Source organism: Pomacea canaliculata, linkage group LG5 (genome assembly GCF_003073045.1).
Source record: "Pomacea canaliculata isolate SZHN2017 linkage group LG5, ASM307304v1, whole genome shotgun sequence".
In the NCBI taxonomy this organism is placed as follows: Eukaryota; Metazoa; Mollusca; class Gastropoda; order Architaenioglossa; family Ampullariidae; genus Pomacea; species Pomacea canaliculata.
The window spans coordinates 13,140,741-13,429,098 of NC_037594.1; the positions used below are offsets into that span (position 1 = coordinate 13,140,741).

Sequence of the window (288,358 nt, forward strand, 5' to 3'; positions counted from 1 at the left end):
ATTCATAATTAAAGTTCTTTATTCTACATATATATATATAGTGATGAGCATTCTCATGAGGTGTAATATATATATTATTATGTGGACAAAGCTGGAAAATAAAGCTTCAACATACTACTGCTACGTATGATCAACGATAATGATTCTGTCGATAATGTTTTGTTTGTTTGCTTGTTTTTTGCAGTTTACCATCTCTACATGTACATGTAATCAATGGTTTACGAACTATTGGGTGCTTTACGCATTAGCAGTAAATGCATTCATTTTCTTTACGGACGTAAAACTATAAACTGAATAGCTCATTGAAACCCGAAGATAAACAGGGGTTACTACTACAACAACAACGACAAAAACAACAACAACTCTTCTAAAAAAAAAAATAATAATGGGGCTTAATTTCATCCAATACTCTTGTAGAATTTTGGTTTCTCCGAGACATTTACAAAACAAGTGTAAACATTTCCGGTCATGCCACTTACTTGAAGCGTGAGTAACGAGTGTATTTTTTACTTTCATTGGTTATTGGAGTTACAGATTTTTGTTTGCATTGAAGTAAGCACAGTTGGGATTCTTATTAGCCGTGGAGTGGATGAGGGGTAAATGTACTTAAAAATCAGCAGAAATTAACGAGTTCCGTAACTCGGCGACTACTATCGTATTGATACGGCTAGCAGAAGCATAGAAGTATTGAAAATATCTGTAGATTTTGGGTACATGTTATTCAACAATAAGTATATTTGTAATTTGTTTTTATATTTATTAAAGTAAAAAGACAGCGTAGAATATGTCAATGGTTTTGTTAAATGTTAGGGATGGAAAAGTCCACCTTCTTTTCAAGACAGTATATGATCAGATTAGTAAGGTGTGTTACACTACGATGACTGTACTTTTGTTTCAGAGAAGAATGTGTTGTTTTGAACTTCAAATTGAAGTAGTTATCGAAATGCAAATAACTGACATGACGAATTTAAAAACATATATATATAATGTATTCTTTTTCATTTCATAGCAGGAGGATGGGAAGCATTCATATATTTCCTTCCTTTGGCTTAGTGTGATTTATTTATCAATTTTTTTGTTGTTGAGTAAAATAATAGAAAAAATGCAGTAAATATTCCAATTGGAAGTCTATGTAGTATGTAGACATTTTAACATTCCTTCTTCCCCACAAAGTAAGGAAATTTTTCTGCCAAATCCTGCTTCTAAAATATGCAAAGCAAAAGTTTTCACAATAAAAGCATATGAAAGACATTTTTGTAAACTTAATACTGCATGTTAATTTTTTATGGCTGTCAGACATCAGGCTTGATCTCTCATATTTGCGAGTAGTTATATTTCTGCATAGAAAACATTTGTAATCAGGAGGCTCGTTTTCCAAATGTACTACACATAGAAAATTATTTTGAGGAACAGTAATTTGTTTGAATAGAAAAAAGAATTTCACATATGATCATGAAGTTTAAAGCAACAAAAGGTTTTGGTCAAATAATGGGTGATAATAATTGTTTTAAAACATGCCTGTCCATTGAAAGGAAGCTCTAAATGCAATACAGTAGTTTCTATATTTTCTACTGTATCTAAATTTGAATATTTATATATAGAGTTTTCAGTAGGCATGCCAGTCAGGCAATGAGTATGAGATTTAATTACAATATTTTCTGTGGTCTATAGGTTTGATCTTAGTTTATGTGATTTTTATTGTCCTTTGAGAAATGTACTATAAGTTTTGAGCAAACGCATCTCTTTGCAGATGCTAATTATATGTTACATTAAATTTACCCAATTTTGTTATTACATGATGGATTACTTAATTTTAGTTAGAAGAAGATCTTAAATAAAAAGTTGAAATTGAATGATTAAATTGCATTGTCAAGCACTTAGCTTGTTGTCCTTCCAGCGGGGATAGTGAAGGCCTGCTGGAAATATTTAGTGCACACCAGAAATTAAAGTGTTTTATTTTGAATAATAACTAATGCTATGTGATGGAGAAACAAAACACTCCATGGTCTATTTTTGTCTAAGTGTCTGTCTGCTGCACATCAGTCATTCATATGAATTTTAGTTTTAAAAAACAATTGATCAAATAACATAAAGTAAGGAGTAATCCCATATGACACAGAACTTTCATTACAAGCATTAGAATTGGAACTGTGCTTAAAGTTAAGTTTAGTAGAATGTTTCTTTGGCATATAGGACAGACAATAACTGTTACATCCACATGGGAGTTTCTCATGTTTATCATTTAGTAAACAAAGGTGACCCTAGCTTGAACTCATGCTCTTGTCTTGTGTAGATAGCAAGCAATGACCTATAACTGTGAACTGGTTTCCATTAGCTACTTGACTTTAGTATCATCCTAATGGCCTATGACCCCAAATTTGTCACTATTAAATGTAATTTTACCCCGTAATCTTTATGAATGAAATAGAAGATTTTGAATGACTAGACTGGATATGTTTACAGATGAGAAAGCCACAGTGTGAGGACAATGCCTAGGTTCTCATGGCATCAGGTTTTCAGTTTTGAATATGGTCAAATAACCAATGACCCATTGCCCACTGACATCTGCCCAGCACCAGAGTGAAGATGAAGTTACTAAGGCACCGCATTGCCCAGGTCTACTATACTCATGGGCTGTTTTGTGCCAGTCACCCCTACTCCATTCTCATCACAGTGTGCACTATCATCCTTATTACATGGTGAGCTGTAACAATTGCTTTTTCCCCACTCTTTTTTTTTTTATTGTTAAAATATGATCAAATAAAGGCAGACAGCAAATTTTTGTTTAATGTAAAATGTGTGCAGCCATAATTTTTTAAGTCCTCGGATCAAATAAAAGCTTTTGAGTTTTACACCTTGTTCATTTAGGGCCCATAACAGCGAGGATAGGTTGCAGAAATTTGGAAAACTCAGTGTTTAAGTCTTTCAGTATGCCATCATCATGTAGAAGAATTTTTATTTATGTCTGCTCCACAGAATGGATTTAGATATCTTAAAATTTGAGAGCATATTCTTTGAGTGATGAAAAAAGCAACAGACAAGAAGGGAGGGGAGGGAGTAAGTGATTGACACCACCACAACCTTTACTTTCCCCTTCACTCAAAATGTCAGGAAAAAGATATCAAGAATACAAACATTTCACTATTTTGCTATGCTGATGCCATGTTTGGATAAACTTGACTCAAATTTGACTTGAACTTGATAAAATGATAGATCAAAAGTTAACAATGAAATCACAGCTGAAAGCATTAGCAGTAGAAATCAACCTAAGCAAAGCTGTGTCATCTGGCTAGTCCTTGCATGTAAGAAAACATTTTGTTCCACCCAGTTTGATCAAATATCATGAGTGTCAAGAGTAGGAAATTTGAAGGTATATACCAAATTTGATATTAAAACCTTGTAAGAAAAAACAAACATTTAAAGGCTGAACCTCCACCTTATGGTGGTAAAGAGATGTTCAACCCAGGGCAAGTAGACAAGGAGCACACATGATACCCGCTACCATCATGGTCATGCTTTCCTTATTTATTCCATAACTCATACCCTCACCTCCCTTCTTTGGAAAAAAGTCATTCATTCCATCTGTAAGGTAAAAAGTTCAGAGTTTAAAATTCTGTAAAGTGAGCGAGTTATGTATCTAAGAGGTTTTGCTTTCTTTCTTTGAAGACTGTATTTTGTTTTTACAGCTATCCTCTCATTAATCTCCCACTACCAGGGAATGCACCCCAAGAGTTTAAGTCACAGCTATCCAGTTATTCAGTTCCCTCCAGAGTTTATACAGCAGCTAAAGAAAATGAATCTGATGAGGATCTCAAGCGACCAAGATGGGTCAGTTTTAAATACTTTTTATGTGGGTTTTTTTCTTTTTAGTTATTCTGAGCATTTCTTGAATATTTTACTTGGTGATGTACAATTTTAAAAAGGAGTTGTGAAATGTCAGTATGTGAAATATCCATAATACATTGCTGAGCTTATTATAGATAATATTACCTTTCTAGGCATGCAAGAGGTAAATACTGGCACAACTTTCTGGCATCATAAAGAAGTATTTATAAAGGAGCATCATGTGTGTGTGTACATTTATATATACACACTTACACCTATATGTACATACATCATTCTCTTGGAATTTTTGCAGTATGTGGGCCCTCCAGTAGGCTTTGTCCAACAATTTGTGATTAAGTCTGCTGTGTCACCATGGCATCCTCAGCAGATGATACCCACTGATGCGTTTCGGGCTCCACTTAGCAGAGTCTTTCAAGTTTTGCATGAAGTTGAAAGCTTTCAGCATCAAACCCGGTATAGTTTGTAGTCTTTTGCTTCATTTCATGTTTTGCAGGGGAAATTTGTATTTATTCTTCAACATGCAGTGTTTCATAACAATATTACCAAAGAAAATGTCTATAAGTAATGGCTGTGCAAACACTGTTTTATTTGGTTGCATTATTCAAGAAATGGCAAGCAAAAAAGCAAGCTGGGTTTAAATGATAGATACTAATGTTCTGAATGATAGATGCTGATGTTAGGAATCATTTCCACTCAAACTTTCAGGACGCAAACTATTCTTTACTTTCACTAAGGTCTAAAACACCGCTATGGTGGTACATGATGGCCATCATGTTTTGTTGTCAAATGTTGTTATCAGATGCATCCAGCATGAAAGCTCACTTCAGTCTTCAAAATCCAGTCATCAGTTAAGCTCATCATGCAAAAGTCCCATGCAATTTCAAAACTATTTACAGGGAGAGAGAACTGAGTGAAGGGGAGAAGACTGGCATTCTAGGGGGATGCCGTGTCAAAAGGTGCTCTGCATCACAAATTAGGATCAGTTTATTTTCTTTTGCAAAAAAAAAAAAGTATGGAAACATGGTGGCATCTAAAAACCAGCTCAGCTTTGTTTTAGACATGATAGTAAGTAAATGCCTTATTTGAAACATGAAATTTTGAGCAGAAACAAAAGCATCAACAGCTATCATTGGTCTTCTGTTTTTTTACTATCCAACATTCCATTGTTTCCTCAGTATCTTTATGAGACTTCATTGTGCATGTAGGTGCATATTTGTAGCATATCAAGTAACATCAGATAACATTTGCAAGATTGTATTTATTTTACATTGTCACCCTCAGGGATGGCATGCAGGCAATTCAAGACATATGTCTCCACATCTCGGAGCCCATCTCCTCAGGGCATATTAAAAACCTGTTACCTCAATATTCCTGCTTCATGGTGTCTCCTGCTAACTTGTGGCACAGTGATCATAGGAGGTGGGTGCTTTGTAAGGATATCAAGTTGTTGCATTTGTTTCTAAATATTCTGCTATGATAAAGACTTAGGGAGTCATCCTTCATTTTATGTCTCATGCAGGAGAGATACATGAAAGCATGGCACATGAAGACTTTGTTTTGAATCCAAAGAAGGTTGCACTTGTTCTAAGGGCTTGCATCATCACTGTAAATCCTTTGATCTTGACTCTGGAGTGTTGGAGTGAGGAGTAGAGAATCAAGTTTGCATAAGAACGCCTTTCATGTTAAAGCAGCATAATGTTGAGAGGTAGAAAACAAGAAGTTTTGTATCCAACCATTGTTCGCGTTTTTCTATTTGCTTACAGATTCAGCAAAGACCCAGAAATTATAAAAACAGTTTATCAAAAATATGGTCAAACAATTGAGACACCACCAACTATTAAAGGTGAAAACTTCTTCATTATTGCTTTTTTTCCATTTTAGCTTTTATAATTTATACAGGGTTACACATGTCATTGAAACAGACTTTTAAAAACCCTTTTAAATGTTTTGTTATTTCTTTTGTTAGTGTTCGAAATATAGTTTATCTCTTTAAATGCTGAAATAATTGATAAGCATGAAAATGAAAAAGTACATTTCTAAGTTTTTGAGGGTGTGCATGTCTTGTGGTAACCTAATATTACCAAATTTTTTTTAATCAGGTATAAAGGAACTGGCTCAGATTAACAATGACAAATCTGTTTTCTTTAATGTTTTTAAACATTTTCCTTAAGGCCAGACACCGGTCGAAAAAAAAAAAAATTTTTTTTTGTTTCACGGGATAGCGTGGATTTTTTTGTATCAGCTATTTAGCCCTTGAATGAAGTTTCAAAAAATGGTTTTACTGCACTCGTCGCGCTATCGGTTGCCATGGAAACAATCCAAAATGGCGCCAAAACAAACAATTTTAAAAGCTAAAAACTTCTTCAATTTTGTGAGTAGACTCAAAATTCTTTTGAAATAGTTACCTAAAAGACAGATCTACATTTCTATGATAAAGAATTTGCGAATTCCTTCTTAGTTTTTTTTTAATAATTTTTTTTTGTAAAAAAGTGTTAAATTTTAAGAAATGTTGATGTAAAACGGTATAACTACCAAACTACTAAGTAATTTTTAAAAATCTATCATAGAAATGTTTAAATTTGTATGAAGAAAAGCTCAACCAAATTGCAGATCTATATCTCTTGTCAAAAAAGAAGGAGTTAGCTTTTGAAGTAAACAGTCTCTAACCAAAACAAGGAACTGAGAAATCGCGGAAAGAAAAACTGAAAGCTTAGTAACTTCTAAACTACTCAATATTTTTTTAAAAGCTCTCATAGAAATGTTTAAATATGAATAAAGAAAACTTCAACCCAATTTTAGGCTGTATCACATGCCAATATAAAGTTATAAGCTTTTGAACTAAACAAGCTTACTAAAACAAGAAACTGAAAAGGCGAAGGAAAACAAAGTGAAAGCTTAGTAACTACTAAACCACTAAATATTTTTAAAAGCTCTCACTGAAATATTTACATATGTATAAAAGAAAACTTCATTCAAATTTAGGCCTGTATCACATGTCAATATAAGTTATAGGATTTTAAGTAAACAAACTGTAACAAAAACAATGAACGGAAAAAGCGCGAGCAGAAATATCAAGCTTAGTAACTTTGTTTTTATCTAAGCCTTTCATGTAATTTACCTGCTGAATGAAAATATAACCATCTTTCAATGTGTTACTACATATAACTTTAACATTACTAATAAAATTAATTATTTTATTCACTTTTAGAAAAGTCAACATGGTTGTGTTGTGTACCCAACTGCTGACTAGGCTTCAGAGAAGTACACAGTAATAAAAACAATGGTGTTTGCAAACATTGAGCAACACAGTTATAGGTTTAGTTAGTTATATAGAAGTTCAGTGTCCACTAGCTTCATGGTTTTTGCCATCTTTGGTCTTTTGCTATCTAACATTTAGTGATGATGTCGCATGTTGCTTCCAATTTTTGCGAGCATCTACTGAAGTAGCAGCATTAGTAGGAAACACTCTCATCTTTCTTAGCCTTCAGTTGCAGGGTGATGGGATGAACATCAATTAAAGAAATTATTTCAAAAGCTTATAGGGGAGTATAACCAATTCTTGCAGCCCTATGCTATACTGGGGGCAAATAGGAATAAGAATAACCTATTCATGAAATCTAGAGATACATCACTGGTGCACCAGAATTTAAGCAGCTGCGCTCATGTTCTGTTCCTCTGTATCCTAGGATTATTTTATGAATTACCTCTGTAGTCACATGGATTAAAGATGGTTGATTTTTGTGGCTAGGGGTATCTTATTTTCTGTCAAAGATTTCTGGGAAAAGCACTATAGCTGTCTGGCCTTTTAGGGGCTGACAATGATGTGCTCTCTAGACACTGAATGGCTTCAACTTGACTAGATAGCAGTTTTCATTGTTTGTTAGGAATGCTATACATAATTGTCTTCACATTCTGTTTGTTACATTTGGTTGGAGTAAGACCATCCAACCCCCACCCAACCTTTGTTTTCTGTGCAAATGATGTAAGCTCTGTTTCCCTACATTCCTGACAAAGTACATAAATAACTAGCATTGCAGTTGACTCAAATGTGTAAATGTTCGCATCTAGTCCTGATTACTACCGAGATTTGCAGCAGAAATGAAAACTTCGCTTTATTTTCAGCTCGCTTACCACATGACTGATGGTGTTTTCGACAGCCGAATTCGGTTCACTAAGTTACTTTTTTTAGCTGCTACGACAGTCTAAGAACGTCCACGTGGTTTTTATTTTTTTTGCACGTGGTATTGTGAGAAGAAATGAGCGTCTGACAGTCACAATAAACATTTAATATTAACGTTAATGTCTTAGAAAAGAAAATATCCCAGAACAAGCTTTGACTTGCTGTCGCCATTTGTTTATACATCCGGAGGCCATGACAGTTGCCTTGTGGGATACCCGAGCACAGCCGAAGCGTGTTCGTGTGCCCTATGACCCCGTCTAGGTCGGCATTAGTGAATTCTGATTGGCTATATGCAAAGTATGTTACGCATGCGTCCATATAAGGAAGTTTCCGACCCTTTGTGTCGTCTAGAAAAGAGCTGTATCATAGCTTGGGCCTTCTAAGGGTTTTGACTCAGCCTTTGTTGAAAATTCATGTCCTGACCTTTCGACCGATATACGATGTGACACAGTTGCCCACGTGGCGAGGTGTGTTGCTATGTCTCAAACATTCTCTATTTCTCGCTAATTCTGCGCTCGGGAAAAGTAAATAGGATAGAAGTAGATGTTTTTCATTGACAAAATAGACATATTTCTAGATTGTTCTATGAAAAACCACTTGGCGAGTGAATAGAACAAAATATGAACTTTGACAGTATGAAGTAATCTGAAAATGGCCAAAATGAAAAATTTTTGACAATTTTTCGACCGGTGTCTGGCCTTAATATGCTCATTTTCTTCATGAGAATACTTTTATATTACAGCTTATTATTAACAAATCCTAATGCCACAGATTTGCTCTTTGGCTTGCCCTGGAAAGACACTGGCATCAGCAGGTATTTCATTAGAAACAGGCAGCGTGTCATCTCCTATGCCATCACAATAATCTTAAAAAAGTATGATAAAGGGTAAGTAAATCCCCAAGTCATTAGACAGATGTGTGAGAGAATATGAACCATTAATCTGTGTGTGTCCGTCTGGCCCCGTTCTTGTAAAAGATAAGATTTTTACATGTTCTTGCTCTTAGCACATCGATTATTCTTGCCTTATCAGTAGAAGAGGCTGAGGTATGCTAAGATTGTCTTGATTTGTTAATGGAACTTGAAAGTTTAAATTGATTTTTGAAAGTTCATCAGAAAGAATGAATGTTGCATTTTGTTCTCCCCATTGCAATGAGTGTGGTATTGGTCTAGGTTTATAAGTGCCCTGAGGGAAAGACTTGAAAGGGCATTCCCAGAAACTTCTCTCAATGTGAACAATACAGAGGTAGACAGCTTGGTACACGTGCATTACAAAGACTTCAATTACATTGTGGAGTATACACCACTTCTCGTCACTTATTTTGTGCTGCTGTTGTACATCTACTTTTCAGTTCGTAAGTAATATTTGGAATTTTCCTTTATCTTCTCCCTCTGCGATCCCTTCATCCTAATTTTGCGTTTTTAGTTTTTCTTTTTCTCGTTTCATGATTGTCATGATGAAATGTCTCTGAATTTATTTTACAGTTTTTATGTGTGCAGAAGCATAGTAGCTAGCACATAAAACGCAGTGAAAGAAACATAATTATGGTCTAGTATATAGAATAAAAAAAATTCTGCCCATAGAATTGTTATTACTTAAAACTGTAAAGTGTTATATTGTTTGTCATTTTTTGTTAAATATTAAGTATTGAAAAGTGATTTTTTTTTAAATTTTAATACAAAGAATTTGAACTGCCTGAAGCAAAATTTGCCATTCTCTTATTGTTTATAATTTTTTTCCTTTTGTTACTATTCTTTACCATCCAACAGGGAACCGATTACCGTGGAATTATTTACATAAATGTCTTTAATGAAATCATCACTTTTAGGTCTTTTTTAATAAGCAGATTACACTAAAAGATCTGTAGATCTGTCTTGTCAACATCTTGGTCTATGAACATCCTCCCACAGAAGAATGACCTGGCATTCTAATTAAAGACCAACCTGAATGGTTTGCAATTTTTGCAGATATTGGTAGATATAGGCTATATAAACCTAACCTGTAAATTTCAGCCTTCAAAACCAATCCATTAGTTATCTGCTACCAAATGCACGATTCGCACCTGCGCTCAACAAGCGCCGCTAACAGTGTACTACGTCACATTGGTACACAATTCACAACATTGCCTAAAGTCAACACCAATCAAAGCAACAGTTCAGATTATTCAGACATTGAAAGTCTGCATTTGCCATGCTGAAGTAGCAGTTTTTCAGAACCACGAGATATACAGACTGTCAGCCTCCGAATAATCCGGACTGGGGCTCATTCTCTCTCTCTCTGATTGGTGTTGACAGCTGGCAACCTTGTGAATGATACACTCACGTGACGTAGTACACTTACTGCGCTCATTGATCGCAGTTGCAAATTGTAGCGGATAATTAATTAACAGATGGGTTTTGGAGGCTGAAATTTACGGGTTAGTTTTATACCACCTATATCTACTGATATCTGAAAAAGAAATGCAAACCGTTCAGGTTGGTCTTTAACTTCACAAAAAGAGCCACACGAATTTCATCTGTTTTTGTGTTTGTAATGATTAGAGAGCCTGGCTTTGAGTGGGATACCATGCTATAAAGGCTTACATCATCATCATTATTAAGTAATTCTTTACGATAATTTGTGCAGAGTACAAATCATCAATTGCTTGACAAATGTATGAGAGCACATAATTATGAACAGCCTGTTAAAGAGAGGGACCTGTGAGAGACATGAACACATGCTGAAAAACTATTTATATGACACCAGTGATAGTTCTGAGGTACCACATCAAATATATTTGGCTATTTTCGTGTCAGGCAAGATCGAGATGGTGAAGTCTCAGTTTGGTCTGGCTGTCAGTGCTGTGGTAACAGTTGTCTCATCCCTCTTCATGTCCTTGAGCTTGTGTTTTTTCTTTGGTCTGAACCCTACCCTCAATGGCAGGTAAGAAGGCACTCTCAGACTTAACTTATAAATTTGATGATTCTGGCTGACCTTCAGTTTTAATGCTACGTAGTTACATGGAGAAACTTCAGACCTTAGCTAAAGATTTTATTGTCAGTTTTGTGAAGCATGATATCTTTGTCTCCACTGTGTCTGTGCCCATAACAAACAGTACTGTCCCAGCATTTGTTCCTGATAGCTGATTATACATTTAAATTTTTTTTCTCTTGTAACATACAGTCTTATTAGTCCTTAGTTGGTCCCTATGGAATAACCATCTCCTGTTTTAATCTTTGATTGCTGCACAATCTCATTTTCACTTCTAAAGCCTGTATTACAGTTTTTCAGTCTGACAGTTTCCATATGCCATGAAATGTTAAGATCCTATTACCTAGAACCTAAATGTCATGAATGGATGTCTTACAACACATTTATTTAAGACAGTTGTGCATTCTTTCAACAAAGAGCACAATGATTGCCTTAGGCTGCGCAGGTTACATGTATTTGCTGTGCCAGGCCAAGGGCTTTCATGAAAGGAGACAATCGCCATCAAAATTATCACTATGAACAGATGCCACCTTTGCCTAAGCAGTGCTTGGCTCAAAATGCTAAAAACATGACAGAAAAATGATCCCTGAGTCAAAGGAAGATGCATAATACACCTAGTCATCAAGTAATCTGCATAGCCACATATGAAGAGCAGGTGAACATATATCATGTGGAACATAGAAAACATCCTACACTGAATGAAGAAGTGAAGTTGCACAAATTTACCAAAGGTGATGTAATTCAGAAACAGCATCCTGAAATCCAAACACTAGTTGGAGTAACAAGCAGTTGAGTCAACACGCAGCTGTTGTCCTTGGATGTTGAGACTTACTCACTCCATCAGTAAAGCACAGCAAATGCCATGAAGGTCATAACATAATCACATACTTCCCAGGTTGATATGTCGACACATGCAAAAATAACAAATATTTTTCATATCTGTCACATTCTCAGTGAAAAAAAAGTCAAAGTCTGTTTATCAACAATACTTGTACCAAAAGATTTTACACAATATGAGCAGGGAAAGTTTTACATAACCCTAGCACCAAAATGTTTTTACCTCTTCTGTATGGGTACCTAATTTATTTAGAGCCTATGGTGGGAATGTCCTCACTTGATTGGATCTCTGCAAGATTAGTTAGCCTGCAGTTCTCCTGGTCTCACTGGTAAGCACAGTGCTTACACCTTCTAGTACAATCCTTTACCATTAACCTGCTAACATACACAATGCATTCAGTCTCTCATGCAGATCACATGAAAGGGGTTACAAAGAATTGTGTGATGGACTGATCCCTGAGTGAAAGGGAGAAGAGAAGGTTCTCATTCTAACATTGATTTGAAAGTACAGAAGACTATACCTGCAAATGGTAGTTCATGTTGTCATGAGCATGAGTTTAGTCTGTGTTAGAGAATCTTTCATTTTATTATACCTTTCCAGTGAAATCTTCCCATACCTTGTGATGCTTATTGGTTTGGAGAACGTTCTGGTCATCACAAAATCTGTGGTTTCTACTCCAGTCCACCTAGATGTCAAAATCAGAGTTGCTCAAGGTCAGTGGTTGGTTGTTTGTTATTTGGAACTTTGTTTAGGGATGCAAAGCATCATGCGCTAATTACTGGGCATATTTGATGAGAATAAAAAAATGTGTTAATTTTTGTTAGTGGCTGCAACATATAAGGAGGTAAAGATCCACAAGTTTAATGCCCATAGTTGTTTACCAGTCTAACAGCACAACCTTTACTTTCTGCCACCTGTAACTTTCCTGAAGTGCCAGGTATCAGATACTGTTGTGTAGGCAGGGACCCAACTGAGTCTAAAACCTGTCACCTTCAGCCTTGATGTCGAGCACATAACCATATACCCTTCTGAGTCTTTGTTCAATTATGTGCTGCATAATGAATAAGAGAGCATATTTATATAAAACATAACTTGCTGACATATTCTTTGCAGCCTGTTTAATATTGATGCTGTTTATATATTTTTGTGTACAGTTTACAGTAAGATGATTCAGTTAGTTATATAAAGTTAATAGTGATATAAAGCTGTGGGGGGAAGGAGAAAGGACTGATTCTGGTTTTGGGCTCAGTAAAGAAGGTTGGTATGTTAATGTAAAAAGTAACTATTTGTGTGCATTGTTTCAGGGCTGAGCAAGGAAGGTTGGTACATTACAAAAAACTTGTGTACAGAGTTGTTTATTATCTTCATTGGATTCTTCACTTTTGTTCCAGCCATACAGGTGGGTATCCATGAAGTTATGTAAGAACTGCTTAGATGCATATTAAGTTTTTAACGTTTTCAGATATATCCATAGCAGTTTTACTTCTGTCGTCTATACAGCTCCCTCCCTCACTGAGAGTTAACCTCACTTGTTATTTGAATTACTCCCCTTGGCCTATAAAAGGCCATAATATCAGCAGTTTTTCTTCTGCTTCTTCTTTTGCAGTCAGTCATGTTCAACATTCATGCACCAGCATTTAGTTGTTCCATATAATTGAAATATACATATACTTCTTTTACAGCTTTACCCTTTTGGCAAAGTTGAGATGAGTGGTGAATGCTTTGGACCACTATTTATCATCTCAAACAAGTTGCATACTTATGTACTAGACACCTGCTTTGCACAAGCCAAGGTGTTCCCTTACAAATTCGCCCTTTAACCTTTACTCATTTAGAGGAGGGTTGTGGAGCACCTTAAATTGCTGGTCCTATACAAACCAGCAGACGGGCTAGACATGCAAGTTTCAACACACATCATGTACTAGAATTGTGGGCGGTCTGAAAAGTTCTGATTCATGGGATAAACAGTTTTCAGAATCAGGAGTTGTGGCTTTTACTGACAACACAACAGATGCTCATTTCTAAAGACCAATGGGCATGACTGCCAGAGGTGTGCATGTGGAAGTGGTAGGTCCTCCACTGTTGGCTCTTGTTTTAGATAAGGCTCAGGTGTAATATATTCCAGGTCAGGTGAATGTAACTTATTTCTTTCAGCCAAGGATCAGTGAGAGTACCCACAAAGGGGTCTCTTACACTCCCAACATCTTTAGATGATCTGCCTCAAGTTTTTCTGCCTGGTTTTAGATCTTTTTGCATTTTGGTAGAGTGCAAAGCTATTCTCTTCATTTCATTTGGGCCTAATCTGAGGTTTGGACGGTGGACACCTTCCCTCACATATTGCAGAATGGTCTGTTGTGGTAAGTCTGTGTTCTGCAACACAGACGGTCAGCTGTTGATCACCCTGCTAACTTGCTGAAGTTGGAGACTTTAGACCTTTCACTGTTTTTGGGCATTTCCTGTTGCCTTTTGGTGTTTCCCAAGCTTCTGCAGCTTGTAGCACTTACCTGGAAAGCCATCTCAGACAGAGGTGTGTTTGAGGCAGTGTAAAGAGTATCAACCTCTTACAGGCTGCCATAGCCATCTACAAAATGGCAAGTCTTCTTGTGTAACAAATTAAATCTTGAAGTTAACAAAGTTTCTCCATCTGTGTTGGTGGAGATTTTCTGACGGCTCTTTACTGATAATATCTGGCCCCATTCAGCATTAAAAGATACAGGTCCACATTGTTATTGACTTTTAGACATATTTGTTGTTGGATGTAGGATAAAGCAAGCATCGTTCACATCTCATGACACTTGCACATCTTTAAGGCCCATGTAGTTTTTACTGTTTCCTTCAGATTTTTCAGTTTTAGGCCAGTGGGTCGGTTTCTATACTAACACCCTTCTTTACTACCAAAAACAGGTTACTTCAAAGGGTTCTCAGATCACAATGAATCCACTTCTCACTGAAGTTTTTATAGAGTAGACACCAAGATAACAGCATCTCTGGATTCGGTTAGTCTACTGGTGGCTGCCCAGCATCACATTGCTTGGTAATTGGGTGAATAATTGCCTCGGCCCTCCTTACCTCATTCTATGATCATGTCATCTGGTAAAATAGAAGAATAAATACAATTTTTAAATAAATTGTCTTTGAGACTTACCAGATAATATGACGAAACCCTCCACACTAGTTTGGATGTGCCAGCCATGCAAAGAAAGCTGATGGTCAACCGATTGTACGGTCTCCCTTTTTTTTTTTCCTCTCTCTTTTTTTTTTTATGCAAAGGGAGATAATTTAAGGGAAGTAACTAGCAAATCTTGACAATGCTCTCTTAGTAACCGCATTTAGAGAGGATGCGAACTCTATGGCTGATGATGTAAAAGGTAGTGAAATTCCTATGGTCATGTCTTTGTTAAGTCTCACAGAAAGACAATTTACTTTAAAATTTTATTTTTGACTATAACAGGAAGAGGAAAAATCTGAGTAATTAATGACTGAAAAATCAATGTGCAGGACTGTTGTCATATTTGTTTTCAGTTCACACCAAATTTATTAACTTTTGTTTATTTTCTTCTAACAGGAATTCTGTTTGTTTGCTCTTGTGGGTTTGTGGACAGATTTTTTCCTGCAAATGTTGTTCTTTGCAACTATCTTGTCAGTTGATATTCGACGCATGGAGGTAAGACTGTATATTAATTTTATAATTATTGTAACCTTAGCATTCTAGATTCACATTTAATACATTTGCAGACTTATTAAGAAATGTCTCTTTGCTGTTGTAGGTTCAGTTGTTGCATTTGTATATGTGTCTAATTTCAGTTGGCTGATCTACATCGTCAGAGTGTACAGCAGGGCCCTGAACAGGACTTGTCAACATCAATCCAGCCCCTGATTCAGTGTCCTTTTGCCTCTCGTCTCAACCCCCAAAAACGTCCTTCCACTCCGTGTGCTTCATCCCACCCAAATTTTGATAGAGTTTCTCCAGCTCCATCTGCCCAAAGGTCAACACCAACACCTTATTCCCCAATAAGTTCATCCCTTACTGAAGACCTTCGGCATTCCACACCAAAAATCTACCGCTCAAAGTCAGCACCACGTCTGGACATAGAGTATAGTCAGGAGCTGTCACAAACTGCACCTCAGCAAAGCCAAGAAGCTTTTTTCCAGAACATGCCAAGGCGGTTAAGACTGTTTTACTTCTGGGCCAGAACCCGGATCTTTCAGAGACTGATCATGGTAAGCACTGAGAGATGGATTATACTAAGAGAAAGAAATTTCCATAAAATATTCATGATAAGTTCCTAGCAGCTTGCTCAGATGTAAAAACCTGACACATTTCAGAGCAGTGTAAATAGCTGAAGATAAGATGATCAGTCCTTAAATAGACTTACAGTTGTTACTTAGTAATATAAGGATTAGTGTAAAAATAAATAGTTTTAATCTGGAACTCAGAGATGATATCTGAACAAAAATAATTAGTATTTTGTAGATTTCATCTATAAGCTGCTGGTTTTCATGAAGGATTTATGCTGTTACATGAATTCTATAAGCTGCTGGCATGCTTATTGATAAGTTGGCATGATCTGCATTCTATAAGCTTTTGGCATGTTTGTCAACAGGTTTGCACTGTTATTTGGATTGCCCTCATCGTGTACAAAACAGGGCTTGTGGAGCAGCTAGCAAATCTTGAAGACTCCTCCATGTCATCACCTGCCACTGGCCAGCAGCACCTTCATCAATGGGGAGACCATCCTTTCTCCTCAGACATGATGCGTGAGCGATCACTTGAGCAGGAAGCTGACAGTCCATCCTTACTTGGGAAGGGAATGTGGTGGGGTCGTGATGGAGGTGAAGAGCCACTAGAGGCTGGTCTGGTGGAGCACACACAGCTAGAGGCCTGGCGAGGCTTATCTCACAAACACTGGCCTCGTCTTCTGGCTTTATACAATATCAGCATACTTGGCAGGTACTTGTCATTTATCAGCAAACTTTTCACATATGTAGCCATTCTGACAACAGTCTCGCTGTATCTTAGGAGTCTTTATAATTTTATGCTTTGTGGTGGTTTTTTTTTTTTTTTGTTTTTTTCTTTTAAATAAATTATATTCTACTTTTGAAACTGCTTTGTAGAGATTGGAATACTAATCTGTAGATTATCTGTTTTTATTCTTGAATACTGTGACTATTGCATATTTGTTCTTCGTATACATTGTTCTTCATATGCCTTGTTGAGTAAGTTCCACGAAGATGAGAAGTTACTTCCATATCATTAGACCGTTAGTATTATTATCGTCTTTATCTTTTAGTATACAACTTCTGGTTTTAAGAAAAAAATTAGAGATTAGCAGAATATTGTTTTATGAGAGATAGCAAAGAACGAATGATAAGTCTGGTGACAATGGAGGTGAAATTGGGAAATGATGTGGTAGTCTTTGTTCTTTGAGCATACAGTGCTCTGCATTTTTTTTTCCAATATTTAAATATTTTCCTAGGTACATCAGTATTTTGCCCTCCATTCATCTCTCCATCATTGTTGACCCTCAAGTAGCACTACAAGAACGGCATCCTAGTGAGTCTCAGGGCTATCTGTTACCATCACAGTCTCTGCCTACTCAGGAAAGCCACTCCTCTACAGAAAACAAGCAGGCAAGTCTGCAATGGATCGACTTGATCGACATTTATCTTCCATTCTGAACCCTGATCACTGGTAGAAGTAAAGCTTAAGCTGTTTGTTAAGCGTATTACTTGCCCCTAATTTTTCATATGAACTGAACTGTTAATTAAGAAAGGTAAAGTAGCATAGTTTGTGTGTTTGTTGAGATACAAGTACAAAAAATTTGCTTTCTGAAAGGAAGTACATTTGACAGGTTATCATGTCCACACCTAAAAGACATGTGAATACACACATATTCATGCATGTGTGTGCATAGGGTAGTATCTACACAGCTATGCATAATGCCTCAAAAAGTTTAAATAAAGAATCATAATGAGAAAGATCTTATTGCGTAATTCATTTTAGTGCTAGTCTCTATCTGTGGACAACTTTTATTTTGGAGCAGTGCTTGAGCATGGCTTTTTAGTTTGTAATTTTAGAGTTTTGATATCACATTTTGAGGCCTCCTTTTCCTCATTTCAGCAGAATATTTGGAGCTATTCCTCAGACAACACCCAGTACACAATGTACAATCCAGAGCAACTAAAAGCATTCTATCCTAAGTCAAAGCGAGAGTTTGTTATCACCATCTGCTTGAGTGTTCTGTCTGTCATTGTCATCACCTACTTTATGGTGGCTCTGTACAAGTGCATGTGCTCTCGAAATTATTCTCGCTGGCGACACTCTTTGGCAAGATACAAGGCTCGCCGTCAACGAGCAAAGGGAACTTATTATAAACAAATCAAAGATGCAGTGCCAATCATTTTGACTGGTCATAATCAGGTGAGTGCAGATTAAAGAAACTAATACAGTATCAGTCACAATCTAATCCAGTGTTTTTAGTTTATTGGTTTGTTTTGGGTTTTTGCTGTTTATTTTTGATTTTTTTTTTTTTTTTGGTAAGAAGTTGTTGAATTCAGCACCTTACAAGTCGTTTTTAAAAAAATATATAAATAATAATTTATATAAATGTTTTAAGAGTCGTTAGAGTTTTATGGTTGTACAATTTTAGCACTGAAACTGATGATTCCTTTAAGTTGGCTTAATTAGAGGCTGTTTGTAAATACTATTTAGTGTTGAGGTACTTGTCATTTTGACAGGAAATTGAGTGTGTAGCAGTGGATGGACAATTTGTTGTCAGCTGCTGTCTGGGTGGTCAGTTACGCATGTGGGATTCTAACACTGGTGAATGCATCTCCATCATGCAGCGCTACAGGTACTATCTGTCACAGTTTATCTGTCATTTGCAAGAGCTCATTTAGAGCATCACATCTTTTTGATGTACCTTATGTAGATGTTTCAGAAATAAAGCAGTTTGAAATATGGTATAAATATGAGATTTAAACATGCAAGAAATAGTGTAAACTGTACTCAGGGGATTATCCATTTATCCATTGAAATTTAAAAACAGCAGAAGATATCATATGCGTGTTTTAGTTAATTAATATCTATGGTAACATGATCCTAGTTCTCCCTGCAGTCCTGAACCTGCATTATCAGACTGCTAATTGCTTTTCTGCCAAACAGTATCACTCCGCCCAGACGTCGAAGGCCATGTGTTGGTCGCAATATTGAAGATAGTGATGCAGACCTCTATGCTGAGTATCATGGGGATAAGATGACTCCAGAGAGCACAAGTTCCTCAGAAGGATCATTTATAGACAGAAATAGGCTGTTGGAACGGCGTTCAGAGAGGAATCGACACGTCATTGACAGATATCGTGACCTTGGCTTGGATCTGGTCAGCTCTATCAACACTGACTTTGTTGCCATGGATCCACAGCCAGATGCAGACCACACACAGGGTTATGATTTCAAAAGGTGGTTGGACGGAGTCAGCACTGAGCATTTTCAGCCTTTGTCAGATGTGCCATTTGCAAATCGTAAGATACCCAGTGCTGATGGGAATTGCACTGTACCACCTGGGGAGGATGTGCGTGCTCGTAGTTGGAGCCAAGGTGAGTGGGTTTTTTTTTTTTTTGTTGAATATATTTATATATTAAATCCTCTGATTGTGACTTTAAGTGAAGTAATCTTTCAAAAATTAATTTTTAGATGTACTGAACACTTGTGCTATGTGGGAAATGAAAACTTCCTCTTTATCCCATGTCTCCATTGCACATAGGTGACAGTACTATAATAGGGGATCCACTTCTGGCAGAGGATGGTTCAGAAGGTGCTCGGGCATCTGCCATTTGGTGCCTGACTGTGAAAGATGGCCTCATAATTGCTGGCTGTGGCAATGGAAGGATTGAGGTACAAAAAAAAAACCTTTCGAAGTTAAAATTTGTTGCCTTCATTATGATGAGTTTCATCAGTGTAGCTTTATGGCTGCTTGTAAACAGCCTTCTGTTATACATGTGACTGTAAATTTTTTGCATTGGTGAGAAGTTCTTGCAGTTTTTTATTTTGGATGTTGTGACTAGTCTTGGCTGCCCCCTTACTCCATAGGCTGTATTTAGTAAAATGATTGTGAAGAATTACATCAGCTCACAATTGCAGATGTCAGACATAATTTCTCATTAAACAGATGTTAACTGCTCAGATGCTGGTCCATAGGTAGGACTATTTTTTATGTAATCTAATGCATGTAAGTGTGGCCAAGTCCTATAAGACTGGCCTGAAAGCTCTATCAAAATGTTTCCAGGGTTCTGCAGCTGTAAAATTTGAACATAGCTTTATATAAGGACACTGAAAAAAATAGCAGGAGTATTTGTCCAGCTCCATTGTCAGCTGACATACTAACCAAGACAGTATATCATGTTGTGAAATTTTGTGTTTTCTTCCTAAGAGATAAGCCAGAACATTTGATCAAACAAAGCAGTACATTTGATAATTCTGCTTGCAGATGTGGGAGGGAGAAACTGGCAGACTGAAGTACCAGTACAATGTTTCTTCATCTGGTGTCACTGCAGTCTGCTTTACTGGGAACAGGTAATTCTATGAGCTTGCCTACATTAAGACAGAGAGAGCAGATATAGAGAGGTAGCACTCCTTTGTGCTTACTTGCTTAAGAAACTTGATACTAAGCAACAGTTGGTACTATCAACTACTACTAAGCAAAATCGCCGCTGGCAGTGTTTATCTTTGGAGTGAATGTCTCGGTGTTTGTGATATGAAATGACTTTCATCTAAGAACAGCTTTTATGTCCTATATTCATGGGAATTGCTTAGGTAAGGAGAGTCGGGGAGAGTTTGAATACATGTATGACAGCTGACTATATTTAAAAAGGGTATAGCTTTTATAAATTGAAACAAGTCCATGTACACAAATTTGCATTTATTTAAAATCTGTAAAATTCTTATTAATGAATATGAGAAAAGAAGTTAAAAACAGACTTACACATAAATACAAACATGTTCATAATCAGAAGACTTGCTCACATGTTGAGACATATAGATTTGTTTACATATTTGACATACAAGCATGCAACAATAAAATTCTCATATAATTCAACAATAAATTCATGGAAGCATAATACTACTAATAAACAGAGCGATGTATATATATCAATATCTATTCACATCCCTTACGGTGGACAATTAAAGAAAACATCAAAGTTTACTACAAATATACAGCAAGCACATTTTTAGAGGCATCATTTTTCTTCACATTTATGTACTTTAAATATTTACAACAATTTCTTTCTTGCTATTCTTAAACAATTTTAAATGACTTTAAAAGCCTACAAATAATGTAGCTTCAGCATTTTTTTATTTTGTTTCGATCCTTTCTCAGAAAAGGACACAGACCTACCTTTTAGAGAAAAATTAAGATGAACAGTGATAAACAGATTAATCACACATGCACTAAGTGGACAATAGAGGTCACTGCTCAGTAGCTGTCAACAAAGAAATCAAATCAACTGAAATTAAATTTTTTCCGAGGCAGTAAATGGTCAATATTCTTGCAATAGGCACGCTCTAAAATCTCAACTGTCTCAGTCAGTATTTTCCACCAAACTGTTTGTTTATAAGAAACTTTTCTGATTTTGTGAAAGTGTCACAGTCACATTCTCACAAATCCCTTGAAATTTGAGCATTTTTTTTCTGCTCAAAACAACTCTACCTCTTTTGCAGGCATGTATATATTTAATAATTTCAACTAATAAAAATACACAAAAAAATGTTTAAAATAATTTCCTAGTAAACATACATCAATTAATTTTTACTACTATCTAAGATTTATTATTATTCCTTATTAATGGTCTAATACTAAACTCAGTCCTGAGAGAAAGTTCCATTCTTGATGTTTAACTTAAGAAATAATGAATGTAAAGTTCAGCACAACACCGCTTTCACTGTATCAACAGTCGCTGGGGACTAATATTCCATAAATCTATATGTATGTATCTTACACACAACTTATCTTGAATTGTAAAAACAGTTACACAAACAAAACACAACTGACGTCTCCACTTGGGACAGATCTCATTCTCTAAATGACGCTGTCTCTGGGGACGAGCAACCTCACAATACGACACTGTCCCTGGGGATGAGCGACCACACTTCTCAACATATCAAATGCTGCCTCTTGGGGTCAGCCTCATATTGTGAGGTCACTCGTTCCCCAGAAACAGCGTGGAAGATTCCTGGCCCATATACTCCAGGATACCAATAAACTAAACAATTCACAAAACAAAACAACACAAAAAATACTTCATGCTATCAGCCAGGCCCATCAGTCCATGGCATTAGCCAGACCCAAACACTCACGGCCCATCTCCCGGCCCTTCACTCCATGTGATGGACAGAGGCAGGTGGTCAGCTTTATCTCGAGAGCTGGTCTCCAAGTGTGGCAAAGTGAACGAAAAGAAGCTGGATGATTTTTTTTTTTTTTTTACAGTCGCATATTATTTAGATTTTTTTAAAATATCACATTGGCAGCTTGCACAGTTTGGTGATTTGCTGAAACTTCTGTAATTTAGGATCTTGTACAATTAAAGAGTTGGTTTTCTTGCCAAGCTTCCTGCAAAGCTACTTTTGTGTGGTTGTTTGATATCAAGGGATCTTAATTATATATAACAGTGTTTTGCATTAAAATGCAAATGACTTGTGCACAGGATTATTGCTGCTCGGGTTGATGGAAGCCTTGATGTCTTTGAGCTGGAGACATTTCAGAATTCTTCTGTTCTTTCTCCATCATCAGCAGTATCAGCTCGCCCTCACAGAGGTATGTTGGGATAATTTTACACAGATGACATTCAGCAGCTAAATTTGCTTTCTGCTTTAACAAAAGTAGGCTTATGATTAACAACAATTTAACATGTCATCTTTTTAAATATCTGAAGACATCTTTGCATTTATTTCTATTAATCATGGTGAAATTTTCTCCTGACTGCTTAGAGTTGATGGTTGCCAGCTCAGCATTAAACTCAACACACTCATCACAAAATGTGCAGTAGAAGTTGCATCTATTTGCATAAACAGAAGATTATTTTCGATCCATGTTTTTAGAATAGTTTTAAATTTTGTAGGACATACAAGACAATACAGTGCTGGAAATCTGCGACCATTGCGACTTTGGGAGGAAGTTGTTCGCCTGAACTGTATTGCATCTTTTCGTGCGCATCAGCGGCCCATAACATGCTTACAGTGTGAAGGCAATCGAATTGTGACAGCCAGCCAAGACCACACGCTAAAGGTAGATACCATTTTTGTGAAGAGAGGGACGAATGGTTGTACAATATATCGGTCACGGTGTTTCTTTACTTTGCCTGGTGAAAGTGGGATGGGTGTGATGACAGAAAGAGAAACTTTTGACAAACATAAAGAGTTGCAGGCGATATAGCGCCGAAGGAGAAATTCACAAGAAGTTTTGGCTACAGGCAGGAATTTTTTTTTTTTTGGCTTGTTTTGCTATAATTGTTTATTTCTCTTTTCTTGTATGAATACAAAATTTGAGAGACTAAAATAAATAGAAGAAAACCTCCCTATTAACACTCACTAAAATCCTCCAATGCAGCTCATAGATGATAGGGGTTGTGATAGGGAAATCGGCCAGTCAGCTTATTCTAGGAACCCATGACTTCAAGTGACTATAAAATCAAGTTTATTATTGAAATGTTGAAAAAAAAATAAATTAAAACCATATTATAATAATTTTCTTTGTTGTTATTGCTTGGTCATGCTTATTCTGCCATTATTGCACTTGAAGATTTGTAGGGGAACTAACTTTCCAGGTAAGAGCAATAGATCAATACTCATGTCACCTAGTAGACTAGTTGAACTATATGGTGATTATGGGGTTGATGCGATTGGAAAGATATTATTTGGATATCAATAACCAGTGATCCAATGAACATGCAATTTCTTTCAAAATGTGCTTTTATTTTATATGGTTTCTACAGAAAATCTTAATATAGAGTGAATGGTTGGCCAGAAGCAGTCTATTTTAAAATATACTCTTTTTTTCTTTTGTAACACTCGACTTCTGCAAAAAAGAAAAAAGCTGTAATAGAGTATGAACTGCTGGTTAGTCAAGGTAGTCATAATAGAGATGATGTTGGGCTTTTACTGAGAGGGGGTTTGTAATAGGGGAGTCTTAATAAGTAGGTTTTACTTTTTGCTGCTTATTAATTTTCACAGTTTTCTGTTGTCATGCACAATGATTATATTCTCAAGGTATATCGGCTTGATGGGCGTGATTGCCTGTACACACTCTATGGACATGAGGACCATGTGACAGCCCTTTGTCTTGATAAGGTTTGCATCATTATACATGACTGCTTTCCAGTTTGCTGCTTGTTAAGTTTTATTCTGAAAGATACTTGGTGGTCTTTTTTTTTGAAAATTTTTAAATGCAAGGCTCAGCCAGTTTATGAAGGACATCTAGAGTAACAGATCCAATCAACTACATGACTTGCAACAGTACCACTCTGCCCTACATAGTGAATGACATTACAAAATATGATCATTCATCTGAAGAAGAAGTTTACATGTTCAAAGCATTCTGTGTGCTCAGTTTTGTTTTGTTTTTTCCTAATTTTGCTGATTTCCCTTACAGCATAGTTTTAACCTTGGATCATGAATTTCTTTGCAGTGTCCACCCTATGCAGCAGCCAGTGGCTCAGCTGATGGCACAATGCGTTTGTGGGATCTTGTTACTGGCTCCTGCATCCATAAGTTCATGTGGCACAAGCAAGCTATTATCCGATTAGCTACATCCTTACAGTTTATTGTTAGCTTGGGTCAAGATGACTGTATGTGTGTCTTGGACAGGACTCGTGGACAGCTTCTTCACAAAATCTCCATGGTAAGCATATGACCACAACATTTTGTTTTAAAGTAAAATCCACGTTGCCCTGGTTTTCTTTAATAACAAGAACATTAAAGAAAACAATATTTTCTACCACACAGGTGTCATATAATTTTTAATCATTTAATTACCATGTGTGATAAACAGGAGTCGTTTGGAAGCAGTTTGGTGCTGATGCCGCACAATCTTGCAGTGACAGGTGCACAGGTAAGACTGGAGAAGTTTACTGGATCATTCAGCTAATAGTTTTGAAGAAAGAAATCCAGACATTTCGATCATTGTGACTGGTAATTCTTTATTTTTTTCCTTTTAAGAATTTTAATGTTGTTGAATTTCCCATTGCCCAGTCACATATGTAACTGTATTTTTACTGTGGTGCTACATGAACTATTATTAACTTTATGTTATTCTTTCTGTATTAGGGTAAGCTGGAACTGTGGGATTTGTCAAGAGGGTGTCTTGTTCGGCCAGTGCCTTTTCAGGATGGGGACTCTGCTTTTATAACACACCTTGAAACTCTGAACTCCAATTCACTAGTATGTGCTGCAGGCACAAGTCTCAAGGTCATTTCCTTTCCAACAACTTTAGAGAAAGCAGAATGAAAAAAAAATGCATGGAAGAAAAGCCAAAAAATAGTTAAAACTTAAACAGTATATAAAGTAACATCAAAGGGCAACGAAGGTGTCCTTACATAGGACTTTTCAAAGTCAAAGAATGAACTGTGGTTAAAATGTGGAGAAATGAAAAGAGTGGCCTTAAGCATTTTTGTTTATTTATTTCTGTAGCTTTTTGTGTTGTCCATTTTTTTCTGGTTGTGAAGACATATTCATTTTGAATAGTTCTTTAAAGTGAATAATCAAATTGTGTTGAAAACATCATGTAAAAAACTTTTTGAAAAAGCAACAACCAAAAAGCTTGGATTTCAAGACATTTTCACATTATGATCTAGGGAAAGATGCAGGATGAGAATGAACTGGAAACATAAGACAGTAGTTTTTGGTTTGGAAAAACAGCAAGCATTAAAACAAAAAGATAAATTAGATAATTTGTACATATGTATGCTAACAACTTCATTTATTCTCTACCATTCTACTTAAAGGGCCATTTAATGTTACTAATACCAATTTCTTTAATTGGGTGATCTGTGTTAGCATAATTTTTGGCAGCAGCAGCCTCTTTTGTATTATGGAAATGACAGCATCATTCATGATTGTTTTAAAACTGGATCACCAAGAAAACCTGTTCACCTTTTATTTATAATAACATAATAATCATCAGAGCTATTTTTCTGGAAGTGTTATTACCTGTGTGTTCAATGTGCCTACCATCCCATTTTTCTAAGTTCTTGAATTTGTAAAAAATATGTGAATTGCTTGTACAGTTTATTACATCCTTGTATTTCATTTTTTTTTCTTTTGACAACAACAAAAGCAACAAAGGAGAATAAAACCAGTCTGTTTGAATCCACAGTCTTCATAGTCCTGCAGTCAACATTCATTTACCTGCTCTCTATACTGCTTGCTGGCAATTACAGAGCAATCTAGAAAGTAAAAAAATATATATTAGAAAAATGATATTTAGAATTTTGTCTCTGAGACATTTTTTCAGTGCAGCATCTCAATTAGAACCAATTAGAACCAAACAAGTTTGGAGTCAAGTACAGGTTTTAATCCCTCACAAAGTTTATAAGGCACTTGTTGAAGTAACCTCCCTCCATTATGAAAGTATCCTCCCTTCAATGAGTTCATGAAACTTATCCTAATAGCAGAGAAAAGTAATAGTTGTTTTCTTTAGAACTGAAATGATTTATTGGTAAATAATGGCAGGGCTAGCCCAGGGTTTATGCCTGCAAAATATGACCCCAAAAGTGTAGCGTTTATTTGTTTACCAAATTGCATTACCAGAATACCCAAAAATCATGGTTATGAGCTGATTCTGAAGAAGGTGACTTAATCATGTCAGATGTGATGAACTTACATGTTTGCTGGTCTGCATCCTGTTCATAGACAATACAGGAAGACCAGAAATACATTGCTTTAGAGATATAGATGTGCCAGATGCTGCATTGACTTCACTTGCATACATGGTCATATGAAAACACAAGATATTTACTAGATCAAGATTCTCACCTTTTAAAAGAATCACCAGGTTTCTTGACCATTTCACATTTTACAGTTTCACATCGACATTCTCTCTGAGTGGCATACCAATAGGCACTATTACACTGCCACATCGGAGCTTTTTAGTGCAAAAATGTGAATAAGCACCGATTCGGTCTCGGTGATATGGACATCCAATCAACTATATTTGCGTCAGTCATGCAGTTTTCAGGAAAGGAAGGGGGGGGGGGGATATAAGGGTGCTACTTTTTGACGCTACAGTCTTGTTGACAATATTGTTGATTTTATATCTGCTACCATTGTCTCTGTGATGGGTCCTTAGTTGTTTATGGATTTCATCTTTCTTAGTCATAGATATTAAAATGACTGTTCTGAGGTGGGGTTTCTTGTACTTTTCAAGGAAAATATTTTTGCCTAAGATGTATGTGTTTTATTGTACATCTGGAAAATTTGTAAAAAAAGAAAATGTAGGAGCAATCTGTACAGACTGTTGATTTGTGGGGGGTTTTTTTTCTGTTGCAGACTTATTCTGTATCTTTTTGTTTGCATGCTTTGATCGTTTTCTTATTGCATCTTGATCTGTGTCATAAACATGGAGAAACCATTCAGTTAGTCCCCTACTTATGAACATTCAAGTTCCAAACTTTGGTGCATGTAAACAAAGTTGAGCTCAAGCTCAAAAGTAGTTCATAAGGATTGTCTTAAAGTTAGCATGTAACGATAGTTTGCATGTCCGCTGAGTGGCGGCAGCAGGAGGGAGCATGGGTATGCACATCCTAAACAATAGCTGTAAGATTTTATAAACTTTAGTTTATATCTGTACTATAATTATAAACTGTTATAAACTTTATTTCATGTACTTGAAGGTTGTTCAAGCACATTAAAAACAACTGAAAACTATTGGTTTATATTGGTACGTCCAAAAGTAGAGCTGGTTTTACATGTACCATACTGTAATCACGATACACATCCATCCCAGTCTCAAACAAATGCACATACAAACAGCCTCCTGAAATGGAACCTGTTGATAAGTTTGGGACATACTGTACTTATTTTTGCAAAATTACTCATGGAGGTGCTCCAAAAACAGTAGACTTATGGAGTAGTATCACAATCCCAAAATGCCTTGCTGTATGTGATAATTTATTTTTTATGGCAGGGAAAAGACAGTTGTGTGCTATGTGACCATTTAGAAATCAGTGCAACTAAAAGACCATGTGTTTGTTGCTGAACTTTCAGAATTAACTGACTTCAGCTGAGTTAAGATGTTAATACCATAATCTTCATGTAAAACTTCTTTGCTCTGCATTATGTACATTTCAAGCAATAACGTTAGGTATTGTTCTTTTAATAAAATCTGCTCTGATGCAGCTCGGTTTGCTTGAGATAGTCTCCCAGAAGCCTTCCAGGGGATACTCTGAGCACCAAATCTACTGACTCGTTAACAATGATCTCAGTCCTCTTAAAGATGGTTACATTTTGTATGTGCACATTGTACAAGAAAAGTCATATTAGCATGAATTCATTTGTTTGCTATTTTCTTATGCAGATATGCAAAGCTAGTGTGATACACAACTTATGTAAATTATTTGAATGCTTCAGAATATCATTTAGTATCATTTGCATTGTACTAATCCATTTAGGAGAAATTTGAAAATACCATAAGTTTGTTAAACAGCCCTTCTGTCAGTAACTTATGACCATTCCATTCTACAACCCTTCTATGCTTACATGATTCAGACATGGATGAGAGAGAGAGAGCTGTTAATGTATGCATATTCATGTTCTGTTTTAAGGACACAAATGTGGCAAGACAGTCAACATTAGTCTATGTCTAAAGGCACATCTTTTAATTAAAATCCTCACATTTTTGTTATCTGAAGTTATGTACATTCTGTGCAAACTTATTATCTTCCAATGTCACCTTACCTAAAAGAAACAATGCATGTAAAATGATCTTCAGACTTCCACTAAATGTGACTAATCAACAAACAAAATCAGGAAGTGCAAACTGTTCAGTTTATTCTTGTACGCTAATTAAAGCAGCTTCTTGTTTCATGCATTTTTGTTGCAGTATTATATAAATGATGACTGTGCCTGTATTGTGATAAATTGTGAAATTTGTGAATTAAGCCTGGAGATATTGTTTCTGCAGCTGTATTATATATATATCTCTGAGTTTGTGTGCACTTTTGTGCCTTATGTGACAAAAGATTTACTGGAAATTCACATAAAAAAGCAGCTCAAAATAAGGCATGTATTTTTCTAGAAACTTGCAACTTTAAGTTGGAATTTATTAGATGAAGATTATGAGCTATTAAATTTTAAGGCATAAAACAGAGATGGTGTTAATGCAGGTGATTTATGTGCTGATCTTTCACTGCTGACTGGAAACCTTGGGTAGGCTTCATGACCCAGTGATTAGTATGCTCATACAGTTGGCAGTTTGAAGCTTGATCAGGCCTCTGACTTGAAAACTCCCCTTTCCACCCAGAAGTTGGGTACCCATCTTACTGGGAAAAGTGAAAGAAGAGGGTAGAGTTCCACCTTCCATTTGCCCACCCCACCTGCATTGCTATTACGGGTTCTGTAGCCACTGGAACCATGGCAGGGACCCATTGTGAAGCTCACTGTGAGGCTCCATTGCTTGCTAGACATGGGTATTTTGGATGGTTCCCACATCCCAGTGCAACGTGGTTCGGGGACAAGCGAAAACGGAGAGTCAAACAGTTGCAATAAGACAAAGTAACACAAAATAAAGGCATGCAGCGAAGTAAGCCATTGGTTGGGTGTGACTTGTTAACAACAATCTTACTTGAACGCTGCTGGGCATAGACTATGCCTGCAAGGGGCAGGGTGCACTCTAATTCTAATTACATGCAACCACCCAAATGAGTTGGACTTTCTGCTTCAGGGTTATGCTGCCATACCAGATAATGATGGAGAATGTCAGTATACTATTGATCACCGCCTGGTAATACTGTTCCTCCTGTTGCCAAACTATTTTGATTTTTTATGTGTGATTATTTCAGTCTATTGCCTGCTGGACTAGATTATCAGAGACTGACATATCAGAGCTACCCTGTGTGTAAGAATTTTTTAAGATTCCATTGGATACACCTCATTCCTTTTGAATTTACAAAATAAAGAACTTCTAGGATGGAGTATGATAGGAACAGTTGATTTCATACACTTTTTATAAGTTTGTCCACTTTTGGAAGATAGCATATTTTCATACATTCCAAAGTTACTAGTGCTATCCTATAATTGTTGCAAATGAAGTTAAGAAAGAGTTGCATACTTTTTCTTATTATCTTTTTCATTTTGGCAGGGCAAGATTTTTTGTAACTGGTTTTCCTGCTGGTGCAGAAGAGATTTTTCTTGAATGCAGAGGTTGTTTTGAACATAAAACGGAACCGGCAGAATTTATTTATCATCTATAGTAACTCAAAATATGTTGTGTTAAGTACGATAACCTAGTGGTTTGTGCTTTAACTTTAGAGCAAAAGATTGCCAGTTAGAAGTTTACCTTTACCTGTGACTAGAAAACTCCCCAAACCCTCTCAGCAAATTTATCAGGAAAGGTTAAAGGCAGTAGAAATAAAGAGCTTGCTTCTGCCTTCCACTTTCCATGATCTGCCCTGCCCTGCCTTAGAGACTGCGAACTACTTACAATGCACTGCCAATAGGCAATGGGACCCTTTAGCTTATCAATAGGAAAAGATCTCAAAAACTGAAAAAGAGCCTTGAGGGTTCTGAGTCTAGAGAAGTGAAAGATACACCCAACAGCTTCAGTGGCACACACATTTTTGCTTCACCAAGTGACATTTAATTTTAAAAAAATACTGAAATGATGCACCGTGAAAAAAGATTTATTTTAAAATTATATAAAAATCACAATACACATTTATAGACAAAAATTATCAAATAAATCACAAGGCATGCAGTTTGCTCATTTGCAGGAAGCGGAACCGCTTTTTAAGCTGTAATACAAAACAAAATCTTGTGGCTACGTAAAAGTCAGTTTCAAAATAAAAAAAATATTTTGCACATCTTTTAAGCACAAGTAAATCTGTGTTTGTAATGTGATTTTGTCATGGACTGGTAACATAGTACATGTTTTTGAGTGAAAGTTTTGCATGCCTGAGTCAGTATGTTTTGGTCACAGACAAGTCAGACCACACATGAAGAATATTTTTCCTGACTAGTGCAGGATGTTCTAAATGTGAAACTGACCCTATATATTCTGAACACCTGGTAAGTTCTGCATTTCCAGAGAAGCCATGAAAGTCCCTAAGTTGAAGTAAGGGTGGGAAGTAAAAACTGTACCTTTCCAGAAAAGTAACAGATTAGCTTGTATCAAAGGTGAATGAAAGCAATCAACTTTGTCACTCACCTGGCCCAGAGAAAGGACTAGACCTCAGAGCTGGTGTATATACATTGTGTGGTGACAAAAAATGTCTACCCAAAAAGAAAATGAAGGATGACTGACCCAAGAGTAGGCATACGAGTTGTGCTGTGTTGAGGAGATCCATCACAAGAGGCAATGACAGATGACTAACCTGAGAGTTGGTGTATGCATCGTCTTGTGACAAGGATGTCAACCCCAAAAGGCAACGCCTATACTGATCAGTTCCAGCATTCAGCTTGAGGCAGTGTTAGAATTTTGTGTACTCAGAGGTTGTTGATTCCCAAGGGATGACTATTTTGTCACAAGTGGTAAGCCATTCTATACTATATGTTCAGTGAATTCACGAGAACCAATTTTTTTTTAAGCCATGGCTTCTCATGAAAAAGCAATAGTTGCACAAGAGCAGAAAAGGTGGATAAATAATTTCTTTTCTTTGTGTGTTGGGCATGCCACCGTGTCTTGTGTGCACAACAGATCTCTTGGATTACAGGATGGATGGACAGAAATTTACTGTTTATTGCTGTTGTCGTTATTTTTTCTTAATAGATATTTAAGGTGACAGCCTGAAGAGGCAATTTAGTTGTCTTTGTGTAGTGCAACAGAACATGTGAATGTCAAGCTGTGTTTATGATTGAGACAATATACACTAGAGCTGCAACAGATTTCAAATCCATTATGTTGCTCTCCAATATCATGATGGTAAATTTTCTAGAGTTTTTAAGAAAGTGGATGGAATAAAAGATACATTTCCTACTGAACCTTCAGGTTCTTAACTGACTATTCCATATTATGACCCAAGCATATAACAGGCCAAAAGAAAGATCATTTGACCTTGCTGTGTATTTCAATTTTTCTTATCACAGCACAAAATTATGCATTAAGACACTTTTACTTAACCTTCTGAGCACCATATAAAAGTATAAATATTGCAAAGAGTGGCTAATAGCTGAAGACTGAGAAGACAACAGTGGATGAAGTTTGTTTTTTATTATTGCTGCTCTCAGGTAAACAGATCAAGAAACCTATTCATTTTTGGAAAGGAGAAAGTTTGAACTTTGCAATAAAAGTAATGAAAATTGCCTTCCACATGCTTTCCCGACAAAGCCACAATCATGGCCTATTGTGCCCAAAGGGTTAATCTAAAAAAAGAAAAGGTCTAGAGATGTAGATACATTATGTTTTCAATGTGCAGTTCCTGTTGCTGCTTTATTAATGGTCACATAAATATTACCTGTACACAACTTCAGCGACAGGTAAAGATGCTGAATTTTACGTCCAGTATAGATGACCATTCTGTTGGTAGTTTTTTCCCAATGCAATGGTTAAATTGTATTCAGCAGACATTGATACTGAGAGCCTTTACTGACCAAACATCTGAGCATGAAAATTGACTATAAAATCTAAATGAAGAAAATCTAGGTTCCTTTAGGAAAGTCATACAAATTTTTATTCATGGTCACCAAGAAGGTTATGTGTTAATTAGAAAATCTTCCTATTCAGCTTGTTTGTATCATAGGTGACTGTAAGAAAAAAACTTTAAAACTATTTGCAGGCATCTAGCCATGCACTAACAATAAGAAAAATAATTTTCATTTAAAGTTTAATTTACCAGGGCAAGTGTCATGGCTCATGAGTCACAGGTTCTGCAATACAGAACATTTCTTTCATTACAGAAAATACATAGATTGAGGATGGGTGCTCTCTCACTCCCAGTTCTGATCACAAACACTCTTGCTGCTCATCATAATGAAACATTATGCTATACAGGTATGTGAACTTTCATGTCAGGCAATCAGCAATTATAACTCAGCTGGAAACCCCTGGGTAACCTGCCAGTCCAAAGCCTGGATGAAGGAGGAGGGTTGGGTGTGGGGGTAGCAACCCCACCCTGTAGAACAACCCCTGTAACAGAAACTGCAAATGCAACGTGTAGTTGCGGCCCTATTCTCCACTGGAGGTGATCAGGAACAAGAAGAATCAGCAATCATCCAAATGGTTTAGAAAATGAGGGTAACACAAGGAATTTCTAGGGGACAGTAATGTTCTTGAAAAACCAATCGTCATTTTGCTAAAATATGCCATCCAACAAATAGCTAAAGACATCTGCAGTCTGATTTATTGACTGATAGAGATAGTCGGAAAGAAGCTAAAGACACTTTGATGCTGATCAGTCTGAGACTACATGGATATAAAGTAGCTAAGAAGAGAAAAATATATCAGGGCTACTTAAGAACAAAGTTGAGTCCCATGCCAAAATCAAACCCCAAAGAATATACAAGCATCCATGTCTTCTGTACTTAGGTTTAAGTTGGGTAAGTGGTTTTCTAGAGTTGCTTAATAAAACATTATGTAAGACACTCGAAGGAAACCAAAAACAATCTTGCTCCTGCTGCCATATAAGGACCCTGCCTACCCTTATGGAAAAAAAGAATAAGTTTCATTTTCATTTCACTGAACTTTACTGTCAAACATTCCAATTCAAAATGTGTCACAGAAAAATCAACTGAGATCAAATGACCAGGCTGAGAGCTACAGATGTTTAAAATCTTTTCTTGAGAGTGCTTTGAAGATAAAGGCAGAAACAACTTTCTATTTTATATGCTTGGTAATCTGCTCCGACTACATTGCTTCCACTGTTATTTTTATAAACAGTAAATAAAATGCATTTCTTCATCATCTCCTGAAGCTTTCTCCATTAGAGCAGCATAAGCTACATGCAACAGTATTGGATTTTAACCACCACTAGGTTCACACCTTGTACTTTTCCTATGTCTGGGAACTGGCAACAAACTCACACAGTGTCTGCTGACACTGTTCAGATAAAGATTTGAAAACTTCATGTGTGACGAGTTACAGCTCCATGGCAAGCAAACCTTTTAGTAGTCTATCATCAAGCAGCCTCTCCCTCACACACGCAGATGTGTCTGCTAATATACAAAATGCATATGCATGCAAAACAGGAAAAACATCTTTTTTAAAACAGATTTAAATGTGTGTAAAGAATTGTGATGGCACCCAATTAAATATTCCAAATTAGTAAAATCCTCTGCTTAGAAAAAGGAGAAAATAACACAAGCAAAGAATGGGATTATTAAAAATCTATGTAAACAGCATCGAAATTTATTTTGACTAGACCATTCTTATCATTCTGAGGGGCTCTGGCAAACAGTAGTATTACTGTGCCAAAATGAAATTTATCAAGATTGTCACACACAATGAGAGGAAAAAATGCCAAAAAATTCTTGTTGTAACAGAAACTAGGGGAATAAAAGAGAGAAAGTCTGCTGACTATGTTGTAAATTGTCACCCATTGTTGGCTGCCTCTAAATTTCTTCTGCCTGTGGTAATGTCATGCTCTTGAGTAGAGGCCTCTGTGTGGGTGACTGACACGGTAGGTGCCGACTGATGCAATGACCCATCGCCTAATGAGACAGGCATAGATGGGGTAAGTTCAGTATAGGGGGGTGGATGAATCGTGTCTCCAGGAAGGCAGCTTGATTCACCTGAAGAACAAAGTTTGACTTTTCATTAAGGACTGTATTATTTTTCTTAAATCAGGATTCTCAAAAACATGTTAGATATCAGAACTTCTGGTACAGAAGGTATTCCTACCATAACACATAGATGAATACATGTGACACTATTTGAAGATAAAAGCTTTCAACAATAATGAGCACAAGTTAATGCAACACACTGCTTTTGTCCATGGACACACAAACAACACACAGACATTGCACCAATACATCACACACAAAGTGGTTTCAATAACAATGATATAAACATATGAAACCTTTGGCTGATGGAGGTCCTGGGTAGGGTGGAAGATCGACTTTATTAACAGGATACAGATTTGGTTGATTCATAACCTGACAAATAAAGACATACTTTTAAGTCAGAAAACAAACATCATCTACTGAAGAACTGACACTAATTTTCAGTATTCTGTATTCTAGTGTGTGTGTATAGTTGGTTATTTGAGTTTTACGCCATGCCAGCAACTAAGGCTATATCACAGCAAGAGTGTGTACATCCTCATGTACACACACCTGTGCATGCCTATACACACAAGTTCTTCATCACAACATCTAAACACAAACACATACCCACCCATAAGTTCTTAATCAAAACCAAAAAAGTACTATAATGCAACTATTAGTCAGAACAGCAAATTAACTCAGTCTAACTCCTTCACGTAATTATATGGACTACACTCAGCATCTACATAGAAGCTCTGTTGCACATAAGTACACATAAAAAAAAAAAGTATGCAATTATCAGGAAAAAATGTTTTAAAAAATCAATCACTGAACCAAAAACAGTGATCATTATTATTCAATTCAATTCAATTCAATTTAACTTTATTATCTCACTAGGAGAAATTAAAAGACGTGGTAAAACAACTGGCTGATAATAAAACTTAGAATAAAAACAACTTAAATTCCACTCAAACTATCATCTCACACAAACACCTACAGTCCATGTAAATACCCGACTAAATAAGTGATTCAGTAAGACAACAATTTATTAGACCATAAAGGAAGCAACTTTTAGAGGAAGTTTCTGAAATTTTCAATCAAAACACTTTCACTGCAAAAATGGTATCGAGCAGGATCATACATGCAAAGTGTAAAACAGCAAATGGAGTTTATGACCTCTTGTGCTTCATTTGCTAGATGAAACAGAAACCAAACAAGACAGCAGTACTGAAGATTCGTTTTCTTTGTCAAAAAATTAAGTTGATAAAAATAAAGAAAATTTAGAAGAAAGGGTGTGTGAGCAGCCCATGGCTGATATTATATGTACATTTTTAAAAATCCTTCTGCCTCATTCATTTTGGATTTAGAAAACAATACACTTTCAGGATGGATGAAGGTACTAACAGCTAAATTTTACTTATTTTGCATACTTTGTGTAAGTTTTCTTCTTCTGTTTTAATTTTTGTATACCTATTTTTTAATAAAATAAAGTATTTTTAGGTATTCTAGGGTAACTAGCTCTATCTCATTCATGCACTAAGGATAAGTAATGGTACTTATCTTGACAAACTGAGGGTGACAGAAGAAGCAAACAAACCTCTGTGTAAGGTGGTGGAAGATGTAATACATCAGGAACTGGGTCTGCACCAGGTCCAGTGTAAGCATAGTAGCTTTGCCGTGTATTAGCGCAGCGTTCATGGGTCACATGACAACGTGAAGGCTGGATCTCTGCTGACTGCTGAAGGGCTGCAAGTCTTCGACGACGGTAGTAGCCACATCCACCAAAACAAGACATCAAGATAAAAATGATGACGAGCCTGAAAAAAAGTTAACATAATCCATGATGTGTGTAATTTTCTCACCTACTTGTCAAAATTATTAGCACATACCATGTTGACAGCAGTTGCCAAAGACAAAAGTATAATGCACACTAAAAAATAAAGAGGTTGAAAAAATCTTTTACCAAAAATACCACATGTTCCAAACATGCAGCCTGAAGCCACGGCTGTAGCTATTGTCATGGTCATAACAGCAAGCTAGAGCATTTTCACAGCACTTGTATGGAGGCTGACAACTGACAAAAAAAATATAATGCATAATTGATACAGAAAAAAAAGAGTTCATCAACTTTTAAAAATTTTATTTAAGCTACTACAAGTTTCAAATAAAGTATGTGGCTTTATTTTTTTTGGCTTTAATTTTCTTAAAAACAAGAACCTTTAATAAACTTACTGTTCAAACTTCATTCTGTGAGTTATTATGATCATCAGCATCTTGACAATGTGTAGTATGTATGTAGGAAGTATGTATATGTATACGTGGTTGCATATGCTTGATCGTGATAACTAAGCAAATCCACACTGACCTCAAGTGTCCAAATGCATGCAAGCAAGTAGAGAGAGAGATGCTGCATTATTGACAGCATCACAATGCTTTTGCTTATTTGCTACACCAATGTCACATATGTCAAAATATAAAATACACACTTCTCCCGATGTGGTATATCTGTAACTGACAATAAAATCCCTATCGCAAGAGTTTGCAAGAGAATTCATTCCCAGGCAAAGAGGGATATCTATGCTAGTAAAGCAGTACATATAAATAGATGTATATGGAACCATACTTACTACTTGTTATCACCGCAATATTCTGAAGCAACCTGCAAAAGTACAAGAAACAATATAACTGGTGAACAAACCTTTAAACTGCATAATCTAAGAAAACACTAAAATAGAACAGAAACAGTATGAGCAAGGATAGGTAAAACTAATACAGATGCAAAGTAAAGTAAAAAATCATAATGAACTATAAATATTATTAATATAACAGATTCTTATCAAATTTAAATTAAAGAGGATTTAAATACGGTACACTGCACATTATTAACAGTACACTAACAATTATCAGGTGGCACAAGATGATAGTTTTGAAGGAGGCACAGACCTGTCCATTTAAATAAACACAAGCATATAAACAGACACACCCATGCATTTTGACATGTACATATATTCAACTACAGTAATACTTTATACATCACATAAGACAATAGTATACATGGTCTATAATATATATTAACATTTACTTAGTTATTTATTTGTAATTATGTAATAGGTTAAATCATCCTCTCCGCTCCATCACCACCACACACACAGCGTTGTAACCCTATGTCTCTAATGTTAGGCAACAATTTTGTGAATTTTCATAGTAAATAAACAGTACCAAAACAACAAAGAAAAACAATTTATAGCAATTGCCTGTAACCAGAGTACTTTCATGTTTCTCATGAATGTTTCGCAACGGGATGATCATAAACGTGATAAAATTATTGTTTCCTTCACTTGTCACCATAGGTGTCTGACAATAAATTTCTTAATCTGTCGTTATGCGTTATGCTAAATCAGTAAATGCGTATCAAAATAATTCTTATCTTTCTAGTTTCAGAAACTTCAAGTAACCACTTCCCAACTTGTATTCTTCACTAAATCGTTTTAATTGAAAGCAAAGGCGATATTTGGTAGCACTTTTCTAATAGGACTTTTCACAGGTCTGTTGTTGAGTGGAGAAAGTCTTACCTGAACAAACAATTCCTGCACGACAACCGCACAGATCGCTGATACCCGGGTAGCCCAACGGCCTGTCGACATCTTCCTCACATCAGTCGACCTGATCCTAAAACAATGCTTGTTCAAGCGGGTACCGCTTGTTCAATACGTAAAACAAGGTAAAACCTGAAAGTTCGAGGATATGCCCGCTTGCACCTAGTTCCTGGCTTTCTGTTCTGTCCTTGACATCTCGACATCACCGACATCCGCACTTGGCGTTACCTCCCTTGTGCGGCGGTGTGTGCCGCAGCTTCGATGTTTGTGTTTGTCCGCTGATATCATGTATGTGTTACAGGTTTGCTGCTCCCCACAATATTCCTCCTTCTTTTTAAAAAGATTATGCTATGTCTGTCGCCGTAGACAGCCAGTCCTAGCTTACAACCCACGTTGTATGCACGGCGCGGTAAAGGTTGAAGTCTCTGACACAGTCCACAACCGTAAATTTAGTCCTGCGTGGTTAAAATATCTTCTGATGTTAGTGGTGATGCAAGGAAGACATGAAGGGTTGAAAAATATATAGTTTGAATGTCAGGAAAAAAAAAACAAATATAGGGACGAAGATCAGCAGACACATTACGCATGTAAAAATCAGGTGTAAAAGTCACGTGATACACATATCCCATTTGTAGCTCTTCCGCCGACTGCCGACACGCTTATTAATTGTTGTTGGGAGCTCTCAAAAAAATACTCGTGTCTATGGTCATACCTATATGCATGCCGACCCTTCACCCGTCACGCTTCTTCTTGTTGGGAGCTCTCAGATAAAACTCGTATCTATAGTCTTACCTATATGCATACCAAACCTTAACCCCCGTCACGCTTGTTGGGAGCTCAGAAAATTCTCATGTCTATAGTCATACTTATATTCATACTGACGTGCACTGCCCTTAGACCACTCGAGGAGTACACTTTTTAAACAATAAACCTTGTCAAACTTTGAGCCCTTATACTCTTATAGCTTTATTACCCCTTTAATTATAGCACGATGAGTCACGATCGTGGCAGGGGAAGACAATTTTCATTAGTTTTATTGCAAAGTTCAAACTTTCTCCTTTCCACAAATGTATACATGTACATGTATCCTGTTTTCTGTCCCCACCAATCCAAAGGACAGCAGGTACAGCTAGAGGGCTTCCAGTTTTAAGTACCTTGGTACAGTTATGGTAGTGTGGGTCCTGGTGTACGTGGGACATCGGATGAGGTGGGATCCCAGCGTGCAAGGGCTTTGGGTGTTTGAACGGCCCCTATAGGGAAGTGAGACTTTGGGGAGGGAAGCCTGTAATTCGATCCTAAACTGACGCGTCCATCGCGCTTTTTTTCTTCAGCCGCTCTCGATTTGGTAGCCACGTGATCGTGTCGCATCCCGATATCCCCGCGTGTACCTCAAGGTACGGGCGGGTCACAGGGCACAGGAAGGTCACACCGGCCGGCGCGCGGACATTTTGAACTGTACGTCCATCTTCAAGTGAAACACCGCCGATTTCTGAAGTAAGTCTTAATAAAGTTAAGTGAAAGATGCCATTAAAACAACTATACTTTATAACAGTGGATAGTCATGAATAATTTATGATCATATATAAGTATTGTAGTGCTTTTTGTGAAATGTTTCACGTGTTGTACCCGGCAGGTCTCACACATACTACATCCGCTAGCAACTCGCTTTTACATGACGCTGTCTTCTATATGTGCTGTAGATAATTTAAATGGTTTAACCATATATCCTTCTTGTTGTAAATAATCAAATTGTTTAATCGTATCTCTTGCCTACTAATTGCACGTATTTACTAATTACAGAAACGAAATGTTGAGCGCGAATACGATTGGCAGAAGCAAGAGGACAGTGCATGATGGGTTCAAATTAACTAGTCAAGAGGTAAAGCACACTGCACACACAATCTCTCGTATCATTGATGATTAACTTCGAAGTTGAAATCTATGACATGAACTCATTGAGTCATGCTTGAAATTCGTCGTCTGCTTTCTCAATAACAGCGGTGCTGCGATTACCAAACGTTTGTGTCCGTCTTGGTGCATTCTAGGGGAAAGCAACGAGACAATCACATTGCTTTCTGAACAACTAAAATTTTGGAAAATTAATGCAAAGCAAAAGAAAGAATTTTATTTTTGTACTTATACACTTTGAAATAAAAACAAAATGTATGAAATCCAATGCTATGCAATGAACTTTGTCAAAGTCTGTCATTTTTCTAACAATCACTTATCTGATCACATATTTTCTTTGTCTTTAAAATGCTGCATGCCATTTTTTCAGTTTATTTTACATGATTTACAAAAAGAACTAATTATAACAATCTTTAATTGCAGATCACACTGACTAGGTCTGGCTCAGTGAATTTTACCAGTAAGTTTATTTTGTCTCCCTCTATGATTTCATCAGGATCACTATACAAGCACAGGTTTTGTGTTTTTAGTGGTCTACATGCACATCCTTATTATATCCATCTAAACATTTTCTGTTAATTAAAAAAATTGTCAATAGACTTACATCCATAGTTTTGTTTTGTCATTACTTTAAAGACTAAAAGTAACATTTTGATTTCAAATACATTTTTGAACAGAGTTCTCAGCAAAGTTGATGAGCAGAGCAAAACACTACAGAATGTAGTTCACAAACTGAATCAGGTCACCCTGCTTCTTCAAAATATGGGGAAAGAGGAGCTGATGAAGAAATGAATTAGAACAAAAGTGGTATGTCATTTAAGTATAATGTGTTAGTACTAGACACCTTTTTTAAATGTTACCTTTAGCTTTAGCTAATATATCAGTTAATATGTATGTTATGCTTTACAGTCTTGATAAACCATTTAACAAACAGGCAGGCATAGCATCAGCTTACAGGTTAACTCTCCTGACAAGAATGTGTGGTCAGTGTAATATTTGCATTAAAAATAATACACATTTTATGAAGTACAAAATAATGTAGTATTTTATATGCATAGATTTTATTTATAAAATAATTCTGTCACTTGCTTTTCATGGTGTCAAAATGAGCAGTCTGTGTGTCTATTAACTATGACCACTAAAATTGTTCTACTTTCATAAAGAACAGCTTTGATTAAACTCTTAATTAACTTGGTGATTTGAGTCACTTAATGCCATTATTTTCTCTGAAGTCCCACTAGGGTTTATTTAAGAGACTGGGTCTGGTTTGTAGCTATATTCATCATGCAACCATTGATCCCTCATCAGTGGAGTAGGGTTCAGCATTATATCTTAAACTTATCCAATCCAGTGAATTAATTTATTTCGCATTTGTATTGTAGTATTTTACATGGTGGAAACAACTAAAGATTTTTTTTAACAGGTTCAGCACCTCTCGTGCACGGAGAATTTTAAAACGGCTGCTATCTTCAGAGTTGGCTCAGTGGAACCAAAGGGGAAAAAGTTTCCAGTCACTTCAGCTGAGAAGTATATTAATTGGTGTGTAGTTTTTGTTTGGTTTTGATTTCTTTGAGGTGTACGTCAATATGAACTTAAAAGGACAAGTTTCCGAACAATTTAAAAAAAATAGTGAATCTAAGTATTATTTTCTCTACATTTACAAATTTATTATTGTGTACAATAGCATTTAAGTCTACCTTACAATTTCTATTTGTGCACAGCTGCAGTCCAAGAGACATGGATTGAGGAATGATTCGAAGGGTGATGCCATCTAATGGTGAGTGGAATTACAAAATGAGTTTGTCAAGTTAAAATTATTAATGTGAGCATTGTTTTATTCTTCGTGGATTTATTCAGTAGGCCTATTTACTTTACTTTTTGTACTAAAGATTAATTGGTTACTTTCAGATATTATCCAAAACTTCTTATACACACAAATGGCCATCAAGACATTACCGTTTAAAAATCTTTTTATTCCACTCTTGTTCAAGTTCTTGTAATCTCACTAGTAATTAGTAGATTTATGAAAGCTTTAACTCTTTCTTTACACAAGGCTAAAGGCGGTCAAACCCCCCTGTACGCATGAATTTACCCTTTTTCAAAAAATTATTAAAAAATAACTAAACAAGATAGAACAGAAATTTAAATTGATTATGACAGATCAAAATGTGTAGAAGTGGAACAATTTTACCGTAATCTTGCTCGTGAACTCACTTTTATGATAATCCAACCAAAATTAGGTATATTATGTGAAGTTTGGAAAATTTTTTTTTTTTTAACACATTTCAAACAAAAAATTCGGGAGCAGATGAAAACCATTTTTACACCATTCGTGGTCAAATTCTCCTTCATCTGAAGCAGGAATATCCTCTGGGATGTTCTTTCTTTTGTTATTTGACGTTTCAGATGCATGATGTTCGCAATGTGTACCATCGAAAAGGACAGGTAGTGTAGAATATCGGCGAGACTTTCGTTCAAACGTACGTCCTTCGTCATGTAAGGGAGATAATTGTGTTCATAAAGGCCTAAACTGTCTTATTTATTAATTTTTTCTTTTAAACCACGAGCTGTAAAGGCCTAAAAAAATTACAACAATGCATAAGCCCAATGTAAATACTGCGTAACAAGTGAGCAGGGCAAAATCGGCCACCCGTGTTGAGTGCATAAAGAAAGAGTTAAGCTTTCATCTATGTGAGAGGTTAGTTCTACTTACATAGCAAAAATCAAAATATGTAAATGCATTGTAACTTTTTTCTTTTCTTCTACAGGGATTCCACCACTCATGGATCGATTTTTGGTGTCATATTTTTCTATCTTTTATGTAAATTGTTTGACTTTATGTTATAAATAATTATTTCAAAAATAACTTTCATGGGGTAAAAAATTATTGACTGCAATTTTTATGTAAATAATTGGATGAATGCTTATGTTCAAAAACAATTTTAATGCTTTAAATAATGTAAACTGTTAAAATAGTTTTTTTGGTGTAAATAATAAAATTGTTTAATGATATCTCTTGCCTACTATTTATGCGTTGTGAGGAAACGAGATTTTGAAAAGCTGTTGAATGTTTTCTTCATGGTGTGCAAGCCTGTGTACCAGTGTAAGTAAAAGTGAGAAAGGGTGAGGAATGCAGCAAGAGGGGAGTGGGAGTTGGGAGTTTGATGGGAAAACACGACTTCTCATGGGCGATCGGTGGGTATGCAATGGTTTTTTGGTGGGAAGGTGGGTGGGTCTTTCGTGGGAAAACATGGCAACCCGTGGGAATTCCCTACGAGGTCCCCTTAGGGTCCCGCTTCCAAAACCCGAGAGGGACCCAACTTTCTTCCCGAAGAGGTCCCATGAGGGACCCAAGAGTTCTTGCAGGCTGGGATGGAGGATGGCACGCACATACACACACACAGGGAGGATGGAGTGGTGGTCGCTGGCCGGGTGCCAACCCAGTGAAACAATGACGGGCGGAGTGGGAGCAAGTTGAAACAATAGGTGGGTGACGAGTGATCGCCGATCGGGGGGGGGGGGGGAACGGACGACAGGCCGTCTTGATTGAGGACACGGTCACGGCCCCGGGGTCGGGGTCGAAGTTAGAGATATAGCGCAGTAACCACTTCACAGGTGCGGGTGTTAATTGAAAGACCTGTGCGGAATGTGAGAACTAGACTGATGGAGGCGATCGAGGCCCAGGGTAGTAGGGGGTGTAAGATGGAGTAGTAGCGCAATAGCGCAGTGGTCAGTAGTTGCCTCAGTATTAGAGCGATAGCGTCAGAACCGGGCAGATTGAGTGGCGAGTAGTCACGTGCCCTCTTAGTATATAGTTTACGGTAGATGTGTAGTCGGGGCCTTTTCCCAAACACAGGAGTAGGGTCTTTGAGCGTCGGAGAGAGAGAGTTTGTTGTGTCGAGGTTCGCCAGAGCCAGCACTATCGACTGGCATTAGAATAAACGACCTGGAACCCACGAGAGTGTTGCGTCTTGTTGTTGTGGAAGGATTGGGGGAAGAGCCCGCATCTAACCCTGCTACACAGTGATAGACGGAAGGCTCTCTTTTAGCGATCACGTGAACCAAGTGTACAGACAGGCCCAGCAAAGACTACACCTGTTGAGAAAACTCCTCAGCTTCAACGTCAGCTTTGGGGTGCTGGAGACTGTTTACAGGTCTCTTGTTGAGAGCATCCTCACATTTAACATCGCTGCCTGGTATGGTCACCTCCTCGTCAAAGACAAGGCAAGGGCCAACCATCCACCAGGCAATTAAAATTACTGGTACACCACAGCTGCCACTTTCTGACTTGTATCTCCATACAGTCAGAAAGATGGAATACCAAACACTGAAACACACCCTCTCCATCCCAACTTTCAGCTGATGCCCTCAGGCAGGCGCTACAGAGTACCACGTGCGCGAAAAGCTGATCGAGGTCCTTCGACTCCTTCGTGCCAGCAACCATCACCATCCTAAATATAAAAGAATACAAGAACTCGACCGTAGGGCTGCCATACTCTGGAGGAGGTTCCCATGCATGTGTAAGAAGGTGTAGGTGTGCGCGTGTGTTGAATGTCTTGGTATGTATGTCTGCCATTATGTTGTATATATATACTCATGTTTGTATATGTGATTGAGTCTGTGAGCAAAAGAAAAATTTCTGTCTTGGACTTCCTCGGACAGACAATAAAGTTTTCTTTGATTGTGATTTGATTTTGATAGGTTTCTTGGTCTAATATACGTTTGCCTGAGAGCAGCAATAATAAAAACAAACATCACCAAGATTATATATGCCTGCACTTTTGGTAGTTGCTGCTATTTTATTTTTAAGACTGTTTAATTATTCTCTAATTTGTTTTTGGTTGGTCTGCGCATGTTGATCGTTCTCGCTTCTGTCTGTGGATCTTTAGAGTGTCACTGAATGCTGATGATCTCTCTCTGGTAATGATTAACTTGGCTATGAATTTCTATCTTCGGTGACCTAATCAGGCAGAAGTCGAATCGATTTTTGGCTGTGGTCGAATCAACCTCCTCATATGTTTACTCGATCCATCCTGTTGAACCACACACACAGGACCTCGATGTGCATACGCTTACATGACACCAATTTTAAAAAAAAACAATTAGCAATAATAATTCCTTTATTTCAACATTCTGAGAGAAAACGTGAGGATAAACTGTAAAGGCTTTTCGGTTAACACCCCTCCCCCAAATCAGCGTTCGAGAATACACAAATGAAGCTGATTAGACAATGGCAACCGAACGAAAACAACGATAACAGTGTGGTTTGCGTGCTACATCGATGGATAGTTAAGACAACAAAATGGCTTTTGAATAAAATCTTCAGCTGTCATAGAGTTGAGCTCTAGTTTTATTATTCTATCCAATGAAAACTAAAAAATACTGTGAAATGTTTTACTGCTTTTCACTCTCATTGCAAATTACAAGAAAAACCATATAGATGTTTGTAATACTGACGATAAAGATTTTTTTCGTCTTAATAAGCATGAGCATCATGATATTGTTTCCGATTTTTTGTGAGCAGTAGGATTTTTTAACAGTAAATGCAATTAATTCATGATTAGCGCTGATACTTATATATTTATAGCTAATTGTATTTATGCAAATTTTACAAAGGCCATTGAAGATATGATTCTAATATTTTTTTATCTTCAGTACTACAACAAGCCAAGAAAGCTTAGCACTATTGACAGGTTTGGTATACATGGCAAGCACTAAATAAACATATAAAAAGAAGCCATGAAAAATCTAAGTGACTGCATATCTGTCATTACGTCTGCCTTCGTGTCTTCTTGTTAACTGCAAATGTCAAATGTTTCGGGAGTGAGTATGGTATACATGCCATTGGAAAGTTAACGGCTGGTAGCAGCTGGTCCACCTCGAATACATTATATCTGTCGGCGCTATTACAGTCTGGAATGTACTAGAACATGTATAAAATTTGCTTGAAAAAATTATGATGGTTTTATAGCAGCAAATTTAATTCAAACCTGTTAATATTTCGCCGTTATGTGTGAAAAAAACAGCAAGATAGTGCGCCATGAAACCAGCCGCTGCTCGGAGCTTTAGTTAGTGGAATGTTTCATGTTTCAGTTCACACTTTTTGTTCCTCTGACTCCGGCGAAAGCGTAATCGTTTGATACACAGGTGCTTCGGATAAAAGAGGGACCTGAAAGCAAGTGAACATAATGCATCAAAAGAAATGAGAGACAAAAGCTCGCACAATCTGCAGAATAAGCAAATTTTAAAATGGCTGCGGCAGTTGGCGGATGATTTATGCTCCCTGCCATGCGAGCATGAACTCGTCGATGTCGATGTTGCCGTCATTATTCTTGTCCGCTTTCTTTATAAGATTTTCGAGACCTTCATCGCTCATTTTGATGCCCATTGCAATGCACTGTTGTTTGACCTCCTCCCTGCTGAGGCGACCGCTGCCGTCTTTGTCCATCTTCCTAAAGGTGTTCTCCAACTCCGCTCGCCTATATCAACATAAATACCGTGTCATTATTGGTATTTAGTGAAATAGACCAGTAATTTCTTCTTTATAGAAAAGGGCTTCGCGAAATGTCTAGTGTGAACACTAACACAAATCACATACAAATGAATTATATTGTGCAGCATCACTGCAATTACACTCATGCTGAATAAACGTATTGAGCCCGGGGGCAAGTCGAATTGACTATTTACCGACTCGACCACCCACCAGTTAATTCGATCATCAATGATAGAAGTTGCTAATTGATATTTGCATCAAACTATGTCAAAACTATAGGTCACTTAATATTCGCGGCAAGCGGGTCATGGGTGTGGTCGAAATGTCAAATCGATTGGTGGTTCTTTAGATTCAAATTAATAATATTTGCGTTATATATGCAAGGAATAAAGAATGTATAAAAGAAATAATAGAATCAAAACAAACTTATCATTAACCTGATAGCACAGCGTCCGCTGTTTATCTTTATTTGGACAAAAATTGTGATTAGTTTTCTTGGTCAAGACTTGAAGAGATTACCCAATGCATGGCAAAGAAAAGGAATGATCACGTACTGAATTTCCTTTGGGTCCTTCTTTAACAACGCGGTTTTCATCTCCTGGAAGGATACTAATCGGTCTTGGTCTGTATCCAGTTCCATACAGAGGTTCTACAGACAGAAAATGTTGAGGAAAATTGAATAACTTCTTAAATCTCATTGCAGGCGTGACTGAAGATACTCTTCTACAAACCAGTATAGAGAATGAGGAAGCCACAATTACTGCATAATAAGTAACAAACAAAACAGCTTATATATCATGCATATTATTGAAAAGTGCGTTCAAGCTACTATGATTTTAAAATTTTAAACTACCCAACGTAAATCCTGTGTACTAGAAAGCGGCAGGCTGCGCTCGATCCATTTTATATTTTCTTCTTTTGTTAGGGTGAGGATACCCTCCGCCTTAATCGACTTAAATGAGGATCCAACATCATCATGTCTTGTTTAGTTGTTGGCTGGTTGAGTAATGCTTCTACCTAAAGGCGACCTCGGGAAGGAAAAGGATGATGATGAGGAAGGAAACCGGAGTACCTGGAGAAAACTCCCGGCAGCCCTGTGTACAGGTGTGACGTACAGAAAGTGTCTCCAGACGAAGGTTTTGGTTCTTACTACAGTGACAACAAGCTAGTGCTGTACTACTGGCTCCACTGATTTCTTTCAGCAGGCCTCGCCCTTACCTGGCGACCCAAGACAACTCACACTTCAAAGTCACAAGAATCAATTCAATGCCGGGCAAATGTTAACTACAAATAATGAACAAAAAAGCTTAATGGCTTAGGAGTATTGATAGGATACATGTTAGTTTTCTTTAAAAAGAAATTAAAATTTCGGAACACTTAAGTGAATTAAGTCGTTCATAATATTTATACCTATATCGTTGTCTTGTGACAAAATTATAATCTAAGTTGTAAATGACTGATCAGTCAAAAATTTGTGAGGTCCTGTGTAGGGTGAGTCTCTTTATTTGGCATCCCCATACACTAGAGCAGACCTGGGCAAACGCCGGCCCGCGGGCCGGATCCGGCCCGCCCGCTGGCCCGCCCGCCAGTATATATATACAGTATTGGGCAAAACTGAGTTAACTATATTAGTCCGGCCCTCTAAAACCATCCCAATTTCTCATGCGGCCCCTTGGGAAAATTAATTGCCCACCCCTGCACTAGAGCCTCGATATTACACTGACTGTTGCTTCTTGCCTTGTGGCTGTCAATAATGTTTAGTGCCCAGATGTCCTAACCTGTAGCTTTCTCTTTTTACATTTTTCTACCTATATAAATATCTATAAACATACAGACGCCTATCTTTGGCTTGCGGATAGAAGTGGTCAAACCTTATTTGTCTTTGAGTCAGTTTGTGTCACTTCTGTAGAGCAGAAAGTTTGAAGTGAACCTTAATATTCGTTTTTGTCGAAGTCGTCCCCCATCTGCAGTGTGTAAGCAAAGTCAATATATATACACATATAATTATATACTATCAAAGTCAACGCATATCGACTTCTTAACTTTAACTTTCGCATACACTTTTGACACCCATCATGAACAGTGCAAGGTACATTTCTTGCTGTTATTTTAGGTTGTTTGTTTTTGTTTTTTAAGGAGGCGCGTGTAGGACTTGCACATTAGTCAGAGCATACCGTGAACAACGGCCTGTTTACGAGTATGTCGGGGTCGGTCTGCTCTTGACCGTAAATAAACATCACAAAAAAGGAAAGTCCCAGGTGACAGGACAGTGGGGAGGGGGAAACGAGCAAAAGGCGCAAAAGAACACGAAGCAAGGGGTGAATGTCAGAGGCAGGCACCACGTGACTGGTCCTCAGTAAACATCGGGCTGTTTATTTGAACAAGCTTGTGGCTCAAGAGCACAGACTATAATAGCTCAGATACAATGCCTTTGTCTAACAGTATAGAGATCATGCAAACTTAATCGGATCAAATGCGTTGTAGGACCTCGAGTTTTTCGTTTCTTCACCATGAAGGGAAGATTGGTGACAAGGCATCTTGGAAGGTTGCGTTCAGTCTTCCCCTCCACCTCACCTCCAGTCATCCCCGAAAGGAATGTCGCAGCGCAGGAAAATTCAGACATTTTGGTGATGAAAGTACGATGTATGCTGAAAGACCGGCACCGCTTCATGAAAAGGGTCTGTTCAACGACGAGAAAGGCATAGTCAATTAAGATAGCTGAAGAGGCTAAAGACCCTATTCATGTCAACAATTCAAAAGTAGTTTGATCTTATGTGAAAGCAAAGGAATTGAAAAAAGCTGGGGAAGGGGGTTAATGGACCGATGGGTACGTTTGCAGGAATCTACATCACGTTCTCCGAGATATGAACCTGTTGTGTCCACAGGTGTCTGGCTCAGCAATTAGTCCCGGGAAAGCAAAATAAAGTGAAGATTTAGCAACCTGTCTATTTAATATCATTCAGTTTAGACTCTTCTCCCACCTGTACTTCCACCCACGTGCAGGTGCACCTACGGCCGCACATAGCACGTGTAATGTGCATGAATATTATACATCACGCGGCGAGTATCATGGCTGGCCTAATAATCATTGTTTGCATTGTTTGTTCTGTATGGAGGAACCCATGGCTACGCAGCTGGCACAGGACCAGGCCCGTCAATCGATGTCTGCTGGTCAAGGGTATCTGGCAGCCCCGCCAATATTATACATCGATGGCTATTTTTATTGCATGTATTATCAGCGGGTGTGAGATGAGACAGAGATGTGCATTCGGTCATTTTAACCATTCCAGATAGCAGTTTTGCTGCAACCAGATGACATTAAAGGTCTCTCTCTCACACACACTGAAACTGTGATTATCCAACATTAGCTGGTTCTTTTTATTTACTTTGTTTGCTTATTAACATTTCCTTTAACTATGGTGTGTATTCCTCTGGCAATTACTTTTCAAGAAAATCCAAAAGAGCGTTCTAATAGTTGGACCTTAGTTTGCTTTTTATGTTCGTGTTGTACCGCACTCTCTGCCTTCCATTCCGTTTTTCACAGATGTCAGTCTCTTTCCGTTTCGTCAGGGGTTTATGGATGCACGATTTTTTTTTTTTTTTTTGGCTCGTGTTTTGGGTCGACAGCTTCAACCCATTATTCAGCTCATACATTTTTAAATAAAGAAGAACCTGCCATGCGAAACAAGAGTAATTGGTGTAGAATGTTGTGCACAGAGGCAGTATATACCCAGACAGCATTTAAACATTTTATAAACGTTTACGTCGAGAACCCTTTGTAAGCGTTTATAAAATGTTTAAATGCTATTATTTCGTAACCAAAAGTTACTTTATCATCTCAGATAAATGTGCTTAAAGCCAACAGATCAACTTGAAGAAATCTTCTTTGATCAAAATTTTATTTTATTTTAACATTTAATTTTGTATTTTCATCTTTATGAGAGGATTTTATAAAATTATATACAGTGATACCTCGGTTCTCGAACGCCTTGGTTTTCGACCAAATCGTATTCGACCAGGAAATTCGAGAAATTTTGTCTTGGAATCCGAACAAATATTTGAACATCGAAACGAAGTCCGAGATGAGCCGAGTTGAGCCGAATGGCGTTCATTCAGCCAGAGATCTGTAGGGACCTACAGATCTCTGATTCAGCCCAGCGCGCCTTGCTTGCGTCATCAGTGTGAGTGCAGAGAGAGAGAGTCACGTTTTTGTGGAGAGAGTCATGAAATGGGCAGAAATCGCAAATTTTTGAACAACATCACCCTGATAAAGTGGTAGCAAATAGAGCAGTTAACATTTTTAATGACAAAAGCAAAAATTTTTTGACAAATCATTCTCCTCAGCAAAAGATACAGAGAACAGAAACACTCGAAGAGCGTTACCCTCTGTTTTTATTGAAGAGGGACTCCCCTTCAATACATAACCATCCCCTTCCCTCCTCCCTCCACATTCATTCCCTCCTGCCATAAAACTTTGGTACAGGTACAGTAAATGAAACAAATTTACTGTACTGTACAGTACATTTTATTTATTTTTTTTGTTTTAATAAATACACTTTTATTTCTTATTTCTTGTTGAGACTCATGTTTTTCTACATATTATATACAAATTAGGGCCAGTAAATAGCATTTTCTGGGCTTGGAACGAATTAATCCAGTTTCCATTATTTTCCTATGGGTTCATTGCTTCGGTTCTCGAACAATTTGGTTCTCGACCGTCCTCCCGGAACGAATTATGTTCGAGAACCGAGGTATCACTGTATTTCTGTTACATGAAGCGGAGCAAGGTTTGAGTCCACTTACAGACTACCCCCACCCCTTTCCACAAACATACCACCTCCTCTGCCAACACTCTGGCATCCACTGGTGAAGTGAGATGTGAAATGTCCTCGTTACCTCTCGCGGGAACGGATGGGTGGGTGGTTTGTGAGTGAGGGAAGGACCCGCAAGCGTGGGCTGTCTGACGGCAAAGTGGATCAAATTTTCAGCCTTACTTGAAAGGAGAGAGTGAGAGTGCCTCACGTGTTGTCAACCTATCAGCCTGTCCACCCACCAACCTCAACCCGTCGCCCACAAATAACTCACCTGCGCATGCGCGAAAAGATAGAAAGTGATTTAAATTTCTCCATACTTTTGTTTTCTTTTTTATGCTTGTTCTTTTTTCATACCATAAACAGTAATGCCTCGCGTCAGTTGCTTATGAATGCTAGTAAAAGTGTTTATATGACATTCGACAGGCGGTCTTAATTTGCGATCCTTTGAACAGCATTAAGCTTTCAACGCTGTAACCTTGTGCTGGGTCATCCTGTGACCTCCCTGGCTCCCAGAAACGTCAGCCTTCGTGTTTCGAAAGCCCTCCTGTCAGCTCGTTCACAGGCTTATTTGAACGTCAGAAAGGGCAAAAAAAAAAACACAAACCTACAAAGTGTTCAAGTACACCTGACACAGCAGCAATCGTCATGTATAGTCACTGCCGGTTACACACGGTTGAACGATTCCCAGGCTTAGAAACCCAGACCCCTCCTTTCGCTCCCCCCCCCCACCGCAGTCCCCTCACTCTTCCTTGTGGGCAGACTGTCACTGCTGCACCGTGCATTGGTGGCCTACATTTGAAGATGTTTGAACTAAGCGCATGAATCACCACTTGACTACTTTTAAAAAAAAATATCGCACAGGCTTTAATATCCAACAGACATGCCTCGCTGACTTCAGTACGTCACAGTTGCTATCAGGGATGTCTGCGTGTGGGAAGGGGTGAGGGGGAAGGTGGCATAAGAGAAGAGTGGGGCAGTCGAAAAAAGAGAAAAGAAAAGGTGGATCCTGTCCTGGTTTTGCTCTCAAAACACTGTCACACGTCTGAGCCACTATACACACCCACACCGAAGTTTCTTCGTTCACTCCCACACATCACCTGCACAGGACTGGCCTTTCATAAGCAAATTCATAGACAGCTCTTCATCTTGCACAGCGACTGGTGTGTATGTGTGTTGGTGTGTGCGCCTGTGTATGAATGTGAGTGCGTGCGTGTACGCAAGTGTGCTGGTGTACCTTTGATGATGTACACGTAGGAGTGGGATGGGAGAAAAAGGGGTGGAGAGGGAGAGTGAAAACGAGGGTGAGGTAAATAGGAAGAGATAGAGTTGCTGTATTAAACCAACAGGCAACGGGATGACCTCTGCTCCACTCTGTAAGCAAAGGCTGAACCTGGCTAAAAAAGTTGAACAGCCTGCTGCGACACAAGCGCCAAGCACCGGCGACAGCTCGCTACCCACGCTCGCGTTCACTCCTCTTTCTGATATCGTTCAAAAAACCCGACATTTTTCAAAGCCATCTTATTTGAATGGCAACTGCACATGCAGTTAGTTTGCTCCGATCGTTGAAAAAAATGCCTGGCAGACTCGTTTGGACAGTTTGAACCAGTCTAATATACATAAAGAGTGGAGGACGGTGGGGAGGAAAAAAAAAAGCTGGGAAAAAAATTTGCAAAAAGCGTAGATACATGCAGCCCCTGGATGGCGCAGCTGCCGCGACAAGGTCCGGCCAAACCCTCCAATAACTAAACTTGGGCCTGGAAAACAATGACACCAAATGTGATCATATATTGCAGTCGATAAGCCTATATTACAGTCAACTAGTAAGCTACTGGGAGGCCAGTCAGAGTGCTCGAGCCTCCAAACATTGAAGATTTCATCCACCATAGTGAAAGTCCTGTGAAGTCAACCCCGACCTTGAATGTAATTTATGGGTCCTGAGCACTCGAGATGTTTGTAAAGGCGGGCGACCCACGATGTGGAACGCTTTTTGTAAGTTGTTTACGGAGATCGGATCTCCCAAAACTGAGTGTAGGAGAGGTGGTGGGCTTGTACTTGAGCTGTGCATAGCCTCCAACAGTACAGACAGCAAGGAAGGGTCGATGGAGGGAGGCCTGCCTGTGGTGAAGTCGTTCGAGACAGACAACAAAGTGCGATGCAGCACCGCTAGAACAAGGCTATAAAAACAAACGGGAGGGGGAAAGGTACGGGGAGGACTATGACAAAAGACGCAAATAGACACTAAGTAAAGTTGTCATAACCTTTACGAGAGACAGCAATGTGCAAGCCTTCCTACTGTGATAGGGACTTCATAAATCATCGTGACATTCCGACCCAGAATGGTTACATGGAAGAATGTCTCTCAGTTTGTGTGTGGGGGTGTGGTTGGTCCGTTGGAGGAAGACGGGAAGGACCTGCTGCAAGGCGCAATGTCTGCCAGAAGGGGGCACTGAGTGTCCTTCACAAAACCAGGAATCGCCTAATCGTGCGACAACCCAACGCAGCCACCACCACCATTAGAAACACCACCTTCAACCTGCCGTTCCCTCAGTTGCTGGTTTATCTCGCCCTCTCTCTGCTTTCAACAGCGTATTACACGAAAGGAAGTACGCGAGGGCACAATTATACATGCAGGCACGCACACAAAACACAAATTCGTGCTACAATTATGACATTACATATCTCGGTAATTTGCAAAGGATAGATTGATCCTTATGGTTAATGCAGCGGGCATAGTCATCTCTTGCCTGCAGAAATCGACTGCTGGAGACTAGTGTCTACTGAAAGCTACTCCAGCAGTAACCTGTGGATGTCGACCCTGAGATGAAGTTTAGTCTACAGTAAGTGGCTTCTATTCTACGAGCGCCGTCTGCCAGAGTCTGGCATTATTGATTAAGGCGCGTGACAGGAATGGTCGAAGTTTGTGTTATATCTGCTGTGTACCATGGTTTCCACAATACTTTAACCCATGAACATAAGCATAAGAATGGAAGCAGGCCAGCGAGAACACACACACACACAAACATGCACGTGCGCGTACACACACACACACTTGCTGATGAAGATCGATTACATAGTGAGCAATAGCCATCGCAAACTGACTAGCAACCGTAGGCGTGAATTATCCCTGCTATGCCCCACAGCTCTCTACATTCTTTCTAGGTGTAGTCATCACTCCCGCTCATTTCAGCTGCCAGGCTGGCGTCACGCATGATCGCGGCAAATATTACTGTAAGAGTAACAGATGTCACCAACTCCACCTAGCATTGTTCTCATCCACCAGCTACGGTGTCGACAGCTTTCAAATACCTGAAAAATAATGTTATCCCTAAACGTACTGTCACCACCGCAAAACCCGTATAGTCACAACGCTTACACCACCTTTAAAGACTGCAAATGTAAAGATCATAATAAGTGAAAAGCGCATTATGCATGTCGATAGAAAGACTATATACATATAGGAGCTGACCGCCTTAATTTGTCTTGGACTGCACCATGACTTCACAGGCGAGCTAACGATGTGGTATGCGGGACCGGCGACTGCGGGTGTGGCACAACAAACACCCGCTTCATCCTAACAGTCATCACCATTGCAAAGGACTTTCGAAATCTGTACCAGATTGTTATTGGAAAAAACATGGGAATATGACGACAGCAAAGATAAACAAAGATGTAAGATCATCATCGTCATGAATGAAAAACAATATATATACATATATATCTGCAATGTGTTATTTTTTAATATTACATGAGAATGCATGAATTAGATATATTCTATGTGCATACTTGTATACATTAATCTGTTTCCTAAGCATTATACCAGTCAAAACGTCTAGCTAACTGTTCACGACACTGTAAAAGCTAACGAAATCGGGTGTTGAATGACTGCTCCTAAAGCTATTCAAACACCGAACCACGCCCACCATGTCCAATGAGTATTAGAATCCAGAGAAATAACACACACGCAGGCACACGCAATGTCATCAGTATTCGCAATAAATAAATGGTGCAACTACTATGTTTTAAACTAGAGGCAGGAAGAGACAAAGAGTGATAAGATTTTAAGTACCATACGAGAGTGAACTTACTATGACAAACTTGTCGTCTACGTTTGCGCCCAGTTCGTTCATCATTATTTTCATCTCGAAGGGAGTCAGATTTCCATCCCCACTCTTATCTGAGGCTTTAAAAGCATGCTCCAACTTTTCCAAGAAGTTTTGGGTTGCCTTCGAACACATGCTGGCTGCACTGGATGCGTAGGGGGGTTTGACTGCGAGAGATAGACGTGGGAACAGCACACAGCGTGTAACTGAGGTGAGCTCGGGGCGAGGTAATGACGACTGGAGAGAGGAACAGGCGGGCGACCACCGCGCGGTGGCTGTTGGGTCGGCGTGGTGTGGTGTAGTTGTGGTGCTGTGTGCGACGTCGGGCCTGTTTGACGATCAGAATGAGGCAGGCTGGCTGAAAGCTTCCCCCCGCCCACACACACATACCCTCTCAACAAGGTGTTTTGACAATGTTAATAAAGTTACAGGTAAAATAGGGTGTAGACTGACGTGACAGAAAGTTGGTGGTGTGTGTGTGGTAGCAGTCTAAGCTGTTGGTTGCTGCAATTTTAGGCGTCGGCACTTATGCAGAGGCGTAGGAAGGGGGGGGGGCAAGGGGGGCAACCGCCCCCTCAAGAAGATGTTGAGGAGGCAATGAGAATGTGAACCTTTACGTTAGCATGGAGTCCACACCACCACACACACATCTTCCATATTTCATCAGACTGCAAATCTTTATTTTCGGCCTACATTCAGTCCCTATGGCAACGCCACTGGAACACTCTGGGCCAAAACAAGTTATATGCCACCCTTCCCTGCCTTTCCGACCGCCTACCTTCTTGCCGCTCTACGAGACGGGAGGATGTAGGACACACCTATGCCAAGCAAGGACACCTCGTAAGGTGAACCGCCACCTGTTTGTCCCTGGTGTAGGGAAAATTTTAATGTTCTACACTTTTTGATTATCTGTCCGAAGCTTCAGACTATTCGTTGTCAATTTTTTACAGAAAAATCTTTATTTTCCTTATTTAGGTACATCGCATCGGCGGCAATCTTTTCCTTTTTAAAGAGGATAGGGCTCTACCATCAAATTAAATTTTTTTATATCCTGATAGGTCTGTTTTGTTTTTGGTGTGATAGTAACCTTTTTGGGCTTCAACACCCCTTTCAATGCTTTCCCACCTTTTTTACATTTTGGTTACTTATTATGTTGGCCTTCAAAAATATATCATGTTTATAAGAATTAGGAAGTTTTTATTCCAAAACCTTTAAAGCTACAACTACTTTTTGTCGTGATATAGCCATAGTTGCTAGCACGGCATAAAACACAAACAAACAACAAACACATCTTCCAAAAGGCAAGCATCTTCCTATACTTCCAATGTTATTCCCCACTCCAGATCCATTTGTTTTTTAATGGTGGGAAAGGGAGTTGGAGGCGGGCAAAGGAAGGTAGCTGCCCCCGAGGGCCGCAGAGAGGCGGTTTACAAATAATCCTTTTTTAGACTGCTTTATGTAGATAAAATGTTTATTATAACATTTCTGTTCTGTCACGATTCCAAGACAACTCACAGCGGAGAATCTGAACAGCCTTGAACAGACCTCTGCTACAACTTTACTCCTCGAGAACCCGGCACGAAAGACCACGAGTCTTGACCGATCACAATACTAAATCCTCATCTGCGAGGATCATCCTCTTTCGCGATTGGAACATTTTTTTGAACATTTTTTGAACATTCAAATGTTCAAATGTTCTTTCGCGATTGGTCAAACGTACTTCAGTCTTACCTTCAACCATTCTGCTACCTAGCTACAACCAATCACTCCGTAGCTAACACTTGATGGACAGGTGGTCCCTCTGACATATTCCAGCCCAAACTATACCCCCTCTTTACCCCCTCTTTAACACCTCTCACTAGTAACGCAATCTGCGACTACGGCGCCATCCTGTCTGGCTTCCTCTTCATTACCTGTGTCCTGTGGGTGGCAATAACAGGTAGCGCTGTTATCCTGTTTCAGGTGTGCAGCGGACTTCTATAATGAACGGGCGTAGGGTGACCGATGCTCTCCCCTTCTCTGAGAGATCCCTTGCAACGACACCTACCACTCGCATTCCAACCTGACCTTGATCTATGTCCGTCATGACATAAATGGTCCGCGGTTCACAGGTCTACTGATTCCAGGGGAGATAAACGGGGTGAGACTTCTTGGCCTTTTGTCAACCCGACGGTCCAGAGGCCGACTACTTCGTCTCGACATACCTCACCGCAAATACGTCCCCACCCGTTTCACCTTCTGACAGTCTGCTTACCAGCGCGTCCGCCTGTTTCGTGGAGGGAACAGAAGTGAGACACCAACACTATAGCCCTATACTAGTTATCACACGACACAGCCTCCATATATCATTTGTGACTATTGTTGATATGGTGCTCTAGAAAATAAAAACTAAAAGCACACTAGTAATCAGTCTTCTGTGATATTCTTTTCTGCGGCAGCTTCTAGTAGTGTTCGATCATAAAAGCACCGGATCAAAACAATATGTGAATCACCTCTGGATTTGTGACTAATTCTGAATGATGACACAGTTTGAATACACAGCCCATCCACCAGATGGTAGAAACCGATATCGTTGTCAGCCGATTATTTTCGCAGCTAACACGGACATGATCCAGCTGCCTCCCTTTGATGTCCATTTTTTTCAAGACGCTAACACTGCTCTTCGCTTCCAGTACTGTAGGCGGTCGATCGTTTACTATCCATATATCTACAAATATTGGAATTATACTCTTAGACTTAAGTATATTTTCTTAACTGCGAATATAGATGATGAATCTGCGACAGTTTTTCCTATGCGTAAGTGCGGAATGTCTTCCGACTTCAGGACAGGGGAGTAAAAAGTGATGCTGACGGGTACCTGCATCCTAGGTACAACATAATGCTGCAACGATTACTAAACACCAGCTGTAAATGCATCCGGTATCCTCTACTACAGAAAACCGAACGAGTAGAATTTTACTCTTTCGAAACGAATAATGCTCGTTTGAAGCGATGATGGGATCCCATTTTAAGTTTCCACGGGCAATAAAAATTATTGAGTCCTAAATTTTTAAAAAGAGAAAAATAACTTTTTTGATATGAAAAAATTTAAACGATTTAAACGATTGTTCATTGCTTTTTGCTGCTAATATGTTGAAGTCTGAAATATATGATATACAGTCGAACTTCTATAAGTCGAAGCTTCAAGGAACCTATGAAAAAAGTCGAGTTAAGGAAGTACGTCGAAAAAAGAACATTTTTTTCACCGTGGAATTATCTTTATTGCTATGTCATTGCTACATGTGCTCACGCATCATTGTTCCCAGCTATCAAGTCTGTAATGAACGTCTGACAACAATTTCTCTTCATTTTCTTTAAAATAAACGATCGACGATAGCGAGTACAAAAATGTTCATGGGCACATCTTCCAGCGACTCGATCAACGAACAAATGTCATTCAGCATGGTTCCTGCCTCCTTCAGGGTCGGAAGGAGTAAATGATTTTACACTTTTCGACGTATTTTCAAACGGTTTCAACCTGCTGACCGGCTTAAAATTATTCCATTTGTGAAAGTTTTTGGCTGGGGCGAGTCGAGCTACGGAAGTTGAATATGCATTGCTTTAATGGAAAACCAACCAACTGATGTTTAAAATTCAAGTTAGGAAGAATTTCGCCTTACGGAAGGTCGACTGTCCCAGAAGTTCGACTGAATATTAAAAATAAATAGATAAAATAATTAACAATGAACTGGCAAGCTGATCATAGGTTAAGTATGTCTCACTGTCTGGTGGTTTGCACATTCGTTTTGGGCGGTAAGGTAGGATGGCGAGAGTTGTAGGTGTCGAGGACGTGTGACTGTGACTTGGCTGGGAACTATAATATGCTGGATAGCAGCGCTGTTTCACGCTTCAGTGAAATGCCTGGGAACGTCAGGTTTGCCCAGGCTTAATTAGAACCCATTTCATACTTAGGTCACCTCACTGACCCTGGCAAAACAACTCATGTCCTTACTACTAAAGTGCAGCGGAGCCGCGGATCTGTCATTTGCCAGATGGCATATGGAGGCCTGACGAGATGGGGGAGGAGGGGACAGATGGGTCTGGTGTACTCAGGCCCGTGGCTGTGATGGGGGTCCGGCCTTGGTCTGTGGATTTTTTCCTTCTTCTTTTTCTTTACTTTTTCTTTTAAAGAAAAGTTGATGTAATATTCCTCGATCTGTATGTTGGTTTTTTTTTTCTATAGAGCGGAGCACTATACAGGTTTAATCCTTTAATCAGTTTACTGTCACTTTTCTTCATTTGCTAACCACTTACGTGTAAACGACTCTATGTTCAAGTACTAATATTTACAGTCTATTCAATTCAATTCAATACAACTTTATTCATCCACAAGGGCAATTAGAGGTATGATGACACGCCAGCACACTAGAGGGAAGAATTATGTGAGAGATGAAAGGGAATAGATTCTGGCGACATACACACACACATGTGCACACACACCCACTCATATAGTAACACAGCAACAGGAGGTTCAGTGGTCTATATTACGCTACTGAATGAAATGTAGATATTGACAGTCGAATTGTAAGCATATTATTTATATTATATTTTACCACGTCTTTTAATTTCTCCTAGTGAGATAATAAAGTTAAATTGAATTGAATTGAATATACTGAGAAAATAATTTACAGTTACAAGGGGCCCGGAGAGATCGTCTACCGCACTCTATACCCCGAGACCCATATGCTGGTTCTCATCGCAGTACGTGGCATTACGAACTTGTATTACACATCCATGATGGCGTTGACGCGCCCTTTGACTAGCGCATGTCAAAACATCTATTTTCACGCTCCCACCATGGACGTGCTCCTATCTTCTATCTAGAGTTGATTTATCTGTTCGGAGCTTATATATACGTGAACCCGAACTTGCACACCGGTCGACATCCTGATATCTGTCTGGTTTAATCCTTTACAAATGTTTTGAGAGTCTGGCTTATATTGTGAAGCACTCTAGTAGTGTACAAAGTAGAATGTCTTTGTTGCGACAAAGTAGAATATGTCTTTGTTGCGAGGGAGGTCTAGAATGTTCGAGGGTAAGGAAACAAAGTAGCGGGGGTTGACAGTGGTGTGAACCTTTGTGAATTTGGAAGAGAGAGAGAAGTTAGGCCAGCCGCTGGGCGAAACTGAATTAAAAATTTCAGTGTGGAAATTCGATCTATTCTTTGTGTTGTTTCTGGTACGACTATAGCCCACCCACGTAGCCACCAGAGACTGACGTGTTGGTTATAATTGTTTGGGAAGTAGACAGCTTGCTCTGTGCTGAGGTACCTAAAATTTGCACCTATATAACTGTTAAACATATATAGACAACAATATAAACACCCAAAACTTGCCTACCATCAACCCTAGCTGCATATATCCTCATCTAGTTTAAATACTCCATTTCAAGCTCTTTCAAATATTAACAAATGACATATCAGTCAACACGCTTCAAATCTGTTAGTGGTTCTACAATATTGTTGATTCAGTGTGTCCGAGAAATACGATCGCCTTGGAACTAGAAGCAGTAAAAGACTTTGATGCGATAACAGCAGACGCTAGCTACCTTCTCCATATCTCAGTCATGTGACGTGTCGATCAGCCAATGGAAACTTGTTGAAGGTGCTGCGATTAGACTGGCAACAAAAAGGGCGGGTAACTGATACACACAGGGCTGAGCTGCATGTTTCACGAGATAAATGATGAAAACCTCAATGCTTGTTTGCTGTTAATTATGTCAGGAATAATAATTGTGTCATCTGATAGTAGTTCTCTCGAAGATGACGAAACATTCATTGCGTCATGTGCATCTGACAGCGGAAGGCAGTTTGACTGTTCGGGAATATCCAGAGTTTGTCAAAAATTACTCAGGAAGAGGATCTCAAGAGATTCGCGTGAGTGCCATGACATGCAGGAAACAGAAACATTGAAAACTAGAGCCACTATGTGCTCTGGTGATGATAATGACTTCGACCTACAGAGGGCAATAGAGGAAAGTCTGCAGGAGAAGACATTAACTTCACGAGGAAGAAACCATTCAGTGAGTTCAAAGCCAATCGTCCAATCTGAAATGTGCACGTTAACGTAACAGCCAAACCGTTATTGGACAGAATCTAATCAGCACGAGAACAACATCAGACATAAATATTTGTAAAAAATAATAGTTAAATATTTTTATTTGATAATTAATTTAAAGTAATTTAATTTTCATAATTAAATAGTAGGATAGAGGTCATTTAAAGGCCATTGAGTTTACAGGTATAAACCTGCTTGTACACAGTATACACCAGTAAATTTACAATAGCCCGGCAGGTATCGAAGAGGTACCGTCTGTCAAATTAAAACTGCATGCAATGAATGCATACTGTTTATACGGAAAGGTAAAAGTAAATATTAAAAAGCAAGAATTTCTAATGAAATTTTATTGTGTACAATCAATTTTAGAACTTAAGTACTATGGTAAAGACATGAATTTCCACCAAATTGAACAAACTATGCAATGTGTGTATGGAATTATATTGATCCTTTATCTAGCCTGTTTTATACATAATAGCACAAGAAAATATAAACATAAAATTACATCACATTTGTTTTCAATAAAAATGATGTTACTTGGAAAGTATATTAAATGATAAAGCCAACATTTATTCCAACATGACCACCACCCTCCTTTTTTTAAAAAAAGCCAAAAAATAAATTAAAAAAAATAAAGCATGTAATACTTAGATTTAAAGGAATAACACTGAACTATTCTATGCATTTCCATGCCTTCCTTTCATATTTTTTACATTGATGTAGATTTTAATGCATTTGTTAGTTCTTTAGAATCACCTGCACTAAGTTAAAGATCAGTAACCCTATAGCTCAGTGCAAACATTTGGGCATGTGTACATCAATTGTGTTGGTTTGTGTGGTATAAGTTTCAAGGTGGTGGTAAGAGAATAAATAAGTAGTGGTGTGACTTTATGTAATTATAGTGCATAAAGTGTTATTATACCTTAAAGTTACATGATTAATATATTTAAATTCTCTACTGGTTTTACTTTAAACTTAAACAGATATTTTTAGCATTAATTTTGTTACCACAACTGACTGTATTTACTCCACAGACATTTACCAAGGATTCTAAAAGGCATGGAAGATCTAGCCGGAAAAGAAATGATAGACAGCAGAAGAGTACATGGTGTAAAAAACGAAAAGAACGTGAAGAACAGCTTTGGCTTCCTGAGACAGTTCGGCATTTTAAAAGAGGTTCACCAAGTTCTCCTATCACGATCTCTTCTGAAGAAGAAGATTTTGACTTGCCTGAACTGGGGTCAGATGGTGATAAAAATGTCAGTCACACAGCCACTACACATTGTAAAGTAAAATCATGTGCAATGGAAACTGATGATATTCATAAAGGAAAAGACAGGCATTTTATGGATACATTATCATCTCTATCATTGCAAAATAGTGAAAATGAGCAGAGCCAAAGTGTAAAGACTGAAATTAGGTCTCACCCAAAACTGCAACAAAGGAAAGACAGAATTAGTTCAGAAATTCAAGCTGGATCATCACCGGTTCATGTGGAAACAATCATTGCTCCAAGTTTTGATATAGAAAATCAAAGTGTGGACAGGAGAGCCGACAAACAAGTTAAAAATGGAAGGGTCAAATTTCTTTTAGGACACCCAGCCTTACAAACAGAAGTAAACAGTCTTAATAACAGATTTTCACACCTTCAGGTTTCTATGATAGAATGTGCATCTGAAGATCAAGGAGACAGTATCTTCTTTTCACAAATTCTGGAGTTACTTGAGAATTTTTCTCACACTCACAAACCTCCATCAGCACTTGTTGAAAACGTCATCAGATGTGGACTGTTAGATGTTCAGCATGAGGAACTAGCCTTTCGAAGTTATTGGTCTGTGTTAGCAATATGGCATCACTATCCAGACCTTGTTTTGTTAGACTGGACTGCACTACAAACAGCAGGGGATGTGTTGAAAAAAGGTCTGCAGGCAAGAAGTGCCCATTTTGCAAAGAAATCTGTTAACACCTCAGAGTGTAACAATAACACCAGAACTGAAAGTAACTCAAAAGAACCAACATTTCATCAGGCAGCATTATTTCTGCAGCTAATGCTACAAGGACTAAGGATTAATCTTAAAAACTGCAAACTCCCAGATCAAAGCAGTGTGCGAAAATCTCTGGCTTTTAAGAGCCTGTCTGTAGAACAGACGGCTACCTTCAGGCACATCATCCACTGGTTGGAATGTTGCCTGGTCACTACAGAACATCTCGATAGTCAGTCTGTAAGCACAGACACAGATATCAAGCAGAAAACAAAGGATAGCCAGTGTGACAAGGATAGAAACAGGTTGGTTTTAGGTCACCAGGAAGTATGTCCCTGGCTTCTAGAAAGTTTGCAGAATTTACTTTCTCTTATTGTATTTGTCAGTGAAGACAGGCATGCGACTGCTAGGAAGCTGTCCTCTGACCTGGTCAGGACATATATATACCTGCCCAGCATGCAGGCAAAGAAGCAGCTATTGCAGACTCTTTCATCACCTCTTCTGTGTTTTTATTTGGTGTGTCTTGTGCTGGAGAACCACTGCTCTAATGCCATCAGAATGAACTCCAGATTTCCAGAATCGTTGAATGAGTTGACAAATTGCTACTTTTATGCCTCGCCACCAAAGAGTCCAGTGACACCACCACCATCTCCATCTGATGAAGATGATAACATCGAGGAAGGATCGACACATCATCAGTATTCTGCACAGAGCTGTGAGGAGCTGGCAATGCTGATTTTTTTTGTCACCAAAAGCTTTATTGCTTGTCGACAGAGTAAGTTGCAAACTTCTTGTTTGATAAATTGTTTTGTAATTATACAGCTCTGTGTTTGTGTTTGTTGTGCATGTGAAGGTAGACATGAAAGTATATATGGTCCATGTGTGCGGCACTCATTGTAATAAGCCGAGTCAATGATACCATTATATTACCATAAGTTATGTGACTTGCAGTTCAGAATTATTTCTTAAACAAACCAAGCAGGTTAGAATAAAACAAAAGTTATAAGGTAGAGTTCTGCACCAAACTTGCTCTAACACAACATGGTGTCTGAATAAATGCATTCTGTGACCTAGTCTTCAAAAACTGATGGTATAATGCTGCTCCCTCTTTTGAATGCTTACCAGAATGCATATTTTTCAACATATTTGTTCACCAAGTTAGTCACTTTTAATTATTTAAAAGACTGTCATCTGCTGATCAACGGCTAACAATCTGACTAAAACCTTTCTCACTATGTGTGCAATTTCCATTTTTCTTTAAAGGATTCTTGTGATAAATGCAATTTTTTAAAAATTGTGCTCAAATCTGAAACAAAACCGACAAACTTTCATTTATCCAGCAGAATGTATCTGTCTTGACCTGCCCTATGTCTTCCGCTTCAGCTGGTGCTGTGCACATACAGTTGGTCAGAAACTGACAATTGGGACTAGTGACATAATCATGGACTAGTTGATGCAATGATACATTTTAGGTGTGGTAAGGGTGAGAGCTGGGTTTGCCAACTTTGAGAGCATTGATGGAAATCTGTTCTACCACGGACTTGTATAGGGGGATTGCTGTCTGTCTGCCAAGACCAACGCTTAGCCTCATGCGAAGTTTTTGCTGTTAGTCTTGGCGAGCCTTAACAATGAATGTAGCTAAACCGGAAGCTTTGTACAAACCTGGCTCGTTTTAGTAGTTATTTGGAATAAATCATCTGCCAGCAGTCCAGTAATACAAGTTCGTGGTTTTTCCTTAACAGATAGCAAGAGGATGGTAAGGTAATGTCTGTTTGGGCTGTATATGCATCTTCCAACCTAGACTTGGAACACTGTTGGCATGTGTCTTAGTTTTCTGCATGGTAATTTATGATTTTTTTCTACGTGGTAATTTATGGTAAGGTGACCAGACGTCCCGCTTTAGGCGGGACAGTCCTGCTTTTGACCTCTTGTCCCGCCTGAATATCGGGCGGGACGCCCAATGTCCCGCTTTCTGGCTTTCTGGCAAGTCCATCAAATGTCCCGGTTGTCTGTAAAAATCACTATTTTCGGCGTTTTTTGACGGTGACGACACCATCATCGGCACGTGTCCCGCTTTCGCCCCCGAAACGTCTGGTCACCTTATTTATGGTGAAAACAGATGTGATATTTAGGGTAAACTCATGCATCATAGTATTGTGCTATCAATATTGACTATTTGGGATGATCTTCGTTCCAATTAATGATGGGAATCCATGATGTGCTAAATGCTTTTAAGCACAAAAGGAAAATCAAGACATTGAATATATCATGATTTGGGATAAATTATACAAAGTCCACTAAAATTATATAATTAAGAAATTTGTTTTCCCTAATACAGAGCGAGAACAAGCAAGAACAAGCGAAAGAACACGAAGACAGCAGATCCTTTTAGGACCTGAGATACCATCACTGAGTTCTTCTGAAAGAGAGCATGTGCAGGAGGCAACAAGCGAGTTCAAGCAACATCTGCAAGAACTGGTACCAGAGCTAAGCATGGGTACTCAGATCTATCTCCATTTAATAAAAGCTCTGGCCACAGCTATGTAAACGTTTTTAGCATCATCATTTTTGTTCTGTCCCATCATTGAATAGTCCTAGCTCAGCTTGACTTTGTATATAATGCTCTGTGATCAAGGGTGGTCATTACGATGGCATATCAGTTTAAATGGAGGATGGCACAACTATTTTTTTTTTAGAGAATGTTATTCTTTCTTTGATTGGTTAGTGTTTGAGACTGCTGATTATTCACATTGTTTTGAATTTTCAATTATTTAAGAATTTATCAGTCCAGCTAGAAGCAATTTCATCTCCTTAGATATAATTTTACCAGTAATTTTACATCCATCCCTTGAACATTTGCATTCTGTTTTGAAGATGCATTGTTGGGCATTATCATATATTTCTTCTCTGACTAGGGACACATGCATTGTTCCACTAGCTAAATGCTAATGCTTAGCGGTCAGCCAAAATTACTAAATATGAACGCTAGGTGTTAGTATCCATCTAGAATGACCGTACACCTGGTTTTAACTTTCTGTCCAAATAACTATTCCAAAGTTAGTACACATGTACTGGCGATTTTAGATGTGAACAAATTCCAAACCTTGCATGTTGATAACATCCTTTTTTATTTTCTTATTTTCTTGTTTTCCTTCCCCACACCATCGCCTGAAAGTGGAGGCAGGCTAGATCTTTTCTGCAATACTGCAATACCCTAAAAATACCAAACAGAAAATTTAATTTAACGTCTGATATGTGCTGACCATACACATGTTGCCGGCCTGCACCTGCTCAGTTTAGTTTGGAATAGTAAAGCTGGGATCATGGTGCTGCATGCAGTTTGTTATATAGAATTATGGAATGAAGAATTTAACTTGTTTCTATTTGCTAGAGTGTGCAAGAAGTAAAAGAGTCACTCCCTGTAACAAGTGTCTTGGTTTTAAATTAAACAGCAGCAGAGATGACAAAAAACAGCTTGAACTTGGAAGCACAAGTAGTGAATACCTATGTGTCAGCTTTCTTATATCTGTGTAGAATTTGCAGTTTCCTCCATGACCCTTTGCAGTAGTAGGTATGTATCTTCAAGTGTACAAGGGGACAGAAGAGAACCAGTTAAACGCTTGATAGAAACAAAGCTTTAGAACTTGTCTTGATGGCTGTATAAGGGCATTGTGTAAAACATGTAATCATGATTAGTCTTTGAAGATAAGACAATGAATATTAAATGGTAGTGTTGTTGTTTTTTAATCTACTTCAAAGCAGACTTGTAGTAGTACGTTGCACTCATCTACACATTGAAAGTTTTATTTTTTTTGCAAAGTATTGGGAAGGATGGCTAGTTACTAAAATCAAATTAGTAAGCTCGTTAAACTGAAGCCGTGTGGTCCGGACAGAGTAGAGAAGAGTGCAACATATAGCTCACTATGAAAAATTAATGTTTGGATTTTTCTCTCTGCAATAAAATGAAACAAAATAAATTAATTCAAAAGCATACCTTTAATTAGGTTTCATATGTTGTATAAAGGAATGGCATGTGCATTAAAATTGATCTAAGCTTTTATTTATTGGAGACACTTTTATATGAAAAGTGCATTTCCTTCATTAAAAATCTTTTTCATGACATTTCCATTCATTTTTGTGAAATTTATGGCCAGCTACAGTCTTAAAGAATGTTTGTGTAGAGGTTAATATTTAAAAATATGCTTTCAAATTAGTATTTAGAATATTTAAAAGTTGGAAATAACATTTATTTTCAGACAGCAGCATTTTCTCTTTGTGGTTATGCATCATTTTAAATATTAATGGTATGAAATAAATAGTCTTTCTCGCATTACTTAGTAGTAATGAAAAACCAGTGAGTCTTGTATTAGCCATGGCAAAGATATTTGCTAAAGGGACTATCAACATTTGATAAGTTTTTTTTTCCAACTACTTTCCTGTTGCCTAAAAAGACACTACTTTTTAAAACTACAGTTATCATTAATTGAAATTTGTGGTTTCCTTTTCTTGTCAAATGTCACCATTTCTATGGGGCCTGTTTTGGCATTGGCCATTGTTTCTTATATATTTTGTTACCTGTGATGCTCAAATGTCTACATGTCATGAGCAATTTTTCATCATTCCCTTTAATATTCCGATGGCTCATTGTTATTTATGCATCCACAAAACTGGTACTTCATGTTTATTTGCAATGAATTATTTTTTAACTTGTCATCATCACTTAAATATAGAAGATTCAATGAATTGTTTTTCTGTTTTCTCTATAAATCCTTAGTTAAGAGAACTACTACATTGGAGTAAACATACCACTGTTTCAGACTTGGCTTTCTGTGAGTTCATTTATTTCCAAACAGTACTAGTATTTTTATTATGGAACAAAACTTAAAAACATTATCACTGCATGTGAAACAATAGCAGCAAAATTCTATCATATATTATTAGTTGTTGTGATTGTTATCTGTGGTAAAACTAATCTGATCACAGGACATAGGATCAATGACAATGTACCCTGCAGCTGCATTAATTTTAGATACATTTTTTTTTCCTTGATGCACATGGTATTGGTTGCAGTGGACCTCCAGGTCGTGCTCATCGGGCATCTATTTAAATTGCACCCACGATTTTAATTATTGAACAGTTTCGAACTTCACTCTCATGACATTTTCTCCAGACCGAACAGAAGGAAGCAACAAAAAGACGTCGTTTGGACCTGTACGTATTGTAGATGCCAAGTTTAAGCGTGAGCTGCATGATTTGCATAAATAGCGGGAGATACCTCCACTTCATTATGACCTCGTCATACGAGTGAACTATATACATGTACGAGTAAATCGAAACACTAGCCCAAAATTCGTGGAAATTTTCTTAGCGGAAATCCGATATACGAACTCAATCGTGTCATTTATGTCTAATTATCGTAATTAAAGCGCTTAATTTTGGCAGCTATTTTTGCTCTGATGGTACGCCACCTGTACTAATTTGGCTAAAACGCATCAAACACGCAAGATTCGAACAAGTTTGGGCCAATGTTTTTAGCTTGGTTCAAGCTTGGCCGAATCTTGCGTGTTTGCTGGGAAATTATTATAGCGCTTCGAAGGTAATTGAGATCGAGGTAGCCAAAACAGGCAAAAACAATTTTAAGAGATGAATAAAGATATATAAGTAGCATCACGAACTACTGTCCGTGCATGGTAGCATTCAAGTTTAGGTTAAGTTGAAAAGTTAGGAAAAGTTAAAAAAAAATAATAATAAAAAATTAAAAAGTAGTCTTAGCGAAAATCTAAATATGTTTCAAGTTAAAGACAATCCAAATAATGCTGTCTCATCAGCTGATTCATTCAGCGCCCGTCTGCTCTCCGGCTCCCTCCCTGTGTCCGCCTGCCCGTCTTCCTATACAGATCCTCGATCTATTAATCCTCTTTCTGTCTTCTATATATATGTTTGTCTTTTATTTCTTGTCTGCAAGAATTGTTTATCCTTCGGTCCGTCTTTTGTATGCTGGCCATGTCTCGTTCTTGTCTCAAGCGCTGAGATCACGCTTCATAATGAGCGTGATAGTGCGTTATATAATTACACACGTTTATTAATTATTATTACAAGTATTTTTTTTTAAAGTCGCAAAAGTAATCATGTGATTGATCATGTGCTCATGTGCTCATGCGTTCCCCTACCACTTTTGTCGAAAATGGCCGACGATGACGCGGAAGGAGTCTCGGCAGGTAAGCAAACTCTACACTGGTAAAGTATTATATCAAAGTAAAAATAACATTTAACCTCATTTTCATTAAAATAGATAAGAGTCTTGACACAACAGCCTTACAGCACAGATGTATATTTCTGTGCTTATGTAGTAATAGATGCAACTTTTTAATTTGTGTACGAAAGTCTAGTCATATAGTAAATTAAAGGCAGTGCGTTAAATACTAAAATATATTGAAAGATTGCTTGTGATAAGTATCAACGTGCTTACAGTTTTCATCTTACAGGAGACCCACTGCAACGAATGTTAAACTCAAGTATTTTTGTAATTTATTTCGTATATATTTTGGTTTTGAATTTGAGTTAATCCATTGTTTTCGTTTGTCGTCATTGTTTTTGTTTTTTTTCGGTTTCGTCTGCTAGCAGGCCGATCGTCATTTTGCGCTATACGCTCGCAAAATTGTATATTGGTCTCAGTATCTGTCATCGTAAACATGCCAGGTTACGCTGGTTTTAACTGTTTCAATAAAACCGGAAAACAGACTCCGTCAGGCCAAAGAATATTTTAAATCGTATTTTGTGTCTGTTATCAGGTATCTTACATAAGCGCATATATATATACACACAGGTAGTCCTCGACTTACGACGGGGATCCGTTCTTAACGCGGCGTCGTAAACCGAATTTCGACGTAAGTCGGATCATACGTTCATACAGTACTCGTCTGTACCATAATAACAGTACAGTACTGCAAACACTTCCCCAGCAGCAAAGGAATATTGGCTACAGGTGGGGGACATGTCTTGAGTATCCGGGGGCCATGTGGCAAAATGGCGTCCGACCCATAGCGAAAGTGAAACCGGGCCGTAACAACGGGGTCATGTCGGTTTTACCTGTGAAACAAGCGTGGGACGCTTCTCTCCCCCTTGTGACCGCTAGTCAACCCTGATGGCTCATGGGTACGTCCCATCTTTTTTTTTTATATATCCCACTATTTATATCTTCAGATTATTGGTATTTTTAGGATTTCGGCATATCCTGATTACATATTTCTAAATCAAGACATGCCAAAATTCCTAAAAAATACCAATATCAAATGGATTAATAATTTGTGTATTTTGCAATAATTATATATATATAACAAGCAGCAAAAGAGTGCACAAAAGTGCAAAATGTTATAAAAAAACAAACAAACATGATTTGTTATTTATTGGCGTTTATTGAGGTAAAAATAGGATAAAAAAGCAAACTAAAAAATTTTTTTTAATATAAAATTTTTTTTAAAGCATTGTCTCATTTGTATACATAAACAATTTATCATTTATCAAGGTTAAAAATATTATCACAAATAAGGATAAAAAGCAAACTAATAAAAAAATAATGTTAAAAATATACAATTTTTTTTAAGCATTGTCTCATTTGTATACATAAACAATTTATCATTTATCAAGGTAAAATGTTATCATAATAAGGATAAAAAGCAAACTGATAAAAAAAAAATAATTTTAAAAATATATAAAATTTTTTTTAAAGCATTGTCTGTTTGCATACATAAAAGATGTTTCCTCTTGATATATTAATGCAACATTCGTTATTTAATTATAAGTTGTAGAACGATGCAAAACCATGTATCCATTGACAAAACAATTAAAATTAAATTGCAGTTTCCTTAACACTAATTACATTTCCCAAAGAAAAGGTTCAAAGATCTATGACAATATATCAAATGATAAGTATGAACTGAATTGCTGTCAAAAAAGAGTGATGCTTTAATAGACATTTCTAAAAATAAATCAAAGTCATGAAATTAACTATAAAAGGTTCTAGGTTGGATTGCAGCTTATGTATTAACTACAATCTTTTAAAACAGATTAAAATTTTAAATTGCACCTTTATCACTAAGAAAAGGAAACCATCAAACACATGTTTGAAACACAATTATGTTCAAGAATTTTAGAAGGTATTAGAAAAGAACTGTAAACATATAAATGATTCTGAATTTACCACAACACATCTCTTATTGGATCGGGTGAAAATATCCTCATTGATAAATTAATGGGTTAGAGTAAATAATAATCACAGCACAGTTTTATATAATTATATAAATCCAGATTTAGTATATGCAGGTTTATGTACAAGAATTTTACAACTGTAGGTAGAAAGTTGCACAGCTTTACTTGTCCTCCACCCCAGAACAATTAACTGACGTATAGGCTGTGCTCAACCTTTCCCTTCTGCCATTCTCTTGATCCCTAGCACCAGCTAACCAAGTGATGCATGCAAGTCAGCATCCGTAGCTTCAGGATAACTTTTTCTTGCGCATCTAAAAATAGAACAAATATAAGAATATGAGGTCTGCATAAAAAAGTAATCACTTAATTGTAGGTTACTGACCCTAAAATCCAGAATATAATGTGAAACAAAAAGAGGTACAAGCAAATTATACTGATATGTAAAGTGGCATGGGGGGGGGGGGAATTGGTGTTTTACGCCGTGTCAGCAACTAAGGCTATATCACGGCAAGCAGCCAGCCCTGTAAACAGATGCCACGTGCAGAGAAAGAACAACGTGCCCGAGACGAGAAATGAACTCAGGGCAGCCAACCTTCACTGTATTGGTGACAGGCGCTAACAGCGCTAACCGTTGCGCCACCGGACCGCTCTGTAAAGTGGCATAAAAATTTAAAGCGTTATAAACAGAAAGGAACTACAAGTGGAACTGCATTTGAATTTCAGTTAGAATTTCTATAGCAGAAAAACTCTGAAATTCTAATTTCAAAAACAATTCCAATACATGGGAACTGTAAAGATGTCTATAAACTGTCATTTTAATTCCTTTCTACACAGTGTTAACCAGCTGATTAAAGACTACAGTCACTAGAAATTGCGTAAACATGTGTCCATATTTTATTTTGGCAATGTAATTCAATCACAATAAAATGAGGTAGACAGTTCTCCAGGCCTGATTTATCTTCCTGTCATGTTTTTTTTTATGACTCATGAAAATTCTTGTCTGCACCTAGCAGAGTCAAAGGTTAAGGTTCATAACTAAAAGATAAAGAAACAATCCAAACAGTCCTATTTTATGACAGGGCATGTATTAATGTACCGTATACACACACACACAGAGTCAAATATTTAAATCCTTACCCTGAACTGTTTGTAAAATGAAGGGGTGGTTCTTGAGTCCCATTGAAGTTGTAAGATCAGGCCAACTCAGTTGAAAATAGCACAGATAGAATGCCCCTCACTACATGCTTTAATGTGAAGCCCGACGCATCACCGAATGGCATTCCTGAAAACAGACAAAAATAAATACACATCATTTAAAAAAAAATTGCAGTGGGCAACATTATAATACCTGTTATGACAACTAGTATTTAAAGACACCCCCCCCCAAAAAAAGACAGCAACAATTCAGGAAGTTTCATACAACCAAGCAAAAGTGGGTACAGAAAATTTACTATCTGCTCTAATCAATGCCACCATAACAATGCCTTTATTACTTTTTAGTACTGCAAACATGTCATTAGTTTTATACAATGAATGGTATGGTATGGAAACCTTTAAAGGGAATCAGATAAAAAGATTTGACTCCTCCTACTAACAAATCAGAATAAAGCACATACCAAGCATGTCCTTTTTATGGTCTGTCTTCATATCTCCCTCAAGACTCTCTACATCTTCTGCTGATTGTTAAGCGAGACTGGAACCCCTCTGGCAGATTTCCCGTGTCATTTGCCTTTCCTGTTCTTGTTCCTCCATCCATGTAAACATCCTTTTAAGGTTGTTTGTATCATTCTTCATCTCTTCCAGAAGAGACAGTTGTTGCATCCCAACTTTCTCTAGTTTAGTTCAAACCTAAGAACACAATAGCAGAAAACATGTAAAATAATGATCTTTTCTAGCTTTGCTATAGTTCACAATGCCTGGAAAATACCATTAATTTTTGGTTAATCTTTACCATTTGTCATATCTATCTGATATGTGATCCATATTTGTTTCAAATTTTTTCACTATGGCAAAAGGCTGGATTTTCCGCTTCCAGTTTAACTCATAAAAGCACTGTTCATAACTCTTGCCAAGGGTAAGAAGAAAAAAAAGCTAAAATGATTATAAACAAAATGGCTTTAAATTACCTTCCAAGGGGTTATGGGTCTTTATGCTGGCAGGCTGAAAACCAGACAATGGAATCGGAAGGCGCTGGGGTGTGAAGGCAAAGGTGAAACAGTCCTTTTTTGAAAGCTGCTACTTGGGGACACCCTTGAGATGTGCCAACCACTAGTGGCAAAGAGTATGGCAATGGTGGTGGACATTGCTGCATAACTGAATGGTCAGCATATAGTGATTCCTCGGCATCCTTCTCTCCTTCGCTGTTAGCTGTGCATCCCTGTGTCAAATGAATACATTTGCATAAACTTTTTTCAGCTTAGTACATTTAAAACTGTCAGCTGCTGATAGGTTGTTAAAATTTTTTTAAAGAACATTTTATTGTTATTGTACAAAACTTGTTTATCACTGTATGCTATTTTACCAGAAAGAGGACACAGCCTTGTGGTCCCTACATGATGTCCACCAAAAAAAATTCCCTAAAATTAAGCAGAGGAAATGAAAACAGACCGAAATCTAATCGGAGTTATCCGTATCCTTTTTGGTTGAGTGGGAGCATTTTTGTCATCACTCTCCACCTCCGACATTTTTGTCCTTGCAGATTCAGCTAGATTCTTGGTAGTTACCTGCATGGAAATAAATATAGAAGGCAAATAAGATTTCACAAATCAAGATCAAAAGTATAATAATAACACACTCTTATAGTGCAGCATCACAACAAAAGCTACACTATCTGTGGTGTAATGACTGTGTTCAAACAGTTCAGGTATTATCTTTTTCTCCTTCCTTAAATCTGCAGCACATAATAACATAGAAGTCATTTTGACCATTAATGGTCACATGCTTCATAAATTTTCTTTCTGCACAAGGATTATGAATATTATGAATCAAAAAGTAAATTGCACTTACTTAATGACTTGTGCAGGAGAACTGGAAGCATAGGACATGAGGAATCAGCTTTATAGCTCTAATTAATGAAGCTTGCATCTGGTTCAATAGATTGTAGTGGGAAGTTGCACACCCTGTGACCACTTTCATCTTAAAATGCCAGCAGCCAGCTATCTAGAATAACAGTAAAATAAATTATTGACCATTATGCAGTTATTATGATTTGTTGTTGAAAAAGACCATTAAAGTTGTCTGAAATGATACTTCCAGTCACAATCAGTTGTCAATGGGCTATCTATATAAGTTTTTTTTTGGTTCACCACTGGGAACACAATCCTTATGCTGCTCTTTGACAAATATTCTTAATTAGCTGCTGCAGTGGAAAGTTTGGTGTTTGAAAAAGTCGTTTAAGCTAGCCTAAAAAAATATAAAATTGAGAGGCAGAGTTAAGAGTCCAAAGGACCAAATCTGTCAACATTATCAGCAATATGTGACAAAGCAAGTACATTTTACACCAAAATCCTTTACCATACAAACACTGCTTCTTGAACAAATAAACATGAAAAGGTTATGAGCCTAATAATCAGCATAGTTCACACACAGCCCAGGACTTGCAAGACAAAACAAAAAACAAACCCACAATAAATAAGAGAAAAAAATATTATACTGCCCGAAGAAACCTGGCATTTTAACGCTATCGTACCAGTAAACAGACGGAACTGTCGAAGCTCTGTTACGTTCCACTTTCGTAATCGCAATTTGAGGAAATTCTGACAGCTCCAAATTCTCTCCATTGCTAACGGCTAAAGAATTATCAAATGCAAGCGTTCAGAACTGCTGAGCACGATTTCTACCTCTGTCTGGAAAACTTGTGCATTTATTGCGTTAATGTGTACTCTTAATCTTTTTTCTCTTAGAATGATATTCTGCATTAAATTTGGACATTTCTGTAGTTAAAATCTCAATAACTATGTTAATATAGAGTATACAAATTATACGTACTGTTATCGAAGCGTCGAACACATGTATCAGTATAGAAATTGACCGCTTGAGAAGCTTTTCTGTTGGGAAAAGTGTAGACTCACACATTTGAAAATGGCGGCTTTGCCTGCACGCATGTGGTCGTATGTAGCACGCTATGGCGAAGAGTCATTGCCATTGTTAGGGGTCATGACCCTATATGTGGGCATGATCTCCCGCACTCTGTTTTCGCCTCGGCGAGCGTGGAGCTTGGCTTATGTGCGCATGCGCTGACAGCGCCATGCAAGACGAGTCAAGCATTGCGATAGATTGACCCCCTGTATCACAGTCGGATCAAGACAAACTTGGTGGACCCCTTGAGCTTATGGTTTCCGATGCTGCTAGGGTAATTTCTGTTGCTGTTTCCCCCTTCTCAGATTGCCTTATGATATCCACTTTCACCTCCATGGTGATGGCCTTCCTTTTCTATGATGCACTGACCTCGTAAGTCGGAATGAGCGTCGTAACCACGAAACGACGTAACTCGAGACCGTCGTAACCCGAGGACTACCTGTATATGCTCTTTTCCTCTAATAACTTTACTTGATGAAGAAGACATCAGTCTTACTGCAGCGATCATACATCCTTATTAACTAATGATTGATCAAAAAACAATGTTAGATCTGGTGGCAAACCTACAGTTAGTGCTTTTGTTTGAAATTACTTAAATATTTCAAATGATGGACAAAATCACAGACCTAGAGTGTTGTTGATGTACTGTAGCAAAAGCCATCCTGTTCTTGTTTTTGTTGGAGGGTTCACTGCAACTTAAGGTGGCTGTTGCAAACAACTTTTGTGTTTTTTTAATTTTAGCTTCTGAAGACACTAAGTCTATTGCTGTAACTTTTTAAAATTCAGGGTCAAGTGTTTTTGATCTTGGGAATATGCAGGCAAGTCAGTTGGAGTTACCTTCTAACACTGGGTGAAAGGTTCTATGCAAAATAGAATGACCCTATATGACTGCAGGCCTCAGCAAATCCTGCGATGCATGTGCAGTGGTTATACTGGATAGATCCGTCATTTACAATTATAATCTATGGTTCCAGAGGTTTCTTTGAAATGCGCATTGAGTTTCCTGGAAATAAAAATGATTCACATTCATGAGTGATGATTTCATGCTCTGTATAAGTCAGTAGTCAACCATAAATAAAATCCTATAACAGATATGTCATAGATCATTTACAAGGCTTCTTGGTACAGTCTTTACTTTTACTGTGACTAGAATTAATATGTACAGTTAACTTGCAGCTTACATTACAAACTCATTTTATGTGATTTCTTAGTACTTGTATCTTTTCTGCATTTTTCTTGATGGTTGTGTTCATCAGTTGGAATCTTTAAATGCCAGTCTCAAGTGATCATCAGTATTTTCATTTTTGTTTTACAACATATGCATTTACATAACAGCTGCAGCTAGACACTAATGCCTATAATATTCATGAAATGACACAGGAAATAATATTGTTAATTTTTTTCACCTTGGCTTTTATAAGATGAAGACTATTGATTTCAACATGGACTATGTCTGATCCAGACATCTTGAAAAAAATCATAAACCTTGATCTAAAGATTTATAACAACAAAAACTTAAACTCAACAACAAGCAAAACACTCAACACACTTCATCGTTTCACACATGCTTACCAGTTTTTCTCAAGTTAAGTCAAATCACATTTAACATTTTCTATAGATAAAATGGCTGAAGCATTCAAATACTTTTTAAAGCTTTAAAGAGTTCAATTCGATTGTTCATATTTTTAAAATTTGGCGCTGAGAAGTATTCCCAGTCCTAAAACATTTTTCTCTTTCTCTTTTGCCGTGTGTGTGCACATGCCCGTGATAAAGCATGCATGCATTTCTTGAACGCTCTCTGTAGAAGAGTGTGATTTGCATACAGTATTGATGTTTTGGCCCAATATTGCATAGGGTATACTTTTGCTTTTGGAGACCTGACTTTACAAACACGTGAAGCAGCCACACTTATCCAAAGCAACAGGTTTTATCTGGGGGATAATGTCATGGCATGTGAAAAAGCACCATGGCAATTTATTATATCCATGGATTTTGTTTAATGTAGATTATTATACATAACACATAAAAGATTAACTATTAGTTTGTAGTTGAATAATTATGCTTTGAACTTCTTAGAGGCTTATCTAGTGATAGTTGCAGAGTTTTGTATACTAAAGACACATTACACAACATCAGTAATTAAAGATAGAACTAGTATATATAAACCAGATCATTTGAAAATGATTGTAAGTACACATTGTCATTATGACTGAGTGATACCTGCAACAATCCCATTTATTGTATTTGTGAGACTTTATTTGACTGAACAATTTCATTTTCCCTCCTATGATCAATAGCCCTTCATTTTTTTTCATCCTTTTAACAAGTTTTAAGGATTTCTGTCACAGCAAGACAAACTGATCTATGTGGTCTTTATATTCCCCTTCATTAATCACCCAATCATATCAAAAAACTTTTGGGAGTGTTGTCATTCATTTATGAGCTGCTACTAATCAATATATAAAGTAGAAAACAAGACAATAACATTTATAGTGGTTTCTTGCGATAACAGTTTAATTTGTTCCATGACTGAGCTCGTAACTCGATTAAGCTCATATCTCAAATGAATTATTCCCATATAAAATAACTGAAATAGAATTAATCTGAGAAAAATCCCCAAAGTATCATAAATTTGGGGGAAAGTACATGTTTTAATGCAAAAACATGCACATATACATATTACTAATAAAGAAAAATACACTATCTGAAATAGAACTATAATTGTTATTTAGTACTGTAGTCTTTCCTTGGGGACAGATGAGTACGACTAACGGAGGCATTTGTACACAATGCAAAGGTCAGACAGTTCATGATTTTATGGCCTGGCATCTTCTCTACGGTGATGATAGCCCTCTCGGATCTCAAACAGGAAATTTGGCCCAAGTTGCAGCACGTATCTCAAGATACTCGTATGCCGAGCAGCTCGTATCTTGAAGTACCACGGTATTGTATTCAGAGAAAACTGGGTCACTCAGAATGGGAGATATCAAGATCAGTGCGACAAAATGCAGTAGTGTGATAGGCTTATTTCCACCTTTACATGGGGTAGGGTGGTGTAGGTGAAGCCACATCCCATTATGAGTGCAGCAATGCAGAGCAGACTCCATTCCATTTCCTGCAGGACTACCTTATCCATAAAGCAAGATGCCAGGAGTTGCGAGTGTGGGTTGGATCTTCATACCCAACAGCAAACATCTTGGGGGACACCAAACATCCTCTGCCAAACTGTCAGTTTTATATTGTTTCCTAAGGATTTAGCTGCGTACCAGTCTAACAAAGAAAAATAAATTTTCCAGTAGCGGTAACCCTGTGAAAGTGTAAATAGCACCGTAGAGGATATACCTGCTTTGTACTTTGCTGCATGTGATTTCCTGGTGTTGTTAACATCAGTGTTGCTCTATAATCTAATGAAAACATGATATAGCAGAAAATGGTTCATTTACAGTTGATGGCTTTATTTTCAAGTTCCTGTCCTTTCATGCTTGTGTATTCAAAATATTTGAAAATGTTCAAAGCACTAGAAAAATCCTCAACACAATATTGACAACTGCAGAACCCTCTTCTAAATAATAAACGATGTGACACATATGCTCTACTTTCTTTGTGTTTACGCAGACTGTATGAACTCTAAACTCAAGACAGAGCAAGTCTCTCAAAACCCTTATAGTTATTCATAAAAAAATTGCATTAAAAATAGGTAAAATATATTGTTTATTTATTGAAAATCATGTCTTTTCAGAGATGCTGGCACACTGGATCCAAGAAGCAGATAATGGCTCAGAAGACTATCAAGCTAAACTTGGTGTTCACTTCTTGTCACTAGCAGATGCAGGAGTAAACAGGGAAGAGAATGCATCACAGGCTATTCACTGGCTGGTGCTTGCCTCACGTCAGGGTAATAAAGATGCTACTGCAAATCTGCAGAAATGTGCAGAAACTGGAACAGGTGAGACATGGCTGTAGTAATCATCATTTAGCTTTGGTATCTTTTGGTAGTATTTCTCATTTTTCTCTTAAACACAGTTTTCTATTATTCTTGTTGGAAAATCGATTTCTCCATTGTTACATTTGTTGATGATAATTCTGCTTTGGATTATTAAAAATTTACAGAAGAGAGTAAGCAAACCCTTAACTCCTCCCATACAGTTTGCACCCACAAATGCGAACGTCTGTATAGCTATAGCTGAATTATGTCGATACACCTGTATTGAATGAGTTGAAATTAATACGTTCTTTTCATATATATGACTGATCTTTAAAGTACACATATACACATTGTATGTGGTGTGAATGCAGATGTGTGAGAAATGAAGCAAGGGAGTGAGATGTGAAAGACCGAGCATGATTAGATAGAAGAGAGGAATGTTAGATTTTTATTCTTTGTGGCTTGAAGTTGTGCCCTAACACAGAGTGACAGTATTTCTGATATAGGAATTACTGAAAGCAATAAAGACAGCGTGAAATGGTGTTTGACGACATCTGTGTCGGAAAAGAAAATTCGTCAAGCAGCTCGTAATCTGTTCCATCAAATAAACAAAACCCACAAAGACGTCATTTCTCGTGAGGAGTACTTGGAGGCCATCAGTGGCTTAACAGATAGCATCAGACAACAGAAACTCTTGGCTGCTGCAGGTAATTTCATGTTAATACTGTCTTTCTGGCACATTATTGAATGTAAAAGCATTTTAATGAATACGACAGATGCTTTTAATTATAATGATGATGATTTGCATAGGGCCTTCCAAAAATTTGCTCACAGATCTTTGCATAAATTATTCATAGACTAAATCCGTCAATAGCCATGCACCCATATTCGCATATAACAGACTTGCGCACTTCTACAACATTCACAAAGTAAATTATACACACACATTATGCAGGCTTATGCTCAGGGGAGGGTCAATGAAGTTGGCGTTCTGAAAAGATGCATCTTAAGGGGATAAAAGAATCAGAGTGTTGAAGGCTGATTGGTAATCCGTTCCAAGTTGATGGGGCCTGGTAGGAGAAAGACCTCTGTCCATATATCTTTGTCTTAAGTTAGTGGGATTCGCAGTGGTGTCAGAAAATGATTGAAGAAGTCATGCTGACGTATAAACAATGATACCACTGTGACTTAAAATACAGATTTTACTAAAACTTGCCCACTTTTGGGAATTCAAATTACATCATATGTGCTCCTCAGCACGTCAAAAATTCATTTTGGTTTTATATCCTAGGCAAGAAAATTGGAGACCAGATCAGTGAAAATGAATTTATGAAGATGCTGTCAAGGAGAGTACAAGGAAAACTAACTCTAACATCCGAGGAGATGGATGAGGCATCTGCTGCTTACCAGTCAGCTGGATTACTCACGAAGGTGAAATTACAATGGATGAAAATTTATTTCTTGAGCAGCAATGTAAAATGCTGAGGTGTTTACCATGTATCTCATCATACTTTTTTAAGACTAAGGAGCTGAAAGAATGTGAGAAAACCATTTGCAGAATTTTGGTTAACCTGATATCATTGGCAAATTTCCTCAGCACAATGTTAAACATAGCAGAGAAATGATAGGTTTTTCTCTTGCATGGCAGAAAATGAAAAATGTACTGTCTTTTTGAAGGATTGTGCAAACAGCAAATAGTGTTGAAAATTTGATAATAAAAAAAAGTTTTTGGGTTTTGCAGATGTTTGTTTACCCACGCCAGACAGCTACAGTCATTTTTGACCAGAGCCTTGAGTGGGCATCTAAAGAAGGACTTGGCTTCGTCACCTCTATGGTGCCTACCAACCAAATATATATTCTGGCCATGCTGTTTGCCTACAGTTTCCTCACACCTGCCTTCATCTTGCTGATTGTTCCATTATTTGTCTTCTATTTGTCATCTATTGCCCTCATTATAGCCACTCTTCAGATGTTCTACAAGAAGAAAAAACAAAAGGATGCTGCAGATCTGGCATCAGTATTGCAGAAATTTGATGTTAACATCGACTTGGAAGACACACAGTCTCAGTACTCATGGAACTCATTGACACCTTATTGGGTCTTTTTTGGAATTCTTCCCATCGTAGTGATCAGTTTTGCTCTGTCGAATAAAGCCTACATACCTTGTTCAGAATTCTTTGTTATTGGGACGGGTATGGCAATATTCTGTTTTATTGGTCTGAGTGATGAGTATGACAAACTCACATTTCTCCTTTTGTTTGCCAACACAGTTGCCTCCCTGCCTGTATTTTTTCACAATTTTCCTGACATTCTGCTGGTTGCCAGAGTGATTCAAATTCTCACTCAGCCCTTCTTCAGCTTTAGTTTGGGTCCATGGATGAAGTTCAACTTAAGTATCCCATCAGTCTTCTACATGGTTATTCCAGTGTTCTTTCTTCGTCTGGCAATGAAAAATTCCTGGAGTGGTATGTACAGAATAGTGGTGCCTCATTTAGTTTGTTATTTTTGGTGGAATGTCATGACAGCCTTTTACCCCTTTACAACATGGAAAGGACTAGCAAGAGCTACTGCTGGATATCTCCTACTGCCCTTTCTTCTGCCTCTTGGTGTCCTTGTGGTCTTTGGGTTGATTTTATACCTGCTATACCTTCTGTTTCAAACCCAAGTCTTTGGTAAGCTGTTTGTTACAATAATATTGCTGTCCATCCCATTACTTTTGACTCAGACTAAATCAATTTTTGGTAACAAAGCTAACAAGTCATTAGGTAGTGCCAGGAAAGTCATCATGGGCATATTTTCTGCCCTTGCTATAGTCTCCATGATATTTATACAAATTCCTCAGCTTACACCCCCAAAAACATTAGAGTTGTCTTGGGAAGATTACAAGCTTGTTTGTGTGCCTACTTCCTCTGAAAATGTGCCTGCTTATCAGATTCGTTGTGCACAATTTTCTGGCACAAAAGTCACGTGGAAAGGAAAATGGATGTGGTCCAAGATCTCTAAAATTGAGAACACAGCAGAAAGCGTTCTCAATGCTCTCCCTAGCTTCATCTCCAGACCATTGTATTGCATTTATGGAGAAAGAAGACCAGACTGTGACGAGACTTCAATGCCCAAGGATACCTTCCGACATTGCAAGCTTATTGAGTCAGCAGGCCAGTCATGTCATGTGCAAAATCACAATGTGTACAGTTTCCAAATAGGAGTTAACATTGAAAATGCCACAGTTTTTCTTGAAGCAGGTAATGGATTTCTGTCTGTAGTAATGGCAATGAAGAATGAAAATGAAGTAGAGTTCACAGGGTCCCTTGTTGGTGGACTAGGGACGTCAACTCCATCTATAAAACTTATTAAAGTACTGAATCGTGAAATGGCAGAAATAATGAACAATGAACAAGAGGAGGATGAGCAATTCTATACCAGGAGCTTCAAAGATGCTGCTAGGGTCACATTTAACTTTTTCTTTTTCCCAGTGTTTGAATATTCTGCATTTTAAATGATTTTTAATTTTCAGTGGTGCTGCTGCTTTGTAAAGCTAGCCTGTTTCAGAGAGAGCCAATTTAGTGTTTGCGTTTCCACTAAATGGCTTTATTATTCCTTTGATGCTAAAGGGTGTTTGAATTTTGCTGTGGGTAGAATAAGATTACTTTTTATATTATTGGTTGAACATCTGATTGTTGGAGGAAATTTTCAGGTTTAATGCATCACAATTAGAGTTGTGTAAAAATCTCATAGATTTTACCATATTGTTACAGCATATAGATCTGAACAATGAAGTATTTGTTTAAATCTTTATACATTGTGATGTGATGCATACTGGAGCATGTAAATATTTTAAAAAGTTTTCTTCTCTCCATCAGACAAATTAAATAAATTTGCAAGGAAAGAATGAAATAAAGCATTTTTTACTTGTAACACTATACATACATTTTAAAAATCAGCAATAGAAGCTTAAATTTTGATGTGTTAATGCATCTTTTATTTAATTACTTACATCAGTAGGAAAAAAAAAAACAGGAGTAATTTTTTCTCACATAACTTTCCTGTTAAGACTGTGAAAAGTATAGCTTTGACTGTGCTGTTGATCTTCTTTGCATATCAAAAAGTTTAAGAAATGTTTTGAATAAGCACGACGATCAGATTAGGTGCTGAAGCCTGGGGACCTTTCCTCCGGCATCAAGGATGTAATCATGCTTTGACTTTGCAACTTAAAATATTTTTTGAAAAAGTACACACAGCAAATATAGCCTTTTTTGAAAGAATATGCTCATTCTGGCAGATTAAAGTTTCATTAATAAAGGTGTTATGTTTTGATTCCAAAAACTAACATACTAGGAGCAATTTAAAAATAAGGATATCTGGCCTTTTGACAAATCTTTTCTTTACAACACAAAATGGGACTGGAATGTCAGATCCAGAACTGGGGTACAAATAAAGGCTGCTCAAAGCACTGTCTTGCCATCAACCTAAGCAGTTTAAATTTACCTTCTGTAAATGTGAGCGATCATAAGTAGTAAAATAGTATCCACTAAAACATGGTAAATGACACAAATAGAAAAGTTTAAAACACACTGCAGACACCACCAAAAACAAGGCAAAGCGTTAACAGGCTTGTTTTAATAAAATCTCCTCTTCCAAAATGAGAAAAATGCATGGTCTGAATTAAAAAAAAAACAACAACAAAAACCCCCCCCAAACATTCAGTATGGCAATGGTAGTTCTTTAACTCCAGCAACACACTCATCAAAGTAATCCTTATAATCTGTATGTGTCTTCACTAGCACCATGCAAGTTGGTCGTTTTGATCCACATGCTGATCCCAGATCCTGCAAGCATAAAATGGATGTTTACGGCTGGGTTTGCAAAGTACTCAAGAAACTACCACACAATAGTTTCTTTAGACCTGTTTTGGCTTAACAAGCAAAAACAAACTGTAATTTACGCAATAATAAAAAATTGTGGAGAAACAGATTTATCGTGTCTTAATATGCAAAAATCAATAAACAAAGGTGCAGTGGATGACAAATAATATGACCAAATATACAGCTGACAGACAAGAATGGTCTATGAACATAAATTCTGACCTCTTGTATTTCTTTAATCTCTTATGCAGAAATCCACAGGTCTAAAGAATTAAAAAATAGGAACCTTGTAATTACTCACATCTTTGGAGGGTGCATAGCAATAGGGAATGTCAGCATCTTCACACACAACAGGCATGTGGGAAATTACATCTAGAGGACTTACATCTCCTGCCAGCACAACAATCCTGCAAAAAATATTTTTGACACACATGGCATGTACTCATACTTCCACCTGGATTAGTTAGGTTTGCAGGCAGTAGGGATTCAACTACCTTTAATGGAAGACACCAACTAGCCTCATAATCTCAACCTAAAGTTATCAAAAGCTGATTACTCAGCCAGAAGGAGAAAGAACACTTTCCAACATGGTCAACATAAGACCCTGCCCAAAAAAACCAAGAGCCCAACTTGACTGGGTGAAATAAATTTAACTGCATGTTTCCATGATTACAGGCACTATTGTGCTTACACATCAAAACTTTAGGAACAAAGCATAATCTTAAAATATTCTAGATGTCTAAACCCACATTTAAAGTCTGCTCATGATCATGGACAATGCTTTTAGACATAACTTATTGTTTTTTTTAAATTTTAAGTGTTTTACACCACAATCTCATAATTCAAAAACCACAAAATAAAATTCCTGAGCATGAGCAACTTATAAAGGCAAATCCTCAAAAAAACAAATACAGTGGAACCTCGGCCAACGACAACAATCCATTCTGGAAAGTTGGTCGGTACCTGAAATTTTCGGTATCCAATACAATTTTCCCCATAAGAAATAAAGGAAATAGATTTGATTGGTTCCCAGCTCCTGTAGACTTGCTAATACATGTATATGAAAGTTACAGGCTATATAGCAGCACTTGTCCATGGGGTTTTCTTCTGCAAATCTTCATAGATTTGCAGCGACTTCTCACAAATGAACAACTCGCTGGTGCTAACACCTTCTGTTTCTCGTTTATATACACAAGCAACAACTTTTCTACTTCTTCCTTTATTTGAGGCCTTTCCTTTGTTCAAGCACTCACTCCTTTCGAAAAATTAGCTTAAGTTGAGATTGTCGACTTCGACATGCGGCGATATCTGACACATGCATGCCTTTGTCATACTTTGAAATCATTTCCTTTCTCAATTCATTTGTCCACTGCTTCCTTTTCATTACCTTGCTACTATTGCTCTTAATCTTTTTTTTGAAGCCATGATTGAGGTCTACATTATTAAAATAAAGCACAAAAATCACTAAATAAGAAGGATGCGCATAGATAAAGGTAACGACTGACCGATCGTAACTGCATCTCGAGTGCAAGTAATACTTGGTCTGAGATACTGGTGTGTGGATGACCTGGCTGTTCGGTATCCGAATTTTGTTCAGTATCCGATGCCAATTTTTAACAAAATTTTTGGCTGGTTGTTATCCGAAATGTTCACCATCCAAGGTTCCACTGTAAAAAATGCTAGAAGTTTAACACATTGCCATTATTGGTACTGCAACCCCCCTCCAACTCCAGGTACTAGAGAAGTTTCCACAAATAAAGCATTAGCATAAGTCTATATTACCCTTTTTCTCCTTTTCGGATAAATTTCTGTACCTCCCGAACACCTTTTCTGAGAAAGTTCTTTTGTTTGGATGCTGTATAAAAAAAAAAAAACAAGAATATTTGGGAAAAATCTTATGTTAGCCATAATGCTGAGATTTGTATAGAATACTTTTCTTTTACTTCAAGCAGAATTTATATAAATGACTTCTAGTAAACAATACCCATGACTTACATATCGAAAGTGCATAGAGAACATGATATGTTAATCATATAATTAAGTAAAGCAGTTGTCTTACGCTTTAGCATCAATGATTTTTTTTTCAGGTTCTTTTCTGACTGCTTTTACCTTTACATGTCTGTACAGCTCCTGTCCCTATACTTTACCCAATTTGTTATATTATTTTTAAAGATCTTTAAAATAATTGATGCAGATAAGGTCGCCCATCTTGATAGTAAACAAGTACTATGTCAGGAATATGTTAATTCCATCTTTGACATATATTTTGTTTCAAAACATTGTATCTTGAACTGAAGATGTAATATGCATTTGTTATGACTGGCATATCCTTGTCTGCAATAGGTGCTAAAATTTTACTCAAATGTTCATCACTCATTCAATGACATATCCTTTGATACTCTACATATAGAATGAATTTTTATTAGTACAAGTCAACAGATGAGTAAATGATTGGCCACATATTATGAAGCTCCCACGCAAAATCAAGTTCAACGAATGCCAGCATCATGAATTTGAAAAAGCCTCGCCAAAAAACAGCATCTGTATATATTTGCACATTAAATTTATGACTTGTAAGTCTTAACAGAAGCATGCGCTAGTAGGTTTCACGTCAAAATTAAAGCATTCATATTTTAATATAATCTGTCAAAAAAAAAAAAAAGTATTCAAAGCACAGTATACATGTATAGCTGTCAAATTAAGGTTGACTTTGTGACGTGAATCTCTGATACATACCTTTACGGATGGTTTTGTACAATCGTTTTGTGAGTTTCTTTGTTGCCAAAGGCTTAGCAATGGAACATAAGTATTTTGTTTTCTCTTCCCATGACTCCTCTTTTTCAGTTTCGTCGTTAACATCGGACTGGCGTTTCTCTTTTTTGTCCTTGCCCATTTGCTTTTACTAGACTGCAGCAACTTTCACTCAAGGAAAAGTTATCCACATGTGTATTGTGGCGGAAGTATCTCTTCTGCGGTACTCTATTTGAGGCTAGAGCAAAAAAAAAAAAAATTAAAGCAAATAAAATAAAAACTATAAAGTAAAGAATTGTTAATTAACAAATTAAACTGAATATTTATAAAACAAATGCAACTGCGTAACGACAGTTAAAAAGTAGAAAATAATTTTTTAAATACTTGGGTTAATTAAGCATTGTTCTAAAATGATTCGAATTCTTTTAAAAATATAATGATAAGATTTTGGATAACTTTATTTCAAAAGAATTTTTTTAAACTATTTTATTTTCAAACGTAATTTTATGTCTTGGACAGAACTACCTGAAAGTTTGGTGCGGAATTCAAAATGACCTCCGATAATGCAATGGAAGTAGTCAAGGTGAAGACAGAAATTGGAGAAGGAGATGCAAAACCTTTAGCTGACATGGCTAATGGTCAAGAAAAAGAAGAGGTAAAGTGGCTCTGACTCCTTTAGACAACATTTTCGTTGTTATTTATTGTTGCTTATCTCTAATTTAGTCTGTTGTCGAAGCGTCAGCATTGACTTAAGGAGTAGAACAGATCCGCCATCTTGAACATTTTGAAAAACTGAATTGCATGACAGTTGTTCGGGACACTACTTGTAATTAAATAAATAATATGATGTGTAGGACATTTCAATAGCATCAATACAATGTAACTTATTACAAAGTTTTATATAGAACTTAATGTATCATTCGTAGTTGGTAGCGTCGATATGTTGGTCACGTGCTTTGGATTTGGTCTTCCTTAACGCCATTGCCCTAATGGCACTTTTAATGCGACTTCTTGCAGAGAGCCATAGAACTTTTACTGCTAATAATGTTTGTTATATGTGATTAGAGGTGTATTTAAAGCAGTTTCATTTTGCTATGGCATATTAAAATTTGATCTTGTTTTTCGTAGGATAACCAAACAGTAATTGCCGGGATTGCGTTGACAAGTTGTTTTTTTTTTTATTATTAAATGTAAACGAGCCTCTAGTCGTTAAATTTCCATTAAAAATATGCACCGTTAAATTGCATCAAAACGATGGTTAGCCTCTCCAATATTTGCATTAGCTCTTTTGAAACTTCGTTTGGAAACAGTTATTTAAGCTATAATTTGATCTCGGGACATTTTCTTATAGTCGTGTCTTGGTCGAAGTTATAGCATTGAGCAAGTAGTCTTCAGTTCATTGTTATGTATGGTCAATATGCCATTCTCCACTTTAACCACTCATCCTGGTCAGCTATGCAAGCCACGTTATGTTTTTATGTATTATTCCTGGCTTTTAATGCTGATGACCTGTTGCATTATAAAACGATATCATTTTAACTTTTTGAAGTTTTGATATAATTGCATTAATTGAGTGGTTAAGGTATTTGAACAGAAGTGTTGGCTGTTATGTCATTTAATAGACATCAGCCCTTCACCTTGAGTTTGGTTATTCCTTGATGCTCCTTTGAGAGGCATAGGGCCTCAACAACACCTCACCAGCTGACCCGGTTTTGGGCAGCCCCCTTCAGTTGGGTCCCTGTGGTTCCGATGTCCTTTGCCTCACTTTCTACAGTTCTTAATGATGATGATTTGCATAGGGCCTTCCAAATATTTGCTCAGAGATCTTTACATAAATTATTCATAGACTAAATCCATCAATAGCCATGCACCCATATTCGCATATAACTTCTACAACATTCACAAAGTAAATTAATTATACACACGCATTATGCAGGCTCATGCTCAGGGGAGGGTCAATGAAGTTGGCGTTCTGAAAAGATGCATCTTGATTGGTAATCCGTTCCAAGTTGATGGGGCCTGGTAGGAGAAAGACCTCTGTCCATATATCTTTGTCTCAAGTTAGTGGGATTCGCAGTGGTGTCAGAAAATGATTGAGGAAGTCATGCAGACGTATAGATGGGAGCAAGTTTGGAGAGGTATAAAGGACCCGTGCCAGAAATGGAAGAGTAAGTCAAAGTCAACGCTTTAAATTGGGATATTGCTGCATAATTTCATTTTCAACACCTGCAAAACCACGATATTCTGGCCCATGAGATTTTGTATCTTGTTGAGTGCAGCCTTTGGGTGAGAAAAGGTTAGGCACCACTGGATTAGATGGGCAACAATTCTGGGGTCGGTAAATTGCAGTAGATAAAGGGACAGCAACTGCAGAACTGAAATTTAATATGGCATTTGTAATAAAATGTTAACGTAATTTGGTATTTTTGTAACAGAAAAGCGGGGTTTAAAGAAAACCATAGGGTCATAGGGACCCGTTTTACCTAAGAGCGGTACCCATCTCCTCTTCCTCGCTGCCTGCCTTCCCCAACCCTCTAAGGCAGGGGTTGACAATTAATTTTCCCAAGGAGCCGCATGAGAAATTGGGATGGTCTCAGATGGCTGGACTAATATACTTTACTCAGTTTTACCCAATACTTTATATACAGTATATATGTACTGGCGGGCGTGCCAGCCAGAGACAGGATGCGGCCCATGGGCTGCCCCTTGCCCCGGTCTGCTCTAAGGTGTTGGGTACACATTCAGCTGGGTTGACTGGGCAAGTCGCCATGATATAGCCTTAGTTGCTGGCACGGCATAAAACATGACAAACCATCAACTGGACAAAGTGTGCTACACGGTATAAAACTGGCGTGCCTCTCAGTTCTCTAACCATTCAGCTGTCTGCTCCCCCAGAGAACAGCAAACAATCCAATAATGTAAGAAGTAATAAACAATAATAAATATCAGTGAATGGGTTGCGAAACTGCCTGGCATAATAGAATGAGACTGAACCATGGGTTGACAAATTTACATTTTGCTCCTCAGCTTGCATTGTGGTGGAGATTAGTAATAAAGGATAATGGCATGTCGGTTACTAATAAGATAGATTTGTGTATTTGACGAATTTTTTTTTTAATCTTTGTTTACTGTATTCTGTTGTACATTAAATTTATAGAGGAAACAGAATGAAATAGATGAAAACTTTCCGTTTAGAAACGTTTGAAGAAAAAGTGGCATTAAAGGAAAGGGGGTTGTGTTTTTGCAGGATCCTTTGGTAAACTTCTCGGAACCATCTGCAGAAGAAGAAGAGCCAGCATTAAAGAAGCCTAAACTGGAGAATGGAGGAGGTAAAGCTGCTTTCAGATTTTATGTGACTACCCTGCAGCATACCAGCATCCTTGTGAAAAGTTGAAGCTGGCTTGCTGAAGGTGGTCTTTCAGCTATGTTGTCCGAATTTTCAATTACAGGTTTGGCTAGAAAAATATAATGAAATTGATTTATTTCATGTCTTTTTCTTTGAAGGAAGGTGTCCCATAGCTGTAGAATAGGAATGATTGTACATCCAATGAAATTGATGTGCTGAAGCAAATGTTTGAAATAAACTGGAATGAATAAATCATCTTGTTTCTGCATTCTTCTGATATGATTCCAGCTTATGAATGAACCTGCTGTTGAAGAGTGTATGGGCCTGAACCTGCTCAGAAGGGTTTTGCAGGAAGACATCTTATTCTCTGTTCTTGTTAATGTATTGTCAAAAGAAGTGAAGTGTAATATGTGTGCGTGGTAGATCATTAATTTGTATGCTTTCATAACTTTCTAACAACAAAATTAGTTTTTCCCAAAGAATTTGGAATTTGCTGAAGCTGTGGTATTATGCTAAAATATAAAAAAAACTTCTATTTTAATTAGTTATTAAACGTTTTAAGCTTTTTTCCTAAATCTGTTTAAAACAAAAACATTTAAAGGAACATTGCAGTCTCGGGTATTCTGTTTTCTGAAGTGTGCTACTCGCTCGCTCTCATCAGTTCATGTCAAGAGCTGCCAAAGCAGTTTTTTAAGGTTTTTGTTTTTATGTATGCCTATTTAAAAAAAAGTTTTTTCAAAGGCTGGGTTTGAAACCTTGTTTGCGATTAATATGCTAAGAATTTTGGTGTGTGTTTGTGTTGTCTTTATGATCTCAGGGCTGCACATCACTAGATCATGAAGTCTGGGCTGCTGTCACAAGCTGGGGGATGTTCACTTCAGCCTTTTATCATCTTTCAGAGATTGTGTTCAGAGCATCTAGAAGTTCTTTTTTTCTCTCAAATTGAAAATTCTAAACATTTTATCAAGAAAACATTTATGATCCGTTCTCCGCAATGATTGAAACTTTAAAAGCAACAGAAGGGAGTTAGGAATAGGTGTGAAGAATAAATGTAAGATTCAAAGTAGGATTAAACTATTGAACATTATGCAAGTTATTTGTGATCTTGCAGCTTGCATAGACTCAAAACTGCGTTTTAAAATAAAAAATTTCAGTATTAACATTATGTAAATTAAAACAGTCTAGGTTTTTTTCCATCCTTAGCTTTTAATTCCAATGCATGGTGTTCCTGCTTTTTTTTTTTTTTTTAAAATAAGGCCATGATAAACTTTTGTACTAAAGCATATTCCTCTGTGTTTGAAAAATTACTGTTGCAGAGGTGATTTTCAATCCCAGATGCCCCTTGCATATGCAGAAAACATACCGTGGCCGGTGCGAGCAACATGCAGTTGTCAACACCAGTCTTGTTTCTTCAGATCGCAGCTAGTCAATGTTCTATTTTGTGAAGTTTATCTTTGGTGCTTATGTGGCTGGACTTTTCTTTTCATCTGTTCTTTGTGTCGAAGTGGTGTGATGTGAGCATGTCATGCCTGAAAATGTGTGAAAGATAAACCAGATATTTGCACACATTAAATTGGCAGGCTATTGGCAAAGAATTCACTCCAGATTTACCTTGTGCCAAATTTAAAATAGTGTACGGTAAGGTCTCTAAATGCTTGTCCTAATTTCGTACATCAAAGTTCAGTGAATTTTTATAGAAGAAATTTGAACATTAACTGCTTTGTCAGGAATGTTGAACTGTCTTCGTTGTGAAAGGATATATGGAACAAAGTTTTTGGGGTCTTAGTTGCATTACGGACATATTACAAGAAGCTTTAGACAGGTTTCATAAGCAGTTTTTGTTGCTTTTTATAACACTGCTGAAGGGGAAGTAGGTAAGTACTAGTGTCGAATGAGAGGGGCTCACGTGCAAGCTTGTTAGTATCTGTACAGTATCAGTATCTTTCCTTGGTTGACCCAGCTGCTGAATAGGGTACCTGACGGAGGGAGAAGTGCCAGCCTTAGAAAAATCTAGCCCCAAGAAAAGCATTTTATATAACATGTCCCCCTTAAAACTGACAGGCAAACATTGTTGCTTTTGCCTGTTAAAATTGTGTAAGTAAAATACAGTAGAAAACATTTAAGTTTGTGAAGTGATTGGTTTAAAGTTTCCCATGCCCATTCCTACTGCTGCCTACAGGCAAGTTCTAACCAGGAATGATTTTTGTGTATAGTGGATAACTGTGTGCTGTCATTAGTGAGTTTTTGATTGTGTTTGGATTTTGAGCTGAAGTTAAAGGAAAGTGCACAGCTAGTTGATGCGAGCTGCCATTGTTGTTTCAGTACCTTCTGCATCTGTTTACAAGCCAGATGGTTTGGAAATGTCGACAGCTTGATGAATTTCCTACTCGGGGAGTCTGGCCATTCAACTTTAAATAATTTTTTGTCGTTTCATAAATTAAAATTGAAATTGAAAACTTTCACTAGATACATTTCTTTCAGGATCAAGTATCAGGCAGTTTGTTGGTCTGTGCAGATTACAATGGGCAGGGGTGCTGTTTCGTGTTGTATACAAGATGCAAGCAGTTTAACAATGGACTTACAAGAAACTAGAGCATGGGAGTCATACCTAAATTTTGAAGATCAGAAAATTGCCCTTATCCCTTTTTTTGATATCCAAGTGACTTGCAATTTATGAATGTTCAAACTATTTTAGAAGCAATAGGCACCTTCCACTCTTGAGGTTTGAACCATTTTTTTTTTTTTTTTTTTTTTTTTCTTGCAGCCTTTGGGATCATGCTTTGCCTGTTATTGAGGTGAAAGCTGAAAGAAAAAATGCTATATAAATAATGAGTTATACATAATTCTGTGCTTTGAAAAGACTTCAGATTTTGCCTTTTACCTGTGTTTAGAGCATGTGTCCAGCATCCAAGTGAAAATTTGAATGACTTGAAAGTTGTTAGTCTTTGCTCAATATGACAGATCTGATGGCTAGAATGAAGACATTAGTTATGAGTAAAAGCACATTGCAAAAATTGTGATGATTCTTGGAAAAAATTCAAGTACAAAACTTTATTATTATTATTATTTTATGATCATTGTTATTTAAAATTTTATCTTTATCTGAAAGTTCCGTTTAACTAATCTGGAATGTACTCCTTTCATAAATTGCAAGTCACCTGTATGGAATTCCCAAATCTTATTTTCTTTTAGGAATATGGTGCCAACTGTACATTAGGGTGAAGACTTAAAGGATTCCTTTGAAGAGGCAGAATTCTTCAAAGCTGTACAATTATTTCATCACCCCAAAGTAATAAAATCATTCTGGCTTAGTGGCATAAAGTGGGAAGAGGCTATAGCAGCACTGTTGGAGAAAGACTATACCGTTTTACCCTGGAGATCCCCCTTCGCTATCTAATGCCATATTTTCTTCTGTTTTTCTGTGTGTTTCAAGCAGTATTGCGAGCACATATTCACATCCTCCATTCAGCCAGCTGTTTTTTGGAACGTTTCTAGCCCAAAGAACTGTAGCCTGTAATAGGCCAGGGCATCGACTTTATAAAAAGGAAAATGCGGTAAACATTGCTTCGTGTGTGTAGATTGAGATGATGCAGACACGCATAATGAGCCCTTCATTGACACTCGGGAAGCTGAAGTGTTTGGGCAGTTGTTTTAGTCATCACATGTCCCTGGGAACAAATGAAAAACTTCTACGCATAAATTAACAATGGTTATTTGAAACAGTACATTTACATTTTGAGTGATCTAATAGTTTTGTATTAGTTTAAAAATAGTTTTTTTCCAGGAAGTTTTTTGCCTTGCGGGATGAAGGTTGCATTAAAGTTATGAGAGTTTGATATTTTCTGAAGATGCCGGGTTTTTTGCTAGGTGCCTTGGAAATATGTGTGTGTATGTAGAGTGCTATATGTGAAGTTCATTATTTTAAGAAATGATGTCAATGCTGGAAGTATTTCAGTTTAATTATAGTAGGGTTATAATTTCATGTCTGCATTATCCCAGACTTTGACCTTTGGTTTCAAAAGATAAACATTTTTGTGTACATCCGACTAATTCTCCAGCACATTTTTCAAATGGTCTAGTTTTTTTTAATATAGTAGACCTTTAAATTCATTCGGAAGGCTTACGGCATAAATTTAGTCAATGGTTTTAGGAAGGTTAGCATAGTTTCTGCTGTACTGTTTTATGTGATTTGATGGGTAAAAAAAAAAGCAAATATCAACACTATATGAAAGAGTAAAAGTCTTAATGCTAATTGGCTAGGGGTTTTTTTTTTTTGGAACCTAAAGCATCTTTGTGCTAGTGTTATTTTTCATTGCTGTGGAATAAGGGGTAAATATATCTGGTCATTGATGTTGCAGTTTGTAATATATATATATGCTCTTGACATGAAGGTTAATGTTTATGAATGACATTAGCATGAAGTGATACTTATGAATGTAGGATAACTTTACACTTGGTATTTGTGTAGGTACTAGGTCTATGGAATTTGAGTGAATACCTTGTCAGATTGTGTAATATATTGGATTGACATCTAGGTGTTAAATAAAATGTGCAGAAGGGGGGTGTATTTTTATGGTTTACATATAAGTTGAATCTGTCGACAAAGAACATTAATTGGTTTTGAATAGGCTATTTTTCAGTTTTAGGCCAGTAGGTTTGCCATCTGTTTTTAACAATGTTTGTTAGCTCTGTGTTCTTAAAAGTGATAAACCACACAGGCATTAGTGTTGCTGAAGTATGCTGCTGCTTTTGGGGCTGGGACTAAGGTTTGGTTTCTATGGCTGTAATTGTTTCAAGAATCGTGAAATTTACAGTGTGTGTGTGTTAGTGCCTACTGTAATTTTTTTTATTTTAGGCAGGCTGCTTGGAGCCTGTGATAAGGTGTACTTGAAGAATTTTGTGGCTTTAATCATCAGTTCTGGAGAATTAGTCACCTACAGAATTTTATATCATGAAGATGTGAAGCTTTATTATTTTTAAAAAAAAATTATTTTCTGCTTTCATACATAATCAGGGATGCCTTTTGATCCTTCAGCAAAAATCATCTTTTCTTTTAATACTTTTCAGTGCGAGCTGTGTCTGTGGAATCGGGCCCACAGATGGAGCAGGATGGACCTGTTGTAGAAGGCCCAGGAGCCAAGCGGGATGTAAAGCCATTTTCCCTCCCAAAGTTAACTTCATCACAGGAGGAAGATATCAAACGAGCCAAGAAGTATGCCATGGAGCAGAGCATCAAAAGTGTCTTGGTGCGCCAGACTATTCAGCACCAGCAGCAGGTGAGTTAAATACTCATACTGATTTGATACTAGGTTGTAATATTTGCGGGCTGGATGTGGTAGCTTTTGGTTACATTGATATAGGAAAGTGCTTTCATAGCTGGGACAGCTGCAATATACAATATCATTTTCTTGTGCATTGTAATTAGCATTTTGTTTTTGGGGAAATTGTGAAGGTTAGGTGTTTCAAGCATTTTTTTATCCATAGTATATTCTAAACTGATGCCGGATGTTGCAATATTTTCTTAGCGATATATTGTAGTGTTTCACATGGAAGCTACTCTTCATGCTCTTTAGGGAATATGGGTATAGGTTTTGTTGAACATGCAATGCATGCTTATCTTGGTGGATATTTCATGCTGATGCAGCCTTCGTGTGATATTCTTGCAAAGGGTTATAATTGCAGTTTTTTGGGGAGTTTGTGACGCGTTTCCTACCCTAATATATGCTTATAAAAATCTATAACATATTTTGTGTACTTTAAAATCTTTAATGTGTTGAGTGACTTGATATATCCTACCAAGTAGAAGTGTTTCTGAATGTAATTGTTCAGAAAATGTTTTTATTATATGTGTTCCCATTGTGATGCGATCACACATAAGCAACTAGATCAGAAAGTTTTGGCATAGATCTCAGTTCTTGTCATTTCAGAAGACAAGGTAGATAAACACACCTGTGGCTTAAATAAGAGAGCAAACACAAAATTATTTATAAAGTGCATCTCTTATGTGACAGGTAGTTCTGCATGCTGTATACTGCACACACATTCACCTAAAACTCCCCAGATGATAGTTGGGAGCACAGCATCATTAGTGGTAGCTTTGATACCCTTTTTAGGAAAAATTGCATAGTGCATGATCAGCCATGTGTATCTTCATAGCTGCTGAATTCCTTCAAGTACATAGTTCACTATATAAAGTGTAAAAAGCATGATGATAGTAGATTAAACAGTAGATCTGGGACTGAGAATGACAAAAATGAAGAATCGAAGTTAAGCAAGTTAATCGTCTTGTCCAACAAAGTTATTTTTGGTGGTCCAGTGGCGCAACATTTAGTACCTATAACCCAGTACTGTAAAGGTTGGCAGTCCTGGTCTTCGTCAGGCTGTTCTTCCTCTGCATGTTGCATCTGTTTACAGGGCTGGCTGTCTTGCCGTGATATAGTCTTAGTTGCTGGCTCGGTGTAAAACACCAAGTCGTTTCCCCCCCCCCCCCCCCCCACCCCAACAGTCATTTATAATTAAACTCCACGCTGGTGAAAATACCTCAATGAGAAATAAAGGTAGTTTATGGAATGATGAAGCTCAAGCATAGCAGCTACTGGAAGGACATAATTAGTAATCCCTAAACTCTAACATCTGCTAAAATATTTATGGGCCCTTGGTGTTTTACAAATTACTTTTTCATAAGATGCGACAGATTTTTTTGTGCATTAATGAAATATGGAAATGTTCAAATGATTTATAGAAAGCTTAACCTTGTGAAAAGGTCAGTTCCTTATGTAACTATAATGTTCATATAATTGACAGAACAGATTTTTGATCCTGGAGCATAAGTTCAGTATCTATGATTAATCCTGGTGAAAAGAACTATGCAGAATTTGTATCATTCTGAAATAAGATGTGCATATAAAATCATGTAATGTATTATATGTTTACCATAGTATTTGAGGTTTTTTGTTGTTGTTGTTGAGGGGAGTAGGGTCATCACTTTGTTTCTAACCACATTTAAAAAAAAAGTTATGTTATTTCTCTATTGTGTATTTACAGCAAATGCAGAATTTCCAGAACACTGTTCAAAGACAACAAGCTTTAGCCCTTATGTGTCGGTAAGATGCCTTCGTATTTTACTGTCTGTAAATGTGGATAACTTCCTGGCTGTTTCCTGCTTTGTTTGTCACTTTTGCCATTTCCTCATGGCTGGTAGACTTGCTGGCTGGATTTTTTTTAAAAGGTGTTTTAGGTAGCTATATGATTTTTTAAGCACCTGACAAAAATTCAATAACATTGTTTGATGTTTGTTTCAGAGGCTGGTTTGACTTTTAAAGGGGGAAAGGGTGGCATTGTTTAAAGTCCTTGACATTGTCAACAGGTCAAATGTTGCATTATGTACTGTAGAATGTGTTTGACCATGTTGAGTTTCAGGGAAAAAGTCAAGCTGGGCTGCCTCAGTTGCTTATCAAGATGATGTCCCTCATAACTCTGCTTTCTGTAGGAAAACAGTAGCAGTGTATTGTGTTCTGTTGGTTTGTTTTTTTCAAAGAAAAAAATCGTAGTTTTTGTGGCAAGGTTTCAAGCAGATTATTTAAATAGTATATGTCGGAATATACTTTAGTATAAAGACTGCTGTGTCACCAGAAGATTCTACAAAGTAAAACTTCTTTAAGGTGGTGGTTAGGTCCCCCATTTATGCCAAGAGTTGAGGCATAAAAATATAGTTTCACTGGGTGACAGTGATGAGATAAAATATCAGGAGTAAAATTTTAAAAATTAAAGTAGGATGGATAAATTAAAATTATTTTCTAAAAGTATCTGAATGTCAGTGACATTACCACATTAGATTACTAATTATTGCTGTCTGTTTCTTTTTCTCTATTTTCTTACTTCAGGATCTATGTAGGCAGTATCAATTTTGAGATCAAAGAAGACACTATCAAGCAGGCCTTCCTTCCATTTGGCCCTATAAAAAGTGTCAATCTGTCTTGGGATCCGATCACAAACAAGCATAAGGGCTTCGCCTTCATCGAGTACGAGGTGCCTGAAGCCGCCCAGCTAGCCCTCGAACAGATGAATGGCGTTATGATTGGCGGCCGGAATATCAAGGTGGGAGCTATTTGTACATTTCGCTTTATTTTTCTCCTATGGCTCTTCACACCTGGCATGTATTAAGTGGAAGTAATAGAAAATAATAAGTGTAAGGAATTATTTTTTTAGGAAGATATTGGGAAGTAATAGTTTTTACACAAAGGATTGGGAAGAGAGGGTAAAAGACCAAATCACAGACATAATCTTTATCTGCATATAATATTGCTATTGAAACAGTTGACAAATAGTATTTGAAGATAAATATTGGCTGCCCCTTAAAATTGGGTGGAGGGGAGGATTTCCATGTTCATGTGCCCTATGATATATTTTTACCTTGCTATAACATATTTGTTGCATTTACCAGTGTTGTGGTCTTCCTGGTAGAGGGAAGACCCCTGTCTTATTTTCTATTTTAATATATCACACAGAGCATTGGCAACTGGTCACTTGGACATCATCTGCAGGCATGACCTGGTTTTTGGCTGTTATGCTCAGTCAAAGAATTGTGTTATGCTGTCTCTTCTTGGTTCATTTCCCCTTTTTTTCTTTGTTTCATTTCAGCTTGGGCAGAAAAGATTGATTTCAAGGAGTTTGTAGCACTTTGTACTCTCCCACCTTCTTGAGAAGGTCATGCAAGTTGGGTTTGGGGAAGAAAATTTTAAGAACAGATGGGCTCATTGAGCCTAGTTTAACACAATAAGTTTACATGATTATCTGCTACTGTGGTGTTAGTGTAAACAACACAGTTTATTGTTTTGAAAATAGCTGCAGTTGATTTAAGGGAAGACATTTCCGGATATTTGATTTCATTCAACGATTAAGGCATCTAACAACTTATTTTGCTCAGTTTAGCCTTCATATGTTTGCAGAAATGACACATTATTTCATCGTTACTTGTTAAGCAACTTGAGTTTGATGGTTTTATAAGATTGGAAAGCAATATTTCTGTATTGTGTCGATAACTCTGGTTAAAAAGTGTTGCCAAATCATGAAGCATGCAGTCTTTATGATTTATACAGCCTTTAATGCAGAGTGTGTCGAAGCCAGTTTCTTTCAATAGTTTGAGTTTTGAATCCAATAAGCTTAGCATACACTTCTTAGGGCTTTGCCATTATTTTGTTTGTGGAAACCAAAGAGGAGATCCTTTTAAACCAACCTTACCGAACATTTGTAAACAGACTAAGAAGAAGGGATTTTTTTTTCTCAGAATGAGCCCATCTTCCAGATTTGACTTTATCACAAGATTATTAAATGACAACTGTCATACATGATGATGTCAATAAAGCATTCTGTGAACTTTCAGAATGAGCTAATAAAGACAGTACCTGCGGGTAGGAGTCAAATATCAGCTATTTATGAACTTTCATTTGGCATATTTTCAGCTATGTTAAAGTATCAGAACTTTTATTCACTACTGCTTACAGGTTGAGAAGGATTGTTTTGAAATATGGCTGCTGCTGCTAAATAAATAGTAACAACATTCTTGCAAATTAAGTTTAGTAGTGCATTGTATTGGAAGTAGCTTGTGTGTGCTCTGTATGCATTCTCCGTCCAGATCTTTCAAAAGTTTTTTTTTTTTTTTTTTTTGCATTGTGTAAATCTAAGAATGCTAAAAGTGTACTGGAAAAGCTTGAAAACTTTAGTGAAGGTAAATGAGTAAAGTGGGTTTAGACAGGATCTCCTCATTGAGTTTGTGGTGATTACACTCACCACTTTATTTATAAGAGCGAACTGCTACATGGGGGTAGGGTGTGTATGTCAACAGGTGGGACGGCCAAGCAATATGCCTCAGGCCCAACCCATTATTGAGCAGCTTGCTTTGGAGGCTACACATTTCAACAGGATATATGTTGCTTCCATTCATTCTGACCTCTCAGAGAGTGATATTCAGAGGTAGGTCTTTGTAAGATTGAGAAATTTTATTATGTAGCATAAATTATTATACTTGCTTCATTTTCTCTTGCATTAAATAACCATCGTTGCCATTCATATTGGATCCATGGTTTAATTGGTTTTGCAGCTGAATAATTTTGTTTAGCTTATTTAGAATTGCAAGAGTATTGTTATTTTAGGCGGTGTACAAAAATCTTGTCCTAAAAAGGCACCAGAAACTTATGTTAAGGGTTTGCTACTGTTGAATTTGTAAAGAAGGCATATTTTTTAAGAAAGATGTTCCTGGCAAAGTTAAATGATGACATTGTTCATAAAACTCTCAAAAGTAGTTAGATACTGTGTGTCAGAAGATAAATGATTTGCCTACACAGTCAAAAAGCTTCCAAGAAGAATTACTGATCAAAAGACTGGGCTTGGTGACCTGTTACTTGGTTTTTGAAATTGAACATTCTTCACATTTGTAGTGTGACTTTGTTGCCTTTACTTATGACAGTATTTACCTTTTTGCAGTGTCTTTGAAGCATTTGGGAAAATCAAGTCTTGCAAATTGGCTCCAGATCCTAGCAAACCTGGTAAACATAAGTAAGTTCAAATGGCATAAACCTATTGTGTAAAACATCTCATTACTCTTTGTGCAATTTCTAATTGGATTTTTCAGGGACCTTTTAGGAAACTTATTTCCATTTTATCATTTACACTCATTATAGAACAGTATGTGCAGATGGAGAGCAGAAGTGTTTTTGTTCTCGCTAATTAAAACCCACAGTTTAGCAGTAATTAGGCTTTTTTTTTTTAATAAGCATGCAAAAAGAAGGGTCAAACAGTTGCAAAAGAAGCAGCAAAAGGTAATTTTTAGGGTTCCCTGGTCAGTTTTGAGTTAACATCCAATTTTGGTATATGTAAGATTCATGTGTGTTTTTGGTTAAAAAGCGTTTATAGTAAATTTATTTGTCTGAGCTATCCTCACCAACTTCTTTTTAAGTCTCGTGCATTTTAATATCATGCATTTTATAATATCGAATATTAATAATCATTATAATTTAATAATCATTAAAAAAATAACAACGTTGTATACATGTTTATTTCAGTATACTGGTGCCGAGTGCATCAGGTGAAATTGTAGATGCATACTCTAATGTAGTAAAACTGAAATCAGAAATGATTGTAAAACAACTTTTATGTATGCTTGAAATGCTATGTTAAATCACACGATAAAAAGTCTGAGAAAGAAATAGCACTTTAAGTTACTGGGTGTTTTAAATTTAGTTATCTATTGCAAATTTAATTATTTAGAATTTTTTCAAAACAGTATTTTTTGGCTGTGGCATGTTCATTTCAGATGCTTAATCTTGAGAATGGGGGATGCCATGTTCAGTTGGTTTTATGTCCTAGAGTTTAAGATATAACAGAGTACTTAAATTATTCTTTAGAACTTTGTTTCTAGTTAACCAAAATCTCAAGTGTTTTGGTATATGGGGAGATATGGTACTTCCCCCATCCCCCAGAAAGTTTGTTTTTAAATAACAACGGTTTGGTAGAAACATTTTCATTTTTGGAGTCTCCTCCTAACCTTACACTAAACTTCAGAGTTTTGTTTTTCAGTACTTTACTGGTTTAAAAATTCCTGTAATTTTGTTATTTTTCTGTGTGGGTTTATAGTTCCCCAAGAATTGTAAAGTATGTGTCAGAAAAGGAAGTAAAATATTTTTTGGGGAAAGTTGGGGTTGGCTTTAAAGAAGCAATAGGAAGTTATCTTACTGTAAGAATATAAGGTTGGGATGGGTATTTTTATGCATTTTTCATTGATCTGTTTTGGAATTTATACCGTTTGCATTTATTAGGATAGTACAAGTTTGAAAACCGGTGGGGTTTTTGTTTTTGTCTTTTGTGTTGTTTTTTTTTGTTTTTTGTTTTTGTCTTCTTGTATCTTTCATAGCAACAGAGGGTGACACACAGTGTATAGGTGATTAAAACAAATTGTGTTGTAGATGTCCACATCTCGTCAATACTAATGTAAGTAAATCAGTATTTCTCAAGACTGATCTGTTGCTAGATCAAGTGTTCATCTGATATCTGTCAGCAGTATTCCATGTCATGTTGACAGTCCCAGATGCATAGTTTTGTGTACCTCGTTATTGATATCCTGCATTCATTTATGCATACATGCAGACTTGCATACAAGTTGTGTTTATTCAACTGCCGCCCTATATATATCTGCCGTGGTTGGGCACTTCAGTTGGGAACATGTGAGTACCTCAGTGGAGAGTAAGAAATTTTGTCCTTAAATTGTGCTGTGTTGTGATTGTCAACTGATTTTTTTTATATTATTTTTTATTTTGCCTTTGTTGCAGAGGATATGGTTTTATAGAATACGAGACGCCACAAGCTCAGGCAGATGCTGTAGCATCAATGAATCTGTTTGACCTTGGTGGCCAATATCTGAGAGTTGGAAAGGTGAGTATCATAAACTGTATCAGAGAAAATGAGGAAGAAGTGGTGTGTATGAGGGAGAATAAATATGGCATATGTTATTATACTGAGTATTGAGTCTAAATGGTCCTGTAGGCAATCACACCTCCAGATGCTCTTGCACCAAGTCATGGACCGACCAGTATGCCCACAGCTGCAGCTGTTGCTATTGCAGCCACAACAGCAAAGATTCAAGCAATGGATGCTCAGCAGCAAGTTACAGGACTGGTGAGAGCAATCATTGGTTTTTCTTATAGGTGTTTTTCTTATAGTTTTTTTAGGGTGAATTTTTTTCCGTTTTTTTTTTTTTTTTTTATTTGGTTTTGATTAGACCTAAATATCCCATCAAAAATGTACAAGTATTTTTAAAACAGAGATGCACTTTTCTTTCTAAAGTTAATTCATTTCCAAATAAAACTGCAAAGCACCAGTGGTCAAAAGCAGCAGTTGAAGAAATTTAAGATTCATATGCATATAACTTGTGTTGGATCATTTAAGAAAATGTTGGTAATCTTTTTATGCTTAAGTGGGCAGCCTACCCTGTAATTATGACAAATCCAATATGACATGATAATAGGTTTCACTCAAAGATGTCTTGCTTTAAAATTGTTAGCATTTTTGTTGTCCCTTCTACTTTTTTCTGCATTTTAGATTAAGATTGCATTAGATTGTTATTCTGACAGCTTTCATTCTCACACAGGTGATTAAGCACTGTTTTAAATAGATTTCCATGCAGACTTGGTTGTTTATTTTAATTCTTTGTTGTTCATCATCACAATATTAGTAAGAGGTTGACATTTTTATTTTACATCACTGCATAACCGAATTAACTGAAACATCCACTCAGTACCTGACATTGATGATACTTCCAGATCTGAATTTTCATGTAATGAGGGGTAAATGGTTCTAGAAAGTTCTGCCGCAGGTTGGAATGAAATAAAGAGCTTTATTTTTTATATTTTATGGTTGTTTTTTTTTAAGTTTACCTGGTGTGATTTTTAAGAATAACAGGCTTTTGGTTTTTTCCCCCCCTCTACTAAAATCAAATAAAAAGATGGTAACTATGGAATGGGGACTGGAAAGTAGGTCATAAAGTAGAACTTTACACAACATAGACATAAAGAGACAAATATTAGCACTAGGCTTTGAAAGAACTCAGTAATGGTAGGTGAGAAAAGGGAATTTTGTTAACCTTATGTATTTTAGATATATATATCTCAAAGCTTCAGAATTAGGTGTTTCAATTGTCTCATCAAAAGAGTAGATTTTGGCTGTATATAGCTTTCCTTCAATGAGCATTTCAAGTTTTTTGGCAATTTAGTTAATACATCAGATCATTTTTTTGAAAGTTTCAACAGAATGAGCTTTCTAAGGTTATTAAAACTATCAGCATTACCCAGTTGGATTTCTAAAAGCAAGATGTTTATGATTCCTTGAAAATAACAGAAGGATCAGATATCAATAATAAGATATGTACTGTGATATTCTGTAAAAAAAAAAAATTCATAAGTATTAGCTACGTTCCTTAAATTAAAAAAATGAAGATTTCTAAATACATATCTAGAAATTTATAATCACGAAAGATAAACGGGACATAGATGTTCATTTTAGTGGATCTGTGCAAAATGCATCGACTAAAATAGATTCAAAGCTTGCTTACAAGATGTTTTTGTGGATGGACAGGGTCCTCCTGGACTAGCCATGCCCACATTAGGTGGGCCTGCAGTGGTTGCACCAACATCACTATCAACACCACCACACCAACCTCTGCAGCCTCCACAGCCTCTTCCTGCATCTGTGACTGCTGTGACAGCTCCCTTTGCTGCAGCTGCTGGAAACCCTCATATGCACCATCCCGGATTGATGCCAGCAACATTGACTCCAGCTGGCATGCCACTGACTCCAAGTGCTGCTGCATCCCTCTTAACACCTCTTAGGCCAGGTACACCAGGCCTGGGGCTGCCAGTGATGCCTCCACCCATTATGACTACAAGTGCAGGTGAGTTCTGGAAACATTCTTTGATTTATTGCAACACAGAGGGATGAAAGCAGTAGAGTGTATGTGACTTTAGAGCCTGTTGTGAGCTGATGGAAGTGTTTGTATGTATGCATGTGTGTGTGTGGGATTGTTTGGCTTTTGGGAGAGCATGTTAGGTTAAGTGTGAGAGCTGGAATGCTTGTGTGTTTTATATATTTTCAGTTGGCCTGAGATCCCAAGGGTTTGGCTGAGATTTGTCATATAAGTGCAAAACAAGAGGAAGTAAGAGTAAAGTGTAAAGGCTCTTGACAATTTTATGCATGAGATGCACTGTCCCTAATTGCTGTATTCCCAGAAACATCTTGAGGACATATCATTAGTGCAATATATATGAAATGGTCTTAAATTTGAAGTCTATTTTAGGACATGCACTGGTCAATCAAAACCTTGTTCATATAAATTTTTGGCATTTTGGGGTTATTTGACCAAAACTGATGTTTTGGAAGCAGCAGCATTCTAAGGAATGCAATAGAGGAAAATTGTTTTGATATGGGAAACTCCTTTTTTTGGTTGTGATGATGCATAGTTGTTACTATTTCCTGTTGCTGTTGCACAACTTCAGGGTATGTTGTAGAAATAGGAAGCTTTATTGTCTTGTTGACTTTTCTAACGCTACAAGTTAATAGAACAGCTACAGTTTTGGCTTCTTACATGATTGACGGCTTGAAGAAAATGTTAAGTACACGTGCAAGTTAACTGTATAAAAAATTGTTTTGTGGGCCAGTCCAGTGGGACTGCTTGTTAGCAGGAAATAGTGAGCTGTGTCTTAGAATTGCATATCTTGCACACAGTTACTTTAAGATTTGGTACCTGTTAATGGCAGGACTGGTGTGCCATGGTGTAGCCTGTAAATGTTTTTTTTTTTCTGTCATATGGTGGGGGTCATTTTTTTTTTAAAGAGAAATAGAGGTACAAGACATGACTGGCTTAAAGGATTGTGGTATTTGAGCTTAATATCGGAACAGTGTGTATAAACATGCCATGAATATTGTGCATCATTGATGTGAACAGTTTTTGGCACTAATGGCTTGTATTTTTTTTTTTTGTGCTCCTGAAAAGTTTTAGTGATGGTGCTTATAAAACAGGCTTGAGTGAAATTGGCACCTATGGCTGTTTAGCTGTGGATGGGGAACAAGTTTTCAGAACTCATTTGGCTACTTTTTTTTTTTGGAAGTGTCAGTATTTACATTTTATATTGCATGCATGTGGCATACAGTGTTCTCTTTGTTTCTGGGAATACGTCAATAAACGTTTCACTACCAATGGCCATTCACACCTGAGCATTTGCTTCCATTTCCCTGAACAGTTCAAACCAAATTGGCCCTGGTAGATTTTTGAAGACAGCTGTTACCCCTATGTTAGATGTTCAATAAAAATCTGCATCGAGTTTTGCACTGCCTGTGGCAGTCTACTTCTCCTGAGATTGAATGATGGCTGGTTTCCCACTCCCCTTCCCCCTCACAAAAAAAGCAGTGTACAGTCCGGCAGACCTCCACAGTTACTGCTTTTTTGCAGTAAGCACCGTGACTGGCAAAATGTTTTGATGTGCTCAGGGAACATGGGAAGAGGTATTGGGCCAATGGGTGTTGGCAGTGAAAGGTTAAGATTCCCGGCTCAAAATGCAAGTGGCTGTCTTCCGCATCCTTTGAACCAAGCATTAATGAACCTCAACCTTCCTGAAGTATTCATGTCTGGTAGGTCGATGCTAAAGCTGATTTTGTCTTATCATATTGCCATCGTCAACAATTTAATATGAGATGGTAAGCTTCTGGCAATGCGCATTGAAATAAAACAGATGGGTGGCTTAATTGATGAGAAATAAATATGTATTCTTATTAAAATGCAAATGTTTTAAGTTAACACTAGTTTTAAAGTTCAAATCTGTTATGATAAGTTTGATGTAACTTGAGGGAATTGTATTATAAAGGTTAATTGTTTTTCAAAAGTTGTCATAATGATCCTTAGTTTGTATGTGGAATACAACAATTTTTACAACAATTCTTTCAGACATAAACACTGCTTTCATTTAGTAGCCTTACTACCAACCCCATCCCATATAGGTCTTCCAAGTGCTATTTTGGTTGGTGATGGATGTTATAATTGTTCATTTCTAAAAAGCTGTGACAGTCTTTAGCTCAGTGTATCACTGTATGTCTTGTGAAATTTTAAGGGCAAGTGTGCATGTGAATTGTTTGTCTTCTCATTTCATTTAGAATGTCAGATTAAATCAGTTACTCGTTACACAATTACAAAAGGCTTAGTCATCACCACAGAAATGTTTACAGATTGTGTATCTAATACTTTTTTAAAATCTTAACATTCCTTCTTCCCAATACCCAGGTAGTACATAAAGTTTCCACTAGAGACCTCCAATTTTGCCTGTCAGCAGCATATTTAGATTTGTGTCCATTTGCAAGAATGTTCTGTAATTCGAGGTTATATTTAAAATGTCCTTTTAGCTTTGGTCACCAGACACCATAACTCCAGTCACCCGGTCTGCCTTTCCACTGGCACTGTTTGTCTCTGGTTTCCATAACAGTTTCTTTTTACATGAGTAAATTATTAGTCTTGTGCCAAATTCCCTGTGGCCTGGAGCACTAGTTAATCATCACTTTTCGGTCTCTACCCCTTATTCCAGTGGTTCTCAAACTTGTGGGCCACACCCATAAGTCAGATGGGCAGCGGCTGACTCACATGTCTGCTAAGCTATATTTAAATCGCCAGACACACTAATTAATCCAGGATTGATTTCACACAAGTTTTAATTTTTTCTATCCCTAACTGCTTGTTTGCATTAAATGCTCGCTTACCAACTAAGTCTTTTTGGCACAATGTGAGCATTACATCATTTAACCACATCATCCGTTACCCCTTATTAACGCAGTGAAATTCCTTATCTAAATTTTTTTGTGTACTTTACTGATTATGTAAACTTGTATACTACTATCACAAAAATACATTTAGTTTTAAATTGTAATGAAATGAATGTAGAAATTCACGATACAGAGTGATTTTTGGCCTTGCATGGTGGCCACCTTATTTTTTACTTTAGTAAAGTGGTCTGTGGTCTGAAATACTTTAAGAACCACTGCCTTTGCCAGTCTGACAATGAGATAGGTAGGAGCTAACACTCCAATGAGCATTGGGTCAAAGGTCGTTGACTATGGCATGATGGTGATACCTCAGGGTTTCAGTTATTTAAAATGTTACCAATGTTTTAAATGTTGCCCCCCGCCCACCCAGAAAAAAAAAATCTCGGAGGTTTTGGTTTGTATAGTTCTAAAGAATGTATTAGTTTGTGTCAAGGTTCTTGCAACCTTTACTATATTTAGACTGCATTGACAGAAGCACACAGTATATATTTTGTTCTGTTTTTCTAGCCACAGCAGCAGTATTAGCTACAGGGCTGCGGCATATGTTGGAGCAAAAGGCAGCTGCTGCAGCAGCTGCTGCTGCTCCTCCACAGCCCCCAATGACAATTCTTCCCCCAAAAAATGAGGAAGAAGAAAAAAAACAGGAAGAAGAAGCACCATTAACACTGGACCAACAGGAGAACTTGAAGATCAGTGGGAGCAATGCACGGCATATGGTCATGCAGAAGCTTATGAGGCAGGCTGAGGTAAGAAAAAGTGGAATGCCATGAATTGATGTGTCTTTAAGGTATTTTTATGAAAAAACCAGTTCTTGCTGCCAGATCTAAATATTTTCATATGAATAAAATCTTTAGTGTTAAACATTTTTACTTTATTTTTCATAGAGATGTTATTGTAGCCTGGTTTGCTTTTAAATTACATTATGGTAATACATAGCTCTTAGCATGTGTGCTGTATCGAAAAGAGTCTAATTAGAATTTTACCCAGGAACTGCAATTTCAGCACACAGTCATGGTGCTAAGGAACATGGTGGGAGTGGAGGACCTAGATGATGATCTCAAGGATGAGGTCACAGATGAATGTGAAAAGTTTGGCAAAGTGAAACGGGTTATCATCTATCAAGAAAAACAGAGCGAAGAAGAAGATGCAGAAGTTATTGTGAAGATCTTTGTGGAATTCACATCACATGATGGTAACAGTCATTTGTAACTATTAGTTGGCTTGGAGCAGGGTAAATAATTCTGTAGTTTATAATTTCAATATTTCATCTTGAACAAGGATTGAGAATTTTGTCTCCTTAATTTTTAAAGTTCTTTGGCTAGCTTATTACAATATACTTTTAGGTATGGGTGGGACTTTGAAGAGTGTTTTGTGTGGCCTGTGGAACTCATGAAATGAAATGATTGTGCGTCCTTTGGTTTGTTGGTGATGGTGGAGAAAAGGTGGAATAATTATTATAGAATCTTTTAAAGTTTGCATTTTATAATTACTGCTTACCAGTTTCAGATTGTATTCATCTCTGTATTGCCGTAGATCTTTTTTGAGAGGTTGCAGTTGCTTTTCACATTATTATCATGGCTGTCCTTTTTTTTTTATAAATTTTATATCATATGACCATGCTGTGCTTACATTTTTGTGAACTGTACTGTGATAATTTTATTCAATTTCTGTTTTCAGAGGTTGAAAGAGCTGTAGCAGCATTAAATGGTCGTTTCTTTGGTGGGCGGATGTTAACAGCTGAGAAATATGATCAGGAAATGTTTAATTCCAATGACTTATCAGGGTGAGACGTTGTTTCAAGACTGTTGTGAAGGCTAAATCAATGCTAGGCAGTAAGAAATGGCTTATTATAAAAGAATATCGCAAGCCATATGGAAAGTCCAGTTCCTGCTACATGAAGATTAAAACCTGCTAAATAGCAATGATCGTCAGTTTGATCTGCAGTGTGAAGACAGTTCAGCCATGTTGGCTTTAGACAAGAATTCTTCCAGACTTGAGGCACTTATTTTTGCTGAACTGTAAGTGCTTATTGCTGTTTGTGTACCCTTTAAACAGGGTAGTTTGTTTAGTGAGAGCAGATGGCTCGTGCATGGCCACACTCATGGCAGGTTATTAGATGCTCCATGTGGGGTGTGTGGCCTTTCCACATGTTGTATTTGTCCTTCACATCACTGTTGTAACTAACAGCATTGGAGGGCTTGGATCTTGACCAAGGGGGAAAAGGCAAAGAGTGTGTTTAAGTGTGAATAGGTCAAGAGATCACATTTTCAGGGTATGTGACAAGAAGCTTCTGTGTGAGAATGCACATTGTGGGTATAGGTTTTGCTTTTCATGCAAAACAAAAGACAAACACAAAAAACTGTTTAAGGCTGACGCAAGGTGAGAGGTGTGAATCTGTATATTGTTTGTGGTACAGACAGTTCTGATGGTTGATGTTGAGCTTTGATGCTGACATTACAGTGTTTGAGTATTTGAATAAATGTGGAGATGAGTGCTATTAAAGTTACCAAAGCTTGTTTTAAAAGTGTGAAGTGACTGTATGATTCTTAACTGTTTATTCGTGTGCCAGCCTTTCAGACTACCATATGATGCACACCTTGCTCACTAAAGAAAAATTGCAGTAATATTTCGTGGTTGGAATGTGGTTCAAAACAACGGGTTATTAGGATATGAAATGCCCCCATGTCCATGGAAAGTTGGTGGTCCAACAGTGACTGAGAAATTCATCTCATCTGTAAGCCACAGTAAAAAGCATATATCGTCAGCTATATAAATGCTGTATTCTGCTCTTGTAGATCTTGAAGGTGGCATGCTATGGTGACTACAGTTCCCTGCTCCAATCATTTTTATACGTTCTTTAAGATGTGAGAATTATGGTCTTTGTGGGTTTGAAAGGAACTTGAACACTGTGCCAAGCATGCATAGCGAATAAAGTATGTTGCAGGTGAAGAATAGTTTCTTTAAACAAGCACAACTTTTGACAATTAAGCCTCAGTTAAACAGTATTTAACATTCGAAGTACATATTGGCAACAAAATTGGTTTTACTACAAGCACATATTGATGAACTCATAAATTTTCTGCCTGTCAGTAACTTCTGGGAGGGGCTCCATCCAATGAATTTCTCAGGTGTAGATGCTCAAAGAATGTCCTTTGTTGGTTTTTGTTTTTCATTTTAGATGTAGGCTTTGTAATTTTTTTTTTTTCCATTTCATGCTATACCTGCTGGTTAGGTAACTTCACCTACTCAGATGTTTGTCAGGTTAGCTTTACCAGCTAGTTCCCTCCCCAAGTATTTACTCAGTTGTAAACTGCTACTGACTATGAATGCATGCCAGTTCTATCATATTTTTTTTTATGTACCTGAACCCAACCATTGCAGAAATTGGCATTAGCAGCTTATCATAATGCTAATATATGTTAACTGGAAGTTCTTCCCCCAGAGTATAGTAGCCCCTTCAGTTGCTCCTTTAATCTTTAAGATTATTGCTAGGAAGTGCATCTAATTTTCTTGCAGTGGCCCCATTCACTCCTTTGACAAAATGTATTTCCAATCCAACTAAAATTTTATCAACATTCGGCAGTCAACTGTACATTTACAAATATGTGCTTGGCCCTCACACAATTTTGTGGCTTGCTGAATCATAACAATTGGCAAACTAAGATGTCCAATTACTGCATACACTTGAAGCTAAAATTTATCAAAAGCACCTGCACTTTTGCAGAAACAATGAATAATTGAATTACAAACCTTGTTTTTAAGGATCTGAAAGATGCATTAACCACAACTTTTCTCCTGTAGCTAAAAACGATGTTACTGGCATTATCACAGAACTGCTTGTTTGTATAACATCAATGAAGGTGTTAGCAGCAGCAGAAGAAAAAGGTCGTGTTGCCTGTCCAAACTGGTTTGTTTTTAAACTTATCAGTTGTCTTGCAAATATGAATATAAATGTTGCTCATACAGAGGTTATGTACATAACAAAAATAGCACGCTTAAAGTTCATGTTTATATCCCTAGCTCGAGAATCAAAATGAACTCATTTGCATATAAAGATTATGTGCAACTGACATGAATGTGTTCATGGTATGCAGTTGTGAAAACTAGAATAAAAGACAAAAAGTGACACTGATGGGAAAATCCAAATATGCATCTTAAAACACTACAAAGTGTGGCACAAACTGGTAATGCAGCACAGGAAAGAAGCCACACTTCGTGCTTCTGAATGCAGTTCTGGAGATGTTAGTGCTGCCAGGTCAGGAAGTAAATGTTGCCTAGTGTATCTCCAGCCACAAGTCCAAGTTCTCTGCCATTGCTGCATTCTACTTGACACATTGAAGTGACTGGTGCCTGACAGTGAAATTGGCCAACCTGCAACATGTTACCACAATGACACCTTATCTGACCTAATGAAGACTGAAATTATCCGGGGAAAATTTTTTTTTAAAGTACAACTCTTTATTCCATGTATGAAAGGTTATAAACAAAATGACAGCCACACAAGGAAGAAACGTGTGAACAAAATAGTTCTCATGAGTAAAGACTAAACACAAGAAAGCTGGGGCAAAAAGGTTGTTGAAAATTTTTATGATTGTAATTTTTATGTTGGGGAGTGAGGTGTTAGTGATCTTGATCTTCCTCTCCTTCAGGAGGAAGGTCACAGCAACAGCACGAATAAGAACCCCACCACTGACCAGCGGAACCTAAGAATCAGTACACTAGACTGTCACTAGAGGAAGAACCATGTACTTGAGTCAAGGTGAGAAAGTCCACACATAACTAAATTGTGGCTGGTCAGTGACAGGTTGGAAAAGTGTGAATCAGGTAATGTTGAAAGCCCCAAATGCACTGATGGCAGAAACAACCGGCATAGCAGGGAACTATAAATGCTTAAACATACTGGAAAAAGACTTTCCAACAGCTTTGATATTTTCTCCAAGAGCCATTCACTTTCCCCAGCAACATATCTAAAATACAAAGCTCATAAGCAGGATGATTCCTGTCAGGTGACCAAGGTGTTGAAGAGTGCAACCTGAGAGATTCAGCACAAGTAGATAGTATCCATCCTGCTCTGCTGGTGGGTGTCAACTTCAGCTCTGCTGGGCATGATGGCTGCACCACCAGGTTCTTGTCAGCATTCCATGCATCAAAGTCAGGAAGCAATACAAAGGCATAGGTTGCTGGGATAACCCTCGCTGTCCTTATCTCGTCTGTGACAGCTGGCAAGGTAGTGAGGGCAGCCATTAGGGGCTGGGGCTGATGGAAAATAACTCATGTTCATGACTAGTGGGTCACCTGAAGCCTTGCACAGGGTGCCAAGGACAAAGTCCATGTTAAAAGTCCTCTCTCCAATTGGCTCAGTGGAGCACTGGAGCAAAACTGTTAGATAAAAAGATTGTCTGGTGCAAGCTAAGCAAGCCTGCTTGTCCACACCCACAACCACGGCCCTAGCAAGTCACTGAAAGGTGGCCAAATGAGCAGGAGTGAGGAGATTAACAGCCAGCCTTCTCTAAAACTGGCACTGTAGCTTTGGTCTTCTTGCCTAGCACATGACAGTCTGGCACGGCCATGAACTGGATAGGAGTTAAAAACTTTCTGCAGGAGCTGTCTTTTCAAATTGCTGACATCCCCCGCACATGCAATCTGTTAAGGTAGGAGAGGAGGCCTTGAGGAGACTAGTGATGGTGGAACAAGAAAATTTGGCTCTCTGGTACATGTGAAGATGGAGAATCAAGGAGGCATGATGATTGATGGGGAAACATTGATATCTCTCACACACAAGTACACTAGAGATGGCCCAGCTGGCAAAGTCTGAGTTCTAAATGCTCTGAACAAAATGAATCAAGTTTTGATGTAGAAGAATAAGGCTCACCACAAGAGGACTACACATTCAGGCATCGGGCAGCCAGCAGACCAAGGGTATCACTCTTAGTTATAAGGTCAGAAATATTCTTTCTGGGGCTGGTAAATTATTTGGCTTCTCTGGTGCATGCAGATTGCTCTTTTGGGAGGGAAGGGTTGGAGGAATACAGAATTCAACAATTTGCATAAAACATTTTTTACAAACATTAGCTTCTGATATTTGCAAACATCTTTTTACTTTTAGTTTGATGTTTTATGCTCAATAATAGTATTAATAACTTTAATATTTAGATAAACATCAAATGTTTAGGAATATCTACAATCAAACAGTGAAGTATATATGTTTGAAATATACTGGGCAAAGACTTTCTGACCTGGATAAATGGGTCACACCATGCTTTGATGGTACAGTCTTGGGATGCTGTGAAAGTGTGTTGTGTGGCCTTGACAACACTTGTCACCACACCAGAATGTACCTGCAGCAGAAAGAGATCACCACATAACAGGAGATGTAAAATTTAGTTCGAGGGGATGATTCTTGGTTTCATAAGAAATTGCTACTTCTGTTCATAAAAATGCCTATAACTTAAATCAGATGAAGGACCTATTAGTAAATTTATGGGTACTTATATGTACAGGAAAGATGTGAACACTTGACCCACCCATACAAATTCAAGATTTAATGTCATTTGGTATCCTTTCTAATCTGCACTTCCCTGTTCAAGAGGCAATGAAGGTATAATCATTTTCCTGCCTTGAGCTGCTGGCTGCTACCACTGCTGTCCAGATAGGTGAGGCATCCATTAGAGTCTCCAACACAGACTGAATTGCTGGTTCCGGCCCATGCTGCTGCATGTACCCAGTTTGGTGAGGACGACGTGTCACCTGGGATTGTGAATCTTGAAAGCAGCGTTACATCCTTGTGTAGAGAAAGGAATCATTCAATCACTTAATTTCATGCAGGTGTGTTCAGGCTAGAGGTAAAGATGAATATACAACCATGCATTCAGCAGGATCTACTGTCTGCTTGTTAAGCTCTGCCTTCCAGTGGCTTAAAGTCCATCTATAGTGGCAGATTCCCTGGTAACCAGATGTCTATTTGTTACAAGTCATGGCAAAATAACAAATCAGATGTCTGCAGTTGGTGGTGGGCACTCTGACAATAAGTTGCTCTCTTAAAACCAAGAAACTTTGCTTTTCATGTCTTCTGTTAGACATCTTTAGAGTCTTGCCATTATTCATAATAAGAGAACATACATCAACTTGTGTGAGCTAACCTGTATTTTATTCTGGACAGCAACACTCCAAGTGGTAACCTGGCCATCTGTAGAAGTAGCAATAAGATGGTTGCCATACGAACTCAGACTGAGTGGCCAGCAGCTGAATGACTTCATCTTCATGTCACTTTTTTCATTGCTAGTATCAGAGTCATAGCTGAAAGTAAATAAAACATAAGATGGGTTGGGGGCCAGCTGCAAATACGTAAGTAAATCTTTCAACAGGAGTTTATTAAATACAAAACCTACTGGAATACTAGTCATCAATAAGGACTGAAACATGAACACTGAAAGAACAAAAGCTTTGCTTGCTTGCAGAACATACAGAAAGATGGCTGCTAGTGCTAATGCCAATTACAGATAAATTGCGCCAGTTAATACTGTTCCTTCACTTTCAAACTGCTTGCCTAGGAATATCACAAGATCAAATGTGAGAGAGGTGGAGTGAGGGAGACAGAATTCTGTCATGTTTAGATGTAAAAAGGCTTGTAATGATTGTCAATAATAGCAGTATTGCAGATTTCTAAATTTCTTCCTTGGTATTAGTAGGGCAAAGAGCATTCTGTGGATAAGGATGCCCACATTTCTCTATTAACAACATAAAGCAAAGATCCATCTACTCACAAAAACAAAAGTGAGGATGGTTGTTGCATTTCCGGCAACCAGCAGAAAAGCCTGTTTTCCCAAGAGGTGCCAAAGACAAAGGCATACGGGACTGACATCAAAGCAGGATCCCAAATCAGGCTGGTCACAGGTGCACTAATTTCACACTTGTCTTTTTTCCTGCACATCACATTTAGTTCACTACACCCTCATGTACTAAAATGCATTCAAGCACAACTCTTTTAATATGCAATAATCATTAAATTAGTCTTGCAATCAGTAAGTGTATGTAATGACCAAAATAATGGTCATTTTGTTGTGTCAAACCCCAGCAAGTCTTCATTAAGACGTGAAAGCCCAGTATGCTGAATATTACTAGTACATGCTTGCCTAAGTTGTTGTGTGGAAAAACTGATAAGAGCTGACACTGAATTTGGCTTTCTTTTATCAAACTCTCTTAAAATTTTATACATAAACATTTGAGTAAAGGATTAAAGACTTGCCTGACAATAATGCCTTCTTTCTTGTGCAGAATTTCCCATAATACCATTGTCATGTCATTAGATGCTGTGACAAATCTGGTACTTCCTTTGTTTACGAAGCATGCTGCACTGATGCATTTATCATGGGCCTGTGTAAGAATGCATATAATAATATCCAACAACAAACAAAAATCAAGGCACAGGAATTTACTGTGGTGCAGTTCCATAAACTTTATGCAATTTCACAATAGCTGTGGTGGTGCATGTCAGTGTGAACACTGTCAATCTCTTTCACTATGCTGACGTCTCCCCTTCCTCTCCTTCATTCCCCCCCATGCCTAAAGGAAAAAAAATCAGTGACTGCCTACTGATTACCTGCAAGTGCAAGGGTCTAAAGCCAAGTTCAGTCTAGAACCAGTTATGCTTCCTTTTTTGTAACACCATTACATCAATGCATACAAATGTGTGTGTGAGTACAGGGAAGTTGGGGGTGTGTGGGGTGTCATGCCTGTGTACTTTTTTGTAAGTATATCTGTATCATCCTCCACTTACACATGTGTGCGATAGAATGCGTGTGTAAGAGCAGGGAAGAGGTTGGTGTTTTATGCCGAGTCAGAAACTAAGGCTATATCCGGGTCAAGCAGCCAGCCACATGCAGATGCCACATGCGGAGAAAGAACGTGCCTGAGACGAGATCTGAACCAGGACAGCCAATCGTTATTGTATTGGTGACAGGCGCTAACTGCTGTGCCACTGGACCACGCGAACGAGCGAGATCTAATGCCTACAGAGACAGATGCTCAAGTGCATATATGCTACAACAGAAATTTCAGAACAGGAATAAATACAGCTAGATATGCTTCTCTTACAGCCTGCTACCAACCTTAAAGCTGTGGACACAAAAGAACCCTGCTGCAGCAGTGTGCTGCCAAATGCAGACACCTCCAGATCTGTATGAAAAAATAAATCTTTGTAAAAATATGCTTGTGGAAAAGCTGTTTCATTTATAACTTTCAATCTGTAGATACGAACTACATGGAGTACTGCAGAGATGGGCACAAGCCATTGTCATTGTATTGACAGAGATGGTTTGTGATGATTTGCATAATAAAGTTAGCTTCTGAAATTAGCCATTTTAAACTCTCAATTGTGATGAAAACCCCAAATTAACATGAATGAAGCTCTTGTATTTGTGCATCAGTAAACTTATTTGTACATATACTGGTATGGAATTTCAATTTTACCTGTCTGTGGTGAGAACAGTACACCTATTCAAGCTGGGAGAAATACAAGTGACTTCTGTCTCATGACTCTGACTGACTGAACTCTTGGTGGCCAGTTGTGGTGCCCAGAGTCTCACAGATAAATCTAAACTGGCACTCACAAGATGTCCCTGCTTGTCTGCCGCCACAGCAACCACTTTTTTGGAATGGCCTGACAGACACGCTACAGAATACGCCTGAAATACACGAGGATGTAGATAGCCTTAGACTTCCATCTAAGCTGTGGCATTCTAAAGGCATGATAAAATCTCAGTGTAGTTATTTAATTAGTAATAATAATTAGAGTTATACAGCGCAATTCCTTGTGTGGATATGAGCTTGATGAGCTGCACATGACTACTACAAAGAAACATTGTGAACTGTGTAACAAACATATGCATCAGACGTAGAGTTCAAGGTCATCAATGTGACAATTAACTATTTTCTATGTATAGTATGAATAGTGAGCTTGCGCTCATGATTGGAGCAGAGAACAAGCACACTTCCATCCAAGTTTACCTCCTGACATTGAAACTGATGAAATAAAAACAGCCACCCACTTTAACACACTGTATTGTTAAAATATGTATTGTCATAAAACACAATTTCTTGGTCAAACAAGAAGTTTAAAGCTGTAAAGAGGTAAGATAAAAAATTGGATGAAAAAAAGACAGCTTGAAAAAGAAAGGGCATTAAAAAAATGGACATCACCTCTAGTGGTTTCCACAAGCGCACAGTGCCATCGTCGCTGCAGGACACCAATATAACGTCTGTGATATTCTGGCCCTTCTTCTTTGTGCTGCTTGCATCTGCAGTTGATCCCCCTGTTTCTTCCTCCTGCATCATCTGGACCCAGCTCTTTTCTTCCTCTCTCTCCTTCTCCTTATCTGCACAGGTGTGTAAAATCAAAAGGACACAATAAGACAATGTAAGTACATTTGAATAAAGACAAAAAAAGTATTACAATCAGAATAAATAGAAGCTGTATAACTATGGCAATGTTTGAGGAAAAAAGTTGATAAACATAAAGATAAACTGATTAACTCAATGAAATGATATAGATGATGCATAAAAATTATCAGACTTTCATGCCTCAAATTACATAAAATAAGCTAAAATTTGTACACATGCTTAACAGCATTTGGTGGCACAGTGACTTAAGCCCCTGTCACCACGACAGCAAGAATTGTGTGTGTGTGTGAGGGAGAGAGACTGCACATAAGTAGTTACGAATTGAATGATGGTGAATGAATTAGGTAAGATGCCTACTAATAAGTGGGTACTTATGTAACCACCTTGAGAATGCCTTTGTTGGTGGGATGAGGTGCTTTATAAATAAACTATTATCAATATTATTTACTGTCACACAACTCAAAATGCATCAAAGAGTTATAACAACTTACATGCTTCTCGTACTTATATGACTCAACTCACAGACAACGTCATTACCCATTTCCAAGATTACATTCTCTGGCTGAAGTACATTATTCCTAATTTCTAACCAAACAGAGGTATGACCAACACTTGTAAACATATGTGTTCTACAGAAATGCTTTTAGTGCTGCTGTTACTGCACATAACTGCATCCATTATTTGCACTCACCATCAAAGCCACTGCATTTGACAAAAATATCACAAGCATTGACTCTTTGAGTGTGTCCATACAGTGTTGTAATCTCAGTGCCTCGGTGGGACCACACCTTAACTTGACCATCACTGGATCCAGAAACTATACAACCAAACTGTAGATGCAAGAAAAATGATCTCATAAAATATTAGTTATATCTAGGAATGGATTGTCATGATGACAGTCTCCCTTTTAAACTATGCAACAAAAATCTTGCACACATATAAGACTATTATGAGAAAGAGCTCTGCCCCTTACTAAAAATTAGGATGCTATGCATTAAGATCTAAAACATTTTGGAGCAAGTCTTTCAACAACAAAAAATGGAATTTGAAAGAAATTTACCTTATAAGCCATTGCATTTACGCTGGATGTGTGACCTGTCAACTTAAACTTTTCTTGTTGAGTTTTGAGGTCCCATACTTTGAGGTTAAAGTCGCTTGAGGCAGTGACCTGAACATGGAAGAGGACACTGCATTATGACAACAACAGTAACATTCCTGAACTGGACTTGGTTCAATTTGATTAATGTGGATTGCATGTCTTAACATGATTGACACATGGTCCATAAGCTTGTACACATTCACTTGCTTCATCAACATGGCTGTCTGGTTGTACAACAGAATAATAAAGACAAAAATGTTAAAACTACTTTTATTGTCTCCTAATAATATCAATTTTATGCCTGCAAATGTGTCCAAATGGTTCTTTGTGTGATTAAAAATATTATTTTGTGTGAGCTTACATGAGAAAGAGCATGTAAGCTCAGTCTATGTACAGACTCACCATGAAGTCACTGACATTGGACCAGCTGCAGGCATTAATCCAATCTGCATGGCACCGGGTCAGAGTACACTCAGGTGCAGGACTGCTGTCCATTTGGCAGACCATCAAGTCCCATATTTTTACTGACTGTAAGACAGAATGCGGCATCAACAAGGGCGCTTGTGTAGTGTCTGCATTGTTGCTAGCAAGCACAATTATGTCTTGCTCACACTCACATAAACCCAACACACATACAATCTCTCTCTCTCTCTTCCCCCTCATCACAGGTACAAAGTAAAGACAACCCTTAGCAATGTCAATTTCAGACTTACCATATCACGACTGGCAGTTGCAAGCTTTGTTGCTCCTGGTCCAAAGGTACAGCTTGTAACAGGAGCAGTGTGACCTTGCAATACTGCTAGTGGCTTCACTCTGACAAACACAGATACAATTTTCATTGCCTGTCTCTAAAGACGCTTTATGTAAATGTAAAATTGCATACTTCTAGATCCTAATTTCTGAACACAGATGGAAAGTGATTCTAAAGTGCTGCACTGTATTGTATGGAGTCTTTCTTTTACCACCATGCACTCATCAGGTAACTGAAGACCTGGAATCTTGATACAACAACTTCACATCACACCTAAAAATGATTAGTGCTATCTATGAATCAAATATGGCTTTATTGCTTAAATTTTCCTCGCTATTACCAAGGCAGAATCATGAAGATGTAAAAAGAATTTCACTCACGGTCCAGTACTTTTCACTGGCTTGAATGAAAATAGGCAACAAGTGCAGTCCTCAGAGGCAGTAGCCAAGAATTTTCTGTGAACAGTCACACTCAGCACTGGTTTGGTATGGCTCTCTATAGAACAGATTTTATTTCCACTGGTGGCGTCCAGCACCTGGACAAGCAAGCACATCTCAATTTACTCTAAAACCAAGGGCGAGATGGGAGAGTAGGGGGTAGTTGGTCATATTTGTTTTCTCTCTGTTTATTGGTCAGGTACATGTGACCAATCAGGAGTAGATTGCTGGAATTGAGGTAGCTATTCGGGATAACCACAATAGTCGTGTTATCTGCGACAGTAAAAGAAAAAATATGAATAATCACCTGCACAGTGGTGTCATCAGAACCTGTGACAACATGGGCACTGTCATGGGAGAAGGTAACTGCTCGGACAGCCTTACTGTGGGGTTTTGCCTCCCAGAGACACAAGCCTTCAGAAAATAATAAAAAAAAAAAACATAGAACAATAGGGCACAGCAACTAATACACAAGAAACATAAATGATATACAATCAAATAATCAACTTCTGGAAATAAGTCATGCCACTGGGATAGAAACATATTGGCACACTTCCCACAAAGCCAAAAAGAAAACTGAAGTTTAACTTAAAACATCTGGAAATGTTCCTGCATTATAATGGATCCCATTTTGACATCATGGCATGGCTGTTTGTTACAAACGTCATAGCGATGTGCATAGCCACTGCACTAATAGGCTGCTGCATCGCTATTTCTGAGTTTACCTTCATCAAAGAAGATGGGTTATAAGTTTTCTAGCAGTACACCTTTCATGTAGTGAACTTACCTGTAGTGACATCAAAGACACGAACATAGCTAGAATGATACCCCACAGCCACAGCGGTGCCATCAGGAGACAGAGACACAGAAGTAGCTGGTCCATTCTTTGTGGAACCAAGTATACCCAAAGGAATTCCCAGGTCACCTGACCACACCTGGAAAATTTGTATTCTATATGCTTTAGGGTCACTAAATGAGATGAGGTAATCAAAATGTGAATGCTGATTATCTATTGAAGTATACATATATATGCATTTATATATTTACATAATATCTAAAAAAAAATGTTTATTGCTAATTTTAGACTTGTTTTTCAAGATCTGTTGTATTTACTATCTTGTCATGAAGCCCTCAACTGACCTTGACTTTGTGGTCATCACTGGCAGTGATCAAGTACTGTCCTGTAGGGGAGAAGGTCAGCTTGTTAATAGGTGCTCCGTGGCCATGAACACTGCCCACCTGCACACCTTTGATTGCTGACCAGATCTTGACTTCTCCATCAAGAGAAGCAGAAGCAACATGGGAGCCATCATGAGAATATGCAACTGAACGGACAGACGAGATGTGTCCTCGAAGTACCTACCAGGGTAACAAAAAAATTTATCTGTTAATGTTGAAACATCAGATAGGTTCTTTCTGCATAAATGAAAAACACCACCATTTGTTAAAATATATTTTATAAAAAACTAACAGGTAAACAAGAATTATTTATGGCATATAGTGAAAAATTCACATCAGTAAGAATAAAAAATAACCCCCAAGACCCTGTCCTAAATGTGAAAAAAAAAAATTGTAATTTTTTTCATCACTCTTCTTTACAAAGAGAGTCGATGTATCTTTGTGGCTGAGGTAGAAAATGAAAATTCCAAATAAGACGTACAAAACCAACCACAATATACAATATTGTGCTGACCACTATGTACAATCCAGAGCTGACCACCATACACAATTCAGAACCAACCATCACATATGATCCTGAGCTTACCAACATATACAATCTAAATCCAATGAAGAAAATGAAGCAGAAAAGGAAGTCGGTTAGGAGGATTGTGTTATAATCTGTACGTTGTGGTCTTTTTACCAATAACTTTTAGTTAAATGTCAGAAAAATATAGCATGCTTCTTTTTTTTTCTTTCCCTTTAACAAAACCTCAATGTTGAACAAAAGATACTTACAGCTTTGCGAGTTTTGTGAAATATGTCATAAATCTTAATAGTGGTGTCCCAGTTGGCAGTCACAATCAGCTGGCTGTCAGGGTGGAAGTCAACATCATTGACTGGGCTGCAGAAAAGAATATTTAGTTATACTGTGTGCAGAACAAATTTGTGTGAGTGCAGCCTAAGGTTTTTTTTTTATTTTCTCTTACTTCTTGAACACTTTATTGTTTCTGGTAAAACATATGAGAAGATTTTTACTATCGACAGCCCACCCATTGGCTATCTCGCCAGGAATGTCTTCAGTCAGTACCATCTAGCCTATTGTCCTTAGCAACAAGCACTTAATTCTATCATAATCACCATCTACATTTTAATTATATTTCTTATGACAAATTGAGGTCCAACTAACCATTCCAGGCTGAAAGAGCAGATTTCTTCGCCAGATTTGACATTCCAGACACGTACAGTGCAATCCCATGATGCTGAAGCCACAAGATTTCCTGTGCAGTCAGCAACACAAGCACTGACACATCGTGTGTGGCCCTTGAGCAGAGCAACCCTGTGTATAAATATTACATGAAATAGATGTGACCTCAAGTTTTATTTTATTGTACTAACACTTGGTAAGTCTTCATCACCAACAATCATGTGCATAATATGGTTTTCTGTAGTGATAGCAGTTGTAATGGTATGAGTGACGTAATCAAAATTTTGAACCAATTTCCATAATTTTAATTTTGCTATAAGTTGAAATGCTAATTCATGATGCAACAAAGTCAGTCATTTGAGGGAATTTTTTTTAAAAAGACAAGGGTTTCATTAAAGAAGCCAAATGTAAAATGATTCACATTTATACAATTTAAAGTCTAAACATTAACTATCTTAACAGCGACTTCTTGTATTCATCACTGGAGTTTCCATGCACTCAGTTTGAGCACCAGCACATACCTGTGTCCATTCTGCACATCCCAGAGGCTCAGCGTTAAATCTTGAGAAGCACTACACAGGATGGCATTGCTCACAAAACAGACATCAGTAATGAAATCGGAGTGGCCATGATAGAAACGGATCTCCTGTTTGAAGAAATATTAATCATCATCATTTGAGCAGACTCAGCATGCCATATTTATTCAAAAGAAGTGTGTGTTGGGGTTCTTACAGGTAACAGGAGACAGAAAAATGCACATGATTTTGCAAAAAAATGTGAGGCATCACAATTAAAATAAAAAAGGTAATCACCTTGCCAGTTACCATGTCATAGAGATGCACAAGACAGTCCCATCCTCCTGTGGCAAAGTATGCACTGTCAGGTGATACTGCCACACTTGTCACAGGCTGAGAAAAGTAACGAGTCAATTATAGTTACACAGTTGGCATTTTCACATTAAAAACTGAAAACATTACGAAAGACAATTTCTGTCATAGAGAGGAAGACAAGCATGGCAGGGGATGCTGACAAAAGAAGAGAGCTAAAGAGCATTAAAGGAGAAGATAAAAATAAAATTTTTATTGTTAATTCTCATTCTTCAACTTCTTACCTTTGACAGGTTGGCTAGATGCAGATAGCATGGGCTGGCAGAGGCTGGTTTGTTTTTCCACTTCACAGAAGTGCACTCTTCTTTGATGGTGCCAGCAGCCTGGAGAACCTTCACCTCCTTGCAAACCTGCGAGTCTTCCAGGGCATTTTCAGCCTGTTGCCAAGTAAGAACTGGGTGCCTGGCAACACAGAGGCTCACAGTGAGGCCATTAGCACACTATCAGATTATGCTCAGTTAATGCAGCGTGATGAAGTCAGGACCAAAATGCAAAGTAAAGATAAGAACTTGACTATATATGGCAAAACCAGATGGTATCAACAGCTACAAAGGTTAATGTTAACTGTGCTGGTTATCTGCTGTAATGTTCCACCTCTGCCTCAGAGTATATAAATTACTGTAGACAATGCCATGAGTAACTTTGTTCACAATGGTTTCATAATTTTGTATATCTCAGTATGCAGCACTTGGATGTACTTAAATCTAGTGAATCTTCTTATCACCTGTTCAGTATATGGAGATTGGTGGAGACAAAGGCCTGGTAGTCCTGCACACGAGTAGAAGAGAGGAATTTCTGCTTTTCCTTTTCTTGAGATTTGCTGTTGCTACCTAATCAGAAAAAAGGAAGTAAAGGAGAATTTGATGCAAAAAAAGTAATTTTAAATAAATATGTGTTACAGATCCCACACATACAAAGCAATACAAAGATAACAGGACAGCAAAGATAACATTACCTTTAGCAGCAAAGTCCTCCATCAGCTGAGCAGCCAGTCCAAGTTTGCACTTGGTGTGGATGAATTGCAGACTGCAGAGCACATCCTCCAGCTCTTCATAACAGCTGCCATGACACTAAAAGAGAAACACTCTTCATCTTTGAATGTCTTCTCTCACACAAATATCATGCAGTGTAAGATATTTTTTAAGATAAACATTTTCCCTACATTTTCTAGAACTCAGTTATACTAAAGCAGGTATTATTCTGATTCAAATGATACAATAGACATTCAACTTGATGGCTGTGATGTCATTGAATAGTTTTGACTCAAATTGCAAAATACTTTGAAGACACCTCATTTATTTAATTTGAGAGGAACTCTTTTCTTATTGTACAAAGTTTTCAGAACAGCTGACCAACAGGCAGGGCATACACTCACAAGGTGGTATGGGAGTTTGCTAAATGCACGGGTGTTCCGACTTTGCCATGATCTGTCTCCTGATGGGTCTGCCTGAAGCATGTAGTAGCCTGCACACAAGCAACTTGAACAATAGTTTACAGCTAAATCTCTCAGGACAGAGGAACTGGGGTTTAGACAGTTTAATTACAATAAAATGTCCACAAAGCTGATAGGTAAAAAGGCCAGTTTAATGAGAATGAAAGAATTCACCTGCAAGCAGACGATGAAGCTGGCGCTCCTTATCATTTGTAGATGCCCGCAAATAGCGTTGTCTGATGGCCACACCTATATCATGGTGGGCCAGCATCAGCTGCACATTCCTGCAGACGAGAACACTTATTGTGCCAGGTATTGTCTAGCTTTGAAAATGAGATTTTTAAACATTTATAATCAAGATCATTAAAAAGAGCTGTACTAAGTACTGTCTAGTTTTGAAAATAAGTCTTTCAAATATTAATGACAAGGAGTACTGAGAGCTGAATGGAGGAACATATCCTAACAGGACATCCCCAAAATATCAAAGTTAATTTAAACCACTAGATTTTATTCCCTTTAACATTAAAAATAAAAAATTTAACAATTTAAAAATGACAATTAAACAAACTAGGATTCACTTTCTTGGTTTCAAATGATCACAGCAGCTTAAGTTTTTCTTGGAAAAATCCCACTAGAGTTTGCTCTATTACAGCTGCTACACTATTACAGATGATGTATCTTAAAGAACTTACCCAGAGTATGAGTTAAGTGGATTGAGGAAGGATTGAATGGATCGCTGAAGAAAAGCAAATGTTGCACAAGGGAGGGCTGCAGCTGCAGGAAATGTCTGTCCAATCATATCATAGGGATGAAATTTGTCAAAGTTCTTTGCCAGACTGACATGCCAGGCAAGCAAGTCTTGCAGTTCTTCAGGGAACAGGCCTGCAGATGGGAACCAGTAACAGATGCTTAGAGGCTGGGTATTTTTCATTGTCACTTAATCTTGTCATTCACCTGTTACTTAATTTTACTATGATTTATATTACTTAGGATTTTTCCTCAGCTACATACTAGAAAAGGATGTATTACCTTTCCATGTTAAGTTTTGGATGTCTTTAGAAGAAGTTTATCAAAACAGATTGCTGTCACTGAATTTGTCAAAAGACCTAGATTAAAATATTTCAAGCAATCATAAAAGGTCAACAGGGTTCTTTTCTTGAAAAAAGCCTTAACATAAAGCATGGACATGAAGCATATGCAAAAGCTTTAAAAATATCAAGTTAAAGAAAAGGTGAAAAATTGTCCCCTTTCCTCCAACAATTAAGGGACCAGAAGATGAGCTGGATGAGATCTTGCTGCAAAATCAAATAATGATTTATGCTTGAAAGTACAGTGTTGTATTCTTTGCCAAAAAAATTAATGGCAGTGGAACTCTATGTGATTAAAAGCATCATTTGAATGGTTAATTAAATATGAAATGAAGCATACAGCATCACAAATGCTGGCCACTGACCATCTCTGGAACACAAAAGCAGGCAAAGGGTAATGCTAACAATGTCAACCCCATGGTCACCCTCCATTCTGACCAGAACTTCTTGCAGCAGCTGTGGTGTTGTGTGAGGCATGGACTTCAGTCTGCTTGCCATCTGTCAATTCAAAGTCAAATGCTAAGCGATGTAAAAACAAAATTAAATTTTATCACCTTAATATTTCTTTATGATTTCTATTAATTTTATCATCTTCTTCCTTTGAGTTAGCAATTTAAAGGTGTGAATATTACAAACGGAATACTGAAAAATATATATGCACAAAGGACAGCTATATAATGTTTGCAGATAGGTTGGATTCAAAACTAAAATGGGAAAAGGAGAAAAGAAATGAAAACAGCTGAGCGATTATAGGTAGAAAGTGTAAAAGAAAGAATCATGTTATGTTTTATTTTACCGAACAGCTATTAAATAATAATAATAATGGAAATTTATATATATAGTAGTATCGAACGTGGCACACATACACACGCATGCACACAGGTACAGGCTTGGTGGTGGGGTTAATGGCCAGGTGACAACCCTGTGACCGAAGGAGAGCGGGAGAGGGTCGACTAGTGACAGGATGGAGGTATGGGGATAATTCGGAGAGCAATCGCGCATGAAAGTCGGGTGAAGAGGGCAGGAGGACAGAACGTGAATCTGTGATAAAAGCAGATCAATTTATACATGGAAACAATGAAAATGATGAAATCTAACAAAAATGTATGATGCTCTTCTTTTTGCCCATCCCTTCCCAGATGGCTCACATCATCAAACAGTCCAAACACTCTCAGCTCTTCACAGGCCAGTTTCAGAAACAGAGGGTTGTGAGCCTCCTTTTTCATTGTGAGGACCTTGAGCTGTGGAAGAGATATTTACATGGAATAAACTAATGATCAAATCCTTTAACTAAATGAAGATGAAGCATCTTTAATTCTCCAAGTGAGAAAAGCAGTGACATAGCTGCCAGCTTTGCAGTACCCAGCATTTAAATTTGCATGATCAACTACCCCTCCACTTAACTGCCATGAAATGAATAATGAATAACTAAATAACTAAATAATGCCTAACCTTTGCAGTTTTGCAGGTTTTATGTCAACAACAAGAAAGAATTTTTCAGAGATGAATATTTCAGCTGGCTCACCTGGTTGTTGAATGGTGCTTCATTTAAGGCTTTGCGGTGGGTGGCCAGAGTTTTTCTAATGATCTCAGCTTTATCAAACATATCAAGTGGTCCTACTGACACCACATCCCCCTTCAAACGCTCTACAGCCTGGTGGCACTGGTCGCTTTCCACAGCAGAGACCACTACCACAACATTCTGCACGAGTTAAAAAAAAGTTACTTAATGTCTGGTCAAACAAATTTAAACTCTTTAAAGTAATAACTAATTGTTCGTAGAAAAAAAATCGTTTTATTTTTCACCAACAGTTCACCAAAGGCTACCTTCAGCCACCCTGAGGCTAAGAGTATGTCATGGTTTTCACATACAGACAGTGCTTTCAACTTACTGGTGGTAAAGGGTGAGGTAGCCATTCCAAATTACAAGGCTTATGTACATCTTCCATCAAATAAAGACCATCCAAGAAGAGAACCAGTCGAGAACTTGGGCCACACAGCCTACCTGCTTCCTGCAGGATCGAGCCAAATACCACCACTTGGTTCCTGTAACACCCAGGTGCCTGACAGTTTCAACAGTTAAATGCTCATTTTAAAGTCTGGGCAATAATTCATGTTAACATACCATGTTTGGTTAGTAAAATTTTTCTTTCTTGTAGTCTTTACCAGATGACATGACTCTATGATCACCTTACTGGCTATAGCTCTCAATTTTAACTATCCACTCCCATTTGGTCAGAAATGACCAATGAACACAGAGAACACAAAATAAACTCACCCCCTCCATCCCTTCCTGCCTGGCTAGGAAGTTTGCCTCTGAACTGAAAAAGAGACCCACATTGGGGAGGCAGGAGGGAACTAGCTGTCATGTCATCTAGTAAGTACTTGAAGAAAGAAATCTTACTACCAAACATGGTATTTCTTCTTTGTGCTGTACCAGATGACATGACTATATGGAGAGTAAATAACAAATGGAGGGAGTGGTTGCCTAGATGAAAGTTGTCTATTGCTTCCATACAAGAACAGTTTTTAAGATGTACCTCAGTTCCAGTCCAACTGCAGAAAAGAAGACCACTCTGGACTGAGCTCCCAAAAGACTCACTGGGGGCAGGACAGACAAGTCATGCTGCTTGTTGCAGATATGCTGACCTCATCCAGAGATTCAGAAAATAAGAGGGAGCTGCAAGTTCTCTTCAGTACAAGCTGGCAAACAGAGTAGGACTGCCAGCTTATAGCCTGGCAAACACAAAGTAGGACTGCCGGTCTATAGCCTAGCAGTAGGACTGCAAGCCTATACCACCTTCACCCAACTGCCCTTTGATTGGGAGAAGCAAATATCATACTGCAAGTGCAAAGAGCATGGAGGCAGCATTGGGAATGAACAGGAGAGCTGTAGGAGACTTGCTCCACTGAAAGCAACATAAGGTTCTTTCGTGTAACCCCAAAGCCAGCAAACAAGCTGGCGACCAATGTGGCTGAAGCTGGATAAAAAATTGAGAAGTGTACTCACTGGCCTATGATATAGAAGGGATTGGGGTTGAGTAGGTTGATTCTGTGTTCTACTTGTTCATTGGTCATTTCTGGTCAATCAGGAGTGGACAGCAGAAATTGAGAGGTAGCTAATAGGGTAATCTTCATATGGTCGTCATATGGTATTGTATGAAAAGAAAGTAATAACTGTCACCAGAATCCTTCAGGTCAAAAGAACAGTTTCATCATAACAGAATTTACAATGTATTTTCAAATGGCGAAAAAAAATTATTGGAACACACTCATTTAACGAAATATTGAGTCTTCTTACAGAACTGAGATATTAGCATTAAGACACTGTTATAATGTTAGTCCTGAAAACCCACTTAAAATCTTCTGGAACTGTCAGGCTTAGTCCAAAGTTTTTAATGATTTCCTGGCTGAGGCGGCATATGGTGGCTCCCAGGTTAGTAGAGCCTGGAGCCGCCCCCACAATGTGAACAAGAACTGTGCTGCCACTGGAGCAATGCTTGGACTCCACATACTGATGAATTATTGAGGCCTGGAAAGACACCAGGATCATATATTATTATTTCTGTACTTGGCTAGAGGGCTCACTGAGATATGCAAGAAATTGTTTTCATTTTCTTTCCTCTACACCTCTGGCAGTTTCGAATATCTGCGTCAGTCTTATTCCTAACAATCCCTCTCTCTATCTCTCTCTCTCACACACACACACAACAAGACCATTATAAATACTGGAGCTAAAGACTCACCATGACAGAAGATTTTCCACTGCCTGATTTACCCACAAGGCCGATCAAACAGGAAGAGGTTTTAGCTATTCTGTTGACACACTGCTGGACAAGTGCTGTGCGGCCAACAAACTGACCACTTCTGCTGTCTACAAAGGCACGATGTAGGCGAGCAATGTGTGTGTCCTCGTCCAGCATGGCATCCTATTGAACAACAGCAAATACATAGTCACTGTTTGTGTGTTCTTTTGCTTGAAATGTGAATTTTATGGCAGGTGTCCATATGGACGTTAAACTGATATTTCTGATGCTTGTTTTGAGCATATGAAAAGACACTGAAAAGCTAACTTGATATAGTGGTTTGTCTAAAATCATGGTTCTCACATTGTTTTAAGCAAGAATAGAGAGAATGACTGGAGACTGCTAAGGAGCTCCATGTAGTTACACAATATCTTTCCTCTTAGCAAGAGAGAAAATACACAACATAAGTAAAAAAAAAGAATGAAAGGGAATGCATCTTACTGCAATACCTCATCTGGGTACAGATGCTGCACAGCTAGCCAGAGATTGTTGAGAGCTCGTTGACCAAACTCCTCCAAACCTGCAACAATTGGTTTCTTGTCTACTACCCCTCCCCACTGGCATGGGTAGCTGCAAAATACATACAAAAATATCACTTGGGCCCTTCTACTACATGACAATCTTGAAGATGAGTTTGATCAATACTAATGAAATTCAGAAAAGGATAAAGGATGTAGAAAATATGTATTCTTACTTGTCAAAGACTTCATGTCCACTGCATCGAACCCTGTTTTTTAGGTTGTTCAGTCTGATCATACTTTCCTCGTCCTCTGATGCAAAGCTTTGCAAGAAAGCTGATGGGACATTTCTAAAAGGAAAAAAAGAAAAACAATATTGTTGACTAAGAATTTAGTCCCTGGCCATTGTACACACATGCATAATGCTAGTGAAAGCTCACACAAAAATTTCTCAAAACTCTTGCCCAGTCTATTTCCATTTAGCAAAACCAAAAATGGAAAAAAATTAAAAAATGTAAAATAAATTATTTAAACTTACTTTTCAAAGCTGCTGTCTCTAATGAAAAAGAAGGCTCTCTCTTTTGTCTTCTCAACATCTGCCAAAGCACCAAAGTGAATCTCCAGCTCAGTGACTGAGGCTCCAGCTTCGTACTCTCGAACACAGTCATATTCAGGTGTGTCTGGAAGCTGGGATGGGGCAGGAACCCAACCATAGCGATTGCCTAGCAACCCCACAAAAAGCTGGCACTTTTTCAGTTCTTGAAGGCAGAGCTCAACAGTTCTGAGGAAGTGACAGAATAAAATAAAGTCTTGATGGAACTCAATGGGGCCAAGTCATAGCCAGATGCATTTTGTCAAGGGGACAGAACTACAGAGGGGAAAAAAGTCCCTAAAGGGTCAGACAGTAGTATCATTCATATAGCAATGATTTCTAGCAGTATTACCTATGCAAACAGAGTGACTACAACTGTTAAGGCCTTGTTACAATGTACTACATGAAGGCGGTTCTAAGTCAGAATACAATATGATTCCCCTGAATTACATTTTAGGTAATAAATAAGAATAGTGAGCAATTTAGATTTACTACTTCTCTCTTGTGCAAGCACACGCACCCCAGCAAACACACAAAGATTCCGCCAAGCTTGGTGCTTCCTCGGTCTGCCTTGGTACCAGTATTGGCTCTTCCTTGGTCTCTCTATTGGATCTTCCTTGGAGGCGACAGTTGGGCCACTCTTAGCCCAAGATTGGCTAAGTCTTGGTCAAATCTTAGCACCAATATATCGCCCATCTTATCCCAATAACAGACCAGCTATAGACCAATCTTGAGCCAATCATCCATTGCCCAAGGAAACCCCACATTCAACCAATATTGCCCCAATGATGTTTTTGGTGGTATGTACACAAGTTCACACACAAAGCTGACCTTCACCTTCTGATATCACAAATGCAAGCATTTTACCTGTTGTTTCTTGCGTCTTCTTCAGTGATTCCCCAACGAAGATCAACTTCAAATATGTTGATGAAGTGATGAGACCCACGTGCTCGCAGTTCTGGGAAAACAAACCTGGTCAGCAAGTCCCGTTCACCGTGCATGTCAAGGAAAGTAGATGAGATAAACACGCGTGCTGTGCGCCACCTGTGGTACCCAGAAGTTAACAAAGTTTTTTACAAATAATACTCGTTTTCTTTGGGTTAGAGATGTACACTGTCTGTATCCTGCTCAACCCAGTCAACATAGCTTGATCATAAGGGTAGCCAAGGATGTTACCAGGCCCAGGAAGAAATACTCAGAGTGGTGGCATTGGTCTGCCGGTCATCTGATGCTTGATGTAACTCCCTTCCAGCATCAGCTGTATTCATCAGTCAAAAATCTTAGCTCAACCTAAAAAGATGCAGTTTCAACTATGTCTGACACAGAAAAAGATGGTCATGTTTGAACTTACAACTTATAACTTACGGCTTACAACTATAGCTTGGATGGACTTCCTAGGAGGGACAATGACTTCTGCTTGAAATGACCAAAATCTGCGAGCCCTTTACTCTGTGATCGTCATCAGATCTTGTCTTTCACTTTCTGTGGCAAAATCTTTTTAAGGCCAATGGAAGCTTTTAATGCTGAACTTGGTTTTTCTAGTTATTTTGTTGAAAGCAAACAAGTCAATAAAATTCTTGTGCTCTCAGCCCATCCTGACTGCCCACATTTTAATCAGGATCGATCAATCTCCCGTCACCATGTCTGGGTTCCTGGAAAAGAATTGTCTGCCTGAATGGTGTTTTACACAGAGCCAGCAACTAAAACTATATCCCAGCAAGGCAGCTACCACTGTAAGCAGATGCTACATGCAGAGAAAGAACAGCATGCAAGAGACAAGAGCTGGGACAACCAACCATCCCTGTATTTTTTAAAAGTGCTAAAAGTTGCACCACTGGACCGTACAGCTTGTACTTTGGAACATGGTACAAGTTTAGTAAGTTAAGAAATGCATACCAATTTATATGCCCTCCCATCTGCTCCACAGGAAGGTGATGCTAAGATTTTGACTGATAAACACAGCTCACACCAGAAGGGAGCTACATCAAACATCAGGTGACTAGCAAACCAAGGGTGCCACCGGTTATTGCAGGTCAGAGTTACTCTTCCTAGGGGCTGGTGGTTTACTTGGCTTCCCTTATGACCAAGCTACGATGACTGGATCGAGTCAGATAAAGATAGTTTACATTTCTAACCTTACTAAAGCTACTTTTACTTCAAGAAAACTTTTCTTCTTTTCACTGCCAATATATTTTGCATTAAGTTTTCATACTCTTAACACTTTTTTCAAGAAAACAACCATTTCCACAAAATACACCAATAATAGAAATTTGTCTGAAACTTAATGAGCAAAAATTCCACGTTATCTGGTGGTATGTGGTCATGCCCACTGACATGTTAGCAATTAGTATTATGCAGTAAATAATCAAATTTCACTTTGTCAGTACGAGTGCAAGCTAATATAGGGTACATCCCAGCTACACACATTAAACTGTACTGATGGCAATCTTTCCATTTTTGTGGAAGCATTCTGACAACATTGCATACCTTGGTGTCAAGGATGAGACAGGTAGAGGTTTCTCTGGTGAACCAACTGGCACCTCTTTCTTCACGCTCTCCAGGAACAAGGGAGTTGACTCTTTCAGGCCAAAGATCTTGTCTATGTTTTCTACATGAATCAGCTGTCCCCCACTGCCGCGTTCTGCAACAAACCTGCACACACGGGATTAATGTCAATAAAACCTCATCGAGAACTTGTCACTTTGCTTGTCAGTACTCTGCAGATCAGAATGTTTATCTATCATCTGCTTATATGAAACCTATCAGAGCTGAGCTCTTTGTTCTTGACTGGATGAGCACATCAACCTTGATATTCTTTTCTCTACCATCAGCAAGTGAAGTCATGACAGTAATAATATAAAACAGAATACAGAGTATGCATGACAACAGAATATATTATGTGTTATTGCAGCACTCTAGTAGTGTACAGAGTAGAATGTCTTTGTTGTAAAGTCGGCGTTGAACGACGCGGCTGCCCCTTTCCCACGCTGGCTGCATTCGTGGTAGCCAACCTTGAACTGCCCACCTGTGGCCACTGGTCTATTGTTACACCCGCCTGAGAACTTGGGGGAAACAATGACCAGACAGGGCGAGGGGAGTGGGGGTGGATGGCTCTAGAATGTTCGAGGGTAGGGAAAATAAGTAGCGGGGCTTATAGTGGTGTGAGACCTTTTTGAATTTGGAAGGAAGAGGAGAGAGACAGCAGGCCAGCCGCTGAGAGAAACTGAATTAAAAACTTCAGAGTGTGTGGAAATTCCATCTTTGTGTTATTCCTGTACAACTAGCCCAACCCTACATAGCCATCAGAGACTGACGTGTTGGTTGCATTTCATGTATACACATACATTCCTAACTATAACATATATTTACTAGATGTATTCTACTTAATACAATGCATGACAACAGAACACATACATTATAACATACACAGACCTACATGTAACTACAATAAACATTTTCATTTTATATATTTTAGATGCAATGAGTTACTTTTCACACTTTATGAGGAAACATTTTAGATTTTAGACAAAGACATACAAGTCCGAGCCCAAATAATGTTTAGGGTTAATGCTAAGAAGCGTAAGTTACCTGAGAATGGCATCGCTGAAGCCTGATATGTAGATGTCATTTTCATGTTCAGGTGTGATGTCAGTATCAAACCTGGGGAACATACCATCAAGAAATTGTTCAGAGAAGTTCAACAGTGAGACATTCCTTGCTGCTTTTTACAAAGTCCTGCTTTGGAATCATAAATCAACAAAATCTTTAGAAAGCTCAAGAACATGAACAAGAAGACAAACCACAATGCATAATATTTGATATATTAATTTCAATAAACTGCTTCACGTTAGCTGATAACACTAAAGGCAAAGAGCATCACAGACTAGTGGCTGTAAGGGCACAAAACGGAGGTTTAGTGTTTGTAGGGCATAGCATATGGTAGGAAGTGCCCAAGTTCCCCTTCTGCCTCTCCTTTTTCCTTTCCACTTTTACTGCACAGCTGCTGTGTGGGCAAAGGTAGTTTTTTAGTCACAAACTCAAGCAGGTGCTACCAATGCACTAACTACCAGGCACTACGACAGATTCTCCATAACAGTAAGCTAATAAGCTAAAATAGCACCACTCATGAAAATCTTATTTCCTTCTGCATACATTTGATCAAAGTCATAATGCCTCAGAGATAGCCACAGTAACACATGTAGTAACACATGTAACATTGTACCACATTTAGTGAAAAAATGACTCATACTTGCAGCCACTGCCACTGGTACAAATGCTGACATACAGCAGGTTTGGGTTAACCAGACGGCGATATGGCCGAAGGAAGTCTCCTATCATGGTGCCAACCACAGCACTAGGGTTGAGATCAAATCCCAGCACTACGATGTTGTCCACCTATCATAAATTCAGAAGAAAATAATAGCTGAATGTGCCGACAAAATCCATGACTTAGAAAGCAAATATTCCTTTGAATTTTTAATGTAAATGCAACAAAAAGTGAACAAACTATGAAAAAATGTGTAGAAATTAATCTTAACAAAACAACTCTGGTATAAAGAAACTTTACAGTTTTTCTCCCGCATACACACATAAACACGCAGATGAAGATACACACAAACACAAACCTGTATTTTGTCTCTTAGTTTCTCAAACAACACCCAATATGGGAAATTGTGCACCATCTCCTTTTTCTGCGAAAGACACAAAATATTTTTTTCTTATGCAGAAGATCTGCAATATATATTCTCATTTATCATCTTTCAGTTGCACTGCCTCTCTTTCCAGAGTGGATGATATGTACTGTAATGATAATTAATAAATATTTATCCATGTGACTATCATAAAATGAGATATGAAAAGGAAAACATTTATTTTGTGCAAATGGTAGGACAGGCCAAAAAAACCTGTTAAAACTCCAAAATGAATGTCAAAAGAGCAAACCAAAATAGCCACATGAAAAGTAACATATACATTACACAAGACACTGCAAATACAAAACAAATTAGAAGATAAAACAGGAAAGGTTTGAAAGCTTGAATGTACTCACCTTGCGGTCATCCCAGGTTTGTAAAGGTTCTGCTGAACTCATCTGGCTTATTGATGTGTTCAACAGATGCTGCAAGTTGTCCAGGATGGTGCCCTTCTGCAACTGCACACTACAGCATGACTCACCATCATGCAGAACCAGCTCACTCTCTTCACAAGAGTACTTGCACATCAGAGCCAGCAAAAGAGACACCTCTCTAACCTGAGCACACACAAACATAAGCCTGGATGCAATAATTTCAATATAGAGATAACAGTGTGTGTGTGAGGGGCAAGGGGGCATGAAGAGGGTGAGAAATCAATTAGTCTTTCCACTTCAACCATCTTCACCCCAAGTGATATATGCAAACGGTCAACCTCTTTCCCTTTTTAAAAAACCTACAATCTCAGCTCAATAAAAAAGTTTTTACATATCCAAGAAATCAGAAGTCATATGCTACTAATACCAAAGCAAAAGAGACAAAATCTAAGGACCTCATTTCTAAAAATTCATCTAAGTACTCCACCAATAAAAGTACAAAGCTGTAAACTTCTAGGTGTGATGATTGATAACACTATGTTTTGGTCCCAACATGTATTAGCCATAAGCAAAATTGTATCAAAGAAAGCCTATCTAGAATTAAAGACTTCTTTGATTCTCACTCTCAGTAACTCTTCCACACAGTCCACATTCAACTGACCATTGATTATGCATCCACTCTGTGACACTCTAGCAGAGCTTCGATGAGGCCTCTTGTAAGTTTTTGAAAGAAAGTGATCAATTCTATCTTTCTCTCTTATGTAACACACACACATGCATGAAGGCAGCAACACGCTTAGAAGGATATGCACATGAAGGCATGCCTCTATCATTATTATTAATGAAGTACACACACTTGCTATGGAGACATGATTTCATTTCAACTTTTGAAGGTAGGTATGAAGTTAGTGACTGTAGACTTACTGTTCGAGGTTTACCAAGTCCTCTGGCTGCGGAACATGGTGTTTGTGTTCTTGGATCCATACTGCAGATGATGACAGTGCGACCTTTGATGGGCTGTACATTGTAAACTGTGGCTATCTTCACTGCAGTATCCAGTGCCTTGCGATACCGTTGGAGAAGAGCCTTGTCATACATCGTTTCCCTGATGAGCATAAGAGATAATATTTATCATCGAGAGACCACAGGTATAGTAGTCAGAAGTCAAGACACTATTTAGATATTTTTAATAATTTTATTAAATACAACACTATGATATTTTGGTTATGTAAACTGTTTACATTGAGGACACTGATGCACTAGGTACAGGTTAAAGCATACTTACTTTGTGCCACTGCTAGCTTTTTTCTGTAGTTTCTTCTGCCACCACTGGGGGGCAGCTCCACCTCGACCTCGACCTTTGCCTCTTGTGCCACGACTTCCCCTCCCCCTTTTCATGTGTCCTTGAAATTTTGAAGCTCCACTTTCTCTAGTGGCAGCAACAGCTTCATCAATGATGGCTTTCTCTGTCAAACATTACCCCATTTATAATCATAGCCCTCATATTAATATATACAAGTTTAGGGAACAAAGTGATATTAAGAAAAATCATTGTCATATGGCATACAACAGTTCACATCTGAAGGAATGCCACTCTGATTTATTATTATGTAACAAAATACAGGATGAAGTGTTGTTTCAGAAAAATAATTTTCATGGGGTTATTAGTGACAGTAACCCTCCATAAGAGACTCAAAAGTGTAAAAAAAATCACGACCTGAAAAGATTTTATATGCATGCAGGTAAACAAACATAATTACAAAAACATACTTCACACATTCTACCTTGGTTTGGTAGTTAATGGTGGAGGTTGTGGCACTCCTATATCAGTATCATCAAGAACACTACAGTGGATTTAAGTGTGTCATGTGTCACTTACGTGTCTTGTCAAATTCCTTCTCCATGGTGTTTAACACCTCATAAGCTGAGAAGAACCTGAAGGGAAACTGCTTGCTATTGATCACTTGTTTCTGCAAAGAAAGATGCTTATGTACAGTACTAATTTCCTGATAGTTTTCTGCTGTCTACTACAGTTTTGAGAGATGAACTATGAACTAACTTTTGTGTCTATGCAGCAGATGCGTTAAGTTCCACTACTATTTCAAAGATACAACATTTGGTGCATTGAAACTAGAGGAATTCATCAGTAAAACATACATGTACATTCTATAACCTTCAGAAATACATACTTCATTTGTCAGTCTCCGGATGACCATGTTGTGGTGTTTATCCGATATCCCCGCTTTGATCAGATTCCGCAGATTTCTCAACATTGCCATGAATGGCAGCTTCTTGTGATCTATGAACAGAACCCCACCCCACCCCAAAAAAAATTCTATACTGTGTAGGCAGACACTTTTTCAGAATTATCATCTTGTAAGTCAGGTTGATTTAACATTGATCAACTCTGAATCAAAATCTTTTATTATCTCTTCCAGCTCACTTTTCTACTTCCAACACCCAGCTCTAGTGGGTAACAACGCTATACAATGAACCACACTCTTTCCAATATAGCTTCATCCTGCTAGCTTGTTGCAGGACAAAATATCAGTTTACTGTGCCTGAAGCTCATACACATAATCGTCACCTGCAAACATTTAGTGCAAAATTTTACCAACAGCAGCATCCTTGGCAATAAAGTAAAAGACACACAAGTGACGGTGATATGTACCCAGCAAATCCTCCCATGTCTTTGCTTTGTTGCCCTTCAGGGACACCTGCGTCTCCCAGGTTTCTGGGATGGGAAGTTTCATGCGCTTGCCTGCTCGCTCTTCTTCCCATACACCAGGCAGCCGACTGCAGTAAAATTCTTCAGGTGTCTTGGGATATCTTTGAACAGATTCAGATGTTGCAAACATGAGTGTGCAGTTTCCTGCAAAGTAAGCCTGCCCACAGCATAAGACTCAGCTATAACTTCATAAGGAGTCTTCTCACTGCTGCAAACCTTTTCTAAACTAAAATATGTCCTAACATATATCATAAATATAAAATACACATATCAGATTTACCAGCTATAATGTTAAATTTTACAAGCTTATGTCATCCTTATTTTAAAAAGTATCATTAGGTGCCTCTCTTTCTGTGAGTGCAATTCCCTCAGCAAATCCGTGAATGATTCATTCTATATTTTGCACTATCTAAATAACAAGCAAAAAGCACAGGTTAGAAAAGAAGAATTTAAGAAAGGTAGCTTTAACATCAAATGAACAGATGTTATTTTCCCTTGAGAAAGAAACATCTGTACATGTAAACTTGAGGCATGGATGATCATATTCCATTTCTTCTAGTTGTTGGTGAGGGAGAATGGGTATAATAATTAGAGGGTTTATAAAAGAGTTAGTTACAGAGGGCTTATAAAGAAATGGTAATAATTATATATAGGGTTTAGAAAAAGGCAGTAATGAAGTAATCAGTTCAGATTAAGGTCACGTACTTCTTGCCAACAAGGCACATGACATGTTCAGGAGGCTCCACAATGTGTAGCTTGCGGATAAGTTGCTTGAGTGTGAAAGTTTTGCGTTCTTGTTCTTCTTTTGTCTCACTCTCCTCATCATACTTCACACCACGGACCTGTGCAACATGCCCAGCACTTAACTATTACTCCAAAAGACTGTCATGCCATTTTACCAAAGGAAAAAGTTCATGACATTTGGTCAAAAATCTCCTAAGCTATAGTTTCCTGCTTTCATAATTTATGACAAATTTTCTCACCAGATGCAAAATATTTGTTTAAAACCCATTATGCACTTTAAAATTATTTGAAAAATCATATCTGATGATATGAGAAAAAAACTGCTTTAAGTACTCTGTTGCAGATGCTAAGCTTGTCACTTTTTTTATGGAGTGTGATACTTTCATCTAGTTGCTTGTCTTGATATTATCACTAATATTGTATTTCCTTTCAATATAACATAAGCTCTTCATTTGGATTCTGCTTCCTTTATTAGGTATGTAGAGTTTTACAACTGTGCTTTTAAAGAAAGTAATTGTTAACTAGAAGCTCATTTTACAGATATACCCTTTTAAATGCTGGATTTTCACCATCACTGCCATCATCACCATCATCATCATTGTCAGTATCATCATCACTGTGACTCTTGATTTTATCACCACTTCGTTTTGTTCCTGCTTTTATCAGTTTTCCGCCTCTCCCTTTATCTTGACCAGCATCCTGACTTGCAGATTTCTCTTTGCTCTCACTTTTCTTGTTCTTCTTTAAGCGAGACTTCTCCTTATTGTACTTGGCTGCAAAATGCAAAAGATAAGCATTAAAACTTACATCAGTTCATTCATCTTTCTTCTGCAGTGTACGTAACTCTTCAGTTTTTCTGGTAACACGAAGACTTACTAGGGGACATTTGATTTAATGTCTGTAATAGAAAAGATGCAGAAATGTGTAACTAGATCATTATTTATCATATCAAGAGCTGTGCATCACTACAGTATCCTCCAAACAGCGAGGTGCATAAGATCGAAGGGATCTCATACAACACATAAGATAATGAACCAGATTGATGATGTTGATGCTAACAAACTCTTCAAGCTTAAACATATTAGAACAAAATAACAAAATTTATATACAAAACAGTTATACTAATTTTTGCAGAAACGATTTTTTACTAAAAGTGTAATACTTCTCTAGAACTGCTTAGAGCTGGTGACCTCATGACATAGCAACTCCTTTAATTAAAACTTCTGAACCAATGAACTCATCAAACCCCTCAACCTACCAACCATGTTAGAACATGGATATCTGTCATTCATACATGCTCCTAGAAGTCACGTCCATGACACTATATTAGAACATAGATATTTTCATTCATCCATGTTCCTTTATGTCATGTTCCTTTATATTGCATTAAAACATCCTCCATTCATACATGCTCCTATTATTCTCTAAATGGCTGTAGCTTTAATGACCTAAGATTCTCTATTTGATGACAGAATCACATTTTTACATGACAGAGATTTAACTTCTTTCTGCCCAAGTCCAATGTCACAGAAAAGGTCTTTTGTACTGAAACAAAGTAACCCAATTATTTATTTTTATTCTTCCAGTGGGCCCTTAAAGAAAACTGATTTACATTGTATCTGTTATCCTTTTAAATAAGTTTTCTAATGAATTAGTTTGATGACATGGTTTGCCTTACCAAGCTGGTATTTGTCAAAGTCGAGAAATTTTACTGTCATCACCTTACGCAGTGCTGCTGGTAAAGCTCCAAAATTCAGCTTCTTATCACCAAAGACCTGAAAATAAGATAAAATACAAAAGTCATAGCAAGCAGAACAACAGAAAACAGCACACTTTTAAGCCATTAACCTTCTACTTTTACCCTCTAAATGCTATTGATGTTTCTATGTTATCTTCCCTAAATATGACAATTAAGATTCTAAAAGGGAATTTCCTGTATAATTTTGCCAGCACAAAGTGAACATTTTTGCATTTAAAGGTCAAATTAAAACTGCTAATAAAAAACCTAATATCTACCTGATACATTTCTGCAACTTCTATCCAGTCTGAGGGCAGCATGATCGTGCTGGAGTAGTACTTGCGAAGGTAAGGACGGCACTCCAGGTAATTGGATGCCAAAGCAAGCAAAAAATTGGAAGTTGTGCGAATATTCAGCTCTCGCCTTGAGTAGAGGGCAACCTGACAAGAATAAATAGGTAGCATTTCCATTTTGGCATAGAAAGACATAAAGGCCCATACCTATTGCATAATTTGTTGCTTGCTAAACAAAAGAAAAGAGCTCATGAAATTTTATAGGATGCTTAATGTCCTGTTTTACTGTGTCTACTATAACCATTGGAATCAAATGGCTTTCTCTCATTAAAATAAACAGTTTGCTGGGTTTGGTGATATAAAGATACTAAGATATAAGCATCCACAAAAAAAAATCACACCATATTAGCTTTACCACTAACTCCAGACAATATAAGCTGCCACATCATTAGCATCAACTCTGTCTGAAATAGGTAACATGCCTTTAGCACAAACTCTGGTTTATATAAGCTGCTGTATCTTCATTTTTTAAAAATCTGGATCCCATAAACTGTCGCACTTTAAACATAAGTTTTGAATCTTAACTTTCAAACTGGTTGCCATACCTTTAGCACAAACTCTGGATCATACCAGATGATGCTTTCACTCATGATTAACAGCTGCTGACGAGCCTGGTCTCGTAAATTATGGAAGTTTGGAGAGCAAAGCAGAGAGGCACTTACAGCATTAATTAATCCATTCTGAAAGTGCAGGTTCATTCCCAAATATTAGCTGCTTGATCATTTCATTTTCAGCCTACTTTCAAGTGATTAAATGCTTAAGCTAAAAAAAAACAAACAAAAAGAAAATGAAACTGTTTCATGTCATATCAGCTTGAAAAAAGTTTTCTAATCAAAATGACAAACTATAAATATTAAGATTTAAAAAAAAATTAGCACAGATACAGTGGTATGAGTATAATGAATATGTGTGACAATGTTAAAGCTGTACAGAAAACTTTGTTCCATGGAAACTGTTATAAATTAAATAAAAAGACAACAAGTTGGAAAAAGCCTAAAATATAATGTAAAAAGGAGACCGTAAAAAAATGCTCAAACCTTCAGTCCATTCAGGTTAACAATAGGCTGACTCATGCTAGTTACTAGTTCTGAATCTTGTGTCGGATAGATGAATGCTGGGATCTTCATCTCTACATCGTCCACAGTATCAGAGAAGAGCCCATACTCTGGCAGTTGGGTGGTGTATTTCATCAATGCTGCTGTTTCATCATCATCTATTTCTCTTTGCACCTTAATTTTTTTCTTCTTACTTATTCCCAATTTGCATCTTGCACTATCTTCCTTCTTTGGAGATTTTACAGCACTATTCTGTTTCTCTCTCTTTGCTGCAGAAGATCCTGCATATTTCATAGTTGGGCCATGGCTAGATGAGACACCCAGTTGACCAGGACTGATGTGTGATGTGAGTTGCATAGGTGAGTGTAGACTCAAATACGGTGACTTGAGCTTAAGATTGATTTCATGCTTGGTGGATGATAAAGCTGATAATGTAGATGAGGAGACTAAGAGACTAGGCCCACTTGTCACTTGTTTAGCAGACAGAAAGCTCAGATTTGATTGTTCATCTTTTGTATTCTTTACATTTCTTGCTGTTAAAAATGGATTCATTATGAGCTTTCTACTGACTTCCCCATCTGTGATTTTGGAGGAAAAACCTGTAAAATTTCAGAAATATATAAAATAAATCTGTGATATATGATAAGCAGCATAATATATTTTTTTTTCATTTTGTTGCTGACAAAATAATACATTTCAAGTCTGCTCAAAGCACATTTCTACACCATTTTAGTTTTTTTATTTACCCCTCATTATTTCCACAGGCTTGAGAGAGAGAGAAAGTGAAAGAGATAGAGTGTTTGTGTGAATGCATGCATGTGTGGTGTGCGTACATGTGCATGATTGTGCATGTGTGCATACAATGAAAATCTTACCAGATGTCAGAAGGTTGCTCTTCAAATTGAGTGATCCACCACCTTCTGACCATTTGGTCAGTAAGGAATTGTGGGTGCCTAGAAGGTCTTTTTCTTTTGACATAATTGCAGTGTGCTAGCTGTGTATCTCTGTCTTGCAATCAACTCATCAGACCAGGCATAATGAACTCTGCCAAATCAGTCAAAGATCAATGGATGACAACTTGAAAGGTCATACATGTTTCTTAAAATATACATTATTTGTTCCCTGAACAATCTTACATAAGTGTTGTTTACTTCCATCACACAAATACCCAAAATCATTTCCTTGTGAAAATGTACACAATGAGCTGAGGACACTGAAACATGCAGTAAACTGGAGAATAATAATAATGAACATTTATTGTTCTATAGCTGTTTTTCAAATAATTTGCTTAGAGTGCTTCACAAATAAGCGAAACAGAATAATCCAATCCTAAATAACCTTACACGCTAACTAACATGCACATATGTACTCATACATCATACAACAGACACACCCACAGAGTAAATACAGATAGACATTACACCAGCATACAATCTGGGCATGGAAGAAGAATTCATTGATTTTGAAAAAAGTACATCTTAAGTTAAGACTTTAAGGTGGTAAAGAATCAGCATGATAAAGACTGATGGGCAATTTGTTGCAAGTTGATGGAAAAAGACTTCTGTCCACACATGTTTGTCTTAGTTGGACTCAAAGATGCCTGGTGTCAAAAGATATATGGAGAAGTCATGAAGAAATATAGACAGGAGTGAGTTTTGAGAGGTATTGAGGATCAGAACCAGAAACAGTGGAATAAGCGAAAGTAGAAAGTTCATATGCTTTATGATCAGAGACTGCAAGTCAGTCAAGAGAGCAAATGATGGGTGTTATAAGACAATTTGCAGATAAGACAAACAGCATTATTCTGAATCTAGAAAAACAATTTGCCGATGCATACACAGACGTATACATTATATAAACATATATACATCTATAAACCAATCTAACATATATTACATACTACCCTGCGAAGAAAAAGTACAGCAAACGGCCGGCTAGGAAGTGTTTTGCTTATCAGCAGCAAACAAAAATGTGGTCGAATGTGTGTAGGCGAGATAAATTCTTGTCATAGAAACACTTGTAAAATGCACCTGTTAATTTTGAGTCCTTCATTTGCACAATTATCTTAATAATAATAAATGCAAAATTTGTAAAGCGCATACTCACACCCCTAAGGAGCATGCTCTTAGCGCTTAAGAACAAGAACGAAACATGGACAGCACACGAGGGACAGGAAAACAAACAAATAACATATAAACTATAAAAGAATAAACAACCGTACTAAACGAAGAATAAAATCAAATACAGAAAACGCAAAGAGGAACCAAATAACAATTAAGAGCTGAGAGTAATATGATATTGCAAAAGGAAGGGTGTGAAAAAGGAATCTTACATCTTAAGAGAAAGACTGAAATCACCTCAGAACCCGTAGCAGTCCGACAATGTATTTTCAATGATTGTAGAGCTTGTTGCAAGTTCCTGTGTTCCTTGAACTTTGTAGCCGCTCTCGCTAGTTTATCCTAGCAACCTTCAGCATCTTTTTAATAACTATACAAATACAAGGAAAATAACTTTCGGTGCATTTACTCCACATAAATATACAGCCTGTGACAATTCTTGTTGCACGTGAACTAGTTTGAGCTAGGAACTATTTTAAAAATTGAGCCGTGCGACTGCTAGTTGTGCAAGCCGAGGAAAGGGTCAACCCGCTTATTTACGGAGACGGGATTGCGAAACTCACTGAAATCCTTTGACAGGCGTCGTGAACAAGGGGACGTAACACGCAAAACACGCAGGCTGAGAAAAGGAGTTATTTCTGAGATGTTTGGACATGTTTTAGCCAATGCTGAATCGCAATAATTAGTATGAAACTTTTAATGAGACGAAGGATATGAAACGGACCAAGCTAAAAAATATATTTGTATCACTTTTCTTTTCCAAAGGAGTACGATAATCAGTAGACAGCCCCGCCCTCTTGTTTACGAATGTGTGCTCTCCCCTTGACCGTTTCGAGACGACTGTGTGTGCGTGTGACTGTGAACTGTACGGGAAATTACAATAATTGTGCACGTCAACAAACATGTTTACACAGCAATCTTTAGAATCTTAAGAATCTTAGTACTATGGCAGTGTCGACTGTTCACATTTTGGTTTGAATTTATCTTTCTGCCTTACCGTTCAAACGAGTGATCTGGTCGTGTTCACTTTAGCACTGTTCAGTTTGCAGCAGCAGAAAAAAACAACACCCCACCAAACAAAACAGGCATTTGTGAATTTTTGCAATACTTAGATACCTGTCTCGTAAATCATAATATTTAGAACAATCCTCTAAAAAGTTTGCACAGAATGGACAATAATCGTTTGATTACTGTCGAAAATATTTACAATTAGATCATTTTAATAAACTTTATAAACAAATTTCGAAACTTTATTTCTAGTAATATTTGACAAGTCTTTTTCTGGCTGCAACGGGGATTTGAATGAATGATATTCTGAGAAGCGGTTACTGCCATTTAGTTTAATTCAAGTCCTGCAATCACCCATTCACACAATCCTCTATTTTTTTTTGCCTGAAGATTTTCAAAAGACTTTTTCGTTTCCCACTCCTCCTTTTACCCAGACTTCAGAGAAGCCGCATAGCTCAAAACATTTATAAAAATCAATCGTTGTCAGTTTAGTCGTTAGCTTCCATCTCCAAGATTTTTGTCTACAGCAAATCCGAGTGTATCTTCTGTTATTAACAAAGAACAGATCGGGTGGACAATATACAGCCCTGCTTTACTCCAGCTGGACATTGAGAGAAATTAGATGTGTGGGAATTCCAACGAACACAAAATTGCACAGATCTATAGATACCGCGTAATATTTTTACCATTTTTGTCAAAACCTTTAGCTTAGGTAGGACTGCCCAAAGGTTGTTTCTATCAACCGAATCAAAAACTTTCATAAAATTCACAACACGAACATAGAATTTACTTCTTCACTGGCCACATAATAACTTCTGGATCATAAAGACCAACGTGTAAATATGTTCAGTAGTAGCATAGTTTTGGGGTCACTTTTCTTCAGTAACGGTACAATAACAAATTTTAACCATTCAACCGGATAAATGGCTTTTGATGAAGTCTTGCATGAAGGGCTATGGAATGTGGCTAAAAAATTCAACATTGAAGAGGCCCTCGTCCGAAGCATCGAAGCTGAGAAGACTCCAGAAGCTCAGTTCTCCTCAACAACCGGTTAGGATAGATCTTCCCGACGACGATAGGCTGCCAGAGGCACCGTCTCTACCCTGTTCTCTCCAACGTCCTTTTTGAGAATATCATGCGAGATATATTCCAATCCTCACATCTCCGTGTCCATCGTAGGGAGACTACTATGTAACCTACGTTTTGCTGAAAGCATTACAGATGGCGAAAATGTTCAAAGAGCAGGGAAGAGAGCCAGCGATAGGGTACCTGTACCGGGTGTTACCCACTTTTGTTGGCGCCACTACCGAAAGTCGTGAGAGCATACCTGTGTACAATTCTGCTGACAAAGGGAGTTTCGCCTAATCTTTCACTACAAAAGGCTTGTTAATAGTTGTCAGATATGATGCCCCACAAATCGTAACTCATGTGTAAGACCTAGCTCAGCAAGTTTGTAAATGAGGATAAAGTGTAAGTATATAGCTGCTCTGCACTTTTCCATACTTCCTCAACTTCATTCTACGTATTTCTTACAGGGAGACAACGCAAGACATTTATATCATCGTAACCCTGACCAGCGAAACATCATTCTGCACCCTGAAGGGGTCCAACACCTTTTAGAGTACCCCCACCACCACCCATAAAGTTTTATCGTCTTCAGAATATATTATTTGCCTTTGCACGCATTCCTTTTCTGGACAAATTACCCATTGTTTCAATTTGTGACCGAGTTAACACGAGGAAATTCGTTCCAGACAGAAATTAGTATGGCTGCATTACGTCGAATGACACACATATGGACCTAGAGGTAACGCACTCACATACACAAGTACAGGCACGCAAACACACACACACACTTTGCCTTGTCCATTGATCTATGTCGATTTTTGATGTCTCCTGTTGACCTTTGTTCTTTGTTGCCCCGGTTACCTCTGCTCTAAATTGTTCCTCTGTGCATATGCCTGTGCCAAGTCGTTTTTTTTTATTTAACCGATGGACCAATCTTCCCTTTTTCTTATCTGCGGCCATATGCTTTTCATCTACATCTGACACTAAGCAGGTTCCTGATCTGTAGGTCGACATCAGCGGGAACATCCAACGACATGCACGTGTTTCGCGCCATCTTGTTCCGTGTACTTCTGTCGTGTCCACTAGTGGTTCCTCGGTGTCAGGAACTCATAACCATGTGCCCCAAGAAATTTGTTCAAGTGTTCACTGCCAAATGTTCAAAATTTTCTCCGCCTCGCCTTGACTGCAAGATCCGGTTCCTATACTTTAATGCCGCGATAATGTATCAATGAATATTCTTTTTCATTGTTATGAATGCTATTATTTTATGGCACAATGTAGATATTTAATTATAAAAGCTGTCCGTGTTCCCACCATTCACACATTTTTTAAAATAAGAATTAAATTTTTTTAAAGATAGTATATTTTGCGATGTCATTTATCCCAGAGGGCATTTAATAGCAGTTCTATTAGGAAGCAATCAGGATTAGAACTAAGCAACACAAAAACAATAATCAACGATATCATCACACATTTATATCCGTCACACCAGATAGACTCCCAAACAAAGAAAATTCAGACCCACGTGTGAGCACAATTCACTCACACAGGGCAGAGCTCAGAAGTCGTTCGCACGAAACTATAAAGGACAACCTGAACCTGTTTGTCCTGCATGCAGGCGTACAGAATGGGCGGCCCGACAGGACTCTCCCGACAGGACAGGCCTATTGTTACGTAGAATTGCACTTTTGAAAATGTCATATTACACAAAGTCTGAAGATCACTCTGAGCGGTCCTATTAAAATTATATATAAAAAAGCGTGCTTACACAAATGGAACTTCGAAAGTTGGATGAAGATATTAGTGCAATCAGATGGTTTGTTGGTTTGTTTGATAAGAACGTTCCTTCATTCAGCGATGAAGCGGACAGGCAAATGGCTCGGGCACTGTCGTCCAAACAGGCGCAGTGGTTCGATACCCGTGAAGCGCAACATATTTCCCCAGTTGAGCCAACTGTCGGAAATAAGTACCTGACTCCAAAGAGTGCTGGTGAAGGTAAGGCAGCGAGGTAGAGTACACGACAGTACACATACATTTCAAAGGCAGAACGGGTCTTATGGGCACTTTCATGTTCAGAGGGAAGATCTCAACATTTAGGCAGCTGTCCATGATGAGTAGCGCCTTCAAAAATATTACTAACATTATTATTAAAATATTACTAACTTAGTAACTATATTATTAATACAGATAGCAAAAATATTACGAAGATTAACTAACATATAGTAATATAGAAACGAAAGGATGGCAAGCAACTTTAACCCTTTAACTTAGTGCAGCCGAGGGTCAGTCTCACCGACCGGCACTTACAAAGCTCTCACCTCACTCGCGATGGTCAGTGGACTGTCTGAGTGCCTTGGAGGGGAACCTGACCTTGATTTAGTAACGGAAGACGAACGAAAGGGGCGTGTGACAGTTTTGTGGTGGGAAACGCAGGCTGTGGTCCAGGCAAGGAGCAACCGACCACGTACACGGCTGGCTTTTGCGATAAATTATCTACCTAACAAGTCATACAGCCGTTTTCTGGAGAAAGAGCAGTAAATGCAAAACAGAGTGAGAATTGGAAAGGGGCCGTGACGGCCCTTGACAGATGTGTTGACGCGACCATTTTGCGGTTAAGGAAAGCTGACAGATGTTTCTAAGGTTCCGAGACCATTATTATAACGCCACCGAAGTTGCTAAGCTCTTCACGCGTAGACGAGACCTCTCCTTAATCCGCAAATCGTGGCGTTTCGTCTCTCATCAACAATTTACACGCGACAGGTCTCGTAAACCCGCCAGTGTCAGACAGGCGAGCAGCTCGTGTGGACCCCTTGCTCCAGCCCGAGCGGGAACGACGAGCCCAAGCGCGTGGTGACGTCACAAGCGAGTGCTTACGTCACAGGCCACCAACCATCTCGGTTGTCGTAATACGAGCTCGGCACAGCTTTGTGCCACCCAACGACTGGACTCTTGGCGATCCCGTTCTGCCGGAAACCCGATAGTCTGTCGACCGACTGGGATGACCGCTGGATGACCGTTGGCAGTTGGCCCGCCTTTGTACTGCAACACAACGCCACTTTGATACTTTAATTACACACAAGCAGTTAATAGAGTGTGGGTGGCAGGGTGGTTAGTGGCCGCCCCGGACTTAGCGGGCATGACCCACGCTGATCACGTGACAAGTAGCAGTGGGGCGGGGAGGTGGCAGAGGGGGTGGTTTACTGGGCCAGAGGTCAGGGGGAATGTAAGTCCAGCGCGGGCAAGTGTTTAGTGCAAGATATTCGGATACTCCACTGCACATTTAAATCGACATGTTAAGACCAAATCATTGACTCTGATCATGTGACTTAAATAATCCCACTAATGTTGCCTCTCCTTTTTTCGCGCATGCGCAATATCTGACATACAGCATGGCGCATCGTGAGAGGGTCATGAAGTCATCAAACACCATTTTAGTAGACCAGCTGTCCAAAATATGTGATTAATAATACATACCAGTTGAAACATTTAAAGTAATGCATTTCATAAGTAATGAAATTAAGTATTGGGACCCTTTTCTGTCTAAAGTTTGTAGAAATCAGCCTGAGGATCACAAAGAAGGCCATTTCTTCACAGTAAAGGTACACGTTCAAGTGAGGGTCTATCGTTTAGAATCAGAATTTAGCAAGCTTTTCAGTGCCATACGCAAACCAGAAAGGGAAGGGAGGAGTGGTGTGTGTGTGAGTGTGAGTTGTATGTACGTGGCTTGGCTTACAGCGTTTTTTCACGATCTACACGATTTCATCTTTGTCGACATGGAGACAGAGCAATTAAAGTCAAAGAGAAGTTCTGAGTCACTTTCAAGGTTGCCTACACTTGCCAGAGTAGTAATTGTAGGCAGTGGGTAGAGGAAACAAAGTAAACCGATGAAAGCGAAGCGTAACTAAGTCTGCTTAATGCACGAAAGAATCGTGTACCGTCTGCCTGTGTCTGACTCTTACACCTTCTCTGTACACTTGCAGAAAGAACATTTGTCGACCGCTACTATCAACACCTTTTTTCCCCGAGTGAGGAAAGCTAGACAGAAAGGAGTGGAGCGCTTTGAACCAAAGATGCACGTGAGCAACTCTTTACTGATCAGCACAAATATAAGCCTAATTTAATAATTATACTAATAAATCGCAATAGAAACAATAACGATTATTTCTGTGTGTTAAGCACGATATATGTACTTATATGCGAAAAAAAAAATAATAAAAAAAATGCGAACCATTCGGGACGTGAGCATGCGCAGTCGAGCTACTGCCTCTGATGTTCATAAAGGGCATGTGATCCGTCCTGTCTGAGCGGACTCATAGGCTGAGGCTCACGATTAAGTAGCAGCCAAGAGTATGAAATATGAGATGTCGAAAATGCAAAAGTGCAATATCACGAACCACAACATCAGCTTATAGCTGTAGCTATCGCAAACTGTTCGAGCGTGCATTCAAAGTACATTGTTTCAAAAAAAAAATTTATTATTATTATTGCAGATTTATATAGCACAATTTTCAACATTAGAGTGGTCTCCACGCACTTTACAAAACAAAATACTTCAAAACAGATTGACACAAAAAAACCACGTTCAAACAAAGGCAAAACTTATTAACAAACAATTATACAGAGACATTGCAACTAACAAAAATACAAGGTAGAAAAAAGAAAAATCTGCACACAAGCATAGATACAACTTCTTTATAAGAGGGTCGTGATGAGGAGGGCCTCAACACAAAGGCCGTGCACAGCAGTTCACAAGACATCAGAAGGTTTCAGTCCACGCTGCTGCAACACGTTGATCAACAATCTCAAATGTGGCGAAGCGGGTCTGAGATGAGAAATTGTCAAATGTGGAGTGATAGAAGTGGAGAAAATATGGCTGTAGAGATCGTTAGTTGATTATAACCCCACCAGTAGTACAATGCAATAATAACGTGTAGAGCATATTTCCTTCCCAATAAAATTTGTCGATTTATTCAAGATTGTCAGTCCCCACAGTAACCCTGATTATTACTTTACCCCTTTGCCTAGGTAATGGCAGCTCATAGTCCGGCATAAACTCAAACATCTCTTTTCTCGTCGTTCATCACCAATCGGATCAATTTCATATATATATATAATTGTATTCAACTTTCAGTCCTTTGTCGATTTGTAAAATACGTTGCCGAGGGGAAAAAAGATGATCGTGTGAAAAGCGCTTAGGCAACGTCTGGTAAATCCACTTGAACCCATGGACACCATTTGCGGAGAGGCAAGAGAGAGTTCGTCAAGGGGGATAATCACCACGCCTCATTTTCCCATGATTGATAGCAGACTGCAACAGTTTCCAAACAAACCTCCTAAAGGAACTGCCGTGCAACGTCGCTTTCCAACGACCCGCATCCGTCTGCAAATCCCCGAGCATCAAAAACGTGGTGAGAGATGAGAAAACCTGAAAGTCAGTTCGCCTATAATCACATCGCTTCTGCTCTTTTTGTCCTTTTTTCTCGGCTCGCCTTTTCGAAAACACTCTCCCCCTCAAAAGATCGGATGAGATGTTTTTGTTAGCTTTCGACTGGAATCAAGAGGTTATATCAGTGCGTTTCCTGAGATAAAGTATTGCTTTTTCAGATTTTGTTTGAATGTTTGCCCGTCTTTGATAGAACAGCGCGAAGATGTCTTAGCAAGACTGGGTCTCGTCTGCCTTGTAGTTCTAAGCGGCCACTCCAACATGCCGAGTCTTATAACTGTCCCAGCGGCGGTTTATCGCTACAATAAGAAATGAAAAATGTTCGTGAACCTGGTTTTAGCTGCTCGCCGAGGGCATCCCACTGGATTGGTCCGTGCATTAAAATACTTCGAGTTGCATAGTGAAACAGGAAAAAATGCTTTGAACTTAGATGTGGAATTTCTGTGACTCAGGGATGTGCGGGCGTTTGTGGGTAAGGGTTTCCGATCCCATCATGCCCTTTTCCTGATTCACCCCCAACCCCCGCCTTAACTCACCCGAGTGGCTGCAGTAGTCAGTGAACAAGGTCTTGGGTCACCTGGTACAAAGGAAATGGTCCAGCAAAGTTGGCGTGAGGTTGTCGACAAAACAGACAGAGGTTTCCAGCGGAAAAAAATCAACAGCTTTGGACCCAAACCATCGGAGAGCATGAAACACCCTTCCCCTATGACGCTAGGTACAGGGAGGTCTACAAAAATGCTAGAAAAAAAAACGTTTTATTTTTCTACTCTGAGAAAATTCAATGATGGGTTGCATGCCCTCAGAAATACCAAAGTGTCTTTATCACTGTTATTATTACCTGGAAAATAAACAGTAAAGCTATGTTTTCTTTGTTCTCTGCGAACTAACTCTTTCGCACATTCAGCTGTAAGTGAACTAACGGAAAAGTCATGAAGCAAGAAGGAAGTGGCGCGCGACGATAGGAACTGTAGCACGTTAAATGCCACAGCTTGGAGGGTGACGTCCGATGCATGTGTTCTTTGAGGATTTGTTAATGACATTTTTTTTTTAGACACGGCACACGCCATGGAATGATTAATCTCAAGCCCTCGCATTTTAGAGTCTAGCTGCATGTTATAGCTATGGTGATGGATTAAGTTACGGTGGTTGCGGTGGAAGCCAAGCATTAATTAGCATAGATTTCCGTAGAAATGAATCTTCTTTTGTCTTCTTGTTTAACAGATTGCTTCCTTCTGCTCTCTCTCTCTCTGTGTGAGAGAGAGACGTTGGTATGATTGGGTGGATATTGGGACGTTGATTACATTTCCCGTCTTCACATACGGCCTTTCATGTTTGATGGAAGCCAGTTTCGAGCTTGAGTGATGTCGTTTATTGCCTTTGCCATCACCAGACACAACACCTGCAGAGACAAATGCCTTTCTTTCAAAAGATCTTAGCATTTATAAAAGTTATTAATCTATTCTGGTTCTTCAGTTTAAACAGAAAGATCTTTGTCTCACTTTATTACAATTGTATGGATGCCCCAGAGGGGACTGCAAAAGCTATCTTTTATCGTTTCTATCCATCAAAGAACCTTTACATTTTAAAAAGTTATAGCTGAGTTTGTGTGGAAATAGATATCTGAATGCTTGTGCAAGACACAGCAAAATGAAAAGAATATGCTCCTATCTTTCTGCATCCAGGTAAAGAGGAGTGTTAAATGATATTCAAGGAACCACAGTTCCTACTTCACCCAGTCTAGAGAGCCAGTGAAGGAAAGCAAAGTTGTCACACAGAAAGGACGTGCGTTTGATCTTTGTCATTGCCAGACTTTCCATCCCACCCACTCCCTTCTGTACCCTTTGAAATAACAGTGATCCCTAAGATCGATCGTCGCTTAATGGAGGCTAGCGAGCACCCGGTCAGTCACCCAACACCCCGTTGTTGTACAATCGAGCGCTTTACACCCGACGGACGTCCTGTCCCTATAATTATGTTTGGATCGACCTCTACCTGTCCAGGGTGGAGGGAGGAAGATAAGCGTATTTTCGGCAACACCACACGTGTCTATATTTTTGTTTTCGGATTGTTTTTCCTGGTCACCATGGGTACTGTAGCAGCAGGAAGCGATTTGCAGGAAATGAGATTTGCTTTACAAACACCTTATTCTGAGAATGGCGGCGTCTTTGAAGAATCTACCGTCCACTATTCGTTTAATTATTTTGTGTGTGAGTGCGTGAAGCGCTTTTAATTAAAGGAAAACAAACCCTACCCGGGCTACCCTGCTTATATTTGTCAGCGGTCGCTATTCCTGTGATTCCAAACCGATTTCAGATAAATTAAGTAAAGTGTGACAAGCAGACACACTGTCGGGGTGTGGTCAGACAGACACTGATATATTTTGAACTGACTATTGTTTTCAAGAACGCTTTAAAAAAAAATGTAATGTGGAAGGAAAGGTCTTCTCGCTGCTGCCTGCCATGTGAGTGGCATTATGGGAAAATGCCCAGCTCGCGTGTCGTCCACAAGACGCTGGGGGACTTTTGGCTGATCCTCTCCTCCTTTGAAGTCACAGTAATACTTCATCGGGCAAATGAAAGTATCAGGCTTTTCTGTGGTCGAGTAAGACGTGTAATGACTCAGGTGTAATGAAAACCGCTCCTTCTCTTGTTCTCCTTTTGTCGGAACTCGTTAGCCTGAATGTCCGGACTTTATCTACAGTCAGGGTCACGTGATCAACGAAGAGCATCACAGTAATTATTCTCTCCCCTCCTCCCATAAATGTTTATTTATGACATCTTCAAAAGTCGTACGGTGAAAGTTTCTCATTAAAGGATGAAGCGGCTGTTTAACAAAATAACTTACACTTTAACGAAACTAAAGTACCACCTGTAGCAGACCATTCAGGTTCAAAATGTCCACGTTTCCTTTTTTCACCGGCTGGGGCGACCCAGCAGAGAAGCGGTAAAACTCAATTTTGTCACCACCGCAGTGAGGATCGTGATGTGATCGTCTCGTGTTAGGACACGTGCTTGTGGACCACCAACAACAGTACTAAATCGCTTGAAGCTGAAAACTACAAAATAAACCAACTAACCGCCGCCGACTTTTATTTCTGTAATGACCCATTCTGTTTGAACCTGGAGACGCTTGGAGATGCTTTCATGTTCTGTCAGGATAAGCCATTTCCCAACCTTGCGAACTTTAAGCTCTTGGCAGAAGTGGAGATCCCTCTAAAGGCCTAGAATTTTCCAGTTTTACATGTTGTTGGCAGATTGTTTTGATGTCTACAAAAGGGTGATAGTCTTGTTCTGCTATACTTTCTAATGGTGGATATTGTTGAAAGACCATCAAAGGTCTGAATTTTTTCCCCACAATGATGACATTGTCAACTATTTTTTAAGACACTCAAAAGGACAGTTCTTGATCGAATCTTAGTCACTAGTAACCATACGCTTTAACTGGCTTTTGTTTAGTTCGCGAGCATACTTATGAATGTTCAGGCAGTCCACCCAAACATCGTACACAAAACGAAAACAACGGACACACATCTCAGATGTATTAAGGGAAGAAGCGCGTGTGACTATCGATGTGTCTGTTATCTGTAAATTTTAAAAAATCATTGCAACTCGTCTACACTGTCTGCAGCACATCTGCTGCAAGTTCGCAATCACTTTCTGGACTTAGCATCATGGGTGTACGTGTTTCCTTTCCATGCATTAAAGTGCCCACAAATGTCACAAAGTAGACGTGAACCAACGAACTACTGTATGTAAGGAAAGAAAATTCGAAGACTCGTGTAGCCCAGTCAGGTGCTCACGGATGCCCTCCGGCCACATTTCCTGTACCAGCTGCTCACCGTCTTCGTGTGCTCATCCACGTGATTGGCAGAGTTCAGCGGCAAGTGAGTTATCCCCCATCCTTATCCCTCCACCCAGTTCGACGTGAGTGGCTAGAGGTGAGGGGAGGGGGAGGAGAGCGTTTCTGACAAAATGAATGCAAGTTCTTTCATCAACAAAAAAGTTAATGTTGCCGCTGAAGCCGGAACAGCGGTGTAAGTGGCTTATTACTGGAGTCCTCAACAGGACACATCAGAGGCGTTCCGCGAGCCTCTCGGCCTCGAGTATGTAGACGCTGTACGGAGGCCGGTAATAGAATGCATGCTCTTCTAGCAAATCGGTGCACGCTCACGATGCTGCCATAGACATGGCCCGGGGATCTCTGATGTGAGCTGCATGGGCTGGACTGGCCTACCAGTCACGAAAGCATGGGCCTCTCTTAACGCGAAAATTGCACAACGCCAAGGCGAGATATGCGATAAGCTTGATCCGGGCCCACGGGGAAGGCTGCAGATAAATATGTGCTCATTAAATGCTGGCATTAAGGGACATCTAGATGAAATACGACCGCAGAAACCCCGGTGGCTGGCGGGACCATTATTTTTGGGGAGAACTCAAGGTGTCAAAATTTAATGTCAAAAATCCGCTTTGAAGTCTATCTAATGGAAAGTACACACCGGGGCCTTTCTGAGATACCTCTGATGCGGCGGCAAGTGGAACGGCACTTAACCACGTCACGTGATTCTAATCGGGTCCTTTGATTGGCTGCCGCGCTAAACGAAAAACGGTAAGTGCTCCCTCTGAGATGCTTTTGACAGATAAGTCAGTTTGGAGGCGCTCATAATTCAGGCCAGCTCGGAGTGGTGAAGGCAGATTATGAGGAAAATTGTTTTGTCATAATCGCAGTGTAACATTTCAGCGGAGTCGGGCAGCGGTCGGGGGTAGATGCCATCAGAGTGAAGCACGGGCAGAGTTGTTTGCGGCTGGCGGGCGTCCCGGCCCAGCCGCTTTTGAAGACGCGAGGCAAAAACAAGGGGTGGTAAGTCTTTAATGTATGCAAGCAAGCCTTCTTCTCGGCCGACTCGCCACTTGGAGGCTGAAGCGACCATCGTCTCATCAGTCTGATTCATGGGCCACCAGCCCCAAGCCGACAGACGTTCAGCACAGGCTACTGCGGGAGGACGGGGACTACCGCAACTGCATGCGTGTGAAAAGGTGCGCGGGCATGATCGTGGTGAGGGACGGGAGCTGTGTGTGTGTGTGAGGATTGGGGGTTTGGAGGTTGGTATATATGTTGCTGACCACGATACCTTGTACTTCACACAGTACAGAAAGTCATTTATATTATGTCAGAGAATGGAGGGGTCTCAAAAGAAGATAAAGATTTGCACATTTTCAATAATTTGGAACCCATATAATCTTCCTTCATTAAAACAAAAAAACAAAAAAAAAAAAAAAAAAAAAACCAACAACACATACACATACATACACTCACACACAGAAATCTCACATCCAATATACTTTTTAACCAAGAAATATTACGTTATTATAAATATTATATTATTAAGGATTGTAGCAGTCCACAACATATGTTTGATGTTTAGATGATTATCTAGAGACAAATCACCTTAGTGATGTGACTGTGAAGATAGCCGTCGCTATAGGAATAGCAGTTTGGTGATGTATGTTAATAAACTCTTCTTCAAATCTACATCAACATACCTGCGTATGATGAACATCTGTATGAGAGGCTCCCCCACTACAATATTTAATTGAAATTCTGCAGTCACCAGGGACTCCATTAGACCGAAATCTGGGAGTAGATGGTTTGAAGTATGTCTGTGTAGCATTTTCATACACGACAGGAATCTAAGGCACATGTATGCCTTCGATGTCAGCTTCTAAAACTGCTGCACTTATGTTTAAAAAAAACGGAATGCCAAATATCGTTGCACATTTTTTTCACGTTTTGTTCTTCGTGTGGCACAGCGTTAGGTGTCAACCGGCTGGCTGAAAGGACTAACTGAATAACGAAAAAACGAATTCTCAGCTTTAACTATGACGACCAAACCTTCAGGTCTTTCAGGAAATTTGCATAATTGCATAAACGGTGGAGGGCACATAAAAGTAATTATTCAATTTAAATAGAGAATATTCGGCATAGATGTACATGTAGTGACCAAGGCACATGTAACGATTCTTCAGCCACGAACCGATATGAAAACCATCTATTCTAGACAAGGCATGAAAGCTTCCAACTCACAAGGCTGTTCTCTCATTTTTTCTCTTTGAATGTTTGTTTTGTGATGCCTGTAAAAGATTCTTTTTTCAACTCTCGTCTGCTAGGGTTTGTAACTTGTGGGGACACAAAGGGTACTCTGTCTTGAGCGCAAATGACGCTATACTCACAATCTGGGGAGATAACTGCCAAAAACCGCCGACGACATTGGTATTTTCACATCTCTAAAAACCGCAATGTGTACCGGGTGCACTGGCGAACAATGGACCTTTCTCACAAAAGACGCTTGGGTGAACTCGGGGTTCGTGAGGTTAACAGCCAACTGTGGCGAAGTAACTTCGTTGTTAACGTGAAAGGGGGTTGGGGTAGGGGTAGAGGTTAACTCTCACTCGCCCGTGAAGCATATCTGTCCGAGCTCTTCATCGGGCAAAGCTAACTGGCGGAGGTGACGTCACGGAGGATCAAAGGCAAGGAGACGTCGCTAGCGAGCGCCAGATACGGCTTTTTTATGGAGGAGATAAATGATGGTGTCCTCGCACTGCCTCCAGGATACAAGGCCTGCAAGGCGGGAGTGGCGCGATGAGGGGCTGGTTAAAAGCAGACATTGTTCTACATTTTTTTTTTTTTTACTAATTCTTCATTACAGCATCCCGAGTGATGCAGTATAATGTCTTCATTGATATTTCGTAAAATCGTGGTAATTATATGACCTGGAAATAACTCATTTTCTAATTCCAAGTGCCTTGTCCCAAGACCAAGAGAGATCAGTTAACAAATTGTCAGCAGTCCTGGGTATCTTCGCTGCGCTCTTCCACTTTTTATTTTTCTTGTAGCTTTTTAAACCTTGACCAGAAATGTGCACTGCAAGGGTTCAAACCAAAACACACACACACTTGTAAGTCACAAGAGACGACAACAGAAACCCGTCGTTGTATGCCTGCATGTATCAGACATTTTGTAGCAAGGTGTTTAGTGAGTCAGGTGTGGAGTGTAACTAGAGAGGATGGCTGGATCACCCCGTGCAAACAGCCAGCTTGCCACGTCATCAGCCCATCGGCATGTCCATGCTTCTTTCTCCATTTTGCGTCTGACAGATGACTCCGACTCGCTAGCTTCTCGGTAAAACTCATTTGATCATGTCATATTCCCCATATGTCCGCTGGTGTCTGCATATATCTTAATCACAGACCAGCCTGGCCTATTGTCTATGTCAGGGCGGCCGCTTTTGTAGTCGTTGCTTAAGGCTAGGGTAGTGCTTGGGCCTCGCTGCGCGCAGTCTACATCAAAGGCCGAGGGGCCTTTGCTCCACCTGCTTCACAGTTTCATCGTCACATCCCGTCTCGGTCACGGCTTTATGATGGGTCAAGCGTCAACATCAAAGGCTGTACCTCTCTCTCTTACTCTGTGTGTGTGTGGTGAAGCGAAATAAACCTACAATGCATCTAATGTATATCACCAGCCAATTCACTTCAGAGCTCGATGTAACTGCATGCCATATTTCCAAACACTCTTTGGAGAATGGTAAGTGGTAAGAAAAAACTCGCCCTTATCTTCTGAAACAACTGCGATGTCATTTGGACAACATGTGTCAGCTGAAATACTTCTATTATATGTATCAGAGTAACCGTCAGGCATTGCCACTTAGCTAGCACGACTGTGAATCTGGTCCATAGTGGTTTTCACTTAACTATAAAGCCAAAAAAGAAAAAAAGGTGATAGTCCAAGGCCAGTTGGGACCTTTGGCAGAAAATGTCCTAATGTACCAAACGTTTTATTAATAAATGGTCTTCCCATTTCTAATCAAAGGAGATAATGGTGGCGGTAAGGGTTGGGACTCTGTGAACCATTTATCTTTGCTTTTCCTACGGCCACTAGGTTACTGGACTCTTTTTACCTTTCCCTTGTTTTTCTTCATGATATAAATTGAATATGATAAAAAAAATGGAATCACGGTTGGAGTATAAAATAATAAAAGGACCACAGGAATCTAGAGGCAATAAAGACAGAGAACATGTCACCGTGTCCTGGGCACGGCATGTGGAAGGCGAAACAAACTTTTACTTCCGCCAAAGGTCAAGTGTCCTTCCCTTGCTAATTCCACTTTACCCTTGTACCTTAGCAATACATGTACATGTTTTGATGCCTTTTTTCACTTGTAGTTATAAATATCAAAAGGCGGTCGGTCCACACTACAAGCGTTATTTGCGATAATACACCAGCATTCGGGCCACGGCTACCCTCCCTCCCACCCACACAAACTTTGTACAAAACAATGGATATCGACATGTAATTGTTGATCAGTGTAATCTACCTTTTTTTCGTATTACGATGTACTGTACTTTTCGCAGACATTTAGAGCAAAAGCTGGATACACTTGTCTAAAGGAAAAAAGACTGTTAATGAAAACACTCGATAAGCTGTTCCTGCTGGTGCTGAAAACATCTCGTGGAGTGCAAGATCTACCAAACCTGGACCATTATTATGAGAACATCGGTTGAATTTTTAAAGTAGGCGCAGTCCTGTGGAACACATATCTCGCGTAAATCTCGAGTGACCTGCACAAGTTACATGGTGACATGGCACAGGGAACTCAGGGACGGAATTACGGGGGGCAAACTGTCCTTGAGCTGGCTCTCTCCCTCGCTCCATTGTTGTTACGTCCTCAGCTCCTCTGTCTCCTTAGCAGTTAGAATGTCGCGCGCACCTGGCTAGCAGACTCGGCGACCGTCGCCGTTTCACACCCTACGTGATTTATGTCTTGGGAATCCCAAACATGACCCCCCACCCTTCACTCCAAAGAGTCTCTACCGCCGGTGGCAAGGCGGTAAGAAGGCCGGGGGGAGGAGGCTGGCCGAATCCGTCGTTCTAAGGTTGTGCTGATGGACAGTTTGGGATTTGCCCTGGTAGCCTCCCCACCCACCAACTCATTTTCAGTTGAAGGTTTTCTCCTGGTGTTTCGGGTTCAAGGCAATTTAGAATGAATCCGTGTTGGGAGGGACTTGTACTTACCTGGCCGTGGCTGCGACCTGACCTGTTGGCTTTAACTCGTCTGCTAAGGTCAATGGAAATTTAACTGTGCCCCGCCTGTTCGTCGCTGAGAGTGAGCTGCATTCAAGTAGCTGGTCAGAGAATAATGTACGACAAATTATCCTCACAGAAGTCCTGTTGGGCTTATCTTTATCCAAGGTTATAAGTATAGTATAATAAGCATCAGGCATTCTCCTGTTTACTTTCTGAACAAAGCACGGTTTAAAAACGGAGACCGTTTATAAAAATGTCAACTTTTCCTCGCAAAAAAGAGAACGCAAATATAATCATTATTCTTTCAACATAATTTATAGAATAAAAGCACAATATATATATAATAAAGTGTAGCCATGCAAAAGTTGAAAAATTAAAAATCCTATTTAAAAAATGAAAAAGTACGAAAAAACACATTCATTCGGCGGGTTCTGTACTGAACTAGCTCTAAATTTGTAACCTGAATAAAAGTTCTGGACAGAACAATGTAACAAAGTGTAGAGCTGAAATTCGCTGAGGAGATACACAACAGTTGTTGCCGCTTTTTAAACACGTTGTCACTAAATATTTTGTGAGCCAAGTTCGTGGGCATGTTCTGTGTAAAATGCGAGACCCCAGCCTTCAATGCTTATGATGTTGCCTATACAAATCATGGAAAGGGGTAGGGGTCAGAGAGCACGCTCCTCTCATGACCCCTTCCAATGAAAATAATAATAGCAAGAACAACACGCATTTACTTCCCCCCCCCCCAATAATCGAAACACTAACAAACAAAAGAACCCCAAACAAATCAAATAACAAAAAAGAAGTTAACTTTTTAGTGAACAGTTCACTGTACTCAAACTGTTTGTAGAGTTTATATTCTAAACTGCTGCTGGAAAATTATCTTATGTCTTCATCTAGAAGGGTTCCAACCACTCGTTTCGATGTAAAAGCTTAAACAGTGAGAGTGTTCTTAAGACTGTGATGTGAATATACTTTAAATAGTATTTTGTCGATAAAACTGATTGAAAACTGTTCGTACGTTGAGATCAGCGCCGCGCAAGGTTCGTCCCAGCAGCCGTTGGACTTGCAGCATCTTCACGTTGCCAATGATTGGCCCATCAATGAGCACCGGGGACCTCATGTGGGGTACAGGGTGTGTGTCTGCTCAAAGGGGCTGCAAAACGGCGAAATCAGTTAATGTACTGGAAGCAAGTCTGGGAAAACATGACGCAATGGCGTGTATGTGCTCACAAAAAAACAAACAAACAAAAAAAAGAACTCGTGAGATTATCCTGCTCTGTGGGACTTCCTCTTTGATCTTGACCCCAGCACTAAGCATGTTATCATTTCCTGCGCTGGCTGCCCCGTGGCGAAGAAAGTGCTTGGTCCGTCTTTCTCCATCATGCAGGGCATCAAATTCGTCCTCAACACTTGCTGAAAGTTAACGTATGGCGAAGAATGCATTCATAGTGACTGCAGCTGCAGAAAGCCTAAAAAAGCTGATTCGACATTCTGAGATGTTTTGTACGAGATTACAGATGATATTAGGAGATATGTAGCAAAGTGCCTAGGAGAGACACAATCTACAGAAGTGTGCAGACATAAATATCCAAACCGAAATTATCTCTTTTTATCTTCCATTCTTGAAGCCATAACGCAGCGAGCCTTAGTATCTAAATGTCTTTAAGTGAACGTGGGGGGAAAAAAAGAAGAAAAAAGTGAGAGAGACAGGAAACGAAAGAAAAAGGACGAGGGGAGAGAAGCAGAAGATTTTTTTTTCTGCATAAGAAAAATGAGTAAGACAATTAATTACCTTCTCCTCATCCCACCTCTATAATTAAGCACACAAGACCTCGTTTCGCGCCTAACAAAGAAATGACAGAAGGCAGATTTTCTAACATTTCTGCACCTTGTTCTTTTCTTGTACGGAGTTATTTATTACGAGTACCTGCTAAGAAGCACGGCACCTGGAATCAGCCAGTATAACTTGGGCTGTTTCCCAAGATAATAGTGAGTACAGCGACTTTGTGCTTCAATTTATTAGTCACATCCACCCGCCCAGCGAGCCTCCAGTTTCTTCTGACAAAGCCTGCGGGCCAGGTTCAAAAGGTAAATGTTGACACGAAATGCTTTTCTGTGGGCTTACGTGTCTGTAAAACACTTGGGGATACTTTGAAACTGCCGCCGGGGTAACCTCGATATTTAATTATATTTTTTTTCCTGCAAAGCTTGGTTAAATGCTTTCTTCTTGTGGCCTAAAACGTCTGTCTGTCTGCACAAGACAAGGAGATCCTCTTTGTAGAGAAAGAGTAATTTCCAAAAGGAAAAATTCATTTTACCTTTTGAGAGACCTACCCTGCAATACGTTTTTGCTCGTCACAACTTTTCATATTATATCCTTGAAAATACAAGGAAAAACAAGACAAAATAGGAAAAAAATTAATTCTGTCACCGATAATTACTTTATAAATAGCTTTTTTTTTTTTTTTTTTTTTTTTTTTTTTTTTTTTTTTGCATGAAGCTAAGTGTCTTCAAACTGGGGTATTTGAGCTGTCAGCATGGATAAGAAATTTGTGGTTGGAAATTATTAAGAGTTAGTAAGCGTGTAACAGGTCGAGGATTGCTGGATACATGCAGAGATGTATGAATGTTTGTGTCATTACTTTTTTCCTCTCTCTCTCTCACACACACACCACGAGCAACTGTGGCGATGCGAATGTATTTCTATATGATACTCTTCTTCTCTTATATCTGCTTTTGTTTTGAGATTGAGAGAGAGAGAGAGACTGAATTAGAGAAAGCTCTAGTATTCTTTCACATACTTGTTGATTGTTGATTGATACCCTTCCAATCCAATTTTTTTAAAAAAACCTGTCTGCCTGTGTGTTTGTCTGTCTGGAGAATAATTTCAGTCATAATGTCTTTGTAGATTGCCTGAAGCTGGCGAAACCCGCCGAGAGAAGCTGGGTATCTTTCAAACGACGACCTTTTTTATCACCCATCTCCTTCCACAGACACTTTCTTTTCGCCACCCGTCCCATCATCTCCCCTCTCATCTCCTCTCCGCCTCATCTTTTTACGTCTGCCGGCAGAAGAAGGGGCTGGTCCAACGGAAAAGAGCCTCTCTGAGAGCACGCGCAGCAGACTGAGAGAGGTCTAAACTCGCACAGCGATATATCCTCTTCTTTCCCTATTAAATCGTCTCCCCCTTCGATTCCGCAGGCACTACAGATAGGTGGCGCTCATAACCTGCTCTGCTCTCAGCACGCCACCCATCTATCAAGAACATCAAAGAAACAAGAGCGGTAATTACCTCCTGTATTTCTCGACAGCAGCTTAAAAGGTTTGAGAATGGTTTTGAAATTTATAGACCGTTAGTCGGCCTATTCATATTTCCACTTAACTACCGTTGGTTACGGACCGCGACGCAACCCAAGAGTGGTCTGTCAGAACAGTCCAAGTTATGTGCCCTTACAGCCAGTCTCGGCGCTTCCATGTACCGTTAGAATGACTCGCAGACCGTTTATTGACATTGTCTTCTTTCTTCTGCTGCATGCTCGACGTCACCGCGCATTTCGAGAGTGACTTTTGCCATCCAGTGATTGGTCCATTTGCACAAATAAAAGTCGCAGGCATGCTACTATCAAAACTATTCACGTTAGTCGTGATTCTTCTGCCCAAGTTTTGAAAAAGAGACAGCTATAAAATGAAATAGTAATGACAAGTATTACAAGCTGTTTACACGACAAAATAAACAAAGCTTTTATCATAGTTTAGACTCATGCATAAGAATAAGAATGGATGACATCCATTTTTAATGGAACTGTGACTGGTCAGTGAAACCACAGACTGGTCCGTACCACCACATCATTTAGCTACGCCACATCGGTTAGAGCACCACACCGGTCACTGACATACACACAGTGGTCAATGACCGGTCAGTCACATACCACACACACACACAACATGCCTAAAGCTTGCACAAGGGAACCTTCCGTGCACGCGCCCACAGACAGCCCCAGCCCACCCTGCACGTGTGAATTGCATGCAATGTTTTTCTTTCCCTTCGCTGAGGTTATGCGCGAGAAATGAGGGCTGGAGGACCACTGCCCTTTTTTTTGGCTGCACGTTTCCTCTTTCTTTATTTGAGTCGGAACCTCCTTAAACGTGCCATCTTTAATGACAAAAAAAGGTTATGGGTCGTAGCGACAAACACAAACCTTTCTGGAAAAGTTCTGGGGCAGAATGCATGAAACGGGCTCACAGAGTAATGCCAACAAAATACGCAGACATCTAAGTCTTTGTTGGAGAGCCTGAATGTCTGAAGACATTACACTAGTCTGACATCATTTCTCCGTTGCACTTTGAAGTCCGGGGCTGAGGTCCGAAGCGAGGATTGTGATTGCTCTCCCTTCAAGCATCATGTCCCGGATGTTAGTGGATTAACAACTGGCAGGTTTAAGTAAGCGAGAAACCAGTGTCCTACCGCCACGTGCTACAGTAAAACCTTTCCTACACACAAGCTCGTTAAACACATCTGATTCATACCTTTTAAAATTCACGACGAATGCGTTTCGTGTCTCAAAGCATTACCGTTACTGCTCTTCGTGCGCCCGGCTGACTACATTAGCGGAGGATGTAGACCAATCGTCTTTGGGGCCGAAGGTAGGAAAGCTAAGTAGGACCAGCAGAAATGTGGGAGTCGTGTAACTAGGTGTAGACCTTATGGGTCAGGAGATAACCTGGAGGTCCACCTCTTGGCTACATCAAAGGGTTGTAGTTATAGATCAGAGATAAAGCTGCTTCTAAGGCAGCCATATATCCCTGCTCCTTACCTCAGAGGTTGGCCAACAGCCTTGTCTCCGCTCTCGCAGACCACTTCAACAGGCATGGGGTTAGCTTAATATGTATAGCTTTAAACCAACAGATGTACAAGTAAATAAATGATCAGCATAATGACTGATTGGATCCTTTCCAATATGAGATTCTTTCCCGTCGTTTCTTATCTGGTGAGTTCGGCAAAGGATTTTGTCCGTCCCTCCACTCCCCTCCTGTGTGTTTATCTCAAGGTGAGGAAGTTTTGCTGTGACACCGGGTCATGCAATGGGGCTAGGGAGCCACCCGGGGGCTGAAGATGCCGCCGTCGCTGCTGGCTATTTTGCGCAATATTTCAACCGATGCTAACAGACGGGGAATATGTTTTCAATTTTGGCACTTGTCGGAAAACGCCGACTTCAAAGCCAACGTTATGATGGTCTCAGCAGGAGCTGCTGCTGGCTTCGAGAAGTCTCTATCACCGCTCCAAGTCAGCTCCTTAAAACTGATGGAAGGTGGGGGTAGGAGAGAGAAGGATGGAGTTGGGCAGAGAAGTGGGTGTAGTCATGGAGATGGCTAACTTGTGTTGAATGATTCGCGAGGAAGCTCATTTGGGGAGAGGGGAGGTGGTGGTGAATTTAAAAGGGGGAAAAAAATCCAGAAGCCGCTTTCCTTTTCCCGCCTCATCCACTGATTCTATGAAGATCGCAACCATTGCGCACAGAATACGAGATACTTCAGCTTGAGTGCGCAGTCAATCACGCCACACGGAGGAAAATTTCCTGCAAACGAATTAGCAAACATGAAAGTGGAAATGACGAAATGCGCGGGCTGCTTATCGCTAAGAGTCCGCCTAGCACTGGCGCACGTGCGCTTGACGAAGTATATGGCTGGCAAGTGCAAGTGGCCTCCATTGAACCTTCTAAGGAAACAATCACTTGGTCGTTTGTTACCAAAAAAAAAAGTCACAGACTCTGTGTCAGCAGAACTGGTCTTGTGGAGTGGCTGAGTAGCTAGTTTTTGCCAGCGTCATAATAAACAAAACAAAAACAAAAACAACTATGAACATAAGTATTGGTGAGGATGGGGGTTATGCCTATATCATCCTTACATGTGCATGCATATTCATGCAGAAAGTAAATAAATTAAAAAACCCAATGAAATGTGCTTTTCAGAAAATCGCAGAGAAGTTTTCAAGCTAGAATTTCTAATATTTGCACAACAGGAAATGGATGGAGGAATGATTGCCTGGACGGAGGAGTTCGACTTATGAGAGACAATCACTCACCTGGCGAGCCTTGGATTTTGAAGGAAGAGAAACAGGGACATACAGGGTGCACAGTGCACAAACGAACAACATCGCGATGTATTGTCGTCTCAGCACATCATAAACGTTGGTTCACAATGGACATGAATAAACGGTGTTATTCGTTTCATCTGTTCAAACTACGGCTGACGAGAAGAGAGAGAAAAGAAACTGTTTAAAGGGGGCGGATAGGTGGGTGGAAGAAGGTCAAAGCACCCAATTTATTGCACAGTAAATGGTGTTGGTCGTCTGTGCAGAGTTCGCAAAGTCAAGGTGAAACATCCAATAGAGCGTTATGTAGTCGGTGTACGTTGTGACCCTACCACGTGACTGTCGCACACACACACACAGCCACAGAAAGTAGAGATTGCCTAGGAGGCTGCTTTAAAAAAAGCAGTTGCACAGGCACCACATGTTTTTGTTTTTAATAATAATTATTATTATCGCATGATTTATGTAGCGCCTCATCACTCTCGCTTAGGAGCATGATCTCAGTGCTTAATGACAAGTAGCAGACACGAACAGAATACGAAGGACGGTGCGAAAAAAAGCTTTGCAGACAAATAATAAAAGAGAAGCAGAGAAGACACAAAGAGGAATCGGGGAACAAACAATAAGGATGGAGAGTGTCATAAATCTGCAAACAAGTACGAGAAGGCGGACTAGTTAGTTGACTATAATCACAACTATTGATATGTTGATCGGTGTAAGGAGTGATGCTGATGGAGCAGATGTGTTTTCAGTGCATGTTTAAAGGATTCGATGGTGGTTAGATGGCGGATATGGAGGGGAAGAGACGTTCCACTGTTTTGTAGCACAGTAACTAAAACTCGGGTGACCATATGTTGTAGTTCGGGTGACAGGGATAGAGAGCGGACGGTCATCAGGCGAAGAGCGGAGTAGTCTGGCTGGGATGTAGGGGAAGAAGTTCAGAGAAAGAGCCAGGGCAGGAGCCTGAAAATAACTTACAACACAGCACACACAGTTTGTACGGATGGGTAGTCAGTGCAAAGAACGTAGGAGAGGAGACAGTTAATTCAGTGTCGTTTAAGAAGAGAAGGTCCAGTGACCCAACCAGAGAGATGAAGATTATGTATAATGTCTCTGACCCGCTAACTAGCACACCTGCGTTATTTTCGTTTAATCCAGGTGAGTTACCTCACCTTCTTTCAGTGCTTTGCCTGAAGATGTTTACTGCCGACGGGACGGATTGTAAATAACCTCATTGAACCAAGCCCCCACTATTCCCATTCCCAAAAGAAACAAGCTCTTTCATTCTCCCTCGCTAGTTTTTTCCCCCCTTTCATGCTTGCTACCTTCTTTCTTTCTTGCGTCACCTCCTTTTGTCCTTCTTGCGCTCTTTTTTGTACACGAGTTGCTAGAGGCGGCCACCGTTACATAAATAACTGTCCGTGCGATTGCGTGCTCTCTCTCTTCCTCGCTCTCTCGATGTACTGAGTTAGCACAACACATGTGTAACAAGATCCAGGCACTGTCACTATAAACTACATGGTCATCCTCTTCGGCGTTTCCTCCTAATTGAGCCCGGTAACCTCCCCGGACAGCCCCTCAGACAAGAGGGGGCGGCCATCAGTCGCACACAAGATCCGTTTTTCCGCCGGCTCCGACAAGGTGTGAGTCGCGTCCCTTGGGCCCAGTGACGCCCTCACACCTCGCCGCCTCGCTCGGCCGTGGTGCGGCCATTATGAGGGCAGTGCTGCCGCGAGCCGGCCAGCGAGCATGTCAATAAATATCTCATTACAATATTAATTCGCACAACCAGCACTCGTGGGCACGCGGGCGCGAGGTGTGAGGCCCATCTGCTGTGCACCAGCGCGGACAGACGCTCTTGCCTCGCAGAGCCATGCGGAGTACAGGGGTGTGGGGTGGGACTTGTGGGGTGGGGTAGCGGGGACAGGGATGGTCAAAGACGCTTCCACTCTTTATCTCTTCTCTCAGGGCACATTTTCCGACGAAATATTCGAAAGTCTGTAAACTACAGCTGGTGAGAAAAGCGGTAAAGACACTCGCGCTCCAAGCCACTGGGTGGCGTGTAGCTGGACACCGCGACTGACACTCTCTTGCCAGTAGAATGGGAAAGAACATGCAGGAAGTGCAGGAGGGGTGCAGGAAGCGTCAGGGAGGGTGGGGAGCGATGTTTACAAGTGTATTTGTAAAGATGTCAGGAATAGTGGTGGGAGACACTTCCGAGGTGGCAGCTCAGTAATTCACCAATAACCACCACCCTCTTTTTCCAGAATCCGGCCACAGTCATCTGCTGTTTCCTGTTACACTATTTCCTAACAAGACTCTCAGTGTGATTTGTCAGGTAGTTTTAAACAAATAAAAGGAAATATTGATAATAATAGTAGTACTAAATATAAAATATCTATTCAATAACAAATTCATTATTTCCATATGAGGCGCCACATATCACACTGGAGTACGACTTTGTTTTTTAAGCATCATAGCTGACAGTTAAAGTTAGCGAATCTGAGTTACATATCACTACAGCTGTTAACGAAGACGATCTAGATAATTTTTGTCAGTGAGAGACATATGATACAAAGTAACGAGAGATTAACGGTTTAAAAATCACCGCAAACCCCCCAATAGCTATGGATCATTTAAATATATTTACAAGCAAAAACAGTGTTTGCTGCATTGTAGAAAGCTAACATGATATTATTTTGTATAGAATCAACGATGGTTTTCTACTGACAGATATTTTGCATTATATAACAGTTCACTTTAGAGTCCTCGACACTTTGTTCTGGATAATAAATGAAACAATAGTATGTGGTGTGCGAATTATTCAGACGGACATGTAGTTGACAAGACTCGTACCAAACCTAAAGAATAATGCCTTTACAAACACGTGCACATACACCTGAACATGAATTCGTAAATGTATGAAAACATATTTTCTGTATCGTACAGTGCAATAACCAGTCTGCCAATCACAAAATTTGCCAACGAACAAACGAAATGCACGCAGTAAGGAGGAAATAAGAAACAGCGTCATCCTCAGTTACTTCTATTGACATCGCTGATTGTGTTGAAAAACATTTGAGGTGCTTGATATGGTGATCTGTGGATGACTTTTTATCATTCTTCTTTTAGCTTGATTCCAGGACTCCGCTTCCTGCTATGGTGGCATTTTTTTCACTCTTTTTTTTTTTTTTGCCGGGCAGTCTTTTTCCTTCAGAAAATAAATATGTGTGTGTGTGTGTGTTGCGCATGGGTGGGTGTGCTTGTATTGATAAATGTACAGAAAACCTGTAATCAAAATCTGTTTTCGATGTGAGAGAAATTGTGATAAATTTTAGAATGGCAAAGTGACGAGGAATCGTGCACGGTGGTGTGGGTGAGGGTGGGGATGGGACGCACGTCAGAAGGCGCATGACTGACGATCGCCTTCCCTGGAACGTCAGCCCTCGTGCCGCAAGCTGAACTCGCCGCTCCTCCGGTCCCCAGCGTCACTTTACCGCGGTCAGTTCTGACAGTTTTCTCCCTGACTGAAGAAGCTGATTGCAGCCTCTGGATGGAGGCCGCTTCCCGCTCAGCCGAGCGGCAGACTCGCTGTCTTTCGTAATTAACCACCCAGACTGGGACACTTCTCCAGTGTCGTTTGGTTAAGTGATTATGCTTGTACAATCATGGCACCGATATGAGACAAAACAAATCGACGACCTTCAGCCCACAACTCATCCTCCACATTATCTGTCCATTCTGGCCGCCGGCGTCTCGCCTGAGGGACTTCGCCGGAGGAGTGCGGGTGTATCAGGTTGCCAGGGGAGCTAAAGCGCAAATTCTGCCACTGAGTCTTGAGCACGCTTTAATGACCAGAACGAGGCCACACCACGTTGGAGAGGTTGTGTGGGTTGGTGTTGGTGTTGGTGTTGGGGGGTGGGTGGGAGTGAAGAGAGAGAGAAAAAGAAAGTGTGTGTGTGCTTGTGTGTGTGTCGTTCTGACGTCCTTCCCTCTGCGCACTCGCTTGCTGCGTCGGCGTGGAAGCTGATGTGGATCATCCATTAAAACAACCGTCGCCAACGTGCTGAAGCGAATGTAATGATCTCACCGGGGACACGTGATGACAATTTGACGTCATCTGGGGGGATCCTCAGTTCTTGCACCATAAGTGTCGTTTTGCTCCAGAGGCGAGAAACGGCCCTCGCAGCCAACTCTGCCTCGCACACTTCTCAAGCTCGTAAGAATGAAGGCAGGTCATCAGGAAATGAACCCGGAATCTGTTCTAGTGGTAGACAACCCTCAGCACTGCCGTGCAAATGAAGCAATCGTGTTGCTTGTTCATCTTCTCAGTTCGAGAAGCCCAGCGAAACCAGTGCAAACATTGTCAGCATCTCAACCCGTTCCTAATCCGCACAAACACAAAAAGTCTTCATTTTCCCAGAAGCTCCCTAAAACATGAAAAATCGTGTAATTATCACTGTCTTTTGACAAACGAGAAGCACAAGTCAGATAAAATTGAAGTAGGTCGGCAGCAGGTTCTGCACGGTTTGTAGCTAAAGCAGACGCCACTGCCTCCGGTCTTGGTGAAAACGTCCGACAGGTCAACTATTCCAAGAAAGGTAACACAAAACTAAACTAAACTGAACACAACACAACAACAACAACAACAACAACAACAACAACAACAACAACAACAACAACAACAACAGCAGCAGCAACAACAAAAATTACTAGCCACGACTTGCCAGGTTTGTGGGCGCTAGAAGGGATTGGCTGGTGCGCGCACAGAGAACGCACGCGCCTGCACACACCTAACCACACTTCCATGAAGTCGAGGTGTAACTATACATGTTCGCATGAGAGGTGCAGCCCGATACGCTTCCTCAGATATGGTTTGTCTCTAGATAAGAGGTTTAAAGTGCCATAAGTTGCTATGGAAACTACATCCATCAACTACTCGCATCATCGTTCTTTGCTGCACTCAAAATCTAATAATTGTCAAATATAAATTTCACAGCCCCAATGCCATTCAGTTTATAAATTAAAAAAACCTCAAGTGAAATAAAAGGCACGTGAATTTAGGGGATGCTGTCAATCTTTAGAGCATCGTTCCTCACTAATATGACCCTAAGCTATCAGTCATTTCCAGACAAGCCCTCCCTTGCTTCGTGAAGTTTTTTTGCAGAAGATAATATTCATCGCTTCCTCCACTATATTGAAGTAGTGAACTTTTCATTATTGAAAAAACCTTTCCGGGAATCGTCTTGATGTTTCATTTTGCATGCGTAATTCTTAACGTACGGCCGACATTTTTTAATATTACACAATTATTCAGTTCTTTTTGTGACGAGTAAACATGCTTTGCATAGATATATGTGGAAATATTTCTTGCAGAAGGAGTAGACATGTTTCAGAGCTTTAATTTGTATTGAGGACTCCAAAGCAGGCGACGACGACGACGACGATAACGACAGTTGGCGAGGTTAGGAGAACATTGACTGGTGACATCGTATTTAACAGAAAATGATCGTCCCTGGAAATAAAATTCACTGCGGTTCAAATTCGCTGATGTGAAAAACTTGAACGAAGCAAATGAAGTAGGTGGGAGAGAACAGTCTGTTAATATTTCCTTCGCATTTTTGTTTACTGAAGAATAGTAAATCCAATGGGCTTTCAAATCGTGGAACTTTCTGTTCGTGTTAAGCATCCTTAGGCAGTCTCCAAAAGAACGTACTATTTCTGTGCTAGTCCTGTTCGTGTTTGTCTGAAAAAAAATTAAACACTTTAAATATTTAAAGAAACCGTTCCTTTCGTAATTTCATGAGTGAATGGTCAAAATGTCAGCACGACAAGCCGGTTACAAGTTAAATTTCGTTTTTAAACATAGGTGCATTCAATAGCAACTTCGACATTTCAAGCAGGTTTAAGGGCTTTCGTATACACACGTTTTAAAAGTTTTGAGAAGGGTGTTTATCTGCTAATCTGTCACGCGCGGTCTAGACTCAATGCGAGAACATCACTAAAGAAACTCATTATGATCTCAACGAACCCTCCAAAATCAGCCTCACCTCCCAGACAGCCCCTTCCAGACACCCCCTCAGCCAGTCTGCCCTCCCCCCCCCCCCCGAGCGCCCAGGTCGTTCCGACGTCCTTTGCCTCACTTTCTACAGTTCTTTTCCAAGTCTGCTTTAGTCTTCCAACCCTCCTCTTCAACTTTAATTACTTACATGGCTTTAACACTAACAGCAGTTTTGAAAAAGAAAGTCCTTTTTTTTCAAAAACCTGTGTCAGCTGTTATGTCAAAGCACGGATAAATTTTCAAATATACGTTAACAGATTAGAATACAGGACATTTATTTTCGACTTAGATCTTGTAACGAAAGCAACAAGCATCGGATATTTATTTTTGACAATAAAGGATAATTTTCTTCCACGATAGCCGAAACTCACACACATACTAGTGTCGGCCGCAAGCGCATACCTGTGTTGATGGTGTGAAGCGGGGTGTTTCTCCTCCCTCCACCCTACCCCACCTGTCAGATACCTAACGCGGAAGATAACGGCAGTAAGCCAAGCCCTAAGGTGTTTATGCAGAGAGCAAGAACGACGGCGAGGATTACGACGAGGAGGCTGATAAGTTAATCGCCATCCGTCCCGTCCGCTGATTTAATGAGGAAACGGGACTCTTGGTCGTGGGCTATGAAGGGCCATAACTCAGGCGGAAAGTTCACCCGAAAAAATCGTCCCGACCTTATTATTCATTCTTAATTGCCTAAGCTGGCCCAGGTAATGGAGTGAGGATGATGTGTTAAGCGAATCAACAGCTCCTGCTAATATGGGTTAAAACAATCGAGCAGCTGTTTATGGTCGAGGCTTGTTGCTTTGGTCAGCAACTCCTCGGCATGCCATGAAGCTGAATGTTCAGAGGAGACTGATGCTGTTACGTCACCAAGCTTGCACTCCTACTTCGTGATGGACCTCTGATGGACATATACCCCTCTCTCCTCCCCACCCTCTGCTTCTCTTCCCTCCCTCACTCACACATACATGTGTAGTTGTCTATGCATATTATGTAGTAATAAAGATGTGATTGTGGGGATGCTATCATATCCTTATCGTTTATCCTATTCTGGACTTTTGGTTATACCTACTCAATTTTTTTATGATTTCAATCTCATCTACATTGGTGTTAAAACTACTTTGTGAGTGACCTCAGTCTGAAAGTAGCGTTGACATGCAGCTCAGATCTCTTTCTCTTTCGTCTCTCTCACGCACGCACGCGTGCTCACACACATGTATTCATATCAGCATGCGCACACATACTCTGCGTCTACCACGACATATTTAACAGGAGCTGTAAGAAATATAATGAATGGTGGCGCTTTGTCTGGTTATGAAGGGATTTACCAAGACAAGAAGCTTTTAATAAGATAAATGTGGACGCCTGGCTTTTCCGCTAACGTATGCTCACAACTGTGGCGTGCTGCATGCATACACTTTATTGAACGAAAACTTGCACATCTGGCTCTAGTCTTGGGTACGTACACACATAAGTGAAGTGAAGTGAATCTGTTGAATCAGTTTTATTATTAAAGGATAAACAAATGTATAGGTGACGTCAGACACCAGAAGTGCAAGGAGAAAAATGTTATCGGCAACCACCCGATATGAGGTTTCGGAGCGTTATGTAATAGTAACCAGGGTATGCTCATAGGGTGAGATTAACATTATATCGACACACACACGCACAGACACGCACACAAATGTACATGCAACACATGTATAAATGCACACATTAACGCACAGATCATTGGACGTTAGGACCGCACAAGAGCAAGAGGTATTCAAGAGGGACAAACGGAAAATGTTGGTAACATATAGACACTATTCTTCTTGAAATAACCACGGACAAGGTAAAGGAAGAACAGAACTAGGAAACAACACAACGACGTGCGAGCGAGCCCCCAACGTCATGTGCTGAGTAAGTGAAAGGTGAATTAGCGGTCTCATTGTGAAGGTTTCTGGTCATGAGCTGAGGGTCTAGCGGCCAAAGGTCGCACACGTCATGACTACAAGTGTCACACATGCTAACTCTAGCTCACTATAAATGTGAAGAACCAGGAATCCCTTGGGACAGGTAGATGCTTTCCGACGGGCCTCAGTGGCCATTGACTTTCAGTCCAATGTCTCCCGCAACACGTGATATATATATATGTGAAACCTGCCAAGATTCAAAAATAACTTCATAATAATCCTTTGTTAGCTGTGTGTGAAATAATAATCTATTGTAGGTGAAACTGTAGGATACAAGGCAATGTAAGCTAATATCAAAAGTAAGCATGTAAAAACAAACCATAAGGACTGTGCAGGTATGTTCTGCTGCTCCAGTCATGTAGTACTAGACTCTTTTTCAAATTACAGTACTCAAACACGAGAGTTTTCCAAAATCTGAGTGAAAAACCTACTTCCAGTCTCAAACAGAACCTTAGTATCACCATCGGGCACCATCAGCTAAGTTAAAACAGAACATACAAGGATATGCTTTAATAATTAAGGCTTAATTACAGAGTTGGGATCATTATTTAGGAGTTAACTATATTAATAAGTAATATCCGGAACATTTGCTAAAATTGCACTCTTTGTAGCTCTTAACCCCGGAGACAAATGTCCACTTAAACGTAATCATTATTCGATAGAAAAAACAAGTTTGTAAGAATGTATACAGAACTGTCTGAAATCCATATAGAGACTAGAAGGAGTAATTAATGTTTTATACCGTGTCATCAACTTTGCCTAAATTACGGCCAAGCAGACGACCCTGAAAAGAGGCGTCCAGTGCAGAGAAAGAACAGCGTGTCCAAGGTGAGATGTGAACCCAGGACATCCCATTTTCTTTGTATTTTGTGAAGAAGCCACCAGGCTGCGCGATTTAAAAAGAACTGAAGGCAGTTAACAGAACAGGACTGCTTTTAGAAGGCAAATTGCAGTTCTAGATTACTTTTAATTTTGCATTACTGTCTGAAGCAATGTTTCCGAACTCCTGATTTATTTGATTAAAAAATGAACAAGTCACCGACAGCACAGAAAGACAATCAAGTAAAATCTTAGTTAACAACGTTTTTTTAATCACCCAGAGATAACAGATTCAGTAATGCACAAATTAACGCAAAAAAAAAAAAAAACAAAAAAACAAAAACCCAAAAAACTCACACGCTCCACAGGTGCTTTTGATTAAAAAAAACAACCTTTAGAGTGTACTTTCGCTTCACAAACACGGCCTCGAATTTATGTCGGTCGATCCCTACTTTGATCCGTGAGTCTACAGCAGCCCACATGCAGGAATGGCTCTCTGCTTTAGGAAGCGCTAGGACATCTTTCAGTATTGATATTGAGCAGCCGTGGACACACGACTGATGTTGATGTTGACGGTTTGTTTCAGTGTCCATTCATCTACAGCCTCGTTTCCACAGACTGTATTTATACAATTAACGTACGCAAGACGGGAAAGACATTGATATTCTTCCTCGGAGAGAAAAATGAATGAATGAAAGAAGAAAGAAGTGGAAAAAAGGAAACAGTTGCCATCCATCTTCCTTGCTTGAAGGACGTTTTTTGGACATCTGCAAAAAAAACGTTGTCAGAGCATTGCAGCAACGCAGACGCAGAAGGCACGTTGTACTAAAATTACATGGAAGTGATCTGGCTAAAAATCACGTGGCATAGTCTGCACTACAGCCATATGCAGATGGCTACTGGACCGCAAGTTCCATGTTTCTAGATGTATTTGATTGCAACTTCCGTATTAAGTGTACATTTCATACGCACTGCATTTCAAAAGTCCAGAGGAACGTGATGAAACTGAAAATACCAAAGGAAACAGGCCAGTGAAGATGCGGATAGTACGGAAGTACCCGGGTGGATAGCTGTCTAGCCTTTTACTCATCAAAGTCAAGTGCCTGGCTTGGGGGCTAGGTCACGTCCGGTTGTGCATAATAATCTGGATCACGTGACTTGAGTCATTTGTCCTTAACAAATTGTCAGTTCGTGGCTGGTAGTCCTCTCGACCACAGAACACCGTCTGTTTGCCTTCATGCTTCAGCCTCCTTCCAAGTAGCTCACACTTTTCGACAACATGCGTTTTATGGACCCACAGGTCTACAGGCCGACGTCTGGGAGCTGAGGGAGGACAACTCATGCGAGTCGCGCGACGTTGACCAGGAACGACAGAAGCAGAAGCAACACCCTCTCTCGACCTTGGTGGCGAGGGACGATGCGATAGGCTGATTAGGCCTCCAGCGCGCGCTGGCACCCACGACTTTTGGTTTCATGTGCCGACTTTAGGCGAACAAGGAGGGGTGAGAATTGAGGGGAAGATGATGGTAGTGGTGGTAGTGGTGGGGGTGGGGTAACGCCGTCTGCTGGCAGCGGATGGACGTCACGTCACAGGAAATTAGGCGCTGGCGGAGAGTTGGGCGCGTCACTCGCGATTAGCTGCTCAGCGACTGATGAGGTGGGCAAATTTGATCAAGACGGGACTCGCTTTCAAGGGGGGAGAAAATTCCGTCGCCGCTAGTTTGGCACGCTGGAAGGTGCCGAGGCCGGACAGGACGCAGACGACCGTAGGGACCGTCAAGGGCAATAACTCGTTCAGATCCATCACGCCAAGATGTTCGTGGCTAGTCCAAGGGGAGAGCACACACAAAAGCGCTGCGCGTGTGCCTTCCACGCTCTGCACGCGCTGTTGTGTGGGTCGCTTTTGTTACGTGATTTAACGATGCTCCAACCATTCGCGCCTGCAATTATTGAATCCACACTATTCCCATCGGACGTGGGCTGACCGTTGAGGCCATTTGCGTCAAACAGAAGGTCAGCGACGTCTGGGAACATCCGGGGCCGTCCATCTTCCCTAAATCCAATTTGGAAACAAGTGTGTGAACTGAACTCCGCGGGCCACAGGCGGAGGACCACAGTTCTGTTGACGGAGGAGACGCCAGATCTGAGCATGCGCGGTCTGCATTGCTGCTAAATCATCTTCTGCGCAGACATGTCTGTTTGCATTTTGCTGTTTTTATGTGCGTTCTCTCTAGGCACACTCTGGCAACGAAACGTTGGTCTATCCGGAATTTTGGCGCTGGACAGTTTACTTAGCGGAGCAGCCAGAAACATGGACCTAGATTTACAGTAAATATATATCCGTGGCCAGATGAATGCGAAACTCGCGTGTGTACTCAGTCAGGAGTAGTCCATATGGACAAGTCACACGCTTTACGGCAAAAGGCACTTTCATGGCTGGCTAGAGAGTTCACACATTCAGCCTCACCCTAAATCCCGTGAAAGTTCTGAGTCTGGAGGGTGTGCGAGAATGGGTGGAAGGCACTTTAGTCTGGCGGTTAGTGTAGTAGGAAGCATGAAGTCGTATTGAGCTTGGTCCCACAGACCGGTAAAGACTATGCCCTTTCAGCAGCAATGGTCATGGTTTGTCAAGGAATGTACAGGCAGCGGAAAAAGGGAATTTTCCGTCTTTCCTTTGCTGTGTCTTAGACGCGCTGAACATATTGTACTTGATCACCCCTTGAGGCACATTTACTTAAACTCACACTACCTTAAATCTGGTGCGAAAAGAATAGGACATGACAGGAAATGTAATATTCCTGCAGAATGTTGAATGATACTAATGAAATTAATGACAGAAGACGATTTAATGAGATTAAAATAAGAAACAACATAATAAAAATAAAAAGAGGATTTATGTAGCACTTTTCCCATGATTTGCTCAGAGCCCTTATCATCAACAACCATGCATCCATATTCGCATAAACTTTACAGTTTAAAACTATTCCATCACTTTCGTCAAGTAAAGAATTTTAATAGTGTTAAAAATTATATTTATATGTACTCTTTTGACCTACACAGGCGATAAACCGGAGCAATAAAAAAGGATGTGTAAAGAAAGGAAAAATGGATAAAAGGAAAGAACAGCAAATGTGATGAGCTTGCAGTTCAACTGAGAAGGACTATGATGCCAGTGTATTTAGTAAGTTAACACTCAGTTTGAAAGTCATGCTAAAATATGTATTTTCTTTTACTATAAAAAGCTATAAGGCATAACGTTCGGCGGAAATTATATATATAAAATATAGAAATAATATATATATAACAAATAAAGCTATAAATATTCAGAATTGTTTTACTAGATTCAAAACTACAGAAAAATAAACAAAAGAAAGAGAAAAAATTCAGGAAAGAAAGAGCAACGGTAAGGTTGATGGAAAGATATTATAACACGTTAGAATGGGGTAAAATGGATCGGAGAATGATTAGAATGTAAGTCAATCATGAAACAGAAATCCTGCCATACAGGATGAGAACTGTTGGCAGAAGGAAACAAGGTTCAGTGGGAAGACAACCCGAGTCCAAGGGAAGACAATCCGCACACCCAGTAGCTCACCTCCAGCCTACTGCTGGCGTGTCGGCTAACGGAGAAGCAGACTCGAGAAATCGTAACGGACAGCCTCGGGAGGGGAGTTCGAGTGCGAGACGTTCATTGTATCTTCATCTTTTCTCCTCTACTCACTGTCGTCGCCGCCGACCTGCTGTTTCCTCACCAAGCATCTCGACAATGTTTGGCTGCAGCGTCATCAGCCTTCGTGTGCAGGAACATGCCACATTAACATGGCGCGAGGAGCAACAGGCCCGCAGTGACAGGCTGGCGTAGGGAGGCAGCGGGCAGGAGGAGACGACATGTATCAGGTCCAATGCGCCTTGTCACGAGAGTCCCATGCAACACACCATCACATCCTACAGTCGGGTCGTCCGGTGCAAACATTCCTTATGCTCTCCCTTGCCTCGCGTGGAACGTGACGTATGCGCAACGGAGATGCGTCCAAGAAGGGGAAAAAAGGGGGTGGGGTGGGGGATGCGTCGGAGATGCTTGGAAAAACAAAATAAAACATGATCTGACATCTGTACGATGGGTAGAAATGTGAAATCAACGGTAAGTTCCTTGTTCACATGTTTTGTTCTTCTTCTGTCTGTCCCAAACCTTGTTACGAAATGCTACTAGAAATGAAATCAAACGAGTTCGTTGCTTTGCCCTCGGACGGTTACAAAACATATGTAGTGTTCTGTGTCACAAGGACACATAAGTTTTCTTAAAGCGCTGTAAAAAGCGTTCTGTACTCAAAGTCGCAAAAACACAAAGCCGCTCACAAATATATAACAGCAACAAGCAGTTAAACGCAAACAAAAGCGAAACGTTGAGTCAAACACAATAACCCTGTGCTACATATGGGGCCAGTTGTAAACATACTTTTAGTGTTTTGAAACATTTTTAGGCCTTACATTTATTTAATCATTTTTAATAGATTTTTACATATTTTGATATAAATATTTCTTAGAGGTATAAATATTTAGATATTAAATCATCATCGTTAATTCGTGAGATAAGAATTAGAGAGTGATGTTCTCTCGCCTTTTTGGCTAGATGGGACTGCCTTTCAGAAATTCTTTGGATTTTGACATTTCTCACATTATTTTAAATTTTTGAGTCCATGATTTCCTTCATTGTGCACCTTGATTGTGTGATTGTACTGGACTGTATTTCGTGACCGTGGCATTTCGTTTTCCTGTCAAGACTTCAGCTCATCTGTTGACTAACGGTCTTTTCTTCGACGACGCCATTTTCGACTCAGTCCAGTTTCTTGTTTGTGTATGATCGACAGCAAGATGAACCTTGTAATGTGGCAAAATTGCTTGATGACTAGAGCAGCAAACACTTTGTGCAGCTGGTTTGACCCGCGGAGAGGTTTATCCTGCACATTCTCGATCCGTTCTTTCTACTGACTTCCCCGATGACGTAAGCAAATGCAAATCCAAACGGTAAATCTTGGACGGTGACAAGTGAAACCAGGCTGCACAGACAGCTCTGATGGTCCATTATCTTCTGTCTACAGGATATTTTTTTTCACCTAATGTGCTGTGAATTTTGTGAAATTTGTGCATTTGCTTTGAGCTCATAGTCTTGTGGGTAATAGGTTAGAACAGCGTGATTAGCGTCACGCGCCTGTTACTTACATTGCCGTCACAGGGGAAACAGTCCCTCAAGGAGCTACTTGGACAGTCCTGACCATACTAACCTTAACATGATTTTCAGTGTGAGAACATTTTTTTTTTGAATTCTTTTGCGTAGATCTGTTTTTATTTGAATACCCGTTGTCTGATCTTCGCTTTTTTTTGCCAGGATCCTCGTCCTTGTGTTGGAGTGCGATCCGGTGGCGCAACAGTTAGTATTTACCACCAGTACAGCGAGATTGGCTATCCTGGGTTCAGATCTCGTCTCGGGCATTCTGTTCTTTCTCTGCATAAAAATATTGACTGGCTTTTTGTAAAGCGCTGTGAACCTGGGGTATCGTGCTATATAAGGTTACTACTACTACTAACGCTACTAATTATTATTATTAATTTTATTATTATCGCTCTCATTACCTCTCCCGCTGAGTGCATGAACATTTTCCCTCCTTATCTTTGTAGATGTAGCTATCCAGCCAGTTCTCTCACATAGCTCCTTTCTCTTGCACCAGGCGTGGAGACTACAGTCAGTTCCATCTTCTTGCTAGGTTGTAAACAAATTTGTTTCTCGCTTAAGGAGTCGCAATGGGGTTAAGAAAGCCATGTTTCTTACTTTTTTGTTTTACGGAAAAAGACCCCTTGCATTAGTCACTGAAGCCATAAGACGCAGAAATTTACAGCTATGGACCAAAGTTCAAAGAAACTTCTCTGCTCCTTACTTTTCACAGAGAGGACATCTTGTAACAGAGAATTGTAGTTACGAGTAATGCCACCTGAGGATGGGAGTTGAGTGGTGGTGGTGGTGGTGGTGGTGGAAGAATTCTCTATTTTGTTGACCACTTCCAATCTTTAAAGGTGAGAGAGGGGGGACGATTTGATTTCGTGTAGCCTTAAATACCGTTCAGTTTTAGGATTTTCTGTGGTGAATGACAATATATTTCATCCAGGCTAAGACTACAGAGCAACCCCCCTACCCCCCAAAAAAAAGCATGAGGTGGTCGGGTAATTGCAAATAGCATTCTTAAAAATCACTTAAACTCTGTTGTTTATCTATCTATAAGTTGTTTAAGCTTGTATTTTGGTTGGATAAGGACTTTTAAACATTTGGAAATTTTCGGTTCATTCCTTCCTACTGCGACGTGCCCAACTGACGAACTCATCTCTATCAAACAATCAATGATTAATCATCAAAGCGAAAAAAAAAAAAATGTAAAAGCACAGTTTCTCCGTCGGTTGTCTCGTGGTTTCGTGTGCTCAAGTTCCTTTGGGTTAGAATGTACTACTCCTGCTGTTTGTGAGGGTTGTCGCAATTTGCGAATTAAAACGCTGATAAATGGGGTTGGTGTCAACCTGAAGTTTCTGGTGCATTCTTCTGATTTCGTGTGAGTTGTCCAAAGGTGATTTTGCATGTCACGTGAATCTCTCTCAATAAAAGACGAACATTAATGAACCAACATTTACCGTGTGTCCCATAGCATGAACTAGCCGCAACATAGACTTTGTGGGCTTTGTGACACGCGGCTTGGTCAGTTCGTCCACAACTCAAGAGTGTTTTTTTTTTTTTCACTAAATCTGGAACATGAGAGACAAATTCTTTAAATGAACCGTGTGTGACAGCACCATGTCACGAGTATTCTCTACACGTTAATACTTCACTAAGCCTTCAGGGATAGACAGAAGGGAGAAGGAGGGGGTGGGGCAGAGCACGCGGAACCAGCGAGGCACGAAGAGGGAAAGGGCGACAGTGTGATGGTAACTGAAAAGTTGGGCTGCCAACGACGACGATGGTGTCAGGCCAATGGCTGTCCTTTCTCGTTGGCTATTTCGCGTGTCTTCTTGTAGCTCGTGAGGCTTAATCGGCAAGAAATCGAAACTAATGAGGGCCGGGCCTCCAAGAGTTGTCTCCCCCCCCCTCTACACACACACACACTTCCTACCCTCCCCCCAACAACCTCCTATGAGCCGCGCAGCTAATTAATTTCCATCCGCGCACGAGCTCATCTGTCTACGGGCTGTCGGAGACCGAAGGAGGAAGCAAGCCGCATACCGGTCTGCCGCACGGGCTGATTACTCGCGGCTCCAGCGCGCGCCTGTCTGATTAGCACCCTTGGCAAGCAAACGGCGCACGGAGGACGCACGCGCGGCCTGCAAAATAGTCCCGCCCTTCGCCCGGCAAAAACACGCCTTCTGGACCCGCCTCGCTCGCTCCTCCCGTCCTGCGCCAAGGGCCAAGAATCGGAGGAGGTGCGGCCGTGGCTGAGTTGTCATGCTTGTTCCTAGAGCACCGGCCAAAAGCAGACGAGCCAAACCTCGTTTGTTTACAAGCGAAAGAGACGGAAGGTGTGTGTGAGTGTGAGCGGAGGGGGGAGACGACCGTGAAAAGCAACAAGCGAACATTTATTGTTTGAGCTGGCGGCGGAGGACGGTAATCCCAGGGCAAAGAAAAGAAGTCGCGACATCGGCCCCCCACCCTTTCCTCCCTACCTACCCCGTGTTTGACATGCCGCGCTGGTGTACATCGGGGCCAGACACGTTACCTGCCTGCCATCCATCCCATCACAGCTTGGCTGGAGCTATGCACGCTGGAATCCGCTGACGGGAGAATGTGGCGGTGGAGGCTGATAATCGCTCGGTTCTTCTGTATCTGACGGCGCAACTTTTTTTCAACGTGTTAATCGTCGTGCGTTGGAGTGCACGGAAGGTGAGTGATGAGTGCGGATGTGTTTCATGCGACCGAAAAGTGTTGGCTGCCAGAAACCTCGCACAACTACCGTCAGCACCACGAGGAGATAATTCTGGACGGCGTGCACAAGTTCGTATTGTCGTCATCATCGACATCATCGGCAAGCCTTGATCCACAGACAACACTCCCAGGAACATTTGGGAGGGTTGATTCTCTGGTCTAAGAGTGGCAGACAAGGGGTTATCTGCCTCAGTGACATGCGCAGTGACATCCAGAAGCCGCCGCGGTCGAGTTGGTAAAGACAGGGCGTGAATGCCATGCAACAGGCAGTCATGGGTTTTCGTGTCAGTTAACCGACACTGTCTACTGACTACAAATGATCTGTTGCAGCTACTTAAGAAGACGACACCTTGTACTTTTGCTTTGGCAGGCTGCAAGCTCTCTGCGCGTGGTGATTGGCTTACACGCCCAGGAACACTCATCGAACCTCTTTTCTGCGACCGACCTCTGTCCGTCATGTCAACTTCATTAGCCTATCAATCGCGCATGCCCTTCCGAATCAGGCTGGGTGTACACGACATTTGATCTTGCCTGGAGAGATAACCTGTGTTGGTAGAAAATTACAAAAGTGTCGCAAGACTGAAATTATAATGTTATCTGAAATGTTACAAATGTTAACTGAAATGCACCAAGGTTAATATCGTATTCTAAGACCGTCTCAGTGACATACCACAGCTTGGATATCACGGAGGAGAAGACTGCACTCACAAGTAATCTGTAGCAGTCCCGCGACTGCGTTTCCCTGACGAGGACATCCAGAACTCAGCAGAGAACCACGTGACTTCAGTATTGACAATCTGCGCCACGAGTCCCTCGCCGAGACTGGAACCCTGGTCAATGCTTACCACCATGGCAAGTCTGGGGGCCGGGCGAGACTCTGGCAGCCCGCTGCCCCTTCCCCTGGCATTGACCACCGCAGAGCGCCGGCACTACCACCTGCATCCTAGTCATCACCATCATCATCACCACCATCATCACCAGCTGCTGGCTTCACCCTACGATCCCATCCGGCGCCTGGCATTGGCAAGGCTGCCTCCGCCCCGCCGTCCGGTCGCCAACAAGCCCTTCACGTCCTTCTGCATCAAGGATATCCTGGGTGGCGAGGTGGACAAGGAGGATGTGGCCAAGCTGCAGGCGGGACAAGGCAGCAGCATCGCCACCTCCGCCAGCAAGTCGAGGACAGCGTCGAAGAGCGGAATAAATAAAAATAGAGGCCAGACTGCCAGTGGCAACATCATTAACAACAACAATAATAACAACAATAGCAGCAACAGCAGTAGCATAGACAGAACTCCAATAACGGCCGCATCCCCTTCCCACTCGTACCCTCCTAATCTCTCCCCCTCCGCTCGCATCCACGTGTCGGCCGTCAGTGTCAACGGCGCGCGGATCGTGCGACCCTGGGCACCCAGTCCCAGCAGCCCGGACACCGAGATCTCGTCTGACGACGGTGGCGATACGTATCAGGACATTGACAACGATGACGATGATGACGAGGAAATCAGCGTGGACGACGACGAGCCGTCCCCCAGGCTACGCGCCGCTAAGACCGGCAAGTCAGGCGTGTCGCCGCTCGATGCCCTCATGGCCATGACCAGCAAGACCTTCGAGGGACTCGAAACACCAGACGCTGCAGGTAACCTTATATATATATACAGTGTGTGTGTGGCGAGTAGGCGCTTTATAAATGCCTTATTTACTATTACTTATTATTATATTACATCACACACAGCTTGCTGGTGCTGATTTATTACATCACAGCGGGTGCTATTGACTGTGTCGAATTATAGCGAAAAAGTGATGCCTGATTACAGCTGAAACATACCATTGATGATTAACTGTATCATAAATGTTACAAAGTGATAAGTGATCATGTCACAAATAGCATATATGTAATACCTAGTTTCACCAGAAATATCACACAAGGGATGAGCAAATTAATCAGAACTATTACACAAGAGATAATGGATTACTCCACAAACATAGCGTAAGAGAATCTTGGTTATATACCTCAAACAGCATACAGGTCATGACATATGTTTAATTATATCACATATATCATGAAGCGGTTTTTAATTATATTACAAATATCGCAAAGAGATGCTTAATTATATGAGATATAGCACACAGGAGATGAGAGACTATACCATGAAAATATTATATAACGATCCTTGATTACATCATGTCAGGCTTGCCTGTATGTATCATTAGCATAAAGAATACTTGAGTAGATCATTATCATAATTCAGACGTTTGGGTCTAATATTATTGTCATAAAATCAGAATATTATATCTGAGTTACAGAAAAAGTCTTACTTTTAAATACCACAAAGTAAAGAGTGGTTATCGGTTATCTATCGTCTGCGGCTGACCGCTGGCGCTTGTCTCAGTATGTATTTCACATCATTACTGTTGATAACGACAGCAAAACATGGAGCGTGCAAAACACGACCACTTTATTCTACGAGGCCATTAAGTTCTTTCATGTAGGTGGCAGAATGAGGAGTATCATCCACCTCCTTTTTAATCTTGAGTGTGAGTGTGTGTGTGTGTGTGAAACTGGTAAAAAAAAAAACAAAAAACAAAAACAGTCGAAACAACTCAATGCCATCGACATTATTTTTTACCTTTAAAAAACGCAAAAGTCATTGTAGAAAAAGCAAAATGAAACATAAACAAAGGCATGAACAAATATATATGTACACACACACACACAAGTGTGCTCACATTCATACATAAATACGACTAGGCATACACTGAGTGCATAATTATGACTTCTTAATATTCTACAGCATTTTATAACGGTTAACGGTCGTTAATCTTGAACTTCTAAACTTTTCTTTCAAAGAAGCCAATATTCACAACCAATCAACCGCGAATAGCCGTCAGCCAAGCGCTCTGTCAATCAAATCCCCGTTAAATGATCAGTATAAAAAATAAATAAATAAATAAATAAAAAATAAAAGAGCTAGCTAATTATACAGACGCCAAAGAAAATAAATCAGCGAATGCGTATTTATCTGCTTAACTATTGGAAATACTTACCCATCGAAGCTGCCAACCGCAAAACAAAGTCTGCAAATTAGGAATGCTGCTAAAATGAATGAAAAAGAAACAGAAAACCAGAGTCTACAGTTGAGACTAGACGAAGAAACAAAGATTACACAAAACACAATTAATGGTTAAGCACAGGCAGGTAAAAAATGGAGGGAATTAGAATAGCCTATATATTATTTTTATGCGTGTCAGAAATGTTACGAGGCCTTCTAACAAATGCCGTACTAACAAGCGCACTTTCTCTTTTTTTCTTCTTTCTTCTTTCTTTTTCTTCTTTCTCCTCGTTTTTGCCGAATACTCACTTTGTTTTCTTGGCGGGATTAGCATGAAGGTCCACAGCAAACATCTTGATATTCAACATTTCAGCTTCATGCTGGTTTCTCTCAGAAGGGTGAACAATGAACCCTGACTGCTCGTGTAAAGGCTGAGGCAGATGCTGGAAGTAGAACTTGCAATTTTATCACAAACAATATCAGCCATTGAGGCAGAACAAAAGATACTCCAGGCTTTGTTAAGTTCCACGCTACGCACTCAATCATCATCGTGTACAGTGAACTGTTTTTGATTAACTAATGATTAATAAAACAAAAAGGTAGAGGTTTCTGTAATTAACATGTAGTCATTCATTTCATAGATATTCAGCTTGCATACTCGCATGGGTGCATTTATACATATAAACTGATGAAATATATATGTCTATGTGTGTGTGTGTGTGTGAGAGAGAGAGATAGTCGGTATGCTATCTGTGTGTGTATGTGTGTGTGTGAATCGGTGTGCTGTCTATCTCTGGGGGAGGAATTAAATATGTGCTAGCGTACAAACGGTAGGAACCTGACTGATTCCGACCACTGTCTCATAGTCGCCTTTCACGAGGATGTGAAAAAATGTGTGAGACAAACGCTTGTGTGTCGTGATATGTCAACCTTTTCTGACCAGAAAGAAGGAGACTCTGACAAGGTGGCGGCTTTGTCCAGGTATGCCTGATTCTCATTGTCCTCCGCTACTCGCCTCCTCAACTCCCTCCCTATTCACTGCCACCTCCACCCATCATCCCCTCCACTTTATACATACATAGTGCTCATTCGAACAAGACGGCGTCTGGATTAACGATGTATGATGGTAAGAAGAGCGACTGGCGTAATATTTTCAAACAGGCCTTTATTGGCAGGTGAAATGGCTTAGGCGGGTAAGCATCAAAAAGTGAGCATCGGTGCCTAGGAGTGAAACTAGTGGTGCAGATCGTATCGGAGCAGCAGCGTTACGACCGCCCCTTATCCTCCAATCTTTATTGCTTACACAAGACAGGTTTGAACTGCTGACGTCGGGTAATGGCGACAGGCCGGGCTTGCAGGGCCTTTTCACTCGCTCGTTAATCTGTGCGCGACCAGTCGATACACTGTGCTGACTTTTATACGCATCTGCTTTCTTCTTCCCATGAAACTACATTTTTTTAAGTGCTCGTTTAAAAGTCAGCCTCTCTCTTGAAAATAAAAGCGAGGAGATCAAGTCTAACGCCCTTTAAAAATTGATAAATGGGGGCCGCTTTATATCCTCCATTTTCAAAAGATCTCGCACCAAAGGATTTTTGTGGCATTGCTAGACGTCTGTAATAATGATAGTTTTTCTTGAGTATGTGAAATATATAGTTTAGCACTTACCAACAGTGTTAGTAAGCATATATAACGGTTATCATAAATAGTGTGTCTATATGCTGGAGAGAATACTTCAACGATTTGTTAGGGAAAAAATGCGAAGAATGAAAAAGAACGATAGAAAAATTGCACACACGCACAGATGCATATCAGCACAGACAGTTATGGAGTCTCCGTATCCCATCTCTCTCTCTCTCTCTAGAATACACACGAAAATAATCACCTATATGCACTCGTACAAAACTTGATGGTAAATCGATGTACACACATACACATATGCACCATCAAGCGAGTGTTTGGGCCTAACTGCTCACAAACGTGGGTAGAATTGTAGAAAGACTGGTGAACGCGCCGTGAACCCAAGCTCACTTGCTTTCGCTATCAGGCTCATGCACATACACGCACACATCGCTCACATCTTCACTATCATCACACCCTCTTTCAACCTCTCTTTTAATCTCTAACTCTTTCTCTCTCTTCTCCCTCTCCCCCAAACGCTAGTTTCTCATACACATAGGCATAATAATGTTTATGGTTGTGCACCGATATCTGTGTATGTTTAACAAGTATGAGCGTTCAGACATGTTTGTTTTTAGACTCTACCTTAGAATGCATTTTTATGCGATAAGCACAATTTGGACTAGTACTAATACTTCGACTGGCGTCAGGATTAATGTGTCCTTTGTCTTTTTAAATGCAAGAAAACTTCCCGTGCAGACTTTAGTATACACAGTTTTAATTACTACTACCTATTTTCATGCAGCTGTCCAGGAATTTTCCTGTTTGGAACTTATTATCATATTACAGTCTAGAATGTTTTATCAAATAATAAGTTAATGTGTAAAATCAAAATCGAAATTTATATTCTTTCTCCACCTCCTGCTCACCCCCGGCGTTGAGTGCCTAACTACCTTCTCACAAATCAACTGCAGCATTTTGGCAACACAAACTTTCACGCAACGTGCTGACAGACGACATACTTTCCGCTGCTTTCTCACCAAAACCTCAACTTTTTTTCTTTTAAAGGACGATGCGGGGGAGGAGAGGAGTTGAGGAGTTATGCAGCTTTGTCTGTCAGTTTACTTTATCAGCTTATCCAAATCCATTCATTCATCTACCCATCTGTGTATCAGTATATCTGCTCTTCTTTTTTTTGTTGTTGTTGTCAGTTTGTTTTTGTCTCTGTTTACAGGAGTTTATTATAGGTTGATTTACAAATATTGGCAACAAACATCTTCTTCAAATAGAATGGTTTTCGGAATCATATGCTGTATGCTTTATGTCTTTTTTTTATTTTTTCGTAGAGCAGAGGACACTCTCCATTTTAATAGACAATAAAGAGTTTTTAAAAAAAAAAAATCAGCGTGGTAAATCTGCGTTTGTTTCATGTATTTTAAAATTTTATGTAGATGCTTATGGATCATAATGACATGAAGCTACAAAGTTCTAGTAAGTTAATATGGTAATAGTTCGTTAGAAAAATACAGAATTTTTAATTACTCGTTTATTTTTCTTAGAAAAAATTCTTACCGATGACATCACTGAAGGCCGCAGTCAGTGGGCGATAGTCCAGTCAGCGAGCTGACATATGGGAAGTTTCCAAAACCTAGAGGATTCAATGTTCAAAAGTTTGTATCTCCTTAAATCAAGATGTTTCCACTGAGATTTCTATTAGTAGTGGCTTTAATATCGAAACTCACTTCCAAACAATATCTTGCACTCGGGTGTGTCTTTAAATATTGTCTAGTCTTTTTCGTTTGGTTGGGATTGTTTTGAGACAGTCTATTTGATATAAAAAAAAAAAGATAGACTAAAGATCCTATTAGCCTGAAAGTCTACGCAATGTTGTCTGCATTCATACATATTTAAAACACAGACGCTTTACTTGCTCACGCTGCATTGTTCTTTGCTTAAGTCGGTATTGTGAGACCTTTAAGACAAAAAAATTTAGCAAATGACTGTGGGTTGATAGAAACAGCCATGAGTAAAAAAGAATGGCTGATGCCACAGCAAAAGTGCAGCTGTAAGGCGAAAAAAACCCTTTGTTTTTCCGAATTCACGAGAATTTTAATGGTTACGCAAAATACCTGCGTGTATGAGACATTTTAGCGGAATAAAACTTACATATATATATATACCGGTGTACAATCAGTAATCTTAACTGTATAAGACAACAACAACAACAACAACAACACAAAACAACAACAACAACCCACCCACCCCCTCCAACACACTCGCATGCAAAACAACAGGTTGAGATAAATCGAGTGCACAGATGGTTTAATTGCGAGAGTAAAGCGAAACAAACCCTATTGGTAAATTCTAAGGCAATGGCGAGATGCTGATTAAAGTTACCAGGCGCTGACCGCTGCGGGTCATCAACATACGCACTCATGTCTGACTCCATCCGAAGAGCAGAAGCACTCAACGCCTGCAGTACAGTCGTCAGACTCGGACAAACACGACGTCAGACAGACGCAGTTCTGTCGGCATGTGAGCGTTTCCACCGGCATACCAGAGCCGAAAGTCGGACAAAGAGTTACGTGAACAGGTGTGACAAGACCCGTGGCCTCGTGTACCTGGTGTTGTGACGTCTCTCCACAGACCACGTGCTTACAACGTTTGGCGTTGTGTTTTTGTCGCACAGTACGGTGGTGCCTAGCACTCGGGGCCTGCAGATCACGTTCGTAAAGCGCATGCAAGACAAATGAGCTGAGACAGTCCATCCATACCGTCTGTCCATCCGACCCAATTTCATGTTCCCGCTCATGTTGTGTATGCAGGGCGGGCGGGCGCGCGCACACACACACACACGAGAGAATTTTTGTAAAATAAGTTTTTTAAAGTGATGGAGTGACACAAGAATCTCCTTCAACCTATCGATCGTCTGCTTCAGGGCGAGCAAACCGCGCGCAAACGTCCGACCCTTACGGACCTTACATCTCCTCTGCATATCCCTCTGGACGCCGTGTGGAAATGCTCTCTATGCCGCTTTAACAGACCCCTTCGCCGTTTAAACACCAGGGCGAAGGGCAAAAACACAGAAGCAGAACGGAAAGGGATTGAAAAAATTTACATCTGAAACGGCTCTTCCGTCTTGTAGCCTCGCGCAGCCCAGCGACAGCTCATTATACTTAATTCAAAGGCAGTGACAGCGGCTTGTTAAGTATGTTGTTGGCAAAAAGGAGCATGTTGTCGAGGAGCGGCTTAAATTACCTGCTTTACGGTTGGGGCTGTCAGCGCTCAACATGAAGCTTGCAGGTGAACGCACGACTACCTGGTATGCTGTTACATACTTCACGCGTTTACGCTTGCGCACACGCGCCTACCTAGACGCACACGAACACACACATGTGCGAACGTAAAATGAACATATACACGAAAAACACCCTTTTTTCTCCCCTGAGCAAAGTTTGTGTATGCCCAGTAGATTTCTTTTGTCTGCCTTCGTTTCCCTTGTCTCCGTCTCTGACGGTGGGTCTTTGTATTTTTAGTGTATGTGTCTGTCTGCATCACTCTTTGTTCATTTCTTTCTTTCTTTGTCTTGACAAAGACACGTCCTCGTTAGTGTCTGTGTCGATGGTTTGCGTGATAAGCACGTGCTGGCGTCGGCGCCGCTCGCTTGCTCTCACTACAGGTGGCAGTGACAGGTGCATCGAGTGCATCCCCACACGCCGCGCACGTCTGCGCAAGACAAGTCTATTGAATGAAGAGACAAGCCCGTAGGACGGAAGTGAATACACGCCAAGCGCTTTGTCGCCACTGCGCCGGACTCGCTCTCATCCTTGTTGACATCGGTGCACGGGGAGGGAGGAGGAAGGGTGAAAGAGAGAGGAAGATGGGAAAATCAAAAGAGATCGATACAGAAAAAGTAAAGCTTACGAGCTGGAGGCAAATGTCGCGGTGACATGGTGAGCAGACCACGACTGCCTTTTTGCCGATTTGCAGCCTGTCTCACCAGACATCTGCATAAAATGCTATCAAGATGGGGTGGCGGTAGGATGTCTTGAGCCCAAGAAGTCGCTAGTGTGCGCCCCACATGGTTGTTCTGTCTGCGGGTTTGTTTCGTCCATCCCTTTCATCTTAATTACGTCTTTTTCCGACCTTGTAACGTCTACATAAGGTCTCGATGTACGTCGGCCATCAATCATCATTCGTCAACCAAGCTCTCTCATTACTTGTCCTTCTCGTCAAATCCTCAACCTTATCACGCTGACACGTCTTTCTTTCTTTCTTTTCTTTTAGTATAGTCGAGAAAGTAAAGAAAGAAGAAAAGAAGAAAGACGAAGAACGATGACTGTTGCGGAAATTTTTTTAAATGATCCAAATGAATGTTATGCTTGATTACACGCTGTGTGAATAAGTATTGTTAGTTTGTTCTTCGGTTTTTGCAGACTTTCATAACTTTAATTAATATTTCGAAGTATGTGATGCCTATTAAACAATGGGCAGTCTTTGCGCTGATGTAATTACGCGTATAAAGGCTTGTACTGGTAAATATTACTAGATTACACACACGGATGTGGTGACAAAATGTTTACAAACCACGCGTAAAACTGAGTTATTCATTTTTGTAATACCAAAGTGAGGCGAACTCAATCTCAAAAATTGAGCTGTGCATCACATGACACTTGGAGGTTGGTCGAGGGGGCCATCTGCTGTAGTGCCCACCTTCATCATATGGGTTGAATCTTAATCAGTTAATTACTGCGGCATGTCAAGACCCCACAAAATCGGTGTGGAATCCAAGGTATCTTTGTGCCGGGATGAGTGATCAAGGCGTGGCAATCATCTCATCGTGACATCCGTCAGCATACCGAAAGCCTGCGATATGGTCTGTCGACACGCTCTTGTCACAACTGTCCTCGGTGCAACCGTGATGTTAATGATGAAAACTGATTAAGATATCTGGTATCAGCGACATGCCTATTGCTTATCTATCCATCTGTCTCCGTGTTTGTCTGTTGGTCAAGTGGATTGTTCTGGCCTTATGGTCAGGAAGCTATAAAGTATAAAATTTGAGATGCTAAGATTTCGACCTTCTTAACTACGGAATATATTCCAAAGTCACATAAGGACGACGACAACGAGCCACTACCATCGCGACAGAAACGAATAAACCGGAAATGCCAATGTTTGACAAAACAAAAACAAAAACTCGAAGAAATCGATTAAAGTTTTCAAAGAATATGCAGTAATAAGTATAAGTAAGCTACAGCTCAGGTCACGTACAATTACTTGCCGTGGATAAACGGAGCGGAAGTTTTAACGAATTGATTGAAATACTTCAGATATTAATGCACTGACTAATCAGTGCTGGTCACATGAGAGTTTACAAAGGAGACAACGTGAAGATACCACACATTACCACACATACCACATGGCAAGTAGTGATATTAACTGATAAAACAACAGCAGAAGTTTTGAAGCTATTGAATGATGGTAAGTTTTCATTATGGCGAAATGGTAAAGGATAAAACTATGACTGTGTCTTTTAATGGTGCGGAGTAATAATCGCAAGTGGACGTAGAAGTGGCGAAATTTGTTTTCAAAATATATTTTTTTATTGGACAGACGTGCACAGACAAAAACAGCAAGGAAGTCTGCATTTAGTCTGCAAGCATGTAGAAGAATAAACTTATCCACCGTTATAAATACAAACAATTTTCTCTCTTTAAAATAAAATATTTAAGGGTAATATAGAATATCAGTTTGTCTCAGGTGTAACAAAACAGAACAGTCCAAAAGTTGTTTTCTTTTTAGTAAAGTTAAGAAAACATTTCCGATCTACTTTAATAGAAAAAAATACTGTAACTAAATAGAATTCATTTTAAGACAATGTTGATTACCTCTTAGGACAGTTTTTAATCTGAAGTGATTATCTATAGAAAAGTACTATAAGAAATGTCATCTTCTGCGGAAAGAAATCTAACGGAACATTTTCAAATTGAGTATGAAGAAAACTGCGCCTTTAACAACGAGGTGTATGATAGAAACTTAAGTTTTATTTTACAGTTGACGGCATATGAACAATAAGGCCAGAATACATCCCATAATGATCCATTCCCTGCACGACGCTAGTTAACAAACTGATCTTACCGTTGTGACCAAATCAGGCCAGAAAATGGTGATAACCGTCATAAACCGCTAATTGCATGACGTAAGGTAAACTATACCCATTGTGACTTAAGTAGGGTCGAGGGGTGATAGTGGTGTTGGAAACAGGCATGACTGATGAGTGTTCACTATTGACCGCGGACTAACGAAAAATGTAACCAAAGATCTGTCATAAAGTACTGACCTCATCACTTCGGAATGCACAGGAGAATTTCCGCAAATAAAACGATGCTAAAAGAATGTATGTGAAACATGCCATGAGTCCGAATTCCACATACCAAATGATTGATTCCTTCTTCTACCTATCATGTAAGGTGTGGGAGGGCGGGGGAGGATATGTAAAGCGTGATCCTTGTGTTGACATGGCAACTGCTGCTTTGGACTCGCTGGCATGCTATGGAATGTGCTGACTGCTTTTGGAATGCTGGGTAATACTTTGTAATAACACATCAACACATTATTCTTTAGTCATAAGTTTGTAAAATGGTGTTTGGGTGCGATCGGTGGTTCGTTGTGTCACACGGCCTCGCTGTCAGCATCAACCGAATCGCTACAAGAAAAACAATATTCTGACACTCTTTAAAAAGGATTATAAAATGTCATTATTATATTAATTATTGCTAATTATTAAATTATTAGTTATTATCGACAACCACATCGTAAGTGCGTGTATCCCTTTTAAATAATGAGTTGTTTGGTACTTTATTCGTCATTTTAAACGAACTCCAATACACTTAAAAAAAAACAACGCGGACGACATTGGAAACCGAAGTAAGAAAACCGAAGCTGAGTAGATAAACCGCTTAGGCTTTCACAACATGAAGTGTAATCACCTTGTACTCACAAGTGTGATGGACTTATGTCAGACCCTACCACACCCAGTTCCCACTATAACAGTTAAGCATTCAGACAATCAGGGGCTTATTTGTAATCAATCATCACACCTTGCAGACGTCGTGTCCTCCTGCTTACTCGCCGAGTACCGCTTTGCTCTTTACTGTCTCATACTAGTTTAATACGTTTCCATATGATTTATCTACACATTAGTAGTAGCTCTCCTCATTCGTCACCACAGCACGTGGTTGATTGTAGATGTCTAAAAATCTGCAAAGTTTCTAAGTTAGTACGAACTTGCACCTGTTTGGAGTTCGCATTTGCAACTAAAAAAGAAAAACGAGACACTAGAAACGAGGATAGAGAATAATTTTTAACGTCCATTCTTATCCCCACAGCAATTCATTTTTTTTGTGCCTGTTAAATATAATCGCTGAAGAGTGTGCAGCCTTCCGTGCAGATAGCGTGGATTTTTTTAAGATGGAGGAAGGCAGGGAATGAGAGACACTGTTTACATTGTTTAGACACCAGTTTCTTCCGGATCCTTCGATCATGCACGTTATAAAGTTTGTGACCAGGGCAGAGACACGAGCATGCACCGACTTTACGCAGGTACACATCAAAGGAAAGGTGAGACAGGCATCATCTGTCTCGTATGAAGCAGACGAACGACAAAGGACGACGACGGTGACAGTTTGCGCCTCCGCGGCGTCACTTCCGTGATGCACCAGACCTGCGCAAACACGCAAGAAACACCTTGGTGAAGGTGATTACTCACCAGGGTCGCAATGCCGATAACCGTGGTGTTCACCTGGAAACCTGTTTGTCCCATCAGCGTCCCAAGGTAGCAAGGCCACAAGAAGGTGGACACATTGGATGACAGATATCGGCTGGGGCTGGCAGGATCACCGCAAGTTATGCCTCCCGTTGGCCTCCACTGTTTAGAGATCTTGACGTATGGCCCCGTTAGTAACAGTTTATTACAGTATGTAAAACTGATCGATCATCCCCGTGAGAAAGCGGCGGTCCGCGCCTGCCGGATTGTCGTGAAGCCTCTAAATCTGATTCTTCCCCGAGGTATCAAAGACGTTTCAGAAAAATCTTGGAATCAGTGAAGGACAATGTCTGTCACAAACCAGACCGAAAATTACGCGTGCTTTTTTTCTTTCCTTTCTGCTCTTCATCCTTGACGTCTTCGTTCCTTCGTCATATAAATAGTGTGTTTCGTGCGAATGTGGAGTTTTCTGTCTATCCAGTTATAGTCGTTCCTTTCCTGGAACTAATTTTATGGTTTCATTTTGTTCTAGGAATGTTCTGTAATACGTTCCTTCCTCACATTAGTCAAAAGACTCAAAATGACACGACGATCATGTTAGGTATATCAAACCTGTATGTAAAAGAATTCATGCATAACTGTATACATTATAGTTTGTCCCAAACATGGCTGTTGGATTATAAGACATAAGATATCAGCACCGTCTACTCAAATTACAGAAACATTCTTGCTGTGTGTCACGTCACAGAGAAACTGGAACGTGTCAACATGTCTTAGGTTCTTACTAGCAGCCATCTTTTACCCATACCCCACTCAGTTTTTTAAAAACCATTCGCCTTTCCTTCTTTCCTTGGAAACGGAGAAACCCATAGTGTTCCTTAATTTTCATACCCATCAACCATGGCAGCACTGTCAGATAGGGATGATAAGACCATTAACCTTCGCATCTTTGACGATTACTTCTTGCTTTGCCGACCCCATCATAGAGAGTTAGACACAGCTAGACACAAGTTAGACTAGCTCTTTTTCTAGACGCTCTTGTTTCTAGGGAAACGCGAACGAGAAAACTTCATCTAAACGCTCTTTTTATACAAAAAATCGGGTTAAAAGAAACTATATAAAACTTGGTTGATGACTAAGATTTCTCGTGAGTACTTGATATTTTAAAGCAAATTTGGGTGTGGAAAAGAGTCAAAAGACCGCAAAAGTATAATTCATCTTGCGACATGAGACTCCAAACGACGCAGTGATCATGCTCAGGGTTCACACCTGAGCGTAAAGTAATTTGTGGAAACACATTCTCAGATAGCATAAGTGAATTGAAAGTACAAATAGAAAGTTGAGACTTATCCAGATCCAGTCCATCGTTATCTTTTAGACCACACTTGCATTTATAATTCATGATGAATGTATAAATATAGTATAAGGTTTATATATAAAATAAGATCAATCACATGGAATTCTTCACATATATATAATGGAGAAGGGGTGAAATCCAAAAACAACCGCTAACAGAAGCAAGTTGTTTGCTGCACGCGGTTTGGCAAACAAGTACACGCGCATATTTTAAAGAAGGGACGGCAGAATACCTAAGCGTAGCCTACACGGGTGGGCAGGCTAAGTCGTACAGGTACTTACAAATATATATATACGTTGCCATATTGCTGCATAATTCAGCGTCTCTTAACAATTAGGTTCCAGGCACGAGGCGCTTCCATCAGTCCATCCTTTCATTCATCCGTTAATGTCATGCATGTACATGTACACAGGAGCTACAGATCGCGCTCAAACAGCACACATGAACACCGTGCACATAGTGCTTCAACACGTGTGCCAGCCATATGTCAGTTATATAACGACGTCTTCGACAACTCAGGTTTGGAGTGTGCTGACGGTCAAATGTAACGGTTTCCATACTGGACTCCTCTGTAAGCAGCGAAACGCTCTCCAGTAAACTTTAACCGTAACCAGGCAAAGCTTTCTGACAGTCTTCTTGACAGCGAAACCACGTTTTACCTTTCTTTTCCCCTTCTTTCTTGCTCTTCTGCAACGGAAATTGCGATCTTCAGCTGTCCATGTCGGTAACGCGTGTACATCTATCCCCCCCACACCTTTCAGTCATAATGACAGACCTGCCGCCTTAGCTCCCTGTTTAACCTGTATCTCGTTTTCTTCCACTTCACCTGCTTTGGCTTTCATCTTCTCTTTTTCTTCCTTCTTCCTTCCTTTCGTCTGTTATGTCTTTGTTCTTTTCTCCAACCCGACTTCATCATGCATCTATTATTTTTTCAGATTTCTCATATGAAGACACCATTTAGACAAGAAGCAACATTGATTCTGGCATTTGGCATAGGCATGAAAGAAAATAGCAGGAACTTCAGTAACATGCAAGCAAGCTTTTTACTCCACCTCCCCTCACCCTTCTCGCGAAAAAAACCATATAAACAGACCCAGGGAGTTGTGAAACCTCCTCCATCAAATGAACATTGATGCTGGTAAATGAAGTAAACATTGAAAGCAAATTTATACACAGCGATACATTTTGGATTACATTTCAGACGTATAGGTACCATCGCATACATTCACCTCCAGAGCAGCTCAGTCTGTTGGTACAGTTACTGGTCGTGTTTATTCAGTTATGGCCGAATTTCCAGTCCTGCTTCAGAGCTGTTTCATTCGATCTTTCTCTCTCTCTCTCTGATAGTTTTAACTGCAAATGTCTAGCTGCGACATACTTTCTTCTCAACATGAGAACACAATGAACTTTCTTTTTAGACCATTACTTTATGTCTGTTTATCTTTTGTCTTTGTAAATCGCTTGAGATAACCTTTGATGAAGGAGTAAAGCGCTTTATAAATTCACTTTATAATTACAGGATGTCTTACCTAGTCAAACTGGAGTCACTAATACGATAAGGCCATCTATTTTGTTAGTGAACAGGCACATTTTTGTTTGGATTGAAAAGTGTCATTAGTGTCGATTGTTAGAATGCATTACACCGATGGGTCGTCAGTTAAATTACAAAAATGTTTAGAAAACAACATTCAAAACAGCGGACTGCAAGGAGATCAAGAGACTATAACCTACTGTTTCAATCATTTAAAACAAAGAATTTTACTCAAATAAATCAGCGCTTTTTCTGGCAGTATTTTGCATTAGCTCGTCAAGATAACTTTCATCAGCAATAAGTCAAAGTAGCATTCTCGCGAGATCTTGCAGAGACCAGGCCGAGACCACGGGAGTGCACGAAGGCCGGCGTAATGAGGACGCGAGGAAAGGTGCTCTCGAGCAAGCCTCGTGAGACATGGGCGAGGGGTGAAGTAGAGATAATTTATGTTTCAAAGTGAAACCTCGTCAGGTTGGTAATGAGATTATCTGTAGCCGCTGATGGCAAATACTTGCTGGAAGGGCCCAGCTCCGCGATTTGACAAAGACCATGTGCTTGACGACGCGTGTGTTAGAAAATGTGTGCTTGATGAAGCCTGTGAGAGTATGCACGCGTACTTGAAAGAACATGGAAATAATAAAAATTAAGGTCATTAAGATAAATAGTGGGGGAAAGGACTTGGTTAAGATAAGGAGAATCGGCGTATGATTGAAGGTTGGGAATTAAAGGACAATCTACAAGTATGCCTATAAATGATTGTTATAAATGTAATTTATTTTTCCTCGATCATATTGTATATAATCATTGAATTAAAGCACTTGCTATTTTAAAAAAAAAACTTTCATGAAGATATAAAAAGATATGCAAAAGAAATAGATATGTCTCTGTATTATGTCGGTATCCTTTAGCTTGAAATAAAGATAACTAACATCTGTTGAGTGGAGGAGAAAACTCTACATGTAGACATGACAGTATCACCAAAGATCGTGTCCTTTCATGTTATATAAAATCATTGGTATCACCTTTTTTTGAAACTATAAGCAAAAATTAAACTTTAATCCATCAATCTCAAAATAATACAACCGTAGATTATCAAAGCAAAATGTCATTCATTGGGACAAAAATAATTACATAACGTCATTTTTAATCACAGTGACTTATATAACTGAGCACGGAAGAATAATAATGATAAGAAAAAAAGTAATGGCTGTTACTTCATGTAACTTAATGTTAGTCTGCTTTCTCAACGTCATCTCTTCTTTCTCATCCTCATCATTATTATCACATCGACGTCTTTCATGGCGTGTCTCAATTTCGTTTAAATATAGAACAAATCTTTGAATAAAAATTGTCTTTCCCTCCCTGCCCCTCACACACTGGAAGAAAGGTTGCCACAATTATTGTGATAGGGAAGGGAAAGAAGATGGGATGAGGAGGCGGGGAGGTGAAGGTGGGATGTTGCACGTAACTAGTAATCGTAGCGTTGAAAGCGATCTCATCAATGCCGCATATACCCTTCTCCCTTGCCAACCGATCCTCCGAACGCTCCGATGACATCCCTCCCTCCCCCCCCCCAAACAACTCTCTTGCTTCTCACTAATCCATCAGCCTGTTCTTTTGCAGCATGTGGGAAAGTGGCGCAGCCTTAAGCGCCATTTATACATGTAACAAGAATAAAACAAAATGATGTATGTCGTCTCACCCCCCATTCCCCCAACCCACTTCAAATGCCTAAATCAGCGTGAGAAAAGCGCAGCAGAGGTTTGGTCTGGATGGCATTAGCGGCTAATGCATTTACCGGCTGCAGGTACGGTCGACGTCCGACAAATTCCTCCCTGCACCACTCCATCCTCCCAACTTCCCTGCTCGCCGCGCCGCCAGGCCAGATAATAGAGAGGTAGAAACTTCGACACCTCTGTGGGCTCTCTCAAGCAGTGGGTTGCTGGTTTCAAGACGAGGTTGTCAACTGGACAACCTTGAGCAAGTGGGGAAAGTTCTAGCTGGGTTGTTTAAAATTGAATGCAGAGGCATTTCGTATTGTCGACAAAGAGCAGCGAGAAAGTCGTCGACAACAACGATTACGACACTAATGTTTCTGATCGGACATGGGTAGGTCTAAAACTAATTTCTGTAAGAATGTATTGCTACCATGTACTAGCTATGGTAATCAGCTGTCAGGTATCCAGACAACTCTCCAATCTTGTGCTTGTTCGATGACCCTTGCTGTTGCAGCAATCCGCTGAGACGACCATTCACTTTTATGCTAGGAGAAGCATTGTCTTCACAAACGTGACCCGTCAGATGAAGGAAATGATGACTCCTGCGCATGCGCACACTGTGTGGGGCGAAAGTTTAGATCGTGACACCGGCGCACACGAAGCCGCGACCTTTCGTGGTACAGTATGTCCAAAAGTACCCTCAGCTGTCAAGCCTGGTAATAGCATTAGAGTATGGAAAGCCTTTAACATTTTCACGCGCTGGCCGCTTTAAATGTCGTTTTATACAAAGTGGGTAGTACTTCTGAGATTTGTACATGCCACTGGAGAATGTCTTTAGTCCGACGGATCATTGGTAGGACGTGGGATGTCCATTGTTTTACGATAAAAAAATATCAGCCTTGATATGTTCACTTAAAGATTGTCATACTTCAGACTAACTTCGTTACTGAACATTTTTCGATGATGGTATCATTTGCCTTCATTTGTTGGCACCAAGACTGTACGACTGAGGTGATTAAAAATGTTTGACAATTTCATCTGCTTGGTAGCTAAACAGAATCGCAAACGTTAAATCGTTGACATTTCACACACACACCATCCTGACGCACTTCCAGTCACGGAGGTGCTGGTGGCTCTTACTGTGGAGACGCAAACACAGGCTGATTGTTTATGGCCGCTTGTGGTGTAATGGCTCCTTGCCGCTGGCGCTGCTACAAACACTTCTTTCGCTCTATTCCAAGGCTGACCTCCACCGGTTCGAACCGCTTACTTTTACGAACCTTAGGACCGACCGACTGTCAGAATCCGAGGCAGAGATGAAGGCAGGACTGTAACATTGCCATCTCAAAGCATTTTATGATTTGTAGGAAAAAGCTTGCGCTGGATTTTCTTCTCTTGTGGCTATTAAACGAGCTGCGTGCGCAAGAAGCTGTCGATGAGCGGCGCATCTGAGGCAATCACACCTTATTTCAAAAGGCAGGAATTAATTATGCATTACAGTAACTGTCTTTGCATTTTAGTGTTGTGTTTAGGTCTGTCGTGCGGAAATTGTTCCTTGAACTTAGGGCTAACACAGCGCAGCAGCGAGTCGACGAACCCAAGCTGCTTCGAGTGCTTTGAACTCGGAGCGTCCTATGTTCTTTCACCTCCCACGGTCTTCTCGTTTTGAGGTGATGTCGGTTGTTCTTAGACCTTTTTTTTTTCTTTCTTTCTTTCTCTCGGCTGGAAAATAATTCTACGTGCATAGCTAAAGCGTGGGATTCTTTCTGTTTTCACGATTTTGTCATAGTTCAGTTCATTTCTTTCGGGCTCTGTCTTCTTTACTTTATCGGGATAGAAATTGGGAAACATTTCCTCTGAAATTTTTCGGCGTAATTGGAATTTATTTGACCTGAATTTTTATTTTACAAAAGATTTGATAGCAACAGCTGTAAGCAATTAATGACGCCACTAGGGTCATTTGCTTTTGGATTTATGTGACGAGCAAAACGGGATCATTCACGGCAACTGAAAAATGGTCTAAGGATTTAGAAGTGCTGAAACGTGAAAGTAGGAGATACCCGATTTTTCTGAACAAAATGTTTTCTTGCGCTCTCTCAGACCACAGTCAGTGCCCTCATTGTCTCCGAAACGTAATCGTCAAGTTCACAAATGGTCTGGAAGATAGTCTTTGATCAAGTATCATATTGCTGGGGGAAAAAGAGTAACCTAAAAAAATCTCCTTCGGCGTTCACGGTGTTTTTCTCTTAAAGTTGCAGGGACATTGTTTTCTATCGTTAAAGTTTTCGCATGACAAACGAAGCTGTTAGAAGTGTTATCAGCCGCTCTTGTTTTTGCGCATTTGTTCTGCACATGAAGGGAAACTATTCCCATTGCCAGTCCCTGCTGCATTGCTGCCTCTGCGCTGCGCGAATGGGGTAGGGGTAAGGGTGGGGAACTCCTGTGCGTGCATCTTCGGGGCCGATGTGGTAAAAGGGGAATCGTTTTTGAGTGTTTTTTTCAAAAGAAGCAAAATGACAGATGAAAGAGAGAGGAAACCAGTTTACAACTACAGTTTATGGGCGACTAGAAAGCCAGGAGATGAGATCATAGTGCCACCGTAGCAGCTAGCGGTCCAACGTGGCGACTCTTCAAGCTGTCAGCAGAAGTGCCGCGGTGATTTGCAGCGTCTGCACGTGCTGCAGCCGGGTGGAAGGGCATCGCGTTGCCAAGCGCGAATCTGGCCGCATATACGCCCCGAGCTTTTGCGTCGAATGGCCACCATAAAGAGTGCATTTCTCGTCAAGCGAAGGGCGGGTTTATCACTCTTTAAAAGGCGGCGGCAGCCTCCTATGGTTGTGGATGGAGGGTATGGGGAGGCTGGAAGAGGACGGTCTCAGAATGGAAAATGGCCTCTACTACTCGCGAAGTTGCTGGCCTGATGATGTACGGGGTGACGATTTCAAGGACAGAGGAATTGTGGAAAAGGGAGGGAGACCTGATGAGGAGGGAAGAGAAACGCATTCCCTGAATGAGTTCTGCCTATATTTTTTTTTCTTGAATTTTTACTGTACTGCCTTCGATTTTCTTACTGCATCTTTCACACATGCAGAAGGTTTTGAACATGTTCTGGATTGCAAGAAGCTACAACCCCTCCATCCCTACTAACTTAAAAAAAACAAAAACCAAGAACAACAACTAAGTGCTTGCGTTTGTCGGTTTCCTCCGTCAGAGGGCAGCAGCGAGAGCAGACGGGTTAGGCAGGGGAGAGGTTTGTGGTGGGGTGGGGTGGGGGAGTGTAGTGGAAGGGTGGGAGTGATGCTAGCTTTTACACTCAACGCCAGAACTCAGTCATCCGTCTTCGGCAATGGGGTTGTCAATCTATCCGTCACTGGCGCTACCGCAGAACATCGCAAGAACGCAGGAGATGAAAACAAGAGACTAGTAAGATGAAAGAAAGTTGAAGAGAGAGCCAACACAAACGAGAAAATGGAGAGATGAAGTTGATGGGGAAGGGATAAGAGATGAGGTGCTAACGCTAGGCCAGAAAAGAGTTCACGGGTGGCGTTCTGAGGCGTGACGGATGATGTGCAGTGAGAGATGCAAATCAAAGAACAACGCAGCAACGTGGACCGGAGGTGTATTCCGAGTTTTAAAAGATGGATCCTCACTTTCGCCCACCCGCCTGGAGCCTCGCTCTTGTTCAGTCATGCGCAGTTCAGACTTGTCATCGCCTCGTGCCGTCGTTCCCCCTTCCCCACCACCACCACCGACCCCTTCCCGTTCTCTCACTCTCTTCTCTAGTACCGCTGTGTTCTTACCAGCTTCCCTCGAGATGGGCTGCCAATGAGAAAACGGGGTATCTGTAACCCGACAGCGTGTCCAGAAAGCAACTTTGTCAGCCGTTTGGAACGCACCATCTTGTAAAGCAATCAGGATAAAAGAAACGAATCGACAATCTATACACGTGTTTTAGCATTCCTCTTGATATGCAGCTCTGTTTAACTCTCCCTCCCTCCATCTCCTTTCTAAGGCGTGAGCAGTCCTGATGAAAAGGGTTCTGTGATGTGTTCTTGTAGTGCAGCACCACGTGATTATTTGCAGGGTTAGGGACTTGTGCCCTGGGCTTGCAGTCCAAAGGCTCCTATTTATATCTTTTTGTTGCGGCTGCTGTTGTTGTTGATCTTGCTGCTGTTGTCATTGTCGTCAACGCTTTTCAGAATCGGGTCTCGAGTGTCGAATGAAATACGGAAAGATGTGTATACGACAGAGAAACAGAACACTTCTTAATAATCACATGTCTAAAACTTTTTCCCTTTTGAAGATAATTACTCCCCTCTCCCCCCGCAGATAAAGAGCTTTGACACAAGACACAAGATGGCCATGAAAGTGCAGATTATGAAGAGGGATTTAGTAAGGAAGTCCCAACATATCAAAACCAAAATATGACAGGAAGAGGGTGGAGGAGTACAGAAACCTGACTCATTCACTGATGAAGCTTCATTGTTGAGTGTTTCCTTCAATATCCACAATCTCAGCGAGTATAAAAATAAACCACTATTGATGACAGTCATTCTTTTGCAACAAATATGAGTGCGAGTAATCATTTATTACTACATACCAGCATTAATATTCTTTTCTTATCCCGTACTAAAAGAAACTTGTATACGGTCTAAACTCATAACAAAATGGAGGGCGAGAGATGAGGGTGTGTGTGTGGGGAGGGGGGGGGGTTCAGACAAAGAGAGAAGCATAGAGACGACAAACAGATACGAATGGGAAGTAAGAAGAGTAATTACAAGTGGCGTGGCTTTAAAGGGGGCAGCAGCATGGACTACATGACGAACGCATGATGGATGTGTCTTTGTCTGCTCGGCGCACTTTGAAGTGTGTTGCGATGCATGGACGTTGTTGTCCTCAACCCTGCCAGCTGGCCTGTGGGCTTTTTCCCCGCAGGGCCATGCTTCTGATTCATGTTAGTGTCATCGTTAAGGCTGCTATACCCATCCTCTTAAACACAATCCATTGACCACAGTACACACGGCACGCAGCGCTGCTTGTCTGTCACCAAAATGAACCTAGAGATCTTTTCCAAATGGATCATTTTGTTCTACTATTTTACTTCTGTCTTTAAAAGCAATTGTCCTTTGCTAAACTTTGAAAAGACTTCACGATTTCACATATAGCTTGATTCTCTAATTCATTCGTCTTTCTTTCTCTCGCGCTTCCTTTTTTTTTTCTTCTTAAACATATCATGTTCAAGAAACGTTCAGTAGACCACCACTAGCAGCAGTACGAACAGTCATTTTTTTTAAAGAGGAAGGTTAGTTGTACCTCACGCTGCATGGCTATAACTTCTTTCCCTTTTTTTTTCTTTGATGCAAAGTAAATAAAATCTTTCCCCTTCATTCCTCCGGGGAGAAGACCCTGGCTGTTGCTGCTGCTGCTGCGAAACCTATTTGATGCGGAGAATGGCTCACAGCTTATCAATTCCTCGACTCTATCGCACGGCTTAGAAATTCCTGAACTGAACTAAGGGAGATCAGGTTGAAAAGAATTTTTTTTTTCGAAAACCAAGCCATTTTTTAAAATTCAGAATGCGCAGAAAAGAAAAAAAAAAAGCGAAAAATAAAATCTCTGGGGCATGGAGTAGGCACGCTGGATTAGTGACCTAGGGTCAGATATTTTACATCTGAACTGTGAAGAAGATTTTTTTTTCTTGATCTTGAGTGCATAATTTTTACCGGACGGGGCTGGGTGGGTCATAAATTCCGAGTGCAAATAAAGAATACTGCTACTCCTGGTTGTCTTTTTTTTATATCTATTTCTAAGTGTAAAAATAAGTGCAGAATTATTGAAAACCTTAACAAATGTATACAAAATCAGAGCACTAGACTAATTAAGGTTACATTCAGAATTAGCTAGGTGGGGATGGGGAGAGAAAAAAGGCGAGAGAGGAGGGAAGTGAAAGGGACCAAGCTCTCCGGTATTTAAAAAAAAATAAAATCTCGGTCTTTGTTTCCTGCTTTTATTTTCACTCCAAGGACTTGCACACTTTTCTCATCACGGAACTCCCACCCCCTTCATGGTAGACATTCGTTTGAGCGGCAGTACGTCAAGCGAATCAACTGGATTACGTCTATTTGTCTGTTGTTGTTTTTTTTTCTCGCGCTACCTCACCTTCTTTTCTTTCTTTCTATCTTCAGCCTCCTGCCTTCCTTTCTTTCAAAAATCCCGATCTTTGTCATAAAACGTGCGTATGCGCGTGCGCACGCACACACACAGAGAGAGAAAGGATACAGCCCTCTCGACATTTACGCGCCATAAATACGTGTTTACGCGGTCTAAACCCGTGTTTCCTCTGTCCTTAAACGCACCTTGCCGTCAGGGGGCGCTCATCTGGGCGACTGAGCAGCGCAGGACGTTGGTCTCACAGCCCCGGAAACGACTGGACCACAATATTTGCTCGAGGAGTCTTTCTCCTTTCCTCCCTCCCTCCCCTCTTCTGAAATACGACCTTGGCTTTCACTTTTCGTCTGCTCGTGCCACGTAGGGTTTTGCGCCAGACAAGGTAGTCATTTACGTCTGAAATCCCCATCATCATTAAGGCAGAAAATTACACGGCATGGCCTCCTTGAAGTCGCTATCTTAAATCTACAGCCGCCATCGTTTCTCCTATTTTATGTCAACCCTCCAGATGCAAGGGGCTCTAAATATTATTCGTAATCATTTCTCTCAGTTCAGTTGTTGGCGTACTTTCTTTTTGCCCTGCCATCCGCACAAGCGTCAAGGACTGTTCCATTTCTGCAGTAGTCTTAAAAACACCAGGCTTCTGCGGTGGTCCCCATTCGTTGCCACGAAAATTAAAAACAACGAACTGGAAACGCTTAAAAAAAAAAAAAGAGGAGCACAGATTTAAAGGAACGTCAGCCTGCTATTGCGCTTGTTGTGTGTATGTGTGAAAGGGTTGGGGTGGGGATGGAACGGTAAGTTGCGAGGAAAATGTTTGTTTTATTGTTCCTTGGTGACTTAGTGTAAAGAGGTAGGGGATGAAAGCCGACGGAATATTCTGGTTCAGTGAGTGTGCAGACAGCTGCGCCGTTTCGCGCCCTCGCTGTCACGTATACGCATAAGCCTATAAGCCTGTCTTTACAAGCACCCAAGCTTGTCTACATACGTACCCCAGTCTGACTTGCATACACAACACAACCTCAACATACGCGAAAAGGGGAACGCTTTTATAGCATATGTAAAAGTGAATGCTTTATACTTATAGCGTATGTAAAAGAAAACGCTCTATGACGTGTGTAAAAGTGTGAACTTAAAGAGGACCTTCAAAAATGCAGAGTATCAGGAGAACAAGAACAAAACCGATATAAAGAAATTAAAGTTAGAAACTATGAAAAGAAGCTACTTCTTTAAAATAAACACATAAAATAATGAAGTAATGCAAATCGGACACAGACGGAGGAAACCGAGGAAGTGCTAATGTGTGCTTTTATCTCTCGGTATCTAGCGACACATGCTGTGGGCTTGAGAGAGATAGTGGCAGCAGAAGCAAGAATTCAAGTATTGGCCTCCTAGTGAGATGAATCGTGTCATTAATGTGTTGAAATGACGGCCATGGCTGATACGTGCTGATAATAATGGTCTGTCTTACCTATAGACCTCACGGAAAATCAGCACTTCCTGTGAGCACTGATAGTGAGAGAAAATATTGCTTTCTGAAAGAGTTCTAGCTGGGAGCTGTACCATCAAATCTGCAGAGATAAGGCCAATAAATTATGATAACGCAATAAAACTCATGTCATTTGAATTATGATTTGCCCATTTTTGCGCAATAAAACGTGCATCACATTGTAGAGACATTTTGCATGCCGCTGGCCGGGTGAGCAGAGTAGGGTTTGTGCTACAGCATCGAGTCACATTGGCAACAGCCAACAACTGTATCCTGGTGGGGGGACAGGCTTAGAAACACCGAGCATCACACGCTGACGAGAAGAATGGATAAAGGAAGCGGTAACTAGATGGAGCAAAAGACTACCCGCTCTGCCATTTTCGCGCACTATTTTAATAGCGTGTATAAAGACATTGAAAATATGCATACATAGTTCGAGTTCCACTAGATTGCAACGGCTAGAACTGATTGATTGGAAAGTTCTAGATTCTAGAATCACAATCAGAAGACACCAATTGATGACACGGATTTTGCCGATTGAAGCATTAGTGTTTTTAGTATATAAATGCCGACACACGAAGTTCAGTCTGATACGATTGTTAATACAAGAGTTGTATGCCTAATTAACATATACTTGACTTGGCTGTTGAAAACTAGACAAAAACTAAATAAAGAAAATTAATTAAAAACAACAAAATCTCTTTTTTAAAATAATAACCGTAGCAATTTTATTAACATATTTAGAACGTTGTGCGAAATTTCGTTTTGGGTTTTAGGAAGCCGTCATGGATTTTTTTTTTTTTTTTTTTTTTTTTTTTTAAAGAGCCTAGACTTTCCATCGTCCAGAATAACAATGAAGCAAGAGAAAGCCCTGTGTTGTCTTCAACTGAGTTCATACATAACGACACAAAGATAGTTCTTGGTAAAGTATTTGAGCTGTGCACATTTATGCCTTTCTCAGCTACATAATACTTTGTTACTGATCATATTCTACAGATATTTTTGTCAATCAACAGTTTGACTATTATCTTATCTGAAAAATACCAATATTTTCTTTTTACAGTTGGGGAGAGGGTGTTTTCGTTAGTTCACAGGCAGGGGCTTCCTGAGTTGGCTGTCTCGCTACATCTCACACCTTTATCAGGTGAAAAGGTGTGCAAGGAACACTGGAACCTGTTAAAATCGATTTATAACGAGAAAGGTGCGGAAAGCTCCTGCCATCTCTTTGGAGGAGAAAATAACATACACACTGACGTCAAAGAGCACAAACACAGCGCTGATGTTTTCTTGTTTAGTGCTGAGATGGACTGATCTTTTTTTTTGTTTTCTTTGCTTATCTTTCGGTCTTCCTACTGTAACAGCAAGTTTTCTCGTTGTCTTCTTCCCTTTGTTGCATTATCCCTTTCGTCTGTGCTTTCGCTCCTTCTATACCTTTAATCTTTTTTTAATGTGTGTGTGTGGAGGCGTATGGTGTGCACGGGTGCAGGTTTGTCTATTGTGAGTTTTTGTATGATGTCCCTTGTTAATTAGAAGAGCAACACCTTGTTGGCCTGACAACGATTTATTCAGATGAAAAAAATGAGGGTTCATTCGGAAATGACTTTGACTCCACAAGGCAAACAGCTGTGTAAGCTTCCCATGGAAACGCTTATGCAAAAGCAATGCCCTCGTCAGGTAGCTGAGGCCATACATTACCCATTAGCAGTTTTCCTATGCTCCCCTTGTCACCGGACTGGTGTTCTGCAGAAATGGGCGCAGGGCGAGTCAGTGGGGCCTTCGACAGGAAATAAATATGTGAGCAGTGTCGGAAATGAAGGTCCGAGATAGGGGCTAGCGACGGGTAGCCGGGGTCTGTACTGCACTGTGATTATCCCACTACACTCGCGTGCCAGGCGCCCCACCCACCACTCCCGACAGGACCAGATGAGGAGTATGCTAAATGAGGATGAATCGCGTGTGTCAAGACAACCCGCCAGTCTTATCTCGGAATTCGAATCATGATGAAGCCAAAATGAGGGTGATGGCATGTTGCTGAGTCCTACCGTAGCTGTTATCGTTATCGTTAAACTTGTCTTCTCTCCTGACGAAAGCCGTAAACGGCATGTTTTAGAATACCTTGTAACTCTCATTCCTCTTGTTGTGCTAAACAAACAATGATGGAGGCAAAAATCCACTATCGTCTGGCTTATAAACTGTCTTTCCTTCCTTTACTCACAGGACTTTATCGGGGACATAACAACCTACTTGCCTTTATCGCTGGCAATTGTGTATGATCAACAAATTTAAGGTCAAATGCTTTCTACATCTTACATCGGAACAGTGAGGTTTTAAAAAAAGAAACAAGCAGGCAGTCACAGAGCCATGAAGGTAAGCCTTCAAGTGAGTCAGACGTTGACTCGTGCACGACACGTGCAGCCGGTGTTGTGGAACGTCTCGTGTCGAATCACGCTGTTGTTAGATGATGAAGACGCTGGCTGGCGCTCAGTTGCGGCTGGCGGATGCTTCTGCTCCGGCTATGATGGACGTTGTGCCCAGCTCGCAGGACGTGGTCAGGCGCTCCTCACTACCTGTGTTTGTGTTAAAACAAACAGCTACCAATAGCACGTGCCGCTGGAGCAACTTGCAGGTCATGCTGTGCTTGTTTTCCATCTTCGTTGTTTAAATAGAATTTTTTGAAATTTCTGGCTGATTAGTAGTTTGAAAGTTAAGAAAACTGTGTCAAACAGATTTCGTTATGAAAGATGCTGGTAGCCAAGTTCTCTTGCACAGAAACAGCCTCATTATCTCTATTTTAATAATGATTATAATCATAATCATAATTCATCAGCATCATCATCGCACTTTACAGTGCTCGCTATGATTTCCCCTCCCCACCCCTAAAAAAATCCACACATGCATTAACAGAAACAATAGTAAAAAAACCCAACTGACAATGCGCTATATATTTTTTTTTCTTTTGCGTATCTTTCTTTCCGTTTTATACGTTCTTCCTCCTCTTTCCTTTTTTCTCGCTTTAATCATCTTTTGATAAATCTGTCTTAAGTAAGACCCTCTTCCTCGCAAATATTCAGATCACCGATGCACACAGCCCGAAAGGTATCCTTTTGATAAATCCGGCAGTGACAGGTAACAAGAACACCGTCTCGCCACATGAAAAGCAGCATATAAAGAAGTATATATATAGTTTCACCCTCAGGAGCCAACGCCAATCTCCTGCGAGGATCTTAGGCAACCAGGCCCGTGTGTCTGTCGTCTCGCTCTAGTCCATATTGTAGAGAAGGATAGGATGTCGGAGTTGGGTTACCATGGATAGTTTCACTCCCTCCGCTAAATCTCTCTCTAAACTGGCTGATGCTTGGTTTTAAGCTCGTATTCTCTCATTCACCCTCTAGATTCCAGACTTGAAGCAACCAACATCCCCGTCTATTTAAAAGTGCCAGCACTTAGCTGCTCAAAACTGCAGAAGTGTTTTTGTCTTAACCTTCTGGTTTCTGGCAGATACATTCCCTTCGAGATGTGGGGTTTTATTACCCCTCCTATTTGCATTAGTAGGCAATGGATTGTGCGTCCCTTTCAGTCTGGATCCTCTGTGATCTCCTATTGCTATCCACACATGAGGACAAAGACTTCCGCACGATGTTTGGTTGTTTGTCATATTATAGCTTTTTAGCATTCAAGGTATTAAATATTAATGGTCAAATATAAGTGAAGGAGCATTGCTCACATGTTCTCTGAAAAGCGTATGCAGCGCTGATGGAGTGAAGGTAAAACGATAAAAATCAGTTTTTAGGAAAATCAGCTTGGAAAAAAGTCTTAGCCTTTGTCGGTCATCCATCTTAGCTCTTCTTTCCCTCTCGCTTGCTGCCTCTAAAAGCTGTTAGGACGCGTGAATCTAAGAGGGGGAGCACCGCCAACAATATACCAACACCTTGCACAAGGCGGCGGCGGTGTATGTGGCGTGGGTCCGGCAGGTTTCGTACCACTATCGGCACTCGTAGGGAGCTTGTCTGTGTCTAGCGAAATAGGGAGGCAATTAAGTGGTTTTGAAATGTGATCTACACCACGCTGGAGACTGGTCTCAAACACGGCAATCAGAGTAGCTCTTTGCACTGTTATTCTCGTCACCTGCTACTTCAACACCCACGCACGCAGACATACGCACACACGCACGTACTCGGCCAGCATGCAAGAAAGCTACAGCGTCAGACTTGACACAACAGCGAGGCAGGGAGTAAAGCCTGGCTCTGCGGGAGCCGTTACGAGAAACCGCTGCAGGACGTCTAAGAGTTGTCAAGTCGCATGTTGTTGTTAAATGGATGCCCTCCCTTGCATTGTTTCACTGACACATGACAGAAATTCAAGCGGAGAGATTAGCTAGGAGTCTAAGAGCAACGCGGTTAAGAGAGAGAAAGAGCGAAAAAAAAAAAAGAAAATTATTTTGTTGGAGTGTCTAAATGCAAAGGAACCCTCTCTCTCGGGGGTGGGGAAGTGAACACTCACTGTGGCCAGACATGCTTTGGTGACTTCAAATAACAAAAAACTTTTTTTTCTTAAAATTCCTTTTGCTGTATCAAAGATTATTTTTATTTGTTTTCATTGTTGTGCTTGTCTTATCGTCAGAATATAGAGGTGTAAATTTTGCGGTAATCTGCGAAGAGGAGTAAAAAAATCTTCAGCTGAGGGGATTGTGTGTACAGTCGTGGCATTGTCGGAGCAGAAATGGATCTTACATTAAGAAATGTTTGGTATGTTACGAGATAATAACTGATAATAAGACTAAAATGAAAATATGGTGGCCAAGATGAAGATTGTTCTTTCTTGTTATAAAACATTTACATAATCTTTTACTTTGTGTACTTGCCTGAATGATACTGGGTACATAGAAATCTGTAATGCCTCATATGTTTGCGATTCCTCATTTTCGTGTCTCAAGCAACATCGTTTAAGCCTTGTTATCAATCCCGATGAAAATTATTATATTCCAGGTGTTATAGAATCTGATTTTGCAATTTATATTCTTCTGTATAAGGTACAGTGACTTGAAAAAGAGGTATATTTTAAAATGTATCCAATATTTGTCAGCTTTTCTTTTATTTTTGTCACTAGATAACAGTAATAGGAGTGCGCCTATTAATGTGGTCAAATACCTCTCTGAAACTTTCGAGGTTCGCAATTTAAATTGAAAGCTATTCATCACCGCAGGCTTAATCTTTTGTTTCCCTGCTTATTTTTACGAATACTCTCTGCTTGTATGTGTGTGTATTTATGTATATGTGTGTGTGTATATATATATATCTGGGTATTTAATAACAATGCTGATTAGACGCAGAGAGTATAAAAATAGTAGTATTATATATTTATGAGACACATCTATAGGCGATAGTAACTTGTGATACACTTTGATTTTGTAATATTCTTTTTACTCTCTTGAAATAGGTCTAAAGTTCAGATTCAAATTTTCTTTCATACCCTCTCACCTCATCTGACAAAATGTCTTACAATATTATTTTTTATTCCAACTACGTGTTTTCTTTCTCATATTGCCAGCTAATGCTTATTTTTTGAAAGCACACTGAAGCTCCTTAAATTTGGGGTTGCGCGTCAGATTCGGACACAAAAGTTACCTTTTAATTTATTAAATTATTTATTTAATATATTAATTTGAACTAAATTTCAAACGCACCTTGTCAAAGACCCTAAACAAACGTTTGGTGTTAGCATGCCATTTATGTCGGTTCCACCGAAGAAGCAGTTTCAGAAAAGGCACCTCAGTTGTCCGAAGCAACTGATAGAGAGGTACCAAAAACAATCATGTTTACACAATGGTCACATTCTTTTCAAACTTTGAAAAGGAGTCAAAAAGAGAGGGATGGATAGATGGAGAGAGAATAAGTGTGTATGCCACTTAAAGTAATGTTGAGCCATTAGTAATATAGTCAAATACACGAAGAGGTATTACACTTTACCTGCTGTAAACGCGTTTAATAACTAAAATTAGTATATATATACACACACACATACAGATTAAACGTAGATAGGCAATTTTATCTGTTAAAATCTGAGGTTGGTAGTGTTGCTTGAAAATGATATACTCAAGAATTCCATTCCCGTTAATTTCAGCCCCTTAAGCTAAAATGTTAAAAGCGAAAATATATTTACACACGTCCTTCAAGATGATTCGTGGTCGCTTTCATTTACTTCACTTAGATTCCTTACTTCTTTCAGTCCCCTCCTCCAGCTATTCGACAACCATCCGAGCCAACAAACCAATGAACCCACCCAACCATCAGTACCATGTCGAAATGAAATCTCATTATCATCGCAAATACGTGTAAAAATTGTATTAAATATTTCGCAGGTAGAGAAGCGCTGCATGTGGGTTCAAAGCGCTGCGTGTGGGCCGTATCCCGTCTCCGCTATAAGACGCGAGGTGGCGGGACAAGGTGCGGCATGGCGCACGCGGAGAGGCTGCCGTGTGGTCGCACGGCGCAGTAAACCGGCCGACGTCGGAAGGCTGATCAAGGACGCGCACCGGTGCCGGCTCATTAATTCACATAATCGTCCGCCTTGCGTGGCTCCGATGTTGCGATAAGGCCGCAAAGCGGTAAGCTTTGGTCTGACCCCAGAGAACCGACGCCACGGCCCTTACCGCGAAAAGGGTCCGCTTTATGACTGATTTTTTTTTTTTACCTCCTCTCAGAACAGCAACGTGCACTAGTTATTTTTACTGCCCTAGATGGCAGCCTTTCATACTATTTGTAACTGCATCCTAGTTCAGAGAAATATCTGATCGTCACGGCATTAAATTTTTAACAGTTCACCATATTTTGGCTCCCCCTTTGTCCTGGCGAAATTTACGACGCGAGCAGGGAGGTGAAATATATGTAAATGGGTATTTCCAAGTTGATGTGTATCAACGTGGGTAGCGGTGTCCGCTTTCAGATTTTGTTTGGGGGGGGGGTACTTGCCACATACACTCTATTATTGAACAAGTCCCCCCACCGTACGCCTTAAGATGCCACCTTTCTCTCGGCCACTAACCCGTCCACCATGTGCCTCACCGACCTCACCCAGTGCCGACTAGGCGACCACAAAGCTTCTCTCATACTGGTTCTGGTTATTAATCTCGTCACTTCGCAACACTAATCTCTCCAAGAGTGGGGCTATACATGGCTGAATAAAGAGATTTAAGGGGGACAGGCCTTAGAGGAGATATGACTAAGAGAAAATAAATTAGCCACACACATTTTCTCCATCAGATTTAAGTTTGAACCCTTTGTGTATCATCGTTCAAAAGTAGAAATTGACTCTCTCTACGCGTCAAACCTTGTAATTTTTTTTCGGTCCTCTCGTTTTTGTTTTTTTTTTTTTTTTTTTTTTGTCATAACAAGACTATGCACTCTGTAATGCTGACAGAGCCTTTTGTCCAGATACAAACGTTTGCGATTGAATGCGCAAAACAATAAAACAATAAATAAATAAAATACACAGTGTTGACACATTTCGAGAATTTTCCTCGTTTTGCAAATCTGCAGTCGAAGTTCCGAAGGCACAAACGTGACACATTTCCTTATAAGACATGAAATCATTGTAAAAGAAAGGATTCTTGCATCTCCCGACAGAGACATGAAATAACGTCTTGTTTCTAGAAGTTCTCAGCTGTTGTGTGACTCTGTGGTCATTCATAATTTAGCTCAGTGGTGCAGCTCAGCAGCGGCCATTCATAACTGAGTGGCTAGTCAAGATGAAATGCGACTGCAAGGGGCCCCTGGTCATCTGACGGTGTGCCTTGTGACCACATTATTGAATTATCCTCTTTCTGGGACTGACAAGGTGATTCTTGCTACATCTGGGGTCAGTTCAGTCAAGACTTCCTTTTGGCTTTCATCGCCAAAGTTAATTTCCTACCTATTTCCTTTGGGAGAGAGAAGATGGCGGTGAATGGACACTGTGTCCAGCCACTCATTTCAAAGCTCTACTGATAGCCTGCGGATAGCTACAAATCTCCCATTCATGACTAAAATGTCACTGACGACATTGTGTTGCAATTACTAAATCTATTCTCTAGAGGTTTTTTTTTCCAAACCCACATGACACGTGTTAATCACGACAGTGGTGCGCTCTGTTGTTATGTTTCCTAGTCGGGTACAGACATCGTAAAGGAGGGAGACTGTGGAGACCCTAACTCCCCACACCCCCAACGCTAATTTGTTTGTCGTCGCGAATAGAATGCAAGAAGCAGGTGGTGCGAGTGATTGCTTTTAATACCGGCCACACCTGATGGTGGAGGAGGGATGAACAGGGGGTCTCAAGGATTTAATGTATGGTGAAACAGAAGCCGAGTGAACTAAGGGGCCTGCAAATGTCTTTCTGTCTATGGAGCGGAGGAGGATGAGGGAAAGAGGGCATAAGACCATACGCCGAGATCTCTGCTGTCAAGACACCCTGTAATTACTTCGAGAAGACCACCTGACCAGGAGGGCCTTTGAGGTGTGAAGTCCGGTAAACCGAGTGACTCTTAGGCATAACGACACAGACCACACTGGGTGTTCTGACTCCCACTGACCTCCGCCTTTCTCCCTCACTTGACTTACGGCGTATGCTATTACCAGCGGGCACAACGACATCAAGCACATAGATTCAAGGGTCACTCTTTAATGCCTGTCTAATTCCGCCAGCTGGCGAGGACTTTGACCACGTATTCACCTGTTTCATAGAAGTTGTTTGACACTCGTCACACTTGCGATGTCAATGGGAAATGGAAAGCAGCCACACGCTTCAAGTGTCTCTTTATGTGCGTATTTTAAGGCTAGACTATGTAGTGGCATAAAAAAACCTACCAAACACCAAGAAGCAAGCGACATTCTAAACACATTCTTTTACATAGATCATCACGTTTTCCGAATATTACTACTGCTACTACTAGTAGTAGAAGAAGATCAAAGACAGGTCATGTGTACATACAGTGGGACTAGGGGAGATAGTGGAACAGAAACCAGTGTTAGCCATCTGAGAAAAATTTGCAGTGATGTCACGTCTAATCAGCGAAACCAAGGAAAGTAGCGTCGCATGTTGCAAGCGATACACGAAGGTGTTGACTCGCTTCTCGGTTGGAGAGTGGGCGTTTCGCCATACATTAGCATAACAGGTGCACTCAGTCACATCTCTCATCCCAAAGCAAAGAATGGTAATCAGATAAATTGAGTTCAGCGCGTTTCTCAATTTGCACCGGTATCGGATGTTTTCCTTCAATCGGTCGCAAGTGCACCTGTGAAGCAAACAAGATTTGTGACCTATCACCGATACACCACTAGTATTATTATTCACATCGAAAGTACTCTCACCAAATGGAAAATCACAGCTGGAAAGAAGACTTTCCCTTCTTACTCTCACTCGGCCCTGAGCACAAAGAAAGAAGAAGAAGAAGAAGAAGAAGAAGAAGAAAAAAAAAAAAAGAAGAGATTGAAAGAAAATAGGAAAAAAAAAAAGGAGGAAGAGAGGTTCATACTTTTTTTTAATACTTTATTCAAACCTTATTCTGTCAGTTCATCAGTGTATGGGCAATTAGCTCCTAAATGTTTTATTACAGGCCTTGCTTCCCCGCTCGGCTTAATTAAGAATTCTCTTGTAATTGGCCCAGCCAAAGCGCGTGATCAGCGCACGCACTAGTCCGCGTCCGCCCCTCCCTCTTCCCTGAGGCCCTTGGCCGTCGTTTGACGCATCACACTCTCTGTTGCAGACGCCCGGCGACGCGACCAGGCGGCGCTGTTCGGCAAGCACGCGCCGCCCAAGAAACGGCGCAAGTCGCGCACGGCCTTCACCAACCAGCAGATCTACGAGCTGGAGAAGCGCTTCCTGTACCAGAAGTACCTCACGCCGGCAGACCGTGACGAGATCGCACACAGCTTGGGGCTCACCAATGCACAGGTACAGCATCGACCCTCAAACTCAGTCGTTATTGTTTACTGTCGTATGATAAAATAATAAAAGAAAATCGCCAAACAACCCCCTCTCTTCAGCAAGAAAGAATACTGCATGTCTCCCCGTTTCTGTATCTGTGCAACAATTTTTCCGACTGTGTCACTAGATGCTGTTTATTGATAAATGTCAGAAAATATATGGGAGATAAAAGACTGAATCATATAACTGAAAACGCTTATGAACAATTCAAAACCTCAAACGCAAACCCGTTTGCCACTTTTGTTATTAATAATAAAGTTTTTATTTTTAGAAAGTACATTTTTAATATGACAAGAAATACTTGGTGCTGAATGCTGACCTCTACTCCAGCTAAAGGAGATTTTTTTTTGTTTTGTTAGGTGATCACGTGGTTTCAGAACCGACGTGCAAAGCTGAAACGGGACCTGGAGGAGCTGAAAAACGACGTGACGGCTGCCCGCAAACACCCGGTGCACAAAGCGTTAATGGGTACAATGGCGGAACTGCAGCTGCGCAAGGTGCACAGTGACGTGCTCAAAAAAGCCGCGGCAGCTGCGGCGGCGGCAGAAGCTGCGGAGGGCAGCGGCAGCAGGAGCGGAGAGAGAACGCTGCACGTCGAGGACGGCCGCCGCCGAGATTCCGCAGCGACGCCGCCCCCCTCGTCACCGTCGTCGTCTTCAGCCACAGGACCATCCCCCTCCCCCTTGCCGTTGTCTTTGACCACGTGCAGCGCGCTCTCTCCCAGCGCCAGTTGCCACAGCAACAGCAGCGCCAGCCATCTCAACGGCGGCTGTCTGCGGTGCGGGTCCACCTCGCCAACTGCTGTGGACACAGACACCGGCAGCAAGCTGAACTCGAGCGAGAAGGCGATGGACGCCAGTTCCTGTGCTGACTTGGACAGCGCGGCTGGCCGCAGGTTTGTGTCGGACAACAGCCCGCAGTCGCTTGACGGGCAGGAGCCCGAATCAAGGGCGCAAGAGGACATGGACACCTCCAACCCTACGGACTGCGAGGGTAAGAGGACGAGTATGGAGGACGAGGAGAGGGACAAAGCCTCACCCAAAACTCACGACTCTTAGATCCGCTATGCTGAAATCGGCGTCTTGCGGTTCGGCTAGACATATTTTTGTGTGTTAAATGGCGAAATCACTCAGAGAATTATCAAATCTGGAGTAGCAGAAACTGCAAGAGCACCAAAGAGACTTTGTCAGACCGAAACAAGAAGTGTCGTTCTCGATGACTCACGATAAACGGGGACGAGTCTCAGAAGAAGTGCGTTACAATCAGTGTGGACGGCTTCCGGCTGCCTTACTTACGTATGAAGTATAATGGACACGAAGACGAATCTGGAGCGCAGTTCAGTGAGACAATGAGCTTCAAGACAACCATTACAAATCGTCAGCGAAACTTTCGGTGGTTGAACTCGATCGCCCGTTAATGGGAGTGGGGTAGGCTTTGACGCCATCTTAGTCTAGGCTGTCATGGGTTTGGGGAAAATGCTCCCAAGCAACCACTCTTTGACGCCTCTTAATTTAAAAAAAAAAACTCACACGCTGAGCTCCCCCAGCAACCACTCTTTGCCGCCTCTGAATAATAAACACATGCTGACACCGTTCTAGTTGAAGTGGTAGTGACATGAACAAAAACAGACAACACTTAAGAGTGTAATAATGGACTGAAAGTATTGGTAATACAGACAGGTATAGATATTTGGCATTAATTCAGTCTACTATAGACTTGTAGTGACATAAACAAACAGCAATCGGCGGCAACTGCATGTGCAGCACAAATAGACAAGTCGCGATACGCTCAGTCCCAGCAGACCCACGACAGACGCCAAGGAAAAGAATTAAGCAGCTGAACACTCTTTAAAGCCACAGAGTTTTAATTAAGCCACACATTTGTTCCTATATTAACTTGCCTGTGTCATTCTCTGGCTCTCTGTCTCTGTCTCTCTCTCTTATAAGGTTTCTCGTATGTGCTCTCCGCCCGTCTGATGGGAAACCACAATGATTTTCAACTGATTTTCATTTTCTTTCTTCATCATTAACCAACACAAACGACCTTTCATATTTTTTTCTTAATCTCTTTCTCTTACCCTGCTCATCACCCCTTCATGGCTTGAATGTTTTAAGTGGTCGATAGCGTGCGTGTTTTGGTGTTCACGCTGGCTTTAAAAAAAAGTGTATGGGCAGAAGCAAGCGTGTAGGGAAGGGAAGAAGAGAAAAGGAAAGAGAGAGAAAGGATGAGAGAGGAAAAGAGAGGAAGAGAGAGAAGAGGAGAGCAATTTTTTTAAAGTCTCAACATTCATTCATGAAGATGAGCTGTGTATAGTGCTTTTGCTCATTACACCAGACTGGGATAATAAATGATGTGTGACAATGAATGGACATGCAGGCCATACCAGACACCATGTCGTGTCTCGGTGTCCCTGTTAAAATCTGGAATCACATCTATCGAATGATGGCCCTAAGTGTTGCTGACGGTTTACTGTTTTGTCCTGTGGAGAACAATGAACAATATTAAAAAAATAGCCTGCATTTTTGTAGCAGATTTTTTTATGGATTTGTTATAAGCTACATGCACAGACCATTAGTGTATCTTTTTGAATATTTTAATGACTCTTCTGGTTTATATAATTATGTATATTTATTTCAGTCAATATACAATAATATTTCTTTTTCCTATGTTTTGTTCTGAGATGTTCATTTTTCATTTAAATAGTTTTGACTATCAACATAAAAAATAAACTTTGTTTGGACATTTTAAAAATTGTAACGACTAAGAAAAAGGAAAAGAAATAAGATTGCAGATGCTTAGTTTGTGTCGGATAGACACAAGAAAGAGGAAGGGGACGAAACATTCGTAATTACACTGACATGGGTTAGTTTCAAGGCCCCTCACCAGCTAATATATTATCAGTCTTCCTGAGCACCCTGCGCCCACTCCCTCTAAACATTACCTTGAACAATCAACCATTCGCCAGGTGCATAAATCAAGAAAACGTTAACTGAAAATGTTACGATTTTATAATTTGTGTGTGTGATCCAGTTCCCCGATACGAGAAAAACATTCTCGGAGTACTCTAAAACATACGGAAAAGAAAAAAAAACTTTATTGCTCAGCGATTTCTGTGTGGATGATTCAAAATCTAGTTAGAAAAATCGGCTTTATATAGAAAATTTCTATTTGAATATTCGTGTAGATTTTTGTTTGATGTCAAATTGTACGGAACTATACTTTTTCGGTATTGGTAAAAATTGTCCTTAATACTAAAAGAGAAAAAAGTATTAAATAATTTAAATATGAAAAATGTTGATTTGTCGTCTTTGGAACTCTTAAAATATTATGCACCACGCCTATCTTTAAAGCACACGTGCCACTACTGGGTTAGCTTTGTCAGTTTGCTGACTATTTTTTTTAGTTTTCTTTCACACACACATATATATAATAAAATGCATTTACTTTCCCAAGTCCCGTGCATTGGCGTGATTAAGGAAAATGGTAGGATGCGAAGTGAAAACTTCTTCTATCTACTCACAATGTAACCTCTATTTATTTTTAATTCAGCCTCTGGAGGCAAAATATTCATACAAATATTATTCGACGAGGGACCTTGGCACTTTAAGTTTTATGCATTCACATAAACTTACATAAGTCTCTTGTGCGCTGTTGTTTAGTTTCTGTTAGATACAAAAAAGCAAACAAGGCAAAAATTTCCGGAATAATCTCCGTCCTGAATAGATAAACATTTGGTCAATCAGATCAATCGTCTACAAATGAAACACTGCCCGGTACTTAGTTGGGTTTATAAAGATCAGAAAAAAATAATTAAAATGCAAGTCTGAAAATATATAAGCCGAGCAAATACGTGGGAAACCTTTAATTAAATGCACAGCGGCTATCAGCAACTAGTGAACTGGGGGTAGAATTTAGAAAAGTTTGACAGCGTCGTGTACTGCCTTTACTAAACTGCAAAATATCTCTGAAAAACGCGAAAACAGCAAAGGGACTGGTCGTGAGTAGTAAAACTCACCCTTCTGCTTAACATAAAATCTCTCGGCGCTCGGCGCCATGTGAAATGCAATCAACGACGGTGTATTGCGTATCAAAATATGCACTGGATTCCAGATTCCCATGCACATCTCAAGTAACAGGTAAAAGAGGAAAACACACACGCACTCTCTCTCATTTCTCTCGAAAACTATAGACAAAAAAAAAAAAAAAGTGGAGGGGGTGGTGGAACACATGCAAACACGAACGAATGCCACAAACTCAAAGAGACTACACGGAGACAGAGAGGCGGATGGACGAAAAAAAAAACAAAGACAAGAGAGAGAGGAGAGAGAGAATATGAATAACTGTATAAATTGCACTGAGTAGGCCGTTGGCCTATTTCAAGGAGCAAATACAGCAGAAAAAGTATATATCAGTTATTGTGATCTGTGTGTTGTGTAAATATATACCAAACTCTAATATTGTTGTAAGTAGTATAGGCATGTTGTTTTCACCCCCTATTTGGGGAGCCGTTTTGGGGAGCCGTGACGTCACACCCGCCGGAAGTCGCACGGGGCGGGCCATCTTGCCGAAGTGGCATGGAGACGGCCATTTTGATGAGTCTATATCCGTGGCGGCCATCCTGTCGACCATCTTGCCGGAAGTCGCATGGTGCGTCCATCTTGATGAGGTCATATCCGTGGCGGCCATCTTGTTCGGCCATCTTGCCGAAGTGGCATGGAGGTGGCCATCTTGATGAGGTCACGAGCGTGGCGGCCATTTTGTTCATACCCCCTCATCTTGTCATACCCGAGTGATGGTTGTTTTTGTATTTGTGGAAAATGTATTGAAAGAGCCCATTTCGTCAAAGCTTAGAAAAGTATAAACTTTAATAAACTTTGTCCACCAGTCGCCACGAGGAGGCAGGGCTTTTGTTTGACTGGCAAAAATGTGTTTGACGCACAAAGAACAAGAAAAACTTTTATCACAACTTTGAAGATATCGCAGTCTAAACGGGAGCAGCAGTCTCAAATATCCAACGGTACGGTAGTCAACCCATCGGCAAGGACCTTTCGCTTGATGTACAGATAGGACAAGAGTTGCGGTGTTGTTGGTAGGTAAACTAGATTTACCATCTGTTTTGAAAACCGGTGTTGCATCACCGCTGGCCTTGCTGTGTCTGTAAACCTGTTTGAAATGGCTGTGGTCAAGTTGATTTTGGTATTTGTTTAGCCCTTGGTGCTGAGTTTTTGCGTGTCACCGAAACAAATGTAAGTTTTGCTGCAGAGAGCCACGATGCCATCGCCTGTGTACTCTGTTTTAAACAAGCCCGGTGTGCGTTTGTCGTCGCGAGCGCGGTTGGAGACAGGCAGGACAGGCAGAGGGTCCAGGGTTTGTGGTTTGTTTTGCTGTGCACAAAGTCTCGGTGATGTTGGTCGCATGCTTGTCCCGGGAACCATTGCGTGTATTCTTGAAAAAACTGTTGTTGCAATTCAGGACGGACGGCATCTTCGAAGCGAGGTGCCGCCAAAGCATGTACAGCGAGTCCGTGTCCATCTCGCACAGCTGAAAGTTGCTGCGGTCCACGTACTTGTCCACGCAGTCGTAATAACTGAAGCATTCTCAGTTTGGCGTACTGGTAGACGAAATAGCCAATTTGCAAGGGAGGCCCAGTTGATGTTCTTTTTGGCCATCTCTACCTCGTACAAGTCTTCCGTCAGTTCCGTCAGTTTTTGAAAGCGACTGTCGTTTATCAGTTTTCACAGTCAGAGTCACCGACGTAGTAAATGTCGCAGTGCCTGGCGATGTTGGTGAGCGTCTTGCCGTAAGCACTGTTGCCTAGCAGTTTGAACGTTTCGCTCAGAATGTTTTTGGACGATCGCTGTTCCTTGGCGTCGCGCGCTGGTGACCATGTCGCAAAGGCCTTAAAGCAAGGTTTGGGTGGTATTCTATCACCAGGTAAACGGCAGTGACTATGAGACCATTTTCAAGATACCATTTTAACAAAGGAGTCGCTAGTAAAACTTTGTTTCCGACATAGCTGCCGATGACGTTTTTTTGTGGCCGGTCAACAGTTTATATTTTTCCGCGTACGCTCGCATGAAGGACCAATGTCGGAGCGCGTGACATGAATGTTTTGAAGATGGGCGTCATCTCGCTAAACCGTTCGCGCAACGCTCGGGACGTGAAGATCGCACTGCACCAGGCCAAACAGCGTTCCGTCTTTCACGGCGGCTAAAATGTCGTTTCGGTGGATATCGTTTGGAACTGTAGAGGGGAGCTTTTTACAGCGTATAACGTGGAGATTTGGGGTTGGTCTTTTTTTGTCTTTCCCATTTGCACTCCACATTTCCTGCACAGCAACACCGACGACGTTTTGTAAGTACGCGGTGATCTCGCGCGTTTTTTCCGCAACTCGACGAGTGCGCTTTTTGTTAAACGGTTGATGAGCGACCCGCGCGTGAGGGAGCAGTTTTCGTGTCCGTGAAAAAGACAGCCGTGAAACTGATAGACGGTCTGCGTTTCGAATGCACCCATCGACGCGAATTCGCCTTTTTCCTAACTGTTTTTTTTTGAATTAAATTTATGTCGAATGTGAATGTTTTTAGAAAACATGACCCACTCTAACCACTCGCGACTCTTTGACCGTAACGTCTCTTTTTTCCCCCTTGAAATTATTTTCTTTTTTACGGATGATCGGGTTCCGTCGGCATGTTTTGACATAAGGCCAGAGATACAAGGCGTTGGCATCGAAACCTCTATGCTTTGTACGGTTTGCTGATGTCGTTGCGAATAAACGTGTGAGATTTTTCGTGATGGCGGTGAAAATGATGGAGGACCGCCTGTGATGTTGTCGCGAAGCAGCGAGTGGATGTCTTTCGTTTTGTCATCGAAAGAGAAAAGTAGACGTCGAAGGCAGAGTTTGAAGAGATAGCGCAGTGTGATGCGGGAGCGAAAATAGCGTCTTTCACCATGTCTACACGAGAGTAGCATAGAACGTGATCTGGTTGTCGAGCGCTTGCAGAAAAGGCAACAACGTCGAGGTTGTTGTACCACATCAGAAATCTCGCAGCGACTTCATGTTGCGAGTCTCCCAGACTGTTGATAGGCGTACTGCTCGTCTGTGATGTTGCTCTGTTTGAGTGTCGAATAAAACGCGGCGTGGGGGAGGAGTTGCTGTTCTTGTAGTGTGTCGAGAGAGTGACGTATTCGTAGGGAAGAAACCTTTTTGTTCTGTGACGTTGTAGGCAGCCAAGTACTTTGCGTAACTAATCCCGGCGCGAGAAAGTTGACGACGTCTAGAAATTTCAGCTTTGGTGCAAATGCACAAAAATGCGTTGTGGCGCTTCACCACAAACTTGAATGGTTTTTTGTCTCGTCAACATCGTCATCGTCTGCTTCTTTTTCGCAAAGGACAAACCGGCGAACGAGTAGGTTTGATGACGTTGATGTCATATTTCCCCGAGTAACCTATGACGGTAGTTGACGCAAGTAGTCGTCGAATCGGCTCTGAGGCGGGTGGGAATTAATACTATCAGGGAGTTGTTTTGTTGTTGATCGACAGCATCTAGCTCTGTAAGCACGTCACAAATCGCTCACATAATAAAGATAAGACCGGTCCGAAATTTTTTCTAGATGATCGACCATGCGATCGATCAAGTTTTGAGAGTCTCCGTCGCTGACGAAAACAAACGGCGATTCAAAATCTGAACGTTGCTGGCTACCGACACGACAAGGGAACGTGTTGTGCTGTGTTACCGCGTGTTGTTGCTGTGGGTTGGGAAGACTAGAGCGATCAAAATAAACTTCAAAATCAAGTGGCCCTATACGGAAAACAAACGACGTATCGACCGAAAACCGTGCGATGTAAACTTCCAGGACGGAGGGTGTACCCTGATAGACCCGCCTTGATACGTCTCTTTACCTTATCACCCTGACATGTCTTTTCGTGTCGCTCCATCATCCAATTTTTTTCCAAAGTTTTCCGCACTTGGGACATTGAAACGTGTGTGAGCTTGTCGATGTCGATGATTGTGCATGAAATGTTGCTTGTAATGTAAAGACGGAGAACGTCTGTATACTTGTACGCGCTCCGCTGGAGGGGACGAGATGGGAGAGACTGACTCTCATCAAACTGAAAAACATCGATATTTACTTTAAATTTATCTTTCTAAACTCGGCAGATCTAGCAGGTCACTCCTGGAAAGTCAGAAAAAGAAGCAGACGCGACCATTGGTTGAACAGTTCTCGCGCAGGGATCTGTAACGAGTGTGCGTTGGCCCACGGTGTAATGCGAGGCTCTAAAAAAACAAGATTGTCACGGTACCTGTCTGTTGTGTTCGTCTGTTTGAAGTGTATGCAGGCTTTTTTATTTTGTATGTATTCGGGTAAAGCATCATCTGTACAACAACCGATAGGAAAGTCGCGATGGGGTTGACATAAAAGGAGTGGACATGATGGCACCCGCCACCTTACTGTCGGGACGTTCGTTTTGCGTGCTCCAACGCGTCGTGGTCTTGAACTTGATTTACAAAGTCCAAAAAATCTTGTTTGTTAGAAATCAGACGTGGCTTTTTAGTGCTCTGTGGTTGTTGGCCGAGGCATGAAAAAACGATAACTCATTTGAAGTTTTATTTTTAACAAAAAGGAGTGGGAAAAATTAATCTTTAAAACGCTTCTTCTATGAGAATCAAAAAGATCCACGAGACGTTGTCTCCATAGGGAGTGGCATTGGGAGCCCAAAAACGTAAACACCGACTGATGTTTTCCGTACCGTTTATGGTTTTGACTGCGCTCCAGTTTTTGCGATATACTTCTTCAACATCAGGTGATAACTTGAATAAAGCTCATCTTCTTCTAACCGACCCTGCGCCTGGGTTTTTTGCTTTTAGTGGTGGAGGCGGAGGAGGAGAGCCGTCAAGTAGCCGAAGGTGCCACTGGTTGAGTAGATGATCCTTTCGCACATGGCGGCCAAGATGTTCTTTGCGTGAAAGGTTCGATAACACAAAGAACAAGGAAACCTTTTCCTTTTCGTGTATCGCTTTGACATGACGATTCAGGTTCTTGACCACCGTAAATTTTAAACCGCACATACGGCAAATCTGAAACAAACAAACAACAAACAAACAAAAAGCCGTGATGCATACTCATTTTTTAAAATATTTAGAAAAAAACATTAGTCGTCACTTACGATTTCATGGTGGCTGAGAGAGAGAGAGACAGTGTTAAATAAACGTGCTTTGCTTCTCGAATGAATGGAATCGAGACAGTCTAAGACTAAAAGGATGCTGAAGGCGCGCTGATTGGTGGTTCGCCAAAGGCAGCTTTATATGCGTTGTGACTGACATGGTAAAAAGCTGAATTGACAGATGAGTGCCAGAGGGACATCATACAGCTCATCACAGTGATCTTAGTGGCGGTAATTAACGTGTCATCTGGGTAGCATCAGCGGTCTGTCACCGTCACTGACCTACATTAATTTTACAGAGTGAACGTCCGCTAGTGCCAGCGTGGTACCATTCCTCACCCCAACCACTCCTCGTTTTACACACTAACACGTGTATTTTCCCAAGAGAGTTGTGAGGACGCTTTTAGTTTAGAACTGTCTTGTTTAATCATAGTTGCAAAAATCTGTTTATATACCCGACCACCTTTTTTTTTTAATGGCTCACTCCAAACCAACACTAGTCCTCACAACTCTCTTGGGAAAATACACGTGTGTAGTGTGTAAAACGAGGAGTGGTTGGGGGTGAGGAATGGTACCACGCTGGCACTAGCGGACGTTCACCTCTGTAAAATTAATGTAGGTCAGTGACGGTGACAGACCGCTGATGCTACCCAGATGACACGTTAATTACCGCCACTAAGATCAACTGTGATGAGCTGTATGATGTCCCCTCTGGCACTCATCTGTCATTCAGCTTTTTACCATGTCAGTCACAACGCATATAAAGCTGCCTTTGGCGAAACCACCCAATCAGCGCGCCTTCAGCATCCTTTTAGTCCCTTAGACTGGTCTCGATCCATTCATTCGAGAAGCAAAGCACGTTTATTTAACACCTGTCTCTCTCTCTCTCAAGCCACCATGAAAATCGTAAGTTGACGACTAAATGTTTTTTTTCTAAATATTTTAAAAAATGAGTATGCATCACGGCTTTTTTGTTTGTTTGTTTGTTTGTTTGTTTTCAGATTTGCCGTATGTGCGGTTTAAAATTTACGGTGGTCAAGAACCTGAATCGTCATGTCAAAGCGATACACGAAAAGGTAAAAGGTTTTCCTTGTTCTTTGTGTTATCGAACCTTTTCACGCAAAGAACATCTTGGCCGCCATGTGCGAAAGGATCATCTACCTCAACCAGTGGCACCTTCGGCTACTTTGACGGCTCCTCCTCCTCCGCCTCCACCACCTAAAAAGCAAAAAACCCAGGCGCAGGGTCGGTTAGAAGAAGATGAGCTTTTATCACAGTTATCACCTGATGTTGAGAAGTATATCGCAAAAACTGGAGCGCAGTCAAAACCCATAAACGGTACGGAAAAACATCAGTCGGTGTTTACGTTTTTTTGGGCTCCCAATGCCACTCCCCTATGGAGCCAACGTCTCGTGGATCTTTTGATTCTCAGAAGAAGCGTTTTAAATTAATTTTTCCACTCCTTTTTGTTAAAAAATAAAACTTCAAATGAGTTATCGTTTTTTTCATGCCTCGGCCAACAACCACAGAGCACTAAAAAGCCCACGTCTGATTTCTAACAAACAAGATTTTTTGGACTTGTAAATCAAGTTTCAGACACGACGCGTTGGAGGCCCAAAACGAACGTCCGACAGTAAAGGTGGCGGTGGAGGCCATCATGTCCACCTCCTTTTATGTCACCCCATCGCCGACTTTCCTATCGGTTTTGTACAGATGATGCTTTACCCGAATACATACAAAATAACAAAGCCTGCATACACTTCAAACAGACGAACACAACAGACAGGCGTACCGTGACAATCTTTGTTTTTTTAGAGCCCTCGCATTACACGTGGCGCCAACGCACACTCGTTACAGATCCTGCGCGAGAACTGTTCAACAATGGTCCGCGTCTGCTTCTTTTCTGACTTTCCAGGAGTGACCCTGCTAGATCTGCCGAGTTTAGAAGATAAATTTAAAGTAATATCGATGTTTTTTCAGTTTGATGAGAGTCAGTCTCCTCCCATTCTCGTCCCCTCCAGCGGAGCGCGTACAAGTATACAGACGTTTCTCCGTCTTTTACATTACAAGCAACATTTCATGCACATCATCGACATCGACAAGCTCACACACGCGTTTCAATGTCCCAAGTGCGGAAAACTTGGAAAAAAATTGGGATGATGGAGCGACACGAAAGACATGTCATGGGTGATAAGGTAAAGACGTATCAAGGCGGGGTCTATCAGGGTACACCCTCCGTCCTGGAAAGTTTACAATCGCACGGGTTTTCGGTCGATACGTCGTTTGTTTTTCCGTATAGGCCACCTTTGATTTTGAAGTTTATTTTGATCGCTCTAGTCTTCCCCAAACCCACAGCAACAACACGCGGTACACAGCACAACACGTCCTTGTCCGTGTCGGTAGCCAGCACGTTCCAGATTTTGAATCGCCGGTTTGTTTCGTCAGCGACGGAGACTCTCAAAACTTGATCGATCGCATGGTCGTCATCTAGAAAAAATTTCGGACCGGTCTTATCTTTTATTATGTGAGCGATTTAGTGACGTGCTTACAGAGCTAGATTGCTGTCGATCAACAACAAAACAACTCCCTGTATATTCAAATTCCCACGCCGCCCTCAGAGCCCGATTCGACGACTACTTGCGTCAACTACCGGTCCATAGGGTTTAACTCGGGGAAATATGCATCAACGTCATCAAACCTACCTCGTTCGCCGGTTTGTCCTTGCGAAAAAGAAGCAGACGATGACGATGTTGACGAGACAAAAACCCATTCAAGTTTGTGGTGAAGCGCCACAACGCATTTTTGTGCATTTGCACCCAAAGCTGAAATTTCTAGACGTCGTCAACTTTCTCGCGCCGGGATTTAGTTACGCAAAGTACTTGGCTGCCTACAACGTCACAGAACAAAAAGGTTCTTCCCCTACGAATACGTCACCTCTCTCGACACACTACAAGAACAGCAACTCCCTCCCACGCCGCGTTTTATCGACACTCAAACAGAGCAACATCACAGACGAGCAGTACGCCTACTGTCAACAGGTCTGGGAGACTCGCAACATGACGTCGCTGCGAGATTTTCTGTGTGTACAACAACCTCGACGTTGTGCCTTTTCTGCAAGCGCTCGACAACCAGATCACGTTCTATGCTACTCTCGGTGTAGACATGGTGAAAGACGCTATTTCGGCTCCCGGCATCACACTGCGCTATCTCTTCAAACTCTGCCTTCCGACGTCTACTTTTCTCTTTTCGATGACAAACGAAAAGACATCACTCGCTGCTTCGCGACAACATCACAGGCGGTCCCTCCATCATTTTCACCGCCATCACGAAAAATCTCACACGTTTATTCGCACGACATCAGCAAACCCGTACAAAGCATAGAGGGTTCGATGCCAACGCCTTGTATCTCTGGGCCTTATGTCAAAACATGCCGACGGAACATCCCGATCATCCGTAAAAAAGAAAATAATTTCAAGGGGAAAAAGAGACGTGTACGGTCAAAAGAGTCGCGAGTGGTTAGAGTGGGTCATGTTTTCTAAAAACTTCACATTCGACAATAAATTTAATTCAAAAGAAAACAGTTAGGAAAAGGCGAATTCGCGTCGATGGGTGGCATTCGGAAACGCAGACCGTCTATCAGTTTCACGGCTGTCTTTTTCACGGACACGAAAACTGCTCCCTCACGCGCGGTTTCGCGTCATCAACCCGTTTAACAAAAGCCACTCGTCGAGTTGCGGGAAAACGCGCGAGATCACCGCGTACTTACAAAACGTCGTCGGTGTTGCTGTGCAGGAAATGTGGGAGTGCAAATGGGAAAGACAAAAAAAGACCAACCCCCAAATCTCCACCGTTATACGCTGTAAAAAGCTCCCCTCCTACAGTTCCAAACGATATCCCACCGAAAACGACATTTTAGCCGCCGTGAAGACGGAACGCTGTTTGGCCTGGTGCAGTGCGATCTTCACGTCCCGAGGCGTTGCGCGAACGGTTTAGCGAGATGACGCCCATCTTCAAAACATTCATGTCACGCGCTCCGACATTGTCCTTCATGCGAGCGTACGCGGAAAATATAAACTGTTACCGGTTCCACAAAAACGCTCATCGGCAGCTATGTCGGAACAAAGTTTTACTAGCGACTCCTTTGTTAAAATGGTATCTTGAAAAATGGTCTCATAGTCACTGCCGTTTACCTGGTGATAGAATACCAACCCAAACCTTGCTTTAAGGCCTTTGGCGACATGGTCACCAGCGCGCGACGCCAAGGAGACAGCGATCCGTCCAAAAACATTCTGAGCGAAACGTTCAAACTGCTAGGCAACAGTGCTTACGGCAAGACGCTCACCAACATCGCCAGGCACTGCGACATTTACTACGTCGGTGACTCTGACTGTGAAAAACTGATAAACGACAGTCGCTTTCAAAAACTGACGGAACTGACGGAAGACTTGTACGAGGTAGAGATGGCCAAAAAGAACATCAACTGGGGCCTCCCCTTGCAAATTGGCTATTTCGTCTACCAGTACGCCAAACTGAGAATGCTTCAGTTTTTATTACGACTGCGTGGACAAGTACGTGGACCGCAGCAACTTTCAGCTGTGCGAGATGGACACGGACTCGCTGTACATGGCTTTGGCGGCACCTCGCTTCGAAGATGCCGTCCGTCCTGAATTGCAACAACAGTTTTTCAAGAATACACGCATGGTTCCCGGGACAAGCATGCGACCAACATCACCGAGACTTTGTGCACAGCAAAACAAACCACAAACCCTGGGACCCCTCTGCCTGTCCTGCCTGTCTCCAACGCGCTCGCGACGACAAACGCACACCGGGCTTGTTTAAAACAGAGTACACAGGCGATGGCATCGTGGCTCTCTGCAGCAAAACTTACATTTGTTTCGGTGACACGCAAAAACTCAGCACCAGGGCTAAACAAATACCAAAATCAACTTGACCACAGCCATTTCAAACAGGTTTTACAGACACAGCAAGCCAGCGGTGGATGCAACACCGGTTTCAAAACAGATGGTAAAATCTATGTTTACCTACCAACAACACCGCAACTCCTTGTCCTATCTGTACATCAAGCGAAAGGTCCTTGCCGATGGGGTGACTACCGTACCGTTGGATATTTGAGACTGCTGCTCCCGTTTAGACTGCGATATCTTCAAAGTTGTGATAAAAGTTTTTCTTGTTCTTTGTGCGTCAAACACATTTTTTGCCAGTCAAACAAAAGCCCTGCCTCCTCGTGGCGACTGGTGGACAAAGTTTATTAAAGTTTATACTTTTCTAAGCTTTGACGAAATGGGCTCTTTCAATACATTTTCCACAAATACAAAAACAACCATCACTCGGGTATGACAAGATGAGGGGGTATGACAAATGGCCGCCACGCTCGTGACCTCATCAAGATGGCCACCTCCATGCCACTTCCGGCAAGATGGCCGACAAGATGGCCGCCACGGATATGACCTCATCAAGATGGACGCACCCATGCGACTTCCGGCAAGATGGTCGACAGGATGGCCGCCACGGATATGACCTCATCAAAATGGCCGTCTCCATGCCACTTCCGGCAAGATGGCCGCCCCCGTGCGACTTCCGGCGGGTGTGACGTCACGGCTCCCCAAAACGGCTCCCCAAATAGGGGGTGAAAACAACATGCCTATACTACTGTTGTACTCTACCGTAAACCATCAAGGTTCTTCTATATGCCTACTCACAAATATAAGCACGTATTAAAAAATAAACATGTGTTGAATAGCCAACATGTATTTACATTTCCAACTCTGAAAGCCTCATAGATGTATTTGGCTTCATTAATAGATGTAGTCTTATTAACATTAGTTAATAACAAGGATAAACGAAATGCTGATGGATATTGAACACATTTAAATATACTTCTTTCCCAGCTCACTGTGCTTTGACAGAAGAACATAATTAGAATGTAATTCCGAGGTGGGTTTTTTTTTTTCGTATGTCTTGGACAAAAGAGACAGAACTGAACGTAACACTTTGATTACAAAACGTAAACGATGTTGCTTGAGACATGAAATCACGAGTCGAAAACGAGTATGTGTGCGTGTGTATGTGAACTCTAATTTGCCCAGAGGAAGTCGTATGATGGCAAGATATTTTTTTCGCAGACGTGTTAGACCAAAGAAGATGCCGGAACAGATTTTGGGAGCAAAGGTAGAAGTAGATGGGTCAGGGGACACAATTTATAACACCCTATTCATGTCCAGGCCAGTTTTGCCGCTAGAGGCGACACATGACCCAAGCCGATGTAAGGGGAGGCAATCAAAGACCACGTCTCAGCTCACATTTGAAGAACCAGTCACCGTCCCTGGAGGTGAAAATTTCACAGGAAGAATTGAATTCCGTTACTCAGGAAAAAGACGTACAAACTTCTAATCTTATCGTAACACTTAAGTTGCAGCACACTGAAAGCGAGAAAAAAAGGCTAGGAATCTAGGGAAAATAAAAGTGTTTTGGAAAGTCTAGTGAAGCTAATAAAAGGTCTTTAAAAAAAAAACTAATATAATATAAAATGGCAGTTTTTTAAAATTCAAACTAATCACTTTGAACATAAATTTATGCCATCATTATGCAGAAGAAGACTTTCTTCTCAACAACGACAAATGACAAGAAAAAGAGAAAAATCACGACGATGATAATATATGACTCCACTCATTTCTGGTGGGGGAGGGGGGGGATAGAACACTGACTCAAAGTCACCGAGAAATGAAGTAAATAAAAAGACACACACACACATACATTTTTAAAATTACGACAAAAAACACGAATACGATTATCGGTGTTTGGTGTACTCTGGTAAATGAGTATACTAAAAAAAACTGCGTTATTTATTATTATTTGTCGTAGCAGTGCAAGGTGTGCTATTAATAATATATCAACGCCCTGTATGAAGATGCTATGAGGCCTTTAGACTTAGAATGCTGCTGACAGTATAGAGGTTATTTTAGTTTGGATATTTAGCTTTTCTTTTAAAAATGCACCATTTTTTCCATTTCTCATTGGCTGATAAAATTTATTCATTAACTTTAGGGCGAGAGATAACTTCAGTAAAAATGCCCAGAACTCGTGAGATGAGAGTTTGACTTTCTGACTGGCATCAGTTGTAAAATGAAACCTGCAAAACAATACATCTAAATAAACTTCTTCAATATAACGAAGATTTTCGGTAATAAATACCCATAGGTCGTCAGTACTTGAAAACGGTTATCTAAAATGGAAGAGTAGTCTTAGCTAACTCTCCTTCGGCGCGCGAAGGTTATCCCAATAATGTGCTTGACTATGATTATGGGTTATCAATAAGATAAAAATCGATTAATGCCATGAACGCTTACCACCAGACGGACACAATGCAATGCACATTTCAGCGAGAAAGTTGACAAAAAATATTTTGTCATCACGGCATCGTGAGACCTAAATTTAGACCTAACCGAATTTTGAAGAAATGATTAGAAAGAAAGAGAGTCAGAGAAAGATAGAAGAGTATTATAGGCTCTTAAAAGACATTTATATATTTTTAAATATTTGCTGTCCGAATAGCCAGCCTAAACAGTCAGCACGATCACAACAGAATCAAAGCCTTATTTTTCTCCCTTTGATCCACCATACAGTTGATTTATTTAGGAGGAAAATTGTAAAAGGATTTGCTTTTGGAAACTTCTTTTATATGTTGTAAAAATCGACCTATTAGGGAACTTAAGAAAATAAATGTAACTGAAAAGTAAGTCAGCTCTTTTTATGTTGATAATTTCACAATAGTTTTACGTCGAAAGCAGACTGTTGTGAAAGTGCCCGTCAATTTTTTTTCTGTTGATATGTCGATATACTGCTGCAGGAAGAAAAAAAAAGCTAGACTATCAGTTTGAAGCAAAACCTGAAAACGTTTATTTTCGTACAAAAGAAAATACACCCTGCACCTTTTCGTGGGTCACTAAAATCCCAAACAAACAGAGGAGCAGGCCTACGGTAGTTCGCAATTATTAATGCGTCAGTCACATGCAATAGTCGTTAAACCTTGTGGGATCAAGTCGACTTTATGAAAATGCTAACTCGGCCGCTTTTTCTTCAATCTGTTCTCTTAATTGTTTTCACGTCTGCTAGCTACAGCCGTAAAAGGCAGACTTGAATGCCCAGGGTCAGGCGGGGGCGTGGCCAGGCGCCGCCCTGCGTCTGGTCTGAAGCGGCTAATGCTCGAGACTGGGTCGAGCTCACGCGCACATCAAAAGCGCGCTCGACGCAGGAGAGCTCCAGGGAGGGGAGATAACCTGGGCTGGAGGTATGATATGAATATCATATCGCTCGCAAGACGATTACGAAGCGTTTTTGAGCTCTGCAGCAGGCCCACATGGGAGGTAACATACGGAAAGATAGATTGATTTAGATAAGTGTGTTTCGCTTTGAAATCCAAACTTTGTAGTCAACCGTTACAACTCGCCGACGTTCTCGAGCATTTTTCTACCCCCGTTTTTACCATTTTCCATTTTGCCATTTGCCTTCCCACTTCTTTTCTGCATCCTCGTTCTCCCTGCCTTTCACCCCTCCTCCCTGCTTTTCGTTTTAGCACTTAAGGCAAGTAAACTTATGCGAGACCTTCCCCCTTCCCCCCTCCGTCGTTAGTGATTATAAGCCAACACAAGATATACCTCTTCCGTCTCCTCTTCTCTTTCAATTTTGCAGCTACATTTTTTTAAACAGACCAACAGGTCTTGCACAAAGCCCTTATTCCTAAACCATTATATCTCTCGTTGTCTAAAGATCTATCCTCGCTATGCGAAGTTCTCGTGTTTCTTACTCTGTGCTTTTGTTCCTTGTTCAAAATTCTCACCGTGTGAAAGCTGTTCCTTTGTTATTCAAAATTTTAACAAGTTCGTACTTAAACAGAGATAGGCAGGCATAAGGACTGACGGACAGACACACAGTAACAACTGACTGGCTCTTTTTTTTCTCTCTCTCTCTTTTATTTTAACTGACAACGAACAGTTCACCATCTGACTTGAAACCATGAAAACAGCCAGATAAGCATTTTTTTCCCGATAAAGACTATCAAGTTGATGCAGTCACTGATGATAGGTCTACCATTTCTTTAACTCTTTACAGTTCACTTGCCCACGCATTGATTGAAGCAAATCCATCCACTTTGTAGCCATGCAAGAAACTCTGAACGATCTTAAGCCACTTTTTTAACCGGATAAAGTGTTTTGAATGTCAAACCTCCGAAGTCCCATTGTATTGGCAAATGTATTGTCAGGCAAGTTTGGACCTGTTGAGCAAAGTTCGCCCCAAAAAAACATTGGTTTCCTTTGATCTTCGCACAGAACTTTGTGAAACTTGGTCAAACGTTCAACATTTGCCCCAGCATTTAGATCATGGCAGGAAAGAATGGTTCAACAGGAGAGAAGGGGGACGAAGAACACACGTGGTGCCGGTTACCCAAGTGGTCACGATGAGTACCCTCTGCTCTCTCCGCCGATTCGAATCCATTCTTTCCTGCCGGACGGTAAAGTTTTGCCTTTAAGAAGGGGTTTATGCAGTCGTCAACGAGATGAAATACAGTCGTCCCTCACTCTATCGCAGTTCACTTATTGCGGCTTCACCGTATCGCGGTTTTGTTTTTTAAAAAATATCTTATTTTGTATCGCGGAGTTTTCGCTATATCGCTGGATTTTGAGGCGGTATATAGGTATTTATATAATATTTATGATTATTTTTGCCTAAAAATGTAAAACAATATAAAAATATATAATTCTTGATTCAAACATATTAAAAGAATGTCAAATTGAACTAACCTACAGTATATACAGGTATTCCATTGGCGGATGAATACCGTACTATACACAATGGAAACGCAATACTGTACGCCACTACCGCTTGCGTAAGTATTCCAACGTGAGATTGTACAGTGTACACGGCCTTTAGTTGGCTGATAGAATGGAAGGCGACCAACCACAGCACTGTGTACCCATATAGAATTTTATATGTTGTGAAAATTACGTAAGTTTAAGAGTGTAAAAAGTATTTAATAGCACATATTATGAAGTGTTTATAAGTGTGGAAAAGGATAAGAAGAGAGTGAGAATGGGTTATAGAAGCATGGGAATGGTTTATAAAGCCTTTATGTCTAGATATATAATAAATATAACGCTGCTACTTCGCGGATTTTCACCTATCGCGGGGGGCTCTGGAACGCAACCCCTACAATAGGTGAGGGATCTCTCACGTGGCAGCTTGATTTTCATACTGCCAATGAATGTAGTGTGAGCTGGCAATGACTAGTCACCGACAGAAAAGGCCAGCATGCGTTTAAACCAGTAAACTGCACATGCACATGAACTTCTTCCCTGTCCCGTGGAAACATGCAACTGGGATACATGTCTGCTCTCTGTTAATCTAGCACAGAAAAATCGTGGATGTGGCTTAAGCAGTAAGCCAGCTGAATTACCAATACCTTATTAAGACTGTACATATTTTTTACTGTAATCATCCACAGCCGAAAGCGCACCACCGCAATAAGTCAAAGAAGCCAGCAGGTCAAACAGTAGGTCAACGAAGTTACCAGACGCTGCGACCACGTGACTGGGAGGCTCTAAAGCGGCCGACACTATATTTCTGACAGGACGAACCTGCTCAGTTGTTACCCGCCTGCCCTCCTAACTCTCTTCTCCTTCTCTTTCCTTTCCCCACCCTCCTCACCTCCCGCGCACACCTTCCTCACCCATCTCTGTTTCGGCCTCGGCCTCGTAAAACCGACTTCAAACGGATCCCTCGAGTGGTGGAATATGGGATTCTGATTGAAGACTGGCAGCCAGCCTCGTCATAATCCAGCGTCATTGGCCGTCCATTCTGACAGCTCTTTGAAGCCGATTATTTGAACGTGCGCCATCCGTGGGGTATTTATGGGCTCAGTGACGATTCTAGACAGATGCTTCGCCTCTTTGGGCCCAAACACTGTACGCGCTCTTCTGCGCCAGAGATGATGAACTAGAAAGGGACAACATGGTGGGAGGAGGTACATGCATCAGCCTCAGATCATTTTTCAGGCCAAGCCTGCCTGCCTGCCGCCACCCTCCCTCCTGCCTATTGTTGCCTCAGGGTCGTGAGAAAAGAAAAAAAATAAACTCGACAACACTAGCACTGTCCACTATGTCACGGTCGCACGTGATTCTACTGAAACTCTAAATTGCTTGTTTGATCAAGGTTTTTTTTACGCTACTGCATTTTCTCCCTAAAAGATATCAAGAATGTAAATTTTAAGAATGGCGGCAGTCTTGCATTTATTAAGCTCTTTTTGTTATTCCTTTTGTGAATTGTAGTTTTTGTCGATGCCAACACTACCAAGTACGTGTGTATATTATGATGTTAGTGTCAACGCTTCTGTGAATATATTATCATGTTTGTATCAACACTATCGTGCTTGTCAGTATGTTTGTATCAATACTGTCATGTATCCGATATACTAGTAATAACAACTCCATGTATATCATTAACTAGTGTAAACACCACCGTTATTAAGTGGGTACCAAACCTACTTATTGTAGTTTGTGGTGTCATCCTGTATATTGTCATATACTTACTGACACCAATGCTTCAATGTTACAATTTTTCTTCATATATCCTCAGCACTACCAATATATAATTGTTAATATATTAGCGCCACTCTATGTACTAACGAGTTGATATCAGCCACGCCCTGTATATTGTCATGTCAGTATCGCCACTAATCTATACATTATCGTGCTGATATCTTAGAGACATGAACAAATGCGATATGTTGTGTCTTGAGCTGATCGATATGCTGATCGTGCACGGCTAAAACGAACTCTAGGTTCTTGGAACAGCCTTTCTCTTTCACACCCGGGATTTCGCGAAGTCTCTCGGATTCTGGCAGCTTTGCAGCCCGTGCGCATAAGTAGCGGTCAGTCCACGGACAGTATGCAGGTTCGCCATACAGACGTTGAGGCTCTTCCGCAGTATTGTTTTTTTTTTTCCTATTTCAACTATCGCTTTTACACGCGTGCTTGCACGCACACAGTGAGCGGCAAAGTGAGACCCAGAGAAAGAAAGAGACGGTTGTTCAAATGATCAACATAAGCTGCTCATTCAAAGAAAAGTTTTCAAAAAAAGAAAAAAAAAAAAAAAAGAAAAAAGAACTTGCTTTGGAAAGGGGCAATCTTGGAGTTGATCTTGGAGTTGACCTTCATTAGTTGTTCTCGGTAACTTTGATGACAGTTGGAAAAAAGACTGAAGTATGTTTGACCAATCGCGAGAGAGGATGATCCTCGCAGATGAGGATTTAGTACTGTGATCGGTCAAGACTCGTGGTCTTTCGCACTGGTGCTCGAAGGGGAAGGTTGTAGCCGAAATCTGTTCAAGGTTGTTCAGATTCTCCGCTGTGAGTTGTCTGGGAATCGTGACGGCTCTAGCACAACCGACTCAGAGGTGTGGAAGACCCGCTCTGTCGCAGAGTGTACGGCGCTTCATCTCCAGTATCTGTTTGGTCGCAAACAGTAGAGGCAAAGCTGGTAGATAAGCGTCGGTCCTGTTAAGCGCTTGTTTGAAATCTTTTGCTGTAATTTGTATAATCCTCTCGATGATTAATAACCTTCTTTAATACACTAAATTGCCTTCAGTTGTTCATTGGGGTTATGCATGCTTGGGGGCTCGAGCTAATTAAAAGTCTTAATTGATAAGCAATTTAGTTTGAGAGCACGCGGTAATTGTCGACGTGATTTGGTAGAGGTATGGAGAGTGTGGTAGGCCGAAGGACGGAATCACAACCTCTGCCATCTCCACGGGCTACGCGACACCTACCTAATCTCATGCAACACACCTTATTTTTGTACGATGCTGGTTTTTGTCCTTGACAGGTCCTGCGAATACAAGTGTATGCGACAATGCAAATCTCTTAGTCTTTCACACACTTTCGGGGTATACCTGTATGACTACTATCTTACTGGTTGGTTTTAGGCCCACAGATTCTGGGTATATCTATATTCTTTCCAATTTACATATGCCGCTACAGCGTTTTGTGAGGTCCATACTATCTTTATATTATTTAACTTTAACTGAAGAAAGGGTTGAAAATATCATGAAGTGTGTTATTAAAATTGTTTGATGATTACTGTTATCACACATACACACACACTTTTTTATGTCTGCATTTTTTTCAGGATGGTTAGAACTAATAGTCCACAACACACTTTAAAGAGAAGGACTGTAGGTGATAAAATGCCGCTGCGATTGTAAGACACGATGATGTTTTAAATGTACTATGCGTTATAAAAAAAATGATAAATATTACACATTGAAGAAAATGTTTTTAACATGCAGCATGGAGCCAATATGTCAACGTGGTTTTTCTCGCTTAAAACCTGGGACACTTGATTTCCTCACTATTTCGAGAGTGACATCGACATCTTACCTAATAAACTAAATTTTGTCATTCTGGCACATTTGTGTTGTGTACATATAAATTTAGACATTACAGACTTTGATTTGTCCTAGTTTTAGTGCAGCAACAAATTTCACTTATTGTTAATCGATGTCTTTGAAAAACTGAAACGAGGTGGAAAAAAATAAATAAAGAGAAAAACAAGTCATGAAAAGAAAGGAGTAACAGACGCCCTCGAGACAAAAGAACCACAAGTGAAAAAAATGATAATACCTCATCTAAAATAATTAATATTTTTTCAATCTTTTCCTCGACTTTACTAAATATGAACATAAGTCCTCTTACACCAGGATCGCAGTCAGTGTCTTTTTTTGTTACAAGTCTGTAGTTACATGCAAAAAGTACCAAGTATATCAACCTTTGACCATCAAAAGGAACTGAACACGAACGCTTTATTCAACATACCGATGGGAACAGCAACGTTTGACAGACTGAGCGTGAACAAAGTACTAGGGAGGTAGGTGCACGGTCTGTCTGGCAGCGCGGCTGGAGACGTGGAGTAGTCATCCTCGCTAGCAGCTGAAGCATAACGACATTGGCCTCTCTGCCTGATTTGTTTTGGATTTGGGAGGATTTTTTTTTTCCTGAGGCTGTAGATCTCGCTTTATGATAAAGGCTATAATTGGTGCAGAGTGAATCTGCAGACGGCTGGGTCATGCCGCGCCATCTCGTGTTTGTGCTCACGACACTCATTAACCACAGATCAGGTTAGCCAATTTCAAAGAAAGTGCCAATTATCTCTCTTGCTTTCTGGTTTTTGGCTATTGCAATTTTCGAAACAATCACCTAGATGTAGGCTTCATTATCTCGATTTGTTCCTTTCACTGACAAAACCCGCGGTCCTCTTAGGTCAGTGTTGGCAGTGATTTCACATCTATCTGTTGTTTCTTCGAGCGTGTTGCAATCACGGTCGAGTGAAAGGAGTCACCACACAGACACACACTCTCTTCCTCGTCGTCGTCACTTCCATTGTCAATTTGTCAATAATGCAAACCGGAAACATATAACAAATAGACATATAACATTTTCATGCTCCAAAACTCACCAAACCTAATCCCGTCACTACACTCCCTAGCGCAATTCTAAACCCATACACAAACCCTTAATAAATTAATCCAAATCTTAATAAATCGTATCTTAGATGAGCATCCTTTCCTGTTTGAACTTATAGAAGGATCGACGATCAAAATTTCAGCTTTATTGTTAACTAGGAAGAAAAACAAGTTGTAGAATGGTAGAAATGGTACAATGGTAGAAAAAAAAAACTCCCACAACTTGCTCTTGGAACCTCGCTTCTGCCAGTCGATCTGTACAGCTGATGCTGAGCTTTTGGGTCCAAAGAGACAAAAGGATGTTAAATGCTGGTGGGAATACTGGAGCATGCAATATACTTTGCGAGAGAGCAAGAAAGTGGCAGCATGGTTGCAAAAATTAACATGTATAGACCAACGTATCGATAGCAATGGCATTGACTTAAATCTAGGTATAGGTCAGTAATAACAGAAATACCAAACGTTAGTGAATAGCTTTTAAATTACTAAAGTAAAAAGAAAAATTTAATGAAAACTCGCCTTCAGCACCATGGGAGCAGCCTTCTTATATGCATCAGTTACAGGTTCAGGAAAAAAAAAGAACCTAGATCACCGACCATCACGAACCCAGTTCGTGGTTAAATAAGCTTTTTATTAAGAACAAATCTTAGAGTGTCTAAAGGAGGTTGAGACCAGAGAAGGGTCGCTCAATTCAAGAGATCGCTTAACCCTATCCATCTACGCTTCAAGTTTACTCTAACGACGCGCGCGCGCGCGCGCGCACACACACACACATGAACACACCCAGAATTTTTTTTTAAATACCGAGGAAGCAAATAAGGATAGTAAGGAGTGGAAAGAGGGGATGCGCAGACGTGGAATGGAATATATGGGAGTATGAAGTGAAAAACTGTGAAGTATTTTTTTTTTACTTTCCGTTTTACTGCCACCAGACGTTGGATTTCACTCGTGCAAAAAAGCAACGAGGTAGAAAAGGCAAGTACATTACTTTGCTCGCTGGTGATCTGTTTGTAATTGTTTAACGGCAAGTCGAGCCTGTGAGTAATGGCGCCATCAGCCCGCTCACATGAAGATGGCCGCGCTGCACCTAACTTTCCGCACGCACGCACGCACTCATGCACGCACGCACGCACGCACGCAGGCACGCACGCACGCACGCACGCAGCTGCTCCAGGTCGTCACCCGAGTGTTTTGTATCACAGGCTATAGAAAGGTGGAAAACAGCGAAGTGTTTGTTTTAATCGGTTTTGGGGAAGCCCACAAGAAGTTTTGCTTTAAACGGTTTTCCCGAAACAGCATAGGCTTCGAAACTGGTAAAACCTTTTGTAGGGGAGGGGATGAGATCAATAGTCACTTATTAGTCCGAATGCCTTACACTGAAAGTCATAATCTATGGAAACAAAATCTTAGAAAAGGAATAAGATTTGAGCTAGTTGGTAGAACGCAAGCCATGGTATCACCTCGTGGGTACAAATGTATGCACGCAATCCTCGTCCTTTACTTTAAAAATTTTTTTGAAACACAACTTACTCAAATGACAAACGTGAAAGAGACCCCCTCTTTTCTGGGGACAGTAATTTTATCTGACTAAAATTACAAATTATTTAATCACTGCAAGTAGGTTTTATATACTGCAGATTGTTTTATTTGGTAAAAATGTTCAGAAATTTAACTGCCATTTACAGTACCCATATTTACGGTGTTTGCGCACATTACACTATTTTGTTTGTAGGTGTCCAACCATATTCTGAGCTTCTGATTAAAAGCATGCAATAATTATCTTACACTACTTTTAGACTCCTTACGCTTCTTATACTGACATTATTTTAAGGGAGAGAGGAACAAGGCTTTATCAACAGTACTACCGTTTCTTTTGTACCAAGAAAGAATGGCAGGTTGGTCATTAAACATGGCTCTGGGAGAGGGAAAGGGTAGGGCAGATGGTAGTCCCTCAGACTTTCCCACTTTCAGCTGCTCGCCTTACTCTCGAGCCTTCACACCTTCCAGATTTGTTATGCCTCGGTTGTCCCAAGAACAGTCAAGCGATGAAAAGGGCGAAGGGTTCTTGGAAATGGTGTGAAAATGTAAAAACAACAAAACTTTCACTAAACTGACGCGCAGAATAGATTTAGAAAAAAAACCCCACTAAATTTTCCACTGGCTAAGAATATAAACCATATTCCATACACGAAAAAGAGATTGCAATTAGTTTTTGTTGACGACTTCTGTGCCAATTATGTGTTACAGCTATGCATCCCTCTTACAAAGCCTATACATGTAATTCTCTCACTGGCTACTTCTAATAGCATAATTGACAAACATTTTGTCACCTATAGTCAGTAAGATGGCTTAGGTTATTATTTGGCCCCCATTGATTATTTCCATTTGCACTGGCAGTAAATGTGCCTACATGTGATTTACAGAATATTTTGTATTTACGTGTATTTGCCTTTATATGATGAATGACATTAAGGGAGATAGCTTTTATTGTTTTATATGTTTGTATTGACCAGGAATTATTTTAAAGATACTCGTAACTGTTTTTAAAGGTACACCGAATATCTTCTTGTCACTTTGGAGCTTTAGAGTAAAGGTATTTTTCAATTATGTATGTAGATCTGAGACGACTTTGGCCATCTGAGGCAAGTTTTCTCTCGCCCAAGCCTTTGTTTTAACGACCTGTAAGACCATATGGTCTTTGGTGCTATCACATTTTGTTTTAGTGTTTCGATTATACGGCGACCTCTGGTGACAGACTAATGCACAGCGTGTAGTGATGCCTTAGCCTTGTGTAATTTTGCTCTGATCATTGTCGTGGAAACGGATGTAATTACTTGTTATGCGGGTATCGCACTGCTCTTCAGTCGCTCTATAAAACACGACGCTGATGCACTTCGCCAGCAGTCGTGATAGTGATGAGCGAGCATCATCAGATGATCCATCGCATAAGGGAGAAAGTTAACAGGAAGTCTCTTACAATGTGGAATAACATATGGCATCCTTTGATATAACTTATATGTCCAACGCATGTATTAAAAACTTTTTTTAGATGATGCCATCGCTTCTGGCCATTCTATCTACACTCTACAGGGTCATTCAGATGATTTCAAAACTAAAACTAACACAATATCTAAGGAGTCGAATAAAAGGTATGTAAATAAGTTGATAGGATAAAACGATGTATAACAATGCAGTGTAAAAAGAGCAATGTGGGTGGGTAGACAACGAAGAAAACAAATTCAGAAAGGGCATCCGAGAATATCAGTGACGAAGAAATTTGGAAATATGTAGAATATGGGTAGGGATAGAGGAAAATATATCTCGACAAAACAAGCCAAGAAATATATCGAAACATGACATGCTCTGTATGGAATGAATGTGTGTGTATATATATACTCTCTTAATATATATGTCAATAAATGTGTGTGCGCGTGTGTGCACATGCGTGCCCCGGTATGTTTATATTTCAAATAAGTCAAGAGATGCGATGTGAGGGAGGGGAAGAGAAAAGATACAGAGTGAGCAATCAATCTCGCATTGCAAGAAAAGACAAACGAAATGTAACAGATACAATTTGAGATTTGGAAGTCTCAAGGTGGACAAGTCGCGAAACGGATGACAAGTGCAGGTCTGCGGCGTGTCGGGTTCTCATTATCGTCTACAACCTAGCTAAAGTCTGCTACTTATTCAGCATGCAGTGGAAGGAGAATGCCACATTGCACACAAGTTAAACATGCATGATCACCGCAGTCAGCATCCATCTGATTGTCTGACACATACACATCTAATGCCGAGACCTCAGGGCCGGCCACTCAGACACCGATGTGAGGCATTAGCACCAAGACTGACAATTCGCCACCGTTTTGTCCTGCTACCATGGAAACCGACACGAACTTGCTTCTCGCGAGAGTAGCGTCAGACTGGAGGCTGACCAGTGATATACAGGTAATTTTACAGCTACAAGCGGCTGATGACTTTGTTCGATCTACTCCTTCCCCTTGATACACAGTCCTAGATTACATGATGGAGAAGCTGCTACAGCAGTCTCGGGAACGGCTTCCAGACATCATGTTGCCTGGAAGGGGAATCACCTATTTCGAGACCAAAAACTACCGGCTGTCCAGTCGCCCACTATCTCTCCCCATTTTTTTTTCTTACACCGCAAAGTTTTACATAGAATTTGGCTTGTCTTACAAGGTACGATAGTCTAATATGACCTTTGCATAATTCACATCGTCATCCTATCGGTATATCAAAAGCTGGCCCCGGGAAAAGTGAAGTCTCTAGCGAACGAGTTGTTCCCCCAAAAAGGCACGAAAAGGTTAGGAGACGACCTTTGCTTTGTCAGTATATTCTCTGTGGACATTGATAAAGAGGGGAAGTGTGGCAAAACCTGGTTCCTAACAGCTGCCTGATTATGGAATCAAAACTGGTGTAATTATCATCTAAAAGTAGCACAGAAAATGCATCATCTGTCTCCTGACTCAGTCAGCGAAGTACCTGTGCACACTCACACACCCACGCACAAGCAAATAAGGGCATGCATGCCAAAAGAGACAGAGACAGCCGACAACAGAAAAGAGTAGGAGGAAAATAAGGAAAAGAGGCAAAGAAGGAGAGAGAGAGAGAGAAAGAAGATTAAGAGGAATTGGAAAAGAGGAAGAAGAAATAAAGACCTACAGCAGAACCTATAACTTGATGTGCATCAAGTTAAATATGCTGCAAACAGGCATCTACATCTCTGCCGAGCCTTCTCGGAACTGGTGATAAAAACATTACTTGCAGCCTCTCACATCTACCGCAGCGCCGAGTCAAGCTAGTACGGGTGGTGAAAATGGTAATCACATCGGAAGATGGATGAGAAATTCCGCCATAGTTTGTTCCTCTGTCAAAGGGTTGCCCGCGGTTCATGACGTTCGCGTGTTATGCTCGGCTGGAGTCTGGCTGTATTATTTCCGTCCTCTCGCTGCCTTTCTTCTGGCCCTCGATTAATAGACCGTCACCTCGGTAGTAACGTCGCCAATGTTAAATGCTTTTCAGGAAAGCAACAGCAGCAGGAATATTCGAAAGAAAGAGATGTAGGAGGAGGAGCTGAGAGCTGAGCATGCCGACATGTTTTTCCAGCAAATTTCTCCTTTGATGTGTCGCTATGAGCACTCTTTTTCAGCGCGGAAGGAAAGTAACCTAGGTCAGTAAAGCCTTCCGCAGGTAATTCTGTTTATAATGCGTTAACTTGTTCGTTGGGGTTTGTGCGGAATCCACGCGTGCGAGTCATGCTCGCAATTTCTTTGCTCTCTGCGATGGTTCCAGTGGTACGTCATCCACACTGCGCTCTCGCAGGAGGTATCGTCTTAATTTGAAGCAAGTCGTTGACCTGGATACCAATATGCAGGAGACACGTGACCGTCTGTGCCTCACCATGTGTCCGCCTCTGATCCCTGTTGAAGCAACATGATTTACGCCCGATGCGTGTGTGCGTGTGTGCGTGCGCGCGCACGCGCGAGAGAGAAATTGGGTGGCGGTTAGTTTATGTGCCGCTCCCTAAACAAGATGGGAACCTGCGGAATTACCTCGGTATGAGAGGCGGCCAAAGGTAACGAGAAGCGACAGGCGGACGGTGTCGCTGCTCTGCGCTTCATCAATATTTCACAATGCTTCCTCACATGACTGGAGAACTGTGGGTAGGGTCGTAACTCAACTTTGCTCGGCAAGCTCGTCACTTCCTTCTACTCCATGGCGCTTGCTCGATCGTTGCCTGCAAATCCTAAATCGTGAATTCACTGCTGCAGCAGATGTTTGAGAAAGTGTTATCTTCTTTGGTTAGGATACTATACAACGCTTTACGCAGTAAAACTCACTATCTGAAGCAAGAAATATAAAAGAATTACAGTTGCACTAGCAACAGCGTCACAACCTTACCTATAGTCATCAAAAAGCAAAGTAGTTTCAACATGCACTTTCATATTAGATTGGGAGACCTATTCTTTTGTAGGTTTTAATTTGTTTCAAAAATCCTCCTTTTTATCATCATCATCATCCATCATCCATCATCAATCATTCATCATCCTCCTCATCATCATCATCTCTCACACACACATAAGATTTTACACTGGATAAACTTTTTAAACTTTACTTTAAATGTTAAGTCAAACACGAAATAACTTCAAAGCTGCTGCAGCTTTGCAAAATACACTTGTTAATTTGTTATAAAACGAGTAATGGATATTAATCAATTTCTTTTCAGCAAAATCAAACACCGATCGGCCTAACATCATTAAATACCACAGCCAATGCTAGAGCCTTAAACATAAGCTGACGAGGTGTTGCTTAGTCAGCGAACTGACATTTGTGATATCACGGGGACTTAAGTCTTGAATTGTGCCCAAAGCCCAAGTGAAAACTACAATGTTTAAAGGCTTGTCTCTTGTAACGGAGAACGGGCTTGTTTCTTATAATGGAAAATAATTTTTTGCTCATATTTTTGAAATAATATCTTTCAATGGAAAACAAAAGTTATTTTAAAAACAAATTTAAAAGACTTCATTCGCGATTGAGGCTGTTTCCTGATTAGGGGGCATGCAGACCATTGACAACAGCATGGAGAATAGAATGGATGAGAACAAGAAGTAAAAACTCTGCAAGTGAATGAAAACAGAGGGGCGGGCACCTGGACAGAATGGTTTATCCGTAATCAGGACGATCAAACATGCCGCTATTTGACAGCACTGTCAGGCAACACGATCTATCATTCTTTGCCGACAATTTCGCCACATGTATATTCAGAAAACCTTTGATGACTGCTGTGACGATAAGAGGGGTCCCTCCATTGCTCCCCACGATTTAAACTTTCCTTGCCTCCTATGGTTCTGTATCAGTAATCATCGCTGCGTTGTGAGTATAGATTCACCTAATGTCAAGTGTCATAAAGGATATGAAGACTTTGCTATTTATTAGACAGTTAACCAGGCGAATAATGGAACATATGAAATGGGAATTTATACTTCTTCCGTTGGTTAATATAATGTACTTTTTCCTTGAGATGTACGCCCATATAGACGTCAGCGCATTATTTTATTTAAGAGCACCTTCTATAAGCCATTACTATAAAGCTCCTATCAAATACAGTGTAGTACAGAAATGGAGATTTTTAATGTATTAAAAGTCTCATCACCTCTCTTTATGGGTTAGATCAATAAAAGGTCATTACTTAACAAAGAACAGATTATGGCAACCTTTGACCATTGCATATGTTTCATGGAACAGTTTACTTTGTTCAGTATAAGATTTTCAAATACCTTTCTCGTGATTTCTCCCAGTCTAATATGACTAGTTGCTTCAGTTCTTGTATACCTGCTCGGAATGCGTTGTTGTGTGTATGTATAAATTATATACACATATATGTGTGTGTAAACGGGGTATAGCCATGCATTTCTTAGTTATAACAATGTTATTTCAAAATAAGCGAAAATGTTCTAACAATAAAGAGTAATCCTAGGGTACAAATAAATATGAAACATTTGGTAGTACTGCCAGTTGCTCTGAACGTTCAAATGCGCTCTAGTAAATTAATGAACAGAAAAATCAAGTATCCTTTCCTGAAACTAAGACGCAAACCGTTAGGCGCACCTGACTCAAAAATAGAAAAGATTAGGGATTTTAGGTTTTTGTATTTAATGGTATTATTTTCAGATTTAGCTTCAGTCGTGACTCGCTAAAGTATTTTGGGAAATTCAAAATATGTATCACTCTCTTAAGTTTATTCTTTATGATCTAATGACAATGGGTCGTTTAGATGAGTGGTGTACATATGTGAAAGTCGTGTGATTAATGAAATGTATGACCTTGCAATTTGAAATACAAGTTGATTCACAGCTGGAGCAGTGTTCTATACTGCAGTAAAGAATATCGAAAACAACGGAATATAATTCCAATAAGAAGTTTGAATTTTAACAGCAGTGGCAACTATTATTAACACACTTCGATGATTTTAATAGTATATGTTAAAAATGGATAATAACAAAAAAATTGCAAATATACTACACCGATTATCTTACCGAAAAGAGAGAGAGAAAAAAACCTAGAAATTCAAAATGTAAGTCTTTATGACTGCTTTACATCTGGAAAGAACGCTGGTATGATAGACAAATTTCTATTGTGGTTAAATCCTTCTATATTATCACAGCAGTATAGAATCAAAGCACAGCCTGCAAAATAAAAAAAAAAACAAGTGTTATTATTTCTTTGTGGCCTATGTTTCTGTAATCATTCTTTTACTAAACCTTAGTGAGCTTGGAAATCTGCTTTGGTAGCGGGCATTAGGATTCTGGTAAATTCACTATCACAAACAGCGTCACACCTATCATTACACCACACCACAACGGTGGTGAGACAGACAACAGCTTGGTCCCTTTTGTTATAAAGCACTGGTCATCTGAACGCGAAATGCATAAAAATGCCATGGTTATGCATTTAAGTTGAATCTACACGTAAACAGCATGCCAAGAAAGAGGGACACGATGACTGTGTATGCGTCAGACCACAGCTTCTTGCCCTTCTTTACTTCCTAGAGACTATTTTCTCCAGCTCCTGTCAAGCTTTTGCTGAATAATGACCTCATCTGGTGACCAGCGTGGAAAACAGCGATAATGGCGACAGGATCGACGTGAAAAGCCCATCCATTCGGTAGTCTACCTCCTTTACATAAGCAGATCTTTTTAAAAAAATCCAATTTACACTGTGCTGCTTTACAGCAGTTTTACTGACAGAAAGTAAAAAACTCTCACTGTGGTAGGTATCTAGACAGACGTACATAAACGCTTCTGTCCGCAAACTGTAATAGCGTAATCATTTAGAGACGGGCAAGGGAGGTGGCACACGGAAGGGTGGGCTCGGCAAGACGAGTCCCAAAGAGAGAGAGAGAAAAGTAAAAAAAAAAAAAAGTGATAGAAAGAGGAGAGTAGAAAAGAGAGAGAGGTGGGGAGGAGGGAAAAAGAGAAAGAGCTCTTCGTTCCAATCCACTTTTATGACAGAAAGGCACAGAATGTGGGCCTAAGCATTTTGCAGACAGGGGTGAAAGTTTTCTGTTTTGTCACAGCTTGTTAATTATACTACGTCAATAACAGTGGAAGATTAAAGGCAGAGATCTGTGCAAGCAGATGGCAGAGGTGCCGCGAAAACAGATGGAGAAAGGGACAGGTTCCCGACCAGGCAGCTCGAGACAAGGAGATGTATTTCAAACAGTGCTGGGCGGCGGAAGTCGTGCATGAAGTGTATGGGGGCTTCTGTCAGCGCTTTCATACAAGGGCACGTCACTCGAATGGAATAAGCTTGTGCAGCGAGTAACACTTTTACCGCTCGCCACAGCCAGCACTAAAGCATCCACGCCATTATGAGGAAACCCCTACTCCCATTCCTCCTTCTTTCACGTGCATGTTTTATGACAAAGCACGCACATATACAGGGATCGCTCTTAGGACAAAATTGTCATCTTGTCCTAAGCCGCCCCTCAAAGGGTGTTGAAATATTTCCTCGCCACCACTATCAATTCTAAGCCGAAATTGTTCTCCTACGGCCTCCTGAAACTTCTGTAGCAGATAGATGTGCTTGTTCTATCCTCCCAGACATTTATCTTCAGCACAGGCTCAACTAGAAAATGTACTGACTACAGTCCCTTTCTCTCTTTATTAAAGTGTGCGTGTGTGTGTGTGTGCTCGTGCGCGCGTGTGCGTGTCTCTACAAACATAGAGATATTTCTATATAAAACCACTGTAACATATTTCAATGAAAGGAGGAAGATAATTATGATAAGACCATTTGTTTGGTTTGTAGCAGTGTACTAGCCTGTTTGATACCCGTTAAGAGCAGCATTCCCCTTCTCCCCCCGGCTGCCAGCAGCTTAATGGCAAATTATAATTGAGGAATGAAAGGCAGGGAGAGAGAAGAGATAAGCACTGCCCTCACAAAACAAAACAAAACAAAACAACAACCTACACCTGGTCTCGAGATAAATGCTTCATTCTCCAACGACCGAAAAGTTACTGGACTATCTTTACCTATTATGCCTACAAACTATGTGCAACATGCATGCCACTATACTTGATGACGAAGAGAGCGTTGGTTACTAAATGAGAAAGGAAAAATAAACCTGTCACTATTCTCGATGTAAAAATATAGATAAATCAAAATAAAAATGCACTATTTGGAAGGAAAGAGGTCTTACTTTCTTCTTTTTCTTTGTCTTCTTCTTTGATAAATTATTTACTTTTTCTTGGGAAGGTGGTGGGAGAGAGGGGTGGAGAGTGTCTTCGGTGTTTTTGGTCAGAGAATTGTTTTCTCCTTTCTCCACACTTATATATATATAGTAAACGAAAGAAGACAGTAGCACAGATCAAGGATAACTACAAAGGGGCTCTCTAGGGTCAGTTACACAATACATCTCTACACGCTAACAGTATGGTAAACACGAAGCAGGAACAATGATTGTAAAGCGTAAACAGCTTAGATTAGTGGTCACATTAACCAATTGTTCGCTGCCTAAATGACATCTGTTCTTGTGGACAAGTCATTTATTTGTTTCCTCTATGTTCGTGGTGTACTCTATGTTCGTGATTGTTGTCCTTTGATGATCCCACTTCCAAATGACGCAACCGCCGTTCTTGAATATGTGCTTAATGGGAAAGGACTGAAACGCACAAATAGAAAGTTAACACCTTGTGAGAAAGAATAAGAACAACACAGAACTAGTCCTCAGCTGTTGTGTTTATAAAGTTGGAGGACATGAAAATTTTGAATGCATTGCAAATCTCATATTTCTTTAACGCTTGGATGAATGAAAGTTCCTTTCTTAATCAAGAGAAGCCTGGGATAACCGAGCCCTTTATGCGTCACACGCTCAGATAGGCCACGTGTACATAACCGTAAGTACACTCAGGTAGAGAGAATAATGTCGCCAAATATTGAAGGTGACAACCTGTTCCTTATTTTGTTTCACTGTTGTAAGTGTATTCCGAGTTGGACTTCAGCGTTCTGGCTACCTTATTCCTTTTTGTAACTGAGCTGGATTTATTGCTATATACTTTAAAAAATGCAAATTGGTAGAATCCACTTACCAGATCTGTCGCCTGGATTGTGTCATTCACTCAAGTCCTTTTCTGACGGCAGTGACTTGGCTACAGTGATGTTTAACTTCTACTCTTTACTGTAGTGTAATATCTCATTATCTCCAACCTAATTATTCCTAGAAACGATCTTGTGCCAGAGATACCCAAAAGAGTCCATGCTGCCCTTTATGCAGATGGCGTGGTTCTCTGGTGCTCGGAGGTGCACGGTACAGATGCCATTACTATGCTGCAAGCCTCCAACACCAACCGGCTATCTAAGCTGAAAAAAGCACTGAAAATAGTAATTACCTAAAAAAAATAAGTACTGCAGTGAATACTCTCACACTATGGTATTGAAGACAATGAGTAGGCTGACAGAATGGCAAAAGTTGGGGCTGAAGACAGGCAGGAGAAAAACAAAATCATCCTAACAGAGATGAAAACATCATCAAGGCTTTGCACAGACCACTCCAGCCACCAAACAACTACCATTTGTCCAGATAGGAGTAGGCGATAATCTTCCGTCTCGGAGCAGGGTACAACAGACTAACGCACCACGTATACTGAAAGCTGCAGGTGGTGTCATCCACAGTGTGATTCTGTGGGGATGCAGAGCAAACAACGGAACATATCCTACTGAAGACTTCTCCAGGAATTTATGGTGGAGATCAATTTGTAAGGATCAGTGCACACTTTGCACATGACTGTCACTTTCACCTCAAGAGCTGGCCACAAGGAGATTAAGGTTATGTATGAAATTTAGATATTAAAAAAAAATATGGTTGATTATATATATATAAAAGCCCTTTAACTGTCATCGTTTGAATTTATTTTGTGTAAGTTACAGTGTTAATACACTTTAAAAGAATCTCAAAAAGTAATGCTTTAACTATTTGATGTGCTTCAAACATCATACAGAAGGTACTGGAAGCCATTATTTAAACTGGAATCGACGTGAAGACTAAAGAATAGAAATTTTTAAATAGTCTAGCTTTTTCCCACTAAATAAAAACATATTAAATATGTCATTAAATATAGTGCAGAAGAAATTTAAACTTTTTTTTATTTTTCTGCTTTATTTCTAGTATAATTTCTGCATGATTTCAACCCCGACCTGTATAGGTGGATTGCTGTGTGCCGAGACCAACACTTAGCCTCTTGCGAAGTTCTCGGCTTTTATTTAGTCTCGGCGAGCCGTAACAAAGAATGTGACTAAACCGGAAGCTATGTCGTCTAATGCCTCATTTTATTAGTTAATCTGAAATGTGAATAAACCGAAAGCTTTGCACAAACCTGCCTCGTTTTAGTAGTTAACTAGAAAAAATCGTCTGCTAGCAGCCCAGTAATATAAGTTTGTGATTTGAATGTGTGGGATGTTTCTATACATATAGAGTTTGAACAACAAGCCATTGTCGCTCGCCATTGTGGTGGAGATTGTTAATTTTGTAAATTAAAAAAATAAAGCATCCTTTTCTCCTGGGATTAGTTGCACAACATGTTCCTAAAACTGAAACCTGTTTTAAAGTAGCAAATTTAGAAATGTTTTTCAAAAATCAAATGCCATTTAGATGCGCTGCACAAGCACATATGGAAAACTGCGCTGACGGGAGTGAAGGGGCAAAACTCTGTGAAGCTTTTGTTTTCGCTGTATACTCACCGTGGTTAGAAGAGCAACAACCACGTGGACCGGAAGTTAGCAAAAGCAACTCCATCAAACTGCTAAAAAGGTGTCAAGAGAATGGTAAGAACCATGCGTGGCATGGTCCAGTCAAAGTTCTAACCCACCATGGATATTAATGTACTATCTGCTTAGCTGTTCGCTTATCGCTTATTATTACTGCATTCAACCACTCTAGATCTGTTGCAGTCTTTCTTCTTTCCTCGCTTTTTTTTTAAACACACACACGTACGTGTCACGTGCACCAGCTAGCTATTCATGACTCTTAAATGCGCGAGGAGCAGCCTACACTAAACAGTTTTCACAGGCGTTGTGTTCTCGGCAAAACAGAGCTCCAAACTATGACGTATCCGTGTCATCGCGGACAAAGTCTTTTTGGCCATCTCTTTTAGACATCTCTCCTGAGCTATGTCTGCAGCCGCCATAAAACGCACTTGTTTGATCGCTCTGCAAGTTCCAAGTGGCACAATACGGTTTGCACGTGCTTGCCCTCTTTCTGGAACGTGTGCGCACCGCCCGTTAGTCCTCGTCAGCTAATTGCCACCGCAACTCTCTGACATCGCTAGCTGAATGCTAGGTATCTCTCTTGCTTCGCCCGCAATTCGAGATATGACAGTCTCCTTGATGGAAGCAGGCGGAGCAACTCTTGCTGTTTCCGCGCGGTGGCGCTGTGTCCTCAGTCAGTGTCACCTCACACATCAGTAGCGCTTCGTCATTATCATTAATTCGCACTCGTATCTTTCTTTGAGACGTCATTTGCGAAGGTGACTTGGTTTAAAGGCAATACGTTCGGACGTCAGGCTAAAGTTGAAGACATCCGTGAAGTTCTTCTAGTTTAGACGAAATAAAGACGTCACCTCTGAAAACGTTTCTCTTTTCCTTTCTGTAAAATCCTATATACTCCTTTTTTAAACCCCCTCCCGTCCACACACACACACACGCGCACACGCAAAAGTTCACACAAGCACGTGCGCGCTAATTTACTGCTCTTGGTTTCCACAGAGAGCAAAGAAGACCCAGCTGATTAAAAACATTCTGACCGAGAGCGTCTTTTTTTGCTAATAATGACAGCGCTCGATGTCCTACGTAGCATGCCCATTGCTGTGACGCGTAGATCAGTAGCTTTGTTTCACAATATTTTCCCCCTGCTTGGCGAAAACGGCTTTATCTATATACTTAATGTCTCTAGTGTAAAACATCCTTATGTCTTCACCTACTGTGCACTTTTTTTTCTTCCTCCCCTTTTATCATGCAACAGTCTCTCAATCACTACTGCTCTTCGGAATAAAACTGTTGACTGGGTTTGTTGTTGATTTTGTTCTGTTTAAATACAAATTCGTAAATTACGTTTGATAGTACCCGAAGATAAGCACAAGGGAGATAGGAGGAAAGCCTCAATGCCATGAATTTGTACTGAACAATTTTTTTCAGGTTCGACCAGTATCTGTAGCCAGATAGAGCACTGCTTAGCAGGAGAGTAATAAAACACAACAAATCAGTATCAAATGCACCATGCAAAAACTTGGAGACGGAAAATTCTGGAAAACATTAAAGAAACTCCAGAGCTAACTGGAGGGAAAAAAGAAGAGAAAAGGAGGGGAAAAAGCACGTGCTGGGCATCTGGCTGATCAGGTCGCGTCCGGGGCGCCGGCACGAGACTGCGAGCCATGTCATACACGAGCAAGATGCACGTTTTCCACGCATACCCGGAGAGCCTTGCGCGAGACGTAGCGTGGCTGATGTCATCAGGTGCAGAGAGTCTTGTCAACGAGCATTTGATTGGTCTAATGAATGCCGAGCGTGACTGTCGGAATTACTGCACCTACCTACCGAATCCTCGCTTCTCCCCCCCTTTTGCACTAGGTCACTTGCCCCAGGATCAGTGTCGACGTCAGGTCCAATTTTCGACTAACCTAAAAATAAAACAGAAAGCGGAAACAAAAGAGAGGACCCAGTTGAGGAGACATTAAGGAGTCAACCGTTTCGGGCTCCTCGAGTTTCCATTTATTTTAAGTTCTTTGCTTACTGCAAATTTATTTACTTATCAAACAATGCATTTATTATTCCTACCTTAAAATCAGAGTATTTATGAACACTTATAAAAAGTTTTGCCGCACGTAATTGCTTGCCGTTTTAAAGTGATATACACGAAACGTTGGCAGGAGAGTGCTTCCACCTCTAGGCGATCTCGCACTACGACAGAGGTTGTAGGGGTAGGGAGTACACCGGAGTACCGGGAAAAAACTCTAACGGCAAGCCCTGCGAGAGACGTGTCCCGAGACGAAATCTGAACCTTTAGATTCTCACTACAGTGGTGACAAGACTGACAACTTTGGCAGTTCGGATTTACCACAGTCATAAAATAGAAATATCATCCACCAAGGCCACAAGAATAAATCGTTACAGCAACATGCAACCAGAGCATTAGCCTAAAATTAAGTTTAGCTAGGTGTGCTTATACCTTCGACACCTTTTATGATCGACGAAGTCGATGTCGTCTTGATGTTAAATTTACAGTGGCGAGAAGTAATGCTTTTCGTCATCCTGATAAGACCATGTGATGTCGTCAGGTAATAAAATACTTCAATACTTTTTTAAATTTTACTTTCAAGACTTCAATAAATAACTTTCTCCGTGAAAGACCCAGAAGACCGAGCATCAAAACTTTGCACCAAACAGACGAGCAACTGCTTGCCATCATTAGCAGGTAAAGAATGCTTACTCTAAGGGAGGCAATTGGCAATCACACAGTTAATTAACTTCCCCATCACCCGCTGTCACAACAGGGGCCCCTCTCGTCTGCCGCGGTCTGCCCACGCCAGCGACTCAAAGGCGGAAAGGAAACAAGGTAAGTGGAGGTGCCAAGCGTGCCTCACTGGAATGGAACAATCTTCGTGCGATCGTGCTGCTGTGCTTGAACCGTGGTGAAAATCTCCACTGATCTGTGGCAGAGCATTCTGGCGCTGCTTTCCGGCTTAATCATTATCCAACTTTTATGTAACTCTTACAGCTTGCTCTGATATTCTCAGCAACCACCCCTTCTGGACTTATTGTTCATATAAATAAAGCAGAGTATGGCGATGTGCTCATGTACATCATACATGTACAGCGTGTAGCTGCAATTAAAACCTGTGCTATTCCACACTGTTTGTTCACTCCTCATTAATCGAGAATGAATATTCCTATTGTCTAGGTTCAGTCACGGACTATGGCTGGTGTACGTTTGTCCGGAGTAATGTTGATTTCTTATGTTTCTTTTCTCCCTTCATCGGTTTCAGGTGTGGCTCCAAATTTGAAGAAAAAAAAAAAAAAAAAACCCGAGAGAGGAAATTTTGAGATTTTTCAACTATACTGAAAAAAATTTGGACAATATCTAATTTTTGAGTTTTCTATGCGAGATCGAAAGAAATAGACAGGGAGGAGGGAGAGGAGCGATTGAGCGAGAGACTTGGCGGCTGGTATCACTGCAGCTTTTACCTATCTCCCTATGTTCGAGTGAAGGAAAGGGACACCTACGGTATGAGTGTCTCACTATTTCTCTATATTGACGCCATGCGTGAATAAGCTTGAATCAAATGAAGTGATAGAATAAAAGTTGTCAATAAAATCACTAAAAGGGTTTGTAGGAGAAATTAACCTGGTAGAAACTTGGGAGGATGAGACAGATCTCAGAGTTCCCGACTGAGGCATAGGAGCTGCTGGTCATGTCAGTATTGATGTCACATTGTTACTGAAGATAGTACCTAAATATTTATGACTCGACTACCTCGATGGCATCATCAACGATGGTGCTGATGACTGCCTCAGAAGTGTTCATCCGAAAGTCGAAGATTTTTTCCTTAGTCTTTGAGGCATTTAAGACAAGAAAGTGTCATCACACCAGCGTGCAAAGTCAGGAAGAGCGACACTGTGAACACATTCATTATTAGTGCCAACAGCAAAATTTTATAAGAAATCTCCTATCCGTAGTGCTTCTGCAGTGACTGGTGCCGAGAATTTTAATAGTTTGGTGACAGGCTGATATTTTTTCGGTTCACCTATCTGGTGGGTTGTTATTTTTTGCTTTTGTTTGTATATACACATATATGTATATTTACTTCAATTTCTTTTTTTCCCCGCAGAAAATAAAGTTTTAGTTTTTAAGCCAAAAAACAAACAAACCAAAAAACAAACAAAACCTTAACATCGAAGCTCTGGTTAGAGCACTAAAGACGCTGACTCACTGACTCTACAAGCATTTGCAGAGGAAGCTTTATTTGAAACAGAGCTCTAGCAATACACAGCGACGGCAAACTACAAAGAGGTAAAAGGAAGCTTCTTCTGAAGCTTTACCTCAGCGGGGTACGGACCTTAGACCTCTGGTGCAAAATGATCAAGACAACAGAGGAGAAAACAAGGCAAATCGCCGTTGCTCGGAAACCGAAGTGGCTGCTTTTTTTATTCGAGGGTAAGAAGTGACAAGAATGACTTAAAGAATCCTTTGACTGCTGATTGTCAGAGCGACGTACGAGCGTGCAACTACTTTGCAGAGATTTACGGGAGGAGAGCTTGGCTCTTTAACGATTCCTTCAAGGTTGGCAAGTTCGAGCGACTTGGGGGCTGCACTCAAGGCTGTGACGCACAAAGTACTGTTAATGGCAGTTTTTGCACCTTCAACTTCAAGACTCTTGAGGCCCCGCACAAAGAAGGGTCCTTGATTTTTTGGTGTGTGATGGTGACGAGACGTCATTTGTTGGAGAATCACTAACTTACTAGACAATTATTACTGATGTTGCTGATGCTGCAAGTTCTAAAGTTTTCTGGAGAGTTATAACTGCTGATAGTTACTGTGGGGTTTCTAAGACTTTTAAAGTAAACGGAAATATAACCCATGATCAGGTCAATGTTTTATTTAATAGTTTCATACTTTTAATTTACTCTGTCGCTGGTCGACATAGGCAAGCGTTCAGTGTCTGTAGAGCATTTTGTTTTTTCGTTTCATTTCACACTCCTACCCTTTACAAAACTAGACTATGATTTGATAATCTCTTCAACATTTTTCTTCACTTGAGTATTACATTTAAAAAAAAAATCATTCCCCATTAATTCAAAAATCAGCAGAGTACTTCGTTCAACTATAACATAATCCTAGAGCTGCAACGACCTCAGAACATGAACGAACAGTAATGACACGCTGTTTTAAGTCGATTTAAGGCCATACTTAATCAAACAAATATAAATGAAGGTTTGACCAACTTTGACAAAGTTTTTATATAACTCGCCATCATGTTAAAAAAAACTTAGTCAAATATTGATTCCTTTTTTTTTTTTTTTTTTTCTTTTTTTTTTTTGTCTTTTTTTTTTTTTTTTTTATTTTTTTTGTTGATTGTCTAAAGTTCTAAACGAATGGGCAATACCTTCGAAAACAGCACACATAACCATTCGACCGATCACGACTGATTGATTGATGGACTGAATCCACGTCAACTTTCTACCCACCGCCGCAAGCACAGAGTGGAGAAAAATTAGTTTAACATACTTACAGTTAAACGATGTACTGGCCTCAAGGAAAAAGAAGTCCGGTGACAGTTATGCCCCTTTAGTCTTCCGCCTCAGTATGTTTCTCATATATAAACGTGGCAGCTCGTACAAAACTCTCCTTTGAACAGTCATTTTGATAAATACCTAATATTAAATATTGTTATAAGGCTGCTATCTTTGTGCTGTTTTTTTAAATACATATGAAGCGAGGCTGAATATTCTGAAAGAGTTTTAATAAATAATAAAAACAAAATGCAAATCAATAACAATCATTTGAATTCTAATTGTTATTATTGCTGTTTAAGTTCAAATTCCTTCAAAGAGGGAGAGAGATGTGCAGGACATGCGACATAAGAAACAGTCTGATATTATTTTAGTAAGGCTCAGAGTACAGAATCAACTCTGAGTGTTAAGAGATAAGATTTATTTTTTTTTTTGGTCAAGGGATGGATTCCCAAAAATGTCATCTCTGCCTTATGATGTAAAATCGTGGCACTCCCTATAAAATCCAAGTGATCAGTAGTGGTTTTTCGCCTCACCAGAAAGAGTAAAAAATAATTAAATTCATGCGATTGATACTGAGTGAATGAAAGCCTCCTGGAGTGGATGGTAAAATCTATCGACCTTTTCCATATATTTGTATAACAAATTTGCCTAATGTTAACGGAGCCGAGTTTGCATTGTGAGCTACACACAAACCTGTGGGTGGCACATTTTAATTTATCTCTACTAATAAAAATTAACAACTCAAGCATAAATCATTTATATGGATCTAGTATACACAAATGACTAGCTATTGTGGTTGTTGTTTACTCGTGAGAACCTTCAACTTAAGTATATGCTGTCTTCGTGTGTTGTAAAACATGGACTGCATGTGATATATAAGAAACAAAGGCGTCTGGGAGACACGATTCAACCACCTCATCTCACGTTTTCGGTGTTTTTTTTTGGTACATCCAGCTGCATTCATTTAAACTAACTCTCCAAATTTACTGATTCTTTGTGTTCTATACATATTTTGACACACACCAAAAATATAGCGACTACTTCCTGAAATAAATTCACTCAAACTCTTTGTAAATCTATAAACACAAATTACAATTTGTTGTCATAAACAGATTAGCCGTACCTAGATTCGCTTCTGGTCATTTGAACCACATCCGATCGACGAACTTCAGCAGTCTTTCTTTCCTCCAGAACTTTAAATCTAATTACATCCTCTTTAAATTGATCATTATGTCTGTGAGGATAGACCGCTGACATGAGATCCAAACTGACAAGGGTATCGGCAGACGACAACAAAACGCCCTCTACCGGCTGCCACGTCTTCACACCCAATTCCGGGGAGGCCATTCCCGTCGACTGTTCCGTTTATCCACCGTATAAATGTCGCAGACGGCGGGTCCGAGTTTCTACCACCACTCGTCCCCCTGTCGGCTTTAGTTCTCTGTAATTGAGGCTTGTATGTCCATTCGAACTGCTCTTGTGAAGAGCCCTTAACTTTAATCATCGATTTACTCCGTCTCCCTTTTCCTCTTTTACGTTTTGCTGAAAAAGTAACACTGTAGGCCATTGCCCACAAAAAAATATCTCCTTTCTCACTTTTCCATGTCACTGATTTAATCTGGTTAAAACAGTGGAAACAAATAATAAATCTACAAAAGATTAGCACAATTTTTAAAACACAGTGACTCCCTCAAGAGACATTGGACGACTATTCTGCTTTTTATTCGTGTGGATACTATTTCTAAACGATCCAAAACATTTCACATTTTTTTCCCCACAAAGATTCGCAACAACGCTATGCTGCATCAGTTCAGACATGTTGCAAATTAATTATATACAGTTGCTGGTTTAGAACAGTGTGAAACAATGTACGCAACAATTGAATAAAACGAAGACGTTACTTTGTATGAAAACATCAATTCGTTTTAAATAAACTGTGAAAGAGTCGCAGAATTTCTATTATACTGCCTTTCTAAATAACCTCAACGAGTAAAATATTCTATAGAATTAAGTTAAGACATCGCACACAGACTTTTAAATAAATAAAGCTTTAAAATTATATTAAATAAATGCTTTATTTATATATATATTTAAAGTTTAAAAATATATTAAATTTATAGTATCCCCAAAGTAAAGTTCATGTGTATTCTAAACGTGAGGCAAGACTGTTGAAGAGGATGGATAATACAATGTCTGTAAAAACAAAATGCGGGCATTCAAACTTCAATTTTTCGATGCAACGAATGGTGGTTATAGCTCTTGGTTGAGAAGTCCGTCACTTGGTTGCCTGGTGTGCTTCTGTGGTTAGAAACTAAGAATGGTTTTTTTTTTAGTCGTCTTACTGTATTGTCGTGGGCACCTGACCATGCCAGTCAAGGGGGCCGGTAGGAGAGCCTAACGCGGACTTAGTGGGGCGTCATTTCCACTTTAGAGATAATGGGTTACTGTCATCACTCGCAGCTGAATACAGACCAGCGTCTCTTCATAATCGACCCATCACACGCGTTAGCTGGCAGCATCAGTCCCTTTCACGTTCCTCCCTCCTCTGCGCAAATTGTTTCATCCCACCATCTTACACAAACCCTCGGGTTTCTCCGGAAACAGTCTAGCAGACCATGTGATGAATGAACCAATTACTGCGTAAACTTATTATCTTTCTGACACGTGACAACTTTCTTTCATTAAAGGCTGGCGTTGGGTTTTGTTTACAAACGAAGTGTGATAACAGTGGAATCACGGTGCTGATGGCGAGCAGATGAAAAGTCTTGATTTCTTTGCGGGAAATAAACTTTATCCCAAAGATGTTCGAACAGGAAACGCTGGACCTCGCTCACGCTCTCCTTCCCTCCCTCCGAGCCCCTCTCTCGCTCGTTTACTCACATAGTACACACGTCAGTTCACAAGAACACGAACGCACTGAAAACTCGTACCTACAGACAACGATAAAAAAAAATAATAATAATAATTAAAAAAAATAAAGCAAACTGTTTAGACTTGTGGTTTGAAAGACAGAGACAGAGAGACTAAACTAATTTCTGTCTGTTGTAGGTCTTCTTTTTCTGAACCTTCTTGGCCACATCACATCAGTTCTCCATTTTTCATTCGCCACATAGCTAACTCCACATCTGTTTTATACATACTTTTCAAAGAACTTCTTAGAAGTATAATATATAAGCTTACAGACTAGCCGGTACTGTCACATACTTGGTCCTAATCCTCATGCATTGCACTCTGTTGCTTACTAATCCTTTCAAGCAGACGTGGTATTTTACTTCAAGGTTTAGCGCTATACCATCAAGGTGGATGATACTTCGAGTGATTCGTGAAACCCAGGCTATATTACCCATTCCGTATTAAATCAAAGTTATGGGTCCTTCCAACAATGTTTATAGCTAAAGAAAACAAAACAAATAATAATATAATCTCTAATTAATATTGAGAAGGAGAAAATACTGTTTCCTGTGTCTTTTATTTTTAGTCCTATGTATTTATTTAAACTTTTGATGACAGTGGCTATGATCGAGGAGATGGAGGACGTGAAAAGAAAAAAAAATTAGGATCGCATCAAATAGTAGCAATTTGTGCCAATTGCAATTGAAAGCGGATGTTATATTTCCTAAATAAAAGTACTCGCACACATACACGCGAACGCGCTGGCGCACTATCGGCTGTTGATATTGAAGACATTAGAGAGGGCACAAAAAGGAAGAGAATGTTCCACTCTGCGATAGTGGGACAGCGGGAGCTCTCGGTTGTGTTGGGAGTGAGGGGACGGAGCATAGGCTGTGAGGGCGTGGTCCTGATGGTGCTTTCAAGGCTCTCAATTAGAGTCAGCGCGTAGTTCTGTCTCCGCCTCCAACCCCCCTCTTTATTACGAACTTTCACTTTCTAACACCTCCAGCACTGACCTATTTCTATCGATGGTCCCAGGCCAATATGCAAATTTTTCTGGCTCGTGCCTGGAAGGGATCAAATGACCAGTAAACTGCAGGTTTGTTAATGGACTCTTAATGCTGCAAGGACATCAGAACCCAATAGAAGAGTGCTCACATCCAGTCGCTTTTAATTAGTCCAATGATTTGCCGAGAATAATGATAGCCTGTCGTGCCCTAGGCTAGTCATGACTGGCAGCACCAGGAGGCCCGAGAAAAATGTGCGCATGTGTTGGGTCATTTGTTCCTCGTTCTGTCTGCGTGCGTGCATGTGTGTATGCGGGAGCATGAAAAAGTAAGATGGCAAAGTGTACTAACATTAACAGCTTGACTATCTTGCTTTGGGTAAGTCTAAAAGACATTATTTTCAATTCTTGGGGGTACAGTCTCAACAGTGATGAATTCAAAATCTTAGGTATTAAAAACGTTGAAGTATTGTATGGCTGATGAAATCTGAAAAATCTAAAAATACATTTAAGAAATGTAGCGATATTGTAGCCGAGACAACATGTAAGAGGTGCCAACTTGAACTGAAAATTATTCAGAAATTACCGCATTTAAATCTTTAAGGTACTTTTCAACTGGACACATTGTCGAGTATAGCTTTTTTTGAAGGTTTTTTTTTTCCCCAATGTGACTAGTTCATAAAATGTACCCGACATAGTCACACATTCGCCAAAGTGACCGGTAAATAACTTAAGGACAAATATTTGGCATGCGTGGTTAGAACAACGGTGGGCACCCGGGGGGAGCATTCCATCAGCATGTATATCATTTACAGTGTTCCCTCGCTACTTCGCGGTTCATATATCGCGGATTCACTACTTCGCGGTTTTTTTGTTTGTTTTTTTTGAGTGAAGTATCGATGATACTTCCGCGCTTCTACAAAATACCAGAGATATTTCAACAGGAAAAAGACAAAAAATGAAGCTGTATTAGTATTTCTATTAAAATACCATGGTTATTTTGTAGATAGGCAGACGAAAGAAATAATTGTGTATGAGAAATCCATTGCTATGCGTAAGCGACGAGGCATGATTGTCATCTCCCATCTCGCAGCCAGTTCACATCAGTTTTTTGGGTTTCTCTGAGTAAAGTTATAATTTTTTACACTTATTTGTTATTGTACTGTATTAATACCATGATTAATATATTCCTTTACACTAACATGATATTGTTTTACATGTAACAGGGCTTCTGCTTACGCAAAAAATTGCGTACAGTACGCATTAAAAGTTCGGAGGACCCCTTCAATTTTCGTCAATGGGGTCCCAGGGGACCCCTTCAAATTTGGGCGAAGAACAGATACAAAATTGGGTAAGTATAGTGTCTGACGTCGGAGACCAACCTATTGTTGTCGTCTGCTGGAAGGCGAGAGTAACTTCCCTTGCACTGAGTTTGTTTTCCCTTACCAAGAAGAGTTCCATTAAAGGCCGATATCTTCCCACCGGGGGGATGAGGGGTATCGTCCGTGCGAGGGAAGGTAGGAGTACACGAGGTGCGGACTGCCATCGGCTGAGAAAGGCGTTTTATTGCTAAATATAGTTTGCAACTGAAATTCATTTCATTTATTTGTACAGTTTCAAACACCTTCGATCCCCCTTCATCTCATGATTTACGTAACATTCAGAATCCACTGAATGTCACTGAGCTGTGGGCGTCACGTCATGCCGAGGTTCGCTTTTCTACCTTGCGCCAGTTTGTTTTTTTATCCCAACTTTTATACTTTTAGCAATGTGCCACCTCTCGTTGATGTTTCTTACAACTCTAGTTCTCACTAACTTATTAATTGCCAGGTTACAGTCGAGAACTTCCTCTTGAATGATGGCATCTGAGGCATTCATACTTTCATACATCCTCTCGCATCCACCACCAGGTGCAGCTTATTTAACTTATTTCAAAGATGTCGTTGACAGCGTGGTTAAATTCATTGCCTTAGAAATGGAAAGAAAGTGAGCACCCAAGTACAATGAGCATAAGCTCATCACAGATGTTTGCACAGACTTCATGGCACAGAAATCTCGCAGTTTCTGACTAGACATTACAGTGCTTTATGTGCCTGAAAGGCAGTTGAACAAAGTAGTTGATTTGTTGATTTTTTTTCAACTTTGTAAAGGGACCACTTAGAGTTAGCCTGGGACCCCTTAGAAATCTGAAGAAGGGGTCCCTGGGACCCCAAAGAATTTAGCCTTAGCAGAAGCCCTGAATGTATATATTATTATTGCATGTATGTCCCTACTTCGCGGAAATTCGTTTATCGCGGCTGATCATAGCACCTATCCCCCGCGATAAACGAGGGAACACTGTACTTGGATTGCGTGGACTACCAAGTGGACATCTGATTACTTCCTGAAGCTTTGATAATAATTAAGTTAAGTAGTTCTGTATACTCCTCTGTGTAGAACTCCTAGCATCATTTCTAACGATAGCCTTGCTGCGCAGTACCGCCTGCAGAAGGTCCTCATCAACTGTACCATGCGAGCACGTCACGCGATGTGAGCGACGATAATGACGTGAATGGCGTTAACGTGAAGGCACGGAGATGCTCCACAGGCCTTTTCAGCATAGCTGACTGCTCGAGTCCGACGTGTTAGCCGCGCACGTTAAAGCTGTCAGCAAGGAGATCATATGTCATGAGCCTGAGATGGCATATGGCGTGAGGTGGTGGATCCATGTACGTGTGCGGGTGGAAAGAGAGTGTAACGTGTGATGGGTTTATATGCGTGCGTGTGACGAACAACTTACAACAGCATGCGGTTGGTGTCCTTTGTATTCTGTAGTTCTAGCTCGTGGTTTAAAAAAGAACCCCCATACAGCAGGAATCAAAAAAAGATACTGAGGAGGCAAGAATGTGAGCGTCATTCACTGTCAGCATGGTTCCCCCCCCCCACCACCACCACCACCACCACACGCATTATTTTCCTACGCCACTGCTATACATCTAAAAACATCTATTAATTTTGCGAGTTGTTTTCACACATCTTTGCCAAAACTGTGTTTATCTTGATAATATATGCAGATGAATAAAGCTCTTAAAACTCTAGATTAAAATGATCCAAGAATTGTAAATGGAAGTGAAAGTTTAGCTGATACACATTATGCCTCCATAACATAGTATGTCACCTTCAGAAAAAAAGCTCACTATGCCGTAGCCTGTGACAAGTGCCCCCTCATGCTGAATACATCAAGAGACACTGTGTGGCTGAAAGTAATTCTACTCCCCACCACACTGTATGACTGCAGGAAGGACTTGGAAGCTACAGCTTTATTCCTCTTGCAGGCTGGACTGACATTTAAACCCAAGCAAATACGAAAAAGTCCCCACTTAAGGCTCTGGTGTATGAATTATTAGGAAAGGCACAAGACAGCATAGGGGTTTGTCTGCATGTCATGCAATAAACATGATGAACAACATGAACATGTCAGGAAGAACAGTTTTTTAATTGCAATGGTCAAATCATGTTAAAGAGCCATTAGTAGTATGGTACTCTGCAGAAACCCATGAAAAGCTAATACCAACATAACAAATATACACCTTTTTATATTTGAACATTTATTTTTTGAATACAAACAGGATGAACAGTCTGTGGCTTAAAATCTACTTTACAGTTAACTAAATAATACAATGTCTGCGCTTGCAAACATGTTTTATACAGTGTGCACATTACCCACATAACCAGTCTAAAGAAACAGATGTTATACACAAGCATAAGGCAGCTTTTAAATAAAATGGAGTGTGTGTGTGTGTAGACACCCACAGGCACATAATTAGCTAACACAGGTATATACATACACATGTACATGGATGCATATTAACATTTATATAAATATTATCTTACATCAACGATGTTTTAAAGTTACCAGACTGTGTGACATATTTTCTGGTTCTTATTTTGCATCATAAAATAAAGATTCAGTGATCTACACCCTGGGTTTCAACAAAAGATATTGCAGTCTGCTTGAAGATTATGGAAACAAGACAATGGTGAAAACCACCACATGTCACCACAATTTGGGATACCATGTTAAAACCCTGGGCAGATCTTTATTGCACTCTTTATTTACCTGTGGCATAAATGGAACTGTTCATGATTTCTGAGCATAAAACAGAATTTTTCTTTCTAGCTAATATATTTCAACCAAAAAATAAAAGTACTACATCATAAAATAAAAGACTCACTGCTTACAGTTTTTACTCAGAATTATTGAAAGAGTTAAAGGGCAAACGAAAATTTCAAACACTCTGAAAAGCAGTAACTCTAAAGAATAACTTTAACTGGTACATATTTATGACAAATTAATGAATATAACAAATATAACAGAAAATAACAAGCAAAGAAGCTATTTGCTTCAACAATTTGGCAAATCTGTAATTGGTATATTGAGATGATGAACAAATCTAAGGTGACTTCAAACAGTCTGATAATTTGATTCACTGCTGATTGGTTAGGATTTTACATAGAAGATAATCTCATTGTGATCATATCCTGTGAGACACAAAGCTCTTCCTTGAGCATCAACAAATTTTCCACCTGTCAGTTGGATGTCCGTTACATTCTCAGCATGCTTATACTCCAGCTGTAGAACAGCAATAATCCTCAAATTATTTGTGAGGAGAACAAGCTAAAAAAACATCTAAAGATTGTTGGCACAGTCAAATCCACAAAGGGATAATCCATATCCTGAAGTACTAAGGTCAAGAATTTATTTAACAACATGTGATAATGTTCTAAACACCTTTAAGTTGAAATATGCTAGCAAATTACATGCATGGTATATTTTATAGTTTAAAAATGAAATATCATGAAATTAAAGGGTGAAGGCAATCAAAACAAACTATATTGACAATGTGATCAAAGGGAAGTTATTCTATTAGTACCTCTCCCCCTGCTATAATCAAACAAAATTTGTACTTAAAGTTATGATCTCATGCATTTTCAAAGGTGCATAAGCAAGGTAGATAGAAACCTGATCATAACATGATGCCCTTATCTTCTTGAATATATATCTGATACACTCTAATATATGTTGTTTATTCCTTTCTGATGCTGCTAGTAGGTGTTGATTTATATTAAACAACAACTTAGTGGAAATAATAATCAGCTGGTCCAGTCCTGGACCTCACTGTCTTGGTGATCTGTGGCGCCAAACTGCCTGATTAATAGCTTAAGACTGAATGGTGCAACACTGTCGCTTTTTCCCCATTTCTCCCCCCCCCCTTGTTTACAGTCACCTCCCTTCCATGCTTTTGTGAATCAACACTTGCTTTTGCAGGAAAACTCACCCGCGGCGATTTGTCAAGTCTAATTTGCCACAGCCTTAGGAAGGAGTCATCACTTACTGACAATACCTTTAAAAAAAATACAAATGCTGCAATTTATACACAGTAAGAGCATCCAGTTACCTATCTACCATGTTATTATGTTATCTATTTATCTTTCTATTCATATTATTTATTGATTGATCCCATTTGGTTTACGTATAAAACATTTGAAGGGGACTGTCCAAAACTGGGTTCACTGGCGAGATGTTGTTGTGGCTCTATGCTCCTCGAGGAGTAACAAGGACTAAACTAAGCTAATAAAAAAAAATTATTTTCAATACAGACAATCAGTCATACTGATTTATTTAAAACAGATTTTTTAAAACTTGCATGCAGACATGAAAAACAATTTAACTTACCAATCCGTTATCAGTAGCAATGTCGATGGCATTGATTGTACGAGCATGAGCTGTAGCCTCGGCTGCAAGCTTACCAGTAGATGCACTAAAAACACGCAAGTGACCTGAACCATACCCAGCCACAAGAACATCTTTCCACAGGCCTAGCGAATTACAGGGTGAGCTTAAAAATAAAAAAATACATAAAAATTTCAACAAGTAGAACAATATTAAAATCATCACTAATCAGTTTTAATGTACTGGCAAATTTTTGCATGATTATGCATTCCTACTGCAAGTAAAATCCTTTATCAACACATGATTACAATGTATGTATTGAAAGAACACAATTAAGGATGTGTATCTTCCCACCCACCCATTTTGATACTTAATGATGTAAAATATCATGAGAGTACTTTCCCAAAGTCCGATCTTTTATTTTTTGCTTTCTGTCTTTATAATGTTTTCAAAACAAAGCATGACTAGCACTTGCCCTGATCCTGGTATTGATGTAACTTGCTGTGAATTTGAACCATTGAATTTCCAAACCAAGATGTTTCCCATGCTGTCACCACTCACAACAATGTTTTCTTTTGAAGCCAGGTCACATATGGAACATGAATGGCCTAAAGACGTGTAATGCATAAAGATAATTAAAAAACTCTTTAAAGATGGCAAGAAAATATGTGCTGAGCTGCATAAACTTGCATGGTCATCTTTTTAAAAAAAAAATTATCAGCCACATTAATGCTCATTACTTCTGCCCATTTTACCATACTGTGCTTACAGCCTATGCAAATCTTTTGAAATTTTGTCTTATATTCCAATATGCAATTTTGACAATGAATGTAATCGGATATATTTAAAATGTAATATAAACAAAACTGTCTGAAGTCATTTACAAGCATTTAATAATACCAACCTTTCAGTGTACTCTGAAGAGTAACATCTGTGCCCTTAGATGGAATACGGAAAACCAAGATCTTACCACTTTCAGTCCCTAAGGAAAAAAAAAAAAACAGAATAAAGAAATAAGATAATACGATTATTGTTAAAAAAAAAAAAAAACCTCTCAAAGATATATATATATAGAGAGACATGGTATCCTGAATACAGATCTGTACAAGAAAGTAAATATAAATGGAATATGGCAGAAAACACATTAGGTTCCTATGGGAGTATCCCTTTTTTTTCTTCTCACATTCCATCTAAAGACTTATTTCCTTCTATGCCATAATCTTAAGAAAGAATAAAATGTAATATACATACATTGTAATCTTTACCTTCACTGAGAATGAACAAAAAATATGAAAACTAATTAACTTACCAACACATAAAATGTCTTCAACTCCAGTCACTCCTCTAGCAAAATTGCTGTTTACAGAGGCATCTGTCATAGTAACATTATAAAATGTTTACTAGAAACATCGAAATAATCAATAAGTCTATAATTAAAGTTCAACTCATTGTTGTGATGAGGCATTAAGAATTAAAGGGCTCTGAACTTTTGCAAACAACAAAATTAATTTGAGAAAAAAAACACTTTCATGGCAAACTAATCACTACCTTTACCTTACCCAGCCAGCAATTTTTAGCATAAATTCATGTTAGAGAGGTTAGCTTTTTTAATTGATATCCTACTTCAGTAAATTCCGATATTTATCAGAGGAGCATACCAGATGAAATTTAAAACAAAGTTTTGTCTGAAAGATGAAATTTGGGCACACTGATTCAGTTTATTGTAAAACAAAAATTAGCATATTTCTATGTGCTTTCTAAAAAAAGTACTAAGGTAAATGTGTTTCTTGTTATACTATACATATAAAATAAATGAAAATATGAAAATTGCCTGATGTATCACCAAGTCCATGCCAATAGATCATTGCTGAGCCATCTGGTTCAAAAATCTTAAATGTAATAAAGAAAAAAAAACATTAGAAGGAAAACCTTTTACATTACAAAGACATTTTACTAAGGTTAATTTAATGTAATTACAATAAACAAGCATAAATTATCATTTAATACATAACACATGCATGCACACACAAATACAGTTATTTGATATATATATATAATATGTATCTTTGGCAAATGTATAATCAGTTACTCGATCTGCTTTTCCTAGATTTTCTCATCACTCATTAAAGTTTATTTTTGGTTATATCGAATAACTGAAATAATGAATGTTTCTTGTTTATCAGATAAATATGCATCTTTCAGATAATAATTAACTGTTCACATAAATCCTTGAGTAAAACCAATCAATTCTAAATAAAACAAAAGCGATGCATTTACACACAATTTCTTTTTCTGATATATTTTCTTAAAGAATGTCAGAACCCATTAATAAACTATAGTTATCACTTTATTACATTTAACTGTAACAACAAATTAAGAAACATTTAAGATGCAACTAGAAAACCAGAAAACTGAAAAGTTGGATTTATTTCATTTCAAAAAGCTAGTAGTTGTAAAGCTCTCTTGCGGATCCTTTTTTATAGGCATTTTGTCTGTATTCTGAATACCAAGATGCCAGAGCATCTTACATTATATCTAAACGGCAGAATATGTGCCATACCATTTCTTGTCCTAATATTTATATGTATACCTGAATTCCTTTCTGTGTTGTCAAAACAAGTACACACCTTGATGTGAGCTTAACCCATTTTGCCTGAAACAAATAGTTTAAGAAACTATGCTAACACAGTGACTTTTAAGAAAACATATTAATTTTTTCTGTTTTAACTGATTTCAAAATTTCGCTCATTTTGAAAATTTTCAAAAAAGTGAATTTAAACAAACTTTTTCCGACAATAGAAATGGATATATCGATCTGTAGACTTATAAACGTAATTTATACAATCTGTCAGATTTAGATTTTGACCGTTTGTACCTGCGTCAGAAAGGGGTTTCCCTGAGTGGCTGAAGGCTCCTTACAAACAACTTGCTTGGCAGTAATATTTGCTCCATCTGTTGAGGCTGTAATGATATTGACTTCATACTTGTGCACAACAGCGTAAGCAATCTGATGTTTCTCTATCATAACAAGAACGGATATATTATTACAAAGTGCTGATGCACTTCTTTTAAGAGTAAGTGGTTTTTCACGTCTATACATGCTAAGCAGATCACGCAGACAGAGATATTAAAATAAACTAAAGCCGCCTCTTGAGAGATTGCCGCTAGTCTTGTTGCTGAGTACGCTTGTTTGACACATGCGCACACACTGCTTCCGTTCTTAATTTTATACGATCTAACTTTTTATTTATTAAAATGATTAGCATTTCTTTCTTGACTGTAAGTATTTTCTACTATTACAAACAATTAAAACCCACTTTTTAAAGGATACTCACTAATATCCAATTACATTCATCGCAATGGATTAGACAGAAAGATAACGAGACAAATCGAAATGGAATATTTGAGAATATAGAATCTCTGGAGAATGGTCAGAAATTCGGTGATATCTGTAGATTACCCTGGAAAAATCTTTGTAATTGACATATGAAATATTTATATAATATTTTTTTTATTATAGTTGTCTGAAACTGCTCATTGCTATTATAAAACTGAAAAGTTCTTACTTGTCCGCAATAGAAGTAGAGAAAATGGCGGACATTTCATCTTTAGATTTAACGCGGGTGAAGGAGGACCTAATAAATGCTCACAGAGAATGCTCCAAACGGCGTTTGCTGCACGGAGCGAAATGGTAATACTTTAGCCTTAGCAACTGAACAATATAAAGTTAGTCACTTTATCACGGTACCTATATTTTATATCCTACTTTCAGGACATGGCCAGGGGTGAAGTTTTGATGTGACATGTGAGTTTTCACTTTAGTGGTCTGGCTATAGGTACGCGATGCCGTTATGCAGAACCAATCATCACTGTAATAGTGTAACTAATTCATTCCATGTGCCATTTACTTGATGAACTCTACTGGCTGTGATCTTGTACTAGCCTGAGCTGGCCTGGAGTCACCCACTGTATCTGCTAGTATCTGCAAAAAATGTGTGGGTGTGTGGGAATGTGTGTGGGAGAGACACTATTTTAGTATGTACATTTATATCATCTCTTTTATATCATGTATATGTATATATTATTGCTAGTATGAGCACTATTTTAAATTGCGCCTGGGGATCAATACAGTTATATTGTACGAAGTGTCCCTTGATGCAACTATTATTTCATTTGATTGTGGCTCATCTATATACATATGTGTGTGTTTAGGGCAGCAGAACTTTCTAGTGCCCTAAATGTGACAGTCAGTCCTCATGCACTCGCAGTTAAAGCTGTAAATGAGGTAAGTAGGTGACAAAGGGTTTAATAAAGAGCTAATAACTAAAAATTTGTTTTTAGTTAAGCACTTTAGCATTTCAGTTGTTCACAGTACATGATAGTGGATGAAAGGAAACTATGAAAAATCAATATAGCATTGCCAGTCATTTCACCCTAGAACCATGTATCCCCACCAGTGGAGTCAAATTGTCACAGCCATGACCATGTCGTTCCAAGTAACATGAACCCAACAGTGAAAGCCAAATCATCCCAGGCCTGAAAGATAAATTGATCACCAATGACACAAGTAGCTATTATCATCAGACGTCAGATATTATCAACAGAGCCTTACAGCTTAACACAATACATATGCAAGCTGAACCACCTATTTTGAACAGCCATGAGAAAAATCAGCCACCATTTTACTAAAAAATAAAAAAAAGTGTACACTTGGCAGTACAAATCCAGAAAACACCACAGTGGCACATCAACAAGATTATCTCTTTAAATTCGAGTTTGTCATCTATTCTTAAGTTTGGAGTTTCAGATGATGTGAACTTAATTGGAACAATATGGTAATGGCTGGGACAATTTGACTCAGGTGATGGACCGGTAAGGTTTTGGGTCATTATGACCTACCCTTGGTGCACATGGCACAGATAGGTGACATGACAGAAGCTATCCAATCAGATTGAGTCACTTTAGAGCATTCTGAGGTTATTTTTTTTTCTAGTTCCTTCTTGAATGTTCATTGATCAAGAGCAGTTGCATGTGATTTGTTTGGTACTGACAAGGCATCGCAGAAAAGTGAGATACAGAAAATAGATGCTTGAACAGAGGTACTGGGTATGATCCCATTGAACAGAGGGTAATGAAGTTGAGGGGAGTAGAGCATGGTGTTTTGTGCTATTAATGAACTAGGTGATGGGGATATTTTAGTGGGTTTTTTGGTGTGTTTGTTGGTTTGTTTTTGCATTGGTTAAAAATGAGGCTCTGGCCTTGTAACGCTATATCACTTATGATTTAGTTTTAGTTTTAGGGTAAGGGTATTAACTGAGCAAAGCAAACTGCATAATGTCATACAGTTGCCATAACTACACTCCTCTCTGCTACATCTTCTTTGTAATAATTGGTGATGGTAATGCTATAGCCCGTTTCTGCTAAAAGAAATAATTGTCCTTTTACATATTTATAGCCTAACTAAAATGATCATTTATTGCCAAGTCTGGGGGACAATTCTGCCTGTCTGCAGTCTTTATGAAAAGAGCTGTGAGATATTAGTTTGAAATTAGAATTATGTTTGCAAAATCATGTAACTTCTACCTGCCTCCTTACACGATTGTTTAATTCTTGGTGCAAGCTTTTTCCAGTATATATGGTGCACTTATTACTTCTTATCCACTTGCACGGTGTGAAGTTCATAATAAGTATTGATGCATGATGCATTAATTGATTATAAAAGTGGTAAGCTACTGTACACTTTGTTTGACTACAGGATCAGTATCAGGATTTTGACAAGGTTACCTTGTCAACAGCATACTTTGACCTAAAAGAATATGATCGAGCTGCAAATGTGGTAGAAGGAGCTACAAGTCCTCTAGCCAGCTTTCTGCATATGTACTCACGTTATTTAGCTGACATCACTCGGCAACTTGACAATGCTTCTGATTCAATTGGTATGTAAAACTGTTAATGTTATCTGCTAATTATTTTGTAATAGGAAGAATTTGAAAATTCTGGAATTACAGTTTTTCTTTTGTGGTTTTGTATAAATAAATGGATTAGCTTTAAAGAATTTTCTACTGACATATTGGCTGCAATTATGACACCAAGTAATCTTTTACTTACTGCCATGTGGTCTTTATTTATTATAGTCTATTAAAGCAGCAGAGTAACTCTTAGCTCCTAGTAAAATCCATTTTTGTTTCAATCTGCAATGAGTGAGTTTTTTTCTCTCATCTGTTACAAAATTGAATTCATTGTAATGATACTTCTCTGTGTGCTTAGAATGTATGAATGTCAATAGTTTTTAAATTAAAATTGAAAAGAATTTAACAGAGTACTCTTTTTACAGGCCATTCTGGACCTGTGGATAATGGATGCCTCAAGACCTTACGCATGGAGCTAAGTGCTAAACATGTGAACAAACAACTGGATGGCTTTGGTTTATACCTGTCAGTGTCAATCATTACGTATTTTTTGTCTACAGTAGCATTGATGCATACATGATTTGTTTATTTCTGAACTTTTTTCTTTTTAAACCTGTTCAGTATATCATGAGTCATGCAACATGTTCAGCTACTGCATTTAGAACATTATTAACCTATATTTGTACTAACTTTGAAATTGGTAAATGAAGTTTGTGATGGTAAGGGGGTTACAAACAGACTTTGTTTCTTAAAATCAAATTTGCAGTGAAGTGTTTTTGGAGTGCAAATCTGCAAATGAAGCATTTACTGCATTTCCTAAATGATTTCATGGTAGAGCTTTTAGGTTTTTTTTACATGTCACTATAGAAAGCATTGGTATAAACTATCACAAGAAATAGAGTTCTTGTCTAGTATCTCATAGTAATCATGTTTCAGAGAGTTAAGTCAACTGTCATATTGTATTGTGAATACTTTAATGTGGATTTTTTTTGGGGGTGGGGGGTGGGGAGAACTACTTTTTGAGTTGATAATGAAACATTTGGTAGATATAAAGCAACAACATATGGCCACAGGAATTTTGATTATTGTGCACTGAAACCATGGAACTCTCTCCCTTTACATACCCACCACCTACCCACTATTGAATCCTTTAAACGTGCACTGAAAACGCACATCTTCCATAAAAATTACTCCTAACAACCTTTCCCATAATGCTAGTCCTTTTTCTCACCCTGCTGCAATATCATGTTACTCTCAGCTCTTGTTCTTGTTATTTGGTTCCTGTTTGTGTTTTCTGTATTTGATTTTGTTCTTCGTTTAGTATGATTGTTTATTATTTTATAGTTCATATGTTATTTGTTTGTTTTCCTGTCCATCGTATGCTGTCCATGTTTCGTTCTTATTCTTTAGCACTAAGAGCATGCTCTTTAGGAGTGAATATGCGCTTTACAAATTTTGCAATTATTATTATTATATAGGAAAACCATCGTTCATGCATATTCTCTTTCTCGGCCTCTCACACATACACAATTCATACTACATGTGCTCACATATATGGTAACATTTGCAAAATCTGCATTATGCGTGCCATTGAAATGGTAAGAATAAAAATATAAGTTTCCATAAAAATTCATTTTCTCACTAAGGCATTTATTTTCCAGCTATGGTGTCGTTTTGAAGAAGCTTGATCTGAGCAAATCAGCAGTGGATGTGTTGGTGGAGGCAGTAAATAGAGAACCTCTTCACTGGGGTGCCTGGCAGGAGCTTGGCCTCCTCATCACTGACAGGGAGATGGTAATGAACCAATTTTTCTTGCTGATATCTTAGCCTTATATTTGAAAAGTCTTACATTTCTTTTTAAATCTAAAATTTTCACCAATGAGCCAAGCAGTCACTGAGTGTGGTATCTTAGGTTGTCTATTGTAGTTAGCAGTTTGCCAATTTTTCCAAGGGAAGTCTATTATTTTTGGTTAGAAATGTATTCCAGAAGTTATCCTGCAGCCTTGAAAAAATTTGGCTGAGGAATGCGTAATGCATAACCATATGCCTGCAGAAATACCATAGCCAGTATGCATTTGAACATGTGGTGCAATACCTTAGAAATAATCATTGGCATTCCTGGCATTAGCTTGAATCTATCTAAAATTGATGCTAATGATTGAATAGTTTTCAAAGTGACAAGTGGTATCCAACTCTATATTCACATCAGAAAGTAAATTTGTGAAGTGAACACAGCAGAAGTAATCTGTAATGATATTTTCAAGTGTATAGGAAGCAAGTGACTCAGAAAAGAAGTGAAAATGACTGCTCTGTTTTATTTTTTGGGGAGATGCCTCTGACAGCAATAGCCGACATAGCCTGGAAGAAACAGAAATCTTGTGAGTGCACTACATAAGTTGTGTGTAGGTCAGCAATTGTGGACAGTGAATCAAAGGAAGACAAAAGAAACAGAGACCAACACCATTAGTTTAAAACAAACATGCTCAGAGATGCCTTCATTGTGAATGGCTGAAAAAATATCCTTTCCTGATGAATGAGGATGATAGCATGATATAAGGCATGGCTAATGCACAAAAGTTATGCACTTATGACCCCCAGCTTTTTGAATTTCTAAACAAGTACACTGCAGAGGCATTGTCAGCCAGTCGACCACAGATATTATTTGGAAGCAGAAATTCTTCAGAAAGATTTTAGCCAGGCAAACTGACTGACAGTTCTAATTTTTTTTTTCTGTCCTGTCAGCCCTTCTGCAAACTTGTGTTAACAGCATGTACATAGGAAAGACAAAATATGTCAGGGTTGCTTTTTGCAAGGATCTGTTCAAGAACATAAATAACATGTTCCCAAAAGATGCAGGCTATGTTGGTGGGGTTCTTAGTCTCGTGTATGTTGCAGATTGTTACCCCTGCCCCGCCCATCTCTTCCTCCTACTGTTTGGGATTCAGCATTTAGCATGCATTTCTAACTGAAATAAAAAGAAATTTTTCTTAAAACAAAATTAGTTTCAGGAGTTAGAAATATGTATGAACTCTTGTCCTACCATCCTCTCTGCAGGAAGGCAATGCTAAGTTTTAATGGAAGAATACAGCTCATGTCAAGACGTCAGATAACCATCTTGAATTATAGGGTCAGTAGGGTCAGAATTATTCTTTCTAGGGCTGGTAGTAGCATCCTTGGCTACTATAATGATCAATCTACGTTGACTGGGTCAAGTAGGATAACCTTACTAACACTAATTTACTTTAGCAAAATGTTTTTTTCGTCTCAGTTGCTGTCTCTGTCACTTCCCAACCTCTGGGTGCGCTCACTCTTCCTAGCACAAGTGTATCTGGAGCTACAACTTCATGAGGAGGCACTAGAGATATACCAGGCTTTTATGGATGCAGGGTTTTCACGCTCAAACTTCATCATTGCTCAGATTGCTATTGCTCACCATAACATGAGAGGTCAGTACATTTTAAGTTTCTAATTTGTTTATGCTCTGCCCATGTGCATTTAAAGATTGAAAAAAAAAAATTTCCATGATAATGTCTTGTGACATTTTTGTTTGATTTTTCCTAGTTTGTTGCTATTTTGTCATGTTTATTTCAAAACCCTTTTTGGGGAAGATAAAATCCCACAAAAATTGACAAGGATAAGATGACTAGCAATGATTTATAAATTGCATGTTATAGATGTAGACCAAGCTGTTGCTGCATTTTCTGAGCTGGAAAAGATTGACCCATACAGGCTTGAAAACATGGACATCTATTCCAATCTCCTTTATGTGAAGGTAAGGAGTGTTCATCTTTTGTATATTTTTTTTCTGAATGGCTAGCATCTTCATAATACAGTTATAATGCTGAGGCAGCTCTATTTTAACTGAATCTTGTCATACCAGCTTCCTTAAGGGGTTATATTACCCAAAAGACATTGAAGGTATGTACTTTATGACTATAATTTTTAGTATTACCAACATCTTAATTTTGCACAGTAATCTAGGTAATAGAATACAGGTGAAGCATCAGTCCTAGTTTCACAGATCTTCAATGTATTAAATGTCATTAATGTCCTTGTATCTCTGGGAGAAGTGCCTATTCCAACATAGATTTTAAGGGATACAACTCTATAAAGAAATGATCCAATTTCTGTCTGCAGCTGGTTGCTTTATAAACAGGAGCATAGGTTAGTTTAGAAAGAGTTTATTTATTGTGAAGGAAGTAGGTCATCCTGTAGGCAGCTGTTGGATTTGGTGGTCTAAGTGAGATAGATACGGAATACAGAGTGCACAGGCTCTCCAATCATCTCTCACTTTCACACAAACACATATGTATGCCCACTGAAAAAAGAAAATATTGTATGTCAGAGATGTGCAATTTCTGATCACTTGGTTTGGTACCAGGAAATGCGGGCAGATCTTGCTCACCTTGCTCACCGCTGCTGTAATATAAATAAATACAGAGTGGAAACATGCTGTGTTATTGGTGAGTATTTGTTAAAAACATTCTAAATGAAGCATTTTATAGTTCAAATGTTCTTTAAATTTTTATGTGCATTAATGTTTGTGTTATAGTTATTTGAAAAGAACATACTTTTGTATCCACTGTAAGGTGTTAATTCCAGAGCAGCTGTCCACAAGATAGCTACAAATGTATTATGCTACAAATGTATTATGCTACAAATGCATGCTAAGCTAATTAAAGCTAAAACAAAATATGAAATGCATAGTTTAAGGTTCCCTGATCTTTGTCTAGTATTATTTGTCTTAAGGCATCCATGGTTATAGTGTAGCATTGATAAAGTTGGGATAAAGGAGCATTGCTGGGCATCTTTGAAATCAGTAACACTGCGCAAGTAATTTGTTAGGGTTGATTACTTGGAGAGTGTACTTTATTAGTGGATAAAATAAAAATAAATTTAGAATAAAATATAAACATTTTCTCCTTATAAGTATGTCTGTCATTCAGGTAACTACTATTCATTACGTACACAACACGAGAAAGCCATCATGTATTTCCAGAGGGCTCTACGACTTAACCCCCATTATCTGTCAGCATGGACACTCATGGGTCATGAATTTATGGAGATGAAGAACACTTCAGCTGCCATTCAAGCCTATCGCCAAGCCATAGGTGTGCTCTTGGCATTTTCCTAGCATGCTGAATGACTTCTGTACTTTAGACAGATAAAATGTATATTGCTTTATTGAGTTTATTCTCTTTTCCTATGCTTTACTGATATACTTCTGTCCCTTGCTTTAGTTAATTTAAATATAAGACAGTTTCTTGATTCTGTATCTTGTATGAAAAGACAGGTACATGTGGAAAATGCATTATCCTGCCATCTAATTAATATCAGATGTTAAAGTAACTGACAATTTTAGACCCCAAAATTATAAAAGGCATTGCACAGTTTTGACTCAGGTTCATGGGAGTAGGGTTTCTTTTACACCATAAAAGGCTTTCTCTTATGAATGAGGAACTTTTGTTGTGGTTGTTGTTCTGTAGAGGTGAACAAACGTGATTATAGAGCTTGGTACGGACTTGGACAAACATATGAGATCTTGAAAATGCCCTTTTACTCCCTGTACTACTACCGACAAGCTCATCTCCTCAAGTAAGTAGGCGGATTTATTGCTATTTACTTCCATGATATTCTAGTCTAGTCTCGTGTTTAATCATTTAAATGCTTAGAGAGAGTTTGCCTTATTTTCTGTGGCAAAGGTGTTTTTTGTTTTAATTTAGATCCCTAATTTGCTGACTGTTCTTATCAACAAAAATTTATAATTGTGGTTAAAAATTGATCATGTTCAGTAGCAGATGCTGACTAAAACAAAATCAGTATTCCTGTGATGCAGATCTGTTAGATCTTAAATTAATATCATCTTTACTTGCTTATGAAGGAAAAATTCTTTAAGATTTACATCGTAAAACTGACTTGGACTTTATTTTTAATCAGACCAAATGACTCACGAATGTTGATGGCATTAGGAGAATGCTACGAGAAACTTGATCGTCTTCAGGAATCCAAAAAATGCTTCCGCAAAGCACACAGCATTGGTGATGTTGAAGGAGGAGCTCTGTTCAAGCTGGCCAAGTCAGTGTTCATGCTCTCCTTTATTACTTTTCCTCTTACGTTTTAACCTCCATTAAAAGCTTGTACTAGTGGCTGAACGTTTATTTAATTATATTTACTCTTGCTCACCATTATTTGTAAGAGTTGCCTTTCTTTCCAAACTATACCTATATGATTGCCCTGATGTGACATCTGCAAGTAGTAAATGATTGTATGTCAAATGTTGTAGGAAGAATGAAATTACAAGTTTTCTAGAAATTGGGTGACCCATGAAAGCAAATCTAACTAAAACAATAATTGAGTAGAATAGCAAAATCATTTCCAAGACCAGATATTTCCAGTGTATGATGTTTTCAGACTGTATGAGAGGCTCTCTGAAGAGGAACAGGCTGCATCGGCATTCACGGAGTACATAGTAGAAACTGAAAGGAAAGGGGTGAGTGTTGTTTCACAGTAGCTGGGGTTGTGAGGTGGGAGCATGGGGGAATTGTCCTGCAATTAGTGTGCTTGACTCAAGACAGAAAGGTTATAAGTTCATGACTCTAACTGTGACTGTGTCAAGACATAGGAATTAGTCAAAAACTGAGTTATTTCAGAAGTTGTGAATTAACTTTTTTATTAAAATTTTTGTTCCTAAGACACACAGTCATGAAGAAATGAGCCAAGCATATCGTTATCTGGCAAACTACTATCTGGCTCGCAGGCAGCTTGATGATGCATATGCCACAGCACAGAAATGTGCAGAATTCACAGAGGTCAGTTTTCTGATTCATTTTTCTAAAAAAATCGTAATCCCCTTTTTCTTCTGTTCCAAGCATCATGTTTATTTGATACATGGCATAAAAAGTAAAATTGGAGGAGCCATTCAGTACAGTTTATCTGTTTTTCAATCCATCTTGACAATTTTTTTCAATAGACGGAGAAACCAAAGAATTTATTTGGGATGCATAAGAGTTAAAGATCTTTGGTTTAAACCATCTTTGCCTAAAGTTTTGTCGGAATTCTTGTCTTTTTGGGAGCTACTACAATCATTCTGAGCAGGAAGCAGGTTTGAAGTTTACTGCCTTATTTTCTTTGTACTTTTATTGCTGTTTTTCCAGTTTTTGGATTATTTGAAACAGATCTTTGAAATGTAAACTTGTCATATTATGTCATTAGTTGATATGCTTGTGTATATGTGTCACAGACAAGAGAAGATGCAAAAGTATTACTACAGCAGATACAGGCTCTGCGCAGCCACAGCGAAGGTTTGACTCCAATCCACTTGGATGACAGCATTGAATCTCTCCCCACTGATTGCTACCGCCCCAGTGACTCTCACTCCTTTGGTCGTGTGACACCTGTCAATCTCACATTTACACCTTGACAGAAGAATTTTAGATTGTTAGATCTTTGACTTACTATCAGCATCTCTTGACTGACACGCGTTCTATTCCGGATCAGGGGTAAAGACAATATTTTGGTGCAGCAGATGAATCAGTTGCTAAAAAATATACTTTTGGTGATATCTTAGCATGCTGATTATAAGAATTTCAATGAAAGTCTATGAATGGTTGTTACCCATATAATTTACTGTTTTCCAATATTTTGTAATTAACAGTAAACTGTTGTCTGAACAATGACAGTTTCCAGGGAATTTAATATAAATCTGCCAGTGTCTAAGCAGTGTTATGAGACATGGTCAGGATTCAATTGTTGTGTGCGCACTCATTAGGGATATAAGGGTTGTAGCTGGCTGCTTTTCATTGTGAGATTATAAATCGCTGTAGCAGGCTTTTTTCCCCCTCTGTATGTGTGTACATATGTGCATATGTATGTGTATTCAGTTGGTTGCTGTTAAGTGGAATAATGCAAGGTCTTCAGTCCTCTCAAGCCTGGATTTTGCCATGACAAGATTAAGTTTGGCATAGATATTTTTATCGATTTTTTTTTTTTTAATGTGTAGGAGGATGAATGTGTGGTGACCTAAAGTTGCATGTGTAAATGTGATCTCAGATTTTTTAATAAAAAAAATTAAATAGTTAAGTGATGCAAGTGTAATGTGCCACAGAATGAACTCCAGGCTAAATCTGATGCAGTTCATCAGTTCTACATTGAGTTAAAATACTTGAACAATGAAATAAAGAAAAATTTAAGAAAAGAGTGAGTCATACATTGATTGTACTTATTACAGAAATTCTCAAGCAAATAGACCAATTATATTACTGTATTTGCTAGAGTTAAATGCTACCTGGGAAGTGATAAAACGTTATTAATTGCTTCAACCTTAGTTAAGTATTTTATTCAATTATTCTCCCTGTCACTTTCTGTTGTGTGTCTTAAGGTGCACACACACTTTGCTACCACAACCTTTAACCCATGTCGAGATCATTGTGGAGTGTAAGTAGGTGTGTATGCGCCTAGATGTGTTCAGATTACTGAGTTACTGTTTTCAAGGAATTTGAGATTGTAAAATCAGAGGAGCACATGTACACATTTGTAAAGAGTGTGCTCTTTGCGCTTGAGACAAGAATGAGACATGGACAACATGCAAAAGAAAGGAAGGATGAACAATTACTGATAACTAATAAAAGACAAATATAGAATAGAAATGTAAAGAGGAATCAGGAACAAGAACTAAGAGTGTCGTGATTCAGCAGGGGAAGACGAGTAGGGAAGTAGCAATAAACGGAAGGGAGTACATGTATCAAGAAAGAACTAGCACTGTGTGGACTATTGTTAGGATTAATGCTCAAGGAATGCACATTTCAGACTCAGTGGTGGATAGCTGGCAGATACGGAAGACGAGAGATTTGCATTGTTTTACTGCACAGTAACAACATTCTGTAACCGTAGGTTATTCTGGTGACAGAGGTAGTGAGGAGACGTTCATCAGACCAAGAGTGGAGTAGTCTGGCTGAGGTGTAGAGGAAGAGAAGTTCAGAGAAATAGGACAGGAACCTGCAAAGAAATGAAAACAGTACGGACAGTTAGTACTGAATCTGAGATCGGATGGGTAACCAGCTCAGAAAACGAAGAAAAGAAGTGGCGTGGTCTAGTTTTCTATCTCAGAGTACCAGACGAGCAGCTATGGAGTGTATGAATGAGGGGCAGCCTGCAAGCAAGGAGTTGCAGTAATCAAGATGAGAACAAAGGCACAGACAAGTGTTGGCAGCGCGCGTGAAGAGAATGTGACGGAGGGCGCTTATCTTGCGTAACTCATAACAGACTGACAGACAGCTGTGACTTGTCCACCCAGGGTCATGTCAGCAGTGACAATGAATCCCAGATTCCTTGTATATATATATATGAATGATCCCCTCTCGTACGCAGACATACATAGAGACACACCACACAGTTATACATCGCTGTACCATACGGAAAGGCTTGTAAAGAACTAATTTCGTTTCTTAGTTCTGTGACGAGCTGTAACATGCTTATTGCTTGCATTCATTGATACAAGCATATCAATGGCCGCGCACAGCACACTACAGGGTGTCTGGTGTTTGGCCATCAGTCTTGAGGATATCTGATATATTAGGCACTCCCAAGATACAGTAATAGATTCCATGCCATGCACTTAATTTAATATGCAACAGCACTGAATATTTTAAAATATTACTTGTTTGCTACGGACCTCGCTATCACGCCGAAGAAAAACAAAACTCTGAAGGCGACCAATGATCTTCAAACCTTTACATCGGTATACTTGGGTCTTATGTATGTATGTATAATACGATAAGGTTATGTTCAACACACAGAACAAGGACTCCTCTCCCTAAGGAGAATAATCTACTCGAAAGTCCGTGTAAATGCGTCGAACCTTAATTTATGAGTCCTGACGAAATGTCACTCGGGCATAATTTTACCACAAAATTTACAATTCTATAAACAATATTTATTTATAAAAAAAACAACCAGAAAATGAAAACTTTTCTATAACCATTTGTTCATGGAACCAGTTTCTGCTGCATTTAAAGCAAAACGGTTGACAAGCCTTTTCAACAGACAGTAGCTTGTAGCCCGCTCTGCCATACCCGACAACTGACTGACATTACAGTTAAGAAGGATTTCTGTAGGACGGAGCCAAGGCGTTGCCACTGAAAAGACACGAGGTATACTCGAAGTTTTCAGTCACGGCTTGGTGAGACACCTACGCAGTTAGGTCTCCACCTGCGTTGTCACCCGCGCACAAGCGAGACAACCAAACGCAATGTGTTTCGATCCGTCGGTGCTCTCCACCCAGTGTTGTGCGGGTGGGCTGTGTCGGGTAGCTAGCGCGGCGTGTAGTTGTGAACATGCGATCTGTCGGGTAAAGGGTGACCCGGAATAATGCTTTGCAACACCGAAGTCTTCGGGTGGGTCTTCTAGACTACGCCAGGTAAGTGCATGATTCTAAGATTGAAATATAACTATTTTCGTGTGACAGCTTGTGGTAATAATGTCGCTGGTGAGGACACGCTTTAGGTGTTGTGGCCAAACAATGTCGGCACTATTGATCTGACAAAGAGTGCCATCGGCATGTCCTTGCCCAGACCCATACATCGCGTAAGGCTTTCACAAATATTTTTTTGCCCATGTGACCACCGGCCTCACTTAAATCTTCACTCTTATTCTCTCTCTCTCTCACACACACACAAACAAACATGTTTCAAGTTATTCACATTATTTTTCAAGTATCCCTTAATAACCCTTTTTTTCTTGTTGTTGCCTATCGCGGAGGTGAGCACGAAAATAATAACAGCAATTACTTCTATACTTATCTCTGTCTGGTGCTTACGTCATGCGGTTTTCTTTGCATTTGCTATATTGCCGATGTTACTGTACACACTTATTCAATGTCGTTTTTACCTTTCATCTAAATTCGATTTGGCTGTGGGATGGGAACGTGCTCCTTGCCATAATCTTCATAATTGTTTTCCTGTAGCCAGCTGGAGGTCAACCTCTCGATTTTCGCTGACAACCACAGAGGTCATGACCTCAACAGGGTGCAACCTCTCCAGCCACGTGGAGCTTCTCACTCAACAACCGCCGCGTCTCCGTCGTCCTCTGCCTCCGGGACGGCTGTACCACTTCACCGTCATCTACAACCACGCTCAGTCGTCGCTGTCACGGACGGAGGACACGCAGCTGGCGCGGGCCTGGACGGAGCTGGCCGTGGAATGGCTGCAGCTGCAGGGGCTGGTCAACACCTACTACCACGACCGCGACTGCCCTCAGGGCCAGGGGCTGGTCAAAGAGTTGTCGCGCGTGTTAGCAGCGTCCGAGGTGATCCTCCTTCTGCTCACTCCGAGCTTCGTGAGGG

General features: G+C 39.8%; 12 protein-coding genes and 2 long non-coding RNA genes across 27 annotated transcripts in view; 8 read left to right on the forward strand and 6 right to left on the reverse strand.

Moving 5' to 3' along the window:
* Nucleotides 1–410: 410 nt before the first annotated feature.
* On the forward strand, nucleotides 411–29,190 carry LOC112563736 (sterol regulatory element-binding protein cleavage-activating protein-like). Of its 3 annotated transcripts, none has more exons than XM_025238015.1 (26): nucleotides 411–486; nucleotides 2,464–2,699; nucleotides 3,687–3,828; nucleotides 4,139–4,299; nucleotides 5,128–5,265; nucleotides 5,610–5,689; nucleotides 8,798–8,912; nucleotides 9,198–9,379; nucleotides 10,821–10,947; nucleotides 12,434–12,546; nucleotides 13,138–13,232; nucleotides 15,399–15,497; nucleotides 15,638–16,054; nucleotides 16,438–16,784; nucleotides 17,311–17,464; nucleotides 17,955–18,254; nucleotides 18,572–18,687; nucleotides 18,999–19,429; nucleotides 19,597–19,727; nucleotides 20,320–20,405; nucleotides 22,535–22,644; nucleotides 22,949–23,115; nucleotides 24,096–24,176; nucleotides 24,514–24,726; nucleotides 24,877–24,936; nucleotides 25,152–29,190. In XM_025238015.1, exons 2-26 carry the CDS (start codon nucleotides 2,587–2,589, stop codon nucleotides 25,329–25,331), a joined length of 4,158 nt encoding a protein of 1,385 aa, XP_025093800.1. In that variant the 5' UTR covers nucleotides 411–486; nucleotides 2,464–2,586; the 3' UTR covers nucleotides 25,332–29,190. The 3 variants fall into 3 exon arrangements, with proteins under 3 accessions (XP_025093800.1, XP_025093802.1, XP_025093801.1); XM_025238017.1 differs by having other exon boundaries at nucleotides 17,958–18,254; XM_025238016.1 differs by lacking the exon at nucleotides 411–486 and adding an exon at nucleotides 579–596.
* Nucleotides 29,191–30,705: 1,515 nt separating this feature from the next.
* Nucleotides 30,706–38,548, reverse strand: LOC112563737 (vesicular, overexpressed in cancer, prosurvival protein 1-like). Its single transcript, XM_025238018.1, has 6 exons — nucleotides 38,309–38,548; nucleotides 37,364–37,395; nucleotides 36,700–36,810; nucleotides 36,334–36,553; nucleotides 35,051–35,126; nucleotides 30,706–34,763 (listed from the first exon to the last, which is right to left on the reverse strand). Exons 1-6 carry the CDS (start codon nucleotides 38,378–38,380, stop codon nucleotides 34,564–34,566), a joined length of 711 nt encoding a protein of 236 aa, XP_025093803.1. The 5' UTR covers nucleotides 38,381–38,548; the 3' UTR covers nucleotides 30,706–34,563.
* A 6,794-nt stretch (nucleotides 38,549–45,342) lies between these two features.
* On the reverse strand, nucleotides 45,343–55,926 carry LOC112564489 (calmodulin-like). Its single transcript, XM_025239339.1, has 3 exons — nucleotides 55,633–55,926; nucleotides 47,288–47,382; nucleotides 45,343–46,719 (listed from the first exon to the last, which is right to left on the reverse strand). Exons 1-3 carry the CDS (start codon nucleotides 55,780–55,782, stop codon nucleotides 46,515–46,517), a joined length of 450 nt encoding a protein of 149 aa, XP_025095124.1. The 5' UTR covers nucleotides 55,783–55,926; the 3' UTR covers nucleotides 45,343–46,514.
* Nucleotides 55,927–56,130: 204 nt separating this feature from the next.
* On the forward strand, nucleotides 56,131–58,049 carry LOC112564490. The gene is made up of 2 exons (XR_003099229.1): nucleotides 56,131–56,492; nucleotides 57,610–58,049. It is a non-coding gene; the product is annotated as an uncharacterized LOC112564490 (long non-coding RNA).
* A 3,241-nt stretch (nucleotides 58,050–61,290) lies between these two features.
* On the forward strand, nucleotides 61,291–68,542 carry LOC112564451. Its single transcript, XM_025239285.1, has 3 exons — nucleotides 61,291–61,707; nucleotides 62,777–64,499; nucleotides 66,063–68,542. The coding sequence occupies exons 1-3, from the start codon at nucleotides 61,351–61,353 to the stop codon at nucleotides 66,269–66,271; spliced, it is 2,289 nt and encodes a 762-aa protein (XP_025095070.1). The 5' UTR covers nucleotides 61,291–61,350; the 3' UTR covers nucleotides 66,272–68,542.
* Nucleotides 68,543–68,826: 284 nt separating this feature from the next.
* On the forward strand, nucleotides 68,827–84,233 carry LOC112564450 (wolframin-like). Of its 3 annotated transcripts, XM_025239284.1 has the most exons (6): nucleotides 69,920–69,942; nucleotides 79,131–79,236; nucleotides 79,749–79,955; nucleotides 80,441–80,641; nucleotides 81,226–81,365; nucleotides 81,676–84,233. In XM_025239284.1, the coding sequence occupies exons 3-6, from the start codon at nucleotides 79,751–79,753 to the stop codon at nucleotides 83,428–83,430; spliced, it is 2,301 nt and encodes a 766-aa protein (XP_025095069.1). In that variant the 5' UTR covers nucleotides 69,920–69,942; nucleotides 79,131–79,236; nucleotides 79,749–79,750; the 3' UTR covers nucleotides 83,431–84,233. The 3 variants fall into 3 exon arrangements, with proteins under 3 accessions (XP_025095067.1, XP_025095069.1, XP_025095068.1); XM_025239282.1 differs by lacking the exon at nucleotides 79,131–79,236 and having other exon boundaries at nucleotides 68,827–69,942; XM_025239283.1 differs by lacking the exons at nucleotides 69,920–69,942; nucleotides 79,131–79,236 and adding an exon at nucleotides 70,834–70,879.
* A 298-nt stretch (nucleotides 84,234–84,531) lies between these two features.
* Nucleotides 84,532–88,197, reverse strand: LOC112564454 (H/ACA ribonucleoprotein complex subunit 2-like protein). The gene is made up of 5 exons (XM_025239292.1): nucleotides 88,073–88,197; nucleotides 87,533–87,785; nucleotides 86,579–86,651; nucleotides 85,098–85,203; nucleotides 84,532–84,760 (listed from the first exon to the last, which is right to left on the reverse strand). The coding sequence occupies exons 2-5, from the start codon at nucleotides 87,687–87,689 to the stop codon at nucleotides 84,635–84,637; spliced, it is 462 nt and encodes a 153-aa protein (XP_025095077.1). The 5' UTR covers nucleotides 87,690–87,785; nucleotides 88,073–88,197; the 3' UTR covers nucleotides 84,532–84,634.
* LOC112564452 (poly(U)-binding-splicing factor PUF60-like) lies at nucleotides 88,079–110,769 on the forward strand. Of its 6 annotated transcripts, none has more exons than XM_025239291.1 (15): nucleotides 88,158–88,202; nucleotides 90,795–90,876; nucleotides 94,330–94,447; nucleotides 95,961–96,169; nucleotides 97,938–97,996; nucleotides 98,777–98,993; nucleotides 100,738–100,865; nucleotides 101,376–101,447; nucleotides 103,217–103,319; nucleotides 103,431–103,562; nucleotides 105,018–105,333; nucleotides 106,926–107,066; nucleotides 108,753–108,991; nucleotides 109,248–109,437; nucleotides 109,923–110,769. In XM_025239291.1, the coding sequence occupies exons 4-15, from the start codon at nucleotides 95,993–95,995 to the stop codon at nucleotides 110,030–110,032; spliced, it is 1,884 nt and encodes a 627-aa protein (XP_025095076.1). In that variant the 5' UTR covers nucleotides 88,158–88,202; nucleotides 90,795–90,876; nucleotides 94,330–94,447; nucleotides 95,961–95,992; the 3' UTR covers nucleotides 110,033–110,769. The 6 variants fall into 6 exon arrangements, with proteins under 6 accessions (XP_025095071.1, XP_025095072.1, XP_025095073.1 ...); XM_025239290.1 differs by having other exon boundaries at nucleotides 88,162–88,202; nucleotides 94,327–94,447; XM_025239286.1 differs by lacking the exon at nucleotides 94,330–94,447 and having other exon boundaries at nucleotides 88,079–88,202.
* Nucleotides 110,770–111,267: 498 nt separating this feature from the next.
* Nucleotides 111,268–145,958, reverse strand: LOC112564449 (telomerase protein component 1-like). Of its 3 annotated transcripts, none has more exons than XM_025239278.1 (55): nucleotides 145,599–145,958; nucleotides 144,117–144,285; nucleotides 143,224–143,840; nucleotides 142,732–142,866; nucleotides 142,112–142,273; nucleotides 141,774–141,870; nucleotides 140,642–140,868; nucleotides 140,057–140,193; nucleotides 139,295–139,452; nucleotides 138,813–138,922; nucleotides 138,503–138,593; nucleotides 137,909–138,089; nucleotides 137,548–137,728; nucleotides 136,606–136,806; nucleotides 136,184–136,249; nucleotides 135,808–135,953; nucleotides 135,147–135,218; nucleotides 134,046–134,210; nucleotides 132,426–132,602; nucleotides 131,505–131,747; nucleotides 131,203–131,316; nucleotides 130,958–131,078; nucleotides 130,449–130,631; nucleotides 130,059–130,234; nucleotides 128,595–128,748; nucleotides 128,228–128,404; nucleotides 127,851–127,943; nucleotides 127,068–127,200; nucleotides 126,307–126,496; nucleotides 125,789–125,898; nucleotides 125,558–125,646; nucleotides 125,138–125,252; nucleotides 124,907–125,012; nucleotides 124,407–124,584; nucleotides 124,108–124,203; nucleotides 123,817–123,941; nucleotides 123,278–123,427; nucleotides 122,887–122,992; nucleotides 122,071–122,289; nucleotides 121,718–121,865; nucleotides 121,238–121,344; nucleotides 120,874–121,028; nucleotides 120,456–120,555; nucleotides 120,145–120,270; nucleotides 119,704–119,811; nucleotides 119,335–119,473; nucleotides 118,443–118,618; nucleotides 117,714–117,928; nucleotides 117,353–117,419; nucleotides 116,491–116,618; nucleotides 116,009–116,167; nucleotides 115,385–115,541; nucleotides 114,862–115,026; nucleotides 114,482–114,583; nucleotides 111,268–112,616 (listed from the first exon to the last, which is right to left on the reverse strand). In XM_025239278.1, the coding sequence occupies exons 2-55, from the start codon at nucleotides 144,217–144,219 to the stop codon at nucleotides 112,488–112,490; spliced, it is 8,085 nt and encodes a 2,694-aa protein (XP_025095063.1). In that variant the 5' UTR covers nucleotides 144,220–144,285; nucleotides 145,599–145,958; the 3' UTR covers nucleotides 111,268–112,487. The 3 variants fall into 3 exon arrangements, with proteins under 3 accessions (XP_025095063.1, XP_025095064.1, XP_025095065.1); XM_025239279.1 differs by having other exon boundaries at nucleotides 145,574–145,958; XM_025239280.1 differs by lacking the exon at nucleotides 145,599–145,958 and adding an exon at nucleotides 145,142–145,159.
* A 38,434-nt stretch (nucleotides 145,959–184,392) lies between these two features.
* LOC112564330 (homeobox protein HMX3-like) lies at nucleotides 184,393–222,794 on the forward strand. Its single transcript, XM_025239058.1, has 3 exons — nucleotides 184,393–186,480; nucleotides 219,282–219,469; nucleotides 219,862–222,794. The coding sequence occupies exons 1-3, from the start codon at nucleotides 185,682–185,684 to the stop codon at nucleotides 220,558–220,560; spliced, it is 1,686 nt and encodes a 561-aa protein (XP_025094843.1). The 5' UTR covers nucleotides 184,393–185,681; the 3' UTR covers nucleotides 220,561–222,794.
* LOC112564331 lies at nucleotides 221,886–262,910 on the reverse strand. Its single transcript, XR_003099196.1, has 3 exons — nucleotides 262,624–262,910; nucleotides 261,497–261,612; nucleotides 221,886–221,981 (listed from the first exon to the last, which is right to left on the reverse strand). It is a non-coding gene; the product is annotated as an uncharacterized LOC112564331 (long non-coding RNA).
* Nucleotides 262,911–268,854: 5,944 nt separating this feature from the next.
* On the reverse strand, nucleotides 268,855–287,926 carry LOC112564166 (WD repeat-containing protein 54-like). 2 transcript variants are annotated; one of them, XM_025238802.1, is made up of 10 exons: nucleotides 287,905–287,926; nucleotides 273,987–274,072; nucleotides 273,702–273,764; nucleotides 272,943–273,000; nucleotides 272,421–272,483; nucleotides 272,016–272,093; nucleotides 271,587–271,719; nucleotides 271,115–271,277; nucleotides 270,717–270,782; nucleotides 268,855–270,010 (listed from the first exon to the last, which is right to left on the reverse strand). In XM_025238802.1, exons 1-10 carry the CDS (start codon nucleotides 287,909–287,911, stop codon nucleotides 269,879–269,881), a joined length of 849 nt encoding a protein of 282 aa, XP_025094587.1. In that variant the 5' UTR covers nucleotides 287,912–287,926; the 3' UTR covers nucleotides 268,855–269,878. The 2 variants fall into 2 exon arrangements, with proteins under 2 accessions (XP_025094587.1, XP_025094586.1); XM_025238801.1 differs by lacking the exon at nucleotides 287,905–287,926 and having other exon boundaries at nucleotides 273,987–274,305.
* Nucleotides 274,502–285,217, forward strand: LOC112564165 (cell division cycle protein 23 homolog). Its single transcript, XM_025238800.1, has 14 exons — nucleotides 274,502–274,802; nucleotides 275,324–275,396; nucleotides 276,867–277,047; nucleotides 277,446–277,545; nucleotides 278,682–278,814; nucleotides 280,289–280,466; nucleotides 280,695–280,792; nucleotides 281,402–281,483; nucleotides 281,967–282,131; nucleotides 282,507–282,615; nucleotides 282,958–283,095; nucleotides 283,432–283,510; nucleotides 283,713–283,829; nucleotides 284,261–285,217. Exons 1-14 carry the CDS (start codon nucleotides 274,702–274,704, stop codon nucleotides 284,438–284,440), a joined length of 1,734 nt encoding a protein of 577 aa, XP_025094585.1. The 5' UTR covers nucleotides 274,502–274,701; the 3' UTR covers nucleotides 284,441–285,217.
* The window catches only part of LOC112564164 (titin homolog), a 10,740-nt gene continuing 9,538 nt past the window's right edge, over nucleotides 287,157–288,358 (forward strand). Inside the window, exons 1-2 of one of the 2 annotated variants that reach the window (XM_025238797.1) lie at nucleotides 287,157–287,434; nucleotides 287,985–288,358. The exon at nucleotides 287,985–288,358 is cut by the window's right edge and continues 282 nt beyond it. In XM_025238797.1, coding sequence (XP_025094582.1) covers nucleotides 288,028–288,358 — 331 coding nt within the window. In that variant the 5' untranslated portion in view covers nucleotides 287,157–287,434; nucleotides 287,985–288,027. Of the gene's footprint in view, nucleotides 287,435–287,980 lie in introns of both variants that reach the window. The other variant, XM_025238796.1, reaches the window with a different exon arrangement.

Coding starts and splice junctions, on each gene's coding strand:
- LOC112564166 (XM_025238801.1), bottom strand. CDS start 274,211: ATGTATAGACGTGAAAAACCACTTACTCTTAAAAGAAGTGCATCAGCA. Junction 273,001..273,701: donor CAACACAGAAAGGAATTCAG/GTATACATATAA, acceptor ATTACATTTAAG/ATTTTTGAACCAGATGGCTC. Junction 270,011..270,716: donor GACTTGACAAATCGCCGCGG/GTGAGTTTTCCT, acceptor GCTGTTCTACAG/CTGGAGTATAAGCATGCTGA.
- LOC112564454 (XM_025239292.1), bottom strand. CDS start 87,689: ATGGGCAAGGACAAAAAAGAGAAACGCCAGTCCGATGTTAACGACGAA. Junction 86,652..87,532: donor GTACAAAACCATCCGTAAAG/GTATGTATCAGA, acceptor TTTTTTATACAG/CATCCAAACAAAAGAACTTT. Junction 84,761..85,097: donor GCTATGCACCCTCCAAAGAT/GTGAGTAATTAC, acceptor TTATGCTTGCAG/GATCTGGGATCAGCATGTGG.
- LOC112564165 (XM_025238800.1), top strand. CDS start 274,702: ATGGCGGACATTTCATCTTTAGATTTAACGCGGGTGAAGGAGGACCTA. Junction 282,132..282,506: donor AGCCTATCGCCAAGCCATAG/GTGTGCTCTTGG, acceptor GTTGTTCTGTAG/AGGTGAACAAACGTGATTAT. Junction 282,616..282,957: donor CGACAAGCTCATCTCCTCAA/GTAAGTAGGCGG, acceptor ATTTTTAATCAG/ACCAAATGACTCACGAATGT.
- LOC112564449 (XM_025239278.1), bottom strand. CDS start 144,219: ATGTCAAAAGAAAAAGACCTTCTAGGCACCCACAATTCCTTACTGACC. Junction 143,841..144,116: donor GAGCAACCTTCTGACATCTG/GTAAGATTTTCA, acceptor GAAATTTTACAG/GTTTTTCCTCCAAAATCACA. Junction 121,866..122,070: donor GTGATGACCACAAAGTCAAG/GTCAGTTGAGGG, acceptor CAAATTTTCCAG/GTGTGGTCAGGTGACCTGGG.
- LOC112564452 (XM_025239286.1), top strand. CDS start 88,098: ATGACCTCCGATAATGCAATGGAAGTAGTCAAGGTGAAGACAGAAATT. Junction 105,334..106,925: donor CATTATGACTACAAGTGCAG/GTGAGTTCTGGA, acceptor TGATGTGCTCAG/GGAACATGGGAAGAGGTATT. Junction 108,992..109,247: donor AGCTTATGAGGCAGGCTGAG/GTAAGAAAAAGT, acceptor CTGCAATTTCAG/CACACAGTCATGGTGCTAAG.
- LOC112564450 (XM_025239282.1), top strand. CDS start 69,873: ATGTGCTCATGCGTTCCCCTACCACTTTTGTCGAAAATGGCCGACGAT. Junction 69,943..79,748: donor CGCGGAAGGAGTCTCGGCAG/GTAAGCAAACTC, acceptor ATGTCTTTTCAG/AGATGCTGGCACACTGGATC. Junction 79,956..80,440: donor ATGTGCAGAAACTGGAACAG/GTGAGACATGGC, acceptor TTTCTGATATAG/GAATTACTGAAAGCAATAAA.
- LOC112563736 (XM_025238015.1), top strand. CDS start 2,587: ATGAAGTTACTAAGGCACCGCATTGCCCAGGTCTACTATACTCATGGG. Junction 19,728..20,319: donor GTGGCAATGGAAGGATTGAG/GTACAAAAAAAA, acceptor TTCTGCTTGCAG/ATGTGGGAGGGAGAAACTGG. Junction 24,177..24,513: donor CAGCCCTTTGTCTTGATAAG/GTTTGCATCATT, acceptor ATTTCTTTGCAG/TGTCCACCCTATGCAGCAGC.
- LOC112564330 (XM_025239058.1), top strand. CDS start 185,682: ATGCTTACCACCATGGCAAGTCTGGGGGCCGGGCGAGACTCTGGCAGC. Junction 186,481..219,281: donor CGAAACACCAGACGCTGCAG/GTAACCTTATAT, acceptor TCTCTGTTGCAG/ACGCCCGGCGACGCGACCAG. Junction 219,470..219,861: donor TGGGGCTCACCAATGCACAG/GTACAGCATCGA, acceptor TTGTTTTGTTAG/GTGATCACGTGGTTTCAGAA.
- LOC112563737 (XM_025238018.1), bottom strand. CDS start 38,380: ATGTCGACAGGCCGTTGGGCTACCCGGGTATCAGCGATCTGTGCGGTT. Junction 36,554..36,699: donor TGGAACATGTGGTATTTTTG/GTAAAAGATTTT, acceptor ACTTTTTTTCAG/GCTCGTCATCATTTTTATCT. Junction 34,764..35,050: donor AGGACCTCCATCAGCCAAAG/GTTTCATATGTT, acceptor TTTGTTCTTCAG/GTGAATCAAGCTGCCTTCCT.
- LOC112564489 (XM_025239339.1), bottom strand. CDS start 55,782: ATGTGTTCGAAGGCAACCCAAAACTTCTTGGAAAAGTTGGAGCATGCT. Junction 47,383..55,632: donor TAGACGACAAGTTTGTCATA/GTAAGTTCACTC, acceptor TTCTGTCTGTAG/AACCTCTGTATGGAACTGGA. Junction 46,720..47,287: donor AAGGACCCAAAGGAAATTCA/GTACGTGATCAT, acceptor ATGTTGATATAG/GCGAGCGGAGTTGGAGAACA.
- LOC112564451 (XM_025239285.1), top strand. CDS start 61,351: ATGTTTCACGAGATAAATGATGAAAACCTCAATGCTTGTTTGCTGTTA. Junction 61,708..62,776: donor CACGAGGAAGAAACCATTCA/GTGAGTTCAAAG, acceptor TTTACTCCACAG/ACATTTACCAAGGATTCTAA. Junction 64,500..66,062: donor CTTTATTGCTTGTCGACAGA/GTAAGTTGCAAA, acceptor TCCCTAATACAG/AGCGAGAACAAGCAAGAACA.